At 40.3% G+C, this 257,544-nt stretch overlaps 6 protein-coding genes and 2 long non-coding RNA genes across 28 annotated transcripts; 3 read left to right on the top strand and 5 right to left on the bottom strand.

Annotated features, from left to right (window-relative positions):
• The first annotated feature begins 23,803 nt into the window (after nucleotides 1-23,803).
• Nucleotides 23,804-65,753, top strand: klf12b (Kruppel-like factor 12b). 7 transcript variants are annotated; one of them, XM_036003830.1, is made up of 7 exons: nucleotides 38,423-38,563; nucleotides 40,788-40,870; nucleotides 48,589-49,114; nucleotides 52,178-52,313; nucleotides 59,122-59,279; nucleotides 61,473-61,669; nucleotides 61,702-65,753. In XM_036003830.1, exons 1-6 carry the CDS (start codon nucleotides 38,437-38,439, stop codon nucleotides 61,652-61,654), a joined length of 1,212 nt encoding a protein of 403 aa, XP_035859723.1. In that variant the 5' UTR covers nucleotides 38,423-38,436; the 3' UTR covers nucleotides 61,655-61,669; nucleotides 61,702-65,753. The 7 variants fall into 7 exon arrangements, with proteins under 7 accessions (XP_031143507.1, XP_031143588.1, XP_031143648.1 ...); XM_031287647.2 differs by lacking the exon at nucleotides 38,423-38,563 and adding an exon at nucleotides 23,804-24,006 and having other exon boundaries at nucleotides 61,473-65,753; XM_031287728.2 differs by lacking the exon at nucleotides 38,423-38,563 and adding an exon at nucleotides 24,021-24,278 and having other exon boundaries at nucleotides 61,473-65,753.
• A 2,197-nt stretch (nucleotides 65,754-67,950) lies between these two features.
• Nucleotides 67,951-73,341, bottom strand: klf5b (Kruppel-like factor 5b). Of its 3 annotated transcripts, none has more exons than XM_031287450.2 (4): nucleotides 73,132-73,341; nucleotides 70,275-71,202; nucleotides 70,092-70,151; nucleotides 67,951-69,694 (listed from the first exon to the last, which is right to left on the bottom strand). In XM_031287450.2, the coding sequence occupies exons 2-4, from the start codon at nucleotides 71,188-71,190 to the stop codon at nucleotides 69,516-69,518; spliced, it is 1,155 nt and encodes a 384-aa protein (XP_031143310.2). In that variant the 5' UTR covers nucleotides 71,191-71,202; nucleotides 73,132-73,341; the 3' UTR covers nucleotides 67,951-69,515. The 3 variants fall into 3 exon arrangements, with proteins under 3 accessions (XP_031143310.2, XP_031143242.2, XP_031143182.2); XM_031287382.2 differs by lacking the exon at nucleotides 73,132-73,341 and adding an exon at nucleotides 71,844-72,542; XM_031287322.2 differs by lacking the exon at nucleotides 73,132-73,341 and adding an exon at nucleotides 71,952-72,535.
• On the top strand, nucleotides 71,606-74,764 carry LOC116041857. 2 transcript variants are annotated; one of them, XR_004103034.2, is made up of 3 exons: nucleotides 71,606-72,138; nucleotides 73,357-73,421; nucleotides 74,473-74,764. It is a non-coding gene; the product is annotated as an uncharacterized LOC116041857 (long non-coding RNA). The 2 variants fall into 2 exon arrangements; XR_004897980.1 differs by having other exon boundaries at nucleotides 73,977-74,764.
• Nucleotides 74,765-85,478: 10,714 nt separating this feature from the next.
• Nucleotides 85,479-207,900, top strand: dachd (dachshund d). Of its 10 annotated transcripts, none has more exons than XM_031286722.2 (13): nucleotides 85,479-85,521; nucleotides 87,874-87,982; nucleotides 108,700-109,256; nucleotides 158,549-158,664; nucleotides 165,530-165,682; nucleotides 179,947-180,119; nucleotides 180,251-180,422; nucleotides 180,542-180,673; nucleotides 194,659-194,804; nucleotides 199,027-199,174; nucleotides 200,013-200,171; nucleotides 201,683-201,751; nucleotides 206,329-207,900. In XM_031286722.2, the coding sequence occupies exons 2-13, from the start codon at nucleotides 87,905-87,907 to the stop codon at nucleotides 206,364-206,366; spliced, it is 1,941 nt and encodes a 646-aa protein (XP_031142582.1). In that variant the 5' UTR covers nucleotides 85,479-85,521; nucleotides 87,874-87,904; the 3' UTR covers nucleotides 206,367-207,900. The 10 variants fall into 10 exon arrangements, with proteins under 10 accessions (XP_031142582.1, XP_031143087.1, XP_031142958.1 ...); XM_031287227.2 differs by lacking the exon at nucleotides 85,479-85,521 and adding an exon at nucleotides 85,681-85,756 and having other exon boundaries at nucleotides 180,263-180,398; nucleotides 200,013-200,156; XM_031287098.2 differs by lacking the exon at nucleotides 85,479-85,521 and adding an exon at nucleotides 85,681-85,756 and having other exon boundaries at nucleotides 180,263-180,398.
• A 10,813-nt stretch (nucleotides 207,901-218,713) lies between these two features.
• Nucleotides 218,714-232,883, bottom strand: gpr18 (G protein-coupled receptor 18). 3 transcript variants are annotated; one of them, XM_031286455.2, is made up of 3 exons: nucleotides 232,812-232,883; nucleotides 222,700-222,752; nucleotides 218,714-222,374 (listed from the first exon to the last, which is right to left on the bottom strand). In XM_031286455.2, the coding sequence occupies exon 3, from the start codon at nucleotides 222,371-222,373 to the stop codon at nucleotides 221,354-221,356; it is 1,020 nt and encodes a 339-aa protein (XP_031142315.1). In that variant the 5' UTR covers nucleotide 222,374; nucleotides 222,700-222,752; nucleotides 232,812-232,883; the 3' UTR covers nucleotides 218,714-221,353. The 3 variants fall into 3 exon arrangements, with proteins under 3 accessions (XP_031142315.1, XP_031142400.1, XP_031142237.1); XM_031286540.2 differs by lacking the exon at nucleotides 232,812-232,883 and adding an exon at nucleotides 223,423-224,155 and having other exon boundaries at nucleotides 218,714-222,380; XM_031286377.2 differs by lacking the exon at nucleotides 232,812-232,883 and adding an exon at nucleotides 223,423-224,147.
• On the bottom strand, nucleotides 229,508-232,989 carry gpr183a (G protein-coupled receptor 183a). Its single transcript, XM_031286253.2, has 2 exons — nucleotides 232,812-232,989; nucleotides 229,508-231,110 (listed from the first exon to the last, which is right to left on the bottom strand). The coding sequence occupies exon 2, from the start codon at nucleotides 231,085-231,087 to the stop codon at nucleotides 229,954-229,956; it is 1,134 nt and encodes a 377-aa protein (XP_031142113.1). The 5' UTR covers nucleotides 231,088-231,110; nucleotides 232,812-232,989; the 3' UTR covers nucleotides 229,508-229,953.
• Nucleotides 232,990-242,781: 9,792 nt separating this feature from the next.
• On the bottom strand, nucleotides 242,782-245,255 carry si:ch211-184m13.4 (uncharacterized protein LOC798560 homolog). Its single transcript, XM_031306100.2, has 3 exons — nucleotides 244,722-245,255; nucleotides 243,814-244,328; nucleotides 242,782-243,734 (listed from the first exon to the last, which is right to left on the bottom strand). Exons 1-3 carry the CDS (start codon nucleotides 245,134-245,136, stop codon nucleotides 243,570-243,572), a joined length of 1,095 nt encoding a protein of 364 aa, XP_031161960.1. The 5' UTR covers nucleotides 245,137-245,255; the 3' UTR covers nucleotides 242,782-243,569.
• A 943-nt stretch (nucleotides 245,256-246,198) lies between these two features.
• LOC116053784 lies at nucleotides 246,199-246,673 on the bottom strand. Its single transcript, XR_004105982.2, has 2 exons — nucleotides 246,465-246,673; nucleotides 246,199-246,360 (listed from the first exon to the last, which is right to left on the bottom strand). It is a non-coding gene; the product is annotated as an uncharacterized LOC116053784 (long non-coding RNA).
• Between the last annotated feature and the right edge of the window lie 10,871 nt (nucleotides 246,674-257,544).

The following is a 257,544-nucleotide window of genomic DNA, read 5'->3' as shown; positions in this document are numbered from 1 at the left end:
TCTTTTCTCTCTCTGTACCTGTCATGGATATAGCTGCCTGAGGGGCTCATGGTAAATGATCATAGCCAGGAAAGGAAGAAGGAATAGAGAATTTGGCAATAATGAAGCCACAGAAGTAACACAGAACTAAACACACACACACACACACACACACACACACACACACACACACACACACACACACACACACACACACACACACACACACACACACCATATTCCTATGACTACTCAAGTCCATTCCTTTGGTTCCCTCCATTGAGAGCAGGTTGATCCACGAACACTGCCTGGAGAATTTTGTGATTAATGACACGCCTGTCATGTCTAAACCATCTTCATCTTTTTTCTGTTAAGAGCCACTCCCCCCACCCTGCCCCCCAACGGTCTGGCAGACACACTACTCAAAATCCCCCAGGACCAGCTACAGCACATGCTGGGGAGTATCGCCCGGCTTACCTGATCCAGTGCTTCATTCATCTGTGTAGCCTCTGGAGGCCTGAAAAACACACTCAGCATCCTTAGACACACACACAAATGGAGATTACAAATATATATGTCTATACTACACACACATGCATTTTAAATCGCCAAAGACGTGCTAACCAAACCCTCTATTCCCTCTGGTCTCTATGCTCCATGACCGTGCTCACAGACATCTTGGGCAGGGTTGTTGCACACATACTGACACTTTAAAAAAAAAAAAAAAAGGCCAAAAAGAGGTGAGGCTCAAACACCGTAAGTAACAACAATATCTTATTGAGGCCATTTTCCACCTGGAGATCCTCGACAAATGTGACTGGAGTCCCAGGTGACTGGAACGATCAGAGTAGAGACTTTGCGCCTGAGACCCTTCTAATCACATCGTCCATTGGCTCTGCCTGGCCCACATCACCTCAGCAATGTTTAAGACAAACACAGGCGAGAGAGGAGGAGAAAGAGACAGCGAAAGACAAAGAGATTGCTGGCAGGCTGGAAGGAGGGGGTGGTCAGACAGACAAGGAGTGAGTCAGACAAGCAGATATCCTCCTACATGTAGGTCCAATAAAAGTGCAAATAATATGTAAAGGTCAAGTCTTTGAGCTGACTTTATCTGTTTGTGTGTTCAGTGTTAAGCCATGTATGACATGGGTGTATGATATCAGTGATAAGGGACTCTCTCTGAAGTGAGGTGAGATTGGTGCAGTACTTTTGACATCATGCAATGTTTGTACGCACATCCTTTTCACAAGGCCACTAAGGGCACAAACACAAAGACGAGGTGATGGGCGGAGCCTGCATGTGTGTGACTCAGTGCACTCTGGACACATTCTGACGTCAGCTTCTTGAAACTTGATGAAAGCAAAATGATTTGTCCAAGCAGAGGCTGCCAGTGGTTTAAGTGTCCCCCACCACTAGCTCGTTTCCAAACCAGTCTCCCTGAGCATGACTGTTTTTTTTTTCAAGGAACTCTACAAGCTCAAGGCAGAGATGATAGGATTTGGTGATTCACAATTCTCCTCTCTCACTTTTTTTTCCTTTTCACCAAGCCACCCAGCTGTTCCTGTAAGCACAGACTAACACACTGGGTTTTATTATGTTGATCTGACATTGCTGAAGTTGGGAGGGTAGACAGCTGTACTTGTGTGGCCCTGGGCGCACCCGTCATTAGTGCCAGCCTAACTTCACTCTCCCTTCCTCCCTCCCTTGTTCCAGATCTCACTTCCTCCCTCCCTGCATTGTTTCCAAAACAGCACCACACCCTTTTATTATATTTGCTGACCTAATGTATGCCAGTCTTCCCACCTGTCCATCCATCTTAACAAGACACTGCAGTGCACCCTCGCACATCTTCACCTCCTCACTATCTGCCACCAAGATAACAGAAAACAACAAGTATTGTGCTGATAAGAGACTGAATGCTGTGTGCTTGCCATTCAAGATCTTCTTGAATAGATAATTTCCAAATTGATTCAAGCTGGGCTCACATCTAATGGTTTGTGTGGGCTCTAATGTGAACAGGAGATAATCAACACCCTGCAAATTCTGAGCTCTGTTCGTCCATCTTTTATATTTCTGACATGTCTCTTTCTACCCGTACCTCCTCATTGCCTTCCTTCATTTTCATAATAACCCATTTCTACCAATTCTCTTTCACCCCTATGCCTCTCTACCTCATTTCTTGTGATACTATCTGCGATACTTAGAAGTTGATTTCCCACTGTGAGTCATTGACCTTTTCTCTCTCCTCTTGGTTAAACCCAGCGAGTACATTTGGCTGTTTGAGACGCAGGAGACTTGGGGAGCATACTGCCCTCACTCAAGTGGGATGATGGGGGTTTCACCAGCGATCATAACTTCATCCTTATTAGCCACTGAATTGATACTATAACCGCACTTATCATATACCAGTATTTCCTTCTGCCTTGCTTTATGTTATATAATTTCTCTCAAACCTTTGTTTTAACGTCTGTGCACAGAAGAAATAATGTAAAAAAAGTGTCAAAGAAAATTACTCTACATGATACCAGTCTCACCTCCCTGTGTCTGCCATGTGACAGAGAGAGAAAAAGGTAATCTTTATGTATGAAATAAAGAGTCTGTCGGCTTCCTCTAAAAGTATGTCTAATCACAATGAGTGAGGTGTAATTAATGCTTCACTGGTGCGCTGTGTATGTGCAGTCCACGACCGTGGGTGAGAGGATGTAGTGTGCGGTCTCTCTAACAAGCTCCCACTCACCCCGGTGGAGGCAGGCAGGGAAGGCTGGAGTGACTGCGAGGCTGTTAAAGCAAGTGGGTTGCGTTGGACGTGTCCATGTCTGTGTGTGTGTGTGTGTGTGTGTGTGTGTGTGTGCGCGCGTGTGCGTGTGTGTGTGTGTGTGTGTGTGTGTGTGTGTGTGTGTGTGTGTGTGTGTGTGCTTGTCAGTGAGTGTGTGCTTGTCAGTGAGTGTGTGCTTGTCAGTGAGTGTGTGTTAGTATGTGAAAAAGTGTGCATGTGTGTCCTTTTGTGTGTGCTGTACTGGGATGTGGAAATTGAATGGAGCCTTTCAGTTCTACTGCTCGTCTCCCCGGGGGTGAGAGACTGGTTGCCATGGTTATCCTGGAATCCTGCCGCTAATGGGTGGGAGTTTGTGTAGCTCTGGCAACCTGGCCTGTCTAGGGTGGAATACGTGTGTGTGCGGTGTGTGTATGTGTGTGTAACGGGGGTGTGGTTGGGTGGAGGCAATATTCTAGGTCACAGGAGGTCACATATGTGAGAACACAAGCTTCCATTCCTGTACGCTCCTGCACGTACAAACAGACTCTTGTCATGTACACATCACATGTACTTGCACAATATACTGCAGATATTCTGCATGCAACAATATCAAATGAAACCTCTATGTCCACTGACAAATCTCAGTAAAGCTCTAAATCACTAGCACAGTACTGCTTGATGTCATAGTTTCAGGCATGAATTCACTGTATCTCCCAATAGCCATCCACCATTGCCCAAATCGCTGATTTACTCACACTACAAAGTCACATTACAAGCATGGTGGATATCGCAATCATGCGGTGATGAAATAATCTTCACTTTTACTGCATTATTGCAAGTGTAAAACATAATGCAGTGAGATAGTTTAACCCTGCTTTCCCGTCATCCCCATTACCACCCTTTTACCCTCAGGCTAGTGGGATTCTCAACTGGGCACAGAGACCCCACTGAACAGGAACACAGTGGATAGTGGATAATGAAAACCACACAGTGTGGATTATTGTAGGGAAAGATACATTCTCACTGAGAGTTTCCCTTACTACACAATTTCAGATAAGATTATAAATGCTTGTCCACAGAAGAGTTCCACCTCACAAATATGTGTGCCCATCTAACAGTAATGCTGATTGGGATGCATTATTTGAATTGCATTATAAATTTGACACAGAGCACATAATGGACATCAGCGAAGCAGGGCATGTTTTATTTTATTTTTTTATTTTACCTTTATTTTACCAGGGAAAAAAATCACATTGAGATTAAAATCTTTTTTACAAGTGAGCCCTGGCCAAGAAGGCAGCACATAAAAAATACACTTTAACATACAACAAATAACAGACAGACAGGGATGGACAGCAATAATAAATAATAAATAAAAAACAGAAAATTACATTTTAAAAACAAATGTACTATTGTGCAGAGTATATATGCTTGGGATATGCAATGTGACCAGATCATTCTGGTTTTCCTATTCCCAGTGTTCTGGTAGAAGGGATCAGTCCCTGCTAGTTACACAGATGTCTTGGCTCCTGTTCCTCCTGGAAGACTGATCCATACATTGCATGAACCCCTGTGGATTTAAAGGAACTTGGCTTAGGAATGCACTCTCCTCCATTCCAGTCATTATGTGTGGCCAATTCACTGTGGCCTGGAAACATTAGGAAAATATTTCTCTTGTACAGCATCCAACATGTATAAAATAGAAAATAAAAGCAAATGCAATGTTGTGATTACAATCATGCATGATACTTTCGGTGTGTGCTCTAGGACCCAGGGATGAAATCATCTGTAATTAAACGTGCTGTTTGATTCTGTTTGATTCATTTTTGTATTGAGCCCCCTTAAGAAAATGGCCTGTGAAAAACACACAGATCCCCTCAAAACGCAGTGAACAGAGGCTGAAGAATGTGGGCCGGACTTGTGGTCAAACCCAGCAAGTCATGGGGGGTAGAAGGACCTTGTAGATCCACCCCTTGCTCCTTAGCCCAGATTTATGCCAAGCAGTTATATAATTCAATAAACACTTCCAACTCTGTGGCTGAAGTCCAGCCACAGGCAATCTAACCCTCAGACAACCACATGATCAGCATTTCCAGCTGTATTACTACCAACTAATTATAGAACAATTGGAAAAACTGAAAGCAATTATTAAAATTTTTGGATGATAGATGCTGATGTATTTTTATATGGCATCTGGATAACACAGAACTGAAGATATATGTTTTTTCTTTGTAAAACATTAACAAATATCTTTCAGCCTTCTCCTGTTTCCATTTAAATGACCACTGGGCATGCTAACACTATCTCTGTGTATGTCCTGTTGAGCAAATATCTTATCATCTTATGTAATGCATTCCTTCCCAGTGTGCTGCTATCCAAGCAGGCAACAGAGCAGTGACAGTACAGTACGTAGATTTGCAGTACTATAGAAAACACCTACATACATTTCCTATCTTTTCCTTCTCATCAGAATCCCAGAAATCCTTCTAACCAGGTACCCTAATCCTTTATTTTGCATGTTTCCCTCTCTCCTCCCCAACCCTTAGCCTTTTTTGAGATTTCCACTCACTAGCCCAGACAGCCTTAGCCTTGACTCGGGGCCACCCCATGCTCTCACTGTCCAACTATTTAACTAACCGCAGTGAAACAGCTTTAATTTCAGCTTACTGCTCAGCCTGGCTGAAAGCAGCATCGCTTGGGGGTCTTTCTGGAAAGCCGTGGTATTGGGCCCAACAGGCCAGGCAGGCAGACAAGGGAGAACAACAGCCCTGTGCAGTTAGATCTCAGAGACCCCAGAGACGCATACGTCAGTCAGAACAGCCTCCCTCAGGAGTCATTCAGTTATGGCTCTTTTAAATGCTTCTCTGTACATCTGCACAATACACAAAGGTGAGATTTGTTGGATCGCCAAGTCAACTGCTGGATACTTTTTTTTTTAAAGACTTAACATCTTCGTGTTTTGCCTGCTGTATTTTTTTACATGACAATTTTTGGTTGCCCTGTTCTAGCTAAAATTACTTAGGTGATGGGCTTAAAAGGAAGAAAACAAGACCTGAGTCTGCTTTCCTCTGTTTTAACTATGCCCATCATTTCAATCATTTATGATGTGGTTCAGGTGGTAGAGCGGTCATCTAACAATCTGAAGGTTGGTGGTTCAATCCCATCCCTGGCCCTGCAGTCCCATGACGAAGTGTCCTTGAGCAAGACACTAAACCCTGAGTTGCTCCCGATGATGCAACATTGGTGTGTGAATATGTGTGAATGTTAATTTGAAGCCACTTTGGATAAAAGCGTCAGCTAAATTTAATATAATTTTACACACCGCATTTGATTGCATGGACATGGGGATGTGGTGACACCACTGGCTTGGCATTGCTCAGGTAACTGAAAACCAGGCAGACTTAAAACAAATTTCCAGTTTAACCAAATAAACGAAAATGAGAGCAACTGTGTTGCGCTTCTTGAAAGTACACTAGGGTCAAAGATGAGCCAGGAAGTAGCTTTGCAAGTAAAAAGTTACATTCATTGTGTTATTTTACAACATAAAAGAGTAACTAGTTTTACATTTTGGGAAATATTTGTTTTCTTGCTGACAGTTAGATGAGATGACGGATACCACTCTCATGTCTGTACATCAAATATACAGCTAGAGCTAACAGCTGTTTAGCTTAGCTTAGCATACAGACTGGAAACAGGGGAACACAGCTAGCCTGGCTCTGTCCAAAGGTAAAAAACAAAACAAAAACAAAAAACAGTACTTTGGTTTCTTAGCCAGGACCAGTAACTTTCTGAAGGCTCTGCTGGTTGCTTGGCAACTAATTCCAACCAAAAAATAGTTCAGCACATAACCCTTTATGACGGTGAGTTGTCCTTTTTACATGTTTAGTACATATTAAACAAGAGAGATATAATGTGTTTGTGAGCTCAGTCTGCTAAGCTAAGCTAACTGGCTGCTGACTCCAGTTAGCCTACATAATTATACAGACATGGTAGTTTTCTCTTGCACAACTATTTTGCAACACCTCTGTGCAGAGCTTAGCGCCGCCCATGACGATTCTGATTGGTTTAAAGAAATGCTATTTAACCATAGCACGTTTTCCTCCCATAGCCAAATGCTGTGTGGAGTAACCAGACCCTCCTTCAGAGCACTTTGGAGGAGGGTCTGGCAAAGCGAGACTAGGTCAGAAGTTGACTCTGTGGCACCTTAAACCAAATATCACAGTGTACTGACACACAGTGTACTGACACACCCTGGGGTATACCTCTACATCACTGCAGTAAGGTGAGAAGCTAAACCACTTGAGGTCAGCAAAAAGAAGGTTTGTGATAAGTGTTTTGGATAATATGGTGTGTCTGATGCTCATTTGATTGCCTTGCAAAAGTTTGGCATAGTAAAATAGTTCCAGAGTAAAATGTCACTGTATCAGATTGGTAGCCAAAAAAAGAAAAAATATTAGTAAAATATTTCCTTATCTTATCCTATATTTCAAGTTATGAACAAAGTATAATGTAAAACAAAAAGTGAAAAGCCTATGTTCCAACAAAGGTGAATGTGTGTGGGTATATATTTTTGCTGACACAGACTGTAGATATGTCTGGATGAAGGGGAATATATTTATGGTTTTTGAGGAGTGAGGGCCCACACCAGCCACCCTAGGGTCTTGTTATCCTCTACTATGTCTATGCTCTTGGGGCAACTTTAATGAATGCTCCTGTTCCAGCCCTCTTTCGACTCAAGTCAGACTATCTACAGGGCTGCCCCCATCCTCCCTGTCTGCGCCTACCTGTACGGCAAAGCAGGTCCCTCTACAGCAGGAAGTAGGCTAGGTGATCGAACTGAATAATTGATGTACAGAGTTCACTTGGGAACACCTCAAGAGTTTGTCTGAACACACTGACCACCATATGTGCACTTGCTCCTGTACAGATTTTAAGTAGAAAATGTTAAGATGATGAATGAGTTAAAACCTTTGGGTGGCAGGCATTTACCAGACTAGTTGTACCTTATTTAAAAATTGACACACAGAGATTTGCTCATTACAAAATGTCACTGATTACTAAATATCAAATTACCACCAGAATCCAATTAGACTATACAGTAATTAATGTAAACAGCATAATAAGTAGTGATATCATTCCACTGCCTAGACTGATAAGAGACACCAGTGTCTCAAAGTGTACTGCTAATAGGGAACCTCCCATTACCTCATGGGTAATGGGAGTTGACAGTGTAAAACAGCCAAGAGACATGAGGCAGTATGAAGTGAAGACATGTTAAACACAATATCTCCCTTTAATGATAAAAAAAAGTCAAAAGCAATCTCACAAATGTTCTCAAGAAAGGTTCTGTACAGTGTAGATTAATTGAGTTGAAGAAACATGCATCATTTATGAAGTTAAGTGAGAACTGAAGCAACAGCTGTTCCTAAATGTGATGTTATGTGAATAGTCCTTTTTTTCAATAGTTTGTGGGCTAAGAAAGATCACGGACACATTGATAGTAGATCTCCATTTGACAGAATGTCCTAGAGCAAGAAACATACAGCATTGCTGATTCATATAATGCAGCCAAAAGGTGTATAAAATGAACCAAATCTGAGTTATAATAGTGTATGATTCCTGTTGTACGGTCTGTTACAGTATATTAATGTGTATGTATATTGTATGTATTGTATATGTATGTATATTAAAACACAAGTGAGTTTTTTTCTTGTATTTTTAGGGCAAGGGTAACAGCACAGTGTGTCTGCATGTACAGTATGTGTATGTGTGTGTCTTTGAATGTGGTGAAAGGTTCAGAAAACTAACACTTCTGGAATGCCCCCTGCAGAGTGAGGACTTCGGGGTTGGATGTGTGTTTATGGGAGCGTTTTGGCAGGAAGAGGCAGGGACCCGGTCCAGAATAACGGAACAACAGTGGAATGTGGTACAGCGGGAAATATCCTGAGTCAAACACGAGGCAGTCCTGGGGTCTGAGGAGGAGCAGTTTGTGGCAAGACTTTCATAAATAGTATTTTTATATTAAGATAGATGACACCCAGCACACTATTCTCTTGTGCGGCTGACAATGCTACATGGATGCCTGCAATCGCGTTTGACTCTTTTCATTTTACACCACCACTAAATTAGAAGACCATGTCCCATGAAATATCTTTCAAACCTGTGACTCACTCACTGAAAATCTCTATCCAAATGTGAGAGCCTCAACTGTGGCAGTGTTGAAGTCACAGTGAATATGAAGTGTTAGTATTTCTCTCCAGGCTGTGCATTAGGCCGGATGCCACGCACCTTCGCCCACATGCCTCCCACGACCCAGCGCCCGTATATAGAGGGCAGAATCTGAGCCCAAGCTGCAAGCAGGCAGATAAAGACAATCTCATTGATGTAGGAGCAGCTCACTGGTAAAAAGAGACATCTCTGACACAACCCTTGTTTGCGTTACCCTTGCTACAGAATCAGATTAACCACTGCAAAAATATTGTGCTAAGGCTGGAAGGCGTAGAGTCAGCTTTCACATACATATAAAGCAGTTATGGTGGATCTGTATATGCCAATATGTGTGTGTACACAGAGTTAAACCTGGTGGTTGTAGGGAAATACCTTTAAGTGAAAAATTGACAAGCAGCTCAATCCATCAATTCCTTCAGGAACCATGTCTATGCTTGTAATGCCATAAATATGCACAGTGAATGACATGTTCCACCCACAATGCAGTCTACAAACTACACATCTAAATACTTTATGGTATTTCTTTTCTTATGTGAAAACATAATTTACAAAGAAAGTTCAAATGTAAACTTGGCCATCTCTTTTGGGAATTCAAGGGCCATTTTATACTACCTGGTGAGCTCAGTCACATTTTTTCTAGCGTCTGTGTAATCCACACAACCCCACAGTACCAACCACATTAAACCAAAGGACATTTGACAAACACTACCAGCATTCCTGTGTTGTATCTCTTACACTAAACCTGCCTTCAGAAGTATCCCTGACACCTGCTTTGTCTGTTTTTTTTTTAATTTATTTCATATTTAGATTTGTGCAGAGCGTGATGAGCAACGGTTTAGTATGAGCTAGTGCTGGCTTGTCTTGCTCAGTCTGCTTTTTTTCCAACTGATATGCTTTCTCTCTTTTACTCTTTTCTCCCTCTCTCACTCCTGGTCTGTTTCCTCTCACTCTCTTTGTCTTTGCCATTTTCTCTTGCTATGTCTCTCTTTGCCAGACCTCTACTTTACACTCCTCCTCCTCCCTCGCCTTCTCCCTGAAACCAACTCCTTGGCAACCAGTTGCAGCGTCTCGCAGAAAGGTAGACAGCCTCTCTGTGGTGCCACAGCAACCCAATGCAACATCAGACAGTGAGGCATGCTACATTATTAATGTAACCAGAAACAGCCAAGAGGGGCTGTCGACGACAGCATTGTGGACATGAGGGAGGGATTGAGGGAGAAAGAGAATACGGGGGGTACAAGTACCAAACTGCTGGTTGTTGCATTATAAACTTCAGAGGGGAAACAGCACTTCCAGCTTTGACTGGACATGCTGTAAGAGAAAGAGAGAGAGAGAGTGAGAGAGAGAGAGAGCGGTTACATTCAGCCAAAACCACAGGGGGATCAATAAGGAACATCTGGGTCTGGGGTGGACAGGGCAGCTTTTTTTTGTTGCAGGCAGTACTTTGGCCTGACACCTCACCCAGATTCTCTCTGGGTTTATACATAGAGGGAGGGAAGGGAGAAGAAATTTCTGGGGGGTGTGATTGGACAAGAGAAGGTGTTTGCTTTTCTGCAGGCAAAATGTGTTTGTTCCAAGGGAAGGCCAAGGTATTACCAAGAGTGATCATACCATAGTATTTGTAGGAAAATTATTCTATTTTTAGACATAAATCTACATTTGTTTTGTTACTCTCTGTTTTCAATTAAGACTTTTATTGTTTTAATTCTGACACAGGCAAATGAGACAAAGGTCGACAAAATCCGCTCAACCATATTGAACAGAAAAGCAAAGGACATATACAGTACTGCATTTCTAAAAAAAAACATAAATAAAGTATAACCTCCCCTATAACTCAAATAATTATCTATTAATGAGAGCACTTTTCCAAGTGCCTTGAAACTGGCTATAATAACCCCTGTATACAAATCCGGGGAGACAAAGAAGAGGTAAGCAACTATAGACCCATTAGCATACTCCATGCCATCTCAATGGTCATTGGTAAGGTTGTAGCAGAACAACTGATTTTACACCTTGATTCCTTTTTACACCCTATGCAATTAGGTTTCAGAAAAACTGACACGGCATGCTGCTACTTCCTTGAAGTCATTAAAGTAAACTTATATTAAAGGAGGGGTGGTGGAAGCAGTCTTCCTTGACATGCAAAATGTGTTTGACATCAAATACTACTCAACAAACTGGCTGACTGCAACCTTTCCATAACTACATACAAATGGATTAAATCATACCTAAGTGGCTGACAACAGTGTGTGCAGCTAAACAACCCCTAAAAACCTACACCATGGGAGTGCCACAAGGCTCGAGTTTAGAACCACTGCTCTTTAGTATGATCTCCCATCTGTTAGCAATGATCTTGAAATAATGATGTATGCAGATGACACTGTGCTAAACACAAAAATGTTGAAAATGTAATCGTGCACTCAATGTTTGCGTAATCTTTAAGATCATTCATAATGCTCTGCCTCCCCTGAGGAACTTTGTTACACTCAGCTCAGAAATAACAATGCAAGCCATAAGGTCAACCACTCGGGAGTTATCTAATCTTCTTGTAATATCTAATCTTTCTCACTGTTTTTTATTCTACCTACCTGCCACAGGGCTCGGGGCAGAAATAGCAATTTGCTAAAACCCACTACATTACTTGTTTTTAATAAGGTTAATGTTCTTTGTGCATTGTCCTTGTTCAAATAAGCAGGTAATAAAGTAGCATTACATAACATTTTAATGATAGACAGTAAAATATCTAAAATATTATCAAGCCCTTTTGTTAAGGCAAACTTTCCAAACTAAACAAAATCAGATAGCTTAAAGGTTGGGTAGTTGGAGTTAACACCGATAGCGACCGATAACCTGCAAGGGGCCTCCAGGGCAAAGTTTAGCTGCGGCCCCCTATTGGCTCTCCACACTCTCTTGCAACTGTGGCTGTGTCCGAAATCACACCCTATTTAACATATTTTTATTTTAATATATAGTGCACTACATCTCCCTCCTTGTGAAAATGATCCACTGTGCCCTCAAAATTTAAATGGAACAAAAAAATGTGTCCAAAGAAGTGTACCAAAATGATCCACTGTGCCCTCAAAATTTAAATGGAACAAAAAAATGTGTCCATGGTACACTTCTTTCTGCTAACAATCTCGAAATGCAATACATTGCATTTTATAGATGCAAAGAAATCACTGTTGTGTGATTGGACACCTGGCAATGATGACACAAAATGACAATGATCCATAAGTGTTATAAAAATGTCTATAATGTGAGTGGATATTGTGCTTTAGTGGTGTATATTCCAAAAAATAATTTAAAGACAGTGTACCTGGGGACTGGTTTCGTCGCTTGTAAATCCAGCCTGGGACCAGACAACTAGAAGAATGCCACCTCTAGATATTCAAACTCCAACAGAAAATCAAGAATAAATACATCACTGTCAGAATATAAAAAGTATTCTGTAGTTGGATAACATGGAAGAAACCGAGGGATAAAAAGGCTGTCAAAACAAACAACAAATCTATAAACTTTATGAACCATTTACATTCTTAATTGTTGAACACATATCAGAAATAGTTATTGTATGTTGCATGTGCATATTTCAGTAAAGTTAATAGAAAAATATGCTAAAAGGATTTCTCTTTTGTATTAGCAGGAAATTTCATACAGTATCCTTGACTGTGCTGAACTACAGAGCTCCACAGAGTCAGGCGACAAAAGAAAAAACATCATCTATTCTTCATCAGGTGGTTGAGTTTCTGACAGCCAACCCCACTTCCTTTTGCTGCAGATGAATGTACTCTCCTCAGTCTGCTCTGCACTTTAAACACAGGGAAACAAATGTTGAACTGGAGAGACAGACAGAGAGAGCACAAACAAAGGCTGGGGAGGACTGGAATGGAAAAAGTGGAGGAGATGAGAGAGGCTGAAGTGGAGAGAGAGGGGAAAACTAAAAACAGAGAGAAAGAGAGTTGGAGGGTGGTTTACTCAGCGAGAGAGAGGGGGAGAGAGAGAAGGAGAGAGGAGAGGTAATGAGGCCAGTGACTGGCTTTACACCTTGTCTCTGTGGAAACTAATTGGGAGAGAGCTGGAGGGCACTAATTTGAGCACTCTGCTGGGTAAATGTAGTGCAACGAACTATGAAGGGTAAATCAATGTACTACCTCTCCCTACACCTCGCTTTCTCTTTCTCCACCTCATACCCCCTCCTCCCATTATTGTTTCCTAATAAAAATTCCATTGACTTCAACTCTGCTTGTGGGCATAAAGGTATCGACCTAAGTAGATATCATGCATGCTGATGAGGTACAGCTCACCAGAGAGGAGTTCAGCTAGTTAGCCGGCAAAAAACATACTGAATCATCAGGACTCAAGATCTCTGTTCAATCAAAATGGCACCATGAGGAGTCACATAGTTCCTACTGAGCTCAGCTTTACTGTAGGCCTACATACTGTAAGGCTGTAGAATGATCGGCCAATACATTTCCCATCAGTCTGGAGATACATTTTCTTCTCACAGCAGCTGAGAATCAGAGGGATGCAATGATCGAAATGCAGCAATGCTTACATGGAAAGTATTATGTACAGCATGTGTGTTCTCTCCCAGGGTGGTATGCTGTCTGATGGGAGAAAAGGAAACAGAATGTATAGTTACCCCCTGTTGTGAGCCCAAGGGTGGTTGAACAAGGATCCAGAATTTGGGAGGTCTTAAGGGGAATTATCCTCACCCTGAGGCTTGGGGATATAGCAGGCTTTTCAGCCTCACATAAGAGAGAAGCCCTGCTCTCATCGACATACACAGTGAGATTCAACAATGCTGAAAGAAAAAAAGGCAACAAAGACTGAGCTATGTGCTTTAATAGAAGCAGACGATTCAGTGCTTGGTTATTTATCAGATACAGTAGCCCTGACTTGAAGTGCATGTACACAATGTATGTTGGTTTATTTGTCAATTGTTGGAAATATGAAATAAAATGGACAGAAAGTTGCTGTCCGTAAACGAGAATGCAATATACTGAGTGATTATGTGTGTTTGTCTAACTCCACCTTTCATTGTGGTACTTGGAGGATGCTGATCTGCTCTGTTCAGCGCCATCTGCCCCCCTCTCTCTGAGACTGTGCCTTGCAGCTCGGCCCCCTGGGAAATAGCTGTGGATAAGTTATTCAATTAGAGGGGCATTATTGGCCCGCTCTCTCAGAGGACAGAGCTGATGATGCTGTGATTATACCGCTCTGCATTCCTTTATGGCTCGGCACCCTCTGTCTGTGTGTGCGTGTGCTGAGACTTCTACACATACACAATTTTGCAGTGCGAGTGTGTGTTCGTGGTTTTATGTGTGTTATTGCAAATCAAGAAATAATGTTTGTAGGGTGAATGTCTGTGGAGAGGGGGTGGGGGTTAAAAATAGGGGTCTATCAGAGATGCTTGAATTATTTCAAATGAGCCAATCTAAGTTTGAGTTAAAACACACACTCACACAACACTTATGGACTGACCACGCATCTTCTCAGAGAGGATGGAGACGTGCCCTCTCTGAGTGACTACTCAGTGTGTGATGGAGAGTCTCAATAACTCCCACTGGCTTTCAGTTATCAGTTCATTTTTAAATGATACAGTTTCAGTATGTGTTACCATGGTTTTTTTGATAATAGTAAGCAATGGCTACCACTTGATGGAAGTTTTTCCAAGATTCACACTGGAGTCAGGGGATTTCTTTTCCCCCAGAATTCTGGTCAGAAAAAGAAACCGCTCAAAACAAAGAAATGGAAGGAAGGATATCTCAGCAGGCCAACACTGAGGCCCACACACACAAATCCAAACACATAACCTCTCTGCGGACCAGTGAGGTGGTCTTTAAAGTGCTGCCATGCTGGGTCTGCCCTATCTGCCCAGTGCAGACCCACAGATGCCCTCCCGGGGGGACAGGCTAGAGGGGAGCAGGGCAGCGGGCCTGGAGCCTCATCTGCTATGCCCAGAATACAAATAGGTCAGTGTATGGTGGGAGAGGAGGAGCACAAGGATACACACACACACACACACACACACACACACACACACACACACACACACACACACACACACACACACACACTGACCATGAACAAGAAGGGGTCCTGCCAGCTGAATTCCTCCATTGGCCATGATGGGAAGGGCCATCTGGTATTAATGTGGGGAAGTCAAGCAAGCTTGTGAGAGCACACACATTCACACCCACACACACAGCAGACATCATTTTGTGCCTCCCAATAGTGAGACCTTTTCCACCATTCAACTTAGATACGCTAAGTAAGCTACAGCTGTCTGTTGCTTGACTAATGCAAACAGCATGTCCACTTGATGAAAACATTATTGTCATGACATATGCATTTACATCTGCATTTTTGCTTCTCTTTGGAAATTATTCATCAATCGTTCGTCCTTCTCATTAAAACCATAAAACAATCAAACTCACAAAATGTTAAAGCAAGAGCATTCGTTGAAAGGTTTCTTACACTTTTCCTTATAAGGGATCAAACCAGACAGACTAAACCAATTCAATAAAATACTGAATTTCAAATTAGATTATTATTAGAATGTTAGTGTATATTTCAATGTATTACAGCTTTTTCAACAATAAAACCTTCTGGGATAAAAATCTGGAACTCATTGTTTTTACACAGACCTGCCCTGTCCCAGCCCTCATAGATTACAACTCTAAACACCCCTGGATGATGTTTAATCCCTGTCATGACCCTGCTTTTATGACTGCGGTTTAATTCAATTTTTGCAGCACTGTGCTCAATCTTTCAGATTTCTCCTGTTTTGGAAATTCCTGGAAGTAAGAAAAACTTGAGCTGGGGTAAAAATAGACATTGTTTGGCTGTGATGTAATCCTGTGGCTGTATTCTAAAGTTTTCTTTCTGCTGCTGGTGCAGACTCAACATATTGCTGAAGTTGGCTTAATATCAAAACCTGGCCTGATGAGGGAAGGTTTGCACACAGTAAATCAAGTAGAAAATAAGCAGGGTTGAATTATTTTCAAAAGCCAGCATGCTATTAAGCCAGAGCAGGCCTGTGGCAGGAGCTCATGAAAAGAAAACATTTCTGGGTTTTCCATCATACAATTTCTTGTTTCCTAATATCAGCACCGCTGCCTAGATACATAAACTGTCAGAAGGACACCAAGAGCTTTACATCAGCTGGCTGCAGAAATGTATAGAAACATGTGTGCCATAAAAAGTGTGTAAGACCTCTGCTGTACAGTATATCTGCCAATGGCAATGTATAAGCAAACAAGAGTTAGAGAGGTCTTGATAGGCAGTACTGTTCATGTACTTTGTTCCGATGTTTCAGACACTAAACTGCAAGTTACAGAGATGGATCTGCAAAAGAACCTTCGGAAAAAAGGAATTGATTTGTCTCCCAGACATTCGCATCCTCTCACTGAGATGCAGTTATTGAAATTATTACGACTTGAGCCTTCCCTCCTGCACTTGCATTAGCAAGATAAGTTCTGCACCATGGCTTGCAAATATTTCAAGCATCCTTGTCTACACCCACCACAGTCTTATGTCTGGAAAAAAAAATCATTTGTTGTGCAGCAATCTGCGTCTTTTTGATTAACACCCCCATTCTACTTCCTTGGCATGCCCCCGCCTCACCTCTCTTTCTTCCTCCTTCTCCCTCTACGCACATCCATCTCTATGATTATTTAAACGGGTGCCAGAAAAACACTGTGACCCGTCTAATTTGGACTGTGTGAGAGCATAGAGAGGAGAGAGGGGCCCAGCAATTTTCCACACTCCCTTTTACCGAGCGGGGAAGTGGCGGGTGAGAGAGAAGCTGTTGCCATGGCTACCTGCTGGCAGCTTCTGTCCTTGTGTTTGGAGAGCACTGGCTGTTCCCTCTATACCCAACGCCTGGGAGGGAGTTGAGGGAGGTGAGGCAGAGGGAGGTGAGGGTAGGAAGGAGGTGAGGGGGGGAGAGTCTGGGAGGGGTCGAGCTGCCAAAGGGGAACAACACGAGGTCTCGCCGCAACAAAACCAAAGGGCTGCTGGCTGGGAAAAGAGCAACAAAAGAGCAACACTGAGGGCTCTGGTGGCTGATCAGCCTCTGCTCCACACACACACACACACACACACACACACACACACACACACACACACACACACACACACCAGTGTTGATGACAGGCTCGACAGCAGCGGGGGGGGGGGGTAGTCGATAATTGCTTCAATGCTGCCATACAATTCAGGTGTCTCCATTGCTATGTGAGGAAGCTTATCTCTCAGCCACTGCTCACTGTATCTTCTGGTCAAAACTCAGAGCAACGTAGAGTAAACCAGAAGATCAATATTGTCATCATCACACCATTACGTATTTGGCTCAAGTTGCTGCTACTGATGCCAATGGTGAACCTTCCCCACGTAAGTGTCGAGGTGTTGCATTGTCACTCTGTGGTTTCGCTGATGCCTGATATCTAATTTACAGCCTTTGCATGATATTCCTTGCAGCACTTCTTGTGTGTACATAAGTGACTCTGGAATTTCAGGGTGGCTTCAGTGTCCCAGGCTCCACCCTGGGTCTAGCCACCTAGTAAGCTGATCCAGGTAATGAATAGCTATGGAATGGACATAATACGGAGCTAGCAGTTATAAAACACACAGGATGCCTTGTTACTTTCCAAGCTACCCTTTCATCCTCTTAAGCTCTGCAGCTATAGTTACTTTGTCAGCTAATTTCCGTCTCTTTTCGTTTGTCTTATTTGTAGAGTAAAAAATGTGAGAGGCTTGCTACAGGCACCCCCTTCCTTGAATGTGTCTCTATGTGTATCAGCACTTGCTTGTTTGGGAATTTATTGTGTGTTTCTGTATTGATGTTGTTGTATTGTGTGTGTGTGTGTGTGTGTGTGTGTGTATGTGTGTGTGCAAGAGCTTTGCGGTTGCTATTAGACACAGCGTGCAGAGGCCCTGGTGGTCATGCTGAAGCGTCCCCCTCCCCGCCCCCGCCCCCGCCCCCCCCCTGGCAGGATGCTGACCTTGGCAGGGCCTGACAGAGAGCTGGCCTGGAGGGGGATCCACAGAGCTCCACGCCAGCCCACTGAGCCAACCCACTCAGTCTGTGCAGGTGTACTGACGCCTGGACAAACACATGCATGCACACAGACATATGCATGCATGGCCACTAGACCTGGGGAGGCTCCCGGAGCAAACAGATGTCCTAACACTCCATTTCTCTGTTTTGCTTTTCTTCTGGATTTCTCTGGTGTTCATTTCCTTCTTCTCATTTGTCACTATCTTACTGTATTATTTTCTTCTACTTGCAGCCGCATATACACTTATTGCAATGCCATATTGGCAATAGAAACATGGCTAAATCGTACTTGTAAAGTGTTACATTCCTATAGTGTGTTCTATTGTTTAAACACAAGAGCATTTCAGCTATTCCTGTCTGTCTTTTCTGTCAGTTTAATTAACCTGCCAATGTCACAGACCATACATCGCTGCCTGCTTGGAATATTAGTTGATGACAGATGCACATGAATACATATATATATATGTATGTATGTATGAATCAATAATTTACTTCTAAAAAAACTCTCTTCACCAGTGTTCATTTTTATAATATCCATGTATCAGATTAAGAGAGGCCAATACATCTGGGAAGGTAGATAGATCTGATGTGGACGTCCCAGTGGAGGTATAAACCTAAGATCAGCCACACGCTGATGTTGTATAGTACATACTCTTGAGTTATACTGTATGCATTGCATCCACTTCCATATCCCTCATTCACTGTGAAAATTCAGCAATCTGTTTTGAAAATAAATCATCAAAATTACATTGAATTAATTCAAAGTCACCAAGGCATTGCATCATATGAATCTGCTGCAGGATCAGAGAAAACACAGAAGAAGGCAATGCTTAAGTTTAATTTAATGAAACCCAGACATGTTTGGCTTTTTTGACTTAATCAGTAAATAAAAGGACCTGTACATCTGTAGCAGATTCATCATCAATCATCAATCTCAATCACATAACGTATGTTGTATACACTGTATATAGTCAATGTTCTGCTAATTGTGATTTGAAGACATCAGGGTATGAATTAATAAGAAGCTAAGGCCATAGAAAATCTGTGTCAAACGAGAATAATATGGAGGTGCTTAAGAAAGTATGACAGAGAGATAAAAATCTGGACTATTACAGAGGAATAAGGAATAAAGAATAAAGACCAACCTGGCTCGTAAAGGCCATGACAAAGAGTGAGACACACCTTTTTTTAAAAGTTAAACAAATTAATTTATTAAACAAACTGAGATTAATTAAATAGGCTACACAACAAAGGTACAAAAAGCACATGGAGAGTGGAGGTCAGTGGAATCAGAACTGAAGGGTGTGCATGAGAGTGGAGAAACCGTGTTGTGGGGTGTGTGTAAACAAAATAAAGAAAAGAACCTATGAGGAACAGCAACATAACCAAACAGGTGCCTGCAGGGAAGGAAGGAGATATACTGTTTGTAGCATCCAGGGCTTTACAGACTGGGCACACTGGGCCTTTACTTTACTTACTGTCAATGCAGAGTTTGATACTAGAAGACTGTTTTCACATACTGATTTACTTTATTTATTAATTTTAATTAAAAATTTTTTAAACAAATCACACTAATTATTTTTCCAAGCAGATTATTTTCTTAAAACATATCTGTAGGGGATATCTAAAGATGACGATGATTTTAATTTCTATGTATTCAATATGAACTGGTCATGTAATAAAGAACTTAACCTTATAAACTGGAGGAGTTGTCTTGGGTATTAATGTCTATATTTTTCATAATCCCCTTAACAATGACCCCCCCCCCCATTTTCAGCTTTTGACATGAAAGAAAAAAGCATTATTACATGCTCACTATATAGGCTGCTGCACATCCCTGACTGTAGCATAAGGCATTCTTGAGTGACACTGTTAGATGTTTTTGTACTGAGTGACATGCTGCAAGAAAAATTATTTTCTGCTTGAACAAGGCAGCAGCAAACATGACACCTTGTTGTGAAATGTAATCATATGTGGATTGTGAATAGGATTCTATTCGTCTGTGAGATGCAGAGTTTTGCAAAATCAAGCAAGTACACAAATGTCAATGCAATTAAATGCCAGAATTGAGCCTCACATCAATTACTACCCATCATGCTGGTAGTACCCTCTTTTGGCAAACCTTTGTAATTTTCAGCACATAGAAAGAGAGTCATGACAGGGATCATTACCCAAAGTTTTGTCAAAATTGTCGAAAATATTGCACATGACAGGCGGGCAGACAGACAGACGAACAGGCTGGGGCCAATCCATTGTGCTTCTCAGATTTCATTCTGGAGGACAAAAAAAACCTTGACTTGTGAAGCTGAAAGTAATTCTCATTTTGTGTATGTGGCCCTATTGTGTTGGGCATTCACAGTGGGAACAGAGTGGGACTGCAGGGGATAAAGAGAAGCTTCAGAGGTGAGCACTTTATTGCCTAGAAACCAGGACTGTCTGACAGTATGACTATTCTTGTCCATCCTACTTTCAAGCTTTCATGTTGATTCATTGCTCTCAGTTTTCTTGCAGCCACTTTAGAATTGTTTTTTTCCTGTCAATTCTATTACTCTTTTGATATTCTATTCAAAGCATATGCAAAATAAAATGAGCTATAAATTAAATTCCACCGTGTGTCCTTCAAAATGGAAAGGAAAGTAAAGGCATGCAACATGTGTTTTTAGCACCCCCCCCCAACCCTCCACCTACCTTCCTCCATCCTGGCTGTACAGTAACAGGTTGTGTTTAGCTTCTCTGCTCCCTACTTCCTCGTCTGGCATGTCTGTTCTTTCAATCCAGAGTCTAAAGTTCAGCCAGAGACAACAGGAAGGGAGCATCACATCGTTCACTCGCAACATTTCACAACACACTTTCTTTTTTTCTCCATTTTTACAAAGAAAAATACAGGCTTCCTTTGCACAGTAAGAATACTCGCCCACTCAGTGTAGATATTTTGCTGGGTGTGACTAAATGATGAATGGTGTTACAATAATTTGATGAGATTGGGTCAGATGATGCAAGGAAGAAGTGTGTGATGATAATGCTCTTGATGATGTCTTACAGCTTATTATGCCGCTCCACAAATGATGCCCCCAGACACCCACACCTCCTTTGAACTGCTCCCACCCCAGGGTCACACATTAGCAACCTTTTTTGAGTGGGCGTAGCCTTGGGAGAGGCATCTCTGGTGTTTATGAAGCCCTACTATAGGTGCACCAGGATGACACTGGGAGCTCAGACTCGAGCAACGACCCCCTTCAGACACCTCCCTTCCCATGCCTGATTCCTCCCCCATGTCCCTCAGACCATCTCCCATCATCCTCTCTCATTCTTATTCCTCTTCACACTCTCCTCAAAAAATCTCTGTAGCTTCCTCCTCTTTTTTTCCGTCCACACTCCTCCCTCTTCCACCTCCCTCGAAGCGCCTGTTAGTGCTCCACTCCGCCTGCCTTCCTTCAACACATGCCAGGACTCCTGGGGCACCAGTTACACAGCGAGGATTTCATTTGAAAGAACTCCTCAGGACGTCATTATAAGGATCATCACCGGGCCTTACGGCTGATGTTACATTAATGTTCCATCACACACAGAGCTTTCATAGCGCCTTTTAACTAGCCAGCCCTCTCATCACGCAAATCAGAATTTTTCTCTGAGATTGGTAATGTCATATTAATCTGTAATTGCCATGTATCAATGCACTCAAGACCGTGAGATGAGTAACCATATGTCTGTCTTTTGAAGTGTCCGTGGTTTTATGCAATTGTACAGCATTGTGCAGATTCACTGATTGCTTAAAAACTAAAACAGCATGATGCATTGGCTTTAATTGCAGCAACATGCACATACTTGATATTTTCATGCAGCTTCAGTTGCAAAATAAATAAAATAAAATAAATCCAGTGTGCATTTAGCTGTGTGTGCAGTTCAATGTTGTGCAATTCCAGTTCTGTTTTTTTTTTTTTTAACCCTAGGTTTGGTTGGTTGGTAGGTGGCTGTGCTTATGGGTGTTGTAGTAGGTGTCATGGAAACACGCACAAGGAGGTTCACTGACGATAGAAAGTCTTATTTCACCCGTATTAAATAAAAAAGGGGTGAAACTGATGCAAAACTCAATTATACTGATTGGCTATATTGTTTTTAAAAATGTATTCAAACATATAATCTTTAGGTAATGATATCTAAAATCATCCAACTCCACTTACACAACTATTTATCAAAATGCTTAAAAAAACACATTTAAAGCAATATTTAACCACTCTTCAATAGCTGATTGGTTTTGTAGCCTACAATTATATCCCATTAGAATTTACACCACGGCCAGATCATCCCTCCTTTCCATTATTCTGTCCATCCATTCATTCAACCAATCCTCTTGCCATTGGACACCTAGAGCCCCTCCTATTCAGGCAGCCACAAAATACACTTCTTAATTCACCCGCATACAACCATCCCTCTATCCTGCCTATCTAACCTTATTTATCTCGTCCTGCATCCCTTTCGTGCCATCCTCTCGTCTCCACTCAACCATTTTATCCTCCATTCATTGCAAACACAAGACTTACAGTATCTCAAGTGAAACAGAATGAATATTAAGTGGGCAGCAGTTGGACCAGGCTCACTGAACTACTGAAAATAGTATTTTTTCTCTCTCTGTCTCTCTATCATCTCTGGCTCTCTCAATCATGCTTCTCCAGCTCCACGATAAAGCACAATGTAGAGTAGGTATGGGCCTCTATCAGCCATGCAGATAAGTCCTGCTTCCTTTACCTTAATTAGAGCTCCCAGGGGACTGGCTGTGGGCGCTGAGCAGCATCAGCCTTTCATACCACAGAGATACCTTTCATCAAGCCGGAGAACACCGGGAGGAAAATGACATGGGTATACAGTGGCTCACAACACAGAAGAGATTTTAAAAGCAATCATTATTGGGAAATGTTCCAGCATGTTATTCAAGGCTGGTCATTTAAACAGCAGGCAGAAATGTGGCATTTTATTGTCGGATCAGAAACTAAGATTCAACTGAGAGGAAAGAAATAATAGATAGGCTATTGTTGAAACAAACTTAAACAGGCAAATATCTGGTAAGAATTTAAAGCAACACAGCCCACAATCCACTGCTTCCAAGTTTTGAAAACATGGATTTATTTACTGCTTTTCATAGACTTATATGGAAGTTCATTGGATATCTTCTGGTTTTAGACTGTGGTTTAACAAACAAGCAAATTGAATATCAACTTAAATTGATAGACAACTTGGATGCAATGTTTCTACTATATTGTTACATTTTATAAAGCAAACGGTAAATAAATTAATCAACAATTCTCTTAATTAATCGTTTGATCTATAAAACGTCAGAAAACATTGAAAATGCCCTTTTTTTTAGATCCCAATGTAACGTCAACAACATATATTTTTTTAACCTACCAAGTGTCTTAAATACAAATATGTTCAGTTTACTAATACTAGGCTATGATTCACACTCTTGAAAACTGACTTAAACGATTTGATTATCAAAAATAGTTCCCAACTAGTTTTCTATCTACTAAAGGATTAATCAACCAATTGTTACTTTCTGCTCTAAGTAATTTACGTTATTAGATTTTTTTTAAATTAAAATATTTAAAATAATGTCATTATATTTACAACTATCAAAACATTCTTAAATTCTCAAAAAAAAAAAAAAACTATCACACGACTAAACTTATATAATTCAAACAGTTATAATAATGAACTGTTTCTCCTTTTCCCTACACCTTCCTCTCCGTCCCCTTTAAACGGGGAGGTGCTCCGGTGCTCACCCCCATCCCGGGGCTCTCCGCTGCGCTCCGGGAGGGGTAGAGAGTGAGTTCGGGCTGACTGAGAGCGGACGCGTCGGAAACCTCCCCGGAGGGGCCCCGTGTAATTCGATGCATGCTGTTAAAGCTTAGAGTATATTGTCTTCCCTTTGCTTATGAAGCCTCCACCCACCGGCCCACCCTACATTTAGCGGATCATGTGACTCGGGGTAAGTCATTTGCAAGTACAACAGTTCTCTGTGCGCTCCCATTCATTTCCTGAGAACTGCCTGAGCCGAGCAGCTGAGAGGCAGAAGGGGAGGGAGCTGCTCACTCACATACACTCACTCTCACTCACACACACGCGCATTGTCACAAACACACATACACAAGCACATACACGCAGAGTGAGAGGAGAGAAGAGGAGAGGGAGAGGAGGAGAGGAGACAGAGAGGATTGTAGAAAGGAAAACAGTCTCCACGGCTCTGCAGCTTCTGACAAGGTCTGTGCAATTTTTTGTCCTGTTCCTCTGCTGGCTGCTGCTGTGTGCTTCATTTGTCACGTTGCTGGGCATTGTACTTGTGATCAGTGTGTCTCGTTCAGCTGTCAGTTCCCTGTCAAAGCAGATGACAGCTCAGATCACCTATGGCATTGTGTTTGGTGTCTGTCAGTGGGGGGAAACAAGAGACCATGCATGGTGCTGCTGACTGGACCTGAAACACTTATTGCCAATGTAAATTCATAAGCTGTCATGACAAGAGAAAAAAAGTGATTATACACTGAATGATCATGGGCATGGGCAGCATCCTGACTTTACAATGCCGGCACCAGTTGTGAAATCTCATATGTCTCACTTATTTACTTCTAAAAAAAGTTCAAAAAATATCAGCTGAGCAGTGTAGCAGTGTTGTAGAATACTGACTGAGTGTCTTGGTGGTGAATATGACAGCGTGAAGTGAGACAGCCCCAAACGCACTCTTAGCACTTATCGCTGGAAAAGTTTGCTGCTTGTCAGAGTTTTGTGCATGCCTTAAGATAGTTGTGTGGTGTGTGTGTGTGTGTGTTTGTGTGTGTGAGAGAGAGAGAGAGAGACAGGCTTGTTTGCCTACCGTTGCCCACTGTAGCAGGTTAGAGACAGAGAAACGAGGCTGTTAGCAACGGGTTAAACATTAGGAGGCTCGGGTAGCGGAGGAAGGACACTGGGGGGGAGGTGTGTGTGTGTGTGTGTGTGTGTGTGTGTGTGTGTGTGTGTGTGGGAGTGTTGCAGGGGTGGTGTCTTGGATGTCATCGGCAGCGCTCTCACTTCCAGGGTAATAGTCATTGGTATTGATGGGTGGCTGTCAGAGAGGCAGAGAGCCACCAGGTTGGGTAGAGTGGCCGGGGGCTGGCCCTTGGCTGTTATTTTCAATTACAGGGGACCAGGGCAGAGCTGACAGCAAAGGCATTTGTACATCCAGCAAGGGGGAGGAGGAGGAGTGTGTGTGTGTGTGTGTGTGTGTGTGTGTGTGTGTGTGTGGTGTGGGGGGGTCGGCGAAAGGAGGGGAGGGTGGGAGCAAGAGAGAGAAGGAGGGAGGGAGAAAGGTGGGAGGGGGATGAGACTCTGGCCTCTGCTTCTGGGTTTGATGTGGAAACTGAGCAGTGACCTCTGTGACTTTACCCCTGTGTTGTGGAGAGAGGCCCTGCCTTGCCTTTAACTGTGTAACAGCGGTAGGGTGTGTGTTTGTGTGCGTTTAAGTGGGGGTCTCATCAAAAAAAGGAAAAAAAAAGAAGGGGGGTTGGATCATGTGTGTGTGGATGAGACCCCCTGCAGCTCACGGATGTTCAACAAGTGAGATTAGTTAGCATTTAAACTCTCACTTAAATCCATTTACAAAGGGGCCTTCTCCCTGTGCATGAATAAGCAGGCTAATATTACCAAACAAATGTAGAGAAGACTGCATGAACAGCGAAGAATCATATTGGAGCTCTGAAACAGGTAAGAGAGGTTGCAGGGTATTTCTGCGATATTTATGACGATATAATAAAATGCTGAAGAATACTTTAATGTCAGTCATTGCAACAATGAACCACATGTCTGCAGTGGAGACGTCAGAGTCAAAACTAGATAGTGTAGCCATTAGCGGCGTTTAGTTACATGTATGAACAAATCTTTCACACTGAATCTTCAAATTGAACTGATTTTAATGAATCATCATTGTCACTTAAGGAATCAATGGCTTCAGCAGTGGAGCTCCTCTCAAACTGAAAGCATTAAGTTCAGTTGTGATACGCAGTACGTAAGCATATTGAAAGTCTACGAAAGCCACAGAAACAATCTTTATGTGATAACTTGCCAATAGGTGGCTGCTGAGCTATTAACCTAAAAAATAGTGCTTGTGTTGGCTAGTTTTGTACAAAACTGAACATAAGGTTCAAGGTTCAAGGTTGGGCTTGAACAAGCAACAGACTGTACGTTCCACTGAGCTGAAGTAGTCTAAATCAGCGCTGAATGTTGCACTGCTATGAACGGTGATGCATTTATTTACTGATGTACTGTATTTACACAAAATTCAGTTGAACAATTATGTGATTGGTTAGCTTATAAAAAAGTGAACAAAATAGATAGTCAGGGACTACGTATGATCAATTTGAATCGGCCAAGTGCCTCTAGCTGCCATCTTCTCACAGCATTTTCCGACGAGTTGTTTTAAGCCATCCGTTTCAAATGTTTGGATTAGCATCTTTAGCAAAACAAAACTTCACCAATTTGGCAATTTTCTTTCATTGTCTTGCACTGTATGTCATGTGGAGTACACTTGGTCAATAATTCAAACAAGTCCCTTCAAATTAAAGAACAAAATGAGTTGTTTTTCGATGCCCATCTGACCGGCAAGACAATATCATGACAATCTAACGCTATGGTTAAGATTTGGTACCCTGGAATTCCAGAGTTCTCGCAAGAGCACAATTTGAATTTGCTCAGCGAGTCACTCTGGCATTCAGTAATGATGCTCATTAACTATGCCCTTGTAGCCGTGCTGCACCAATCACATCAGTGTATCTGATATAGGCGGACTAGAGGCGAGCCAAACAGATGACGACAGTTTAATCTACCAGTTAGCTCCGCTGGTAGCTTAGCGTATGGGGCTCTGGATACGTCACCCCGTGTATTGTTGTGATTGGTCGTAGTGTTATCCAATTGCGTGCAGTGAGATTTTCAAATGCATGCTTGGTGCCGCCCCTCGAGTTGGGCCATTTTCATTACTCAGTGCCAGACCCTTAATCTTTCGGATTTGGGTCTGGATTTCCAGGCTAAAGATTTGGTTAGGTTTAGGCACAAAAACGACTTGGATAGAATTAGGAGAAGATCATGGTCTGGGTTAAAATTACTACTTTGTTAAGGTTAGGGGACCTTCAACATCATTATTACCTTAACGGCCTAACTCGAAGCCTTTGTCATTAGAGAGTTCTTGGGTATTTGCTGAGACGACTGATGCTGTTGTTTTTCTTGGGTGGACAGTCTCAATAATTTGGTTATATTTGGATGCGAAAATGTAGTTTGTTGCTCTCTCCACAAATGATTTCTGACTTTCCTAGTACTCAAACAGGTGCTTCAGCTTGAGATGATGAAATAAGTTTGTTGTGTTGTCCTTTTTTGCTGTTAACGTCTATATATAACGTCCTTGCTTGTTAATGCTATGCATACACTTGTTAAAATCCTGGTATTTTTTATAACATAAAAAACTATACGGGTATTATCATGAACAATATGATAAGGTACCTAGTTGTTCTCCTCTACAATAGCATCAAGCTGCTTAACTACCCTCCTGATTCCTTCAATGTCTCAACCCCCCCAAACCAGACACGGTCCAAGGGCTTATGATAGAGATCAGTGCAGGTGGGGGGACTCAATTAAAAAGCCAATCACCAACAGATAGACTCTATCTGTCCATCAACATCGCTCTGCCCAGCGCATTTAATTGCGCGGCAGGATTCCCCCACAAAAGGCATCATCTATCTGCCACAGATCACAACACACAAATTGGGCGCAAGTTGACAAATTGAATCCTTCAAGAAGAAGTGCCATGCTCCAGTATGTGCAATCTAACAACATGTACACTCACTGTGTTATTCAGGGAGAAGTGAAATTCCCTGTATTACCCATAATCAGCTGGGTTAACTGCTGGCATATTGACTTACTGCTGTATCATTGATCCAGGTGGGTGTTATGGAGTGAATGGTAATTGATTGCAGATAGACTGCAGTGCACAGTGCACTATCTGGCTGGATTCATTTGGGTCTGACTGTAAGCCAAAGCCAAAGAGGAGTGAGACAAATTATAGAGGTTGGCTGGGCTCAAGGTGCATTGTGGTATATCCTGTGGCCCCTGGTCAAAGAGGTGGTGTTGCGTCAAACCCAGATATTTAGCCACATATCATATGCAAAGACCCTGAAAGACATACACAATGACACCCACACACCACATGCTCTTACAATAGACCAGCATGTCAAGGGCATGAGTATACAGTGTGTGAGACAGACAGCACCCAAAGAGACGGGTGACATTGTATGTTGATAGATGTACCTGCCCAAAAATCAACAGGACAAAAAGGTCATAGATCAAGAGGGTTAAACATCCAAAATGTTTGCAGTTATTTTGCTGTTGTTTCATTCTGAATAGCGAGACATGCGTTAGTAGTTACATCAAACTGCCTGCATGTGAAATAAGACAAATATTAATAGGTGATGGCTGTGAGCTGAACTCCCTGAGCTGTTATTTCACCATGTCAGAAGATGACAAAATGTTCTCTCCCTTTGCGATTTCTCTTGTGGATTCAACCTTTGACCCCAGTGTCCAGCCCACGTTTGTTTACCAAAATTGAGTTAAGGGTGTACATGGAGTGCTAGAGCATGTGTGTTTTGTGACACAGAGAGAGAGAGAGAGAGAGAGAGAGAGAGAGAGAGAGAGAGAGAGAGAGAGAGAGAGAGAGAGAGAGAGAACGGAAAGTATTGTGCAACAGCCAGTGACTCCTTGATAGTCTACATAATGATCACAGACAGAAAGGACTACAATATAAAATGGGTGATTAGAGCTTGTCAAACATCACTGTGAGTATTTTGAATTTTTGCTGCATTGCTCTGTTGAAGTCTTATAAGGAGCCTATTATTGTTTGAACCCTCTCTCGAGCAACCTAGCTTATCTTTAAAATTGCTAACAAACCAACTTAAGGGAGGCAGAATTTAAGATGATGTTGCCTGACCAGCACACTGATCCAAGTTTTTTTTTCTGTATTGACACCATCTACAGAGTAGCATACTCAGTGCTTACTGGAAGTGATTCATTTAGCAGAGCTTTCCCCAGACTCTGATTTTAAGGTTGCTTGATATGTTTCCATGGCTAGGATGGAAAGGTATGTCAATGGAAGGCCTGTCTATCTGTGGAGATGTTTCCCCTGTCAACCAAGTGTGTATTTTACTTTAGCCATATATGGTTGGTGAACAAGGGGAAGAAGAAAAGGAAGAAAGCCAAGAAAGGAGGACAGGAGAGCATTCAATGTCAGCATTTTCTGAGTGTTTTGGACCCTTTTTAAGCTGGTTTTACATAAAGAGTTTCCCTTTACAGCATCTTTCGGGAGCTGCATCTCTCCAGCATCAGTGCCGATGGTTTCAGCAGACCTGTGTGAGGATGCTGCAGGGATTGTACTGTAGGTCAACTGTTAGGAGAGGAAATTATGCAAACAACATGTGGAATCCATTTGGGGTGCCTGTGGCATTCCACAGTCTCTTTGGCTAGAACTAAACCGAATGCAGGTTCAAGCTATAGAACGTAACTTCTCTCAATTAGCTGCTTTAACCAGGTATCAGCATGGCACAGCATCAGTTGAAAAAGAGAGGAAAAATGATCAAAGTGAAGTCGTGAGTAGATGAGTAATAGAGGTAAACACAGCTGCTGGCTTTTTTGAGTGGTGTTGGAGAGCTGGAATGGGTCAAACCAAGGGGAAAAACTCGGTGAGCGAAAATAACTGTGCGCACATTTGATGTAGTGAGTGTCAGTGTGTTGGAATGTTTTGGTTGGTCCGTTAGTGTCTGTTTCCATTTGGCGTGTGTTACAGTGGATTTTGGTTGTGTCAGCACAAAGTGAGGTTAGATAGGGTAGGCACGTCATGATGCTGCATCAAAAGGACTCTGAAAGACTATTCAAGTGAAATGCACGTGATTGTGTGTATGCCTGCATGCATAGCTTTGTTTGTATCACAAGAGATAGCAAGTGGGAAAAAAAGGCACAGGGAGAAAAGCAAAAAAGTGTGTTAAAGTGCTTGTGACTTGTTTAAAGTAGATAGTGTAGATGAGTCAGTGGTATTAGTGCCTCTGCATGCTTGCATTGTACAGTTATTGTAAAACATCTAGGTCGATCTTTGAGAGTGCATGTGAGTGCACATGTGCTGTGATGCATTCAGTAGACAAGCTATTGTGAGTAGTACGTACACAGTGCATATGTTGGGGGAAGGGGGATCGCTCACACACACATTCAGACATACATGTTGTAACACAAGCACACATGCACTATCAGAGCCTAAGGGGATAAAAGGCAGTAGCCTACTCAAAGAATCCCCCATTAGGGCAGTAGTGTACTGGCATCTCTTGGGGATGGGGAGGAAAAGAAAGAGAGTATGTGGGTGGTTAGTGGTGGTAGTGATGGTGGGAAGGATGCAGGTTATTGTGAGGATTCTAATCTAATGTATCCCACCTCTCCCTGTTAGGGCAAGAGATGAGAGCAGGGTTTCACTCTGACCCTTGGCTCCAGTACATAGAAAGCAGTTATAACCTTTGCATGAGAGGAGCAATGACTGGGTGTCCTGATTCACTTGCTTACACCTTTACAATACGTTCTCATGTGGTTTTATTTTTAACACAGTCTGTCTACAAAATGTTGTAGTGGTTTCCTTACACTGTAGCTATTAAAGCGTTCACAAGAACGTATTCACCGGTTTTCAAGCGTTTTATTTACTGTGAATTCTGTATAGGACTGTACCCACGATGTGCCTCTTGTCAGTTAGAGATGATTATCAAGCCCTGCAGTGTGGTCACCTCAACCTAGGACCTGTGCACTGAGAGTAAATAAGAGACAGAACGGAGTCACTGAGTGCATTTTTTATTGATTCACTGGAGCTAACCTCTTTCTATCTATCTTCCGTTCTCCCATGCACACATACAGTTCAGCCCTACAGTGTGTAAACTTTACTATTAACATGCAAAGAAAAAAAAAACAGCTGGCGCCAATTACTAACACACGTTTATCCTGGTTTGCTCGGCTTCACCTCCCCCTCCTTTGGTACAAGTGAGGTTTTTGTGTCAGAGGCTATTTTAGATGCACAGCCACTGACCCTACTGCATTTACTGAGGTGTGTGTGTGTGTGTGTGTGTGTGTGTGTGTGTGTGTGTGTGTGTGTGTGTGTGTGTGTTTCTGTGAAGGGTGTTCTAGAGAGGTCACCCGATTATATTGAAGCAAGAAGACCTCATAGGGTATTAGCTCTTTAAGAGCTGTTTTGTGGCATCTATTTGTGGTTTCTTTAGTGCCAAACTAAATCCAGCCCTCACACAGAATATTTAACTTATTCTTTCTCATGATTACATCAAAATGATCTTCAATTGAACATAAACTGTCTAGAATGGTGTCACAAATTGCTTTGACTTCTAAGTCGAAGCTCACTTGAGTAATGCCACCTCACTTTAGAGCTGTCACAGTCACAGCTTGTTTAGCTGTTTCTCTGCTGCATTTGAGGTACATGATGCAAGAGGATGTCAGACTCTTCTGTTTACCTCTCTCTAAGGCACTGTGGAGGAGTGTGTGTGTATTTGTGCGTGTTAGCGTGTGTGCACACTGTAGGTGTGTGTGGGTGTCTGTTTGTGTTGAATGGGCATCTATATTCTTCTTTCATGAGCAGAGCTGCAATATTGAGAGACTGAGTTGCATGTGTGTGTGTGTGTGTGTGTGTGTGTGTGTGTGTCTTAATCTAAGATAAATATGGTTCATTGTGGTTGCAGGCTGAGGTCACAAGGTGTGTGTGTCTGTGTGTGTCTGTCTCTGTGTGTGTGTGTGTGTGTGTGTGTGTGTGTGTGTGGTAGCCAGATTGTAGAACAGAGCAGGGACTCAGGAAGTCAGCTTTATGAGAAGTGCGTTTGACACACAGACGGAGACACAGACAAACCAGACAGCGACAAGTCTTCTTTTCCTCTCGGAATAAGTAGCTTCTTTATTTCACACAGTTTCACAAGACCTGAAATGGGGTGGAAGAGGTGGTATTGGCGGAGGTGGGGAGCTTTCACAAAGAAAAACAGACAACAAATTCACAAAATATTTTCTCTTTTGACCTATAACAAAACTGATATTTAAGACAGGAATAAAGAAATTGTTGAGTTATTTATCCTAACATGTGTTTGGGCTGCTTTAGTGTTTGACAGGCTGGCTGCAACGCATTCTCATGAACGAGTCCGTATGATATCGTACGAAAATGTATGCCCACCAAAACATATGATATCCTACGAAATTAGGATTAGGGATGCACCGATCCAACTTTTTCAGTCCCAATACCGATGTCGATACCTGATACCGATCCGATACCGTTGTTGAATTAATAATAAACTGTATACCTTCCACCTTCCACCTTTCTTCCACCATGTGGAAGAGACTAAAGGCACCAGACTTTCCTAACTAAACATTAGTTTCCTAACTAAGACAAAATAACATAGATTTAATGTATTGAATTCTTATTTATTTGTTATTTAAAAAACAATTGTGCATTCAAATTGAAAATATAATGTAATCAAACTTCTTAAAATAACCATGAGTGAGAAGGGTACGCAGTTAACAGGGGTCCCGCTGCTGCGACGGAGGAAAAACAAAAAAAACCTGGATCGGCCCCTAGATCTGTTAATTTTTCCGATCCCCGATCCAGCTATTTTGTCAATATCGGGGCCGATATCCGATCTTAATATCGGATCGGTGCACCCCTAATTAGGAGACCGCCGGCTGGTCACGTGACGCCAGGTGGTCCGTGACGCCGGCTGGCTACGAGCTCCATGACGCCGAGCGGCAGTTGCTAGTTGTTTAAGCTGCTACAGAGCTTCGTGACGCCGACCTCCATTGTATCAGCGGTAGTTGGTGGTTCAGTTACCCGAAAATAGGTAACTTTGAGCTAGGTACAAAGCACCGCGAGCTGCCGGACATTTTGGCGGACATTACAGTAAAAATTACTCCACAAAATATGAGTGTTTTGCCGTGACGAAAATTGAGATTAGGCATCAAAACGACCAGTTAACATTATGAAAAAGATCGTGGTTTAGATTAAAACACTCCTAAGGAACACGCATTTCCCGGGTGAAAGGCTTTACTTTTCCCTGGGAAGCGAACTCCACTCTTTGGCTTGAAAGTCCTGTATGTTAACGCCCACCCATCCACCCCAAACACCTTCCTATGCGGCCAGCCGCGTTATTATACAGCGGCCGTCAATGCAGTGAAACAGCAAAACAAAATGTGGAATGCTTACGAATTACAGTGCTTAGCTTTTCGTAGCTTTTTGAACAAATGGTTCATGAAAACAGGCTGTTGACAGTGACAGGTATGATTTTTAGTATGTTTAGCTGCATTTCTGCCCACTGTTTGATCACCTTTTTATTTAAAAAAAAAAGCATACTGACATAGTTGTGGATCTGTATGTAGTGCCCACTCAACAAAATGTTCCCAAAAATTATTTTCATGTGTATGTTTGTGTGCTAGTGAAGGCAGTGGACTTGAGCTCCATCCGGCGGCCTCATCCCCCTCATCCCGACAGGATTACTGACACAGGATCCCCCTGGCAGAAATAGCAAGGACCCAAGGGCAATCCACCAGAATATGGGAACTTCCGTGGGCCTTGCTTGTGTGTGTGTGTGTGTGTGTGTGTGTGTGTGTGTGTGTGTGTGTGTGTGTGTGTGTGTGTATTTACATGGGTATCAACTATCTATAAATGGAGCTTGTTTCCTCCCAGGTGCTGAGGCAAGTACATGAGTTCACAGCTCTTTATCATACACACACGCTCACAAAATGTACATTATATCAGACTGTATACTGTAAATGAAGGAACATTTTTGTATGAGATGTGTACAGGAACTTACATAATGAGGTCATTGTGCAGGGCTAACAAATTTGGCGCGCCACGTTGTTGCTGAGTCCATTTCCACATACTGTATCAAACCCCCTGGACCCAAGCTTATTTAACCTTACATGGCATCCATTCTGCATTGCACACAATTCAATAACTTGCTGTCTACTATAAAAAAGATTATTTAAACTATAAAGGCAAAGGTCGTTAATCTGTGGAAAGTTCCAGTTGTGCCTGTTTTTTCTAAAGTAGGTCAAATGTGTGCATTTTTTTTTTTTAGGTTTTTGTCAAAGCTGGGTTTCACCACAATGGAGCTTGATTTGTATTCTGACGTATGGATCAATCAGATCAATACTCACCCTTTTCCATCTCCATTCAGCCTGTGCAAATGGTTTTAGTGTCCATCTTTTGGTCTGTCTCAGTCTATTCTCCTTTGTGTCTTTGGGTTTATAAATTCTTATTTTTTCATGTACATGACATTTTTGACAAGCATTTTGTCGATAACATTCTCCCTCCTTAAGAGTGGACATCAAGGCATATCCATAAGTCTTGTTGCATGGCGACGGGCTCTTGAAAAAAATGATCCTCTATTATGTGTTTATCATGCCGCAGACTTTTGTGATGTCAAGAAACGGAACCATTAGATGGTTTTTGAATTTCAGGCTGCACGTATGAGTGCAGTAGGGAGCCTAGTCATTCATGTACACTACATCAAATTCAACAACAAGTGAAGCCCGGATAGCATTCAGAGAGATAGAGGATGACATTCAGTTTAAATTGATGGGACCTGATAAGCTCCCCAAGTTTGGAGAAGAAGTGTATTCTGTCTAATAATAACTGTTTTCATGAAAAGAAAATCTGGTTTCCCTCTGTGGAGCTGATTTATTCCCAGAGTAAAAGGGCAGGGTGTTTTGAGGTAAAGTGCATCAGTTGAGTGCATCTCTAAGGGGGTTTTAACCCTAAAGGGAACATTTTTTTCAAAAGGTAGTGCGTATAAACTGTGGTTTGATGCCATTGTGCTTGTCGGGGGTTAAAGAAGTCCACGCTTCTATGAGCAGCGAGGTAGCAGCACTCTGCTCTCTTGAGCCCCGTTCAAAAATGTCCCAGAAGCATCCAAAAGACTTTGCTTGCTGCTCCTGCCAAGGAAAATACGGCTTATGAAATGGAAATTCTGAGACCATTCACAGAGTGCCAGGAATGATTAGAAAAAAAAGACTATGTCCATCTCAGTACATCCAGGAGTGAAGTCTGAGTGGGAACACACATCGCCACCTTTCTCACACACACACACACACACACACACACCATAACAAACAGCATCCTCACTGTATACCTTGTATGTGCTGTTTGGGGTTAGAAAGTCTTTAAAGGGAAACTCCACCAATTTTATACATAAAGGTCAGTTAAGTCATCATGGGGAGCACTACTCAGCCTGTAAAAGAAGTGGTTATGTGTCTTCTGTGGCTCTGGAGGGAGTTTTGTCAGGTCTGACAAAATAAGCCCTGATGATGTCATCAAAGGCTGGAGACAAATTTATAAAGTTGTTATAATGTCTTTGTTACAAATGTGAGACATCAATTGGATGTGGATATTTACCTGGCAGGGAGGGTCTAATGAAAAAAAGTAAAAAAAGTATTGGTTGCATTATGGTAAATGTAGGATCCGATGTGTTTTTAAAGTTTGATCCATTAGGACTAAAAGTCAGGATATCTCTGCCTCTGCTGAGACTATCTGCCTCTTGTGAGTGTACAACTCTATGTAAGTGCAATACTAAATTGCTGGTATAAGTATTTAGAACAGGGGTCTTCAATGTTTTTAGGCCAAGGACCCCTCAGCTGAAAGTGAGACAGAGCAGGGACCCCTTACTATATATAATGTATACAATCTGCATATTAAACTGGGCCTACAATAACGTGTAGGGCTGTCAAGGGCCTTTAGATATACTTTTTTTTATAGTGCATACAATACTAAGGTAAGGTGTTAAAATAATAATTGTTGACATATTCATATATGTATACATCATGTTTCAGTCAAGTCAGTCATTTTTGAGTTTTCTAATTGCTCCTCTTAAAGAGTAACTCCACATTAGATCTTGTGTGGAGGAAAAGCATTGCAGACCTCTGCCTTACAAAGGCAGACAACAACTACAAACTGTGAAATTTAGAAGAACAGGTTTGAAGTTTGAAGGCTACTAGGCCAAAGTGTGTAGTAATGATAATAATAATGATGATGATGATGATGATGATGATGATGATGAAGGTGATTATTACCCCCCAAAGTTAATCTAAGCTAGCTTTTAGCTTTCCACCCACATTTAGCCAGTGCCTTATTAAGGCCTTTATGGTATAAAAACTAAATTAGAAACATGTTGGATCATCAAAATAGTTTTTTTTACAGGAAACAGGTTGGCAAATTAGCTTTTGCTAAGCTAGCAGTTTGTTTTTACCTCTGTTTACTATTTTAAATGCAGTTTTTTTTAAATCACACAATTTTAAGGCATATTAGTTTCTACATAGTGAAAAAGATTTCAAAAAGTCAGATTGTAGTTTTGACAAATATGTAGTTTATGGGTTTGGGCTTTGTAGTTCAGGACTGACCTCAACCTTGGGTTGAAGGTTCAAGTGTTTTTTTTTTTTTAATCTTTGACCACTCAAACTGCCGTTCTTTGCCTGGGTGCAGTTACTCTTTAAGCAGTAACTCTGCAGGGAACTATTTGAATGAGCTCTCACATCCAGAATGAGGCCAACAAGATGAGGTCATGAGCAGACACAGCTTAACATGAAGCAGACTGAGGTTGAGATCGAAAATCAGCTGTGATTCAGCTGTGGCTCTATTCTGTCTAAACTGCTAGCAAACAAGATAAATATTCTCTTAAACATATATTAGACTTTTATTTCCCGGAGTCTGCAAAGTGTCATTCAGCAAATCCTATTTTTCAGACAAGTATGTTGTGAATGTAGACAGCTTTCGCTACTTTTCTAAAAGTTGCAGTACTGAGTGACTCAAAAGAGAGGAAGTGGAGGAGTGTGCTGGTGAGCTAGCAGTTGTAGGCTGGTTATCAGGCCAATGTGTCACATTGGGGTGTCCAGGGGCAAAGAAGAGGGAAGTGAGCCGCGGCAAAGAGGCCAGCGGCACACAACACTGGCAGAACACAGGAAATGCTCATCTCACATCAACTAACAGCTCTGTCCTTTTTTGTGCATTTGCACTAATCCCACTAGTTATCGTATGTTCCTGATTTGCAACATTTTGAAATGTTTTTTTTACTTGCTGTTTCCTTCTCTTTCTTTCCCTTTTTCTTTCTTTCTTCTCTTTGGTAGAGGACCGGGTGGGAGGGGGTCTGTTGGCATTCTTGCACCGTGTGCTTTGCGCTCGACCGGGCCTTGGCTCGGGTCCATATCCCCTCTCTACCCTCTCTCTCTTCTCTGACTCCCGCCCCTCCTCCTCCCCACTAAACACCCTTCCCCCCCTCCTCAACCTCTTCAACTCCCCTTGGTTGCTTCCCTAACCACTGCTCCTGCCAGCAACTCTGTGCTCTTCAACGAGCCCCCACCCTCACTCACTTCTCTTGCTATCACCTTCCTTAACACTTCCTCATATATCTCTCGTAATTCAGTGCCCCCTTCCCTTCCCTTACCCATTTCCATCTCTCTCCCATCCCAGCTCGTGGCAGCAGGTCCAGCCTCTGTGACACAGATGCACCCAGTTGCTCTGGGCGCTCAACATAGGAACAAAGCACTGGCGGAGCCCGTCTGTTTCAGTGTGTTTCAGGGTGTGTGATGTTTGTGTGTTAGTGTGTGCACATCAGAGAGAGAGAGAGAGAGAGAGAGAGAGAGAGAGAGAGAGAGAGAGAGAGAGAGAGAGAGAGAGAGAGAGAGAGAGAGAGAGAGAGAGAGCGAGAGAGAGAGAGAGAACACAGCCAGATACTACATCTTGTTTCATGAGTTTTTTTCACTTTAACAAAAAATGTCTTTCATTGCGGTGTGAGCAAAACACAATGTTAAGCAGGATTTGTCTTCAAACTCACATGTACTGAGAGAACATGAACTCTCAGCATAGGTAAGGTAAAGTTAAACCTGCACTGGCTGATTGGTTTTGTAGGCTTGTTAGATTTTCGGTTCCCTTTTGAAATATTGACATCTGCACATGTATTGGCATGGATGATGTCACTAGTGTGTGAGGTCTGAGAATGTCAGAGATTTTCTAGAGAAGGTTGTCACCTCTAATTGATCCAGCTAGTCTGTTCAGGGTTGGTTCGCCTGGGCTTTATCCTTCCACTCCAGCTAGTTTCTATCGCCTCCATCAGCACAGAGTTGATAGCCATCAGGGAACTTGGAGATAGTGGACCTGAGGTCATAGATGCGGCTATTTGGTGGGAGTTTCAGTTTATATTTCGAAATGCATTAGCAGACGCACAAACAGAAAAGCGAAGAGAGCAGCAGACACTGAAATATGTATATTTCAATAATTTTGCTGCTAGGACTGGTCTCAATCTTCACCTGCTACCTTTTTTTTTTCATTCTAGGGATTTTGGTGGGGATGGGAGGGCGGGGCGGGTATGAGAGAGAAATGAGATGCCTCAACACTCCACTGCTCTCCTCTCTCCATCCAACTCCCCCACACACCTGGGATGGCCATTTCATTTCAGAGTGCAGCAAATGGAAAGGTGATCTTAATCTACCCTGTTTCCCTCTAACCCCCCCTCCCTCTCTCCATCTCCCACACACAGCGCCTCATACCGCTGATGGACAGCACACTGCTGGTTGCCTAAGCCTGCCGCCAGCAGACCACATTTAGTGTTAGAGAATACTGGATACATATTGGTTTATTACCTTGAACACATTCTCTTAATTTCAAACTCAATCTTTGTTCATTTTGTTATCATTTTGGTTTGTGATCCTGAAGTACTAACTGGCAGACATATTCCTTTTACTAGAAGCAAAAGCAGTTGACAGTTTACATCGGTCAAAGTGTTTTGACATAACCTCTTCAATACACAGTGCCCCCCTGTTAGCTGATCATTACTCAGTGTTAGGTCTCTCTCACTGCTGTTAGCTCTTTGGCCATTACAGTCACAAGCAGAGGTATGTAATGGCCATTGATTTCCTATGAATAGCCTGCTGCAGGCCAGTTCATTAGGAAGGTCATCACAAACCACTGGATTAACTGGACTGTAGGAACACTGGGAAATGTTGATTTCAAGAAATGTGTAATTCTGACATGCTGTGCAAAATTGAAAGGTGTTTTTATTTTTCCCGTTACAGGAGTAAACGCATTTATCATAGAGAATATTAATATAATATAATTTGAATGAGGTAAACTTTTTTGAGGCTCAAAAATGAACCTTTTAAAAAAGTGAAATTTACCCCATGAGAAAATCAAGATTTTATCTGAAGCACCTTCTTCTGAAAAATATATATCCTTTCAGAGAAGCAGAAAATGCCTCTGCCAGAATGATGGTCAGCTTGAGGAAAACATGCCTCACTTTCTGCCTCCTCTCTCTTCTTCTCCTCAACACATGGCTTGAGGCTGGACTGAGGCTGCAGCTCCACCCGCCCAGCTGTTACTATGGTAACGCTATCTGGGCCTACCAAGACCTGAAGCCGAAGGACATCCTGGACAACAATACAAAAGCAGCACAGCCAGGGTACCTGAGGGACTTAGACCTGAGAGGCGAGATCTGGGGGGTTGCAGATTGAGAGAGTAAATCCCTCTTTCTCTACCTCCCTCACACACAAACACAGTCAGGATTAGCCTTTTGCCTGAAAATCTAAGAGGTAGTGGAACAGTAATTTGCTTTAAATGATTTTTCAGTTGCAAATTCGTTGCAAAATCTGTAAGATGAAATGTTTTTGATAACTGTCTTGAGAGGATTTTCTGGTGAGTAAAAAAATCTTGATTATTGGACAAGCCAAATGGATGTAGTGTTAGTAGTTCAGTCTGATGATTGGGCAACCAGCTGCAGAGAAAGGGTATATGTCATTCGTGATTGGCTGAGCTTTTTTTTTCTCCGCACGAGAGTGGTCATGGTGGCTACAGCGCTGCTGAGTGCAAGGATTGGGCCACAGATCCTGCCTCTGGTGCCAGCAGTGGAGAGTAATAGAGATGTTTAGAGTCTGTTTGCCTTGCTTGCATTCCTCCATGTACTGCTGCTAAAATAATAAGAGGAAGGGTTACCTCAGGTCGGCCCCAACTGAGGGATACGGAACATGCATTGTTGTCATTGGCTCCACCTGAGTATCCCTCTTAAAGCCACAGCACGGAGCTAAGGAGCCGGGCACTGCTGCCTACTTTGCAGAGGCACAGTGCTCACAGGCAGCAGAGGGAAGAATGTACTGTATATATGTACTAAAAGGTCTGTTTTTGTGTGTGGTTGCATGTGTGTAAGTGTCATATTGTGGTATCGAAATTACATGTATCATCATGACCATAAAATATTATCTTTAGAAGTGTCAAACGGATCCAAACTTCACTTCTCTTTCCAAGTATCAATTATTATTTTATTAAATCAGTGGTTAGAGAGGACATGTTGTGTGGCTGTTCTGTTGCCATTGCTGTTGAGTAACTATATATCAAACCCAGTGTTTGTATTCCATATAAGTCTTGAGAGGATTTTATTCAGCATTATGAAGTGTTATTAGCCCTGCAACAGCCCACCAGGCAATTGAAAATCTTTATTATGGAGAAGAGGGCGTCATGCTGTGCACTGATTTTTTGTCCATCAGCTTCTGATGGTTTTGAAACCTGAATTTGTGTCTATTTAAAATGTGTTTATCTCTCAGCTGGTGCAGGCACAACATCGTAGATGTGCATACGTGAATAACTGAGTGTGGGACCTGCTTAGTCATGCTAAAACACCCGTCTTACACCTCTTCTGTTTCCTTTTGCAGGCAGCCTAAGAAACAGGATGTTAATGCTTGACGGAATGCCTGCGGTCCGAGTCAAAGCTGAGCCCCTGGAATCGGAACAAGGGGTAAGAGAGCAGTTGTTTTCCAGACAATTCCCTTTTTTTTCTGCTTTCCTTTCCGTCTTTCCTCCTCCTGGCAATGGGCTCATAATTACTCCCAGGCCTAAGCAAGTGAGTGAGAGAGTGAGTGTGGGGGCTAAGAGGAGTGGTCGGAGAGCATGGTAGTAAGCAGGAAGAGGAAAAGAACCAAGAAGAGTAGGAGAGCCACAGCTGGAGCAGGAATGCATTGGGGGGGTTTCGTGGAGGTGACTGGGGCCAGCAGAGAGTCCGTGCTGGCTGGGGGTGATTGTGCAGATGTAGCCACTGCTCCAGGGAGGAGGGTCACATTGGAAAATCTAAATCTTATCTATCTCTGTCTGCTCCTGCCCCTTTACAGTACGTCTCTCAATTTCCCTTCATCCTCCCATACCCTTCTTTCTCACAAACACACACATAAGCAATCACTCTCTCTCTTGTACACATATGCAAATACACACAGACAAATACAACACACCACACTTATATATAGTCTTCCTCCGCAAACACTTATCACAGCTCCATCTTTTTCCTTTACTGTATCTCATGCATGCCTCTACTCTCTCACAGTGCTCTGTCACCTCTGTGTTGTTGTTTTTGTATCATTCAATATGAATAAATCACAGAAAAGAAGTTAATTGTCACTACAAGAATTGTGACCGTTGTTAAATTTGCACCAGGAATGTTTAGTTTGTTTAACTTAAAATGCACAACTGAATCTTATTTTTGAGTTTTATGTTCAAATAGACTGCATATTGACCATGTCAGGAATAATGGAGTTACCTCATGCAAGGTTTTCATGGCCCACATACAGTATCAGGGCTCTCTGGTTCAACATACCTAGAAATAAAGTGGTCTTGTTATGGAGAAGCTGTTGCTAGGTTACAAGGGCTTTGTGTTGCTGCCACAGCTGTGTGTGTGCAGTGGGTGCAGGCCACTTAATATTTGTAATCATGATGAATTAGCATTCAGTTATTATTGATTTCCATTCATAACATATCAATAATATCCAGGCCCCTAATATATCCCCTAGAGCACTTTATGGGAGAACAGTTTCGGTTGAGACAAAACAGAGAGCATTAGCCCATGATTGATGAGAAAAATACCAACTACTGATAACCCATCAGGTTACCTCAGTAGAGAATTGTTTGCCATGTAGGTGCTTTGTATTAATAAGAATCAAATCTGTCTCTCCACATCTGAGAGCTTGACAGAGAGGCAGCAGGTGGTCACTTTCTGGGTGTCCTGCTCTCAGCTGCTGGCTCAAGGGTTTAAGAGCTGTGCTCCCGTGCTGCTACCTATTACCTGGGGTTTGAAGTCATTCCCCATACGTGTAGTGATGTCAGTCACAGACAGGATGTGAGCACTGCAGCCCACACAGCTTTGAGTGCGCTGAGATCCAATCTTACCCGAACAGACTGTGCTTCCCTTTAGACGGCAGACGCAGACAGACAGTTTAGGCTGCTGCAGAAACGTGGTCTTCATTTGGGTGGCGGGGGGCCAAGGGCTTGCTGGAAATGGTCTGCCTTGTTAGAATTCGCCCGCAAGGGGCTGGAAAATCTGCCCTGCTAACCAGTATCCCCTAATAAAGACAATGGCATGAGGACAGAGGCAGGCAGGCGGGTCGAGCATATATAGCTTTATATGTGTGTCAGCGTGTGTGAGAATGTGTAGGTTTGAGCGCATACATGTTTGTATCTGTCAAACTGAGAGCAGGGGGTGGCTTAAGTTTTCCATTTGTGCTGGTTGAGATGTGTCTGAGAACCTAACTCCAATATGCAAATAACTTTCTGTTTTCACTTTTGTGTAACAAGATACACTCTGTTGTTTTGACCTTTCCACACAAGTGTTCTTTTTACACAGGAGCAACACAGGAATGGCCAATTTTAACAGGTTGTCAGTAACTGACTGTATTCCATACTGTCATGATCATGATCACCCCACGAACAAACAGAAAGGCTACAATGAAAGTGAGTCTGACACTTTTGAATAATGCAGATTTTTTTATGCAAATGAAAAGTGGCATTCTCCCATCTTCAATTCAGTTCTCTCAGATGCTTTGCCACAACATTCACGCTGTCACTTTTTCAATGAACAAATCCGAACTAACACATACTTTGTTCAAATTCATTCAAACACAGACCATGTGGCTCAAAATAAAAATATATTACAATGGAGTATTAAAGCTTTAGTGCGTAACTTTTTGATATTAATGAACACGTTACATTCAAGGCATTGCCATGTGAATTGCTACAAAGCTAAACAAACATCAGCTCCACACAACTCTCTCTGTGTTTGTCAGTATGGCTATGTTCAGAAGATTGTGTCATCCGGTGACTTTCCCGCGCAGAGACCCGAGTGAAGATAATTACCTCTTCTGAAGAGTCCATGTTTTTTTAATCCTCTGTGTCCTCCTTGGCTACTAGGGGGGCGGTGCGGAAGGTTTGTATCATGTGGATGCGCCAACAGTTTTGTCATTGCTTAGAATTCCTCATGGTGCGGCAAAAACCTCACACTAGTATAGCTTTAATGTTTCGGTGTTCCTCCACTGCTTCACTTGATTAACAAGCTAACATTACTTTGATGTATATTAAGGCAGTTGCATTTGTGTTAGCTAAAAGAACAACCATAACCTAGTTTACTGATTTGGCAATAGGACATGCGATGGGTCAGAGAGACCTGGAGTACAGTAAGATGAATTTTGAGTTTGAGCAGACAATTACAGATCAAGATCAATCAAAAGCAGAACTTTCGTAGCCAACTAGACACACTCTAAGAGCACTCACTGAGAAAGACGAGATTTCTACACTGAAATCAGCCTCAACGGATCTAATGCCTTCAAAGCCTTGAGGCAGTATAGCTCGAGGCGGTCCATGACACTCACATCCTATACAGAACATGCAAACACAGAGAGATCCCGTGCAAAAGCAGCTGGATGATAGCCTGAGGGTCTTTCAAGAAAGGCAGTTGATGCGGGAGTTGATGCAAGAGAAGCATAGAGGACATTTGACATCACAAACATGCATATTATCAATTAAATTATATTTCTTTTTGAAAGGTTTCTCAAGGTAAAGCTGTGGAGCGGCAACTATAGATACATTTACAGGCTGGAATAAAATCAAATGAGAACTTAAATAGCCTAAGGGAGGGATTTTTTGGTGAAGAGAGACTAGAATAAACTAGACTAGACTGCTGCAACACCTTCTTTTATATACTTTTAATGGTTATAAACCATCAGTTAAATGTTTGTATACTTCTAATGCGAAATTTGACTTACTTGACCCTCTGAGGACAAAAGACGCACCAGGGAGTACAAGCGATGTTTGACAACACTCCTACTCAATAAGCGATATTACAAAATTTCATTTTAGACATTTATTTACTATTTTATTCATGTATTACGCTAACTTTGTGAACCCAAGGCTTTTGTAATTTCATTTTAAGCACCAAAACAATGTGGGTGTGTTGTTATTTCCTTTTTTTAAAGATGATTTTTTTTTGGTGGCTTTTCAGCCTTTAATGGACAGGACAGCTAGGGACGGTTCGGTATTTATGGAATGGACCACCGGAGGAAAATAGGGGAGGGTCATGTATTTTTATTTTTTGTTGAGGGGAGGGTCATCCAACATTTTTTAGTCTGGGCGGGGGGGGTCACCCAACTTTTTTATTCATGAAAAGAGCAAAATTTCAAAGTGGCTTGTTTGGTGCATATTTATCCATGTAGCTCTCAGTCTCGGCCCCCTAGCAGATGGTCTGACCGCATACGCGGAGTTTGCTGGGGGGGGGGGGGGGGGCGGGGGGAGCACTGCCCCCTGGTGGCTCAAACGGGTAATTGCATTGTTTAAAAAATGAGTGGAATGATTACGACCAGATATTTTATAAATATCTTAAATAACACAAAACAACTAAATGGTGGTAGGTAATACATCTGATTTCATATACTGCTTTAGTAAAAAAAATATGATGGGAGCAGCAGGACGCAAAAAACGAAAGTTACTATCGCACTAGTCTGGACATCTTGCCGTGCCAACCTTGCAATAAAGGTTTCCTAAATGCCATGTATATAAATGTGATGTCAGCTTACTAATTGATTGCGGATTTTGTGTAGATTTGGACTTGTATACGTTTATTCCACTTTGTTTAAACGGCGAAGTGGAGAGGCCTCGTTCACCTGTTTGGAGCTGGCTGGTGAATGTGACGCTCGTATCGGCCTTGCTGGATACACCGTGACTCTGTTTGTGGATCTCCTGATCTCTGTGGATTACTTTTTTTCCGTGTCATTGGATTACGGCAAAATACGGATATTTTTTCTTAACGTGTCTTAACGTTTTATGGTGAGTTTGGAGAGGCATCTCAACAGACTGTAGGTCCAATACTGATTGTTCACTGTTACATTTTAGTTGAATTTAAGCGTCTGTCTATTGCGTTCCAAAACAGCCGTGCCGCGATTGGATTTCATAAGGGCGAATTGTTAAATTGTTACAATGTAATTTAAAATCTGCTTTAAAAATAAACATATGTGTTTTGGAATATAATGTTCAGCTTTGGCATATATGTATATGAATAATGTGCTAAAATATACAATGACGAAGCCTAGTGACAAGTCCATAGCAACCAGTGTTGAATTGTTATTTCCCATTGGCCTTTGCTGAATGGTCTCAATGTTTTATTGTTTTATTTCATGTGAATACTAGTTTACTAGATGAGTAACTTAGTATTTGAAGTAATGCAGTAATGCATTTAGCTTCCATGCTTATTGTGTTTCCACAACAATGTTAGTGAGTAAATCTACTGAAATGGCCACCACACCATAACAGAGGAGTGTGATGTGTAAGATGAGAATGCAGAGGTTAAGTCTTGTACGTCTTGGCTGTAAAAATCAAATGGTATCTGTACTTTTTTGCTAAGTGCAAACTTGCACGCAAGGGGAGGGTCATGCCTCTTTTTCTAATCATTTTGGAGGGTCATAGTAAAATTATTACTGACGAGGGGAGGGGAGGAAGTCTTTTTAGGTTAAAGGCCACAAAACTCCTCCGGTGGCCACTTAATTAAATAACGAAAAGTCCCCTAGGTGAGAGAGAGGGGAAGACGTGCAGAAAATCATCACAGGTCGGACTCGAACCCTGGATCTCTGCGTCGAGGCATAATCCTCTTTGTATATGTGCGCCTGCTCTACCAACTGAGCCAACCTGGCCACGGGTATGTTGTCACTTCCACAAGAGATTTCAGAAATATTTCTACTTTAGGGCCAAATTATCTATTTATACATTGCTCTGGAACAATTTTGGGCGTCACTATAGTGAGTGTATGAGTATGAGTTTGTTCTGAACATTTTGATATGAAACACATGGGGATCAGTTATATCGAATTACCCTTAAAAAGAGAATTCAAGAAGATATCTAAAAATGCCCTTAGACCTCAGAGGGTTAAAGTGACTTAAAGTTAAGTGTTACCGACTCTGCTAACAGGGTCAATGGTGACTGAAATCTCGAATATTGAATATTGTGAATACCAGTGAGCACAGCTAATGTTTACTCTGCAAACTCAGTGTCATATGATTCTCCACCCATCAGAGTCATAACCTAACAATCACCCAAGGGACATATTAGCTTTATGAGTGGACAGCCGACATTTGCAACTCGAAAATGGAGCATTGCGTTAACTCTGGCAGAAAGTAGAGCTTGCATCAGCTGATTGGCATCAGCTGCTTTATTCATGCTCTACCATCAGTGGCTCTTTCAATAGCTGCACGGCTATGAACGGACTATTCAAATCCAATCCTGTTTTTTCAGGTAGCCATTTGCTGCCGCAGCTTCATCCTCCACCCGAGCCTCCTCCTGTTGTGTTGAAGCTTTTACTATTGTTGACTTTGCTATCTATTATCTTTATTAAGGGAGATTAGTTCTCCCACCAAAATCTTCATTGGATATTTTGAGAGCTCTCTCAAAGAGCATGGGCCTTTTCTGCCAAATATTACTGTTTAACTATGTGCTATAAATGGTCAATTTCTTGAGGGAAGTGTCTCTGATTTCACTGTGCTGCTAGGAGTTTCCACAAAGGAGGCACAAGGATTTCTCCCCACAGCACAACATAAATAACAGCTTTTTTCAGTTGTGATACATAAGGCTGTTTATATTCTTATATGTAAAGAAAGAAAAAAGCCTTAAGAGCATAATTCCATAATTAAAGTTAAATGTAAAAAACACACTAAAATGCTTGGTGGGTGGTATTAAGAAGCAGGCCATAATGTGCTGTGAACCCTGATCTTGACACCACTGTCCCTGCGATGAACCCCACCAAGGCCCAGAGATCATCAGAGGGCATATTTCATGGGGTAGGGTTTGTTTTCTAACTGAGGAGGAGTTACACGGGGAGAAGCACTTTTTGATTCATAGGGTCGTAACATTTCCTGTAGGCCGAAAACAAGTATACAAGTCTGGAGTAAAAATAGCAGTCTACTACATAAAAGAACATACTCACACACCAAAAATTCGTAATTCACCACAGATCCACTCTCAGCCAGCATTACATAAGGGGAAAGAATGTAAGTCTCAAAAACAAAACTCAGGATGAAAATCCTCGGTACAGAATGTTTTTAATATCGACTGCAGCTGCGATTGGAGTGTTAAAGTTTTTCCCTTTACTTTAATGAGCTTTTACTGTATGATTAGTAAAAATCCTGGATGTACTCGCTCCCTGATGGCCCAAACTGTGACTCAGCCTCTGAAAGGCTCCACTGTGAGGATGAACACCACTCACCACACACTCTAGCACCACTCCCACATCAAACATAGTGAGTCTAGATCTGCTACATCACATGTAACATGGTTCTTTTGACTTTTGATTATAAGAAAATGTGATATCAAAGAGGATCCAAAAGTATGGCAGTCTGGAGAAACAAATAACTAGTAGCAGGGTTAATGTCACTTCTCTACTGTGTATGTTCTTTATTATCTTTTCCAAGTAAACAGGTTCCTGAAACTTGTGCAGACGGAGCGGTTGTGTTACAGTCTGCTTGGTGTTAAGTGAAAGATGTGTTGAGGGATATACTGAGCCACCAGCGTTGGCCTTAGGAGGCCCATCGCTGAGAGACAGAGAGAGACGGTCAGGAAATTGAGCCCATATGATGTTTTTCCACCGTCACAAAGGAGATTTAGGAGAGATACAAGGGGAGCCAAGAGAGCTGTTTTTCTGTGGGAGTGATGGAAAACAGGAGGAAAAGAGAGAGAGCAACCCACGCCAAGAGAAAAGAGAAACACAAAGTAGACAGTGAAAGGAGGCGAGTGTGAAAGACACTATCTACTCCTGTGTTTCATCTGCGTATGACATCATGCTAACCAAGGAGGAGTTGAATGCTTGAATGAACATGAGAAAATCAATTGCTCCTTTCTCAATAAATGACATATCTCCATCATGTAGTATTATTGCTCCTGAAGCTGAACACTAGCACAAAATCTAACATCCTTCACATGAATTCATTGGCACGTCACTTTCTGGCCTGACTGAATGAGGAGAGTATAATTATTGCAGGGGTAGTAATATAAAATGTTGTGCCATAAATACATTAATTGTATACAGGTGTTTCACTTTTTTCATTCTTCCCTGTTGTGTGTTGCGGTCTAGTGCACCTTTTAAGGCATTAAAATGACAAAAATGAATCACTGGAGGAAAAAAAATCTAACATCAATGCTTCTCTTCTACTTCAACAGTTACCTAAAGTGCGCCCTTACTCTGCAATGGACGGCGTCCCCTTCTTCCTCAGCAGAGTTAAACACGAACCTCCAGAAGACCTGCTCGCTAACGACCTGCACTTCTACACACAGACCGAGCCTGTCGACCTGTCAATCAACAAACCCCGCCCCTCCTCTTCATCAACCACCCCTACCACCACCTTGTCATCCTCCCCTCTCAGATACGCTTTCTCCCCGTCTTCTTTATCGTCGTCATCCTCCTCCTCCTCCTCTCCATCGGTTATCACCTCAGCCTCATCTGTGCTAACCCCTGGAACCGGGCTGAGAGGTCAGCCGTATTTGCACATTCTGCACTCTGTGCCGCCGCCTCCATCCAGCCCATTGAGCCTGCAGGGAGCGGGGAAGCTTGCCAGCCATGTTCACCGCATCCCAGTTGTGGTACAGTCACTGCCACTCATGTACACCACTGCCGTTCGATCACCCTCCAGCCTCAACAACCCCATCATGCTACCTCTGCTGGACGAGGTGAAAAACCATGGCAAAGGTGAGACCATGCTCACTGAATTTTCTCCATATTCATATGGCTGACTTTGTTCTATTGGGATTTCTATGAAACCTCTTTCATCAGTTCCAGTTAGACACGCTATAACTCAAAGGTGCTTCAGCAGCTATTTAAGCACTGATAGAACTGTAGAGGAAATGATGATGCATCATGATTCAGAGCGTTGTGCCTCATGATTATATTAGTTTTACATAGCAACATAAGCTGTCTGACTTTTCTCCAACTTTTATAGACTTTTATCTCAACCTGCTGAAAAACTTCAATTAGAAAATATTCACCTAAATCAATACGGTTGAATATTTTCAGTTGTCAGTTCCATCACAATACACCTCGGCTATATTCTTGCGAAGGGGTAATTAAAAGCCTTACCAAAATAATAAAACCACCCAAAAAATGAATTGAAAACCTTTTCAGAAATTGAATAAAATAAATGGTATATATCTGATTAGACTAGGTAAAAAAAGGGACAACAAAGACAGGTTCATGCTGGCATCAGGCAGTGAAAAAGTGGCTGTAATAACTATGTGATGGGGCTTGATATATCCCAATAGCAGGCTGTTCATGATGGTAAGTTTGTCTGGCCAGATGTCCTGTCTTCAGTCAAAAAACTTGCAGACACAATGCTTTGAAAGCTGACTGTGTGTGCATTTTTTCAGAGACGGCCCCTCCGGCCATAATGTTCCCCCTTCAGAGTGAAGATGAGGTTTACAAGTTGAAAGGCGCTCCCATCTTTAACTGACAGAGATTTCGCTTGGTTTCTTATAGCCTCAGGTGCAGGTAAACAGGGCCACACCCGTTGTTGCCTTTCTTTCTATCGAGAAGCAAACATCCGGGGCCGTTTGAGTATTAGACTTTGCTGGCCTCGCCTAGACTGGGTTATTGGTTTTCTCACTGGGTATGGTTTTACTGTCAACCACTGGGAGTGAGCCTACAGTAGGTGTTTCTGTCCAACTCTGAGCTGTACACAAGCCAACTGTTGGTTGTAAAAGAGGTTGCTTCTTGTTACTCCCTGCAAGATGGACAGACACACTTAGACTTTAACTCACACCCGTGCATATACTGTACATACAAGCAAACGTGTAATTAGAGCATGTAGTCAGAAAGACATTTAGTCGGCTGGGTGGGGTGGTCCCCTTAGAGATGGGCGTTTTATGTCTGCTCCCAAGGAGAGAAAAGGAAAGAAGGAAGGACAGGAAAAACAAGACTTGCATAACAGGGTGTGGATGGATATTGAAGATGGGTGGCACTTATACAAACACTTGCATGCACACACATACACAGTCCAACATCAGCTTTGCCCGGCTCTGAAAGCACAAAACACTAAGGAAATGGGGTAAATGAGTGTTGAATGTTGCGTGTGGTGGATACAGTCACTTTTAATGAGATCGCAACCAGTAGACATACAGAACATTTAGCTATTTATTGCACTTAAAATGATTTAATGTGAACATTTACATAAAAATTCCCCAAGTCAAATGAAAAATAAAGTGCTACAAGATGTAATTATTATTATTGTTTGGATATGATTTTTTTGGTCTAATCTTATCAGGGGGTTTTCCTTTAAGGTGTCACCATTTTTGTGATGGCTGGAAAAATGAGTTCAGGAGAGTTACTATCTAAAGCCCACTCCCCCCATATGAAGTTTAATGTGAGGGTCAACAGCCCAGATTTACCTTGTTTGACTTGATACGAACTGAACAATCATGTGCAATGATGCAAGTCTCAGTCATACTGAAGCTTTCAGCATAGATTCAAAAACACTTCCATGCACACAAAATACACACACACTTCCACTCACGCACGCGCACACGCACACGCACACGCACACGCACGCGCACGCGCACACGCACACGCACACGCACACGCACACACAGGTTGGCCATCCTTTTTAAGAGAGGGCGGGTACCCTTCTTTTCACTGCTGTCTCCCTGTCTCCGACAGGAGGTTGCCATGGAAACAGGGCTTGACTGGAAACAACAGGAGAGAAAGAAAGAAATCCGGTGCTCTGCCCACCTCTCCACCACTCCTCCTTTGTGTCCCTCGCTCAAAATACCCCTTTTCAACACACGATGCATTTCCAACTAATTACAGGTTTTCCATTGGGTAGGCGAGCTGGTGACCACTCTGCATGTCTAAGTCTACGACAACACTTAGAAACCTTTAAAGCATAACAGAGTTACAGCATTATTTCTGTGTGCCCCCCCGTAATAACACCATGTCTGCTCCTAACTCTAGACCCTTATTATGGGCCACTATGGCCACAGTCTCGGCTGAGAGAACAGAGGAGGTGAAGTCCTGATAGCTTTTATAAAAGCACCAGGCGTACAATAACTGGGGATGTCACTGAACTCAGTGGAAAATGTATCACTATATATTCAGTGTTTGTGATGATTACATCTTCAAAAACAAGAGCAATTATACTTATTGTGATATCTTAAGCATGCAGTTAAGTATTCTTCTGTATTTTTTTCTAAATACCTTTGTAACTTAATCAGTGTTCGATCCAGTGCATTTCCAGCAACTTTTCTTTGACAGTTTTGTTTTTGTTTTTTGACATTCATCTCTTGAGTTATCCAGGATCGCAGCCTGTGTCCTTGCAGACAGAGAGGACAGAATGGCTGCAGGCTCTGGCAATATATCCAATGAGTTGTCCATGGGAGAAGTTGTCACAACTTGTGGAATAGAAGTTACTTTGTCATGCAGCTCGAGAGACAGATACCCCTTTGCTCACTGGCTCAGAGGCTCATGGTTAATAGCATGTTGGCCACTCAAATGTTCTGTCTTGGCTACTGTGCAAAAGAAAAGAATCAAAAAAGGGACAAAGCTAGCTTGCTAATTATCAGGATGTTCTATAAAAATTAATACAGCAGGAACCGGCTGGATTTAGATGTTTGTGTTGTCTTCAGGGTTTTATGTGAGAGTTATTATCATGAATATGATTCTCTGTCAGTTGCACATGTTGGGGAACAGAGAGCATGCATGCACACATATTTTTAACTTGGACATTTACCCACTGACTTCCATGTCTGTGTCCCTTCCTCACAGCACACATAGACCCCAACGGCCTCTCGCCAAGGCAGATCAAGAGTGACAGCGATGACGACGACCTGCCAAACGTGACCTTGGATAGTGTTAATGAGACCGGCTCTACTGCGCTGTCTATAGCCCGTGCTGTACAAGAGTGAGTATCATGATCTGTACACGTGTGTGTGTGGGAAATGTTTGGTCTCCATACTGACCTTTTCTCCTTTACTGACACTAACCACTAACAGCTCTAAAAAAAAATCTTTGTATCGTTGTCTTGAGCTGTTTTTTTCTGTTCTGTGTTGTCACAGGAAGATGTTTGGGAAGTATGGTCTTCACCGTACTGTTGGCAGCTGGTAAATTTAGTGATATGGCAGTTTAAATTTGGTCTTCTGTGTTAGTATTCTTAATGCTGGAGAACTTTTCTTCACATTATCACTCACCCAAATAGTAAACACTTACATTACAATGTAGCTATTTATTAAATTAAATGCTTGATGGTATCTTATAGTAACTCACCAACCATGTAAAATGTCACTGCTTATAGAAACAGTTTAATCGTTATTAAAGATATTTTTTAGGGAAAATATTCTGCCATCTTAGAATTCATGTATATGCATATCTTTATTAGGAGATTTTATTTGAAGATGTTGGCCCTCTGCATTGTATCTAGTTCCAGTCTGGGCTTTTTTTCTTTGCCATTAGCCATTGTTTATCAAGCTGTTGAGTTTCTGGGTCCTAAAAGATAAAGAAAATATCCAATTTAAAGAAGGGATGACTATTTGAGGAGGGATTATAAAAAATTGGCAGCATTTCTTTGGCAACACGTTTTAGAAAGTTTGTATAAACAAGTATGTATGTACAAGATCTGACATGGCATTACAGGGTATCAGAGTACAGAGTTTAAAATGTTTTTCCTGACATTGCTTATTGTTAGTTACCATGGATCAAAGCATCATTTACATATAAACCCAGTATAAAACCTAGCATTGTGCACTTCTGTGTGCTTTTGTAACTGCTCTTCCTCGTTTGGATGAATATGCGTGGGAGTGCATCTATAAGCCTAAATGCATATGGCTCAGACATAGTTTATGCCCAGACATCACAACTCCTGTGGTGACAGTCCATCTGTGTTGAATGTAAAGACTTCCCTCTCCAGTGGATGACAGCTTACAGTGTCCTGATCAGAAACAGGAAATCAAAAAATACTCTTCTGCCCATAAACACAGAACAGTCATAACCAGCAGCCTGGCCACACTCAAGTTAATGCCCATAGGACTTTTATTTAGACTAACTGTAAGGAAAGTATTCCGGGACTCTGTGAGAATCCTGCTAATGATGAAGCAACATTAACAAAGCTGTGGCTGAAGGTAGCCCGACCCCGGCTGGCTGTGTTTTGGTGGTAACAGTCCAGCTTACGGGGTTGAAAGTACTTTGTATGTACAAGACATTGTATTGTTTGCTTCAGCATTGCTGGCTGTGTGAACATCTACAGTAATGAAGCTAAATGAGTTATTGTGGTGGCACTGTGCAACACACTGTGGTAAAGACTCGTTCTCTGTGCTGTGCTTGTTCAGTGGTACAAGTAGAGGTTGCCATGTTTCAGGGAAGACACACTCACACACACACACACACACACACACACACACACACGCATGCACACACACACACACACACACACACACACACACACACACACACGCACGCACACGCACACGCACACGCACACACACATACACACACTGGAGGACTCAGGTTTCAATGCAGGTTATTGAAAGGGACAGGCATGCCCCTGAGTGCCACACGTGGGCACCGGGTGGTCAGAGGAGAACAGAGGTTGGCAGGACCCAACCTTTCACTGCCCAAGCTTTCACTATGGAGAGAAATCACTAGCCAGGCTTAGCAATACCCTGCCAGGGCCTGCCCACACACTCACTTCTCTGTGTGCAAAGTGCTATGTGGAAACTGTGCTCCTGCGTGCATGCTGTGTATGTGACTGAGCGTGTGAAAAAGTATGTGTGCACGTCTGTAAGTATTAATCCTCCGGTGTATGTGTGTTTGTACTGTATGCATGCACGTGTTTCTGCACAGTGGACAGAACAGCTGGTTCCAGAAGGAGGTCAGCCATTGTCAACAGGAACACAGACTTTGCATGTTTGTCTGTGAAAAACAAAGCAGTCTGTAGTGTTCTTGAGTTACACGCCGGTTTGGCCACATAGAGGAAGAATGTGCATTCTGTGTTGACACAACACATGCGCTCTAAGGACATCTGCAGTGCAATTGCAGTGCAACAGAAGCTGACAGCACTTCTTTGAAATATATCAGTCAACTGTGTTGTTGTATTTCTTCCTTTTTTTTATTTGAACGTGTGCACTGTGAGTGTAGAAAGATTTGCTTTATGTAATTTAGTATCCACATTTACACAAGCAGTCATCCAGAGAGCATCAGAAAAGAGAAGTGTAAGGGCGGAGGATGGGAGTGCCTGTCGCTTCCATTCCAGGTATCCATATATAAATAAATGAGTGAAAGGAGAGAGTGTGTCATGTGCTTCTTGGGCAGCCTCCTCCATATTCATGCGTTTCCCTGGGGACGGGTGGATAGGCTATTGTGGGAGAGCACGAGTGAAAGAGAAGAAGACAGTTCGAGAGAGAGGAGAGGGCGAGAAGGTGTGTGTGTGTGTGTGTGTGTGTGTGTGTGTGTGTGTGTGTGTGTGTGTGTGTGTGAAGTGTGTGTTGGGGTTTAGGGGCTGTGTTAGAAAGGTTGTCTCTGCTGAAGTTTGGCTTGTCCCCAAGGACCTGGGGGGCCACGGAGCAGAGCAGGTGGAGAAAGGGGAGGGGGGTGAGCCAAGGGGTAGTATCCTCGGACAGGTACAGGAATGCCCAGTGGGAAGTCTTCCAGTACACACATATACACATAGTTACACACACTCCCTTTCCTGTTTTCTTGATAAATCCACTATTACTGTAGGTCTGTTTAAGAACAGTGTAGCTTCTTTGCTGTGTTAAAACAGTCTGTTATGATCTTGTTTCCTATGAGAAGTAAAAAATATGTGTTGTGTTTGCATTGTGGGAAACCCCTGTTGTATGTGACACACATACTCCCTCTCTCCCTCGCTCTCGTGCTCGTGGAGAGCAGCAGATGAAGATGGGGACAAAAGAAAGGGGGAAACGAAATAAAACAGAGGTCAGCTCTGTTTGAAATTGTTCTCAGCTGTACTTCCTATTTGTCTCTGCTGCTTTGGGAAACATAAACAGACACATTCACACAGCCATGATGCCACGGTGACACAGGGTTCAAGGCAGTGTGAGTTTGCTCCTGGGCTCACATGAGAAAATACAACGAATCGATTCTCACAAAACAGCTACTGTATGACACATATGGCCGGAGATGTGGTATTAAAGACATAACGATAAATTGTTTATGCGAATAAATACATCCTACTTACAACTTTCTTGTTTTCTACAGATTCTGTCACATTTGTTATCTTATAAACTCAGAAAGTTATAACTTCACCATGTTATAACTATACATAACAGAAATGTGAACCAGTCGATCTCTTGTGGCTGATTTTGAACACACCAGTTGATCTAGTGTGAGCACAGTGATCTAATTAAATTTTCTTAATCGCGATTAATCGTTGAATTTCTATAGTTAATCGCGATTAATCGCATGTTTTATCACATGATTAAAATTCTATTATTTTGCATTTCAGAACTGTTTTTAAGTACATATTAACAATGGAAAGCAATTCTTACCACTGTATCTTGATTGGGAATTAAATGAATGCAAAGAAAATGACTTTGTGAACTTGATTTTAAGATTTGTATTTGTTTATTATATATTTAATCTCGTCACACATTTGAATCTAGAGTCAATATTAGGGTTGGGTATTGTTTGGTTTGGAGACCGGTGCTAAAGCGGTACTTTTAAAACGGTACCGGTGCCTTAACGGTGCCTGAACCGATACTTTTTAAGAAAGTTAAAAAAAAGAAGGGTACTAAACAGTTGGCGACATTAAAGAACGGCTTGTTTATTGCTAAGGCCATATCGTCAAAATTAAATGATTTAATAAGAATGTAATCACTATAACAATAACTTATTTCACTAGTGAATAGCTGTTGAATGACAACAACAACGACCAGATGGGAAAAGGGCATTTAACAACAACTTTGAATGCACCACAAGGCTGTAAATTACCAGTTTCATTGAACTTCATTGTCTGTGTTTTTCCGACAACGGCAGCTGCAGATTGTTACATCCCGGTGTTGAATCCTCTACAGTGAAATACAGTCACACTTTACACCGTTTAGCGTTAGCTGTCAGCATTGTAACCGTGTTTAATACAGCTACTAGCTAGCGGTAGGCTAACGTTAGCTGCTGTCAAGTATAGTGTTAACTAGCGTCCCGTGCTGCGATGTTTGTGTTGCCTGTAACGTCTGTTTCAGAGCATCAGAGAGAAGTGCAGGCATATCAGTGGCACCAGAATGAGGCACCGAAATCCACGTTGCTATTCCTGCAGCAGCAGGATGTGTTACGAGGAAGTACGGCAAAATAGTAGCCTGTTAGGCACTACGCAGTGCAGAGTGAAGTGAAAATAAATTACTAAATGGTGGCATGCGATTAATATGATTAAAAAAATTAACGCGTTATGCTGTTAGTAGCATCTTTCAGAAGCGAAGCAGAATACACCAGTAGTGGTGGAAGTTTCTCAACCTACAGAGAAGCATGACAATCAGTCAACTCCAGGCAAAACACAACAAGCTATGAGTTGTTTTTTTTTACATGACAAGAGTGACACGGAAAATCTTAAAATTGATTCTTGTATTTAAGGCTGCAACAAAACATTATGTTCATCGTCAAATAATTAGTCAGTTATCTTTACGATGAATCGCTTAGCCTTTGTATGTCAAAAAGTAGTAAAAAATGTCCATCACAGTTTCCCAGAGACACACACACACACACACACACACACACACACAGTACATCCAATTCTAGATGCTTGTCTGCATTTCTCTGTTAGATTAGTAGATGGCCTGGTAATCTCATCAATCAATTCTAATTACAATTTACTGTTTTTTCAGCTTCATTAATATACATATTTCTCTAAATGTTTATTTTTGACATCACTTTGCAATGAGATATTTTCTGAACTTAGACGAGAGAGAGAGAGAGAGAGAGAGAGAGAGAGAGAGAGAGAGAGAGAGAGGGGGTAGGGGAGTTGGAGTCCACTTCATATCTGACCCGTGTGCTCATTTCCTGTACAGCTTCAGATTGGCAGTAAGCCAAGAGCAACAGGTGATCTGTATGGATGTGTGTTTTGCAGTATTTCTGTGTATTTGTGTAGCCTGTGTGTATCTATCTTGATTGCATGTGTATATAGCCTGAGCCTGCATTTGACAAATCGTGCTTCAGTGAAACACTGAGAGACAGGAAGTGGGTTGTGTGTGTGGTGGAGACAGTTCAGTGGAGGGCCTGTCTGGCAGCCTCTGCTCTTTCAAATCCCTCTAACATGACCAAAGCTATTGCTTTTGTACGCTCCCTCATTCCCCTCTCTCCCTTCACCCTCTTACCTTTTCTTTCTCAATATCCACAGCAGAGACTCTGAGACCTGAAAGAAAAGCAACTGTGCTCCATCACAGCTGACAGAGCCCTGTTCGATATATCCCACAGATATTACTCCTCCCTTTTAGTAAACAGAGATGTTCTTGTTTACTGTCATTGTTGTATCTTTCTCTTTCTTGCTTATTTGTTTCACACAGTCATGTGTGAGAAAGTTGCTCGCGGAGACATGAACTACTGACCATTTACCACAATCTTTTTGTTCCTTCCTGGGTTTCTTTCTTTGTGTGTGTGTGTGTGTGTGTGTGTGTGTAACATTATATTCAGAGAAGTGATGCGTGACCACATTTAAGATTTGCCATAGACGACATTACACAGAAAATACTCACACGAACACTCTGGCATGTAAAGGCACACACACACTTTGCTGAAGGGCTTCACTGTTGGAAATTACACATTTAATCAACAGGGATATTGACTTGTTAATGGAGAGGAAATGTCATGCCAAAATCTATTGATGACAGAAATAGCTCAGGAGTCATTAACCTCATTGAACAACATTGAGATAAAACTCCACCTATGAGTGATGAAAGTGTTGGAGCAAAAACAATACCAGCCTTCTTACCTCATCTACTTCCTCAGTTACTGTACAGCAGTGTTGCACTGCCACCTGCTGGCAAAGCTACTGTTACACTACCTTACATGGTAGTTGTCTGTATGTGTCATATACTATGACATCTTACCATGATATCTTTATAGGACACTGTTTTTCCAGTTGGTACCAACTGTAAAGAGGAAATTAACATACTTGACTGTTTTATACCAACAACAAAAAAATATACAATACTTGCGCCTGTGGACGTCAATTAGTTTGCACATGCATTTCTCTATACTGAACATGCACATGCAGCTCAGCACAACATATATCCAAAGTATACTAAGGTGACCAAAACACTTCATACACATGTCAGGATCAACTGTCCCAACAAAAAAATGGTGTCCCTCATAATACAATGACCTAAACAACTGGTAGCATTACAATATGTGTCACTATTGTCTTTGAAGTTTTTTGTTGTTGTTCTTTGCATAAATGGTTGTGCTAAATTACAGTATATGCCACAGTGTAATATGTTTCAGTCACCTTTATTTTGCTTAACTACTGTAAATAGCAATTTTAGTTGGCAGCTAGACACTGCCAACTAAACTTCACAAAGAAAAAGCGGTGTGCAGCTTTTCAATGTCCTTTGTGCATAGAAAAGTGTGGGACTAGTTTCGAGTTTGCTTTATGTTGTCACTTTTTCAGTATGAATACATTACATACTCAAAACCTGCTTAGAATGATAATGTTGATGTCATCGTCGCAGTCTAATAATGCTTTTATGTTGATTCTCTTTCTCCCATTGCAGTTCCATGTCCCCGTTCAGTATTGACAGCATACGGCGCCCCCGGAGGTCAGAGTCACCAGATTCCAAAAAGAGAAGAATTCACAGATGTGACTTTGAGGGCTGCAATAAGGTGTACACCAAAAGCTCCCATTTAAAAGCACACCGGAGGACACATACAGGTCAGTAGGTCTGAGTGTGTATGCTTAAGTGTTTTTTATTTTATTATGTTGTCGGCTCAAGCTGTCCAACAGTAATGACATTTACATGTTCAGAAAGTCACACTCTTATATGTGTTAGCCAGCACCATGAGCTTTGCACATATGTAACACAGGTAATATTGTGCTATGGTTGCACTAAAAAACATTTGAGAATTTTAATCTGGAACAGGTCAAAGGTCAATGCCAAATCTAGACTGAGACCAGAGCAATTTTAAAAAGACAATAAAGTGCACATTATTCATTCTAAATTTGGAAATAAATAACTAAAAATCAAGTAAGAATTAGCATACAGTAAATGTGAACTTACTCTTAATGTTCTGTCCCCATAGCTTTCAGCATTTGTCTAATCAATACCTGTGAAATAACTAATATTTGTGTACGTATGTATGACACCTTTACACGTTGGTTTTAACTGGACCAAACATCAATAAGTTGACACATTTGTCATGTACAATAGCTTGAGTTGAAGACCAAGGTAAATCATGGGAAACTAGCCAGACCTGAATAAAAATAATCCCAAAACAAGTCCAAGATATCAATAAAGCGTCCTTCCTGTTGGCCGGGTTGGCTCAGTTGGTAGAGCAGGCGCACGTATATAGAGGTTTACTTTCCCTCTTTCTCTCCTCTTTCATGTCTTCATCTGGCCTAATAAAGGCCTAAAATGCCCAAAAAATATAAAATAAAAAAAATAAAAAATAAAGCGTCCTTAAGGCCGGACTCAGAACTGAGGCCATGATCTTGAGAAACCTGCTAAAGCTGCCTGACTTATTCTGATACTGAGCTGACGATTGTGGCATGTAAACACTGTTGTCCTTTTTGTTCAGTTTTTGTCACTCAGACTCACACAGAAGAACATCTTGATTCTATCTTAGGGGGCAGAATTGTTAACAGTGTAATTGTAAGGAATGTTAAAAAAAAGACAGCCATCACTTCTAGGAACATCATTAATATTGTTCAGTCAAACACAAATAGGACAGCTTTTGGCACATTTTCTCTTAGGTCTACATCTGTAATGCATTATATCTTTATATGTGCCTACAGTACAACAGTATAATATATATATATATATATATATATATATATATATAATATTCTTTTTTTTTTTTAACCTGTATTTTTTCAGGGAAGGTTCACTGAGAGGCAACCTCTCTTTTGCAGGAACACCCCGATCACATTCACACAGTTGCACACATTCATACCTGGAAGCTGCCCAGTACAACCACAGTCTGATCTGCTGGCCACTGAGCAGCTCCACTGGAGCAGTTGGGGTTAAGGGCCTTGCTCAAGGGCACCTCAGTGGTGGTAATGAGGGAGGGACATGCGCTGCTCTTTCACTTCCCCACCCAGATTTTTATCCTGTCAGTCTGGGGATTGAACCGACGACCTCCTGGTCACAAGCTCGCTTCTTTAACCTTTAGGCCACCACTAAAGCAGCTGTAAAGCATTAATGTATGGTCATGATACTTTCGAAGGGCAAAAGTCTCAGTTTCTTATAATCACTTACTCTCTTATACCATAATGATGGGAATCTGTGGTTATGACTGCCATGAGGCCTTCCTAATAGCTTATTGCCTGCTTTAAAGGACCAAAGTGTTTTAGGGGGATCTATGTACAAAAATGGAATCGTTGTGTTTTTGTTAACTCAGAATGAGCCCTTCATATCTACAAGGGAGCGGTTCCTCTTCCACGGAGCCCGCCACTGTAGCACCACCATGTTTCTACAGTAGCCCAGAACAGACAAACACTGGCTCTCGACAGGGCCTTTTACGTTTCTTACCTTACGTTACCTGAAGGCCACCGTAGGTTCTACTTCACTGCTGGAACAGGAGGGGTGAGGGAAGGGATATTCAGTTGGTTGCAATCTGCAACCTCACCTCTAGATCTTACTAAATCATACACACTGGTCCTGTGTATACAGATTTTTCATCCCATAACAATTGGAAAATCTATTGGCAGACTCTTGAACCTTGCTTGAGTTGTCTAATCCATCAGAGAACATCAAGTCAGCAATAATTTGGGTCAAAGTACCATTATTGTTATGAACAATGTAACAAGTGCAGACTTTTCAAATCAATCTGCGTCTTAATAAAGCATCAAGGCCTAAGTATGTCCACAGTACTGACCGTGCACTGTGTTTTCTGTCTTTCTCTGCAGGGGAAAAGCCATACAAATGCACCTGGGACGGCTGCACGTGGAAGTTTGCCCGCTCTGATGAGCTGACGAGGCATTACAGAAAACACACAGGGGTGAAGCCCTTCAAGTGTGCAGACTGTGACCGCAGCTTCTCCAGATCTGACCACTTGGCCCTGCACCGACGGAGACACATGCTAGTGTGAATAAGATGGAGAGAGATAAAGAGATAAAGAGAGAGAGAGAGAGAGAGAGAGAGAGAGAGAGAGAGAGAGATCAAAGGAACAGACACACAAACACAGGCAGCCGGGGGAGCGGGATCTCCCTATGAATGTTTTTCAGCTGGCCTGGACGCACACACGTACACATTCATATATACACACACACACACACACACACACACACACACACACACACACACACACACACACACACACACACTCATCCGTCATAAGGAGAGAAGATGGAGGGGTGCACAGAGCTTGTGGAGTACAAAACAGGGTCACTTTTGGATCCTCTTTGGGTTGGAAGGAATAGACGGCAGGATCTGTTATTGTTATTCTTTGGAGTATAATAGGGAACTGTCTTTTACAGCACTGTTTGTAAATGTTTCACTTTGATTTTTAAAGATAAACTCGCACTCTTTATTTGGACAAAAAAATATATATATAATGCAATCGCAACAGTCTCTTTTTGGTATCTTTCTTTTCATTATTGTTAAAATGGCTGCTTTTCCAGCACTCATAATGTGAAAGACCCCATTTAATGGAATGGATTTCCTCTGTGAGCAGAAAGAAGTTAGGCCTGGACTAGATCACAGGAAAGGACTTGGGCCTAGTTGGAGTTACAGGCAGTATTGTTGCGCCGTGCATCCATTTGAGTCTGATGTGTGACCAATAGAGGGCTGCATTTAATCACAGATGGTTTCCTTTGCCTCCTGGAGCCTGCTCTTCTATCTGAGGCATCCCATATAGAAGCTCAAAGAGGGCTGGACTTTCACCTGTCTCACAGCCAGCAAATGGTAAATGACATTAACTCAAATAGCCACAGCCTGAATGGATTAACCTCATCTACACGTCTACTTTTACAGATATTCATTGCTTTATTTCAAACAATTAAAACTGGACAAGCACATCTTCACACCAGCAAAGAAACACACCGTTTATGACCCGCTCACTGGGCCGGACAACCCCAAATCTCATCAGTGCTATTCTTTATGTTGAGCCTCTTGAAAGCATTTCTTAAAAAAAAAAATATTTGGTGGAATTTGTGCTGTGATTAGCAATCAGTAAAGTGCAATCTTAAAGGATAAATATACTTTCAGTATGACAACGTTTTGTTTATTGAATCTTACTTTTTTCTTTTTAAATGCCTGCTTATTGCTTATGTTTGACTCAGAAAAATACAACCCCTCATGTACAGTGAACTTTGAAACAATCAGAGGAGATTTCTAGTATGTGAAAAAAAATTAGAGGCACCTTACAGACTCATGCTTTTTATTCTGTCCCGATTGATCTGTTTTTTTTTTTTTTTGTTTTTTTATTATTCAGCTCTGTTTTCTCAGCTGGGTTTGACAGTGAAAGGAACTTGCGTTGTGGTTTTGCACAACGGCACTTGAACCATAAGCTGAAACTGACATCAGCTGCAGTGTTACAGGGATAGTGTGCTACCTGATGTACAATACAGAAGAGCAATATATACTGAACAAATTGATGAGAAGGAACGCCTTCTCGTTGTTCTGTTTGCTGATGTCAATACAGGAGGAGAAGTTTCTAACTGGGCCAACTCCTCACTCTGTACCACGACGCCCTCTGTTTGATTGGTTTGTAGCTCCAGCACAAGGCTCCACTCTGATGTGTCTCAGTTACTCCGAATCATTTTATTTTGTTTTGTTTGTCTCAGATACAGAAAGTCACTTGAAATGTTTCACCTCAGACCAGATATATGATGTGATTTACCTGAGATTTGGATATATATAATGCTGAAAAATTGAGGACTCACATATGCATACATACAAAGTACATAGAATTAAAACAATACATACACATGTACAGTACATACATGAATACATTATGTAAGTACAGTAAGACTACATTTTAGATGCAGTTACTGGCAGAAATATCTTACCTCTTAGAGAACATCACTTAACCTTAATCAGGAAATTTAATGAAAAAGTTTTTTATAGTCATAATGACAGATATGTTTCCAAGTATTTTCAATACTCTTCATGCTGTGTAAGACCTGCACACATAAACTCAGAGCATCAGGCCATCCCATATTATTTGATAGTGCTGCTAAATGCATTTATTGGATCGAAGCCAGTAAAAAGAAATGGCAACCTTTTTGATAATAGCACCTTGAAAACCACTCACTCACACACTCATACACATATACACACACACCTGCACACTTTGCATTTAACATCCTCACTTTCAGTAAAGTAACCAAATCCAGGAAGTCATTTCCACACATGCACCCAATGTATGTGATACCCATTTGATGTAATGGAGAATGGTAATGTATGTTATCATTATTTATGTATATTCTTTGCGCACGTGTCATTATGCCCAGTTGTATTATCATTTTGGCAAAAGCATATCAGCACCTTGTTTGTTTATTAGTATGATTTCAAATTATTTTATTTCAGATGTCAATTTATAAACAATAATCATGATCATATTTTATCCTCCATATAATGTATAAGAGCAATTTATTATTGAGGGGCCCTTCATCTTTTCATACAAATCTTTTTCTTCTGTAAAAAGGATCTTTTGAAATGTTGTAATATATGTGATAGTGAAGATAAAAGTTATTACAAAGTTCTACAGCCTGTATATACATTTGAAAAATAGGGCTTTTGATTAGTAGATGCAGGAAATACATTTATACATGTAAAGTCTTTTTTCAGAGACTGTAATTTATCTAATTTGATATACAGTGAAATGGGGCTAATGGTATCCACCATGTAAATTATCATATGTGATGTTATAGAACAGTTTGCTTTCTTTGGTTTGTGGTTAAATAAGTTCATGATCAAATCATTTTTATTCCCAAGGCTGAACCAGTGTTTGCTCTATTCAACAAGTTATTTATATACATTGACCATATTAAGGTACTCAATTCCCTGTGTTGCTATTTTGCTATACCCGGACAAGAAATTACATTGATCAAGCACATATCAACAACACGTGTACTCTCGTATTCAGTGTATAACGTTGCATGCCTTAATACACCAGTTTTGCTAGATTCAATTAGACTTGAATATGGTGTCTCCACAGGACAGAGTGTATTATAATTCAATTCAGCATCGCTTTCCTCATTTTAAAAGCATAATTTTGTTACGGTAACCAGGGTCAAAGTTATGCAATAATAATGAATAGTGCCTCATATTGCAAACTTGTAATATCAACTGCACTGTGCAGAGTTCGGATTTCAACACGTTTGTTCAATTTAATAAATATCCAATGGTAAACCATCCATTTTGAAGAAGAAAAAAAGCACAGACAACATTATGCAAGTTGGACCTTTAATGTTTAACTTTCTTTTCGCACTGAGCCTTATGTCATGTGTCAAATGCAGCATCCTCCCATAACACTTTCACAGGCTGTTTATAACTCGCGTTATTACTTTGCTTACAATAAGTCACTTCCTCTAAGTTGGAACAAAAGTGAGTTACAATGATGTTTCATACAATGGTGTTCATCACAAGAACTCAACATGGAAGATAATGAGGAATCTTGTGTCTGGCATTCCGGCTGTAGAGCGACACCTTTGTTAACGAATACTGATAATACACTTCTCTTCAGTTCAATATCTATTTTACTTTCTGTGTAACATCTGCTTTTGATTTCCTGGTTTTGAAAATTTAAGTAGTAAAGCCAATGCCTATGTTTCAAGTTTGCTGATATTGCGTACAGTAATCGTTGTTCCTGTATTTATGTAAAGTGAGTGTAGTGTAAATATATTCAGATCTTTTCATTCTTACCATAAAAAAAAAAAAAAAAAAAGTTGTGATATTGCTCAGCATTGCTTCAAAAGGGAGATTCTGCTCATGGAATTCCACATCTGTAAAAGAAATTTTTAATCCTGATATTTTTCAAAACTTCGAGAACAGGTGTCCTTTTTTTCTGTTTTTCCGCTTTTTCTTTTCTTCAAGAGTTGTTTAAGTATCCAGTCAGTGTTTTGCCTTTTTCTCTGTATTTTTCATATGGATGGAGCTGTGAAATTAAAATAAGTTCAAACATATACATGTATATTAATATGAATGGAGGCATGAAGGTTAATAAAGTTGCATTTTGTATGTAACACACTGGTATGGAGCTAGTTGCTATCTGTGACTGAGATGGATGGAATGCGGTTTTGATGTCACTTAGACATCTGAGTACTGTACTCACATTCTCAGGCATTCAGAAACCTAATCTTGGTATTAGTGAAGACATTATAGATGATATACAGTACAGTAGCTTGTACACAGAGTGCAGTACATCCGAACAGTACAAGAAGAAGGAAAAAATGTTGGACAACCAATGATTCACCTGCTTATATAAATTTACAGTCTAGTCAAAAAATCTTTTGTACCTGAAAATCCTTGATCACATATTTAAACATTCAGGTTGACATGAACTACTACGACTACCATTGTGGTCACTGTTTCACTATCTTTATTATGACTATTATTGCCACCATTCACCACTCCCCCAACCGGTGCCGTCAGACACCGCCTACCAAGAGTCTGGGTCTGTCCAAGGTTTCTTCCTAACAAAAAAAGGGAGTTTTTCCTTGCCACTGTCGCAATAGCTACTGCTAATGCTTGCTCTTGAGGCAACCACTGTAATAGTTGAGGCTTCGTAAACTACAGAGTGTGGTCTAGACCTACTCTATCTGTAAAGTGTCTCGAGATAACTCTTGTTATGATTTGATACTATAAATAAAATTGAATTGAAAAATTGAATTGAATTGAATTGAGGTAAAAAGTTATGTTCCTCTTTGTAATATAATATTGCTTTATCATCTAGTACCAACAGAGAGTGGTATTTTAAGACCTGGTATGTTTTAACACGATATGTTGTGAATACAGTTTCTGAGAAAAGGTTGCACTCAAAAGAAAACGCCCAGTACATCCTGTACGGCACTCTATTATAACAGGATCTGGATGGATGTTTCTGTCAGCCAGCAAAGGATTCAGATGATTACAATAGCAAGCTTTCAATTCCCACTCCTCTTTGCATTTCGATGTGCAGTGTATCACACGTGTGATTTATCACTCACAAGAGCCTATACTTTGTAGGGTATACTGAACAAGCAAAGAGAAGTACATAAGTAAGTAAGAGTGATACTGTAACAATCTCCACAGGGAACTTGCTCCATACTCAGGACAAGTTCAGACAAATTATCTGGTTTGTTCAGTCTTTCTTGGCATCTTTGTTGTCAGCACCTCTGCTATGACTCATACAAGGACACTTTCCACCAGTTAAAACAACAAAAGAAGTCATCTTGTAGGTTATTTACATAAAGGGTGTTCCTGAATAACTACCAAACACTGTAGCCAAATCACATGTTGCTGTTCCACTGAGAACCAAAAAGAAGTGGAACAACAAAGATGATCGAACTCTGGGAAATATGGAGGAATCAATTTATTTTTTTTTGTATGCATTATCACTTAAATTGTAAAAAATACATCTGTCGAACTTTGCAAATATTTCACATGCATGCCTGTTCCTGTCTCGTTTCCTCTTTTTTAAGTGGTTGTCTAGCAGTGCTCATCCTTTATTTATAATCAGAATATACTTTTGAATAAATCTATTCACATCATTTTCAAAATGTAACTGTAACTTTAAAAAAAAAAAAAGTAAGGTGTTGATCGTTGCGTGATGTATGCAAATATTGTAAAGTAAAAATGACTAGCACTGCAAAACCTGTTACTGATAACTCAAATCCACATCCATGCCACCTGGTTAACCTTTAACAATAAGCTGTGGTATATGGATGAATAAAAAATATAAAATGCTGAATGTGTTACAAACAGAAGAACCCATACAGAAGATTAAATTACTGTAGTACCTACAATGTGAAAGCCTAACATATTTAAAAAAGAAAAAGAAAAGTATGTATTTAAAAAAATCAGACATTAAAAAATAAATATTCAACACAAAACTTTTATTTTTAGGGTCTTAAAATAACTTAGGGTCACATTGCGTCATAGCACGTTTTATCAATTTAGGCTACATCTTCATGTTATGAAGCTATGACACAAAATATTGTTACGCCTTTCATGTCAAAATATCTGTGTGTATATATATATATATATATATATATATATATATATATATATATATATATATATTTTAAAAGTATTGCAATAATTCACTGGCACATACTCCACTGAGCTGCTATCTTGGCTGGAGAAAGTGATGACAGAGTAGACTGTAACAATACTCCTATAATTTGATCCTTCTTAGTCTTTGCCAGAAAATAAAAATAAACAGTCTCTGCAATTTAAATAAAAAGTTTAAAATCTTTATACACACAACAATCACCAGATTGTATCCTTAAACACCAGATAAAAAATATAAACATCTTAACAAATTATTTGTTCAACCCGACTCTAATTATAAAGAAACTTGGTCATAAATAGAGATTGCTATAGAGTGGAAATATGGAGGGGCAGCCAACATACAGAATCATTTAAGCAGTATAGAGTACCTGATAAAAGAACATTGTCCCAACGGGGCAGCTTCGTTTTTCATTCGTCCAAAAAAAGCAGTTAAAGGCACTTTCAAAAAGGTATTGGAATACACGGATAGTAGTCAAAGAAACCAAAAGCTTACACCGATGTTCAGACTGGCAGGGGCCCAGCCGAAGTCTGAAAGAAATCTCAGGCTCACTTTGTAACCACTTATGAAGACAAACCATCAGTAATATGGTAATCCTTCAGATAATTTGCAACCTAAACAAAGTCAAAAGATGAACGAGTCTAAATTTGCTGCTGAAATGTCATATTGTACTCAAAAGTTGTTCATTTTGTTTGATCACAAATCTTTTACCACCATTTCTGCGTGGCTGAAATTAACACGGGACATAACAAGTCCGAACATAATACGTTGGACCTTTTCAATAATTACATAAAATCATGCAGAGTCCATAGAAAACAAACAATGCACCATTTGGATTTATCTCTGCAACTGCCTGAAAGACATTTAACACTTTCTGTAATGACGATATGTTACCATACAGTATAGGGGGCATAGATATAGAACATTCCTAATGCTGTCCAAATGAATATGATTAATATCTCAAACCCATTATCGTCCTTTCATTTCAGTGTGTAAATATAGATTTTGTTTGGAGTTATCCTCAGTGGCAGAGTGACCCATAAATCTGGCAGTGTTAAAGTTATGCTGTAAGCGCTGCACTCACCACACGGCTTGCAAACAGCGCTCATCCCAATATTTATTCCTCCTACTGTGTCTTTTAGTAAATCCCCAACTTATTTACGTACAACTTTAACTAACTGCTGTTACTTTCTATATTAAACACACACTATCAATCCTTTGACCGGCTGACTAAAACAACATATTCTTTGACCTTCCAGTTAAGAGCAGTACTATATCTGCACTTAGTATGGCCGTTTGCTATTAACGTTAATTAAATAAATGACACGATACCAAGTTGATATGATCTGTACAATGAAAAACTTGAAAATAAAATATTGATACTTGAAGTAGTTCATGTACTTTGCAGTGCAACATAATCTAATGAAAATAAAGGCTGAATATTATTTCATTATCACATTTGGTAAATTATTTTTGACTGACATCTTTGCAAATGTCCCCCAATATTGGGGCATATGTGTGGAAATAAAGTAAGGCAATAGTAATATTTAATCTTTTTACAATAAAAGAAAGAATTATTTGTGGGCTAGCACTGCTAAGAATGTCTCCACTGGGGAGAGAGTGAAATAATCCACAGTTTTTAATTTGTTTGTTTGCTGATATGTAAGTGCTGGTTCTTTGTCCATGTTTACTGAAAAATAAAAAAATGTTGGCTTGATTTGCATGAGAGCGTTTTCTAGCTCTGGTGTCTCTTCATGTGCAGGGCCAGGTGATCAGAGCGGGAGAAACAGCGGTTACACACGCCGCACTGGAAAGGCTTCACCCCGGTGTGTTTCCTGAAATGGCGAGTCAGCTCATCAGAACGGGCGAAGCGCCACTCACATCCCTCCCAGGAGCACTGGTACGGCTTCTCTCCTTCAGCAGACGATAGAAAAAGAAGCAAAATGAAGCTACGGTAGATGGACAACACATATTTGGATATGAGGATCGTTTCCCTAAATAAATAACATTACTTAAAAGTATGGAATATTTCTACATATCTCAGATGACTAACAAGTAAGTTTCAATGAGGAAAAAGCTGATACTTTTCCTTACACACGCAACTCAACTGTGAGCCATAAATCACAGTGTGTCCTGTCTTTTTCCCTGCCCCCTTTATGAGAGCTGTAGGGTTTATGTGATTTGACAGCAGTGAGATGTGGGCCAGGTCTGTCAGCAGACAGAATGCATCTGCATGCCAAGTACATTTTTTCTGCCTGGCAACATCACTACTTTCACCCCAAAATAAGAAGTGCAACTCAAAACATTTTACCTGTGTGGGTCCGTAGATGGGCTTTTAAATGAGAAGACTTGGTGTATACTTTCCTGCACCCTAAAGGAAAAAAAAAGGTCATTAAGAACGGTATGCTGTGCTCCCACTTGGATTTGAGTTTTAGCATTGCAAAACTCTAAATTCAACTTTATTGTTGTTGTGCAGACTGAGCAGAAGTCTTACCTGGAACATCACAGTGGTGAATCCGCCGTCTCTCCAGATCAGGATTATTCCTTCTGTTGTACCTAACTGAAGCCGACTGGGCCAACACTGGGGACAGTGGGCCAACACCTGGCGTCATCTGACCTGGTGTTAGGCTTGAACGCTGGACTGGCGCAGGACCTGGACTTTGGACTAATCCACGATTGGAATTCTGGTCTTGGCACTGGATTGGAGCTACACTAGAAGTCTGTCCTGGATCAATGGGATTATGGGTCTGAAAAGTTAACTTGGAGGCGATGCTGGCTTCGTAGGAGGGAGGTGGGGACAGATTGTGAAGAAGCTCCTTCCCCCTGTCTGGACTCGGGGGATCAGAGTTTGGCGGAGAGGGCGGCAAATAGGTTGGTCTCTGCTGATGGCCTAAGTGTCGATTAAATGGAAAACATTCATTCTGACGACTGCTTGTGGGTTTAGCAGAATTCTGCACTGGGCCTACATGGACGTTCCCAATAGGAAGACTTAATGGGGCCATGGGGATGGAGTTCAGCTGTGACCCATGAACGAGCTGCTCCAAATCAGAGTTCAAAAGTTGAAACAGGGGGACATCCTGGAAATCTGGCACTTCCTGTTTGATGAAAAATGTACCACTAGCTGTGTCGGCTGCACTAAAAACACCTGTGTATTCTGGGAGTGTTAGTGGCCCTCCGTTGTTGCCCTGACAGCTGGGGTGCATCAGAGAGTGTGACGGCTCTGTTTTGATCGGTCTCATAGTCCTGCACAGACCAGGGTGCAGGTATGGGACGTCAGGAAGGAGCAGGCTCATGTTGGCGCTGTACGGGGAGGCAAAGTCCTCACTGAAAGGCGGCTCTGGCATCAGAGTGCTGTCCCTGCACAACATTTTGGAATTCACTATTTCCTGTTGCGGAGACAGGTAGTCCATGTCAGATTTACCCTGGAAAACAGAAGAGAAGAAAATGTGTAAAGTTGTCTTAATCCAAATGCAATGGCGTCATCTAATTTATTCAGGCTCTCACATGTTGCTAATGTATAAGATAGTTCCTTTAACACTTGATATAAGCAGTAGGATGGACCCTGAACGCCTCAGCAGTGTTTTTCTTCTTATAAAAATAATGATTGCAATACCCAAAAAAGACCAGCTTAATGCAAAACCAGAACTACCCACTATTCTCCACTGATGCTGAAGCACCATAAAACTTACAAAATAACAAAACTAACTGGTGTGAATAAATGTGGGGGGGATGCATTTGGGGCCTGCACTTGTGTACACACTGTCACATCAAACCCCCCCCCCCCTTTTACAAGCAGCAGACGCCCTTCTGAAACGCTCCAGCCTAAGCTGTTTGGAAATACATGGCTGAAATTAGAACATCCAGTTGCTCTGCAGCGCTATGCATCTCTTCCTCACAAGTTTCGGGAGCGGGTGCAACGTTTCACATCCCAGCCATGCCCTGCTGAATGTCAGCATCAATACCACATTCAAAGCGAATTTTCCGTCACGTGCTGGGGCACTATAGCTGTGAATATTACAACACACAAACACACAGGCCTGCCTGCCTCCAATATTAGGCTTACATCTTTACGTGAAATTTGTCTTTTTACGTGAAATCCAGCAGGCATCAGTAACCATTGTGACGCTCTAAGGCAGATGCAAGAAGAAAAAAAAAAAATGCAATTCCCTACCAAATTATAATCATGAAAAGAGAAAGTTCCCGGGATGGCATCCCTCGTGTTACAGAGCACTTGTCCATGATCTTCACCTCTCAGACCGTCGGCTGTCAGTGGCGCGGTGGTTGTATGAAGAAACTGCGCGTCCTGCCCCGGAGCAACCCAAACATTATTCCTCAGGGCAGCGGCCATAAAAGCAGAGGTACAGTCTAACTATCCGAAATCGTTCACAAATAAATTAAGCATAGGTATTGTTTTGTTTCGAAACAATCTGTACGAGCAAGAGAGCCAGCTGTCAAACGTTCATTCTCCCTATTTTTTTGCTTGTCAAATTACGCAACTGCGTGATAGCGCGTCTGCAGGGCGGGGCGGAACATGTAGAAAATAAACAGGACAACGAGGCGATCGAGAAACACGTAATGTGTAATGAATGTTGTGGTTGTGTGATGAGCTGAAATGACTGAAGGTAGAAATAACACTAAACACTTAGGGGTAAAGAGGCAATTGAGGAAGTGTCAAGTGTTTGTATCCATAAAGGAGTAGCGTATTCGCAGACTTCAGAATAAAGTGATAATTGGTTTAATCAGAGCAGCAGTGTTCCTCAGGATCATGCGAAACAGGCTGAGTGGCTTCATTAACTTCCACATGACTCGTATTGTCTGAGAGCCAAAGACATGTAGGGTTGGAAAAATAATACTTGAATTAAATGCAGATGTGTTCACATTTTAATACTAAAGGTTGATTCGGTCATGTTTGACCTTTTTAGACCTCTATTGACACATTCAAAAGGATGATTCATCCGCTTCTCAGCTGCTACCACAGTGAATCAAGTTAGTACAGTACAATCTTCCGCTCATTTTTGGATGCAGTTTTTTGATTTTCTTTAGAGCCTCCAGCACGCTTGGGTCCTGGTCTGGCATGTTAAAAACGCCACTGCAGTGCAGCTGTCTGTCAGGACTGCATACTTGATGCCAACATTCCTGAGCCAGCAGTGAAGCCTGCACACATACTGGCAGGGATGTTTCCGTCAAAATAGCTCAGTATTTCACTCGAATACATGGTGTGTCACACTTAAATGAAGTAATGATGATCTGTACCAAAGCTGCATGTAGTCCTCTTAACTTTTCACTATGTTAAACCAAAATAAACTGCAAATGCTGCATTCATGATGCACATCTTTTTACTCTTTACATACCTTTTGTCGTGACCTTGTTTGAATATTGAGGTATGATGTGTTTATCTGCCTTTTTTTGTTGTTGTTCTACATTCTTGGATATATACTCTAGATAGCTGGCTCAACGATGAAAAACGTTCGGTAATCCAACCTTCAGCTGTCTTAAAATCACAGTGACAGCAGCTTTATACCTCAGCTTAACGAAACAGAACTCACTTGTCAGGGTTGTGTTTTTTTCCCACACAGGTGTATGAAGTACTACCCTATGTCGACGATTGTGTCAGTGCAACATGCTGGAACTGGAAACACAGGTATGCAACAATATTGGCATGGATGTAAGGCTAAGCAGCATTTTATTCTTCAATTTTTTTAATTATGTGACATTTACTGCCACTCCCATCCATGTTTTCCTTTAGGCAGTTTTTGTCCTCTTATTGAAATGTTGTAACTGCACCCACTGTAGGCTTGACTGAACAGGTTTTAAATGTGAAAATCTCTGAGGTTAGACAGGATCACAGGGTTGAAAAAAACTGTTGATGTGTATGTGTGTGTGTGTGTGTGTGTGTGTGTGTGTGTATGTGTCATATGAAATTACATTTTTATCACTCATACACTGAAAAGTCATATTCATCCACTGCTATTTAGTTGGGACTAAAACATGCCAGGTCGTGGCCAGGACAGCTCAGTCGGTAGAGCGGGCGCACATATACACAGGTTTGTGCCTCGATGCAGAAGGTCCAGGGTTTGAGTCTGACCTGGGATGATTTCCTGCATGTCTTCGCCCTCTCTCTCCCCCTTTCATTGCTTTCCTATCATTAAAGGTACAAATGCCCAAAAGATAATATTTAAAAAAAACAACCTGACAGGTCTTTGCTGTCCAGGCCTTTCAGCTGTGAAACTTCATGACTGAGGATCAAAGTCTTCTTATAAAATCCCTCCTCAAAACTAACTTTTATCTCATGGCCTTCTCCTAACTCACTGTAATTTGTTATATTTGTTTTAATCATGATATCCTTTTACTTCCTATAATTCAAATTCTTATTTATTTATTTTGTTCTTCTGTTAATCCTTGTTTTGCTGCAAAGCACTTTGTAATGTTTTGGAAACATGCATTATAAATGCATTTACATTATCACTATTATTAGATATTGTGTTTCTACTTCTACTAATTGTTTATGATTACGTGATATTTTTCAGATGCCACACAATAGAAATTCTTCAAAGCACTAATGTTATCCAAATGAGCGTTCACCAAGAAAGTGCTCACATATTCATATTTTCAAAAAACTGAGACATATTCAAATGACTGCTGATCATCCAATTAGGGGCTGATTGATTGCATGTCATGTGCTGACCTTTCAGAGTGCAATTTAAATCCATGGATGTCTCAGCTCCAAGAGGAGCAACTGTCATTCTTGGCCGTGGCTCTTCCTGCACAGCGAATGTGAGCCGAGCCCTCCTCCATATCCCCCGTATTAAAACCTCACAATATGCCCAACAACTGCACAGCGGAGGAGAGAGAATGCACGGTATGTGCTTACAGCATCACAACTCCTCTCTCCTCTCACATGGACTAATATGGCCAAGCCAAGAGGAGATAGGATAATAAACACATGCAGCACATTGCTACTGTAAGCACAGTGTGCTTTGATTTTTATTTTGAAAGGGTAGAATAACTTTCGATGAGCAGATCAAATTATTGGGTGTTTTGTTTGTGAAATAAATGCAATGACTAATAGTGTGTATATTTGTGTGCAGCTATGTCATCTTTGTTTGTCTGCAAATAATCTTAAATGCTCTGGCATTCAGTGTAACACAAGAAATACAAACAAATTGTATGCTCTATATATAGTCTATCTTCAAGCAGGTGCTTGGCACTCCCACCAGAGGGCAATGGTCAGCTGCAGTGGAACTTCATTTTTGCATTTACGTACTGTAGCTTTGTACTGCTGAACCATCAAATTAACACTGTTAATGCATTCCAGTTTTATATTGTGTATAATTAGCTTATATAGCCAGTGAGTGGAAACAGCAATAGGATGCTTTTTTAACGCAATTAATTGACACTTTCACTTAGTGCGATTAAGATGTGTCTAAATAAGATTGTTTTGTCTTTATGTGTTTTTGATGGCACATACAAATTTATTTTAAAACACTGATTATTTTCATTGTAAATAAAAATTTTAACATATGCATGGCACAAGCACTATTATTTTTAAAAAGCTTGCTGAATACACATGTTTTTCTATATTCTCTTTAAAACCTCAAGTAGGCACTCAGAAGTATAATTTATTTGATGTCAGCTTTACAAAGCCTGCCCTTGAAAAAATAAACAATCAATAATTTCTTCTTTGGCTTTATTATTTCGTCTCAAGTTTGGCTGTGTTACAAGCTTGCCTTGTTGACTCTTTACGGCATTTATCTGATCTGACACAGTTTCATTAGGCATTAGTAATCATTTCCATAGCACACAACATTAGAGCACTCCTGTTTGTAAAACAGCAGATGAGGCTAATGCCGTCCTCTGGGGAGAAATTCAATATAATTCGTTAATTAAATGGAATAATTTAATTACAGTAACTTAGAAAGCATTCATCAATATAATTGTTTCTGGAGCCACCATTATAATTGAGGTTTAAGTGAAAACAAGTCAGTTTCTAATGTTGGTAATGTGCTGACATAGTTCTCCCACCCTCCATTTGTTCCTCTCTCTGATCTTCCACCATGCCGTTTCTCCACAGTGTTTTCGTTTGATAGCCAGCCATACCACATCAGCAAGACCAAAACATTTATTACAGCCATTTAATTTAACCTCTCTACAGGCACGGACAAGAAGGCAGAGATGATAGCACAGCCACACTGAAAGACTCTCGCTGTTCAGCTTCTAATCTGATCCTCTCTGCTGCCCTTTCATAAAGACACCAGAGTATTACCCTGACTCCAAACATACCTCTGCCATTTAAACTGTCTTGGATTTCACCACAAAGGCGACCAAATAGAGTCCGATTCATTCTTCAGGGCCAAATAATAAAACATAATTTTAGTCTAATCTGCCTAAAGAATGTCCTCTGTTTGAAGTTGACAGTGCTCTATCTTCTGGGAGAAATAATTGCCTTTTGAGTACAGCAGGAGAGGCCACTAAGGTAAGCCTGTCGAGGATCTGCACCTTACAGGTGTGCCCTTGGATAGACAACCCCCTCGTTGTTCTGGAGAGAGAAAGAGAGAGAGAGAAAGAGAGAGAGAGAGAGAGAGAGAGAGAGAGAGAGAGAGAGAGAGAGAGAGAGAGACGGGGAAAGCCAGACTGAAAGAATTCATCTGCCAGTTGAAACTTTACAAGGCACCGGCATAGCAGCGCCACTGCATTCTCAGATCGCTGTGAGGCCAAAGTGTAGTGAACAAAGACACACTGATCTCCAGTAATTCCTCCTGTCTGATACAGCTGACAAATTCTTGTCATTAGAGTTTTATCATTTTGTTGAACAGGTTTGTGAAATTGACCTGGTTGTAATCTGTTTGATTTGGACAACTGCATTCGTGACAAACTTACTGACAGTTATTGTCTAGAAATGTAACCGGCACTCCTCATATAGTGCAGGCTTTGTGTGCTTACAGAAGCAAATTTCAATACATCGGCCAAGTTTGCCTACATGGACATCGAAATTCATTGATTATGAAGTTAAACAATAATTTCTGAATCATTTTTGTTAAATTGTAGCCATTTATCAGCAATAGAACATGGCTTATTTTGAAGCCTTCTGTCTAAGACAAACTGAATCTCTGCTTCATTTGTCAAACTTCCCCCTGATTTTTAATGGGGCCTATTAATTGAGCAGAGAAATCTGTCCCTTTCTGAACATGGCATTGAAAGCTGCTGAACAGCTGTCCCAGCTCTGGAGAATCATATGGAAGAATGCATTATTGGCCTTGTTTGAATATTCCCTTAGATTTGGAATAATCAGGCAGCTATTCAGCAGTGAGATGGCCACGCACAGATGCCAAAGCACAGCTGAGGGGAGCACAATGGTGTAATGTCGCACAAACACACACAAAACCAACGGCATGAAAAAAAACGTGAATAATGCAGGTGTGCTTTATTTCTGTACAGTGTGCTTATCATACATAATAGCTAAGACACTTTCTTTCAGTCCTTTTATCTCCCTTTTTTTCTTTCTTCTTCTCTTGTTCAAGGTGATCCTAGCTTTGCATATGGCTGATTAATCTTATTGCATAGTAGCTAACATTGATCACAGAAATGATTAGAAATGCATTAGTCAGCAGACTGTTTGGAGAGGTTGGGTTTAAGTGCTAGTGCCAAGCCATTTTCCATAGGTGTCCATGTTTTTAATTTTGTTATATAGAATTTTGCAAATGGATGCATGCATGCCGCCCAAATACAGCATCAAAGCTTTAATGCTTACAGACATAATTTAATCTCCTAGATGGCAGGCCTGATGGACTGTGTAGAGAATGCATCCTTGCTAAATTCATTATGCTAAAAGTTGCTAGATCTCACAAGCTGATGAGAGAGAGACAGAGTAGCATAACCTGTGTTTGTATGTTGTGCTGTATAAGAAATCCTGGCTCTGCATTGCAATGTTGATGACAGCAGACTCTACTCTATCAGAGTGTTTGCACTTTTTTACCAGAGGGCTTTCACCAAGTTAAGTGAATGGTACCAACTTCTATAGCCGTAACCATAACTATAATGTGATGTTTAGTTTTAATTTGAAATGTGTTGTTGGTTGTTTTCTCCACACAAATAAACCAAGCACATACAGTAGTTAACCACGTATTGTATAACACAGTGCAAGTCAAGTGATTTGTTTGAAAAGTGACACTGCCACCTAGTGAATAAACGTCAGATGATCCATTGTTTAACACTTGAAAGTGACATTAACTATCCATTCGCTTTGGAAACAGTGTCGTTCCTTAATCCCTACAAAATAAAAGTTAAATGCAAAAAACCCTGCCTTCATCACAACACTTTTTGAAGCCATTCTTCATTTTACCCTGACCTCACTGACTGCAGCCCCTCCTCCTCACTCGTGTCTCAGATGCCTCCTTTAATCATTAAACAAAGTCTTTCTTTATTCACAAAATGTCTTTTCTTCTTCTGATTTCAAAGGTAATGGAAATTCAAGTTCACTGGAAATGTCTTTTAGCTTTTACATTTACTGTATTTGGTAAACAAGAACATCCACTCCAAAGCTACACTAAGTTGGGTTTAAGTATACTTTGCAGAGATCATGAGCATAGGGGAACATACATTATTTCACAGTTACAAAAGAGGAATCAGCGGAAAAAAAACAACTGACAAAACGTTGCATATAAAGTGAAATTAGAATTAAAATAAATAAATAATCAATCAGACTGCTTGAATGAAAGATGCTTGTACAATTCATTAAACAATAAAATGTGCTCGATTACTTAGCCCAGGGACATCTTTACAATTACAAAGCATGGCATCGCTTCAACAGCAGAGGTGCAACTCATAAGGGTCCCACCAAGAAAACTCTTGCCACATGTTCAACACTCCCCATTAAAAACCTGGGGAAATTAATGAGCTTCCATTGGCACCCTTACAACAAAGGGATCTATAAAGCAGCCTTAATGTTCTCAGGGAAACTTTACTCTTCAGTAGTTCCCAATCAACCGGTAGCAGCAGACTTTGTTTTATTTCCCTTGTAACCGACAACAGGAGCTAAAAATGCTACTCACTGCAACTTTACCGAAATGTTATCCTTGATTGAAATTGCTTTAAGCTCATTCTTAATCAAAGAATTGTCGATAATTAACCATGTTGGGTTGTCAAAATTTAATTATGTATAAATATACTGTACATCTTTAAATAAAGGCTGAGCAGTGTGCTTTCAAAAATCTATAAATGTGTAAATATTGCCAAACAACATCTATTTGTTATATATTCACAGAGTACTAAAAAATAAATTAGATATGGTGTACATGGAGAACAAACCCTCTCATATTGTGAGCATTGATTTGTACTTTCTACCTGTTTGTACACAATTAAGAACACTTAGGAATCAAAGAGCACAGAGGTTTGCAGAAAGGTATTAATTAGAACTTTATTTATGCAGATGCTTTGTCAATTTGCATAAAAAGCAATTCCACAGATGGGTTTATGGCAGTAATGACTGTTGCAGTCTGCAATAAAACATCTGCTTAATCACAACAGAGACAGTCAATGGCTGCTGTGAAAACAGGCTGTCCAAGTACATCTCAAAGAAAGTACTGAGGTGAAGAGTCGGTGTGGACAGCTAAGGAAAAAATAGTAAAGAGATTTAGGGGAAAAACCTGTTCAAAAGAAGTGTTAGTTAAAAGAGACACACTTCTCCCAAACATTTGCTGGTGGTACTTTGAGGGCTCTGATGTTGAGAAAAATACCCTTATCGTGTTGGCAGAACAATCCACTTACTGTGTCTAAGAGAAGACCGAATTTTGTTCCAAGTCAAGCCAAGTCTTTGTCAATGTGTGCCAACTATTTTGAAAATATTCCACTTTGTGTCTTTCTAATCCACGAGAGCCACACACAGATGCGAGCGTGTGCACAAACACACACAAACTCTCTTACACACACACACACACACACACACACACACACACACACACACACACACACACACACAGCAGTGTGGCTGCAAGGTCACTCCAAGTATTGATAAATCACCCAGCTGTGATTCCCTCCTGACAGCTCAAACTAACATCAAGCTGGATGGGGGAGAACAAAAGACCATCAAGCGGCCCTTTTCCTGACACTTTTATTCAATCACGGCCAGATTGCTTACGACAGCACCAGCAGCTGTTTCGTCTTCATCTTTCCCCATTTGATAAAGCGTGTCAAGTCATATTTCTGTAAGTACTTCACCTCACCCCATACTGTGCAGATCTGCAGCGATTCGGCATATGCACATTCCACATGAGGGGATCGTCAAATGGGTCAGGGAGTAATGACACCCCTCTGAAGGTCGCAGCACACTGGCGTGGGGGCTGGGAGTAGGTAGATGGGTGGAGGGGGGGGGCGACAACAAAGCAACAAGCTGAAGGTCAAAGATAAGAACAGCCGCAGAGATATCTAAGATAGCCAGCAGAAATTAAACAATGAGGGAAAGGCAGTCGGGCTTTGATTGCGTGATTGTGTTGTTTAAGAGAGAAGGGGGGGGGGTTGTTGGTGCTTGGGATTGTTATTTTGGGATCACCATCCCATTCAGAGCTCTTCTGTTGACCCTGTTCCTCATGGGTTGGAGGCCTGTGACAGGACAGAGAAATATTGCAGATGTCTATTGTTTGTTTGTCATCAGACATCAGCCCACACAAAAAACTGATTTCCATTGCTGCCTTTTAATGTTTACATTTAGATTGTCTTTACAGGCCCCTGGTTTCCTGAGTGTCTGATAACAATAACAGGTGTTTGAGTTTATTGTAGAGATGATGAACGCCATATTTATAAAACTGCATCCAAGGATAAAGTACTCAACACTACCTAGCTCGGATTATTTTCATGCAATTTATAAAGTGCATGTAAGATTTCATAGCTACAGTAATGGTCACATATTACTATAACCTCCACAAACTTTGTGAAAAATACAGCCGTTTCTATCTTCGTATCTTCTTTCACTTATGCCAAACAGAAATAGCCTTCCCTGACTGGACAACCTAGCGTGTATCAAACTTCTATCATAAATCATTAGAAGAAGAGTCACACTGTACCACTAGAACGTGCGCTGTAGCTCTTGCAAACTGTGTCACTGGGAAGATACACTAACACACCTGTTCTAGTCACACGCCTTATAGTACTTTGTCTGAAATATGTCTCAGGATCACCTCTTCAGCATCTTTGATCAGAATTTTTTTTTATCTCCTAAGTCAGGTGCTATTTTGGCCAGAGTGAATGGCCACTAGTGTAGTGTGTGGAAAAAGAGACATGTAAATCAAGTGGAATGTAGGAGACGCTCGTATCAAAAATGGGACAGCTCACTCCACTCAGACTTGGCCTGGCTCCCAGGAATGCAGTTAGCTAGCACACAATCACTGCCTATTCACGGTGGCACAGCTGCTGTGGACATATGTTCCCCACCAAAGGAGGAGGACATCAACCAGGCACACCTTGAACAGGTTAGCAGATGAATAGCGTTCAGTCCTTTGACAGTCTGCCCTCGTCTCGTTGTATTTTCCCTTGCTCAACAAATAAGTTCCTCTCCAGTGTGGCCTAAACTTTTCCCATTCATTCATCCATGACAAACCGAGGGCATTAAAACATGACAGTAACAATATTGCAGGTTAGAAAACGCAAATCACTAATAGCGTTACTTCTGTAAATAAATATCAGAAATCAGTGACATTGTTCAATCATTTAGGGTGTTTCAGAGGGACAATGAACCTCAAGGAACAGTAATAAGGAATATTAATAGTGAAAGCGCATACAGAGACTTTTTTCCTAGCCTTCAGCAAATGACCAAATGTGAGAGAAAAGATTACATTTATTCATAGCTGGTTTTCATCAAGAAGCTTAAAACCCAAACTTCCACTGTAACCCCAAATTATATGCATATTGAGCTGACCTCTTTCACCCTTTTTCTTAAAGCCATAGAGGAGGTGTGATATGCAAAAACCCACAGATCCTTGAGCTCATCATTTAGATGATTTCAGCACTTTTGGTTTTCCTGCTGTCCAAGGGTGATCACGTCAGTCACTAATAGATAAAGAAGAGGCTCCTCCATTAGCATGGAGGTCGTACGCGTAATGTAAAAATTCCCAAACCTTGCCGTCACTGCAGTCAGAGAAAAAAAACAATGTGATTTACACTTGAAATTCACTCGATGCAATGTCAAACACTTTGAATCGAGAGACAGAGAAAGCACCAGATAACTGCAATCCATTCACACATTATCCATTGTTAACACTCATGCTTTTGTCACCCATCTCTGCAGCTATGACCTATTAGCTTTAGTGGAGTGCTCTGAGGCCACGGAGCCATGTGAAGGCTGTTCACCCATCCAACAGGGCCATTTACAGGAGAGAGACCCCAGAGCCGCACCGCAGCAGCTCTCTAATGACTCTATCAGCTACACTGATGAGAGCAAATGGCACCCAGAGATTTCAACACATTTGTTGAGAATGCATTTCATTTTCTCTCCTTCTTTCCGTTATTGTGTTGTAATGGTAATACATAAGTATGCATGTAAGGGCATTGAAAAACATTTGAAAATAGATCCTAGCAATATCAGATTTTTTTTTATTTTTATTCAGCAACCCCTACTTATACACACACACACACACACCAAGTTTACTCTATAGTTAATATGGGATGATGCCACTGCCATCTTACAGTTTTTTACAATCACTTTGCTACATAATTTCAGAACCTTGACGTCATTTTTCAAAACTCTAGACATAAAACTCAAAACGATCATCACTTGTAACACAGGCTGTCCAATGTTCAAAACATTGCATTGTGCATTCATATCTTTAAATACATCTGGCACTTGCACAAGCATTGGTTCAAAAAACAAATTTATTGTGAAATACCATTGAAACGTTACTTTAGATCACCCACACGCAAGCTACCCATAGTTTCACTGGATCATCGTTCGTACAATCATTAAATATTGTAGTACAAAATAGGTGATACATGTTTCATTATGGTACTAGATGTAAATACATCCCTGTAAAAGTACTACAGTAGTAGAGAGAATACTACAGACACAGTGGAATCATTGAACAAAAAACCTGAAATGTATTGAAATTAAAACAATACAGTACGATCACAACATAGGTTTATTTGAAACAAAGCAAAATAATTAGCTACAAAATAAAAAGGAAAAACAGTACTGTAGAATTTCAAATGCAGTGTTCCTAAACTTGCTTGTACTGTAAAAAGCAAAACAAAGAAGTGATTACTGTACTTCTACATATTCATCAACTCTGTCTTGTGGATTTGGCCGCAGGTTCTCATCTACATTGCAATTAGCCAAACATCTTGGAAAAAACCTTCAGGCATGGCGAACAATGTGGTACGAGTATATATGTATATGTATGTATATATACAGTATATATATATAAAGTATATATCTCAATCAACAGTAACAAGCAATTCCAAGGGCCTGCATGCATACAGTGCAGTACTGTCAATACTGTAAATAGTCTCAAAGGTGGTACATGGGACCATAGAAACAGTGTTTGATAAACAGTATTACATTACAAGAAAGAAGGATGATGAAATATTACATCCATAGATCATGTAGTCTAATTGGTTCATGCTCCACACTAATTGGTGACAATGAATGTCGGTATCTTGAAACTTTCATGATCTAAACATGGACTATTGTTTGTCTGTTTCCATACAACTATGCATTATGAGTAATGCAACAGTTACTTATCATTTTGAGTAGTTGTATCGATTGATAGTTAGATCATTGTAATTAAATGAATAGACAATCATCTGAAATGTAATTTGTGAATTGCTTTTTGAAATAGTAGTACTTTGATGTTAAGTTGTGTCATATTGAACAGGTGATCTTTGTTAAATAAACAAATGATCTTTGGTTTATGTGTATTGTATCCAAGCAATTGAAAAAAGTGTTAGAGTTTTGAAAAATGTGTATTTTGATCATTGGTTGTGAGTTTTGTGTCTAGAGTTTTGAAAAATGATGTCAAGGTTCTGAAATTAGTGCCAAAGTAATTGTAAAAAACTGTAAGTTGCAAACACATCTTCAAATGATCTGTTAGCTCTTCAACCTAAATACAACCTCGGTATAATTATTGTGATTTCCAAGGGAAGCGGGATTGATCTTCCACCTCAATCCAACAATTACAGGAAACTATGTGTAAGATAAAAACAGAATATGTGCTTCCCTTTGTGAGAGATGGTGTGAAGTCACAGGAGTATTCATTAAGGCCTTTGTGTCCTGTTTGAAATAGTGCTGTTAAAGGCTTTAGCTGTGGGCATCTCTCTGGAAGAGATATAATGATCCTCCAATTAGAGACAGAGTCATGAGACCTGTTTATTAGTCCTAATTCATCTCCTCATTGTGCTGAGCATATCAAATACCACAGTGGAAAAAAAATCAACAATTTGCCTACCATAATTACAGATCTATTAATAGTTTCACAACAATGACAAGCAAAGGTATTCACATCATTTTCTGCAGTCAAGAGCAATGCCGTAGCACTGTCAACGTATCCATTAAAGCCTGCATTTATACCAGCTCGGTGACATCTTGCATTTCAAAGATGACTCTGAACCCTTTCAGATAAATTACACTTTTTCATTAACCAGAATGGTTTGGGTATTATTAATTCTTAATGGATTTTGAGACACCTCTCTACATTTGTAGCTTATCATACAATAGCAGGCTTGTGTGGCTGTAAAGGTATTTTCAAGAACAAGAAAATAAAAAAATAAAAACCTGCAATGCATTGTTGAGGTTTCGGTTTCAGGAGTCTAAAGGTAAAAAAGAATACAACCTAGTACAATGACAAATACCTACTGTAACTTAAAACTTCCACAAAGCTCACGACATAAACATGGAGACTGTTGCCCTGATCCGACAACCCTAATCATTAAGATTATTATGGTTTTATTTATTCTCAATGATGACAACAAAAACAAAATGAACATACAATTCTTGATTGGTGATGGAACCTTTTATGTACATTCAGGTGATCTATAATACAAACAGTATACTTTTTTAGCATTACATCATAGTAATTGATTGAAAAGTGTACAACAGTCCCTTATAATGAGTTCAAGTAAGCACTGGGTCTAACTTCATGGTTTATGGCTTGGGAACGATACAGTTGTTTAGTAGTTTATCTTTACATAATACAGATGTAATAATTATTATATATGTTAACAGTGATTAAACTAATATTAGTCAACTGATTCACAAGGTTAAACTTTTCGGTCCAAAAATGATTTTGTTTTTTACAAATCCCCCATTACTTTCTTGCTAATATCAAGCCAACCTTTCACTAATTTACTAGCTACATTTTTGTATCATTTCTGTGTAGCCAACACTTCCTTACAAAAAAGTATAATTGTACTGTGAATGTTGGATGGCATTTTCTTTTACCATGGCTATGTCATGGTAATGGTCATGGTACACTGAATAGTAAACAATGACACTGGCCAGGGTACTAGTTATGGTGTAAATACAGCAATACATCCATGAAATACAGCCAATCCACAAACAGTGGCAGCACATCACTGTCATCATAGTAGTCCATATGCAGTACAGTTTTGCTATATTTGTCACTGTATGGTGGTTGGTGCTTAAATAATGCAATTATACAATGACATTGTACAAATAGTGAAGAAGAAGAAGAAGAAGAAGAAGAAGAAGAAGAAGAAGAAGATTAAGATTTCTGGCAGTGCGAGACAAGTTGCTGCACCAGGTAAACTGACATTTCGGCAGTATTGGGCTCTCTCCACTATGGTACGGTAGGGGAACGTTAGGGGAACGTTCTCTAAAGGTTCCCTAAACGTCTAAACGTTCCCGCAACCAAAAACGAACGTTCCCAGAACGTTCTGGGAACCAAAAATGTTTACCTGGGTATGAGGTGTTTGATGTCCTGCTAACCACTACCAGACCATTGAAAGAGCAGCCAGTAGAAGCAGGGTAAACGTCAGGTAACTTCGCTTTACTCCAGTCGTCCAACACCCGACGACGGAAAAGCGCAAGAGGATGCGCGTTTGCGCACGTGGTAAGAATATTCCGGTGTTATGTCGAAGTCTGTCCCCAAGTCAGATGTGTTCCCCTCCCGTAGCGCCAGAGACTGTTAACCTTTGGTAGCGCCCCCTCAGTAGTCCGTTCATAACGTTACGTTAATGATAGCCATAAAACGTTAGCTAGCTTAACAATCTCAGCTCGTGTTAGCTTTAAAATTATTCACCTAGAAACTAGCTAGCATTGAAGCTTGGCCAGTAACGTTACAAAGTACTAGCTACCAAAGTACGGAGGGACTGTATCAGCCAATGTAAGGTAGCGTTAGCTTGAAAAAGTTAGATTAACGTTAAGCTAATACAGCTAAAATGTTAGTTTAATGTTGGCTAAAGGCTAAAGTTTACGGCCAGCTATTTTTTTTAGAGATAAAGAGTAAGTTACTATGTTGCAGATATTGTTGTGTGGATAAAGCTAACCTAAATATAATGTTAACCTAATCTGTTGTGAAAACCTGATACTGAATGTAAGTAACGTTAACGTTCATTAAGTTGTAACACTTGAGTAATGCAAGGCCTATGTCCTATTTTACTTTCTCAAAAACTAACTTTCCCACTCATTGTTTGGTTAAAAAAAAGAACAACCACAGCAGAAAGCAAGAAGCACACCACAAAATGCCTGTGGACGACCTGCCATGCCACAATTTAGAAGAATTCACAGTAGGTGATATGCATTATGTGTATTCACAGATTCATTTTTGTGTTTGTTCATTACAGATCAGAAAAGGCACAGTCACTAATACTAGGAATCAGGACAGCTCATTCTTGGTCTATAATAATATCTACTGGTTTTGTTGAACGTTTGGGCAGGATCTTATTATTTACAGTCTATGGTCAGGATGATAAGATGCAAGACGATATGATGGAACATTGGCCATATTCAAATACTTACATTTAACAGTCCAAATATTTTACAGTCAGTGACTAGAAAATATACCTCCTGTACAATTTAATGCCACCCAGCACAAGAGCCCGGCCATAAATCCTAACTTGGTGAAACTTAAAATATGACATTTTTCTTGAGACTGTGACAGAGAGGTGTTGATTCACCTTTATGGCTCATGATACTTTATTGGGTGATTATGTTTTCACTGCATGAGGTGACACAACCTCACCAACACCACAGGTACACATTCACTGTGGGGCAAGTAACTGATTTCAGCATCTAGAGGAAGTTTGTCAGCATGAAACATGTTTGGCAGCCTGTTAATAGTAATATAGTCATAATGGTAAAGTGCTATGGTATTCTTGAACTAGGAAAATACAGTAATGGCACCCATTTTGCTGGTAAAATTGACTATTGTACTGTACCATCATACTAGTTATCAAATTACCATGCCCTTTTTTTCACCTTCGTACTTTTTATATTTGACGTTAAACTAGAAATTATGGCAACATTTTCACAAGGCTTTATCAAGTTACACATTTTCCACTGAATCAAATTACACTTTCCTCAACCACATGGCCATGAGCTTCAACGTGATGTTATTTTTTTATCATCTGCCCATGTCTGCCTTGGACTTAAAGAACAATCTTTAACTGTAGGAATGCAACCCTATTGAATTAAGGTGAATGACAATTATGTGAAAAGGGAATTTCATAAGAGTTAGGATTCAGAAATTTTAACGTTTGAATTGAAGTTCTGGCTTTATAATTATATTCACTCTTGATTGGTCAGAAACTAAATAATGATATAATGATAGTCTCATGGCAAGTCAGTGCTACTGTTTTTTGTTAAACGTTATTCATTCATTATCAAAGGACAGCCATTTTCATTCTTACTAAATAAATAATTTCCCATCGTGTCTAACTGATGATGATGATGATGATGATGATGATGGTGGTGGAATGATGGTTTGTCATAGTTCTGTTTAACATTCTGGACTTATGGTGAACACAATGCTTGGAAGAGTGGACTCAACTTCAGCAAAGTGAATGGAATCACTAAGTGCATGTGCATTGCAGTTTACGTTTTGATATGGGTAATACTAACATCCTAATGGGACAACATGCTTTTAAATTTGCAGTGTTTGGGATTTTCTGAGCTGTGCCGTCGCAATGCGGTCCATCCACTCCTCCTGGCTCGAGAGTGTTGGCAAGCTCCTCCGATCGACCTCAAGTCGACCTCAAGTCAAGGTAATACTCGTTAACAGATAACATAACTTTATAGTTATTAATTTTAGAAAGCCACAACACCAGTACAGCAGATTTTAAACTATTCAGTACAGCTAGCAGAGCCCAACCCACTGTCATATGTATTTATTGTTTCCTTAAGAAAAAAATCTTTGCTGCCTCTATGACAAATAGTACAGCTCAAGACAGTGGAAGCAGATGCTGCTGCCAGCTTTTGGGAACAAATTGTGGACTGCACCAGCACATCAGTTAAACATTGTGCCGGGTCCCTTCTGAACTCCATCATATTACCAGCCAGAATGAGGCCAATGTGTTGGCACATCAGAGAAAATGTGAGGTTGTCTTAGCAGTATACAGTTGTTGAACCTGGCCCAGCTCTTGCCACAACACAATGCAACATCATCCGGCAATGTAACTTGAACTAGGTAGTTCTAAAGTTCATCTCATGATCAACAGACTGGTTGTGTTATAATCCACTGTGCAGTGTTTTGGCATTTGATAAGCCTTCAAACTCCTGGATCTATTACCATACCTGCAAACTAGTTGCTTTTCGGCGAAAATCGCCGTTTTGAATGGGAAAATGTCATCCACGTGAATCGTGTAGATCTGAAGAGTTTACATTTTTTGGGGTGGGGGGAGGGGGGGTAAACCTACTGCGGTCTTCTTCACAATAGAAAATCTTTCGTGATACTTTATGCGAGTCATTTGGCCAATCACTGTATAAAATGTGTCACCTTTTTCAGCCCTTCTGAGTTTGTATTACTTGAAACGGTCATCCTGGATTGTATTTTCCTTCCACTTTAGAACAAGGCTGTTTAAATACCCATGATACCCAGCTAAACTGAAATATTACATTTCCCAAAATCCCTCAATTAATGAATGATGTTTGTGAATGGTTTACCTTTTTATATTGGCTTATACAAAACTATTTTACGTACAGTTCTGAGCAGATATTCTGGGTCTTGTGTTATTTATGAATTTTGGTTGTGTTCCATATCAGAATGTATGTAATTTGGGTTAGTTCATAATAATTTCATACGAATGGTTTTAAGACACAGATTGACCCATAAAGGGCATGGTGAGAGTTCTGTAACTTTTCCATAAGTTTGGGGGGACTGCATAAAATATTGCCGATTACGTCACCTGTAATAATATACATATTGTTTCAGCAATAACACATTCCATTGTTGTTAGTTTTCCTGGCATTTTCTACTGTGGTGCGTACTTTCATCTAGCCTACTTCAATACATGAGCAAAATATCCAGAAATAGGCCTACTGTTTTGTGACTCAAAGGATTTTGATACCTTTTTACATAGCAGCTTAACTTGAATTTAGTGTTGTAGTAGCATTTTACACATTTATAACATTGTTTGGTAATAAGAGGTAATTATTAATTGGTTCGGTTAATAATTCTCACTTACTCTTACTATGTGCCCGCTATAAATGTGTTAGGGTAATTAAGAATAAACAATTGCTGATAAAGAGAAACCTTTTGTTCACCTAAGTGAGACAGACTGAGGCCCGGCTTGTCTGTTAGGACAGGGCAGCTCTACTTTGGACAAATTAATCTCCAGTAAAGATGACTTAGATCAACTTTGAAAAACACTAAGATGAAAACCCATAAAATGATTACGAACGGTGGCCAGAATGACAAGTATTATCAACAAAAATTAATCAGGTGCATCTTTTCATGAACTCAATTAATAATGTGCAACAACGGGGTCTTTTTTCCCTGGAATGAAAATTAATTAGCAGGGGAAGGTCACTCGGAGATGCTGACATCACTCATCAGGCCGCTGTGGCAGTTCTAATTATTTGTCTTCCAGGCTTGGCTGATCAAAAATTATTGCCATACCTGAGCAACATTTAGAAAAAAAGCTTTGTTTAAAGCGCTTTTAATTAGACCTGCTATTTGATTAATGCCGTGTAAGCGCTCAGGATCGGCCCTCTTATCAGCATTTCTGACAAGTTTGCTGGGTATTGTTGTGTGAAAGACATTTTACTGACGCTAACCGACTGTTTAGTATCTAATTCATTCACTTTAGTTGCAATTAAAAAGCTATTTACTGCGAGGGCACTTGTTGATATTAATATAGATGTTGTAAACTTTGACAAAGCACTCTCGTATTGATACTTAAAATACATGTGGCATTAAGTGATAATAAGAAAAGAAAATTGCATTATGTGGATTAGACCTAAATTAAGCTAAACTAGTAACTAACAACCTGCAATATCATACACAAACACAGTGCTGTTAAGATTTTTTTCAATTCTAAGAGTGAGCAAGTGTAGCTCTAAGGCCCCACAATTTATTGCGTTTTTGTCAGCCATAATTAATAAAAGACAAAGGTCACAGCAAGCAAACATGATTACCTAACCCCTGCCTGATAACATATCTAGCCACTACTGGGCCCCTTGGTCACACACTGTACAGTAGAGAGAAGACTTGTCACAAAGCAGCATTATGATCAAGGCTTTATCGAGTTGTGTGTTGACTCGTTGCCTAAACTATCTTCAACCCTTACTACATCAATTCACATTACCTGCAAATTAGCAAAGTTCTACTTTCAAGCTCACAGTACATTTGATCCAAATAGACTCTAAATGCCATTTCTGTTCCTATTAACCTACGGATCGGTGTGGCAGATATTTTCATGAGGTTGCTGGGGAAAAAACACGAGGCTAATGGCTTGGTTGTGACAGCGCTATTCATGATGATTTATGATTCTGTGTTTAAGTTGATTACTCCACTGCTGACTCGGAATACTATTTCAATTAGTGCACTGAAGGTCACTCCACGAAATCCCTCCATAATCTATTCCTATTAACACTAATGCGCCGAGTATCCATATCTGTTCACCCTTGTTGATTCAAATCATCCCCACTTCTAACGGCCAGCTTGTTTACCAGTTTACTGGTTCGGACGTATCCTAGATGGTAATTTTCTCTCCTCCGTGTATCATTAATGTCTTCAGTCTTGACACATGGCTAGGAGGGACATCTCAATAGAGCTTGTGTGCATTTTTATTGCTTTTATTATTTCTAATTTGTTTTACAGATCAAGTGATATTTATGCTGAATGAAATTGATCCTGAAAGCCCTATAGGCAAACGTGGTAATATTGTGAGGTTAGAAAGCAACAACCTCCTATTACTTGTCATCATGAGAACCAAAATAGCCTCAGCGTGATCAAACTTTTAGAGGTCTAAATTAATTTTACATCACTTTCATTCATACTCCCACTCACCCATGCAGAGGAGGAAATTAGCTACCTGTATTTAATCTAATATGTTCCCACTGTAAGCGCTGGTGGACATGATAGACTTAATCAGTTCACACTGAATCAAAAAGCTCACCAGACAGTGCATAGCCATGAACAATGTATTACGTTTTAAAGACAGGGTCTTTAAATTTCACTACCTACAACGGAGGCTTACTTTATTCTATAGCATACGTTACTCTCACAATACAAACATACCTAACCATCTGATTTAGTTGTTCTGATTGCAACTGAGGCAAGATATAAATCAGAAATTGGCAACAAATGTACTACTGAAAGTTTATTGCATATAATTTAAAACTTTGTTGTTGTTTGGGTGAGGAGCAAAAGATTGTATTACATGTTAAACAAGCAGAATGAAAGAGGTCAAAACTTTGACGGCTTATCAGCTACAACAGGCCACTAGGCCTTAGGACAGGAAACATCCTTTTTTGAGAGACGGGTAAAAGTGCTGACATTGTCACCAGTTGATGGGACTCTATCCAAGGGATAGGTGAAAACACTTGGGCACAGTGACATCAATTTTCAAGATGATTTAACTCCATGCTCCTGTGTTGGAGGAAAGAAACTTCAGACCCCTGATTTACCTCCGATGACAGCCACGCGGCCCCCGAAACAATGTTTCCAAGGCTACTAGCGAATGACGAGTGGTCACGTCTGTACAGCCGTCCCCATTGGTTTGATTTATGTGACCGGGATCCAATAAAAATGGCAATCAAATCAACCCAGCCACTTTACAGGTAGAGGGCTGTCTGATTGAGTTGTCGAAGGCATGGCTGAGGCTCAGAATGATTATGCCAGGAAACGGAGAGGGGTCCATCTCTCCGCACCCAACAAGGACACCATACATCTCCCCATGCAGCTTTCCTACTCCACTGTGAAATGTATCCAAAATAACTGCACACCTACTGCTTGCCTGCCTCCCCTCTCTGAAGGTTATTTGTCGTCTGAAGGACTCTCCCTGTCAGAGTATGATAAATACCATGTATACAGACAAGAGCAGCGTCAGGTCCAGGATTAGCCGGAAAACTCACTGATCTGTGAATAACCTAAAAAAGAGGAGCTGAAGATTAGCAATGATGCTTTTAGGAATGATCCATCAAACTCAACTACCTCAGTCACTCAAATGAATCATCTCACTTGATTCTTTAACCCAGGCGAAGTACGAGTGACTGCTGCGCTACCTGCAGGTCACAGAGATCATTTTGAGGATGTTTATTAAATCAGTGCTATCAATTTTCTTACTGATCATCTTTTATCTGTCCTGTCCTTGGGGATGAGTCAAGCACACAATGATGTTAAAGGTTGCGGTATTCAACTTATGGCTTTTCCATTCAGCCTCCAGAGCTCCGCTGGCAATATTAAATTACGGCCATTGCCATAACGTACAAATTGATACCTGAAATATGCCCCATATTGAGAGGGCCTGTCACTAAAGTTAACTCACTTTTGTTAACAGAGCTACTGTACGAAGTAGAACAAAAAGAATGAACAAACAATAATCGTGAACTATTTGCCTTGGCTTTGAACTAATGACAACTTAGGCAGGCCTGTTTACTGTGCATGAGGAAGCACACATTCAGGAAGTAAATTGGATCAAAGTACAAGCAGCTGCTTAAGTACTTACTCGCTTCGATAAGCAGAGTAAAATCACCATCATTGTTGCATTAGAGTGACTTGCTTCAGTCACCGCCAGGAAAGCAGACAGGAAGAGAAGAGAGGAGCTGATAGTGTACCAGCTCCATGTGTCATGAAGGAGCTGCTGGCTAACAGCCAGCCTGAAAAGGAACAATTGAACATCACTGTAGAAGCCTTTTTGTGTTGGAAACACAATCACCTTGTTAGAGAATAGAATGCATTGTACAACAGGTACAAACACATCCTCTGGAATAATAGTCAAGCACGTGCAATTTAACCAAATCAGTCCACACATTTCAAGACATACATTTATGACACATTACATTTGTGTTTTTTTCCTTTGGGTGTAATAGTTCAATATTATTTCATAGAAAAGTAGGCTATCACACAAGTCAACAGGATACAAATTTAAAACAAAACATGGAATAAGCCTATCAGTTATGATAAGCAAACAAGCAAGCGATAGCATATATAGGAACCTGTGGCCCTTTCAATTTTTTGTTTTTAAGGATTGAGGCACAGAGTGAAAACAAAGCTTCTCTGATCCAAAGGAGCCAAAATTACATCATCTTAAGTTTCCACTGAACTCTGAAGACCTTTCCTCTCCAGCAACGAGGACACAAGGAAAGTTCAAGGATTGAGCAAGTCAGTTGGACTAACATGCCACAGAACAGGAAATAGCCATTCATTGATTTTGTGTGTGTCCAGAAAGATCAATTTTATTCTTCCTTTGTTTTCAGACTACAATGCACTAAAGCTTCTGCAGCAGCAGGATGTGTTTCGTACAAGCATGGTCCAAATGAAGCTATAAATCAAGTGTTGGAGCAGAAACACATAATGTCATCCCCCATAGACCACGTACTGTACAGTACCGCACCTCAAACTGCTCCATTCTGCTTTCTTTCTGTCTGCACAAACAGCCCTACAATGTCAGACAATCTAATTAATATGACTGTCAAAATATGAAAACAAGGACTATTGAAAACTGCTCAGAAAATGTAGCTTGATGCACAATATTTTCTTTGGATATGTTAAATATATGTAGGCTTGTTCTTATCCTAAACTCTTCATTGAGACGTTATAGTCATGGTCTGATTATGTTGTATTGCATTCACTTCTTTATGACTGTTATCTAGTTCAACATCATTCTGTTGTTATGCAGTTTGCTGATTAAGTGTGTGTGTGTGTGTGTGTGTGTGTGTGTGTGTGTGCGCGCGCACACGCACATATGCGCGTGTGCATAAACTGACACTTCTTTAATTGTATTGCACTTGTGCTATCTGGTGCTGGAGTTAACTCGTAAAAGTGAAGTCTCAAGCAGATTCCCAGCGTCTGCCTATTTAAGATTCATAGAAAAGACCATCCACCCCAATCAATATCTACTTGAGATTTAAGTTGCATTATGTGTCCCCTTCACAGGCATGATTTAAAACATCAGCACAAAGTATTCTTAATTTTATTGCCTGCCGTAAATTAAAATTAATGATGCTGACATCCACAATTAACAATGAAAAATGCAGATTCTTATAATTACTTTAGCAGTAATATTGTTTTCAGCCCAGGCTCAAGGTGCTCCTCATATGCTCCTCAACATTCAGTAAAACACAAAAAGACAGCTTCATTACATTTTATTTGCTATAGGAAACAAAAAAAGGGTCTAACAAAAATCCACAGCTCATTTGGGAATATCTCGCCATGCATAATTAAGCAAATTTGATTGGAATTAAGCATGACTTCTTTTGGTTGGGTTTTAATGAATGCAAATCAGGCATCTACATCCCTAAGATTAATTTCAGCCAATTAAAAAACAAAGCTTGTTGGAAAGTGTAAAAGTGTTCAAAGCAGGGCAGCAAAGCAGTTTCTCTCTCCCTCTTCCATTCCCTCTCTCTCCTCATCTCATCTTCATAACTTACACTCAGGAGAATCCCCTCTCAACTTTGATCGTTAGCAGTTACAGGCAAACAGTATGAATTCAAATGTGGCAGAAATGCACTGCTAAGATCCTTATGCCTTTTTAATCTGAAAGTTGCACCCCTTAATAGTTTCTTTAAACAATAATTGTTTAATTACTTCTGTGTTAACACTGTTAGTGGATGCATTTGTCAGAAAGTATACCAAAGTATACTCAAATTCTGATACAGTGTGCTAATTTGTTGCTTGTGGTGCAAAGGTAAACTTTAGAGCATAAAATATATCATTGTTCTGGCTTTTGATGGGACAAAATATGACAATTATTCTGCATTAGTTTGCCCACAATAATGTTGGCATAACCTGAAATCAACCTTTATCAGTGTTCAAGAACATTCAATCCATCTGACTTAAGCACTCAGGAGATCTCATCGTGGTATTTTCCATGTGAAGGCACCATTGCACACCAGACCAGTGACAAATAACGCAGCTCACACCAATAACAAATGCCAGTGTCAGGCAATATGTATGGCTTACGTAGGTGTTAGTCTCATTATGACAGACAGCCTTACATTATCCTCCATCTTAAATGTTATGCTGTTTTTGCACAACAGCACTGAGTAAATCCTGATTATTTGGAGAGTCTGACGCCAACACTAATGATTGAGGGCAAGCAGGCACCTTCAGGCTAATGCTAATCTGCCTGCACATTGCTCGGAGAACACCGTGTACATTGATTTGATCTCTCACATCAAAAGACAAACAGTGGTGCAAGTCAGCACATCCCCAGTCAATGTCATTCCTTGAAGTGATTCCCCCACACGTGCATTTTCATGGGCCTGGGGAGGGAGGGAGGGAGGGAGGAAGGGAATAGAGAATTAGGTGATCGGATCTATTGGCATTTCTTTAAAGGAGATTCATGGTGGGAGGACACAGGAAAAGTGAGGAAAAGTGGTTCCCCATTCGCCTGCTAGCCAGAGCCAGTTCTGAGAGGCTTGCTGTGTTTAGATTGCATTAATCCCTCTGTCTCTACCTGTTACAGAGCTTTCATTAATGTTGTCTTTTAACATCAAGTCTCCTGCAGAGTGGGGAATAAGTGGAAAGTTCTCAGAACTCTACCGAAAGTTCAAAGCACCACAAGAAACCCTTTATGTGTTCCCTTAATCATTCAAAAGCCCATCCTAGTATGCCACTTGCGTAGCTCCTCCATATGACGAGAAGAATTAATATTTGGCCTCTGATGCATTCTTTTTGAAAGAATAAAGGAATGTGAAGGAAAAGCATTATCTATTCAAGGAGCGCAGGGAATACCCTGACTGTGTCTCAGTTCTGTTGTAGCTGCTGCGTCTCATTTTGTCTGTAGCAGATCACAGGGCTGCAGACTGGTACGTTTCGGAGGGAGAATAGAGAGTGGGAAATTGCACTATTTTATTAGAACCCTGTGGGAGAGTTTTGTAGAGGCAAGCATGCCATTGAGCCTATTTGCATCATGCTAGCAGTGAATAGATATGATAATGTTGTAATACTTTGGAATCACTCTCACAAAAGTGGTTTATATGATGATTTTTATGTGGTGAGAGCCTCTGGCAGAAACCCTCATGATATCAGAGAGACAAGTTCACATCACCATTTTATATTCATTCATTTTTACCTAAAACATTTGAGATCAACAGCTTTTCAGACTACAGTATATCTTGTCAAATCCTTGTCAAAATACAAGCCAGAATAATTATTATTTCAGGACTGTTCTCTAGCATTTGTTCTATTCCACTTCTTAGTATTTTTGTCTGTTAGTACCCTGTGTTAATGTATTAACTCTAATGCCTTAGGCTTTTCATTTCATTCATTCCTTAAAAAGTAAAGCCTCATTGCTATAGAGTTGGAATGATGCTTACTTTATGCACCAAGGACCACACATTCAAGTTCACTAGAGCAGACCTACACGCCTTTTGAAGCATTTGGACAGCGCTATTATAAAAGTATAGTGTTTGTACATTTGTAACTGCAATTGCAACTCAGCCATCAGTGCAAAATTTGCTATTCTAAGTTTCCTGAATGCAACGAAACAGAGAGAGGGAAAGATGTGTGTACCCTTTATTTTCACACATAATAACACAACAGAGATTATTATTCAGGGGGTAAAACCAATGAAAGGCTATTCAGTGCATCTGTTTCAGACTGCCATGCTAACAAACTGAAAACTGGAGTAATTTGCACAAAGGCTTTAAACATTATATGCATGCAGTGGCTTTTAAAAGTATTTTAATTAAATTTCATTAAATTGCATTGAATTATTTAAAAAGAGGGTACTGTGGAAAAACGTCTGTCTGCTAGGTGTAGCCTGGCTAAATTGTGTGGAGTGAAGAGATGTTACTGGGATATGGGAAGCCCAAGGGACAAGCAGGAGGACAATGCTGTCTCTTGGGAGAATTTTATGCTGCTGAAGTGAATTTGAATACATAAAGGAGAAGTTGGGTAATAAGGAAAGGGGGGTACAACATAGCCTGTGTTCTCCTGGTCCCTTGTGTGGGAAAAGAGGCAGATTCCCCTACGCTTTTTTTTCCATTCTGGCCCTATTCTCAATGACTAATTTTGCATTTTAAGGTCTGCAATTGTGCCATGAGTACATTAGCTCAAGAATTGCATATTTTACCTCCGCACATCACACTTTTCAAAAGTCAAATGTGTTGCTCTTCAATGGTAGTTAATCTATGTCTAATGAAAGTAATCATTACCGCTTCAGAAATCTGTTACAGATACATTGCATTGCAGTAAAAGTGTTGAACAGATGTATTCCTTCCACTAAAGAAGTCACGGGGTTCCACCTAGTTAGTTAATTGTTCTGCCTCTCTGTCAGCTAGATATCTCAAAACCTCAACAGATGAGCACACAATTGTTCTCTGGATCCAGAATTTCCTGATACAAGTCTGTCCTATGTTAGCTGTAAAACTACCTGATCTTAAACCTTGTTCATAATGTCATAAAATAATTACATTTTTTTATGAAAGCATGGAAAGAGGTTTGCACTGTCCATGTGCCTCATAGTTCTGTTTATGCTCTGATTGTGTATAAACTGAACTGGGATGTTTTCTGTGATTACTTAATTTACTTAAAAACATGCAGTGCGACATTACATACAACATAAAAACAAAACAAAAAAAGAAAGCAACATATTCGTATCAGCACATTTTCCTGCTCAGGCAGGCAACGCCCCGCACATTCTCCCTTCTTAGTTTTCCTGTTTGGTCTGCCCTCTTTACTTTGTCCCTTATCTAAGCATCATTCATTCCTCATCTGTGATCCTGCACTTGGCTGTGGTCTGCGTGGCTTGGCACCCTCCCATTCCTCCTCTACCCCACTAAAGACACTGCTCTGCACTGTTCTTTGTCTTCAACTAAAAGCAGAGGGGTTGGGGTGTGTGAGGGCATTACTTGTTAATATGCAGCAGCCTCACCTGTTTGCATTACACCTTGCCATAATGTCTTTCGGCATCCTGATCCCTGCTGTATGCAGCTCATAGTACAACTAGGACATCAACAATACAGTATTTAAAAGTAAAATCGTATGTTAAATTGAGATTATATGTAAAGTTTTTTTCTAAACAATATCTGCTTTGGTCTTTTTTTTCCTCCAAATTGTGTAACCAAATGTGTTTCTCAAGGAGCAGTCCATGGGTCCCAATTGGTCCTTGTTGAGCCAGATCTAAAGGTATCCCAAGGTAAATGGGGGAATTATTTTCTTTCATATTTGTATCATAAACTATACATTATACAGTCAAAGCATCTTTAAGAATGACTTTCAAACTTTGCCCGGTAATAACATGAGAAATACAATTTAAACTAATACTATATCAGTAACAGAGGTCTTTCCTTCGTACATCAAAATCTGGTAAATTAAAGGTGTAACGCATCCATTTCAGGGTCCATGACCTGAAACCATCCGTGAAACATGCAGAGGCATGTTACAGTATCACAGTAAGCATGAACTAGATTGCAGTTGATGTGTTCTGTGTTCCTGTAGAGGTCACTGTTGTGTGGTGCCTCTGTGTCAGATTGGGATACTATCAGCAGCCATAATGCCTTCCCTAATGAAGTCTGCAGCAAGTACTGTGACATTGAAATAGACTCAGAGAATGTGAGCAAGAGAATAATTACAAAGTTAATTTTGTTTGCAAAGCCATAATGTCTAGTACAAACAACATTTTAAAAGGCAAAAGTTTGTTGGTGCTTAATCTGTACAATGATGAACAGTAATTATTTTTTTGTGCCCGTGTTAATCATGCTGTACCAGTAGTAAGTTAATTCGGACCAAATAAAGAATCTTATGTATATGTGTCTGAAGACATCTTAGAATTGTAGGATTAATTCCTCTCTGGAAGAAACACTATGTTAATCACAAAATCCCCATATTTGTGTATCTAGGAGATGATTGTAGTGAGCGATTATGAGTGGGCTTTATTACCAAGAACACAAATTAGATACTATGAATGAGTTCATCCCAAGCATTTGTATGTGCCATTTAACTCCAAAATCCTTGTTTATTAAACTCCAATTGCACATATGAATCAACTCTTTGGCATTAATCATGAACAACAAGGGCCCAGATGGTACAATCTTAGCCAAGCTTGAATTAATACGAAAGGTTGAATTGCTGCTGCATCGAGATCCTCTCAAGGACCTTTGAAGAATGACATGAATAATCATTGTTGTTGGATGCATAGTTTACTAAGTCAGCAGAGCATAGTAACCTACTGCAAACTGAGAAATATTATAGCACATGGTGCTGCCCTGCTAAGACTTTTTGATGTATTGCAGCATGGATACTAAAATGAAGAATGACTTCTTGCACTAACTCATAATATAAAATTTTAGTATCATATCATGCACCATAATATCAGTATCATACGGTGATTATGGTAACTTAACATAAACATGGGCAATGTGACACACTAATAATGGTTACACACCATTGGTTCCTTCCATTGTTACAGCCTGTTGATGCTGTTAATGGTTAGCAGCTTCTCTTTAGCTTGGCTCACATGTATAATAATTTCAAATTTGTATTATGGTGTTCATGTTAATGGCCCAAATGAACCGATATACTGGATTGGTAGCAGTGCTGATACTGACCTTAACTAACGGGTTTTGCCAGATATGAGTGATGCACATTAAATACAGTTTTTTAAGCCAGTGTTGTTATAAAACTGGAACAGTTCAGTTTTTTAAATTCGTCAGAACAACCTAACAAAAATGTACTTCAACTTATAACCTATAATAGCTAAGTGTAGTTACAGCTTCATGTTACCTTACGTGCAGAAAAATATTCCAAGGCCTTATTAGTTCCACACAGTCAGAAATACATATTTTGAACTGAAAATTAAAACACTGGTATAGGATTAGGGTGAATACCTTGATCCGTATCAGCAACAAGATGGCTTTCACTAATTAATAGATCTTGATATGCAGTCATTTAGTGATAACTAGTATAACAAGTTATTGTCTGAAAATGCAGTCAACAAAAGGTCAACCTGACACTATTGATTACTATTTTCAATCGTAATCACTGTAATATAGTGTTTTTATATCATCTGTACCATTCCCATTGATAATTCCATGTGTCTTATATCAATAGCATACAGTAGGAAGGAAGGGGAAAGGGAGGGGAAGAAGAAACAGTATTCAAAAGAATGGAGCTAACAAACAAGGGTCAAATGGCAAAACTGGTGTGTATACTACTTTAGTGCAACTAAATGACACTTGAACATATACAAAACTGTGTGGGAATACAACTTATTACATGAATATCGTGTCACTGTCTTCTGTTCTCTACAGTCCTCACCCACTTTGCTTTGGCCTCACACCTAATGTATTCCAGCTTTGCTGATCTCCTGATTCCAAAGGACATTGCATCTCATTTCTTGTCACTTGTCTTCTAAATTCCTAAAGGTACAATTAGCATTTTGTTTGACGAAATGTTGAAAGGTTCATAGATTGATATTTGCAAAAATGTAGCAGGGTGTTTTTTTTTTCCAAATGCAAATTCTGACATTTATTAACTTTTATTACAGAGACTCTGTTTATGGATTGTAAAGCTCTGCATAGATTTAATGGGAATAAAGTAAAATTGTACTGTTTAAACACAATCAGTGTGGCAAACCAGCAAGTGTGTAATTTAGTGTTGTGTGGCAATGAAATGTTTTACGGGCCTTGATTTATGTCCTGTGCATGGCATTTCTAATGAGAGAGACCAACATTGCAGTGTGCCTGTGTTCCAGGAAACTACATTTACAGCAGATCTTTTTTCTCAAGAGTGTTTTTCCCCTGTGAAATAATGTCAGCACTTTCCCACCTTCAAAGTCCTTTTGTTTCCAGATCTATTAACAATTCTAATTGTACAGGAACACTTGTTAAGTAAGGCTGGTAAATAAAGCAGGAAACGCATTATTTCCTTTTAGTGCAGATTAAAGGTACAGCTATGCTGGGTTGAAACACATTAATGAGGTTTTAAATAAAAATGCTGGCAGGGAATTTACACCGCTGACTGGTTTAACTGCAGTAAGCAGTTGATTTTCCTTGATGTTAAAGGGGAACATTATTTCACTCACTAATGAAAAATACATCTTTCCACCCTCCTATCTGTTAATTAACATGTTTGTGTTAAGGGATTTTCAAAAAGGAATACAATCGCTTTCAATCTGATTAAAGTAAGTGATACATAATAGGGAGGTTGTTTTTCTTCGGTCCTTCTGTTAATTGAATAGCTTTGTATGACTTGGAATGTTTTTCCTAGTCACAACAGTTTGCCTGGACCTAGCTGCTCGGGATGCCCCTATCTTAATTACGGATCATTTTCCAAATGTGGTTCAATTTCCTCAGCAGGACAGTTTCTGTTAACTGCTATTTTTAAGGCCAATAACAACGTCAAAGCTAGGGATGATTAAAGCAATTAAAGTTTCCCTTTGTTTTCTAAGCACAGCGAGATAGGGCTGCCTGTTTGTACAGCATTTATTAAACATTTACTAACTGGAATTGAATCTGTCATCGATGAAGTTTTTTGAGACTATTACCTTTTAGCATGGCAAACACTGTTTCACTCAGCTAACGTCTCACAGCTTATGGCTGTGATTAGCCATCTGATTTCATCAAGCCAAACTAAAATCCTCCAGCAGAGAGAGAGAGAGAGAGAGAGAGAGAGAGAGAGAGAGAGAGAGAGAGAGAGAGAGAGAGAGAGAGAGAGAGAGAGAGAGAGAGAGAGAGAGGAGAGAGGGAGAGAGAGAGAGAGAGAGAGAGAGAGAGAGAGAGAGAGAGAGAGAGAGAGAGAGGTTTAAATATAATTTTACCATCGGAATTTCTCAATTAGCATACCACATTTTCTCCATTAGATAAACTGCCTTTAGAGAGCTGGCTGGTTTAATTTGTTTAATGTCCGTGTAAACTATAATCTCCTGATTCTAAAAAGAAATCCCCTAAGGACATCATTCGCATACACTCTTCATAAGACAGTTTTTGAAAGACATGATCGAGTGCAGCTTTTAAAGAGGGATTGAACGGTGATGGGTTGTTATGCCTATCATGCTTTCTTTTCTGTGGCACATGGATTGCGCAAGTTGTGCTTTCACTTGCTGGAGTTTAGCTAATCATTAGTAATTATGCTTTTACAAGCTTGTCCTTGCTTGACTATCACTAGAGCATACAGTATAGACGCATTTCTGATTGTTCCAATAGTATATAGGTTTATGTGGGTGCTCAGTCTTCCGTTTAGTAATTCTAGGGAGTGTCGTGGCAACAGCCTGTTGTCTCTGAAGTCATATGCTACATTAAGTCACTTCTCTTGAAAGAGGGCAGTTGCCGTTTTCTGAAAGATAATTTAGAAGAGAAATCACCACGTGACCGGATACATGAATCAAACTTTGAGCTCAGATTGAACCAGAAGTGTCAGCTGTGTGTACATGTACATGACTGCCAGTCATAGCAGTGCTGGGCTGTTAGTGTATATAGATATAGAAATCAGGATTTGTTGTTATTCTATTGAACGATGAGCAGAGAGAAGTCAGAGTGTTTACATGCATATCATTGCCTTCCATCATACACTGCAGGCTGTATGAATTAGGGCCTGCAAACACAGTCTCATTCTCCTTGCATCACGCCAAGAGTCACTCCATTGATTACCCTTCCCCGCTCCCAGGAAATGGCTCATGCATCTCGTGTACATTATAACAAATGTTCTCTTTGCATTACAATTGAATTGTGATTGTTATGTTCAATCAATGGGGAAAGGTCACGGGATCGCTCCTGCCAGCGCTTTAATGGAGAAGTCGATGAGGATTCATTTTAATCACTGCGGCTGTGGCAGAATGAGCACAACACTGAGAGACTGTCAATGGCCCGGTAATTACCGCTGTTTATACAGGTTTCTGCTTTAGCAATTTAGAGATCCACAAATCTCTCTGTTTCTTGCACCCCAGTTATATTGGAAGCTGCGTGGCATCAAATGAAGTACTGTAGAATGTGGGCCGTGACTACTCTTAATTGTCGGTGAGGCTGGCTCTTTAAAAATGAAGCGAACTCCATTTGCTCCTCTTTTGAGCAGTCACATTACCAGAAAGCCGTTATTTTACATACTTTGTGTGAAAGAGCATTCTATTAGCTCAGCTGAATCCTGAATGCCTGTGACAGTTCAGTTGTATCGAGAAGTGAAGATTGTGTTTGTACGTCCATATCCCATATTTACAGTGCATGTCTGTCTCGGTTAATTCTACTGTAAGTGTGCAAATAGATATTGGTACTAAATGATCTTATTTTGTAATGTCATTGCTCTTTAAGGAAGTGTGATTGTATAAATAGCTACAGTTAATGTAGACTTAATTTCCCAGAAGTCTCACTAAATGTGGATTCTGTCTTCCTTTTCCGACTTTATTTTCTGTGATCTTTGTTGTATGCTTCTCTTTGGTCACTTTTAATCAACGTGTGTTGTTTTGAATATGCTACACATAAGGTCTTGACTTTGTACATAAAACTTGACTGTAAAAAGTAGTTGGCAAATTATGTATAAGCAACAACTTTGAACCAGAAAAGCAGTTTCGTGTAGGGCTGCAACTAAAGATTATTTTTATTATTGAGTAATCCGCTGATTATTTTACTGATTAATCGTTTGGTCTATAACATGTCCGAAAATTACACATGAAAAGTTCCCAGAGTCCAGGGTGGTGTTGTCAAGTGCCTTGTGTTGTCCGACTAACAACCCCCCCCCCTCCCCAATAAAAGAAATAAAGTAAAAATAAATAAATAAATAATAAAACAGCAAAATTATCTGATTGGAGAAGCTAGAATCAGATAATGTTTGGAGTTTTTGCATAACAAAAGGACTTAAATGATTAATCGATTAACCAAAATAGTTGCTGATTAATTTCCAATCGTTTCAGATCCAATAAAATATTACATATATTTTGGATTGTGACTAAAAAATGTAAGTTGTTCTGATCAGAAGAATATAGAAACTGCCACTAAACACTCAATGGGTTAACATTATGCGAGAAGTACTATGCTGTTATTTGTAATTAGAAAGAAATTGATGTGGCCAGTGTAGAAAAATTATCACACACCCTCTGCTATCGGTGTGCTCTTTGACATCTCCCCTTCAACCCAAGTGGCATGTTTGTGTTGGACGGTGTCTAAGGATAGATGGGGTCAAGGCAGTGTAACCTTGGAGAAACAAATATTCATGATCAATAAGTGCTTTATTCCAAGCATCTAAATGATTCTTATGTCTAAAGCTGCTCCCCTTTTCCTTCCCCATTTGCCCATGCGGAAAAGCAGTTTGAAGATTTATGCAGACTAGGTAAAAGGACATTTTAAAAGACTACACAGTATCACTGCTTTCAAATGCCATGTAATCATAGGTTAGGAGAGAGTGCTGGGCACAGAGAGCTAAGTGATGTTACAGATAATGAATTGCCTCTGAAATATAATACATCGTGAGTATGATTCTTTGTTTCAAGCTCTGTACACCAAGTCTGTTCAATTAAAGTTATTTATCTCTTTTGTTTTTTAAGTTCATCAATTATATTGTGATACACTTAATGTCCATAAGAGGATGATGTATGATTGGTCTAATTATTTCTTATTCACCATGCTTTCTAAAGCATATCAATTTTGTTAATACCATGTAATTAAAACACGTCAGTGCGCTACAAGTTGCTGGCTGTATTAATGACTATGAAAATTATTTTAATTAAATAGCCAATTATAGAAAAATCCTAACCATGAGAATTGACATTTAAATGAATTCAATTTAAATTGCTTTTCAACATTGTTTTATCAAAGCTTTATGGGGTGAATAAATTATTACATCAAACAATATACTGTGTCATTGATCATACACAAGTCTTGTCCCATATACATACATTTTGAATCACTTTCCTGATGCCATACATCATACTGGGTGATTACATTTTGACATAGTCATTTGTTTACTGCAATCTCATCCACTTGTACTGTACTTCTGTGTACTTTTGGGAAAACTCTGTTAACGGTTTATGTGACTTAGTTGACCAAGTATTTAGTCATGCTGGAACTTCATTCACGGTACTAATTTCCAAATATTTTGCAAAGGACAATTTGACACTGCCACTACTTAGTCCAACTGTGCCTGAAGAAAATATTTGAGACATTTTTGTCACAAGTAAACAGTATCCCTTCAAGATAGGTTCCCAGACATTATTTTTTACATGCAGTGGTGCTTTTGCACAGTGTTGTGGTGTAATGTACGGCAGCAGTTTACAGACTTTATGTTATGTTACGCTGTGTTTTCATAACCGGGGTCAGACACATGCAGCCCACCCAGTCTGTTGAAAGGCCTTTGTATCTAAAACATCATACATATCCTGTGGTGCCTTTAATACCTATTAGGCTACTCAGCCTCATATTTTTTTTTCCTGCATAATGTTAATGAAAGTCATTTTTCAGACATTACAAGAACAATGATTTGCAGTTAACCCATGCAAACAAGAGAAATAGTTGGCAAACTGTTGTGACATTCATTGTATATAATGAAATCTTAATATGGTGCATATTTAAGTGAAAGGTTAGCAACATAAAGGGCAAATGGATTGCCTTGCAATGAATTTTAAGCAGCTATTGATTTTACACTACAAGGTACCTCTTTCCCTGAATGATAATTTTGAAATGGCACACTGCTTATCTTAAAGCTGATCTGACAAAACTGGACAACAAATACACTGAATATTAAGGCAAATGCAGACTGTGATAAGCAACACCCTTACTGATGTGCATCACGCTCATTCCACCTAATGAGAATACATGGTAAGTGCTGATGTCCTCTCCAATATTCAGCTAATACAAATACAAAGTACATCTAAAAGCACATAGAGAACTTTAATAAAAATTGTGCAAAGCAAAAGTAGAACTAAGACTTACACTTTTGCGTATGTATCTCAAGACCCAATGATGGTTGTTTGGAAATGTAATGTAATCTAAAAAGCACTACCAAATAGGGATATCGAAGGTGAAAGCCCTTACAGTTGGGCTGTCTGTTAAACATCACTTTAATCTCTGCAAAACTCCAAACAAGCTTTCTGAAAACCAGAGTTCAATAAGTCCACTTTTTTGCCATAAGCCACTAAGTCCCGTTTTCTGCCATAAATTAAAGAACACAAAAAGTATTTTTACTGATCCTATCTAACATATCCAAGTCCTATTTTTTGTATAATGTGATCTATTAATGAATTGTCCAAGTTATGATTATCCAACTGCATGTTTACATAGTTCACTGTCCTACAATAACAGTTTGATTTGTAAGAAAGGCAGGAAGAAAGTTACTGTAATTTATGATGTGCCACAGTGGTTGAATACGTAAACTCTATGAGCTCTTTATTGTACATGGACTTGACCGACCTACCCCCATGATACAGGGCTGCACTTCCTCCCTCTCTGCCTTTAGCCTTCTTTCCTGTACTGTCTGAGATTGAGAGCAAGTTTGAGAGTTCATGTTCTAAGGTGGGTTAAGCTTGGTTCACTACTCTGCATCATAAAATAGTACAACCCTTGAACAAGCTGATGTTCTACGTGGAGGTTGTGTAGTATGTGTACAGTGGATTAAGTTGACACTGCAAACCTGTGCAAGACACCTGAAAAGTAAACAGTTACCATTTTTATGTATGTCTGTTTAAATGTTGATTATTTTTTTTTTAGGTTTTAACTCAGCATTTGCCAGTGTTCTCACACCACTTTTAAATTGTTAAATGTAATGGGGTACAGTATGTATATTTGTCATCTGTATCTACAGCTAATTTGAGTTCATTAACAATGTTAACACTGTTGCCATAGTTTGTTTGCCATTGTTTGACATGGTCACCTGCTCACCTGTAATTTTTACATTATAAAGTAATAGTTATCGTTGGTATTGAACTTGAAATGGACAGTAGGTTGTAAATTAAAAATGAAGCAGTGCACATGTAGAATGATATAACTTTTACAATGCATTCTAGGGCTGCAACTAACGATTATTTTCATAATAGATTAATCTGTTGATTTTTTTCTCGATTAATCGATTAGTTGTTTGGTCTATAAAATGTCAGAAAATGGTGTAAAATGTTGATCACTGTTTCCCAAAAGCCCAAAATGATGTCCTCAAATGTCTTGTTTTGTCCACAACGCAGTTTACTGTCACAGAGGAGAGAAGAAACTAGAAAAATATCCACATTTAAAAGGCTGGGATCAGAGAATTTTGACTTTTGTCTTAAAAAATTACTGAAACCGACTAATCGATTATCAAAATAGTTGGCGATTAATTTAAGAGTTGACAACTAATCGATTAATCGATTAATCTTTGCAGCTCTAATGCATTCTGTTGGAGATTAGTGATAACAGCCACACTTGAATTAGTAACTTTACTTTTATAGGCAGTATACACTGTAATTTATATAGTGTTTTAGTTTGCATACAAAACGTCCATCTCAAAACAACAATTGCCTCATGTTGTGTCATGCTGTTACTTCATATGAAAAGCTATAGCCACTTTAACCAGGTACATACAATAATCATAAAGGACTAATTAAACAAGACATATTTTCCTGTCCCACAGATAGAGTGTACCTTGAACTGTGACTCATATTGCATGCTCTGTCAGAAAATATGACAAATATGATGTCAGAATTAAAGTTTAAAAAACCCCATTGCAGTATTAATGCCTGGACGAAAGAAAAATGTAGGTTTGTATAATTCTTTTAAATAGTTGCAGGATGTAAGCAAACAAAGTGCAAACGTTTTTTCAAAACATTTTGATGCTTAGAGTGATCAACTGACAATAAGGTCACTGTGGTGCAGTGGGTTTGCATACCGTTGGATGGCAGGTGTAACCTGTGTGGCTGTTAATGTGCTGTGATAACCAGAAATAACTGCTAACTGAAATTTCAGGAATAACTTGTGAATGCATGTTTTTTTGACCACAGAAAAAAAACATGCAAATGTTAACGAATATGATCCGATATAACCGGATCTCTCTTGTATGAAATAAAAAAATGTAATAGACCTGAACCATTTTAGTGTAGTCCAAGCCCAGTTATCTGTTCTTCAAAGGCTTCCACTGTCCCCTAGCTCCTCCCTCTCTGTACCGTGTGACAACAACAACTCATCCACAGAGCGGAGCTGCACTTTTCAGCTCATTTTCCTCCTGTCATTCCTCCTCCTATCTTTGATCATTGTCCCGCCGCTCAGCCCCCCCAAAACCCTCACTCAGCACGCCTTTTTTCGGCAGCTCTTTTTACTTCCCAACTTATCTGAGGAGCTAAACTCTCGTGGATTCTTTCATTTAGGGGTGTCTCGGCAGGCTGGGTTTTCTACTTTGAACTTCGGCTACTCTCTTCCCCTCCTGTAGGTGACCATGGCCATACCGGCTGCTCTGATCCCACCAACCCCTCTGGTCCCACCGCCTCCGATCTCGACTCCCTCCGCGACGACGTCCCCGCCGTCGACAACTTCATCACCATCTCCATCCCTGGCTCCCCCATCCGGACCCGGACAGAACCTGTTCAGATCAGAGCTCCTTACCACCGGCAGCCCGGGCATCCCGAACGCGGGTCTACCTCCCGGCAAACCCGTGTACTCAACCCCGTCGCCTGTTGAAAACATACCGCAAAACAACGAATGCAAGATGGTCGAGTTGCGCGGTGCAAAAGTGGCCTCTTTCACCGTGGACGGCAGCGAGCTCATCTGCCTTCCTCAGGCTTTCGACCTGTTCCTGAAGCACCTGGTCGGCGGACTGCACACGGTCTACACCAAGCTGAAGCGGCTGGAGATCACGCCTGTGGTGTGCAATGTGGAGCAGGTCCGCATCCTCAGAGGGCTCGGCGCCATCCAACCTGGGGTGAACCGCTGTAAACTCATCTCCAGAAAAGACTTCGAGACTCTGTACAACGACTGCACTAATGCGAGGTTAGTGGAGAGCTCTGTGCGGCATTTTGGTTTAAATGTCTTTACGGACAGCCGTGCGTAAAGGCGCGGGATCAAGGAAGGGGGAGACATTTTTCCTTTATAAAAAAACAAGTGGTTCAAGTGATGTGATTAGCTTATCATCCGAAGTTAAATAGTGTGTGTGAATACGTGAGCGTGGGTTTCAAACTCCGTCCAAGCGATGTGCTCTTACTTGTCTGTTAGACGGGAAGAAGCCAGCGCGCAACATCAGTGAAAAAGTTTAGTGAAAGTTTTTAACACGTGCAGGGCAAAGCTGTGCCATGATGGATAGCCTGTCTGCCTCAGAACAAATTAATCGATAATGTAGGCTACACAACGGCTGAGTTTCACAATGCTGTTGAATACACTTCAGGTGTAGAGCTGCCACTGCAAGACAATTTCAGAGATAAGACCCCAGTCATCTTTCATGAGCCTTATTTTACTGTAAATCCTCTTAATTTAAGGAACCCTTTAGCTAAACTTTATTTGTATTATGGCTCTGTAAGAAAACTGGGTTAAGCCTCATTATGTTTCCTTGCCACAGGGGCAATACTATTTCATCTTAACTTTACTTTAACTTTGATTTTTAGAAAGTAAACAAGAAAAACCCAGATTAACAGAATTATTTGAATATTTTTTGTATTAATTGTTTTTTCAGTATTGACAGCCTGTATATTTTTTAAGGAGGTTACAAGGAAATGAATGTATAGGTGAGGTAAACCACACAAGTGGCAATTAATGCATTAACCCATATTGCCAAATCAAATAATTTAAGCTTTATATGTTTTAATATGGAGTGATTTAAGTGAAGATCAATATTTGATTAAAAGCCATTTTTACTGTCCTGTTGCTCCTAGCTTTGATGTATCGCTCAGTCTCACAGGATGGTTCAGCCTGGTCAAATTTACCATCTTACCTGTCACTATGATTGATTCCATATTGATCTGCTACCCAGAAACGAGCTGGAAATGCAAATATGATGGAAAGGCTCACATCAGTGGGGAATAGCAATAAACACTTCTGAGTCACTTGGTTATCTCAGAGTAAAAGCATTACAGTCTTTTGGAAAATTAAAGTGTGCAATCAAACTTAATTATGACTTTTAGATGCATGCTTAGTATCAAAACACACATGCACACACTGTGTAAACAGACCCTTTTTTGTACCATTTTGTGCCATTATAATCCATACAGTATGTATGATGAGGTTGAATACATTTTGACCCTCAAAGCACTGCTGTATCTGCAAAGTGCACTATTAGGCCTGGTCACAAAATGCAAAATCAAATAACTCACACAACATTTTGAAGTAGACAGAGGGATATTATTACAGTGAAACATTTTTTTTAATTCTAAAGCTTTTCTCTCATGTAGTTAATTTACTTATATTTTTAGTAGCCTACATAGTTTCCTATCAATTAACACAGTTCCTCTTCTCTTTATGCTTGCTTGAAACGGTCAGCCTCACATAGCGGCATACTATATTTGGAGCTTTTAATATGCTTCAGCTTCATATTTTCATGCCTGTTGTTATCGTCTCAACCGCTCACCTGTGCACTTTGGTGCTAAGGCATCATTTACATAAAGCATCAAGGGAGTAGAGCACCCCCCCTTTCCCTCACCCCCTCTTTATAGAGAAAAACATACCGTGCGGTGATCCTATCCTCAAGCCTGGCGTGGGGCTTCAGGTGACAAAGTATGTGGTTGAACTCTCCAGGTTGTCAATGGGGGGATGGCCAGCGATGGGGTTAAAGGATAATGCAGTGCCTCGCGTCGCTTTAATGACGCTAAAGTGGTGGGCTATTACAGGCACATGGACAGGACTGTAATTGTCTCTGAAAGCAGCCAGGTACTCCCGGTGCTGGGCTGAAATCAATCACTCAGACCCGGCCTGCCCGCCTGCCTGCCCCATTTGGAGAATTACATCATGGAACAGTGAGGCATCCGCTGGATAAAAGGCTTCTGTTACTTAGAAAGAGTTGATTTTATTTGCAGGGATGTGTGCTTTACACCGTCTGTCTTTGAATTGCTGCTGACAAAATGATCAGTCTGAGTAAACAGGACACAGGTTGCCCTGTAGGTGAAAACGAGTTCCTTCTCCAAAGTCGATGTTCCGTTTTGCACCGACTTGCTGTCAGTTAAAAAGTATCTGAGTTCACCGGTTAACCCGCTCAGGTTACACAACAACAGCCTGCTGCCTGAGATAGTTTAGCTTTTCATCTCGTCCTTTTACCACAATGTCACTACTCTTATTATACACTGGCAGAGTGGTAACAATGAAGTGAATAATACTCCTGTACAATGGGTCTTACTATTTCACATGCTGTTTTTTTCCCTCCCACGGTCTATTGTGTTAAAACAACACTACTCTCATTTTGCACACAGTGTGAATGTGAATAGCATCACAGAGCACCGCTGCATCCCGCTGTTTTAGTTTTGATGTGGACACAAACAAACTCCAACCAAATTGTTCCCTACTATGCTTACTTTAGAATAACACTTTTTGAACATATTAAAATGGAAAAGTGATTTTTCAGAAATGCAGTGTAGTGCAGTTTTTTTTTAATTTATTCTAGTGATGAATTGAGGTGAGGAAAAAATAGAATTTATAATGGAACATTTCATTCACGCACTTTTACAGTGAGTGTTTGAACTATGTGTACTTTGCCTAATAAGCGACACAGTGTTTTAGTAATTATTGTTCATCTTTATAGATAGTAGGAATATGGTCATTCTTGACCCCTTCATTTTCTTAAGGACTCTTGTGCCAGATTAGCAGTGTTCTCTCTCGCTCCCAGACTGATCCAGGTTCAGTAATCTCCCCTACATTATGACTCTGGCCCTCCAGGAGCCCTCTGTTCCAGCTACTTGTTTTCCTTTTCATTTTCCCTGTGGTGGGATGGAAAAGGTTCTTATTGCTGTGTGACACTTGAACTCTCTGAAAGGTTATTATAACACAGGGGGCGGTGCAGAGATATCGCATATCTCTCATTGGTCTGCTTTGTGGGGGCAGGCTATCCGATGCTGGGGCACAGAAATTCAGCAGTTAATTGACAATCATTGTCTACCCTTGAAGGTTAACCACACGCCCCAGACAATGTCCCACCACTGGGAATGGGACGGCTTTTCACTTACATGCCCTTCTTAAATAGATTTTCCCCGGCTCGTTTCAGTCAAACAGATCTCTGAAATGTTACGAGTGACAGGTCACAGTGGAATGACTTCCTTTTTTAACAGATGCATTTAATTGATACAGACATGACAGAAAGTGTTATGAGAGCTATCACCTCTCTTGTTCCTATTTCAAGAGTGTTTATGCCTAAACACACATATTTGCAATGACGGTAATTGTTTTGTTTAGCGCTCAGTGTGTGCTGCCACTGAGGGTGCCAGCTTGTCTCTCTCCCTCCTCTCCTCTGCTGAGCTCTCTTATAATATATTTGTTTTCTACAAGGCACGGATGTGTTTACAGGTACTCAGGGGAGATTTCTGGATTCCATTCAAATCATTTCCAGTCAGAGTGGGTGCTAAGATACCCGTCACCCAGCAACCACATCCAAGAGGGAGCTTGGGCGATAATAACTTCAAAAACAGAGTGACAGATGCCTGATTAGAGAGAGGGAGAGATAGAGAGAGAAAATGGTATACAAAGCTGTTTAAATCCCAATCTATTCAAGTACTTTCTTGTCAAATTGGCCCTCATATTTGTGTTGTTTCCTTATTGAAGAAAAAAAAAAAAGCATTTTTTTTTTTTTTTTTTTTTTTTTTTACATTTTTAATCCTTCAGTGGGGCTCTGCTAAATTTGATTAGGTACAGTACATGTGCTCAAGTCAACTGTGCAGTTAGCAGATGGCAGCAAGGTATTTTCTTTTGCAAACAAATAGTCTCCTTAAAAATCAAAATCGCTTTATTGACTTTACATTTATTCAGCTGGAACAAGTGCAAATTAAAACACTTTTTTTAGAAAAATCCACAGACTAGCTCAGTTAACAAGAGTAACATCAATTTTCTTCATTTCTTTTAAGATGTTTTTTATATAGCTTGCAATGCAGCTGAGCCAAGACTGTTGAAACCCCAGATTTCACTTGTTAAAGAGGCTTTGTTTGACACTGTCTAATGGCATTTGTGGATTTAGAGGCTATTTGCATGGCAAAGAGTCCTGTATTGTTAATTTGCCTGTTGGATGCATTAGTTGTCCAAGCTCCTATCTTATTTGCATGCCTTTACTCGATCGGCAACAGCAATTGAATTACCAATTAATTCCTCTACCAAATGAAATGGTTTGAAATCACACACCGACATCAGGTCTTTCCACGTTAATCAGCATATTAAAATGACCTATTTTTACTATGCTATGCTCAACAACCATAAAGGGGTATTAGCTTTGATTTGTATAGACAACAGACTTAAGCTGTTTAAAATCTATCTGTCAATATGCCTTATCTAGCATATTAAACTAGATTTGTTAACAGTAATTTTACCTGATGATTTTACACTTGAGACTGATTGCCTGACATGCCAGGAATAGATTTTGGTCACTCTGATTTCCGTTCTCCTCTTTCTCCAGTCAGTGCTCCCTTGCTTGTCTTTACTCACGGGCTCCTTCACATTACAGCACATTTAGGGAGCATGGCGGAAGTCACTGGCGCTCGTACCAGGATGTTAAATGCTACTGACAGAAGTTAGAGGGAGCAGATGAGATTTTCTGATTGGAGAAGGAATGCAGGCCTTTGCCTGGCTCTGTCTAATATGGTCACATAGAGAAATTGATTTTCCTCAGAAATTAATTAATTTTTCATATAGCCCAAAGCTGGAGTTTAAAAAAGAGTGCACACTTGCTGGTTTCCTATTTCCCCCCTTTTTTTAAAGAATTATTGCCTAATCATATTAATACTTTTGCCCCAAGGATGAAAAGATAATTGTACAAATGCATTTGGAAATATGTATCACTGAGTATTTATGATTAAATTATGCAAATAACTCCGCTCCCATCCTTCGTGGGCCCAGATTGTCTAATTAGGATTGATATGGCGAATAGATGTTGGGGAATCTGAATACAAGCATGTCCAAAGAGCAGAAAATTGAAAATGACAAGGCTGGAATCCTTAAAAAGTGTGTAGGTTTTTTTCCCCCCTCTCTGTCTAATTCAGCGTAGCTGTATCAGGAGTTAATTTTCCCCGGCTTCATTTCTCGTCTGAGCTGACAGGAAAAGGAATCCATCAGGGAAGCAATCTCAGATGGGATTCCACAAATTTCCTCCACTTGTTTTTTCTCCCCCTCTTCATTTTCGTGGAGGCTATCAGGGATGAATCTTCTCCTGAGTAAACATGCAGATGTTATTCCTCCAGTGTCAATGTTTTTGGAGCTCTCTACTCAATACAAATGACTCCTCCTAATAATTGAAGTATATTAAGAAAGGAATGTCATCTACCAAAAAGCCCTTTGTACTTTTGGAATTTCAGTGAAGAAAATTATGATAGCACAACCTTTTTTCTTATGTTACTGAAAGTTAGGAAACACCATATGTAGATGCACCTTCCTTTATATAAAGAAAATATTTTTTCCAATATTATGCAACTAAAATTACATCTTGTGTCAAGTTTAATATGACAATTTTAGGAGTTAGCTATTAGGCCTATATGTTTATGGCAAGTGACTACAGAGTGGATGCATGCAAAGACTCAGTTTTTGTTTAAATTAAAAACTTTTAATACCCAAATAATCAAAGAAATAATAAAATATGCCAATTTTTTTTTCAAAATGCCTAAAATATATTGCAGTATATACGTATATATATATATATTTTTTTTTATATATATATATTATATATTCATATATATTATGAATGTATAATGTATTTTTTTTTATATATATATATATATATATATATATATTTTTTTTTTTAAAGATTATTTTAGGCCTTTATTTGTATAGGACAGCTGAGACTTGAAAGGGGAGAGAGAGGGGGAATGACATGCAGCAAAGGGCCGCAGGTCGGAGTCAAACCCGCGTCCGCCGCATCGAGGAGTAAACCTCTATATATGGGCACCCGCTCTACCAGGTGAGCTACCCAGGCGCTCAGTATATTCCTATTTAATAAACCACACTCTCCTACATGTTTCCACTAGCACAGACTATAGAAAACAACGAAATATCTTACTGCAGTTATGCAGATGACGCACAGATTTATATAACAATATTATCAGGTGACTATGGTCCCGTACAAGCAATGAGTATGACCAATGAGCATTCAACAAATCAATGATTTGATTGATAAGAATATGTCAAGAATTAAGGATTTATTTCTCAGTAGGATTAAGAAAAAGTTGTCCAATGCATTTATTTTTAGTAGGCTAGGCTCGACTGCTGTAACGCTGTCTTCACAGGTCTCTGTAAAAAGTTGATCAGACAGTTGCAGCTGATTCAGAACGCTGATCAGTCCAGTCAGATCTTTACACTGGATTCCTGTTTGTCAACGAGTTGATTTTAAAATACTCCTGTTGGTTTATAAAGCACATAGTGGTTTAGGGCCAAAATACATTTATGACCTGCTGCTCCCGTAAGAACCATTCAGACCTCTCAGATTGTCTGGGGACAGGTCTTACTTACTGTCCCCAGAATCACAACTAAACATGGAGATGCAGCGTTCAGTTTTTGTGCGCCACATTTGTGGAACTCCCAGAAAACTTGAGATCTGCTCAACTCTCAGTTCTTTTAAATCAAGGCTTAAAGCTATAGTGGGTAGTTTCTGTCTCTCCCATGAGGAAATCTAAGTAATGAAAACAAAACTGTCAGCGCGTCCAGATGATACAAGCCTTCCGTGATCGCTCACCGCCCCCACCCCTCCTCCACGCAGTTGCTAGTAGCCAAGGAGTACACGGAGGATTAACAAAACATGATGCAGCGGCTCGACTTGTCTTCAACCTCCCCAAGTTCTCTCACACTACACCTCTCCTCCGCTCTCTTCACTGGCTACCAATTGCGGCCCGCATCCGCTTCAAGACACTAGTACTGACGTACAGGGCCACGAACGGATCAGCACCCGCTTACATCCAGAACATGGTCAAACCATATACCCCAACCCGCCCACTTCGTTCTGCATCAGCCAAACTGCTGGCTGCTCCCTCACAGCGAGGGAGAACTAATCACTCAACCAAATCCCGACTGTTCAATGTCCTGGCTCCCAAATGGTGGAACGAGCTCCCCATCGATATCAGGATGGCCGAAAGCCTACACATCTTCCGCCGAAGACTAAAAACGCATCTCTTCCGACTACACCTCGGATAAAAAAAAAATAAAAAAAAATAAAATAAAAATAAAAATCTTGAACTTGCACTTTCGAACCTGCACTTTCATATGTCTCTTTGTAGCTTTGCCTATTTAAAGCTACTGTATTTGCACTTACTACTTGTGGTCTGGAGTTTGAACCTTCACAGTTGAAAGCACTTAATTGTAAGTCGCTTTGGATAAAAGCGTCAGCTAAATGACATGTAATGTAATGTAATGTAATGATGGACTCTTCAGAAGAGGTAATTATCTTCACTTGAGTTTTTGCATGCAGAAGTTGCCGGACGACACAACCTTCTGAACATAGCCATACTGAGAAATACAGAGAGAGTTGTGAGGAGCTGATAGTCTTAATTCGTTTTGTATCAACTCATTTGGCAATGGCTTGAATGTAACGGACGTTCATTAATATAAAAAAGTTACCCACTGAAGCTTTAAAACGTTTGTTTTCCACTACATTTTATTAAGTTGATACTATTTATTTATATCTTGCACTGTGATTTTTACTCTACTGTTTGATTTGTCTTACTGTGTTTTATCTTATTTTTATCTCTTATTTTTTTGTTTTACTCTTTTCAAATTCTATTAATGTGTCTTTTTATATTGCCTTTTATATCTTTCCTAATGCCTTTCGGCCTTATGTGAAGCACTTTGAATTGCCTTGACAGACAGACAGACACACACACTGTACGCTGACACTAGTTTGAGGGAACAGTTACATGTAATTTAACAACAGCCGTGTTCCTTGCTGGGCTCAGCGGTACATCACAGAGAAGAAATCACGGAGAAATGACATCGGCTTCCACTCTCTCTTCTTCTGTTGTTAGCTTCAGATGAACGGCGCAGCACAGGAACGGCTCCTGTGCCTCCAACAGTATCTATTAAAGGGCTGATTGTTATCTAATCTTTACCTGGCGCTAGCTGGAAAAGCCCTGAAGCTAATGACACTTGAGACTAGCAGCACATTCTATGGTGGTTCAAAGCATCTGCTCAGTCAATACCTTCTGATGAAAAACTAAGAAAACGGCCCCACAGCTATTTACGTGAAATCTGAATTCACTTAGACACCAGAAACACTTTATGCAGTCAATTTGTTGCATTGAATTATAACTAACAATGTGCATAAACTAAGTTCCTGTTGAGCCAGCAGGCTAGGCACTAAACTGCTCTCTTGTGTCTAGTTTTAGAGCGTTAGAGTTTTAGACTTTTAAAAGTAAATACATTATTTAAATTTAAGTTAAGCTAAGCCATCACAAGTAAACAATCATGATGACAACAATGCTGATGTCAAAGTAAATGAGTCCTTTTCACTTTAACATAGTTTTGTACAATCAGTGCACTGTAATATCAGTGTGCCACAAATGCTAAGTTACAGATTGTTCTCTTAATACCTTGAAAGGTAATTTCTAAAGGAATGGTTCTAGCAACAGCATTGGACACTGATCAGCAGATTGTTCCAGATCTGTCTATCAAATTATGAAGAAAAAAAAATCACTATAACCTTGCTAAATCTGCTCAATCAAACTCCAGTCATTAATCTTAAGGTCATTGTCAGCTTAATATTTCTTAAATTAGAAAATTAAGAAAAAAGTAACAAGTTAGCTGACATATTAGCATTTTTAGCAACCCGATCCAGTATCTTCTTGAAAATTCAGGTTAAAAATAAAAAAGAATACAGATGTTAAAGAAAAAAAGAACTTTGTCTACACTGTGCTGCGTATGAATGTATTATTTGTAAGGTGGCTCTATTTTCAATACAGAATCATTTCAGTTGTCAGCAGTTCAAAGTGAACGAGGCAGCTCGTTCTCTGTACGGTAAAACGATAAGGTCTGCAATTTTGGCTGTTATCCACAGAGATAGCCACACCCAGAGCTGCTTCCTGACGGCATTGCACACCTGTAGAGGTTATGAGCGGGGTATCAATATCACCAGGTCAACACATTTTCATCTAACACTGACATCTCTTTGCCTTTCACCCTCTCTCTTTGCTTCTGTCTCTCTCCTTGTAAGCCTAGTGAGAATATTGGTGGGAGTCTTTATTGGTTGCAGCGCTTAGGTTTCTCTCCTCCTAGACTCAAATGTCACCGTCTCCCTGATGTTTCTTTAAAATCGCCTGTGCCACCACTTGCTGTGGCGCCCGGCTATTATTACCCTCCTCTTAAAGAGTGACAGTCGGGTCCTCGGAGACGTGACACAAACCTCTGTGGATGGAGCTGTAGTGCTGTGTCAAGCCAATGCTCCCAGCCAATCAGATAGCACGAAACAGACCACTGTACACCTGGTATGCAATAAGGGTTAGTAGTCAGTTTAGTTCTGTTAAGTTTCAAAGATAAACATTCTAAATCATAGGCTGTTGTCAGCTGTAAAAAAAAAAAAAAAAGAGGAAGAAACAAACAGAAAAATAACATTTGTGTGAGAGGAATCACTTTAACTGTGATCTTGAGTTGTCAAACTCTGTCCATGCATGTGCTAATGCCTTGAAAGCAATGTGCTGTTACTTGTGTATGTTCATAGTAATTCCACACTAATGCAGAAAATAGAGTAAGACATGCCCTCTATGGAAATAAACATGGTTATGATAATAAAGCGGCCCTTGGCTGAAATGGTTTGTCCACATACATTAACCCTGTGTAACGTTCACATTAGGAGCTTGTGAGTGTGTTTGCTTGTGTGCAAGTGTATGTGAGTTGCTCAGTGAGAGAGAGAGAGAGAGAGAGAGAGAGAGACACCCTCGCAGAAGTTCACATATGAATGGTCTTGTGTGAAAAGGAGGATGAATTGAGTCAAGCTGACATAGCATGCCAATAAGCTTTGTCTCATTTCCAATGCCGTATTCATTTGTGACACAGAGAGATTTATTGCATGATTGACAATTATGAGAGGGTGACCTAGTTCTTTGTGATGGAACAAAAATGGTTTTCATCAGTTGCCTTTGCTGTCTTTTGCATTGTGTGTGTATGTGACGCTCCCTGGTAAAGAATAGGGATAGCCTCCGTGCAATGAGATACTTTTTCCCCCCTCCAACTATTGAAACTCATGCATTTTTCTAGTAATGGCTTCATATATTTTGCATAGAATCACATCATCCACTATGTCTGTTCCACAGCAGAAAAAATGAATTTGCTACCCCATTAAGCAATGTGAGCTGTCCAAATGGATCACGTTAAAGTGACATTTTTACGAATGCTCTTCAATCTCTAACTTTGGTGTGGAAATAAAAAGAAAAGGAAGTCATTTCGCTGCCTGTGAGATATATATATATATATATATATATATATATATATATATATATATATATATTCAGCACACACTAGACCATTTCTACCACTGCTTACTGTACTTTATTACTGGCTGTTTTATTGTTGTTACCTGATCACTCAAATCACAAATACACTCATCCTTTTACTGTTGTGACAGTCAGTCAGTAAAGGGCTTCATTTGTTCCTTACATTTCCTAATTCTTTTACTCCTTTATGGTTCAGTCTACCTGTCTATTAGCTGTGTGTTTTGTGTGTGTGTGTGTGTGTGTGTGTGTGTGTGTGTGGGTGTGTGTGTGTGTGTGTGTGTGTGTGTGTGTGTGTGTGTGTGTGTGTGCGTGCGTGCGTGTGTGCGTGCGCGTGTGCGCCCAGTCAAGCTTAGATTACTACGACTGTGAGGAGGAAGTCTCTGCTCCTCCTGGGACTCCTGCTTGACTGGCCCCACAAATGATACAAGCCAGGGTTTAGTTGGGAGTTAATATCCTGCAAAATTGTCCTGCACAGCCTCGGCAGAATGTGGATGATTAAATGACACAAGCATATCAAAAACATTTTTCTCAGACTAGTGGCTGTTAAGTGTTGCACCGGTGCAGCCCGTCTCCCAAGGTTACCATTAAAAAGAAAGGAATATTCAGTGGGAAGTGGGTTTCATTGAGCTGTGATTGTGTGTGTGTGTGTGTGTGTGTGTGTGTATGTGTGTGTGTGTGTGTGTGTTTGTGTGTGTGCACCTGTATGAGTGTGTGCGTGCATGCTTTAGATGTTTTGTGTAATGCCCCGTTTGAGTGGTAATAATATCTCAATAGGATATGAGGGTCTCGTTGAGAGGTTTGGTAGAAGGTTGAGAGGACATATGCTAATTGTGCCTGAGAAGACTCAGAAACCCATCCCACAAGAGTTTTCCTTGTAGACTGGATGCCAGACTTCTCTCTGTAAAAAAAAAAAAAAAAAAAGGCTTGAGGCTTGGCGATCCATTTTATTCTTTCTTTTTCAAAGGATGCAATGCTTTGTTTTAACCTCCGCAGGAAAGGAGATGAAAGTCAGTGTAATAAAGCCAAAAGGTCTTTCTGTAGTTATCAAATGGCCTTTCACTCCTGACCTTTAAGATGCCACAGTAGGAACTGGAGACAATGCTAGAAATACAGATCAGATTTCAGAGATCAAACACCTCTTTGTATAGTTTACTTGCATGGGGAAGAAAGACCAACCTTTCACAGCCCATCATTTGAACACAGGGAAAATAAAACCCAAAAACATTTGGAAAAGAATGAACTGCCTTGTCAGCGCCTGCACAGATCAAACACTTAAAAAGCTAAAGTAATGCAGCAACGGATACATTTGGGTTCAGAGGCATTTCTTTATTTCTTCCTATATCTGATATTCTCTTGCCACAGCAATGGGTTTTGTGGACATTCATAGTCATCTGGGACTTGACTCTTGAATGTGTGCATTTACACATGTACATTTACAGTACTGTTTGCGTTGATATTTACATTAAAATGTATGTCATTGGCATATAATAGAAACCTTTTCCCACAGTTGTGCCGTTTGCTTTTCCTCTTGTTGCATGTCAGACAGGCTAATATTATTTCAATTGATGCTGTCCACCAGAAAGCTCTTCGCTATTCATAATTAGAAAAAAACAAACCAAAGAATGGTAAAGCTTTAGATTAAATGTGTGTGTGGCTGTAATATCTCAAGTCCACTTCACTTATATTAACAGCAGTCAGTTAATCTTATGTTTCTGAGCTGTACTTGCTGTACTCTGAAGTCGTAATGCCTCAATTTACACATATAATCATTTTGCATTGATATGGCTACTGCAACACGATTTATATTTGATAGTTATATGTGTGACGTGGGAGTTTTAGGATTAGGCTATTTGAAATGACAAGCTACTGCATTGTAATGACAGGCCTACAATACCCAGCATCCCATTTTTTCAATCACGTCCATAGACGGGCTGACAGAGTGCTAATCATGCTCTTAGATGTAGAATGTTATCAGGATGCATGATGGCACCCAGCATTCCTGTCATTCTCGACATTCTACCAAGCAGCACTCGCACTCTGAGCGTGGAGTGTCGTTGCCTGTGGACCCTGAAGGGCTCTGTGTAAGAGGCCCAGTCGGGGCCCTGCTGGGCCAGGCCTGTTGACAGTTCCTTGGCCCTGTTGTCTCAGCAGGAAGACATCAGTTGGAGCAACAGAGAGGCTGTGGATCAAGGCCGTCTGGTCAGCAGAGAGAGTGGAGTTGGAGAAGATTAGGCTTCACCCACGGGTAATTGTGTTCCCAGAGCAGGCCCGAGCCCGTCGGCCTCAGTATTGTTAAAGGGAAAGGTCAGGTCCAATGACCAGGCTAAGCCTATTAAACAACCTGCACAGCTTCGTCCTGGAAACCTGACTGTGCTTTCTCTTAACTACCGAGCAGGGGAAAAATCAGCTTTGAACAGCTGAGGTCGGCCATATCCTGATGTGAATTGGAGCCCACAGCTAATTTAAAATAATATAACTGTATACTCCTATGAAAGCATTGCAATCATGTTTCTTTATAACACTAGGCAGCACTTTCATATTGCATGTTTCATTTTCTAATGTACCTAATTGTTTTACAGAGCCCTCAAGTATGCTGTACAGTATGTGCGTAAGGCTGCCGGAGGTTTGCTCTGACAGATCCTACCAGTGTCGAACAAATCCTCACATTTATATCCTCTCAGTACTAAATGCTTATGTACCGTATTCATAAGGTCGTCTGAGCCCCAACACACTCCCATAAGTCTCCTTTAGCTGTAGTGATGGCTGATGTCAGGGATGTCTGCTGAATGAAAGGAAACACAGGCAGATAGCGTTTGATCCGTGATGGAGATGAGTCCACATAGGAGTAGAGCTAGTGATTAATAATGGTGCATCTGGGTAAAAAGGATGTCATCCCCTGGACGTCTAATGAAAGCTCTTGAACATATCTGGGAGAGGCGATATGTTGACAGTGGATGATGCAAATGAGGCTAAATGTGAGAGGAAACCTGAAATGAATCACCTAGCTGTCTCTGTGGCGTTTATGTGTGTGTGCACGCGTGTGTATATATGCTCCGGCTAGCAGCCAGCCGTTTACGCCGTACAAAGCTCGGTGTGACACTCTCCCTCCTTTGTCTCAAACTGCTAACTGTATTTAATTTCACATCTTATCGGGCCGGGCTTTGTCTGTCTGTGAGTCTCTGCACAGTGGAGGCGACCCCCGGAGATAAACTCTGTCAGGCTCTGGGGTGATTTATTAAATTCTGATTTCTGTGAAGGACTTTAATGTCGAGGGGGTGGGAAGAGCGGGTGGGTGGATGGGGGTGTTGGCGGGAGGGGGGAGAGGAGGGGAGGAGGGTGGCGTGGGGGAGAAAATATGTCGCAGGTGTCTCTGCCAGCCCCGGGCACTGTTCTCTCTCCATTACCAGTATTGTTAGGTATAGAGAGGCAGGAGAAAAGAAAGAAGTAGGAATCTATGCTGAATTTCCTGTCTTTGTTGTGGCAGTGGGCTTGTTTTTTCCCTCTGTTCCAGGACAGAACAGCCGTATCAAATCTCACTTGTTTGGACTGGAGATAGCGACTGGAGTGTGGAACGTGGGTTAGTTTCATCGAGGGCTCGACCCAGCTTGGGTTTAACGGTTATATTTTAATGCTTCTCCTTCTCTCCCTCATGACACCTGAATGGGGCTCTAACCCTCCATCCAAATATATTAGGTAAATCCTTTGACCTTATCGGCCTCCTTATCCCCCCTGATATTTGAAAAAAGCCCGATGTCAAGACGTGTGACATTTTTTGAAGCGTTCAGCAGATTTTATGGGCAGCTTATTACAGCCTATCTGGACCCAGTGCTTCAATTTAAAATATTTTCCTGTTAAGCACACTTTACAGGTCAATTGTGACTGTGCCGAAGCTCAACATGTTAATTTTAATATCATTTTATTCATCTCAAATGTATCAGCTCCTCCCCCTCGAAACCTATTTTACATTTCTCTTTCATATCACCTTAATCTAAATGGATGTGTTATCATACATGGATCTCAGAGGAGGGGATCAAATAATGACTGTCAGTGGTGCATGGTAAACTGTGTTTTTGAACATAATTTAGTCCTCTACATTATAAAATATGCTTAAAAGCTAAATCACAAGGTGCTTTTCACATGACCCTTCCCTTTGTGAGAACTGTATTTTAAACAGAGAACAGAGCTGTAAAAGTGATGTGTTGCTTCCTCTGATATCTGTGAAGCAGTTTGATCAAAAGGTAATATTGGTGATGGGTGCTGCTGGTTCTTGTCCCTTACACGTTACTTCCCAAAGGGCTCTTTTCCCTCTGACACCTCGATTCTCTAAAGTGATGAGGGGATGATAAAGAGGTGTGGATTCCATATATTTATTTATTGCTCGTATTGAAGAAGTTAATAGAAGACCGTGGGCTGTGATGCGTGAAGGGGACAGTATGGGACAGGACTTCTTGTCTTAGATGCAGAACTATAGAAATCCAGGCTGAAGGCATACATCAAACCACACAGACGTGCGTGTGCACAACTACCCACACAGACACCGATGCTCTATATGAAATAGTTAACCCCCTCACTTTCTTTCTCTTCCCCTTTCTCTTTTCAAACCAGGGCATATCCCACTCTCAGGGTGGCTATTAAATCAACCCGAGAAGATGTGTTTGCAAAGCCAGAAACTCAATCCTATTTGTACTTCTACAAAACTAAACAGCCAGAGCTTAGCAGTCCCCCCAAAATAGCTCAACAAGATCAGTTTAAATACACTTTCTCTCTTGCAGAAGCAGAGTTTGTTTGACCTAGTATGCAAACCCTGGTTAGCAGGTTTGATTGAGTGGAGCCGGGGATCTTAGGGCCGGCTCCTCTGATACCTACGTCTCCCTGTCTCTATTGTTCTCTGCAAGTCAGCATCTTTTGTCTTTGCCACTGATTTGTCTTTTGATCTGTGCGAGTGATTTATCTGCATGGAATCGTTTTTCTCTCTGTTCCCCCCTCAGGAAATTTGGAATGAGGCTGGCCTAACCTTGCCAGGGCCAAACAAAGCCCGAGAGCTGATCTCATGTATTTTGATGCTGTTTGTGAAAACGACACACACACACACACACACACACACACACACACACACACACACACACACACATACACAACTCAGACTTTGAGAGAGCTAAAAAAAAGAGAGAAAAAAGCACCCTGATGGTGTCTGTTGTTTTGTGTTTTTCTCCAACAGATGTGAGTACCTCTAGCTAAATTTACATTTGGAAGTGACATGTATTTCAAACTCGAAATTATTAAATGGTAGCGAGTGGATTTAAGTGGATACTTCTCATGCAGGCTACTAGGCCGCTCCACACAGAGACCCTCTGGGAGCGTAAACTCTGCTCGCGGTGGCTGAGATCACCAGGTAGGGCTAATGGAACGGGGACCGTGATGTCTTCCGACTGCAACAGTTTTCCCTCTGTTTGCCTGGTTAAAAAACGCCAGAGGTTGGGGGGATTGGAGTTGACAACCCTGAGGGGATTGGAGCTGTTTGCCTTGTGCGCTTTTTTTTCCACCCGCCCTCATGTGCAGCTGTTATAGCGTATTCCCTCCTCTTACCAGCTGCCAAAGAGAGAGAGACACACACATAGAAAGACAGAGAGAGAGAAAGGGAAAGAGAGCCTTAGTGAGAGGGAAGGGTTGGAAGAGTGCGGGGGGGGGGGGGAGTAAACACAACCACTCAACACCTGCTGCCCGGTGAGGAGAAAAGGTGTGTGCAGGAGAGGGGGGAAACAGAGATAGGTGGTTAGGGAGAGCCGACATGAGTACAAAAGCCTGAGAATGTGTTAATGTGGGAGTGAGGATTGTGAAAATACGAAGATTAGAGGAGAGACAGGTGGGGGGGTATGCAGGTAGGCTACAGTATCACACTCTAAACCTTTGGTATTCTAAGTGCTCCCTCATGCGCACAGTCTGGTTATCTTTAGTGGTAATCTTGGAAAAATATAGATGGATATCTTTGTTCCAAAGGCAGGAGTCTCATTGCTTCAGATGTTTATGTGCTTTGATCAACATTGTTTTGGGGTTGAGGCCCAGCGTGTTTGTCTGAGATCTCAGAGAGAGGAAACTTTTCCTCAGCAACGCTAATTATTTTTCCATCACCACGCCGTCACCAGTGAGAACTCTTCACATCCACATCGCCTCCCAGGCAGCAAATAGAGCACGTAACACTAGGAAAGCACAAAGCTGCTGTGAGTGTGTTTGCACAATTAATGTTTCGGAGATAGCTTTCTTTCTTCAACAATTTACTGGTGAATTTAACAAATGCGGTAGAGTGATACCATTCAGACATTAGCGATAAAATCAGCACTGAAAGTTTGTGCATGCGAGGGTATTTGACTCCTGTCCAAAATATGCATATGCATTTAAATTGAATGAAGTAAGCAATCTTTTTAATCAGCCATTTTCTCTGTATCTGAGAAGTGCAGAGTTCCCCCCTGTTCCGTTTGGGACCGAATTGTCAATTGGCTGACATTATCTAAACAAGAAATATTAAAACTAATTAAAGAAATGTCTCTGTAAAATCTTGATAAGGCTGAGGTTATTTTTTTTTTTTCTGTCTCTCTCTCTCCGACTGCTGCACTGTGCTCTGTTAGGAGACTTGCCACAGGCTTGTCTGAGCAGAGGAAGTTATGAAACTCCTACTGCCATATCATTTGCACAAGGAAGTTTCAGCCTGTTCCTCTGGCTCTGTTGACTGGAGTCCATAAAACAGCTTTATTAAAAATGACACCATTCCACTCTGTATTTGCTCAGTGGCTGCTCATCTAGATTAGGTCACATGTCGCTGTGTAGTGTGGCCAACAATAGCCAGAGTTTATGACAGATAGCAGCTGTCTGGACTGTGTTGTGATAACATATTGCATACTGTACATCTCTAAATCTGCTGCCTTCTCATCGAGATAATCTGCTTCTGTTTTAAACAGAAAACTGTCTCGACCACAATTCATAAGCAAGTCAGCGCTGTTTCAATTTCCTGTAACCAACTGCACACGATAGTAAATCATGAAACTGAAGTGACATGGTTAACGCTGTACCAACTCCACAGAATGTGTGGCTTGTTCTGCAAAATTGATGTAACACTGTTACTATTGCACAAGTAGAAAACTCAAGGTAAATACTTCAATGAGGAAATAGCCCTATGTTTCTCAACCAAAGCACAGTTTCATCTTAATTAAAGGCCCAAAATCAGTACAATCTAGGTAACACAAAGCAACGTATGTTTGTGTGCACTTACAGGAGTGCTTGTGTGTGCATGCCCATGGATGTACTGTATATCATAACACCACAGAGGGAACGCAGAAAGGGAGGGGTTAGCATTCAGAATTATGTTATGGCGTCCTCCTGTTTAGCTTTTCCCAGAGCCCCAGGCGACTGGAAGGCATCAAGGACACCTGGGTGCGACTTTATTAAAGTATGAAATGAGAGGTCAGTGACGCGACGGTCCCACACATGACATCCTGCTGCTGGCCCTTTCTTCCCTGCCTCCTCCCCTCAGCCCAGGGCTCTGATGACTCCTCTATGAAAGTCTGTTTCATTAATCCCCCTGAGGGACCCCTCAACTGCTCTTTCTGCCGCTGATAGAAATTTAATTCCTGATAGGTCTGTTAGATGGAAGCCGCGTCTATCAAGGCTTTTAATTAATGTGGCACTACTCTCGGTGTATCACAATGTTTATCTGAAATTCATGACCAGGGCGAGGACGGACAGGATTGTTCAAAGATGGCTTGTTTTCCCTTTTTGGTTGAAATGTGAATTTTAATTAGACGCGTGTTACTCTGAGGGGTTGTAACAGGGGGCTCTGTGCTTGTAACAAGGAGGCATGTGTGTGCATTGTGTGTGTGCAAGGTAACTGCGCGCTTTATCTGTTCACTTACTGTCACACCTTTCGCTTGTGTTTATTTTTCTTTATTAATGCTCCAGTTTTTTGAAGTAAAACAATATTGTGAATAGATTCAGGAAACTACCTACAAAAGTGCAATTGATTAAATTCTTTGGGCTTCACTGTAAATCCAGAGCCTGACAATGGGCTGGCCCGACAACTGTTTGTACTGGCAGGCTATTTCCAACCTAATAGCTTTACAGTATCATTGTCAGCCTCTTATCATGGCAGGCACAGCCCTTTCTGACACGCTGACACCTCAATGGTGTGTGTGTGTGTGTGTATATGTGTGTGTATGTGTGTGTCTTTGTGTGTGTTTTTCACACTTGTTTGCATGCAACATTATGTCTGCAAATTATTTGAATGCTTAGATTGTAAATACAGTATATGTATAAGGGCTGTCAAAATGAACACGATAATAGTGAGTTAATGCAAATTTCATTTTAACAGCAATTTTTTTTTTCCGCTCCATAGTCTGGGTAATCAGGAAGCGATGCAGCAGTAACATTGTAGATGGCTAGCAGAAACAAACCTCCTTGAGCAGAAATGGATAACGAAAAGGGTCTTTTGAATGGCAAGTTCAGTTTCAAAGCCCTTCCAGATGGTTCTCTTGACAAGACTAAAGTTATTTTCATGTACTGTCGACCACCGGAGTACTTTGAGTCTCAAATACCACTTGCTGGCCAAGCATACGGCTGATGCAGAGAACCCTCCTCCCCCTCGCCTAAGGCAGGCCACGCTGGATAGTTTGCAACGGAGCCGCCTGGACAGCTCTTATGGGCTTGAGTGTGCCATATTATGCTTTCAGCATATCTTTTGAGCATACAGTACTTTTGAGGTTCTTCTGGAGAATATTCTACACAGTATTTGTCATTGTTTTGAATTATGGCAATAATAATAAATTTGCATAAAGCAAGCATATGAATCCACTCCCATGTTGATAAGGGTATTAAAAACTTGAAAATATAACTTTTGCACTACATTTAGAACAGATAAAAAGTGTGCGATTAATCGTAAGTTAACTATGGACAATCACTATTAAATATTTTAATCGATTAACATTATATATATATATATTATTATATTAATATTATATGTATACAAACTTGTTTTGACAATAAGTACATATATATATATATATATATAAATTATATATGTCAACTGTCAAAACAGGTTTGTTTAAGAAAAGGATTTTCTGCCCTCGTTAGCAGGCTTGCCCCTCAGTGTGGAAGAGAAAGTGTGACAGATAAAGGAGAGATCATGAAAAGCCCATCTCCAGCTGTATCCTCAGTCTCTAATAGCGTGGACAGTACCTTGAGATGGTTCTGATGGAAGATTATTATTTGTGCAACACACTTGTTAGTGCCATCCTTATCCCTGAGTCTCATCCGTGTTGAGGCTAATTTGTATGCTGTCCTTAATGGTTGTGTTTTGGTTAGTTCTGAGTAGCACAAAGCCTTTAATTGTGAGGTTTAACATTTTGCAATTAAAATCTCCCCTCATTGCTCTGAGGAATGAATGAGCCGTCTTTGATGTGCTTTAATCAGTCAAGATGTATTGTAGTTTAAGAAGCATAAAGATGCCAGATACATTTCTGATTTTAAATTGACACACTCTTCCACCTTTGAAGATGATAGTTTCTTTTCTCCCCGCTGGCTGAAAGCAGCGAAAGCTCAGTCCCTTGAACCCCATTCTCAGATTCTGGGGCACAGATCTCTATCTCCCATTCTAAAGTGGCCAAACAGGATTAGGAAGAGAAGCGCTTCTATTTCACCAGGACCAAGGAAGCGTACACAATGATTCACCAGAGCTTGACTAAAGATCTTAGATGCACACTGTGACTGTATCAGCTGTTATTTTCTCACCTGTTAGAGGAGCTTTTAGTCATCCTCTGTAAGACATGCTGATGTGATCAAAAGAGCATTTAAAAAAAAAGAAAAGCACACTCACAATACAAATTCTTATTTAGATGTTTCTAAATTCCTGTTGCACCATTAGCAAATGCTGGGGAATGTAGATCTAGGTATCCTTGTTTTGCTGTATTGTTGTTGAACAAAAAACCTAATTAAGATCAGAGGGAAAAAAGAAAAATATTCTTATTTGAGAAAAAGAGGTGGTAGTTTGATGAAGGCTGATTGGAAGCATCTGGAGGCGGTTTTCAGAGGACATAACCCTGAGTGAGCAACCTTGGCATTTAAGGATGGCCTGCTCCTAGAAACTAAAAATCTTCCAGCAAGCAAATTAACGGGAGCAGGGACTTGGTAATAATGGAGGTTCTCGGCTTTTGTTTCACCGTGACAGATGGACAGTGTGTGCTCAAATTGAATTTGGCTTTAATTGCATTGTGGCGTTTATAATTTATCTGCTCCACAGATTTTGTTTACAGGTTTATGGGGTCTTGAAATGTGTGTTTGCTCTCTTTCCCTCTCTTCTACTTTTCTTCTCTTTTCTCTCCCTCGTTTCTGTGTGTGTGTGTGTGTATGCGTGTGTGTGTGTGTGTGTGCGTGTGTCTGTGTACGTGTCGGCCAGATCCTTTTTCATCCTCCGCTACAGCAGGATAAAGGACACTGTAATTCTCTGAGAGTGTGGTGTTCATTACCGTAGCAGTTTGCCCTCCAGGGTGAATGTGTTCAATAAGCGAGATTGTCTTTTTTCCAATATACACTTAAACGGTATAAGATTGCAAATGTAAGCTCTGTAGTGCCCGTCTGCTCCTATGCTCAATGCTCAAATCATTTGGATAGGTGAACACTATATAATCAAATATCTCTCCTTTTGAATAACTCCTGCACATGCACACAAGGACACCCATGTTACAAGAGGGCACAGTGGCACACAAACAGATCCATTCAGTTGCTTTGCACGTAAGAGAAAAAGAGCCTACTTGAGTTATTTTCTCTTGCGTGCCTGTGTTTTTCTACATATGTTGAAGTGCTTCTTCTGTATCCAGGTTGGTGATTGCTTCTATCCCTTTCATGCAAATAGCGTCATACACTCGAGAAGTAGAAAAAAGCATTTTTGTATTTCTTCAGAGAAAGAAACAGCTAAGCATAATATATACACTTTGACATGCTAAGCTTGACAAGCTATTTTTTGCGATACTGTGATTACTCAAATCTCATTCCAGACACGAATATAAAGCCAGTGCTTTGTCTCATTAATTTGTGCAATATTTTAGCTTCTTTTTCCTTTGGAGAGACTTCCTGCCACATCTCACAGTGGTGATAAAGATTATATGCTTGTCTGCTGCTCCATCTACCTTTTCTCTCCTCTCCTTATCCTAGCCTCTGCCACCCTCTAATTGATGCACCCCTGCCAATTTACACTTCAGCCCTGGCTCTGACCCCTATTAACTACCTGGCCTCACTCTCCCAGGGATAGCACTGTGTTCAGGGAGAATCCTCCACCCCCAATCAACTCCTTTTAAGACTGCCGCTAAACACATTTTCATACTAAGCCAGCGAGAGAACTGCACTTCACACTCTCGCCAACTTTTATCTGGATGAGTGAAAAGCATAAGCCAAGCTGTGCTGTTTCCCTAAATGCGCGGTGTCCCACAACACAGCAGTTTATCATGGCCAAGCGTCACGGTCATTTGACAAAGGTTATTTATTTATCTTTTTCTGTCCTCAGATTACTGTCTTAGTAACACTGCACCAGCCACTTGTCATTGTCTGTTTTTCACTTGTCCTAGATCGGGGGTATTTTGAGGAATGTCCGCTCTGTTCTCGGTACCTGTCCCAGAAGTCAGCCCATGTGGGTTGTGAGAAAGAAAAAGAAAGTGGCCTGTGTGCTCCAGCAGCATTCAAGCTGTGAGTCTCTATCAGCTATGGCTTACTTGAGGTAGGCTTATCTACTTCGGGTTTTTCTTGACCTGATGTTATGTCATCATGAAAGTTCTTTGGGGGTCCCGGCTCTGCTGATTAAAGGACAGCAGATAATTGTGTGTGTGTGTGTGTGTGTGTGTGTGTGTGTGTGTGTGTGTGTGTGTGTGCGTGCGTGCGTGCGTGTGTGTGAGCTGCTGAGTTTATATTTAGATGATATGGCCAACTGAAGTGGACATATTTAGAATAGGAATTGCTGGGATGGGGTCACTTAAGAGGGGTTAGTCACGTAGTTACATTTTTGCAGCAGACATGGTATGTGTACAGGGTAATGAAGTAGGGAATCATTCTGTGTTCTCGATTAACAGTAATCACAAAGCAATTGAAGCGTGAAAAATGAATTTGTTTCTTCCAATGCAGAACAGTCTCAGAACACACACAGCAAACTTATTAATTATACAGCGCTGTTGAGCTCACAGAATAATATTTTTTAAATGCTGTCATGATCATTTGTCTGCTTAATTCTAAGGTATTGCACATGGTTTCTTCCCATTAAAGTTGAAGAGTGAAAGAAAAACCCGGCAGTTAGTTTTAGCTTTTTCCCTCAGCTCCACTGAGTTACATTGCGGCTGTTTAGCCACTTTTCTCTGGGCAAATTGTTTTTGTGACCCATGGAATGTTAGAGGAAATGCTTCTTTCTCATTGGCGGTCCCCTGGGTGTGGAGGCCATGGCCCCTGTCATCGGCCCCAGTGCACACACAGACACACTCACACAGGCACAGACACACACACACACACACACACACACACACACACACACACTCACACTCACACTCATACACACACACACACACACACACACACACACACACACACACACGCGGGATCACTCTTCGCTAGAGGAAAGCAATCCACCACAGGAGAGGGACCTCCAGGCCTTTTTATAGCACCCCCCCCCCCAGACTCCCAGACGTGACATCACAACAATCAGAGATCAATTTCGGTGGTATTATCAGAACCACACAAAAACGCACAGTTATAAGATACCCACGTTCTTTCTCTTGACATCATTCTGTATTTACTGTTTTCCTTTCTTTTCTTTCAGTTTGTGTTATCATTAATTAACCCTTGCTTTGTACAAATAAACAGACACCAGACAGTGATGATTTTTTTTTTTTTTTCCAACCCCCTTAAAGAGACGTTAAAAAGTAATCACGAACGGTCCCAATTCGAAAAGGATTTCCCTAGAATGTGCAGTGAAATATGCTCCTCAGATCAATTAAGTGTTTACAGCCTGTAAGAATCAGCAGCACAATAGAGAAGCTGTCTCTTCTGGACCCTGGAGGCTACCGTAGCAATGTTTCATTAAGTGCACTCACTCCTGTGGCCCCCTATAAACACACATTAATTAAGGCACACAGAAACACAGCCTCTGAGCTTGCACTATGGTAATGATGATATGACCCCAAAAGGAGAGGTGCACCAGGGGTCAGGGAATAAAAGCAGGGAGCGTTTAATGCCAGAGCTTGGCTGATCCGCAGAAACATGGTCTTAACGGGTCCAATTCAGATTAGGCCAAGAGTTTCTTAACGGGCTAATTTAGATGTGCATGAATGTAGTTTCCAGCAGTGAATATGGCTACAGTGTGTGTTCTCCTCCCCTAAAAATAATGATGAGGGTCAAGATGACAATTTTCTTTATGTCAACAGTCAACTCCTGATATGATAATTTACATACACTGACAAAATGACCTAATACTAATATGGTAGTCTGTATTGTATTCTATATAAAACTAGAAAAGGTTATTATGCATTGTTGCCGGACAGAAATAATAATCACATCACCAAACATAATAATGATAATAATGATAAACAGAGGATGAGCATATGCTCTTCGACATGCTGCTACGTGAGATTGAAGATTTACAGAACTGAGAGCTGTACTTCATACACTAATCCAAAACTTACCTTGTAGACATGCTGCAGCTGACCTAAGGTCAGTGCTTGCTCATCCCTCATATCACTCTAGTTTCAATAGCAGTCACCTCCCATAGACAACTTAGGTAGATTTGACAGTGGCAAATCGGTGTCATCAATATGATCCCAAACATTGACATTTTCTTTAGTGGGCTAAGTGGAATGTCCCATCCCATCCTCTCAAAATCTGCAGCTAGAGGCCAGGGGGCTGGTATCCATCTTCGTAACAGTGACTATGTTGGAGGAGGAGGTGAAGGAAGAACAGGCGAAGAGATGGAGGGGAGGGAGGCAGCATGTCAATGAGCCTGCCCAGTGTCACTGAGCACCACACAGAACAGCCATCTGGAGAATCAAAGACTCCTACCATCTGGCTGCCTCACCCACTCTCTACCCCCACAGAATAAGAATCAACCAGATATTAGTTTGCCATAACACTCCTTGGCCTCTTGGAGGAAAAAAAAAGTCAGGTAAAACTGCATTCAAGTTAAAAAAAAAAAAAAGCCTGTCAACATTCATAAACACGGTAAAAGAAAACAGGCTGCGGTACACCTCTTTTTTTTTAACCAATGAGAAGATAGAATTGACCCTCATTCGTCAAGCCATCATATGCTAGAATCAGACTTTAAAATGAACATATGCACATCCAAACCTGATACTTACTAATTCCATCTTTGTCTTACGCGTTAAATCAATCTTACATCTGCTGGGAAAACATATGTTCATTGTTCAGATCTGCAGTATATATTTGAATTATGTATAGAAAAGTTTTGGAATAACCGTTTTTAAGATTATCCTATTGCTTTATAACAAAGAATAACAGCATATACATTTTTTCTTATTATATTTTAGTTTTGAATTTTTTATATTAAATGCTAATTTACTGATAATTAAAACATTTTAGTAGACCAGCGCTTGCCAAATGTGCAGAATTTAGGGGATTGCTATCTGTAAATCGTAGCCTCTCACATCTCGTTCAACGGACGTTCAAGGATCATTGAACTCTTGTATTTTTCCTCTTTTCAATGATGGTTTTATCCTTGATTATTTGCAGATATTAAAGCTGTCCAAGTCTTTAGTGAAACCCAAAGTTCTGCTTAAGGGACTTTAATGCGATGAAAACTTCAAGCGTAAAGGAGTTCTTTTACGTTGAATCAGTCTTGCTGAGTGGACCTTCAAAGTCTTGATTTAAATTATGTATGCTCTGTAAGTATGTATTTGGCAGGAAAGAGTGGGGAGAGGAGGAGGGATGTACGCTGAAAAGTCATCAGCCATATTCCAAAATGCCATTTCCGTGTTGCTGAGGTACCATTGTTTACAGGGCTTTGATGGAGAGGTGCCCTGATCGCCACTAGCTGTTTCTCTCCCTCTCTCTTTTTCTTCCCTCTCTTAGTTTGAGAGAAATCTCCTGACGCTGTAAAATGGGCAATGATGACATATGTGGATGCAGGCCTGTTCATATCTTTGTGGGGCCTTTAGGGAAATAAATATCTGAGAACATTCAGTGAAATGAAGCTCACTCAATAAATCACCATGACACAATAAACACTTCTGGCACATGAGCACCCCCCTACCCACCATCCCCTGGTGCCCAGCCCCCTCACACACACACACACACACACACACACACACACACACACACACACACACACACACACACACACACACACACACACACACACACTTTCGTCTCAGACACCACCTACCTCTCCCCGCCTATTCTTGTGCTACCAAATGGTGCCTCCCCACAGGCCAGTAAATCAAATCCCAGCACAAATACAGTGGGAATTTATTTGGAATGGGCTTTTGTTCTCTTTAACGTCTGATTGTTAGGCCGACTAGGTCGCATGATAAATTTTGAGCCGGTTGTTTCTTTGCCATAGCTGTGTGTTTGTTGCCCCCTGTACCTCACATGAATCATACTGCGTTTAAACTCCAGTCCTTTGCCCATGTATACGCAGTGAAGAAAAAGGCTTTTTTATAGGAGACATGTAAAGAAAGTGATCTGTCCATCTCTAGAAAAGATGGTGGTGCTTTACATTAGTCATAAAGTGTGTTTCTATCCACCTGTTTTTATGCGTGTTTTTCGCATAACAAAAAAGAAGGGAGTAAAAACATCAGAAATCTGTTTGTGATAAAAAATCTTTTTGTGATAAAAGCAAAATGCCACAAATTTCAATGGAAACAGACTTAGTGAAGTAATCATGACATACATGAGCCTGTGACTTAGATATCCGCTGTATCTTCCGCTCTGCTGTAGAGTGAAAAAAATATCAGATCTATTTTGAGCGATAACCTTCCCCAAATTAATACATGAAACAAACAATAATGCATATTTTGCCATCATGTTTTCCACATTGTTTTTGTTTGTTTGAGGTTTGACTGGCTGTCTTTTAATTACGCCATCTGGTTGCGCCCTCTTCTTCTGTAATGGTGTAATGGCACCTAACCGGAGAATTAGCACCACTAGCGTATAGTGTATTTGAGACACCCAATTCCTAATATTCGCATAATAATAGTGGATGACTTGTCTTCTCATTTTCTCATGACGATTGTCTGGAAATTTGTTTTACACTTAATTTGAATGAAAACTTGGCTATAGACACAAGAAAAGTTATATTTAAACTAGTCGAAAGGACAATAGATGACATTTAATGTTATTAACATTTTTTATAAAAATGATTTAGTAAATGGAAATAGAAAAGACTGTTTGGGTCTAAACAACGTATCCCGACACTGAGAGGGATGGAGGGCTAAGCTTTTCCCTTGGCTCATGACGCCCAGTCAGTCTCCTATGACAGCCGCTGTTTATGCAGAGGTAATATAAGCAGTAATATAACAGACTCTAATTGGTTTATCAGTGTTTGCTATGGTAACCCACATGGAAACGGCACCTTAAACAATTATATTTTTAAACTGCTGGCCAGGATATATTTTGCTTTATCTATGGGCACTGTGGATATGATTGCTCACTGTTATAAATGGCACATAGTTAGTACACGGAGAGAAAGACATTGTTTGCACTAGGCCTCATGCAGTGAATCTGTCCAGTGTAAGGTAATCTGCAGTAATAAGCTCCATTTGTTTTGTTTAGCTGTTAAGCTGAGGGAGAGAGGAAGGGAGAGGGGAGAGTAAAAAAAAAAAAATCTCATTTCAAATCCTACCCACCTTCTTATCTCTATTTGTTCAGTTGTTTTTAATGCCACATACTGAAAGAATTTCAATGGTTGTTTTGCCATGAAGTCATTTGTTATCCTTCAGCGGGCTTTCGTCTCCCTATTGTGTGACAGCCCCTGAGTGCTCGAATCCTCCAGATGGAGCAGGTCAGACACACAAAGATACACACACACACACACACACACACACACACACACACACACACACACACACACAGACACACACAGAGGCACACACTCACAGGCAGGTTCACACACTTTCTTTTCAATGGTTGACATAGATCTACTTGCCTTGTGACATATACGGAAATGATAATGTCATTTTTGGCAATTTGTCTTTCCCCTACTTTTCTTTTAGCTGCGAATGTGGCTGTTAAGAGCTGCCTGGCAGTTATACAGCTCATGTCATGTTTACAAACAGTCCAAATGAAAATGTTTCCCAAAAGTATTTTCATTTGACGCATATTGTCAGTTGGTCTGTTATTCCCTTGCAGATTTTCCTTCCAAAAATTTGTGGACGCCTCACAGAACAGATGCCTCTACTTGTCTTATTTGGCAATTACATTCATCTAAAGAGTTCTGCCCAAAAAAGCAAAGCACAATGTGAAACTCTTTATTCTAGAGATGAAACACATTATGGTTCCTCTCGTTAACTTAGTAAATACAGTTAATAAGTTATACTCTCGGAAAAATAGGTTTCTTTTTATCATTATACTGACTTTTTTTTTCTCTTGCTTGTTTCCTTTTTTTCTCTTTTCCATGTGGTGTCCTGCTGTGTCCCTGTTTGGATCCTCTGATGTACAGGTTAGTCGTCTTTAAACTACCAAAATGTGAAGTACACCTACAGTACCTACACCTAATCCTGTGATATATTACTTCATATCTTTATGTTTTTAAAGTCATTATTATTCCTCAATTTATTTTTAAAGATTTTGATTTAAAGATTTTGCAATATGTATCACTTAACTTTTTCAACTGACTACATTTTCCATATGTTCTATTTTTTCATAAAGCCACAGCCTAAACAGGTGCTGTGATAAAAAAAAAAAAATTGTATTTGTAATATATGACTCATAGTAAGTTCTCTGTATGTTTGTAAGAGACAGATGGTTTGCAAGTGCACAGTTTCAGTATCTCTGCATGAGAGACAATATACAGCCGAGTTCCTGGAACATTCACAATAACGTTTAAACATGAAAACAACGGGTGTAATTCAGTGATCGTTCACTTTCACTTGCCAGTGATGGCAGTAAAGGTAAGAGCAGGTTCCATAACAAGTAGAACGTAATAACCGTAACAGCCATCCTTAAATGATTTGATTGACTCACGCTAGACCTCATCGCTCTATTTTAAACCTAATGGAGTCTGGGTATAATTTGACCAAGCTTTGATTGACAGCCGCTTTCTCTATCTCAACAGTAACCCCTGACGATGTACATTAGAGTCGGATTAAGGCAAGGTGCTAACACATATTAAAAAATTAAGCCAAGCCAGTGGACTGGCAAAGCTCCCTTTTTTCTCCTCTTTTTTCCCGCCTGTTCCATGTACCTCCTTTTGGATGGTCTAACATTAAAATGTCAATGGCATCAAGTAGTGATAGGGACTTGTTAATATAGCTGCATCTTGCCCTTGTGAAGGAAATCAAATGACACATTGCAGCAGGCCACAGAGGAAAGAATGATAGGACATTATACTGCTTACACAGAGCCTCACAGTAGAGAAGCAAGGATCAACTTCATCAAATATAGCAACGTAGCCTTGGTAACTAGGTGCTTAATTTGTCAAAATGCCTCACTTTTGTCTAGGGCATATTTTACTGTGCCTCGAGCCCTTGGCATATTTAAGAGGACCATGCTAGTATTTCCTGCGGCAGGATACTAGCCTTATTGTACTACTTTAGCTGCTGTAAATAGTAGTAAATCTTTAGTGTTGCATTTAGTCTAGCATGACACCAAAGCCTCCCACTCAGAATGATTGAATGTAACTTATTTGATTCTGCTTCCCTTTATTTGGGGATTTTGTGAAGAGTCTGGTTTGAAGACAATGAACTAACAAAAGATTGTTTTAACAGCTGCATGTCTTTGATTACACGCTTCTTTGAAGTATCACTCTAACTTAGCCTTTGAACTTGGATAGAGATCAGAAATGAATCGAGCTTCTTTTTGATGTAAGAGGAGGGGATTTTATTGTTGAAATGTTCATAAACTGCTTCCAACCGTTTAGAGAACAAGTTCAGTGTTGATTTTTAAATTGAGGCAGGAGAAAGGGAGGGCGGCATGGGGTTTGAAGAGAGGAAAGGAGGGTGAACGCAGGTTTCATGTTCACGTGCACTCAATGACAAGGAAAGGAAAACAACGGTTTTTATTCCCCTCAGTAGAGGAGAGTTCTTGGATACAAGTTTCTCCAAAGTCTCAAGTTCCACATTTGCTTGTGTGGCTCATAAGGACAATATGCCATCCATATGTTTAACTAAATGATCGTTACATTAGTTTTCCCACTTGTAAAAGACATGCATGTGCACTGAATCTGAGGAGTTAAACCTTACTGTAGCAGTTATACTTTTTTTTTTAAGATTATTTTTTGGGGCATTTATAGGCCTTTATTTCCACAGGACAGATGAAGACATGAGAGGGGAGAGAGAGGGGGAATGACATGCAGCAAACGGCCACAGGTCAGAGTTGAACCCGCGGCCACTGCGTTGAGGAGTAAACCTCTGTATATGTACGCCTGCTCTACCAACTGAGCTAACCCGGCCACGTAGCAGTTATACTTAATCTGCTTGTTGCTTTTGACAGCAGTAATAATGTGCATTTGAGGTACTTTGTTGTTTTGGACAAAACTCAAATTCTATTAAAGGATTAAGTAATTGAACACTAATCTAAAGGACTTGAGGTTTCTGTTCTTTGGTAATGCCTTTAATCTTGGCACAGTTTTAGAAAAGGCAGAGAAGTACTGAGTCACTGAGGGAAAAGCAGATTAGTTCAATATCATGTATTTTAGGGGAGAACTACACTAGCTTAGATGGATTACTGTTCAATCAGTGAACTGAAATGTAATGATGCAAATATTTCTCTATGTTCATAAACATGCAGATGTGTCAACTTTCTATTTGCAAATTAACAGCAATAACTTAATCATGGGAATTATGTCGGTTGTCTGTACTGTGTCACATGTAATGCTTTCAAAAAAAAGTGTGCTGAATTTGGATCATGAAATACCCAAACTACAAATTTCACACAATACCACATTTAGAAATATAATACAATCAGCTGTAGGCCATTGTATCTTTTTTTTCTTCCTCATTGCGAAATTAATCATGCTCCAGATCCACTCCTATTGTTCAATTTTACTGTTAACCCGTAACAATAAAGAAACAAAAATTGAAGAAATTGCTTGCCCTACATCTGTCATTGTCATTGAAAGACTGGCCATAATACTTTATTTATATTCTGCTCTGCAGATACAGTATGTGGTGTCTGTTGTAAATGTTCATTGATTCAAGGGCAGACAAATACACCCCCAACACCCTACATGACCCACATAGAGCAATATGTGCAATTCACCATCCATTAAAATAACATGATAGACACAAATAAACTGCATTATACATTTCGTTACCCTTCCAGCTAAGTCAAATTACATTTTCAATGTCGTCTGCTCAATCTCCTCTCGTCTTTTGTGCTTTCTTTGATATAAATAGACAGACATTCAGGGGTCTGAAGAGTGGAAGTTAGAAGAATAAAAAAGGAAGAGGAAATTTAGATATTTCTAAATGATGTCCTACATTTTGTCAGCTAAAATCAGGATATTGCCTGAGCGGGGAGAAGCCATGTTCTTCAGTTGTCAAAAGGCGAGTAAGTAATGATTAAAATAGCAGTGTGAAACGCGGGGAGATTAAAGTGATGCTAATGATAAGTGAGAGAAGAAAAGGGCACGCTATATTTTAATTCCTGGGAGAATGGTTAATGACTTCTATTGCCTGAGATTAAACTAAACCTGTCTCATCAGCTTTTTCTGCTCGCTGAAGAAAAAAAAGCCCCCTGCACTTTAATTTATTAAACTCTTTTAAGGAAGCACATTGATCTACATAGGTTAAACTTTCAAAATTTGGGCAGAAAGACGCCCCATAAAGCTGTCATGCAGGGCAAAGCTGTTGAGTTGCTCAAGGCACACTATAAAGAATTCATTATCTCCAAACTGCCACATTTAATCAGAAAATATCAATTATTTAAAAGGGGAGTTTGCTCCTGTTTAGAGCATTAGGTTTTACTGACACGCTGGATTATACTGACACGTTGAATATATTTTTCTTCCGTCTGTGGTGATGCTCTGGACTTTACCATTTTCAGCAGCCTTTTTTCATACCTTTGGCTGAGTAAATGTGCATTTGGCCACTGTAAATGGGTCCGTATAATCACATCAACAGTATAATATCATCCAACAAGTAAAATGTTTATCTCCTGTTTTCAGCTTGTTGGAGGGAGTAAAGACTTGTGCTGTGAAAATTCTTCTCATGGCATTAACACAGAAGCACTGGTGACCTCTGTAATGAAATGTATGGTACTGTTGACATGGCATTACAGCGATTCAACACTGTTCATTAATCTTTGTTTTGCTAGAACCCTTCTGGCATGTCCTTCGCCAAGGTGCGGAGCAATGCCAGAAATTGTAAGGCTCACCACATATTTCTGATGGCAATTAGCATGCATTCCGATCCACTGAGCCCCTCACATAACAGCCCAATCCTTACAGCGGCCAGAGTCTTTATCAGCACCCGGGTGATAGGAGTCATTGAACATTCCGCTGACAGCAGATTATTTTTGTTTTTATACAGATGTCAGGCTTGAGTAGGTGGTGTTTTCCACTCTTTCTGTGGGACTATGGGCCCTGTAGTACTCTCTTTTCATCCGCAGAGGACAGAGCAATACTAAGTTTTTACATTCTTTCACTCTTTGTCGTAGTTTCTCTTTATCTTTCCTTATCTTAAACTCTGTCATTTCAGGTCTTGAAATAGGTCTGATATTTAAAGCACTGGTAAAGAGTAAACTGTCATCCCTGAGAGGACAAATAACAACACTCCACCAGCGCTGACTGCTGCGTGCCACAAGATTCTCAGTGGATCTTTAAGCAGGAAGCAGGCATGCAAGTAATAAGCCTGTTACCTCTAATATCACAGTTCTGCCAAATGGGAGAATTTTTTTTTGAAGAGACACTCATACAGATATAAGAGAACATTTCTGCAAATCTCTATAAAAAGAGGAAGCACATGTCTGAAGTACAGTCGTAGTAGCCATGATTCTGATCGATATCATCAATAGCTACTGCTGCCGTGCAGAATTTGATCCAGGAGTCTCATGCTAATGTTCACACCTGTGTCAGACACAATGTAATCTCTTCTTTTTGAATCAATGACACTTTTTATGGTCTCATCGCTTTGCCAATGTAGATAGTAACACTATTCTTGAATCACATCATCTGCAGCCCTCAGAAAAGCTTTGAATATGCTGACAGCTGAGTTAACACTTGTACAAACTTGATGAGGGCCATTTTTCTCGGCAGTCTCAGGATGTACATTGTAGGGTACATTTGTGCCTCTACAGTGTTCGCGGCACTGTGCATAACCTCTTGCTTTTCTTTTGACAAATTCAAAATTTTCTTTGGGATGCTAATGATTTAATTTTCTAGATTTGCCTGGAGTCAGAGGGAAATGTCTCTGTATGATTTTGTTGACATATTTAGGATGAAATGATTTTCTGCCCCCCTCCCCTTTGTTGCGTAAAGTAATATCTCTGTGTTTCTGGGGACACATTACAATAATACATTAAGAAATCACATTAATAATGCACATATTTTGTCACATATTTATAACTATCCCCCAGACATCAACATGTCACAGTTGTTGTTAGATCCCCTTTGGTTTCAATTAAAATCTCGCTGAGGCAATAAAAATAGCCAATTAAATTGGAGCAGGCTCTTCAGAGGTACAATTGGTCTGATTAGATTAACCTTGAACATCAATTAGGGTTAAAAATAAGCTTAAATGTATTTTAATAACTGCCCACCATATTTGATGCTTAACTTACTACACTTGTATCACTCATTTTCCCGGTATGGATTCCGTAAGTGTCATTATTTTCACTTGATTAGCCCGCATTATTATTTATTTCCTCTCGTGCTTATTTGTAGCTTAATTATTTAGACCACAGTTTTTTTTTTTTTTTTATTGCGCTCTCATTGTCAAACATTGAGACTTGATTATCTAATTACAAGAGTGTGTTTCCAAGTTACAATATACAATAGTGATGTAATGATGTATGACAGGCATCGTTCTACATATTAATCAACACAAGTCTCAAAAGCAGACTCACAGTCCAGCTTTAACAGCTGTAACTTCTGCAACTTTTCTCTCTGTCAATTACTTTTTTATCTCTCACTCTGTGTCACACACATGCATAAAAATACACACTCGCGTCTCTTCGATAGCTGCAGAGTGTCAAGCCTTTCTCACCACCACTACTGCCTGGCTCCCTTCAGTGATCCAATCCCACCTGGTAACTAAGAGCTGAGCATCCAGACGCTAAAAATATGCCTGACGCTAATGTCACACCCCCCTGCCATTTCCAGCACCCGGTTCCCAAAGCCCAGGCTGGTGTGAAGGGAGGGAGCCGGAGCAGACATCTTTGTAATTCTTTTAATAACATGTGTAAATGGGCAAGGGGCCTATCGGTCTTTATCAGGCCTGGCGAGCGGAGCAGAGCAGCTGATACCACCTAGGGGCTGGGAAATGCCTGATTCATCTAACAGCCCGTGAAGCTGATTAATTTCACTCTTCATTAAGAATGTGTTGTGGCCTCTTCTCTGGACTTAAGCATATCTCTCTACCACCACACAATCTTTTGGTCATCTTTTTTGCTTCTTCTCCGGCCTTTTCTCTCACTTCTTTCCTGGGCAGCGTTCGCAGCAGCGGCCACCCTCCTCCTCCTCTCTTTGCGCCCTTGGCAAATGAAAGGTCAGAGACGCTGCAGTGATTAATGAGCAGTAGACTCTGGGATCTCTCTGTCAACCCGAGTCCCCTCCCCCCCTTCCCTCCCTGCTCCTTGCATTATTTCATCTGCTAATGTCACACAACGCTACTTAGTTAGTATGTCGCGGAGAAAACAGTGTGTTGTGTGTGTGTGTGTGTGTGTGTGTGTGTCTCTGCCGAGCTGTATAGACACCAACTCTGATGAACTTTTCTGTGAGCCATAAAGGGAGGGAGGAGAGCGTTATTGAGGAACAGGTAGCGGGGGCAGCGCTCACAGAATGTTTTTGGGCCAAAGAAAAGGTGCTGTAGTGTAAATGGTGGGCTCTCCACTCAGCTTTTCATTTCAAGATGTTGCTACCAAGTCTAATGATTTAAGTAGTGTGCTCTCAGCACAAAAACTCCACTTCAGAAGCTTGGCGGTTTTATGGTGTAATTGAATGTGAACGTCACCGCTCCTTTCACAGGATAGATGACACTTCATGGGCTCAGACCAACTGTTTATTTGAAAAAGTAATGAAATATTTACTCTCCATTGCAGTACAGATTAGCAGCCATAATTGACTGCGACAGAGGTCTATGCACAAGTATGTGTGCGTTTTATAGCGCGAGTGAGAGAGGGGGAGAGAGAGAGAGAGAGAGAGAGGCAGAAGGAGAGAAAGAGTTAGAGGGCCCCTCATGTTTGAATGCAGATCTTCAGCACACAATAGGCCTGTTAGTGAGGCTGAGTTTCTGCCTGTCACTTTCTCTCCACATGTTGCTTTTTCTTTCAGAGATAAGTGGGCCTAATGCTGAACAAATAGTGGAAATCAGAAGCCACTGAGAATCATTTGCCTCTCCTTTTCCCATGGCTCCCAAATAGACACCCAGACTCAGAGACGGAGGGAGTGACGATGAGAGAGGGAGAGCGAGACGGGAAAGGGGGGGGAACAGAAGAAGAAGAAGAAAAAAAAAAAAACTCAATGAGCAAAACAATTTTGTCACCACAAGCAGATCCAATTGAAAAGTCTCCTGGATGGGGAAGAGCTGGAGTTGTCAGATCAGGCCATGGCAATGAATAGATCCAAGCAGGCTAAATTGGCATCAGGTGTGGGCTTCCCCTGGCCGGTGATAGGCTCCCACATTGTGCTGGCTAGACATTTGGCCATTTTCAAATATAATGGGAGAAATGAATGCAAATGAGTGAGTGGACTGAAATGTATTTAAATGCAGATTGAATGGGGGGCTCTGCGTAGCGCCTGATAACAAGTTGCTTTAGGAGAAGGGCCACATTGTGTTGGATCATCCCTCCAACCCCCACCGCTCCGATCCCCACACCAGCCGTCCTGTTCTCTCTCTCTCTGTTGCACTTGTGTCTCATAAGGGGCCATTGTTCACTGGGTAAACTCTCTCAAAACTATTTACATTACTCATTTATTTGAATTTCAAATATTTTGGGTTCTTTCTTTCTCCCATATATAGCTGACACACATGCAGCCTGCTGCCTCGGGCTATCCAGTAAAATAGTAATTGCAAAAGGACAGGGGGCTGTGGCAGAAAAAGAAAAAAAAGCCGGAAAAAGGAGGGGTTCAATCATTAATGATAATGTTGCTTATGTCCATAGCCTCATTAGAGCCAGTATAGCAGCTAGTAGCATGTGTTTCACAAACAAGTTCCCCCTGCCCACTGCCGGTCGACCGCTAGCCCACGGCGATTCATCTTCTCAAACGTCTCCTTCCCATATTTAAGGAGCTCTCGTTACAGCCTTTCCCAGACCTGTGAATTTATGGTGCACTCCAAGCGGTTAGCATAATTGCCGGGAATGCAGTCATTTCAGCGAGAATGTGGGAATTAGAGCAGGAGGGAAAAGGAAAGCTGTTGGTCTGTTAATTGAATTTCATAAGAATCCTTTGCAGTAGCTTTGCCTTGTTGACAGGGCAGTGTGGACACATAGGGCTCTGAATCAAATTCTCTCTCAATGTATTTGTAAATGTTTCCTTGTTTTTCAAAGACCTAATAGAACAAACTCAAGTGTTTCTCTGAATAAGGAAACCTTGATATTAGACAGCAATTAGAGACATAGCTTACTTTTACAAACTGTTACATTTCCACTCTCTGATCTCAGCAAATAGAACAAGTGGAGAGTAAGAAGAGGGTGCGTTGTCCTCCTTAAAAAAATCTGCATTTAAAATACAATTTACATGCAATTAAATTTTATTAATTAGAGACACTAACCCCTGCCCGTCCTGTGTGCAAATAATGTATCATGCATTTCAGTGTCAACCACCTCGATGTTTACTTCAACTTTGTGTTTATCAAGTGCCATCATTACAGTATGTTTAGTTTCCACAAAGGCATAAAACAAAAATAAAGGCATTAAAAAAAAAAGATTTTCAATTATTTGACATATTGAACCCTTCAACACAGTCTTGGCTTTAGGGAGGTTATTTAGATAAACAAGTTGTTCAGGACGTTGTGTTCAAAGTGGACTCTGACTGTGTTAGTTTTTAGTTTAATTTAGTTTAAAATGATACAAGATAATATTCCGAATGTCAGTTATTTAAAGTTGGCCCTGTTAGCATAGGGGGCAGCTGGGGCAGCGGCTGCAGAGATGTTTCAGTGTCCAGAAGTTTCCATGCGGTGATTAATAGGAGGGGTAATGTAGTGGGGAAATGAGTAAACACTCCCTTGCTCCTGGCTTTGTGCTTCAACGGCTTGATGACAAGGGCAGAGCAAGGTGAGAATTAAACAGACCCGCAGAAGAAGAGAAAAAGAAGAAGAAAAAAACGGGCTGGAGGGAGGAGTGAAGCATGACAGACCTGGGCAGTGAGTGGGAGTGGGGAAAGGGCGACTGGGAAGAAAAAAGGCCGCCCTGACAGAAGTGGAAGTTTCTCCTGAAGAAGAATAATTAAAAGCGCTCAAGGGAGGGCAGTTTTAATTTCACATGTAAGGGGCTAAAGATTTCATTTAAAGGCGCGGCGAGTGGAGAGGAGGTTAATAAGATGAACAAAGCAGGGAATGTGAGAACATACAGTGTGAGGAAGCGCGTTGGACTTTCACCTGACACGTTTTTAATTATTGAACCTCTGATATTTCTCTGTTGAAGAGAGCGGGTAAAAAGAGAAGATTAACTGATTAATGGTCATGGTAACCAATTACTCATTCATGGGGAAATAGATGTAACTTCACCACAGTAACACTTCTCTTCAGCGCTAAACGTCACTGAGTGTAGCATTGCTTCCAACACCAAGGCTAAAAGCATACTCTTGGTTGTGCTGGCGGCCTTAGTAGCTGCCTACTGGGAACACCACCAGAGCATTGCATAATAACTCCTTCTCAAAAAGTGAACTTGCTTCTACAGTTGAATACGTGCTCTTGATCACTGAAATCTCACTCCATTAGTACTATCTGAAGCTGATGCATCCCAATTATCATAATAAGATCAGCTTGGTCCCATACTCCATGGGACTCCAAACACTCTTACTGCCACAAAATGATCAAAAGGACTTTGTGAACTAGACCCAGAGTCCCAGCTGTGGGCTGATTTGTTCAGTAGTGGTGAAAAAGGAACTTTAATTGAATATGATGTATTTCTTTTACTTGTACTTTTGGGCCCAGGCTGCTAAAAGAGAACAACAGAGATATGCCAGCTTGTTTTTATCTTGACTAGATATCGACCCTAGAATACTTTTCTTCACTTAGATCACCGTTCAAAGATATAATACAATTCACTGTTTGCCAAGCTCTCTCTGGGATGCCAGCAGCATGCTCCACAGATCTTGATATGTCCCCCGAACTCCTCCCTCTTTGTGAAATCATTAACATTGTCACTGTATGCATGGGAATGACTGTTGTACTGCAATCCCAAAATCCTTTTCCGCCGCTGCGTCGCACTGCACACACACTGCACACACACTGTTTGACACTTATGTATTATATGTTTATCAGTCTCTAATGAAACACTGACAAGTTCCATGCACAAGGGATACTGTGTTCCATTAATTGCCCTTAAGGAACCTTGGGCACTCACAAAAAGGCTGGTCCTATTGCAGCTGACAGCAGAGGGGCCCTCAGCCCCGGCCCCCTGGAGAGGGAAGATATTAAGCGTTAGCAACGTCTGCATTCGCTCCTTCAGTCTCTCTGTCATTCCTTTTCTCTTTCTCTCTCTCTCTCTCTCTCTCTCTCTCTCTCTCTCTCTCTCTCTCTCTCTCTCTCTCTCTCTCTATATGCATCTGTCTCCCTTGGAGGTAAAAGGTGTCTCATTCTATTTCTTCAGCCACACGTTACTTGACCACGGTGTTTAGCACCGAGCTTGACAAAGAGAGCTGTGCCAGTTAATTTGTCAGAGTGTTTGTGATTGATTTATTCATCTAGGGCTCAACAAATGTTTGTACTGTGATGAATCCCCTGAACCATAATTTACTGCAAATTAAACCCAAGCCTCTAATGACACACAGATATGTATTTAGCAATTGATTAATAAACACTGTTTATTTGGACTTATTTGAACATTTCCAAGATTTATTAAGCACAAAAGTTGTAATCACACCCAAAACTGTGCAGAAAATATATATATATATATATATATATATATACACAATCAGGGAATCAATTATGAAAAAAATGTAACCTCAACATTTTCTTTGTTCTAGATGGCTTTAATAATTATGGACCTAATTAGTCTCAATGTTTTTGTCCAACAAAATTGCAAAGGACTGAGGTGAAATGCCTGTATGGCATTTTTCATTTACATTGATATTGAACCTGATGGGAAAATGCCACTGGTGCTGCAAATATTCTGTATTTTCACCGATATTTCAGCTTTTTACTCAAATGCATTTTTTTAGTGTTTGTGGCCTTACTATGTGCTTCTCATATTTTTTTTTTTCAAATGTGAAAAACCCTTCTTGCCTCAGCTGTCCTTTCAAAATCTGCATCTCCCTCATGAGACCCGTGATCTCTCTATTAGAATGTGACAAAACATTTGTTCTCACTAGAAATTATGGTCTGTAACATCCTCTAATGTGATTCACAGTTTATTTGCAAGTCCATCGCCGCGTTGAACAAGGGGTTATGAGCGCCTCACACATATGGATAATTTTAAGCAGATGCATCTGGCGTGGCTACCATGCTATGATTAGTTTTCAGAGCATTTGTGAGTGTGTAAACCATTGCTGACATGGATGAAATATAGCCTAGGTTCACTGGGAGTGCAGAGAGAAGAAATGTACCCCATCTGTAATACACTGTGTAGACTAATATCAGCTCCTTTTCTCTGATATTGCAGTGAGATATCGATCTGGTAAAATTGTCCCATATTGGAGCTGTCTGTTGTGATATTCATCATGCTGTCACCTCTCCCCAACACCTACGCGTTATTAGAAACCCGGGTTTGAAGAGGTTGAAGGGTTTTAGTCTCCGAGATGTAGCGAACAATTCATCATGAGAGAGAGACGAGAGAGGGAGAGAGAGAGAGAGCGAGAGAGAGAGAGAGAGAGAGAGAGAGAGAGAGAGAGAAAAGAATTCAGGTGAGGTGATGCTTGGGTAAGATTTATGTCTAGTCAGGCTGTACATTAAGAATTATATCATCAAGCAAGAGGACACCAGCAGCTTCACTGCTATCTGCTGAGCAGGCCTATTTGCTCTCCTGCCAGGCTTAAATGGAGTTTTTTTTCTATCTCTTATGAAGCTTTTAAGAGAAATCTGAAGTCTCAGGGAGCGTAGTATCTCAACCCAAACAGAGTTATTTGTGAAATGCACGGCAGCTTGTCAAAGGCAATTGTTATGTATGTGGGGATTTCAGTGAGCCTGACATCATATTTTGCGTTCAATGCCAGTCGCTCATCAGGAATAAAGCCTGTAACGGCTACGTGCCACTTTCAATTCGGCCCACTTCAGGGTGGGACTCTAGTTTGAGTTCCTGTTATTTCGTCTCTTTGCTTGCAGTCAGAAATTCTTCCGGGAAGATCACAGAGATGTACACAGACGGAATCCAATTCTTCCGTGTCTTGCAGAGGAGTCAGACTTTGATTCGTCTTTAACTCAGTACAAATGCTCGTCTGGGAATGTGCAGGCTGGGGGCTGCCTCTGAAGTTCTCTCTCTCTCTCTCTCTCTCTCTCTCTCTCTCTCTCTCTATCTCTCTCTGGGAAGTGTGTGTGCTTGCACGCTAGGCTCTGCTCTGTTAGCCTCAATGTTATTGGTGTAAACAGCATTTAAAGCACAGCTGGCCAAATTGATCAGGGCTTGCGTTGGAGTGAACTTGAGCAGCAGAGAGTGGGGCTGCATAAACAGGGCAGCTTGTATCTAAATATGCAAACACTCTCACAGCAGTCCACACTCAGGGGAACAGACACTGTTACTTCGGATGGGGAAACAGTGAGAAACAGGCTCGAGCCATAACCTTTCCATGTATACAGAGAAAGAGAGAGAAGACAGGAACATTTTTCCTGATTATGTAAACATTTCTTTCCCTCCCAACATCATTTTTGGACTCCTCCAAGTATTTACTTTTCATTAATTATTGAAAAAAAGAAAATCAGGAAAGAAAGTGAATAAACAGTAGATAATTTTTGTTTAATGTTTCACACAGGATCCCAATCCTCGGTGCAATTAATGCTAATCACCATGGTCTTCCTGTTTAGCTTGAACTTGGAGTGTGTTTGTGAGTCGTTGCTCTCTCTCTGTCCACATCTTTTCCTCTGTCTCTCTTGCCTCAACTCTCTCTCTATCTCTTTTTCTCTCTGCATTTCCTTGCTCCTCCGTGTCTGCTGTTAGTCACCGTGTCTCCTCGTGTTATGATTACATCACCCTTTCTGTCTGTTGTGTCCATTTAGACCTGAAATTAATCACATCCGACAATCTGGTGGTGCTATTCCCAAAGTTCAAAAGCTTTAGTGGTGAGAGAGTGATATACAGAGAGAGGTAGAGGGAGAGACAGAGCAAGATGGAGCACATCAAGCATGTTGGAGGTACTTACCGTTTGTAGAGTACAGTATATTAATTGCTTATCGGTTTTTGATTTCAGAGTCATTTAGAGTCAATCGAACGCATCATTTTCACAGCTATTGTTCTTTGGGGTTTGTTAATTGTCACCCCACTGGCAGAATTAAAAGCAAATTAAAAGCCTTAACTATTGACTCTATCTGAAGTCACTCTCCACAACAATTTCACAAAACAATGGGGAGGATTAATGAAAATACAGCTTGATTTCTGTTCTCCAAAGCTTTTTGCTATGGGGAACCAATTAACTACCCTTCAGGATGACTTTCACTTCTAACTGCCGGTCTGTTCCACTGCCAGAAACTGGGATTAATTCTCAATTAATCCCTCCACCAGAACAACTCTGCCTTTGTCTGCTGGGGAGGACATGAGCATACAACACCGAGGTTACCCCAAGCCTGTTTGGTGGAGGAACTCCACCCCTCCTAAGATTGATACACCCTGTAGACTAGCTCTTCTCAAGCTGAAAATAAGAGCCATTAAAAGGGAATGGTTGACAATGATTTTTGTTTTAGGATTTTGAGCTTTATTAGCCATGCATATTAATGAGTCAATTAATTCCATTCGTCCTCGCGAGTGGTCTGTTTGTTTTTGCCTGACCTTTTATCTTGGATGCGTTCACGCTCGGCTTGGTTTAAGCACTTACTCCATACTGTGTTTCCCATAGCCTCACGTCCAAAAAGGGAGTTTTTATGTGTTTAGCACTAAGATTCTCCCCCCCCCCCTTTTGTTTTTTCTCTGCAACTCTCTCGTTCTCATCCGTCCACCCTCCCCCTCTATCTTTTTCTCGCTCTTTCTCCCTCTGTCAGAATGCCTGCTGGATGTATTCCTCTCTAAATGTGACAGGAAATATGCTATTATAGCATGCAGAATATTTGCCTGATGGGATTTGCAGTAAAATTACTACATTTCCTTTCCATTAGGATCTCTAAAACCCCTCTCTCTAATTTATGATTACCCTGGCAAAAAGACATGTTATATACATAAAGACTAAAGTAGCCCCCAGTCCACATTTAGCCCGTCCTGCTTTCAAACTTAGTTGAGAGGACAGGAGAAATAATTGAAAAGTGCAGCTGGACTGTGTACAATCTTGTAAGGGATGCCTAGAAAATGAGATTAATCAGTGCACAGACATTGTGGGGAAAAGTTTGCAGTGAATGCCTGACAGTCGTGCTCTTTCTCTCATTTCAAATGTTGGCAGGCTAGCAGGCAGCTCCAAGGGAAATGCGCTCCTTTCATACTTGAGTAATTGATGAATTGTATGCAATATGCAAATGAGAATCCATAAATCTTATGAATGACAGCTTAATTTATGTGAGCCTTAATGAATGCAGGATTAGATTTTAATTAAATATCCTCAAAGGCACCCTGACTGGGTAAGTTTTTAAAGCCTTGTTTTGAAGACTTGTTTCATATGCATCGCAGTTCATGAAAACGAGAGATCAGTGAGAGTGGTTAGATGAAATTTCCTCGCAGTTTGAAGATAAGACTTGTTCTGTTTTGCTAACCAAAGGCACTTGCAATTAATAAATATTGGAGCAAAATCATATCTACCAATCTCATTTAGGCTTTCCTGGAACTGCTCATTCTCATACATTTGATTAACTGCATTTACTTTAAACGGTATCTGATTTCTAGCATTTGGTACAGTATCTTTTTAATTAAGAGAATCATCCATTAGGCATGGAAAAGTCAACCAATTAGGCTTTCCTCATCAGTTCCCGTGATGTAGGAAGTCTGCTTACTCATTATCAGAGTCTGTTGATGTGATACTCAACAATCTTGGACTCTGTAGTTATGGGACATACAATTATGAAATCAGCTTCTAACATTAATGATGCATGGGAATAATCAGCAATTTATCGCGTTTCAGATCTTTTTTTTTAGATTGTATTTCACAGCTGAGAGGCTTCAAACAGCTCTAATAGAATGTGATTACAAGAGTAAGCTCTTTGGAGCTACTGTACCAGTGATTTTCTCCTGAATCCTGGCTGTGGTTTCATGACACAGGCATGAGGAAGGAGCGCGACTGACTCCCAAGTTCCTCCGTAGCATCAGGCTCTGTGATGGTCTCAGCCAGCGTGGTTCTAATCAGGCCTGAGCCTAGACAAAGGCACCAGGAAGGCACCCACTCTCCTAACTACTACTGATCTCAACCCCGCACATTAGTCCACACAGGGATCAGAGCACAGACAGCACTTTAAAAGGGGTTTTAGCGGGATTGATGCTAACTCTCTCTCGCCTTTGATTTCACACCATTTGATCTGTGATATATTGTTCCGTAACAAAAGGTTCACAGTTTGCAGGCGGATGCAGCTGTTTCTACCCCTAATAAATAAAAGTGTGTGTTTTTTTTCCTTCTCTCTCCTCGCACTCACAGACTCGCTGTAATCCAGCTATCTAGATCAGATAAGCGCGATGTGGCTACCTGTGCGAGGCGGTGTTTGACAGGTGCAAGGGGAAGCTGATTGAGATAATCCAAGAATAGGCTCAATGCAAATACAGATACAAGATGTGGATGAGGATAGATGGATGCATGAAAAAGACGGATGAGTGAATGCATTCCCATGTATCACACTGTGACTCTGAGATTATGATCATCACAACCAATAGACTGCCAAGGTCAGCAGGAAGTATAAATCATCTTTTTTCTTCTTCTTTTTGTTGAAGGAAACATATATTCCTGTCATTTTCAGTGGGTTTGTTCTGTCAGATTATTAGGATTGTTATTTTTATATTGGTATTATCGAGGGCTGCAACTAGCAATTATTCTCTATCAATTAACCGGACAATTACGTTTTTAATAATTTAATCAATTGGTGTATAAAATGTCAGAAAAATGTTTTGTTTTTTTTTGTTTTTTTTAAATAAACTTTAATTTCCTAAGGCTCAAGGTGAAGTCCTCAAATTGCTTGTTTTGTCCGTCCAGACCCAAAGATTTTCAATTTACATTCATATAAAAACAAAAAAGCAGAAAACATTTAAGAAGCTAAAACCAGAGAATGCTTGACAGTTTTGCTTGAAAAATGATTCATCAGTCATGAAATAGTTCTTGATTAGTTTTTGAATAATGTTTATTATTATAAGGAGTTTAAAAACAGAAATACTCTTCAAAAGGAAACATGTACTAATGAAAAACTTCTCGGTTCCTCATCTGTTAGTTTGCATGGGCGGGGATGTTATCGCTGCTTCTGTGTTTGCCCACACTATTGTGTTCTCCATAGCGGAGCTAAAGGCAGCTCATCAATGTGGGTTACATTCAAATAAGTTGATAACTAATTAGACATATACAGTACGTTATCGCCACAAATCCACAGTGGGAGATCAGAATGTGTTCATTTTTACTACACTGTAGCTTAAATGTCCGTCTTCCTTTTTTTTTTCTTCCCTTTTTTTTTTGCCATAAGGCAAACAAACAGTAGACCTTGTTTCCAAAATAACTAATTTCTAGAATTAAAGTTAAAACATTTCATCCTTTCGCCTTAACCAACCCTGTTATCTGTGGGGATTTTAAATTAGTGGGAATACACCACAGCAATGTTATCCCTGTCTTTCAACAAACATGAGCTCTTAGGGGAGTTGTGCGCATAATGTTTAACTGTCTGATTGACCCAAATAAATTAAAAAAAAACTATAAACTCAGCATATTCAGGCCCCTGCTGGTCTGAGGCATCTGCATTTCTGCCTGACCTGGCACTTAAAAGCTAAGGTGCTGCTTTGTTTTATCAATAAGACCTTGTTTTCATGACTGGTCACCACCCCGGCCAACCAATCAATGGGGCATGCTCTGCTATCGCTGTGAGAGAAATGAAAAATAAACCCCAGATAATCCTTCAGTTAAAAGGTTACTCAGGGCGATAAAAGCTATTTTGTTAATTTATTTACTCTCTGCACTGGAGAGATAAAGAAAAGGAACAATTAGGGGATTCTAGGTGAGAGATTTTAAAAGGGCAATGACATTGGGTTAATATTTTATAAGGCCTGATTGGCAGAGACCTGGAGAGGCCTTTTGTTTACACAAGCCCCAGACGGAATGATTCACTCGCTTGTTTTGGCCGACTGGGCGGAAATGGAATAAATATCTTCATCCTTACCTTTTAGAAACGTCAAACAAAAGACTGAGATAAAAGGTTAATGGCTCAATCATAACCACCAGGAAATAATATAATGCTCTTTCTCTGCAAACTGGAGTCACTATTGACATAATCAGGTTGAATTCCTAAAGATATCTGAAGATGGGAGGAGCAGATGATTTTTGCGTGTAACTAAATCCACTGAGGGAGTGTGCTCACTTGGGCTAAACATTACATTTGTGGTTTCAATTGATTTATAACAGATCATAATCACTGCATTAACGGCGTTCAGGGTAATAAGATCTCAGTCACTGCTTCCGTCGACAGAAAAGAGTCCGATAGTGAGATGTCAGAATTTTGCCATGAGATCAAAAACCGTCCTCATGCGATATTATACCTCCTATTATACCTATCACCTCATGTTGGCTTCCTGTAAACGGGGTGAGAATGTGAATTTAATTATTGTGCTTTTATTGCATTGTAGCGCTGAAATTGGACTCGTGTGGAGTGTATTGTTGGGCCCCGTGTAATCTGATTGCCTGCGCAGCGTAGTGTGTTGGATAGTATCAGGTTCCAGCCGACTCTGCTGGGTCAACACACGGCCGGGCCATTAAAGGAAGTCTGGTTCAGGGAAAGTTCACCACTATTTTCTTTTCACCATGGTAGCGAAACAAAAAAGAGGGAATAGATGTGTAACATATTTGTGGCCCCAGCCCAAAGCTGGTGAGGCCTATTTTGTTTCCTCAATTAAGGCCAAAGATATGAGTGCTCTGAATATCTTTAGTATAAATATAAATAAAGCAGGGAATAAAATTCTTTCATGATTGACCTCCAATACAGAAATAATATTATCCAAATAAGTCCATTCGAAACATTTTAAAGTAGAGAAGAGAAAATGAAAAGAAGGCGAGAAAGGTTAGAAAAGACAGCGGATAAGGCATGAGAAGAACCAAAATTCCAATCATAAATCCAGTTGTGCTTTCTTTTCTTTTTTTGTTGCAATAATGGCCTAGTTTGGAGCAGTTTCTGTGCCAGGCTATTTAGGGAATCAGCATCTGCTGCTTGATAAATAGCTTGGCTCTTTTGTTTCGGGCCAGGTTGAGTTCCTCTCTGGACCCAGCTTATTAGCCTGGATGGCTCTGACCATTGCAGATCTGCAGTGATGTTAGCATGCATGCCTCAGCTATGGCGTTTCCAGGAACTAAATGACATATTTTAATGAGTATTACGCTAAACTACATGAAACACAAGACTGTGATAACATTGAATAAAAGAAGAAAATAGTCACAGCACACCCTCTTACAGAAAGTGTATGCCTTTTCTGTAAATTTAGAAACCCGCTCAGTCATAAGATAAGAAGATAATTTCAGAGAGGCTTTCCTGTTGCTTGGAGGTTCCTCAGTTCAAAACTCCTTTTCATTTGGTGTATTGCTTTCATGGCTAGCCAGTGTTATTTGTGTGCGGAGAGTAGCTGAAATGCTATCCTTTTAAACGCAGACACATTCTCTTGCAGCCTATCTAAACATTACCTTTACTTAACTGGGTCTTTGTACCTGGGTTCACATCCTTTGACATGATCTAAGGCTGATGTGACATTTTTTTGTCCATTTGAGGGCCTTTTTGCTTTTAGTATTGTTGGTAAAAAGCCTTTTACCCATCACATACCCTCTCTATTGAGGTCTTTCATAAATAATTCAGCCAGAGTACAAGTGAAAGTGATGACAGCAAAACTGTGTGCGATCTTTCCCTCTCATAAGATCAAAGAGCTGCTTCTATAGAAATAGGAATTACGTTTCCAGGCGTTCCTAGGGTGAGCGGGTGCTCATTTCTCTTTCTCACTGCCCTTCTCTCACTTTCTGTCATTCGCTCTCCCGCTCGCTACTTCTTTCTATCACTTTTGTGTTTTCCCTCCAAAGGGACACAGTTGGGTGAAGGTCTGCTTTTAGTTCTAAAACCTCCAGAGCCGGTATATGAGAGAGTCAGCACATTCAGACAGATAGAGCGAGTGCACTCTATTAGCAGGACTGAGGTAAATAAACCTCACAAGACACGGCTGAATACATTCAACTACTAAGGCTGTGTGGTATCTGAACTAAAACACTGCATCACTCGGCAGATACTGCCTTCGGGAAATGTAGTGAAATGTACTGTAACACAAACAGCCTCATATACTGTACTGGCTGATAAAGTCCAGAATGGGCCATCATTGTTAAAAAAAAAAAAAAAATCAGAACAACTCTTCAGTTAGTTACATTGGTTAATTTAATTTGAAATGCATTTCATTTGAAATTAACCCCACAAGTCATTTGACAAACAGAACAAGTTCACCTACAAAATACATTAACAAATAATGTAATGGAATATTGTTTTATAAGTCTAGTGACCAGTGGTGTATCATGCCACCAAAATACTTAGTACCTATTGACATATATTATTTGTGGAGAGATTTTCCTCGAGATTAAACTAAAGAAATTACGCATTACAACAAACTTGACTGACATTACTATAAACTGTAAGCATGTTGGCACACCCCTTTATTTACAATAATAATGCAGTCTTCTAAAGGGCTTTACTAGGACGGAAGCTAAGCCAACAGGTCCCGGGTTTGATTTCCAGCCCTGTTCTTTCTCTGTAAAATTTATCCATGTTTCCTCCCATAGTTACAGCACGTTACGGAAGCCCTTTGGTGTTTTAAAGATGGATTGAACTCAGTTCATATTAGAGAGAACTTAGTATCCCGGTAAAGCTTGAAAATGGACTATTGTATGTGAAATAATGTATGAAGCCAATATGTCACCTGTGTCAAGTCACCATAATTCATCTTGAGCTGAGACATCCAGCTCCTTGTTCATAAAGAATATACCTCTATAGGATCTTGGCCCCCTCATTATATGCTCATTGCATTTTATTTTACCCTGTAGCCTTTTCTTTGTAACTATAAGACAGCAAAGTAGGTATTGATTGCAACTCGAAGCTGTATTAATAAGTGAATGAGTAAGATGTGTGGAAAGTCAGGGGTGTATCTGCTTTGAAGGCCTTTTCTCCTGCACAGTAAGGTGGCACAGTCATTTATCACGGCTGGATCTGTGCCCCTCGTTTGGTGTAATAAAACTCCCCCATCAGAACCGTCCAACAGGTCTGAATCACTCTGTCACACCACCTTCCAGCTAAGGCACGCATTAAATCAAGCAAGCAGAACATTTCCTAAGGCAGCCATTGCCTTTTAATTTCCTGAAGAACCTTAAAATATCATTCATTACCAGAACTACACATATTTGGTTTTTAAAAGTCTCATAAATCAATAGTGGCCTGACTGCAATAATTATAACAAGTTAACATGTAATTTCCAGGCCGAGGGCCGCACACTGGATTTTAGCATATGCAAACGAGGCAATTCAAATAGTGTGGGGATATTAATACGGAGGAACAGGTAACGAGGTACGGGTTATGAATTATGCATCAAAAAGTGGTTGATCTTCAATAAAGGAAATGAATTCACCGTGTAATCTAATTAGTTATGGAAGTCTATTATGTTGAGCTGCAGAAAGCAACTGTCCTTGAAAAGAAATTTATTTACAGTACATGTTAGCTCTTTGGAATGAAATTTCATTCTGGAGTGCTCCAAATGTTAACACCCCCCCCCCGCAGCCGCCACCACCACCACCCACACAACCCCTCCTTCCCCTGCCAGTCTCCTCCTTGCTTCTCACCCCCCGTTCTCCTCCTTCTTTGCCCGGTGTTTTAGCTCCAGACCCGGCCGACCTCCAAAGAGGACCCAGAGTGTGACATCGCCGGAGAACCCCCACATCATGCCCCACTCAGTCCCTGGCCTCATGTCCCCTGGCATGATCCCACCCACAGGTATGGTTTGTTCTTAGTCTGTAGCGCTCTGTCACTGTTACTAAGGCTCTAATTTACTCTGTCTGGGTCTCTCCTATCTCTCTTTTCCTTTCTGTCACACACACACACACACACACACAACCTCCCCACCAGTGGCCTCCCCGCAGCTTGTCCTCGAAATGGCAACCAGTCCAAAGTGACACATGCACCCAACCACCAGACACCAGCCGCTCATTCGTTTACCAAAAACAGATCCTCTGCTCAACCCCCGGAAACCAAGTGGGGGAGAATAAATTGGAGTGGAGATCTTTTCTCTCAGATTATTCCAGTAGATGCTGCATTTTGCCTTGAGTGCATTCTAATTAGTGCGATTAAATCCACTCCACTGGTATATGTACATAGGCAGTGATGATGCTAAAGCAAGCTTATCGCCACAAGAATCAACAACAACCGTTTGTGCCCTAACTTACCCCTGGGCCAAGTCTTATTGCAACCAATGCTTTTGTTCTATTTGTGGCTGGCTTCATTGTGACTGCTTTGATGTTGGTGGCTGTAAGTGCTCTGATTTGCATATTTTGCTCTCCCTCTTGATATGTCTTTAATGATATTGTACTGTCGAACGGAGCTCTTTGAATGCTCATACAGTGTACAGTACACACTGTGTTTAACCAGCTATTAACTATAGTACTTTACAAAGAGATAAAACACCATAGCTGGTTTTCCATGGTAATCTTCGGTGTACAACCATTTTAACAGACTTGTAATTATCCTACCTCACTTCTTTTTTTTTTCCCATCTCTGTAAAAACAGTCTGGAAGTGTTTTTTCTTCTTCTCTTTCACCAAGAGCTAGCGAAGCAGCGTCTGTGAAACTCAATATTAAAGACAGATTGGGCCATCCTTGTGATTCAGTACAATGGAGGCTCACAGGCTACTGCTTTGAACTCTGGGAATAGGGTGAGGTCACTGGCTATCTGCGGCGTAGTACAGAAGGCAAACTTAAAGGCCGAAGTGAACACAGAGAGGGACAATGATGAGAAAGACCCATGTTATTTAGTGGAACATAAAGCAACAGAAAAGCCTTTTGATATCATCCCCTTTAAGCCCAGAGGGACTCTATGATCTTGACATTTAGTCAAGGTATTCAGGGGGCAGAGATAAAATAATTGAGGTTTTCGGTCTTCTTATAGCTGCCTTGAGCTTCTCAGCTGTGGCGAGACAGAACTTTTCCATCAATTTATGTGTTAATTAAACCATTTATTGTTTTGCTTATAGTATTAAGCATCAAACGACAAGGAAGTTACAGATTTTGACAGATTCATAATTAAGTATAATTGACCACACATAAGTTAGCATCTAAGTAGGTGACTAATTGATCTCCCTGTCATGCCCAATGTACTGATTGATGATAAAAAAGAACGCATTGAGAAACTGTCTTAAATAGTTACACTATCATGTCATGTCATATTAGTTCATTTTTCAGATGAGTTAGCGCCTGGCCTGCACACACAGACAGAATGTGGGCCGATGGCTTTTCCTGAGGCTTCACCAATACTCCAAGACTCCAGGAAAAAAGGCCACTGCACTGTTTAATTTGGGCTGCAGAGAAGGAGCGAAAACACTCCATGAAATGTTTAGCTCCCACTGTAGCTTTTCATTTCTCTCCTGGTATTACATTTGCAAATGTACTATGTTGGTGCTTCTTCCCCAGCTCCTTATCACTCAGGAGTGGCTGAGTGTTGCTCAAATTTAGCAAAAGGTCTCACCTCTCTTATGATAGATGCAAGATGTTTTTCAAATATCTAATCTCATAGTCTCAAAAGGCAGCATGCCATGACAGAACCAATGCTGCATTCTTCACACAATTTGCTCTGTTTTAGGAATTTTGATTGCTGTGATTTCTTTATGCAAACTGTAAACAGCCAGTGTTTTTTTTACATATTAGACATAGAAATTAGACATAGACACAAATCATATTAGATTAAAATCAATAACCATATTCAACACAGTGGAAAGATGTCTTCTTCACACTCTAACAGGACCAGAGAGGCCTATGTGAAACACATTGTTAACATATGTATCTTTGCCCTTGACTCCAGTTCCATTTAGAAAAGGACATCTTAATATGCTTAGGTTTCCATTTAAGGAAATACCCTCATATATGTGTGTGAAAGCACATGTGTGTATGCGCGAGTGTCTGAATGCGTGCGTGCTTGCGTTCATGCCCCCAGGGGGTGGGGGGGTTGCGCTGGAGCCTTTCCAGTTGCTGATGCATTACAGGCAGATTGGCCCCCAAATCGGATTATTTGCTGTGGACTGACACCACACTGAGATGACATCTCCTTTAAAGTGGAGAGGGCCTCCACTCACACTCTGGCCACTACTTAAGCAGCAGCTTCAATATAATTCATTTATGTCCTGGATATGGCTTCAACCTTTTGAATAACGCAAGAATACTGCATTTACCATTAGAGAAATGAATGTCACCTACGTCTAACCAGGGTGCATCCTGTACTTTACTGATAAAAACAATATCTTCTGATGCTGCCTGTCTCTGGCTTACTGTACACGTATGCATGTGCATTCCAGTGCCTCAGAGAGCTGGTTCTTCTTACAAGTACTGTAGGTGGAGACATATTGTAATATTTATGTTCTTTTGATGTACAATTAGCATGTCAGCTTCTAGAGTGGATCATCTAATCCGGTGCCACTTCAAGCTGCTTTAAAATAGATCCAGTATGCACCAGGTAATTTAGTGTCAGTTCTTCTTGTGTCTCTACCCCTCCTCTTCCAGTCCGCTGCTTGTCATAAGGTTAGCACGCTGTGTAATTGATACTAAATTTGTCATGATGTGGATAGCACAGTTCAAGTGGTGCAGTGTACCTAAGAGTCGCGTTGTTCCCAACCCCAGTTTGTCATTGCTGTGCTGCCACCAGTCCATGCATAAAATTAGGTGGCCATACTCATTGACATGGAGTGTCTCTTCCCTACTTATCCAGCTTGCCCGATAAATAAAGTGTGTTTTCTTTGTTGCCCATGGTGCAGTACCTAACAGAGACAGAACAGAAACACACCAGATAAGCTCTGGTTATTTTCTTTTTCTTAATCACTGCTAGAGAAAGTCGTAAAAGTCAGTTTTTTGTGTACTGATGTGAAGTTAATCTGATTTTAATTTAATTATACGAGTTAGTTGCGGAGGGCACAGGCATTGGGGTGTTTGTTGTAAGAATGTTCTGACATTGGCGCAGGTATGGGGCAGCTAGCATGTTAATTAATGATGAAGATCCTGACAATATGCAGAGGCATGACAGCGTTAAGCCAGTCGGCTGCTGCTTCCTTTGCATATTAATAGATCCTTCATTATTATTTAATATGACAGCTGCTCCAAGGGCTACCATCAGACCTTGTCTCTGTTATTTGCTGTTTTGTGCTCCCCATGTGACAGTGCCATGCTATTCTCTATTTGTTGAAATCTTCCCTTTTCTCTTCTCTGACTGGTGTGGCTCTCTACATGCGGCCATGATGCGCTGTTTGTTTTGTGCTCAGGAGGATTCTGACTTGCCCGTGCGTCTATATAAGAAAAGTGTCTGAATCTAAAGGTGACTTTGAAAGAATATATGAGGCAGGATTGTTTTGTTTGCATAGTAATGAATGCAGATTAGCACTGAGTGGGATTGGTCTTGTTGACGTTTAGACTTCTAGTGGCTTAATAGATTTGTTGCTGGGCGCCAACATCTCCCTGGCTTCCTTATTACATCCACAGTATTGAGGTGTTTCTTATCTGGATATGACAATTGATCTAGTGAAATGGAACAATTATCAGAACAAAGATTTCAATTCATGGAGTGTGTCACTTTGTCAAAGACAGGGTGGAGGTTGGAGCAGAATGATAAATGAAAAATGGAAAAGTGATCATTCCATCTTTTTCACTATAGTACAAATCAATTTCTTAGCATTTATTTACTCAACAACACACATTTGATCAATACCTGCCACCTTCTTCTTCATGGATTAATTTCCATGTTTTTGTTACAAATTAGTTTGTTACAATATAGTTTAATAAAAAAAAGAAAAGAAATGGTGAGGACACACAGGCTGCAGTGCAATAAACCACTGTGTTCTCACAGCCAAAGTTAGAGAGCATCAGAAAGCACCACTGCGGCACTCCTTTGAGCAGCACCTGATTTGTGGGGGGAATTTATCACACAAACAGCCCAGAGGTGATTTCAATATTTACTCGGCAGTCTGTTCTGCATACGTCTCATTTGGAAAACAGTTGACTCTTGCCCATTATACACAAATGAAGGCTGACCTTCAGACTGGGCAGAGGCTACATTCATTATGTGGAGAAGTATCACCTTCTTATAAAGCAATGGCTTTTTTTCCCCCTGCTCTGCCCATGCATATTGAACAGCAGCCAGGGCCCATTGCAAACGAGAGGGCCCTCGCTGACATGATGTATACTGTACGTCAATATGGTACTGATGTATTTTAAGATGCAAACAAGGCTTTAAATTATATGCACCTCCATGTCAGTGGCTCAGAGTGACTCTCGCCATCTGCCTATCAGCTGGGGATGAGAGGAGAGGGTGCCCGGGCCGTGTGCGTGTTTGTCAGTGTGTGTTTATGTCTGTGTGTGCGCATGCTCTGTGTATCTATTAGAGCCACATGTTCGATTTCTAGCTCTCCTTGTACTTGCGCCCCCCTCTCCCCCCTCAGATGCATGGCTAATAGCTGCTCTTGAGTCCCATCACGGAGACGTGACAGCTTAGTGATGATAAACGCAGACGTTGCCTTGTTCTGCGTCAAACGCAAGGAAAACCTGCATATCCAGTATAAGCAGCCCCTGTAAAAGGGCAGGTGATATACCGTATTGTGGATATGAGTGATTCCACTAATAGCTACATATCTTTTTCTCGCCATGCATCTTTGATTTTGTTGCTGGGGTTGGCAAGAGGAGTCGTGGGACTCTCGTGAGACACACCAGGCCTAGAGGAGCTTTAGCACTATCTGTCCCTGCTGTTTGAGACCAGCCTCATGAATAAAGATTTCAGTCACGTTCAATACACCAGAACCCTGGAAATACCACAATGACAAACCAATGCTTTATGATCTCTGCAGTGTGCTCAGCATACGTATGTCTATAATCTCAGACTTACTATATCAATCACATCAAGTCTATTTTGATCGAGGTGGACGACCATGTCAAATATTGCTATTCCAGTGTATATTTAGAGATGGCAGTAGAAATGTGAATGGTAATTTAAAATGTGATGTCAAAAGTCATTTAGTCTGCTCATGAAAACAGCAGCCTCAGGCCTGAGGAGAATCCATGTAGAATTCTCAAAGATATTTGGCATGTTGTCAGAATCTTTCAAGTCATATGCATACTGAAGAATGTATTATAATTGCTGTATTGTAAGATTGAAGCAACCATAAAATCATTTGTGCAGCCTATATTACAGAGTGCAGTGGCTAGACTAGTCTCGGTAGAAATAAATACTCTTTATATTTCTATAGTTTTGTACCGTTTTTCAAGTTTTATGGGAACTTAAAAAAACACTAGTCTTTTAATGTCTTAAGAACAAAACAAAACACCACATTATGTTCTGTACATTATAATCCATCCTCCTTTTTTCATTGGATTTTGTGGTGCTCATATGCACACTATGGTTTATTTTGTCTATTGCCTCATTAATCTGTTTTTGAGAATATTGAATTGCTACATTCCTCTGCTTTTTATGGAGCATATTCTTTAGTTAATTCCCACACATGGCCCTCCAAGTATTAAATGTACAAAGCCATTAACAAGTATTAAAATATAAAAAGACTTAAATCCTTGGCACATTGTTTATAGTTTTCTATTCTGCTTGATGGCTGGCTTTGACTCTCAGAAGAGCCGTATTATTATGAGACACTACAGTATGTAACTGTGAAGTATTTGAATACCAATGTTAGGCATTATTCAGGGCGATTAGATCACGTCAAGGACCCCTAAACTGACACAAATTAGACCACGGATCCCCATCTGATGGATTTTTTGCTTTCAGATGTTTTATTACAGACCCATGACCAAAATAGTCACATTCTGTCATTGTGTTACTTATGGATGGAATTATAGTGAAAATAAATGATTCCCCTTTGTGCTGGGGACCCCCTGGAACCCCATCAAGGACCCTTTGGGTACCACTGCATTAGAAGGCATCATTAAAATATCCTCGATAAGATTTTTAAGACACAGTTTTCGCTCTGTATTTGTTAACATATTGAACCCGTCTCACTTTCTGTCTAAATTTTTCTCTCCCTGGACCACCACCCCACCCCCACCCCCCTGTGTCACACTGTATCACCGTTCCTCTATTATACTGTATATATATATATATATATATATATATATATATATATATATATATATATATATATATATATATATATATACATACATTGTGTATAATCAGTTGTACATACAAAATGCTTGCATCATGCACTATTATCTTGACTGCATCTGTTCCCATCAAGGTACAAATACATCAATATAGTGGCGAGGAATACCGGAGTCTGTGAAACATTCATAAAAATCATATGCTGTCATATACACACACACACACACACACACACACACATGCATCCATCCCGTCAACATGATAACCTGCTGTGAAGATATCCCCTCTCAGAAGATGAAAAACCAAGCTGTGATCACAAAGGCGCTTATTCCCCATAGTGCATAAAATTATTCATTGTTTTATTATTTCAAAAGTCCTTTTTCTTTGTTTTTGTTTTTTGTTCACCAGGGCAGGTTTCTGAAAGGTTTTGCAGGTGCAGTGGCTCAGCCCCAGCAGACATGTAGCGGTCTGTAAGCGCTCTGTCTCTTCTGCCTCCTCTCTCCAGGCCTGACAGCAGCGGCGGCAGCAGCTGCCAACGCAGCCATTGCAGAGGCCATGAAGGTCAAGAAGATCAAGCTGGAGGCGATGAGCGGCTACCACGGCAACGCCAACCACCATGGGGCTGACGGAGAGAATGGAGACCTCAGCTCCAGCGTCGGTGAGGATGCCCTTCACATACACTGTCACAAACACATTCACACCCATATAAACGGAAGACAAACGCTTGTTGCAAACTATTTCATGTGACACAAACACACACATTAAGACATCCTTTTCACATACACTCAGAGAATTCAATATGCTATTTCAATAATAGATTGAACATGTTTAGACATTAAACATCTGCAAAATACAGTACATATATTGATTTAAAGAAATGCAGAGTGAATGTTGGGCAGCAATGGTTTTTAAAGAATCTTACATCCTGTCCGAAAATTAGGGGTTTGGAAAAGAATGAATTTCAAGTGAGTCAGACGCGTGACTTCTGAGTTATGACTAGGGCTGGGTATTGTTTAAAACATTATGATACTAGTACCAATACCAGTACCCTTAAAGTGATATTGATACCAATACCAGTACTTCATTTGATACTTTTTTTTCTACTTCATTCGTTACCCATCATGTGAATGGAAGCATCTCAGCACGCTGAACTGCCAACTCTGTCAAACACACAGCGCTTGACTTCACCACACCAAAGCGATAGTTGGCCATTCACACGTCAGATTAAATCGATGACTGCCAGTTGTGATTCGCTGCAAGACCATACAAATAGTCATTTTCTTTCTAGATCTGAGTACAAAAAAGTTTGAATGCAGGTATCGTTTGGCTGGAGAGGTTTCGATACTACTTGGTACTGTGTTATTTTGGTTGATACCTTCAAGGTATTGAGTTTCAATACCCAGCCTTAGTTATGACCATTTAAAGGGGAACTATGCAGTTTTTTTAGCTTAATTTACCTTAACTGAATAGCTTCGGAGTCATTGGAATGGTTATATGACTTTTTTTGAATTGAATGGTGGTCGTCTCGCTCCCCCCTAGCGCCTGTGAGCTGAAAAACCACCCTTGCAACTTTGGGCCGGCGAGTCGCGGGCCTCAGCGCCAGGAAGTATCATGTGATATCAGGTCTCGCGATGCAACGAATTGCTTCATGGCACTGCACACATACGCCCATTCAGGAACCGGCTAACAAGGTAGCAATGGAGTTTTTCACACTATCGTCATGGCTGAACCGGCAAAAAAGAAGCAGAAAGCTAGGAAAGCATTGTAGGAGGAACAAAGAAAGAGGAAACGGCAGACTGACCGAGTGAGGAGTCAGACACAAGTAAACATTGGAGCTGCCAAATATCTATTCCGAAGCTGTAGGGGGAGCTCTATGGAGAAACCTGCAAGCAAAAAGCGAGAAAACAGTGAAGAAATGGCCAAAACTGCATAGCGCCCCTTTAAATGAGTCAAGTTTAGTTATCACCACTAATGGGCAGAGTACCATAACATTTTGCAAGATCGCTAGGGTGAAATGTGTGTGCCTGTCAACTACATTTGGTGTCAGTCCATGTGTTAAAGGGTTAAGGCAGTTTTTATTTATTAGGCCACTTGCAAGAAATTGTCAACCAGTTATTGGAAAAAGGTATCGTATGGCGTATCATCAAACTAAAACAACTTTTTTTTCATGGCTCATGCAACTTTGGGGAGGGGTGGTGAAACATCTTCTTGGAATATGGGGAAAGCTGCTCAATGAAATGGGGACAATATGTTTTAGGCTGAATAAGGTGTGGCCTATACTGATACATTTTTCTCAAGGATTCCTGTAAAAGAAATACAATTCGCTTATATGTGTCATGGTTCTAACAGTTATAAAGCAAAATGTTAAGTCTTTCATAAATTGGAACATGGTCACGCTATTTTTATTACTTGTTCCTTGACTTTCCACCAAATTAAATTGAAATCTGTAGAAGTAAAGTAGCTTTTGATATTCTGCTAAATAACAACCAAGTCAATATACAGGACCAAAAACAAAAACCTCATTGCCAGAGGTAATACATAATCCCATACAAACCAAGGACTATATAGCTGTTAATGAAATGGATAAATGCTGTTTTCGTTCAGTTTGTATGAACTGTAAATACCCACATTAGTGAGGTGAGTCTTGTTTTCACTTTTGTGTTGAAAGATAAAAAAACTGAACATTGTTAATAAGTAAAAGTGAAACTGTGAACACAGTTTCCCAAAGCGATCAGCTTTTAACAAGGTCTAATTGAATTGCTGTGAGAGCATTGGTTTTTTTCACTATGAGCCATTTCAATTAATTATTAGCCTGAAAATGCATAAGGATTTTCCTAATATCACACAGAACCACTAAGTGTATTAAAGGGAATCATAATGTATGTTAGTGTGGATTCATGAGCCCATTCCAAATTATAAACCAAATGTAATCCCTGAAGCTTTGGTTGCTAAATGGAGGTTTTGATTCACTTGTAATAAATGGCTCGACTCCTGAATACATTTCATCAGCAATTCTTGACACCATGGAGCCTATGGTTTGCGAGATGAAAACAGGATGTGTTTCTAAGCAGATTTAACAATGCAAAATGCATAAAGTGTGAGGTCATCACTCCAAGAGAATGGAGTATGTAAAAAAAAAGAATATGAGCTTACGAGGTCACGGAAATAAAGATAAATGTGAGTACCAACAGCAAGGCTACGGCAATGGAGCTAATAAGAAACTGTTTTATCTTTTTACAATTTAAATTGTAACCTTGAGCCCACAGCCAGCCACACAGGCTCCCGGTAGAATCATAATTCTGGCAAGGGGGAGCAGCTCTAGGTGTGGGTGCATGGGCCACAGCATTAGCTCTCTGAGTGAAATATATGGCAGTGACGCCTCTCGGCCCCATCCACAATCAATTGGATTCTTTTCCTTTAATATTTACTCGCAGCGATGAGATGCTCGTCTGCATGGTGATGAACAGTCTGCCACTGGCGTTTGAAGGTGACCTGTCAGTGAGTATGGACAAATCTCTCGCTCGCAGAAATGTAGAAAATAAATCATTAGGGGCAGGCAGTCAGACAGGGGCCTCTCTCTCTCTCCCTCACTCTCCTCGGATTTAAATCAGCTCAGATTTATGATTTGAATTAATGCTTCGTTTGGTCAAAGGAATGGTCGCAGAGACAAATGATGTTTGGTACTGAAACCATCCTAATATTGATTACTGGGTGTCGCAGCAATCTCTTGTTTATATCAAGCACTCTCCTGTGACAGGGTGGCCAGCAGGAGTCATCCTGATAATACGCCTGAGAAATATGGCCTGCTCGGCACCACAGGGCCATGAAACACAGCTAGCAGCATGCTGTCTTCTTCATCTAGCCCCAGGCTTCCACTCACATGTTTATTTTTCATAAAAACATTTTGTAATTTCACAAGTAAGAACTGACTTACAAGAAAGCGTGATTACAGAATGATTCCAAAAGTGTCTCACTTTTGCCTGCTTTCACAAACTATTTTGGAGTATGAATGCATAATATGTCCAGTTATCAAGCCCTATATCCAAATGCAATCCAAACAAATAAATTACTTGACTGATATAGCATGGAGTGGGCAGAAAAGGAACTGTATTTGGCTGTAGCTTTGTTGGTACTGGACTGACTGTTGTTCACAGTGCTAACTAGGGTATGACTTCATGCTGTTTTTTCTCAGACCACAGCTGCTTTGAGGAAATGGACTTGGATGGAGTTTTATAATCATCCAGCTTTAACTAAGACTCACACAAACGGATGTGTTTACTTACACAAAGTATGTTACCAACCTTGATAGGAATTGATATGATCAAGAGCAAGCTTCTGATAATACCACTGTGGACATAGATCCATTTAATCAGAAAGAGCTTCTACATAAACCCACTGGGGAAAAAAATCCTCCTCTGTCTAAAATACAGGTGCCTCATCTCTATATTTGTCTGAAGCAGATCTTTGTGAAGAGCTTAAAGCAAAGCACAACAGAGCCAGCCAGTGAAGGACACTCTGTTCTGTTTGTAGAGTTGGATTGCCCGTCGCTGTCTTTGTGTTGATGTAAATTGAACAGGCTAATGTTTTTCCCTCGCATTAAATATTCATCACAATTAGACCTTCCTGTTTGCATCAATGTTATTAATTATGAGGAAAAAACAGCCAGTTCAACTCTCAGCCAAAATAACCAAACATCCTGAGTGAGAGAAGGGAAGAAAGACATTAATATGTTTGTAGGAGTATATGAGGAAGAGACAGTTAAAAAGATCATGAGTGAGAGATGGAGATAAAAATGTAAAGAGAGATAGAATGTGAGGTGTGTGTGGGGGTGTCTTTCTTTGATTTTCCCCTCACACCCTTTAGTTGGCAGAGGGAGCCCTCTCAAAGCACAATGTGGATTGTTCCTGCGCCTCTCAGGAAATGCCACAATTACAGATCACAGACCAAGCAAAACACGTGTGGCGCTGGGGATAAACAGCCCGCCATTCCCTCCCAGTGCATTGACCCCAGCCACAACCTTCATTACTGGGAGAGAAAATATTGTCAGCTGCCCACTAACAAACATCTGCCAATTTCAAGAGAAGGAATTGCTTTTGTCAGCCGCGGAAGGAAAACAAAGTGTTTCTCAGACCTGCAAAAAAGAAGTGGGAAGAAAAGATAAGGCAGCGTTCAGCCTTGTCTTTTTTTCCTCTGTCTCTTTTTTTTCTCTGTCTCACCCACTTCTCCGTCTTTGGCCCTCTGTATCTCTTTGGCCACTGGGTGCTGCCCTGCCACTCATCTGACTCCTCACCACACAACTCTAATGGAGCTGAAATCCTGTTTGTAATTAGATATGGGAATTCCACTGTCATCAGCCAGATGATGCCACGACATGCCGACCAAATAACTTGCTGTCAGACAGCTGTGAAAGGAGGAGACACAACAGCCACTGCTAGCTTTTAGTTTTTAATGCACATTTTGAACGAATTCTAAACCCGTAACACCACAACTAAGCTGTATAGGCAGTCACGTTGTACAGCACTACTTCAAAACCTGAAAGCCCTTTGTCTCACTTCTGTGGCTTCAGTCCAGGCTGTCTGCGCCCAACCAGGAGTGGAGAGCCACATGCTGGGCTGAAGCTGGACGTCTGGTGACAGGTACCTGGAGTGTTGCCTGACTGAGAGTTGAGAGAAGAGGTTCTGAGTGAAATGATGAGGAAGCATCATTCTCTCTTCCCAGGGTCATCAGGCTAATTTCTGCAAACCCCACCCTCATGCTTGTTTGCATGTGTGTGTATGCGTGTGTGTGTGTGTGTGTGTGTGTGTGTGTGTGTGTGTGTGTGTGTGTGTGTGTGTGTGTGTGTGTGTGTGTGTGCGCACGCGCGCACGCATGCATGCTCGCTCGCGTGAGAGAGAAAAAGGGGGCCTTGGCCCCTGAGAGCGCTCTGTGAGGAGACCACAGCTGTACACTCCCAGCAGCTAATTGGTCCTTATCTAGCTGTCCCATTCATCTTCATTTTTTACCAATTACTGAGCATTATCTGTGTTCTCAGTTGGGTATGGGACTTAATCCTTTTTGGTTAAGCTGGTGCTACAGCTTGCAAATTTCAAATGGAGAAGGGGGGTGATGTGGGGGGTGGGGGGAGGTGGAGGATAAGGGGAGAAGGGGGCAAAAGTCATAGCAAAAACAAACTCTGAAAATTCCCATCATCCCTCACTGGCAGGAAGCAATCAATAAACAATGACATCACACGAAGGAAAGAAGAAAAAATGAAAGAGATCAATTATTGGCTTTATAATTCAAGTCCTTGTTTGCAAACGTTGCAGCCTCATTGATTAGGCTGTTCTTGTTGCACTCACCATTATTGACTTGTTAAAACCATATTTTCTCATCATCAGTGGTTTTACGTTTGCGGTCACACAGATAACGCTTTAAGGGGGCATCATTAATTATTCAGGATGTATTCATTTTAAAGCACAGCGAGTCCAAATCATTCTGTTTACTCTACAAACAATACAAGTATAGTACATTGCTCATCCAGAAGGTACATCAAGACGCTGCAATCTGGGGCAGTTAGCCTTAATTTTCTAAGATCAATGCATAACTAGGCTCCTCTCTATATGGGGTCCGTGCTTGGCCATGCTGCAGAGCTGAGTGGAGTCAGCCTGGAGACCGTGCACTAATTACTGGAGTGTTTACTGCTCTGCTGGATAGCATTTGTATCATTTTGGATCATATCAGTGAGTCAATGTGCTCTGTGCTGGACAGAAAAATAAGACATTAAGATGTGTATGAATGAAATTAACAGTGGAAAAAGTGATGCACAGACAGTCATGTGCACAAGAGCAGGGCAAATATAAAGACACTGCTCCTGCACTTTGATAGGGATCTGTTTGGTCACACTCTCTGCGCCAGCTGTCAGCCCAGCTCCACTGCTGCGATTTAATTAGTCTGTTTATGTCCTTTCTAATAATAAAGCTCTCTGGGTGGAAGGACACATCCAACTAGCTAGCTGCGCAATCTAACCTGCTAGCTGCACTAGTGCTGGTGGCCCAGCACCACTAAATGTGGGCCATGATGGAGGATGGTGGCTACTTCTTGCTCCTCTAGACAGAACAATGGCCCTCGGGCTCAGATCTAGTATCACCCCCTACTCAATCCTAACCTTAACCATTAGGGGATAAAGCACATACTGACCTGATATGAGTGTCTAGGGGCAACTTCATCCATCTTCCTCTCTAGCTCTCTTGTGGGAGCCTTTGTCAGCCGAAGCTCTTGAGAGAGACTAGATTGTAGCCATAGGCTGAATGGAATTCATTTCACTAACATATCATAACACCTCTTCCACTGCGACAGATTCTTGCCTTGTCAGATTTATGCAACTACAAGTGCGGTTTGTTTAGATTTTCTTTATTCTGATATCAAGGCTGCACTGGACACAAAATAGGGTCTGCTTAAGCTGCAGGTGTTGGGGAAAAGGGGAGTAGTGGTATTAACGGAATCAGGCACACTGAGCTAGACAGAGAGTGGCAGAGCAGACAGACAGCCTTCCAGCCTGAGTAAAGAGCTTGATGGGTCTCTGTCTCTCTCTTGGGCTTTGGCCCTCACCATCTCTCTATTAGTCTGCCAGGCTCATGGGAGCCAGGTGACAGATAAGTGAAGAACGACACACACATTTTAATAGACATTTCAAAAGATAAACCTGATAATCATTTCTCTTTTTAATGAAGTCTAATGTCCTCGTTCTAATTCCAGTTGCGTCGCCTGTTAAGCATCAGCGTAATACTTGAATATGCATGATTGGGAAATTGTGAGGCACACTGATGTTGCTACAAAATACACAAACGCAGACAACTGCAGAAATAGATTACAATAGCAGGGGGGATTGATTAAACATTATTTCCGTAATGATCCATATCAAGTTCTATCATCTTTGAGTGGCAGCGGAGTTGCAGCTTTATGGAAAGGAATAGACACAAGGAGAGGCAAACCTTGCGTCATGGAAATATTTGTCTGATTGTCTCTTGTGGTTAGTTTATCATAGCAGAAGCAGAGCTATAAAAAAACAACTGACCAGTCGAGTTGTCATCCCTCATCAACATTAGGCCTCATTCTTCATTAATTGGATAGATTAATTTGGAGCGCTTTGATGCGGGGGTGATGCATGCGTTGGGCTGTCCCCTCCTCACTATTCTCTGTCAGGTTGAATTTAGCCAGGGAAGGGGCTGACCTTTGAAAATGAAGAGATCAACAAAATTTGAAAAGACAATGTCACTAGGTGTAAATGTGATACGTGTAATAAATGACATTCAACCTTTCAGTGATGATGAGCTTTCACAGGTTGGAGTAATGTGAAATATGCATGGTGTGTAATTGCATAGAATGTGGAACAGTTTTCACATACACAGCTAAGATGGTGCAGCATTAGAGCCTGGATATCATTTGCTCTCATTTCAGTATGATTATGTCTAAGAGGAAACATTAGCATAGTGTAATAATATTACTGTGTGCACAATAACAGTAATGGCAATACAGTGGTGACAACAACAACATGACTCTTTCACTGTGATTACCCTGTATCCATTGCCTGACTGTGCTGCAATCAGGAGGAGAATCAAAGAGCATTTGTGTGATAGAAATAGTTGGTTCTGTCCCACGAAAGCACTCTGTCGGTTACCTGAACCGAAAGGTGTTTCTTCTTAATTATGATATGGGAATCCTCATCCAAATAGAGCTATCAGCCAAACTGAGGCCAGACATCTTCACCATCACACAGCCTCTCCTCTGGGACTGGTGTTAAGGAATTTTACAATCTCAGCATGTCCTTCGCAGTGTGAACAAACAGAGGAAGGTATTTCTTGATAAATTGTGTTCCAAACTAACAACATTTGTTTGGACTGCAGTCATATAAAAATCATGTTACAGTCAGTTCACCTTGAACTCATTAGCACTACTGTAAACTATACACTGTATTACTGATTTGTGTGATTGTGATTGTATTGGAGGAAGTGAAAGCACAGGAGCTAGTGATGCTAATTTTGTAATTAAAACAGATGATCTGATGACCACATGCAAACTGATCCCCCTCCCACCCTGCTCTTACACCAAAGTGATATGATGGCAGAGTGGGCCGTGATTGATAACACTCGTCAATATATTTCATTTCAGGAGCCTTAGTCAAATGACAACTGGTTGTCATTGACTGAAAGCAATCTTTTTAAAAGGGGAGCCTTTGCTAAGTATCAGATGAAACTGATTCCTCTGTCTGCTTGGGTGTCACTGTCTGTAGGAGCTTTATTGATTGGGCTTGAATATATTGCACCCGCAGTAGTAACAGCTGCTAGTAATATCTCTCTCCTCTCCTTCTGCTCTCCTCTTCTGCTCACAGCACTTTCTGTGCCACAGCTTATTGTCAGTGATCAGATGTTGCTCTCGTGCCGATGTTGCGTATTTTATCAAGAGTGATGTGTGACAAATGTAAAGTGAGCTTGGTTCCGACCCAAATTAGAGAAGCGAACATGGTTTGCTAATGTTTCCTGAAGGCCTGGCTGTCCTAGCCACCCCCAGCCATGTGCATGATTGTGTTAACTAAACCCACCATTGTCTCCCCCTCTCTATACGCTCTGCGTTTTCAAGCACAAGGATGTTGGCATTGGTTGGTAAAGGTCATTTACTGTAATGAGATTTGCCACATGCAAGCATATGGCTTGATTATTGCCCTGTTCGTTAACATTTTCAGCAAAGAGAAAAATAGACAGCTAAAACAGGGGCTAGTGCGGGTGGGGCGATGGCGAGACGTGTTTAGCATTTTTCCCTTCAAAGACAAGGGAGAACTTTTTTCACAACAGATCTGTCACAGAGATGATTGATCTTTCAATTTCCATAAGGAATGCGTGCCATTAGAGCCGAGGATTGGAATTATCCTATAAAAGTTGCCTGCTTTAGATTTTATACACTTAAAGGACAAACACCTCTGTCTGTCTCCTTGATAATTTCTACCACATGTTACACTCTAGTGGTTTGGGCAGGAAAGCAATTATGTTACCTCATCAAACCAGCAATGTTTTCTTATCATGGTTTCTCTTACATTACATTACATTAGGCATCTTGGCAGGAAATCTTCACCCACCTGAATCATTGGAAAGTGTATGTCTTTATCCTGGCGTGCAAAACACATTTTGTTTGTTGATGTGAATTAGCTTGAAATGTGTCCAATCATCATGGCTCTTGGAATGTAAAGGCTATTGTTTGCATGTGTTTTTATGTTTGGCTGCCTCCATGTGTGTACGTACCTATACAGCACACAGTTATCTGTACGGCATAATTGTCTGAGTGTGTACCCGTATGTTTTCATGTTTACCTCTTCTTGTTACCACGAGAAGTATTCTTTTTATGTGTCTGTTTGTTTGCGTGTTTGCGTGTGTGTGTGTGTGTGTGTGTGTGTGTGTGTGTGTGTGTGTGTGTGTGCGCGCGCGCGCATACGTGATTGTACAGCAGGTATTTAACAAAGGCAAGATGTTTGCTTTATTATCAACATTAACTGCGTAAACACAAAAGGCTTCAAAGTTTCATTCAATGACACTGAGGGGCTGTGGGTGGCTACATCAAAGCTCAATACCTTCCTCTCTCCCCCCATTTTAATGAGAAACAGGACTCACCAGCCTTGACTGAACCTGCCATCTGTGTGTGTCTGTTTTTTTTGCTTGGTGTGTGTGTGTGTGTGTGTGTGTGTGTGCAGTTGTGTTTCTGTGCATATGTAAGCATGCGCTTGTGTTGTATAAAGTGGCACCACTATGCCAGACAACATATTTATGGAGGCTGTGTCTTATGTTTGATCTCATGGCTATAGGGCTCCCTCCATCTCACATGGCAGGGCTTCTGATTTGGGAGATTAATAGTTATACTAAAGATGAATAGCTGATTAGTGCTATGGAGAGACCTCTAAATGTCTTGCCGCATGACAGACACTTTTTCACGAGCCATTCATTTCCTTTTGGGACTGGTGTGCATATCCTAGATATGACCACAACAAAGACTCTCCATGTGTGTGGACCGCCGTCTCACCTTTGTTGGAGAAATACATACACGACATGGGGCCATTTTACAAGCGCAATTAGGAGGAAAGCTGAGATTGTTTTGCAGCGGCGGACTGCATATGCATTGTGCAGTCAGTCAGTTCATTTAACTTGTGTGCAATGCTCCTGTTCAGTTTGACAGATCAGAAGAGGAAAAAATATCTCAACACGATGAAAACCAAAGGCTTAGCGCTGAGCAAATCAGCCCTTTGTCTTGTTCAATTCAAATCAAAGGATAACCAGGAATGTTTGTTTGACAACAGCATTTACAATGCATTGTTCTGAAGCCCAGAGCCTCCCAAACAAAGACAGATAGGCTTTAAACAAGTCATTTAATTAGCACCGGATCTCCAGCTTTGGCTGCGCCAACCAATTATACATTCCTGAGGCATGTGCAGGTCCTATTTCACGGCAGCGAGAGGCAGATCCTCTCCAGCCCTGTCTCTTACAGTACATCTCTCCCCTTCCATTTAAGAGAAGGTAAATAGCCCAGACAGACAGCTTCATTAGCCAGCGTCTGAAGAGCGCAGGGCCGATTGTCGCTTAAATAGTGCGCTTTTACTGCAGGCCCAGCCGGCGACCTCCGATCAATTACAGCTGACATTATTGTTTGTCGGGAGCTTTTTTCCTGGACAGAGGGAGTAAAAAACGAGATCAAGCCTGAGCTTTGGCTGGAAATGTAATCTTCCCCCTCTCTTTGGTTCTTTCGCTCCACAAACAATAAATCATTCAGTTGAAGAGATAATAAAGTGCCAAGTAGGAGCTAGTTTAATTTTTGTCAGGGGAAATCTGTCCACAACAGAGTTAAGGGTAAGGGGCTGGCTGCTACCTCCATACCATTTTCAATGACAATGGCTTAGTTCCTTTTTTCTTATTTTCCTCCGTAGGGTTAGACGTCCAGAAAGGCTGAAGTCCTGTTTAGATGAAGATTAACTGCTGCACAAATCACTGCGGGTTATCATTTCTGTCATCAAAATAAATTACTGCTCTCTTTTTAATCATTTTAAAGCATTCAACATTCAATCTTTTTTTTCTCGGTGTGATGCTTTTAATCGGACCTATCGTCAACCGTGCGGTTTGGTTCTGATGTAACAGCTTTTTAATCACGCTGTTACCAAGGGCTGTTTTAATTCATTCAATTCATCCTCCGTGATTCAGATCTTTGCTTATCCATGCGTGAACTCCCGAGCACTGCACGACATAATAGCTGAGCTGTTTATATTGGTATTAAGTGATTTGTAGTTTTAATGATGGTAAATAGGAGTTCACCTTTGCAGGTCCCTCAGGCTTACTTCAGGTAAATTACTCCAAATGCATTGTTTATGCCCTTCAGGAGAGAGGGGGGGGGGGGGGGGGCTTGTGGGAATTCACCCCTCATCAGGTCTGAACTTCCGTATCAGAGATAAACACAAACTGACAAATATGTTTCTAACGATTTGCCCACTGGAATATCTACACAATATCGAGGTGATTAATGGGTCTGACTAATGTTTGTTGATTTGTTCTTTTGGTAGAGAAACACACAAAAATCCCTGCGTATTATTGCCAAGTTAAAAATTGTTTAGGCGTGTGTACAACAGTTGCTTTTATTTAGCAGGAATAAAGCTGGCAAAAAAAGGAATTGCATGTAAATGAAACCAAAAAAACACTTGTCTCTCAAACATGCCAGATTCCTTGAATAAACCAATATCCTCCTCACCTGGCTCCTTTCAGCGACAAATAAAGGGATTTGGTGGACCCTCGTTGATCTGTGGCACATTCCCCTACACTGGCCTGAATGGGCCTTTATGGGAGAAACACCGCTTCAGGATGGGGTGACATGAAAGGGGCTGGACAGGCACTGAAAGCGAGACTAATACCACTTAGAGCGAACAGAGGTCCAGTGTTTCCCCACCAGGCTGTCTGTCAGGTGGAGACACATCACATAAATTAATATACCATCAAGTACAAGATATAATGAAGATACAAGTAGAGGAATGTGATTAACAGTAGTCATTTTCATTTTTAGATGATTCTCAACCTTTTCGTAGATTATAGATTTGGTGAAAATGTGGCTTCATGTTCAAGTGCATGTGTCTTTATTCGAGTAGCTGTGTTTGATTGAATGGGTGTAATGTATCCACCTCAAAGGCAGAATAAGTCTCTTCACTCTGGCCCTTGAGTGGCCTTGAAAGGCTGATAGGTAGCCTAAACCTCCCCATGTTGTCCTACAGTAAGTACCCCCGCAATCAGGTCCTCTGTGGTGTTTTTTAATTGAGCTTAGCCTGCTGAGTGGTAATTGATTCAGTCTGAGCTACAGCAGAGGCGCTGATACAAGGTGCTGCTTGGCTTCCGCCTTTCTTTAATCTCCACTGCTTTATATTGTTTGGGAATACTCGCCACAGAGAAACTGCATGCCATCTTTCTTATGGAAATCAATGCTTCTTTTAGATGGAGGGGAATGACAGAGAGGAGTACCTCTCATGTCCTTTCATTCTCAACCAGTGTCCTTCTCTTTAGAGGCGTCGCCATGCAAAACTCCTTGCCCTTTGGCTTCTGATGTTTTGTCAGAAAAGAAGAGTGGAGTTGTTTTGTGGATCAGCTCTCTGTAGCGCAATATCTTTTTTCCCCTCTTTCTTTCACACAGCTTTTCTTACCTTGAACCGGGCTTCCAAGAAAAAAAGAGAAAAAAAAGGAGTGAAAAATCAACAGAGAGGCTCAATCAGATCCAATAGTGTCTATGAGGTTTTCTTTTAAGCATTTGAGGAAAAGCATCTGAGTGGCGGAGGAATGAGACCAAACTGTTCCCAGTCACTTTTGATCCTGCCAGTTCAAAGTCCCCATAGAGCAGAGGGGGAGGAAGGGGGAGCCGTGGTTGGGGGGGTACCGACACCTAGCTTTGACCTTCTGTCTGCGCTCATGTCCTTTGAAAGTTGGCTTGTTTTCATTAAGCCATTCAGAAGCACAGTGCAGGGCCACAGTTTGACTAACTATGAACCCCCTATGGTATCTTTATAAGACATTCTTTACATTTTCGGACTACTAATGTCTTTTAATTTTCCCAATTAGGCTTCTGAAGCCAGACAGCAATTGAATAATTTAAAACATTTGTAAGACATCTCTTATGTTGTAATGGAATAATTTGTGTGCCTATGAAAAAAGAAAGAAATGAAAATCCCATTATTGTGCCAGCTGAACGTGTCTTTACTCTTTTTGGTCTCGCTCTCTTATTTTCTCTCGCTCTCGCTCTCTCTCTCTCTCTCTCTCTCTCTCTCTCTCTCTCTCTCTCTCTCTTTCTCTCTCTCTGGTCTGGAATATAGGCTGCTATAATTAGCCTACAGTCATTGCCATACTGTGGTCTGATGGTACTTGTTTGTCATTAGCACATTTAACTAGTCATTTGGGTAATGGCTTTCAAGATTGCCTTTGTTTTTACAGAGATATTTTTTTATATGTAAATATTGAGACAATTTCCATAATGTGCCCTTTTTATTCATCATAGAGTAATTGATGCATCTTTATGGCTGTGTAAACTTTGGTCTTTGAATGACTGTGTATATAGTTATCATCACCATTTTCTTTATTATTATTGCAGTAGTATCTATTATTAACTTATGTTGTAAAACATTTATGTGTATTATGTTAACATGGAAAGATACCCGGGAAGCAATTAATTTGAATTGTTCCATTCTTTTCCTAATAGATGGCAGTGTAAAGCTTTAGTGTTATTGGACACCAATTTTAAAGGGTATCTCAGTGGTGGGAATTACGGATTGCTGAATTAACAGCAGCAGGTTTTGAGTTTTTTGAGCCTCAGAACTTTCCCCTGTGGATATCTCACTCATAATATGCATCATTGAGTAACCAACGACCTCTTCATGTGTCTCAGGCCTGGAACTCCCTTTCATGATGATGCCACACCCCCTGATCCCAGTCAGCCTGCCCCCAGCCTCTGTCACCATGGCGATGAGCCAGATGAACCATCTCAGCACCATTGCAAACATGGCTGCCGCAGCACAGGGCCAGAGTCTGCCCTCCAGAATGGTCACCTCTGTTATAAAGGTAAATTTTAAAACAGAACGCAGAATGTCATGCTATAATACTAGATGGTTAAACATGACTTCCTCCTTCCTGTGGTCTAACGTTTCAGTCTACCGTAGATATTTATTTTTGGGTTTGTGTTTCTGGTGCTGCTGGGGTTTCAGGAACGGGTGCCGGACAGTCCCTCTCCTGCTCCTTCCTTAGAAGACCACAGGAGGCCAGGCAGTCACCCATCGTCTCACCGCAGCAGCAGTGTGTCCAGCTCCCCAGCCCGTACAGAAAGCTCCTCAGACAGGATACGTACGTTTATCACACAGATAAATGGTGAAGAAAAAAAGCAAATGCGCTGTGCCGATTGTTGTTGTTTTGTCTAATTTCCTTAGACGGAGTAGTAATACATTGTCTTAGTAATGTTCCTAATGCCAGTCCTGCTTTGTCTCCAGCGATACACAACAATGGCCTGTCCATGAACCACGCCCTGCTAGGCCTGTCCCCCAACATCCCACCTGGGCCTAAAGAGGGAGACCTGGCCCACGACATGAGCCATGAATTGAAGAGGATGCACACCGACAAAGGTGAGTCAGGTTGATTTAAAAGAAAAAAATGTTTGATGGAGTGGTTTCGTCTACATGATACACTGTGTGCTGTGAAGGATTTTCACTATGCCCGCTACAAAAATGAACTGTGTATTGTTTCTTTTTTCAACTCACAATATACATTTTAGGTTAAGCACTTATGATTAGCTTTTAGTTCCTTCTATTCAATGTTCATAATGTATGAAAATGACATGTTATGAGAAACAGGTGACTGAATACTAAATTTGTGCTCTACTGGACCGGCTCTCATCAAGTAGCCTATAATATAAGTTGTAATTCTGAGAATGAAGTCTGATAACAAAGACAAAGGCTCAATAACTTAAGGAGTGTAGAGCAGGTTTGTAAATCTGCAGACAAATCTGAACCAAGTTTGTCTGAACCCACTGAGCTACACCAAAGACATTTGGTTAATGTGTCATCAAAGGTAGAACAGCTTTCTGAGACTATTGTTGGTCAGGGTGCTGTTAAGTGTAATCAACTTACTTATTTGTACCCGTTGGAGTGGAAGATACTCCCAATTTCATCACTGAAAAAACATCTTGAAGACACTGTAGACCCACCATTAAAAACATATTCTGCATGCCTAGGGTATTTTTCTCACCAATAAAAACTTGACATTTCTAGAACTTGAAGCTCTTTTAAGACTGTGAATATGTGATAATACAGTTTGTGTTTAGTCTTTGGCAGGAATTGCAGTCACCCTTTCACTCACCTTTATTCTTCTTGCTTCCAATTTATCCCAGTTGTAGATTGTGTCACTATAACAATACACCTGAACTAGCCGAGATACAAATCAAGAGGTAACCAGTAGGGCTGAACGATTAATTGCATTTGCGATAATATCGCAATATGTAAAGACGCGATTTCCTAATCGATTTGCGATTTGGTCACGTGACTCGCAAGAGCAAATCAGTCTGCACCCGCAGAGAAAGCATCAACTTAGCACGCTAACGCTACGCCGCACCTTGAGCAGATTTCTGTCATTCAAACATCTCTGAGTTGTAGTTTCAAACTTTTACAGCCATTTTAATAAAATTAAGGGTTTTATTCGGGCTTGAGTCCATACATGCAGTTAATGGATACAGGCACGCAGAACTGAAGGTTCGGTTAGCAACGATTAGCTCTGATTAGCGGTTAGCTCCAGTTAGCTAGCTCCATTATAAAGATATGGAGTGGAGGAGACTGCCACGTTACTAACGTAACGATAGCCTCTCTGTCTCTGAGTGTGAGTGCAATGTTGACGCTGTCATGCACGCGGCACGCAACTTCATGAGGGGAGGGAAGGGCTGGAGGCAGCTCCTCTGTGTACGCTGTAAAAAAAAATACACCGTTGTATATACTGTATATACTATATTTTTACTTATTTAACTGTCTAGTAAAGTTCAAAGACAGTGTTTAAAAAGTGCAATCCACATGTTTGCATATGTTTATTACAGTAAATGATAATTAAATGTAAATACCACTAAGTGTGGTAAAGCCACATATTTGTTTTTATATTTCTGCAATCTGCCCTTTAGTTTGTGTGATTTGTTTCTGACTTTCATATGAATGTTTACACCAGGCTTGGTCAGTGCTCAATATACTACTGTGACTGAAGTAGTTAAATAAAAGATGTCATTCATATAAATTCATGCATCACCTAATTTCATCATCACATACAGGCCTGGCCTCCAGGAAAGAACAGTTTGTTTAATCTATCTAATCTTGTATTGTTCATACTATACAATGATTTATTGCTTGTCTTTGTTGAATAATACAGAAGACAAAGAGCTTAAAAAATAATCGCATATTGATTCGCAATCGCAATATTTTTGAAAAAAATCGCAATTAGATTATTTTCAAAAATCGTTCAGCCCTAGTAACCCTACCCTAGTAGTATGGATGTGTATAAATGTTTGGAGGAAATGACGCACACATTTTGCTTGTTGGAGCCATTTCTGTTTTTGGAACTCCACAGAAACACAGTGTTAATGTGTTTACCTGCTGTAGATGCTTTACAATTACAACACATCTCAGCCCTTATATTACACATGCTACGATGGCCTTTAATGTCAACCTCTTAAAATACAAATCTATAGATAAAGTGCATTGTTTTTTAACGTTTTGCAAAAAACACCTGCATTTAAAAAAATGCTCTGATCACTTTCAACTCATTTTCACTCAGATTTTACGTTCCCAAGCACACATGTTTTCTGCAGTAATAGAACACTGTTAACTGCTGTTACAGTAAACAAGTGTCGAGAGCTAAGAATAGTATTCTGTACACAGTACGAAAATGAATAGTTATTTAGTTAATTATTAAGTTGCTCTGTGTTCCCAAATAATTACAAAAACATTAAACAGTGTCACCACTGAATGGTAGCACTAAAGGTAGGTTTGTATAATCACATGTTCACACAGATGTTTTATATACCAAATAATACTGATATTTGTACATAAATATGGGAAATAATGAGTCCATCGTATAGCGCAGTAGACTTGCTGACGTGCTATTTCCTATCATCCCCATTAACTCTGAACTTGGAGGGAAAAACATTCAAAATGCTGAACCTCAATCACACAGAGTAAATGTTTTTATTATTAATTGCTGGTATTATTTCATTACAATTTTGCCATGCTTGTAAAAAAAAAAAAAAAAGAAAAGAAGAAGACAAAAGATAGAAATCTACTAAGCGTGGTGGATTAAATACAAAATGAAGCAAATAATAGATTTTAGTATTCTCTGTTGGTTTTGAGCCGAGTTGGGGCAGGCTGTGCTGTGCTGTACTGGGTGATACAGGGTGGGGTGAGGCTGATAATGATATTAAAACCACTATGGAAATCATTGGGCTGTATGTTCCCTGTTGGCTAGGCTGACGTGAAGATCAGTGTTAGACCTTCACTCACGGGGTGTGAAGCAGTGAATAGTAATAATTAGCAGGATCATGAGCTGAATTTATGGGTCACAAACTGTCTAACTGTCTTTGTGTGTGTGTGTGTGTCTGTGTGTGTGTGTGTGTGTGTGTGTGTGTGTGTGTGTGTGTGTGTGTGTGTGTGTGTGTGTGTGTGTGTGTGTGTGTGTGTGTGTGAGGAAAAGAGAGTCAGGCAAAACAGAGCAATGCAAACAGAGAAGGAAGAAGATTTAACCAAACATCCACACACTAAATCAACTGAATGTTTCCTCAGTAGCAGAAATCTTACTTCTTAACTGAAGTGCCTCCTCCATACTCAGATAATCAACACAAATGGACTGTAATTTCTTCGCAATATTAGAGGAGAAAGCAAATGACCCAGCAATCCACACCAATTCTAGCTAGTTGACCCACACACATCTACCCGCAAACACGCGCTGCATTATCTTTGAGATTGTCAATTCCTAATATGTCACTGGACTTGATTAGGATTCTGAGCTCTCCAGTGTGTGCACCAGAGGTCTCGGGCTGTGGAAAACATTTTTATAAAATAACCCATTAATGCAGAGGAGTGCAACTAAATTAGTTACCAATTTGCTGAGCATGAATTAATGAAGAGAGCTTCTCCCGGCTCCCACAGTTGTAATTTTCATAATAACCCCAGACCTTTATTTGGCAGGTTGTTTAGTTTTTTCGTTTGAAGGTTTTCATTAGTCTAATGAGGACTGTGCAAGGGCGAGCAGTCAGCACAATTTACATGAGGAAGCTATCATAATAAATGAGGCAATTTGAATAACATGCACAGGTTTATGCAGCGAGATAAGAGAGATTGTAGCAGCCAGATTCGGAGGTAACCAATACATTAGAACCAACTAATAACCAAAGTAATTCCAATAAAAGCTTTAAGTGAGAGGAATAAAATTAATGATAGATATATTGAACTGTAATGATATGATACATGATGCATTAGATTAATAAAACAAATGTGTTCCATTGTTAAAGAGGGGGTGAGGCCTCACCATCCGAAGCTTTGTTTATAGTGAGCTTTTTAATTAGGCTTGTTCATCGCATCAGTTTGTTTAGATAAATGAGATAACATTCCAATGGTTTAATGATATCTCTCCACTTGTTTGATCTTTATGATCCTGGCAGAGCATTAAATTAATCTCTTGCAATGCACTCTTAGAAGAGAGCACAGTGGGCGCAGAGGAAGGATGCAGTGCCCCGGCTCATATGGAAGCTATATAAATAGTCAGACACCTCAGAGACAGGCACTATAATGTCACATCACTCATATCCTATGAACATGTCTCATCTTTTTCATGTCATCTCTGCTGATGAAGGACAAAGGCTGTTTGTTGTTGTCTAAAAAAGACCATTTCCAAAGTTGTGTCACCCAGTGCAGAGTAACCAGATGGTAGTTTTTTTATTTTTTTTTTATTAGGGGGGGGGCACTGTTGTTTGAACTTGATTATTTTTAGTCCAAAAAATTTGCCCAAGAAAAAAAAAGGGGGAAGATTAGATGATGTGTGAGAAAAAAAAAGGCTAGTAGAAAGCTAAGTGTTATCTCACATGTGACTAATTGAATTGCTTCAAACAGAAAGTCTGTGGCAAAAGCTTCCGACAAGCCTCTGTCTCGTGAAACAGCAGGTAGCTGACAAACAAGGGGGAATTTTAAAGGTACGGAAGCCTTTGGCTGTAAACTCACTTTGGACATCAAACACTTGACATCATTTTATTTCCTTTGGGAGAAGGTGTTTGAAACGCAAGCCATATGTATAGTACGGCGAAGTATAAGAGTTTTCTGTAAATACCATGTGGCAGTTTAAGCATTTTGCCAACAACAAATTTCACCACTTTACCTCAGCCCTCCCACTGCAGTTAAACATGCCACATCTCTTTTACGCAGAGCTAAAATGCCTGACAGGGAGAGTCAACTACAGTATGTAAACTGATTCTGTAAACCATATTTTAAAAGCGGGTGATTCACCGGTAATGTGATATTGGCACTTCCCTGGTAAATGTTATATATCCTTGTTGACACAACAGGAGATGCACTCGTAATGTCCTCCCAAGCACAAATGGATGCTCGCGGTGTGTTATGTCACCTAGAGGTGCATCATTTCATACCTGCTATCAACTGAGCAATCATTGATGCATCCAGCACCGGTGTGACCACAATGGACAAAGCTGATTTGCCACGCCTTTTCTTTGTCAGGATGCTGCCTAGATGTCCAATGGTTGGTGCACTGTGCACTGTCTGCAGTCCCAGTTTACAGTCTGAATGATGAAGTGGAGCAGGTACCAGTGTCACAGTCTATCACATACAGCTGCTATGGGCAAGGACCTGTGGACACTGATGAGCTCATGTAGAGAGGAGGATATATTTTGAAGAGAAAAAAAAACATGAAAAAGGCAAAAAAAAAGTGATTTCTAGCCTTTGTAGTCTTTGTTCTGCTCCTCCTTTGCATAAGCACTTGCAATGATAAAAAGGAAGTTAGGGGACTTTGGGTCAGGCAAAAGTTTCAGCATCAGTTGTGTGCTCTTTTTGTGGCGTAAATATTTCACTGACATTGATGGTATCTCCATACAGTATCATTAAAAGTTTGGTATGTTCAGTGTAAGCTCCTTCTCTTCATCTTTCTGACTTTAATGCATAGTGTTTTGTTCAGTCCTCCCGATGTCCTTGGCGTTGCAAGCTTCAAACACATGCTGACTACCTGACTTTCCCTAAGTCAGGAGGCAAGATCATTAGCCATCACAACCCTGAAATGTGACTTGGCAGACAATAATGCTTTATGATCAAACAACTTGTCAGTGCGTCCTGTTGAAATGAAAGAGTGCAAAAAAATAATTCAATAGAGGATCAATCAAATTTCCCCAGCCCATGTGAGAGAGATTGCTGATGGTGCAGAGAGGGGCTATTCCTCGAGGACATGGGAGTTCATTTGGATATTTGTTCTCCCCCTCATGAATGTTCCATTGCGTGACACCATCTCCTGCTAATCACATTTCACTGAAAAGGGGGATGCTTTTAGGGACGTTGAAAAGAGAGAGGTTCTTTTTAATCTTTGAAATGCCTCAAAAGTGACAGAATGCTTTCTCCTGCCAAGACGTGAGCCTCGGATGGGGAGATAAATATGCTGTGGTCAGCTAAGTGTATCTAGTGAGCAGAGAGGCAAATTTAATAATGCATTATCATTCACTGGCGAAGGTGAAATCTCCCTGTCCATCAGAAGGCTGAGGCCTGTTTCATGTTACCCTTCACTGCAAATGAACAAGTGCTTTACTCAGCCATACCAGAGATGCACAGTAGGCACCAGTGCTCTACTATATATGCTGCTGTGGACTGTCAGGAAAACAGGTCTGTAATCAAAGCAATCATCTCTCCGTCTTGACTGGAAGACATTAATGATCCCGGTCCTTATTCCTGATAAAAAACGTTTTGAACAATAACCTTTTTTTTGGTTTTTTTGTTCTTCGTCTCTGAGAACACACGGTGCGTTTTACATATCTGAGCATCTGCTATTATGCATATTATGTGAACATATTTACCCGAATGCCCTTGGACAACAGCATTTAACAATTATGAAGATTATGTACAATGCGGGAAATTTGTGATTCAAAACAATTCGTATCTTAGCAGTGGCAACTGTTGCAGACAGATAAGGTTGACCCTGAATATGTATTTCTGTACTTTTTGAGACATTCTGTGGGCTTGTTTGTATAATTTAATATTTACATGTAAACAGTAATTAAGTGATGCTACTGACATGCCAGGGCCAGGCTCTGCCAAGGTAAACACCAGCCCTAGTAGTTTGCCACAGTCTATCATGTTTACAGACTTGCAGAGCCGAGTGCTGTTTTTGTGCTCTTCCTTGGCAAAGCCCATAAAACACAACCAATTGGATGCCGAGTGTTGAACACAGTCACTCTTATCGTCTGGCAGTCTGCTCGCTGACTTGAGGACATTGTGAGTCAAACCTTTAAATTTTCACTCTGCAATAATTACGCCGCTATACTTGAGCTTTTATATCCTTTCACTGAGAGAGTAAATCATTCCTAATAAAGAGAGAAAGAATAGGGGGCGGAGGGAAAAGTGCTTGAGGACTAATTCTCTTCACTCCCTCCCTCTCTGCTCTCTATTCTGCTTTTTGAAAGCCTTTCTCTGAGTATTCCAGTCACCTTGACTTTGCAGCTGCAGCCTTATAGTCTGTTGCTTATCCTGCCTAACCCCAGCCTGTCAATTAGGTGTTTAAAAATTAATCTCTTTAACTGGAAATACCATGCCAGCTTTCTTCCATCTGTAAATGAAGTGTTATTAATTCACACAGCGCAAAGCCAGTGTTATGAATAATGTTATCAAAACAGATTTCCACACGTGTAACACGTCGCTCCCATTAAAACCCCTTAAGTATTTTTATAACTGTGAAACCGGGACTACTAATGGATTTGCATCCATTTTTGAGCTTTTACACCAGGCAGCCATAGAGCAAGTGCTCCTAAGCTAGGCCTTTTAAAGTTTACATTTCCCATTTCCTCTTTTGTTCCTTCATCTTCATTTAAAAGCAGCTCAGTATATCCAGTCTGGATTAGCGCCAGACTGTGTCGACGCTTGTTCTGCAGCAACAGAACGGCGTAGCCTCTCCCTGTAGGATTGCAATGCCAGGCAATGACACCAATGTGTCTCCCTGTCCCCCCCTCCCAAACCCAGCGAAGCTCTGATCTAGCAGCAGGCTATCTGGCCAACCACACCAAGCTAATACTTGTTCCATTAAAACCTGGTGATTACGGGGGATTTCCTCTCTGTTTGTTTGTTTGAATTCTTAATTATCAATATGTAATTGGCATGTGTATTGTGATGTTGGGTGCATATTCGGTGGCATATTTTACTGGAATGCACATTGCTATCGGGTAGAAACAGGACTCCCCAGTCACTGTCTAAGTTAAGCTGCATGAGAAGTTGCTCTAATGAATTAATAAATGCTAAACAAAGGAGAACTAAACAAAGAGTGAGAAATAAATGGCTTGATGATTAGTGGGTCAGAGAGATTAGCGGGGTATACAGTACAAATGATTCCCTTCTGTAATGGGAATGATTCAGGCAAAATACCCAATCAATAGTTGAGGCCAATTTAATCTCCCGGATTCTTCTGTCAATAAACGGACCTGGTCAACAGAGGTCAATATGCAAAGACAATCTAAACACCTTCAAAGTGCCTCACTATAATGCCCTTCTCCGAGTATTATCTTCTTGACAGTTTGGGCTCATAGTCAATAGGTGAATTACAGAAATCTATTCAAGCCTGCCTTGCTGTCATTTTTCTTTTCTGAGTTTATTTTTGCTCCTCCACCCTGAGCCTTATGCCTATCCTAGTTTGACTAAAAACTAAGGTCATGGATTTAGCGCTGTGATCGCTCACCTTTAATCACCTTGCCCCGTTCCGTTTCGACCAATCTAACTGTGATCGTCTCTCTACAAAATGGCATTTTGTCTCCACTGCTGTTTCGGTTTAAGAGCTCATTTGAAGGTGTGCGCTGGCAGAAACAAAAGTCCTGTATGCTTTTATGCAGTCATCACAGTCAGCCAAGCCTGTAATCCTCAGAGGTCCGATAATGACATAGCCCCTGCATTTATTACATGGAGGAGAGGAGAGAGGGAAAACGCTGACTTTGAACAAATGAACACTCTGACCTTTATGCAATAAATATGACATGGGCCGCATAAAAAGACAAGATATCTTCCTCCTGAATGGAAGTCAACACAGATTCTGCTCCCTTGCCTCTTGCTCTCTCTGTTGTCATTTCTCTCTCCTTCTCTCTTGCTGTTTTTTCTCTCCCTCTTTTTTCAGCTAACAGTTAAACAAATGACGAAATCGATTTTAATTGTTTTCACCATCATATTGTAATCTATGCTCCAAAAGCACAATTTGTAGTTCATAATTTTCTCTGCTGTGATAATGTTTTACATAATGTACAATGGACAATATTATGGACAATCACGTCAGTATTCTAATCTCCATGCATGATTAGATTCTTAAATTTAATCATTTAGCGGGTGTTTTCTCAGTAATGAAAGCAATAAAAAATATATTCTCTATCCCCGCCAGGAAAAAAATCTTTTTGAAAAGAGAGAATCAACCTTTAACTGTGTCTTTTGTAATCTTGTGTGTGATCCCAATTGAGCATCGCGATTGTCTTCTTTTGTCACCTCCGACCGCCTCTCTGACAGTAAAGGATTTATGGTTATTTCCTCCATGCAGCCTGTCCATCTGTGGCTCTATCTTCATGTGGCCTTGAGAATACGATTCAATTTATTAAGGCAAAGCAATGGACTCATTACTTTAAAAAGGTGGCAAGAGAGAGAGTGAGAGAGAGGGAAAAGTGACACACTGAATTGGTTATTAATGGAAAGGCACAGCCATAGGGCAGTTGAAATTTAATGATATCCTACAAGAAAATATGAGGGTGTCACTCTCCAAAAAGTCATGCTAAATGTCAACATTTTAAGGTCCCGGCGCTAATTTTATGCCTGTGCACAGTAATGTTTTGGAGAGCATTTAGGAAACACGGCCCAGTGGCCAGCCTGATTATCCCGCTCACCTTCTCTCCTCTCTCCAAATGGGTTTGTGCAGCAAGCGATTTCATCTCTAAGTGAAGGGAACATTAGGGAGGGGAGAAAGAGAGAGCGATAGAGGAAAACACGCAGTTTGATTTTCATGCTGTGATAAGAGAGTGGGAGCCAAATGTTACCTGTTAATCTAGCCCAAACCGACCGGGGCTCTTGACTTTGTCCCCCAGCAGGGATGGGGCAAACACTCATTTTCCTCTCTCTGTGATGAAAAGGAAATTAGCTTAAATGTGATGAGGGCACATTAGTGTGTGCTCTGTGCATGTGTGTAATGAGTGTGTGTTTGAGGTTTTTTGTTTGCATACAACTGCGTGCGTGTTTTCTCTTTCTTCACAGTGTATACAGGACGTTACACACACATATGCACAACATATGCAAGGCATAGTCATAGTCATTCTAAAGGAATTTGTGTTGTATGGATTCATCACACACACATTCTCACAGTATGTCCTGCAGGTTCTTACTTAAGAGAAGTGTGCCTGTAAGTCAGTCTAACCCTCCACTAGTTGGATTATAGTGTATCCAATGTTTTCTGTCCAGATGTTGAGAATGAATACATTTCAACCTTTGTTAACACTTGGAAACCTGCTTTTAAGTGTGCAGAGGTTACAGTTTAAAATGTAGATACATACAATAGTATCTGCATTGATTAAAATAAGCCCATGACATACTATAAGAGCTCCTGTTATATCAATAGAAATAAAAAATATCATACAGTTAAAGCTGAATTTATTTAGTCTAAAAGACCCTTCAGAGTGCAGACATCATTTGCAAGATAAGCTAGGCTCATGTTTTTTTAAAGTGCTCAAATTGCATGCAGCTACCTTTTTTGGCCAGCTCTGCACCACTGCATTTGTACCAGACAAGACAGATATTTCCCTTGACAAGATTTTTCCAAATCCAGCACTTTAAGTGCAGGTGGAATAATGCTGTGTTAGCTGCTAATGGCTGTCCAAGAGGTCATAACTACTCCATTTGAAGGAGGCTGGTTTCTCCGCAGCCCTGGCAGGTAAAATCAAATGTAATTGTGCAGTGAAAAGCAGTGCCTTGCTTTGTGTTGCCTGTGCTGACAACCTCCAGGTTTAGCATTCAGTTCTCCTGCTGGGAGGAACACAGGTTTGCAAGGACAAAGGCTTCACCTGTCAATATATCACACTGACTGGCCAGCCAAATGTACCTCTGCTCTCCCTCTCGCTTTCCCCCCTCTCTCTCCTATCTCTCTTCCTCTCTGTCAGTCTTTCATTCTCAGCACACCCATTCTATTTCAGCCTCCTCTTCCTCAGACTCTGCCTCACCTATCCATCCATCCATCCATCCATCCATCCATCCATCCATCCATCCATCCATCCATCTTCTGTCTTCAACCATCTATCTCTTGTTCCTGGCATCCTTCTTTTCCTCTTTCTCTCTCTTTGTGTGTCTTTCTGTATCTTCCTCTCCTCTCGCTCACACTGCCTTCGTGTGAGGACTCAGCTGAAATGTCCTGAGGGACCCAGTTTCAAACACAGGAACCAGAAACATATGGCACATTTTCAACTCCCAAGGTCAATTACAGCTATTTATCCAGAGATTGCAGCTAAATTTCCCAAGGTTTCTTCTAGATTTACCACAGATTGCAATGTGTGTCTGTCACATTTTAAATCAGGCCAGTTTCCTCTGCTTCTCTCCGCTCCCTGTGACTTTCCATCAAATATTTCAAAGGCTTTCAAGTGGGTTTTAGACATGTTTTATCTCTGGTTATCATGTGCCCCATCTTTTTTGCCTCAGCTTTACTAGGTCCAAGTGCCGCTTGCAACACAAATCTAATAACATGTAAATTGGAGATAAGCCCAGATCCCTCCAAGTGATATTTTTTACATTCATAGTTTGTCAAGTCAATTCCTGGGCCCCTGTTTTAGCAGCACAACACATGAGGAGTGAGAAAATTAACTGGATAGGTGATTCATCATTGCTAGCACACTGTCAAGGACTCCCTCTGCAGCTATTGAGAGCAGGGTGGAGGAGGAGGATGGAGAGAGGAGGGGGGCGTTGTTTAAATTATGGCATTTCATTCAGAATGCATTGTATTTACAGCGTCCCATTTTTATTTGTGGCACCTATTATCCGCCGAAACAGTTGTGCATGAAATGTTATTTGTGACAGGGGTGACCTGCGAGTGTTTTTCCACACAGTATTTCATAGTCGGGGGGACTTAACTGTACCTTTACCGTACGGTAAGCACAAGAGGCTGTCACAGCTGCTGTTGGCAGCCTTGCTAGTGGAGAAATATCACCTGGAAACAGAGTACTCCATTCCACCGGCCCCCATCACTCCAACGCCTGTCGCTGTAATTAAGTTGAAGTCAATGATTCTGGAGCAATGGTGAGAAATAAACACGCAAACACATGCCAGCATTTGCAGCCAGGCACAGAGAGAAAATTAGGGAGGGGGCGGGGGGGGGGATGGGGGGGCAACAACATTAGAAGCACAGAAACCACAGATCTAGATCGAATTTAAATTTGTTTCATTAAGCCAGTTTTGATTATATTGATTAAATTAGTCACTTATTAGCTAACAGTTTCCTCTCTTTTAAAATGCCTGTATTTATGCATAGCTCCTGGTGGAAATGTTATCTGACAAGGGGTGCTGCACTGTAGTTGGAGTCTGTCGAACAAAACACGCTGTTTGCTTTTCCCAGAGCATGACAGGTTGTTTCCCCTGCAACAAAGCCATCAAATATTCTGTGTGATCCAACATTGTGTTGGAGGGGAGGCCTGCTGAGTGGGAAGCCGGAGTTTGTTAAAGCAATGATTTATGATTAATGCCAACACTAAATAAGGGACAAAGTGCCTACAGTACAAATCAATTACAAAGCTACAACAGCAGACCTTTCCCCGAGGTCTACTAACGTCTCTAGTTGTTATGGGGATTTTATTGGAGGTGGGTGATGCATGCATATAATGCATGCAATAGATCTATATCAACCTGAGCTGGAGCTAACTGTAATGCTTTTGATCTTTGATTAGCTATTTTATTGAGATAAAATGGGACTTTCATGTTGCGCCACTGTATAAGGAGAGTACATTTTATATTTCCTCCCAGACGCCTACCTCAAAATGCAGACAGGTCTGCACCAAACAAAACAAATTACCACAGGAGTGGCTTCTTAAAAGTAGGCAATTCATTATTTTTATGAAGTCAAATTATAAACAAATTTTAATCCATTAGGCAACCATCCATTCTAATTAATCAACAAGAGTGAACTCCATCTGAAAAAGGAGAAAGGTTGTTTACTCTCTCCACGGACCAGCGGTGCATATTTCACCATCTTCCCCTCTCAGAAAAAAAAAAAAATCTTTCTTCAAATTACAAACCTAAACTGTGAATCCTAACACTCGACTTTTGGCGCAGCGATGTTTCCAGGGCATTTGCAGATGCTTGAAATAATCTCCAATGTTTTTGCTCAATCTGCTCAGAGGATGGGTGAAATAAATACTTTAAACTAATTAATGTAAGACCAGCTGTTCCCAGCACTTGGCTAGCGTCGGTGAATATTGATGGGAGGGAGAGGCAGGGCTGTTCAGCTCTACTCGCTGTTTGTACAAGATTCAGCCTGCCACATAAACAGATATGAATACTGGATGAGAGCAGAAAGGTGCTGTGCACAACACAGCCAGGGTTCCACATTACAAATACAACTTTTTCCCCCTTTCCATTACATTATCAGTTAAACAGCTGATGGTGCAGACTTCCTGTGGAGACCTTTTAGACTGTATGTGTTTAATAAACTGGCTCTCTGCAAGATGGTAGCACTAACAAATTGTTGGCATGATAAAAGCTCACTGGACAAAACATGTCAGATCTGATGGGGCAACAAACGGCAATGACTGACATACTGTTTTAGTTTGACCAGCCTGTATCTGTGTCTGCCGGTTTGCCTCCTGCTTTCTCTCCCTCCCTCTTCTGCTCCTCTTTCCTCCTCTGAGGCCTGGTGGATGGGCTGGACAGCAGATGGCAGGGCCCTACCCCTCTGCCAGTGATGAATGGAGGATGATGTCATCTTAGGTTTGACAGGCACCCGTGCGTGCATACACAAAGGAAGCCTGAGCCTCTGGGGTCGAACTGTGGGCCTGCTTCTGATTTCGGAGGCCACATGACATCTCTTAAATGGGGGAAGCTGGATTTATGTCCTGATTGATATTGTTTAACCCCAAACTCAGGACTTGATAAGAAGCACTACAAAGGAATCTCCAAGCGACCAGTCAGTCCACTGTATTTCTGAGAGGATGAGAGAGCTGGCATTGGCTGACCCAGTCATTGCTACTGGTCAGTTGAAGGCAGGGTCAATATGTGTCAGCATCTCCAAAATCTACTCACGTATTCTACCACTTAGTTTGTTTTCAGGTTTCACAAACGGTATTCTATGATGAATCCATTTTCAATGTTATTAATTTTTTTTTCAGAGGACAACTCCATGTGCACCCCGACAGCAAGAGATAGCTACGAGAGGTTGTCATTTGCTGGACAGGCCCTGCCTCCTGGCTTCCCCTCACCATTTCTCTTCCCAGATGGCTTGTCGTCAATAGAAACTCTCCTCACCAACATACAGGTATTGTCCACTGACAGGGTTTTGCCCCCATAGTAAGAGTTAACACTAGGGCTGTCAAACGATTTTTTTTTTTAATCGCGATTAATCGCTGAATTTTTATAGTTAATCGCGATTAATCACATATTTTATCACATGATTAAAATTCTATTATTTTGCATTTCAGAACAGTTTTTAAGTACATATTAACAATCGAAAGCAATTCTTACCAGTGTATCTTGATTGGGAATCAAATGAATGCAAAGAAAGTTACTTTATGAACCTTACTTTAAGATTTGTATTTGTTATACAACAAACATATTATTTATTTACTGTAAACAAAAGAAAAATGTGTAAATCTGTCATTATTGCACAATTCCTCCAAGTACCTAACTAAAAAACTAAAAATCCCTATCCTTACCAGAGTCAATATAGTGTTTAGTAACTCCTAAATAATTTTGATTACTCACTGACGTCCAGTGATCACCGGTTAATGAGACAGCGTTTGCAGCACTTTGCAGCAGTTCCAGTTGGGCTGCTTTCCTGTTATACAGGCTGTGTATGAAAACTACGGTCCCCCTCGACGGCAATGAGACGGGTTAGAACATGCCAACCATAGTACGTCTTTAAGACCCGAGACTTGTACGAAGCTGACAGGTCTGCAGTTAGTTGCCACCCGTTTCTCAAGAGCTGTAGTCATTTTTTGGGATTTGGTTTCATCCACAGGTCGGCAAGTAGCACTCGTAGTACTCTTCAAAATACTGCTTTGCCTGAGTGGGTAGCATGCTAGTGGGTAGCATCAACCTGAGTCACAGCTCAAGCTTGACGTGCTTCCGTGATATTTTAATTCGGCTTTACACAGCTGTACTACTTGTCTACTGAGCCGTCCGGGAGTTTTGGAAAATAAAAAGCACCATTCAGAACTGTGTTGCTGCTGTCTTTCTCCATCATGCCTGCAGCCTGCAGCAGGAGGAAGTATCGCAGCTTGATGATAAGTAACGGTGTGGCAAAGGGTCAAAATAGTAGCCTATTAGGCACGACGCAAAGCCAAATGAAGTGTAAAATAAATTAATAAATGCCGGCATGCGATTAATACGATTAAAAAAAATGAACGCGTTATGCACCGCCCTTAATCGCATCTCGATTAACGCGTTAATGCTGACAGCCCTAGTTAACACATTTTGCTTAAAAACACACCGTTAGGAGCAGTACGTACAGCATCTTCTGATGGTTAATACAGTAAAGGATCTCTGCACTGTACCTTTAACCTCATTTAGCCAAGCCTCCATCCTGTCGGCCTCAAGGAAGCCTAGACAAATTCACAATTTTTGTTTCGGCTGGTATGTGTAAAATGTTCATGAGGTTTGGGCATTTTTGAAATGATTCTGATGTGTTTGTTATAGAACAAGGAGACAATTCCAATGCTGTGTGTCTGCCACAGTGTCTTTGTTTTAACTACCATTTGGGGGCGCCAAAGTGGAACACCATTCAATTCTATACTAATACGTAGATCAAGACTACCTTCTCCAGAAAAATGACAGCTTTGGATTATTGTTCAAACAGCTTAAAACATGTTTACAATCAGCAGGAAATAGTGTGACTTTCTTAAGGCGTAACGTTAGGTTAGAGTGCTGAGGTCAGGTGGCATGATTGGGCATACAGAGTATTCGACTTCTCCCATCTCCTACCTACCTAACAGGCAAAAATTGGTTTTCTTTTACCATAAGTCCTCCTGCACACTGCCTGCATGGCTTGAGCATGTCAGCTGCGTGGCGTGTCCGTTTTTATTTCGGCTCCCATGTTAACAGGTTAGAGCTTGCACACTGCCTGCGTGACACGCACGTCTCAGGCGCGGCTCGAGCCACGCCGAAAACACGTGCATGCTAGAAATAGGACCGACGCCTATTTTTCACGGAACCGTTTTCAGGCAAAATAAAATACGAAAAGATGTTTATATGTCATTTTGACACAAATACATTTAATAAATGACATTTTGATGTTTGAAAGTCTCTAGGTTTTGACATAAATACAGATATAAATGTAATTTAAAAAAATAATAATAAATAATTATCGATTTTTAAATATTGCACCTGTCAATACAGAACAAAATATTCTGTAGCCTATTTTACCATCAATATTGCCGACGTTGTCTTTGCTGTAATCAAATCTGTATATATTTATGTTTATGTTTATGGGAAACATACATGTGTACAGACAAGGCTAGCAGCAGCAGCGCCGCGTCAGACACGTTTCTGGTGTGCAAAGACATGGAAAACGCCACGCAGCCTCCACGCAACTGACACGCAACAGAAACACCACGCTCACACCACGCAGGCAGTGTGCAGGAGGCCTAATGCCAAACTTTCCTTTAACATAACTTTACCGCAATTTTTTCCAAACATGCCTAATCTTGATCTTGGATATATATCATAGTTCAAGGTCCACTAACTAGTTTTTTTCCGAAGCCTTCAACAGCTGATGTCCTTAACAATTGAGCAAACTCCATCTGCTGAAAAAGACTGTGAGATCCATTTGAAAACCCCCGGAAAAAAGCTAGCAAGACAATGTGGATTCAAGATTTCTTTTCTTTTGTCAAACAACTAACCACACCATCACCATAGGTGTGGCAGAGGCAAAAACGCTCATATGGTTCATTTTGAAATCGACTGACAATCAATTTTGCCGTCAAGGCTCAACGACTAAATCAGTAAAAAATACTCCCATTCGTGCCCAAAGAAAAAAACCAAGCAGGTGATTTTACAGCCACGGTTCTTCTACAATTTAAGGCTTTCCATGCTGAATTATGTTGATAAAAGTCATTGTCATGATGGAGACTTTCTACAAGAGCTCATTTTTAGTCAAAAAGGTAGACATCATCCACATCCTCCTTCCTGTATACTTTACATGGACATCAGGACTACAGATACACTCAACTGTAAATCTGCATACCTTAACAATACCCATCGACTCAGAGTGCCATTTAGGCTTCAGCTCAAACACCCCCAGTCAGAAAGATAAATGTATTTGCCTTCTGTCTGAGTGTAATGATGTGTGTACACTGCTGCCCTTTCATTGCACTTGTACCGTTGGCATCAGAGTCCTGCTTCTCCTTTTGCTCTGCATGGTAATTAGAAAACCACAAGTAAACCCGTCGTGAGCTCCCAACACTCCAGTAAGTCATCTTTGATAATGATCTGCACGTTGAATATTTATATATGAATCAACAAAATTACACCAAGCAGAAAATTAAGATAAAGAAACTTAGAATAAATTGGGGTCAGAAGAATCAACAATTAGTAAGATATAGCCCAGTACATTCGATATAATTGCGCGCGGACGGGGAATAATTGTGATGAAAATGGCGGCTATACTGTACAGCTTTCACACGAGAGCGCTGTATGTTTCAATTCAGGACTGTCAGGAGTATATTTGGAATGGCAGTAATGTAATTGATACATGATGAGATACTTGTCATTCATATTATTCATTCCTGCCGTGCTGTGTGAGGAGCTTGAAAATGCGCTACAGAGACTAATTCTGGATATCAATTCCAATGCAGTTATAGACAGTCTGTAGAGTAAAGATGCTGACCTTGCCCATAAACCTTTTACCCTCTACTTAGTAGACTGGAGCTTTGACCAAGAGGTGAGCTCCATCATAACCTTTAGTGTGGCAGGGCTGAACATTTTTTCCTTCTTTCTTCTTACATTTTCTCCTGCAACCCTTCTTACTCAAGCGATCTTCTCTCTGGTTTGGTTCAGAACAGCTCTAAAGTGTAATATCTATCTAAACTTGTATTTCACAGCTTTGACCAAAAGGGGTCAGACATTCCCAGCACTCCCACGTCAGCTGTCATTATTTAAAACAAATAAACGATTATTACAAAAACGCTGGTAGATCTATGTTCATGTTTATAGATCTTGTAGGAGCTGTGGAGCAGCTAAACGACAATGACATCTTCACAGATAAAACGACCAGCAAAGGTGGTGTTACGCCTGAAAAGGAAACATGTAGCAGCAGTCAGCTTTTGGCCCTGTGTTCTGCTTCACTACTGTGGGCAGTACAAAGGACTGCTGTGACACACTTTCAGTGTGGTTTGCTGTCACTTCATCTAGAAGCTCTTAAATAGCCCACATCACTCTCTTTTTCCCTGCTACCCACACTGCCTTTTTTCTCTATATCTCTGTGGGTACATATATATATATATACTGTATATATTTGTGTGTGTGTGTGTGTGTGTGTGCAGGGCCTGCTGAAAGTGGCTATTGACAACGCACGGGCTCAGGAGAAGCAGGTGCAGCTGGAGAAGACGGAGCTGAAGATGGAGCTGTTCAGAGAGAGGGAGCTCAGGGAGACTCTGGAGAAGCAGCTCGCCATGGAGCAGAAGAACAGAGGTACTGCCTGACGACTACCTGGCACTGAATCCTCCCTGTCAGCCGTGTGTGTGTGTGTGTGTGTGTGTGTGTGTGTGTGTGTATGTGTGTGTGTGAGGGCGGGCGGGCGGGCAGGCAGGCGTAAACGTGTATTTTTGCAGCAGTTCAGACTTCCCAGGCCTGTGTACTCATGTCGACGTGATAGCTCCTGAATGTACACACACAGTTCTGCGTGTATGTTTAATGTTTCTTATTGCAACACTGACATGCACGGCTGCGTTTCTTTGCTTACACACACACACACACACACACACACACACACACACACACGCACACACACACACATACACGCACACACACACACACACACACACACACACACACACACACACACACACACACACACACACGCACACACACAGGGATCTGCTTAGCACCGGTTTTCCTGCTCTTAGTCAGTTGACATAATTGGTAATACACATTAACTTAGAGAAATTCACTCTCAGTCTCATGTTAAATGCATCAGCTTCATATGCTAACTGTATCGTTTATGTTTAATGAGAGAAATTCATGAAAAATATCCCAATACATTTTTCAATTTGCTTTAATTCCCTCTAGCAGTTTGTTAAGTCACAGTCAGTATTGTCTTTTATTAAGGAAGATCTTCATATATTATAAAATATTTAGGTTTAATTGATTTCCCCTTTTCTATTATAGTGTGCTAGATTTTAAAAACGAGGTTATTATCTTTCCCTGCTAGAATGCAATAGCTACAATAATCAGATTTCAGTTTAAAGTAAGGCTCCGCTAATTTTCCCCATAGCTCATTTATTGTCACTGCGGTCTTTCCCTATCCAAGCAATCATTCAGAAGCGTCTGAAGAAGGAGAAGAAGGCCAAGAGGAAACTCCAAGAAGCTCTGGAGTACGAATCCAAGAGGAGAGAGCAGGCTGAGCAGACCCTGAAGCAGCCCTCGCCCTCTGACAGCATGCGTTCACTCAACGGTCAGATGCTCCACAGTGAGACACTATTACTGTACTTTTCACTTCCAACACTTTCAGACATATTTAGTGTGGTTCCTAGTGGGACAAAGCAGGTGACCAAAATGTTTTGATTCAAAATGTGATTTTTCAGGAGTTTAAATGTTACCTGAAGCAAATATTGTTAAGTCACCGATGGCTTTATTTTTTAGTAAAAGCATCATTATTTTATAACAGTACTGATAAAATAACTCACGTATCTTATTATAGCAGCGATAAATAGATTAATGCTGTTTCGTTCAAAATGTTAATGCTGTATCTTATCTATAGTGCAACTTTTCATTTGGTAAAATCTACGTTTGCTTTCCGTTCTCATTACATCGTATGAAGTTTTACACCCAGTGCACTTGGACTGCAGCTAATGATTGTTTCCATTATATATCAACAATATATATATATATATATATATATATACAGTATATACACTGTATATCTGTCAATTATGTTCTTGATTATTCGTTTAGTTTGTTTTAGCTCATTACAGTTCCCCAAAGCAGAAGGTTACGTCATCACATTTGTCCAAACAACAAAATATTCCATTAACAATGAAATAAAGAGAGAGAGAGAGAGAGAGAGAGAGAGAGAGAGAGAGAGAGAGAGAGAGAGAGAGAGAGAGAGAGTGATTGGAGTGTTTGCTTGAAAAATGATTGGAATAATTAATTGATTATTAAAACAGTTGCAGATGGATCAGTGCTAAATCATGTGATGCACATTTACAGGACATTTTAATTATTGGTAGAGGTGTAAATAAACTAACTGCATATATTCAATGCTAAACTTAAATACAGTTATTCTTCAATACTTTTATCTGACAGGAGTGACTAGTCGGTTTGCAGAGTTTAGGTTTTGCATACAAAAGCTGATTTACTTTTTTTTTTTCTTTTTGATTTTTTTGGGGCATTTTAGGCCTTTATTTGTATAGGACAGCTTAGTCATGAAAGGGGAGAGAGAGGAGGGAATGACATGCAGCAAAGGGCCGCAGGTCAGAGTCGAACCCGCGGCCGCTGCGTCAAGGAGTAAACCTCTATATATGGGCGCCCGCTCTACCAGGCGAGCTAAGCAGGCGCCCGATTTACTTTTTTATATATATAAAATCACTTCATTGGTGGCCACCAGCAGTATACAGTACGGGGTTATAAGACCCAATTACAAAATCTAAATATGACAATTACTATTTAGTGCAAGTACAATGTTACCTTTGACATTTTGGTATAGTACACTTTACTACCAACACATTGAATGTAGGGTCATACTTTTCATGCATAATGATTCAAAAGTGTTAAATCAAGGTTTTAAGTATCTTATTTTACCACTTATCATAATCACACAGATACGCAGAATTCATCCAACGCATGTATTCAGCGTCATGCAGCGGAGAGATAGCTTGAAGGCTTTAGCCTCTTGTTTTGAATGAACGATGTTGTGAAACTGGCATTGTGATAGGTGGATGTCAGGGATGTTTAACGGCGGTGATTCCTCTCTTCTCTCAGAATCTCTGACCCCTGAGATGGAGAGTGACCGCAGCAGTGGAAGAACAGATGCTGAAAGGACAATACAAGGTACAGGGGCTCAGATGAGACAATAAATCTCTCTCTTTTTCCGCTGGCTCTCTCTCTCTCTCTCTCTCTCTCTCTCTCTCTCCCCCCCCCTCGCTTCCTCTCTCGCTCTCCCTCAAACACACACACACACACTCTAACGCACACTCTGCTTCAGTTTATGAACATTAGTGTTTCTGTGCCTGCTGTTCAGGCATACAGCTCACCATCTGGGCCACAGCACTAGGTCAAGATCATTGGTTTTCTGTAGAAATAATATTGTTCTTTTACTTGACTTTTAGTGGCCGGGATGCTTTTCAGAAACAGATCTTTGTTGTACAACACTGTACAATACAGTAGATAAAATAGTGAAAGAACTAAGCTAGAATGTAGCAGAGAAAGAGCGAAAGAAGTGGTTTGTTTACAGTTCAGGAAGCATTAATGAGTCATAAAACCACAAAAAGCAGTGGAATCCCCCCTTTGATAGTAATAAACGGGGCAAATCAATCCATTTTATGAATAAGCCTTGTACATTTTTAATGGTTTGTTTGTTTGTTAGCCTTGGGGGTGCAGTATGTGTTTGGGGAAGGGCGCTCTAGTGATAACCTCTGTAGACTGTCTGCTATCTGTGTTTACCCAGATACAAGACACCTTGCCGAGGTTGAATATGCTCATTATTACTCGGAACGTCTTCCTTTAATACGCCTCAGCTGCGTCTGCTCAGAACTGCCCTTATCAGTGGGAGAGGTCCCAATTTATCCGGGAAAATGCTCCATGTAATTTGCTGTGAAAAGTGGAAAATATTCATCTTTGTATGCAAGAATAAGTTGGGTCCCTTTAACTCTTTAATGTTTGATTAGTCTACTTGAACTGATATTTTGTAAAAGGGCAAAAAGAAAGAAAATTGTTCTAAGAGAAATGATGACTCCTCCTTAATTAAATGTCATTCAGTCACTGCAGGGATCTGAAACAGTTTGATGTCCCAAAAAAGGAAATCCATATGTCATCATTTAAAATACAAAGATAACTTCCAGATACAGTGTAATTATAGCCCCTTATTTCATACCAAATTAGTATATTTAGCCACTTTCATTTCTTTACACTTAATATGAAGAGCTAGCCCTTTTCTAGTATAATTGTATAAAATGAAATGTGTTAAAGCTTCTACACTTGTAGTGACAGCACTCATGGTCTCTGCTTAAATGTACAGTGTCTTGCATAAGTTTACACACCCATGCTAAAGTTGACTAAAAAGAGGAATAAAAAAAACATCTTTTGGAAATTGATCTTAATGCCTTAATTAAAAAAAAAAATAGGAAAAATCCAACCTTTAAGGAGACCAGTTTTCTTTGTGAATGAATAATGTATCGTAAATAAATAAATGTTCTTCCTTAAAATACAGGGGGCATAAGTAAGTACACCCCTATGTTAAATTCCCATAGAGGCAGGCAGATTTTTATTTTTAAAGGCCAGTTATTTCATGGATCCAGGATACTATGCATCCTGATAAAGTTCCCTTGGCCTTTGGAATTAAAATAGCCCCACATCATCACATACCCTTCACCATACCTAGAGATTGGCATGGGGTACTTTCCATAAGATCATCTCTCAATGCAAATCAAACCAGCTATTAGGCTAACTGAAATAAAACCATGCCAATCTCTAGGTATGGTGAAGGGTATGTGTTCCAAAAGATGTTTTTTTTTATTCCTCAGTTTAGTCAACTTTAGCAGGAGGGTGTAAACCTATACAAGCCACTGTAGGTTCTAATGAAATGGAATTAGTTTTTTGTTTTTAAATGATGTTTTTTTGTTTTTTTTATCTAATCGCTGTTAGGAACAGTACAATGCGGCCATATCGTTTTTTGGGGTCTCTCAATCCCTCTGCTCAATGCCTTGAAAAGTGGGATGAAGGAGGGAACTGAATAACAGGCTGCAGTTTGTGTTTTTGTTCAATTAGAGAAGCATTTGTCTGCCACCCATGTCTCCTCTGCTCTACTCTGCAAGCCTCGCTGTATAATTAACCTCAAATGGCAAAAAATGATGTTGATAAATTACACAAGCAGAAGGGGAAAAACAAGCCTATCACTCGCATGAAAGTCGAGAGAAATGTGTGGGTATATTCTCAACTCCAAACTCAGGGAGGCGAATGGAGCGAGATAGAGAGAGAGAGAGAGAGAGAGAGAGAGAGAGGGAAAAAAATAATAATGAGGGCATAATTTTAGAGAACTAATTATTTCTATTTGTCTTTTGTCACACTTCTCTAATTCTGCGATATTAACACAGTCTGTGTTTATTAATTGCTTTTACAGTGTTTTGAATCGAGTCCAAGAGGGAACGTGGCTCTTTTCACAGGCAGACAAGCTACTGGGACTGTACCTCGCCAGTACTGCCTGGCAACGGTGCACATGTGAATATCTTCCCCCAGTATCTTCTCTGGTTCCCTGCCGCTTCCCACTCGATGTGTTCGGCAAGTTTACACGACCCTGTGCACAGAGATAAAGTTCTTTGTTGCAAGATTAAACATCAAAACAGTTAAAGTGAAATTAAAATTAAATGAATGAATGTCACTGAAGCAAAAAAGACTGTAATTAATGGATCCCTTAATTGTCTTCATAAAATATTTGCATGGGCATAATTTGCATAATTTACATGTATTAATTAATCTTTCAAAGGAATTTTATGCTGAGAGAAGCCAAAAATTCCCTTTGTTTTATTTAGCATCTAATGAAATATTTATTCTCTTTAATGAACTTTTCATCTTGATTTGAATATAAAAATACTAAAGTTTTAACATATTTTAATGAGACGCTCTTTCATAAAACAATGTGTCAAGACGTCACCAATTTTTCTAGTCATGTATGTGAAGCAGATGTTTCAACATTTGCAGTAATATTGCGTCCTGACTCGGAAATGGATTTGAATCAGTGAGATGTGCTTATCAGACCTCCTCGCCCATTCCCTGCCTTTCATGATAATTTGATCTATTAAAAGTAAAATAACCTCCTCTCGACAAGGTATTAAATGTCGTCATCCGTCAAATAACAGAATCGTCCTCATTTTCATTAGCACCCCTGCAAACTGCTCCAACTGTGAAGCTGGGCCGGCAGGTAGACAGACTGTGAGCTGAGTGTGTGATGTTTCATCTGCTCTTGTTATGAAAGGCGTGTGTGTGTGTGTGTGTGTGTGTGTGTGTGTGCGCGTGCGTGCGTGCGTGCGTGTGTATCAACTTGTGTATCCTGGCCCACACTCTTAGCGCTCTCTGGCCCCCTCCTTGGCTGTCTGTTCTTCGTAGCGCTGCATTCATGCTGTAATGACTTTTACACAGAACTCAGTGGTTGTTGCTTGAATAGAGGCTGCAATAGTGCAATGCCTTTGAGACCTACAGCAGTGCCGAGTAATTAGCCTGTGTGTTTGTACACCCCACACACACACACAACACACACACACACATAAAACAAGCCTTTGTTGTCTCCACTCTCCATGCATGACAATACATTAAAAAGGTTAATAGGGAGAACCGGACTATTTGATAAAATATTGATAATGTAATACAGATTTTAAATTAAGCACAATTCTTTGTGGTAATAGAATTATTGTAGAAAATAACCTACTAATTTAAGTGTGACTACCAGCTAAAGTAAATGCACTGTCAGACATCGTAACTAGGTGTATTCTCCATGTCTCTGTAGAAAGGGAGTCGAGCGATGTCCGGCGCGGCTCGTGTCATGTCCAACAACTTGCGCTGCTAAATGTCTTTGTGTGCGTTTTTCTTAACCATTGAATTATTTAGGCGTGCTGCCATAGAGAGGTGTGCTTTCTTAAAGGCATTACTGTAGCATTCTCCGGCAGAGGAAATGTGAAGGTAATAAACGTCAAACATGCTCCTAAGCTGTGCCTAACAGATGCTTTTACCAGCTCAGCGTCGGAGCAGCACTGCTCGCTCAGGCGAACACTCAGACAAGAGTGTTTGCTGGGAAATGGACAAAGCTCGTTAGGTTGGAGGTGTCTGGAGATAACGCAGCGGAGGAATGTCTGCCGTTTTCAATAAACACTATTTCCATGCAGGAAATGTCACTTAGAGAGCGCTTTACATCATGAGTGCAGTATTATGTTCAAACAAGCATGTCAGTAGAGATGTCTGAAACACATGTGGCATACAATTCTGGAGCCTGGAGTGCGGTTATCATAGCTGCTTTTACAGTGGGCCCTTTCTCGTTAATAAAATATTCATGTAACAGTGTAATTATATTTCCACTGATGTGCTGTACTGTATATGATCTTAAATACAAAGGTACAACTATTTTGGTTAGTCCTTATTTTCCTTCTACCTGACACCATGACACATTATACTGTCTTATATCTATTGCAAGTAAAGTAAATGACTGTATATGATGTTTAATCATATTCGTCATGGTCGCTAACTTAATCTTATCCTCAAATCGGTTTGTAAATCCATAGTAGCACTGGTGAAAGTGAAAGTCTAGGGGGCAATATTGTGAAGTTACGTTTCATCAACTATCACATCCTGAATAGTGCATGTGCGTCAGCAGGATGTTAGCTGTTGGCTAATCCTTGGCTCCTGTGTGTCCTCTGTTGCAGATGGAAGACTGTTCCTGAAAACCACCGTGATGTACTGATAAGGCTGTGAGGAGCTGGAGGAAATAAAAATTTCAGAAAAAAAAGAAGAAGAAGAAAAAACGAAAGAAAAGAAACCCCATGAAGATTCTCAAGAGCCCTTATCCAGGCTGATTTAGTAAGAGGAAAGAAGTCAAGCTGCTTGTAGGAGTTCAATGGAAAATGCTGTGTTCACCCAAATGCTGGAGGAGGTTGTGTCTGAATGTAGAATAAGAAGTCTTTTTCTCACAGAGGCCGACATGAAATAGTTTGACAGAGCAGCTTTTGACGTAGCGGGTTGGCCGACGTGAAGGATAAACATATATATTGAGCACAGTAAAAAATGTACCCATGGTACACTGTTGGTAATAACTCGTAAATTCACAGCACTGAAGATTTTTATACTGTATCTCAGCCAGCGAGAAAGCTTTGAAAAAGAAATTCGACTGAAGTTGTGTTTTGTATTTCAAATTGAATTTTGAGAAACTAAAAATGACACGTGGAGATGAACCTTGTGAGGAGAAAAAAATGTGAATCTATCCATGTGTTCATCAAAAGAGAAGACTGATGTTTGATTTTCATGTTTTCTAAATTAGATGACAATACAATCACGTTTCCTTTTTACCATTGTTGTATATACAAGATCTGATGATAATGACAGTAAAACTCGCTCTATCGAACCCGAGTGGCTTGATGAGGTATGTGTATATAACGTTAAGAGGTATTGTGTATGCAGTAGAGCTATTAGGCAAACAATACCACCATTTATATAAACCTACAGTTTTGTTTTGTTCTATTTCTGAGCCATCATTCTTTCCTATAGCTGCCATTTTGGTGAGAAAGCATGCAGGCATGTAAATGTTTGTCCTGGAATTATGATATTTAATAAATCCTATATTGTGCTGAACAAATACTAGGGTTGACTCACTCAAGCCCAGATGGTTTTGAAAACATAATTATCAAACATTTCACTTTCAAAATGAAGACTTTTGCTGTCGATAGTACTGTAATCTTTGTAACAAAGGTGATATTTCTTGGAATTTACTGTACATTTTTTGTCATGAGACACTCAAAATCAGCAACTATCAATGCCTTTTTAAAAAGAAAATATCCAGACTAATTATGATCACGTGTCAGTTTGAGAAACAGTCATGACACAACTTTTTCGAGACTGAATGCCATTTAATTACATTGCTCAAAACCCCGTACACAAACACAGTTCTCTTTTCTTTTTTAGAGTGTTTCATGATATCCTGGTGAGAAAGAAAAAAAAAATATAAGTTAAAATTTCCTATTACTTTCCCTAAATGCGTTTTGAATATTGGTGCTGTAACACCTGTGTATATTCTCTAGACATAAGCTGATGTCAGTCCTTTAACTGAAAAACAGTTTAGACCTTATGTGTTACAATCAGGAGAGGAGTGTCCCATGTTCACAATGTGTTTGTTCTTTTTGTTCTCAATGGAGTGTCTAGGTCTGTTGTCACTGATAACTTATATAGCTTCTCGAATCATCTCTTCATTGTACTTCAAATTCAAATAAAGTTAACATGTTGATAAACTATGTGAGTTAACTATGTTGCCCGAACACACTTCTCTGTCGCACTTGTGTTTGAAAACGGCGAGTGTTTTTGAGGTGGAAGTCACACGGATTTAACATTCCAGATACAGCTTGATACAGAAGACAGCCAAACATAACAGTTCAAGGTGATCTGATACAAATGTAAACTAGTGTTAAAGGCAGCTCCTTTTTGTTTTGCGATTCTGAATCATCCTTGTGTTTTTGGCGTATTCGTTTTTGAGACCTTTACAATCAGCGCTCAGTCTTGTAATTCATTTCAATGTATTATGTATGGCCTGAAAAAAAAAGTTTGCAGGTATACTGTAGAAAAATAAATGAGCATATTGTTCTTTGCTTAAGAAAATGCAATGAGTAATCAAATGGTGAGAATATCTTGTGTAACCTTTCCTTTTCACTGAGTGTGGATGCGGGAGTGTGTGTGTGTGTGTGTGTGTGTGTGTGTGTGTGTGTGTGTGTGTGTGTGTGTACCCTTTGACCTGCATGTGTGAGTGTGTTTTTTAAAAAGAAAAACATGCTAATCCTATATAAACTATGTAAATGAGGGTGTGACCGAGCTCACTGTAAATAAATTATTTCATGTTTACTTTGAAGTGTATGACACTAATTCACAATATATCGCCATAAAATAATCAGCACTCATTTAAGCAGTTGTACGTGCTGTAGGGTCATGCATCATAATATTCACTTTATATAAGCTTCGAGGGAGTTGTTAGGAAATTGTTATTTGTCAAATGATTCTGTTTTGTAAATGTGACATTGTCAGTTTTTATGGCACTTCATACATTTTTCTTTTTGTATGTTTGTAATTATAATCTGTTCTGACTGTTCTTGAGTGACATTATTTGTTTTGCTCTCGAGACAATAGTTATCCACAGGGATCATTTCAGAACAACTGTAACAGGTGCGGCATAAGAAAAAATACGAAATCGACATTGAGAGACAAGTTTCTAGAGTAATCAAATTCTGAGTGAAATGTGTTGACACAGCATGCTCGGCCCATTCCCATTTTGCATGCTTTTTAAAGCATGGCCGGAACACATCCACAGAGATGAATAATCGACTGATTGCTGCATAATTCAATGCTGCATTGTAAAGATTCAAGGCCGGAAATATTTCAAGCTTTTCTTCTTTTTATTAAAAATGAGGTTAAAGTTTCAATCAACCTTGAAAGAATAATATGACATATGGGCAATCAATCATGAAACCATGCTTCTCGTTGAGTCCAGACTCACGCTGACTGTCTCAGCTCCTCATGAAACGTAAGCTCACTCTGGAGTGAAAGAAGCTCGGACATAACGTCCACTTTATCCATTTAATGACTCAAACGTTCCTTCTTTTTGCTGCAGTGAGAGATTCACTCCGCTCGCCTCCAATGAGCTTGTGAGACGTGGGCTGTTCGCAGCTATTACTCAGATATTCTGTTTTTTTTCCTCTATCTGATGCCTTTTTTCTGCACCGGCATCTGAGAGAAGTAGCCCTGCAGCTACATGTTTCATATCACTGCACATTCTGTAATAAATTCAATTCAGTACAAATATGACCATGAGGCACGAAGACTTTAAATACCAAATGTGCATTATAGCTGTGTTGTTGCATTTTACTTCACTGTAGTGTGGAAATCACAATGCTGATCGTACATTCGAAGCCGTGTGAGCCGTGTGCTTTATTTACTTGGCTTGACGTGGAGATGTGCTCATGAAGACATCATCCAGACGTGATTATTCCGCATGATCCTGCCTCTTATTTCTCTGTTGGTTTGCCTAACATCACAGTGCACATTGTTGTTTTGTGCTTGCTTGAACCAGCTGAAGAAACATGTTCATCCGGACACTGCTGACAGATTTGTTTTTTTACACTTAAAGGATAAAAAAAGTTTCATAAGAGAGAAATGAAGTTTGTACTTCCGCATAGTGTCAACTGCATTGTTAACCGCAACTGGGCTAACTCCTTGCTCATTTCATTTTCATTTATTTTTATTTATAAAGGACAATGCACATTAATCAATATTTCTGTAAATGTGCTAATGTTTTAGCTGTAGTCCTTTGGCCAGATGTTTTAAGATGGTTAAAATGTACAGACAGAAGTCATAAGACACCATGAAGACAGCTAAAGCAACAGAATAAGCTTTCTCAAGAAGCCATGCAGAGTGACAGTAAGCAGCAAGACATTAGTAAGTTCCACATCAACATTAGTCTATATCCACAACGTTCCACTTCCGGGATTGTTCAGATGCCGCCGGAAATTCCGCCGGATGTCTTTCATTTCGGCCGGATGTCCGTTACCTTCCGCTTTCTTTGTGTTGTAATTTTAAACTCCGGTCGATTTATGAGGACTATGGTTAACTGCTCCTCAGATCTCTGCAGGGTAAATCCAGACAGCTAGCTAGACTATCTGTCCAATCTGAGTTTTCTGTTGCACGACTAAAACAACCTTTGAACGTACACGTTCCACCAAAACAAGTTCCTTCCCAAGGCTATTTTGCAGAGGCGCCATTTCTCCGTGCGCCGCTTAGCGCCGCCCCAGACGATTGTGATTGGTTTAAAGAAATGCCAATGAACCAGAGCACGTTTTTCTCCTATCCCGGAATGCTGTGTGGACTAGCCAGACCCTCCTCCGCAGCGGAAGTAGGTCTGACAATGCGAGACTACATCAACAGTATCAGTACATGATGCCATGCAAGCAACACAACACAGCCAAGCAGCACAGATTACAGTATAGCCATGTTCTTAAACCATTCAAAGCAGTAATAAGCAATGACAGACTGAAATTAAATAATATGCATCACTCATGATGGAGATTTTGATACCATTTTAAAAGTCGCAGTACAGGTTAATAAGAAATAGTTAGTACAAGTTCATCTTTTATACATACCCAGGCCATGCAGAACTGACTATATCTGACAACGGGTAAGACATAAGACATAAGCAGCAGGTTAGCAGTAATAACAACAACAATAATAATACAATTACCAGGAGATTAGAAATGTTTGCAAGTCTGACTTTCCAAAAGCCAGGTCTTGAGACTTTGTGTGAAGGTATGGTAGGTGGTGCAGTTTCTTGTTTCAGTCGGTAGAGTGTTCCATGTATGAGAGGCTCTTACAGAAAAGCATGATTGGCTGAAGGAGCTGGACCTGTAAGGGGTTACACAGTCCCCTCTTAGAGCAGACCTTATGGATCTATTGTTTTATTTTTTTGCATCGAGGCTAAGAGATGGCCATTTAGTGAAAGCAGTAACATTGCACGTCTCTTGATAACTAAGTAACTGAGTGGTGCCCCGAGTCTGTGGAGAGACATTAGGAAGGTGCAGGATGATCGTCTGAAAGATAGGACTAATGTCACCTAATCAGATAGACCATTATGTATTAGTGAAACTACAAAACAGTTTTATCTGACAAGGGCCAGGCCACATTACCTAAATTAACATTTTGCAAGCGTGAACATGGAAGACCACAGAGGCGAGGGGAGGGCTAGGACGGCGGCCTGCGTTTAGACATTCGGCAGTAATTATTAATTTATGATTGTCTCTGGTCTTAATGAAAATGAAAGCCAGGAAAGAGAACAGGGAGGGATAATGTGGCGTGAAATTGAGTTTCATTTGTACAGAGTCCACCTTTTAACTCTGCGCTTCTTAGGCGGAAATGGAGCCGAGCGCTTCCTTCTCTCTCTAGAGAATGTATTTCAGTTTTTTTTATCATGCTCTCTCTCCTTTCAGTCTTTCAGTCAAAGCATGTTCATATCCTCTCATCCTTTTGTGATGTGTGGGGCCAACACGCCCTTTAACATCTCCATTACTCTCATAAGGCCTTTTCAAAATGACACAAGGCTCTTTGATGTCAGATAACTATGTCAACAAGTTTCTTGAATGGAAATGTCTCCGCACAGTGCTTCTTTAATGTCAACAAGGCAGCGCAGAAAGGTCTCGGACCAGGATTGCATGAGAGGGGCCCAAAGAAAGGTAGATTGATTTACACAAGATTGTATGAAGTATAATGCCCTGTTGATATAAAACAAGATGCTGCCTTGTGACAGACAATTTAAGGCTTATAGTTGTGATTTACTGAAATGATGATGGCTTAATAGCACAAATGATGGAGATGAGAAGGGTCTTTGCACAAACATTTGCAGAGATTATGGGCATTAGATTATTTATAAATTATTAAGTAATGATTTAATTAAACAATTATCCTAAATATTTTAATTATGGCCACTGTTTAACAGGTTTGTGGGTAAATCAATGCACAGGAACAGCTGCCTAATCATACCACACGCATTATACTTCAACTTGCTTAATTAAAGAAAAAATTATGTAGACACTGTATATTTGTAGGCGTGTCAAAGAGTTGTTTAAATACGTGTTTTAGATGTGGTTATGACCAGCGTAATAATAATTTCCCTCAAAATACGATCATTTTAAGCCTCTGGGACATATTAACATTTCCCATCTGGCAACGCTGTATGGCAAACTTGTTAACAGCGGTTGAATATTACAACATCCAACAGACACGGAGCAACATAAGCATTCATTTAGAGATTTGTTTCTTGCAACCCAATACATTTAAGTCCAATATTCTCTCTTTTAGCTCTGTTTTTGGTCATCACCAGCTCCTGAAGGAAATATCTGGCTCTTTAGCTGCTAAAATACGTTTAGCAGCTAGTTGCTGGCTTTGCCTGTTGTTTGGTGCTGAGTAGGTAGTATTTAGTGGGTTTTTCGAGCTTTTTTGCTGAAAAGCAGCCTCTTGTTGCCGAAAACAACACTGATAAGTGTGAACCAAAACAGTAAAGCTGCGTGCTGTAAAACCCCAACAATGAGCGGAAGGGTGTTACGAAGCTCAGTCCAACTGGGGAACTGCCTAGTCATCTGATGGACATTTGATCCATTGTTAATATGAAAGTATTGATGATTGCCACTTTAAGTATAGTTTCTACCTTCCATACCTTGAAATAAGTAGATTTTAAGCATACAATGTATGAAATTAGCATTTGTATTATGCCATCACAGTAAACATCAATAAAGGGAGTTGATCCACAAAATGAATCCCAACACAAAGGGTTGCTTCAATATCAATAACTTGCATTGCTCTTACAATTGTCTTGTTGTCATTTTTCAAATTAGCTACAATCACAAAGCCACTTTATGTCAAGATACATCAATACACTATTAGACTTTAAAGACGCCTGAAATCTGAAGTGGCGTCTGTAAGCTTACACAAAATTACTCACAGCAGAGGACTATCCAAATCACCAGGGTTGGTTATATTAAGTCAATTACATTTTTACAATTGTGAGTGAGGGATGGTTAATTTAGTTTGACCCAAGAGCCCCCGACACTCCCCCAGATACGCAGATGGATGAGACGAGTGACCACAGGCGTGAGGGAGTGTGTCTGAGTGTGTGTGAGCCCACTGGATTAGTCTTCATTTGGTGCCTCTGTCATAAGGGAGGGGAAGACTGAACACTATGTGGCAGAGCAAAGAAAACACACAGGGTCAGTCAAACACACACACAAACACAAGCGTGCTATTAACCTCCCCCCTCCAGCTCATCAACATTATTTTGCAATCTTCCCTCAGAACCATTAGAATACCCTGAAGAAATGACTTTCCAATTAAAGGGGATCTGGAAGAAGACTTTCTTCTTTTTTTTTCTTCTTTTTTTTTTTTTTTATCTCCGGTTCCTGGAGTTCTTTATTCCAATAATTTAAATTGGAATTGATTTTTCAATTTACCCGCTGACTGCTACGGACACAGAGCACAGGGCCAAATAGAGCTACGTTACCAGAATGTTTGTCATGACAGCGCGCTACACATACATTTGCACAGACTGATTGTTCTCACAGAAGGAAATATTTCTATTTAGGCATAGAAATATATTTCCTCCTGTGAGAACAATCAGGCAGGACAAATAATTAAGGCCATGCGTGATTATACTATAGCATCAGGTATTTATCTCTCACTTTGTGTGGTGTTTTGTGGAAAAGTTACTCTGATTTCCCCTTTAACAGGTCAACACTAATTAGCCAAGGGAACCATTTTATTATTTAAAAAATAAAATAAAAAATAAAACATCACATTAAGAAGTCATAATCTTAGCAGTTTGTTTATCAGACAGACAGGCTGCTTGCAGATTTCGGGTTTATGGGGTTTTCATCATTCAAGCCAAACTTTACTATTACACAGCATTTCCCACATGCTCTCAGAGCAGGAGGAAACAGTAGTCTGTCTCAGGCAGGGAGCTAGGGCCTCACAACGTTTAAATTTGACAAACTATGCCTATGAACTCTGCAACAACAGCCGCTCCAGCTGCGTTCTAATGAGCATTTATTGTGTCTCTACTACAGTGAGCGCTTTGCAGAGCCTGCTTCAAAGCCAACCAGATTCTACTCGAGCTGTTTTACAGATGCGTCTAGAAATCCGAGGCCGTTCTTCTGTGGACGAATGGTTCTGTCTTTTGCTCCTGACAGCTGCACGGGCTTGTTGTTCGCTCTCTCCTGAGTTGTTTTAATAAAGTTGTGCTGCAGGAGTAGTGAGAGAAGATTAATGGACGCACAGGAAGTGTGGCAGTTGTGAGAGGATGCAGGACAGAGCGGGCCAGCAGCCATCTGTTCCCTCTCCTTTACAGCTCTCTTAATGGAGAAACAAACCAAACAACATGGATCTGAGCCCTGCAGACAGACACACACGCACGCACACATGCATGTACGCACACCTCATTCGCACACAGCTAAACACAAAACATCACTTTATGTGACAGAGATGAGAGCTAGGCTTTTGTCATTGTATTCCCCCTTGTTGGATGTGTGTGTGTGTGTGTGTGTGTGTGTGTGTGTGTGTGTGCTTTTTCCCCCTACCTTTCAGCGAAATAAAGTTGGGTGTGAGCCACGGCTGTGAGATTTAGATGAAAGACAGCCTGGATGGAACGTGATTAAGAGATACGTTCTTGAGGCAAAACAGGACTTGGCATTTGCTGAGACAAAACCTAATCAAATTAAAGCAAAACATGGCCATTGTTGTGGAGTGTGTTCTCTGCTTGTGTCACGTTTGAAATGAAACACTGTAAAATAGATATGGGCTTGTGTCTGCACAGCATCACCAACACAGTGGTTTTATTCAGATTTACACACAGGCACTGACTAATGATGGTTGTGCCCAATGATGCCTAAAGCACTTTATAGAGCTGTCTGGGTTATAAAAAATGTTTACTATGATGGAGCTGAATGGCTCACTGTAACAGTATTATTGTTTACAAGTTATTTTTTGAGATTAATTCACTCAGCAGAATTGTTAAATTCTCTATCCAACAGGCCAGTTCATTCTTCCTTCAGTAAGTATTTGCCATTCATCCTGTGAGTTCCTGCTCTTTACTGGTGCTCCCTATTTATTATTAGTCTATAATGAAATCTATAGTCCAACTGTTTCTCATTTTGTTTGTTTTGAATGAGCGTAGACCATGTCACGTTAAATGACAACATGCATCGTCTCCCTCTTTCTCCCAGTGAAGACATCTGTATGACATGATGAAGTTTCCTCTCTGAGTATCAATCCTGTAATTGAGCTCAGGGAGAGGAGACGTGATGTGCACACAGAGGAAGTGAAAGGCCTCTCTCGCTTTTCCCTCCATCCCTCCTTCTCTCTCTGTCTCTCTCTCACACACACACACACACACAAACACACACCACGGGCTAACGCTGTGTACTCCTTTTTCCCCTCCATGCACACACACAACTCTTTCTCTCTACCTGCTTTTACATTGAATTTGTCAGTCAGCTCTCTTTATATGCACATCAGCTGAAATGAGTGCATTAGCATTAGCTGCCATAATATCACTCGCTGTTCAGGGCACGCTGCACAATGGCCCAGGCCTCGGCAGAGAAGAGAGACACGAGTGGAGTCTTGTAGTAGTGTCTTCACAAGCTTTTTACAATGCTACATGCTGAGTGAGACAGCATCCTGGAGCTACAATGTCTTTACTCGTGTCTCTTTATCTGTCCTGTAATGTTGCCTTCTCATTCTGCTCTTACGATACCGTGGATCATGAGGAAAATGAAGTGAGACCAGATTAAATATTAACACAACCTGACACGGTCCCCACCGGAGCTCCTATTCCACTTCACATGATACAATTAAAAACATTCCCACATGCATTGAGCGGAACACTTGAACATGCTGCTTTACAGATTTAAAATAAATCTCATACTAATCTATGGAGAACCTGACAAGGAGGAGGCCAAGGTTTCCATTCAGGCACTTAGCTGAGTAGAGAGTTGGAAGAAAAAAACAGAGAGATGAGGGCCTTACATTATTTATACGCGCTAATGGTGGCTGTCTGTGTGTGTGAATCAGCAACAGGACAATCTGCTAAAATAGACACACAGCTGTAATCAAGGCCATACATATCCTTTTCTTCTCCTGTTCACTGCTAACTGCAGGGTCAATTGAAGTCAGTTTAGTAGCATTTGAAACTCTTGCAGTAGATTATCTCCTTTTAATGGAGACTAAAGACAATGCAGGAGTACATTGCCATTGCCAAAGGAAAAGATTACCTCTGCAAGGCCGTCCTCTGTACAAAAGGAATACCTCACACAGTTCCTACTGTAGATATCACTGTACACCGATAAGAACAATAGCTCATGTGCTTAACCTAGTTTTGTCCCCAAAAGGAATCCATTAGTCTTATTGTGTAGCCCTTAAGCTCAGCGTCACAGGGGGGAACCCACTGTTGCACCGCTACATCCATGCACATGTGCCTCTCATTTCCTATGGCAGTCCAGAAGTATCCTTCAACATCCTATTGTAAAGTTTACCAGGGGAGAGGTTCAGTGTAATAAAGTGCCCTGAGAGAAACGCTAAATGATGTAAATGCAGGCAGCTGCTGGCTGCTAATGCCGTACAGTATAGACGAGGAGGCCCAGGCGAATCTGGATGTGTACAGTATCTATATAACATTATGGGCTCCCTTTCATGTCTTCGTGCTCTCTAATAGGAACAATATGAAGACTAAGACTAATGGTATAGTAAAAGTGAACGGAACAATGTTTTAAAACCAAACGACATACTGGTATTATGTTTCTGTTGTTTCAAACACAACACATTTGGGTGGCAAATACTGCTTCAGTTGTGTGTTTTTTTTAGGTTAACTGTATGTGCTAAATTAGGTCACGTGAAAATATTACAATGGCTTAAACCACTATTGAAATTTAATGATGTTTAATAGGCTTCCCAAACTTTCTTGTGTACCCCCACAGGCCGCAGCAGTAACTCAAACTACCCCTTTACTGTAGGCTATTCACACAAACCATCATGTTCCAAATATGTTCATTTTAATATGTTTTAAACTGGATGCTATTTCACAACAATTAATTATATAAAAGGATATTGGAACGATAATTGTATAATGTCGATTACGGTTTGGTCAAGTTTGCATGTGTTAGCCACACTTGGAGTGACATAAACTGGGCATTTCAACCATATAACTTTTAGCCTTTTCACCATTTATCCAATACTTTTATCTAACTATTTTTACTGTTTATCCACTACTGCTCTGTGAAAGGTAATATAGGCTACTAAACTAGAAAACTGCACGTAGTAAAGTGCAGCTCTCCCCCCTTCCTACAAAAAGTTGAATCTCAGTCAATTGTCCCTCCCGATTCCCTTACAGTCAAGATGGCGGTGAATATGTATTCATTACTTTAGTGGATCATAACCAAGGGGGTAAGCCAGCCTCCACAAAGCATACCTCCTATGGAGCCATTTTGTTGCTAACAAGCCATCACCTCCCGTTAGCATTCATTGACTGCCATTCATTTTGGCGCCACTTTGACAGCGAATAACTTTACATCTGAAGCGCTTAAAGACTCTATTTGTCCAGTGTTTATTTCTAAAGAAACACGACAATGTATAAAAGGCTCCATTACCTTGTATCTCACGTTATGGCTCCAAAGCAGGCGTTTTTGTAAAAATAGGCTAATGACTGTGTCATAACCACGCGACTTACTGTCGCATAGTAGAGGAATTACCGTATAGTACAGGAGAAGCTTGCAGGCAGTTTCAACTTACATTAGCTGTTTAAGTTTAATTACTAATGTTAACTAGCATTTTAGTTAGCAATAATTAGCCTGGGCCTATGTTATCTCCTAACATATACCTACGCTCTCCATCTCTGTAAGATTCGGAATGAATGAAGACTTACAACTTTCAGACAGGTTGCTCACATCACATCTACGTCGTCATGCTCAGTTGGAGGCTGCGCAGTAACGCTCAGCCATCACCGGAAAAGTGCTTCTAATAGACTTCACTGGTCTCCGTGGAAATCTACGGCGTCACAGTGTCCATTTCTTTAACTGTCTATGATCATAAGGCATCGGGTATGGAGTTAATCTGCAGATGCTCCGGTTCAAAATGAGACCAAACTTTTCTATGGATGTCAGTTTTTAAGCCACGACAAAAAGGGCAAAATGTGGCCTGCAACAGACGAGGTAAGTCTTGTTTTTATCTTAGCCGATTGCCGGAAATGCCCTTTTGCTACTGAAGCAGTTGTTGATCACTCATTCTAGTCATTCTAGTATCTTAGTGGACCTTCCTCAGATGAGGCCCCTGTACTCGGTAGAATACCCTTTTCCCCTCTCAGTCCGACGCCCCTGCTCCTGGCAACAGCAGAAGTAGGCTACCCCTGTTGTAGGCTGTTCACTGTTGTACCATATTTATGTTTTCATATTCAGAGGGGTCATTTGCCCGGATTTTTTTTCAACATTCAAAATAGCATGGGACATAAAGGAACATGTAAGACACAAACTTTTGAGAAACACTTTTAATCATGATAAAGATTAGTCGTCCAACAAAACACTATTTAGAAAAACAAATACAGCAACACTGTCTCTGATCATCATTTGATAGTGTGCTGACACGCAAACTCTATTAAGCTGTCTTCAAATATGCAAAAATGATATGATTTTACAATGATTACATATTCACTTCCCCAGCTGGCTGGCTCCAAGCGTCTCCATTTGTCATCGACTATTGTGTCCAATTATATGATTAGCTTTGAACACTCCAGCACTTCGAGAGCTCTCGTGTGTTCTGCCGCGCAGAGTGATTCACAAACAAAGTCATTACAACATGTATTCACACATATCAAATAACAAAACAGATGGCCACTGCGCTCGCCGCCTGATTTGTTTTCCACACGAGTGGTAGATAAAAAAAAAAAAGTATTTTGTGCGAGCTGTGTTTAATGCTGACTGTTTTTATTCCCAAAGAAGAGCAGCTGGCTGTCGCGCTGTTAGATCAGCTCCTATGAAAGACAATCTTGTTTTCATTAATTTCTCTACAACAAAGGCACTTGTTGGGAAGATTTAGAATTACAGCGGGTAAAGCTTCCGGATAATTCATCACAGGGACTTGACAGGAAACTTAATTGTTTTAAATGCCAGTTGCTGTGAGCAGCATGGCTGGTTTTTCTTTGATGTCTAACAGGTGGGACAGATAGACGACCCTCTGATGTTTCATTTGACCTTTTGACCTCTTGGTTATAAATCCACTTGTAGTCCACTGGCCAATAAACCTATCATCATGTGATCAACTGCAGTTCCCAGAATTCCATGTGAGATGGAAATCTTGTAGTCTGCCTCCTTTTATTTAACATCGTGTAAATCTAGCCTGTCTATATCCTATGGTCTGGCCACTTCTTGATCTGTAAACACTGTACAAACCAACCAAGAACCATATGGACTCCCTGTGCTGTTTATCCTTTTACCACGGTATCACATTTACTAATCTCAGTGAGAATGTAACTGGGCTTGGGAAGAGAAAACATTAATACAACCAGAATTGTTTTAGGAATTGCACAGCATAAAGCAATCTGTTTAGTTCTGTTTGCAATTGATCAGTCATACGATAATCATTCCAAGAATTGCTATGGTACATGTGGTTACACCACAGGGCACATTGACTGTCTAATTGTATAAGACATTACGTAGTTACTCAGCCACACTGACTCACTGTCTAACCCAGTTAAGACTGTGTAGGGCTGACGGACACACTAACTCCATTATTTTAACAATTGGCAACACCAAATCAATTTTTAGCTTGGGTGATGTTAGTGCAGGACAGCTATTAAAACCATCCCATGCAAACCTGAGTTTCCTTCCTTAATTTAAATTAAACAGTATCCTCACAGAAATAGAACTGTCACACATTCAGTACCTTCTAACAAATCACTTGTCTGTCATTTGAGGAATATATTGGGGATCATTTGCAGGATCTAACATCGTGGTGCTTATAGTCCCAGCAGTAACCGACATTAAAGTCTTCCTGTGCAGAAGAGTTTTTTCTTTCTTAAGGTTAAGGTTGCTTTAAATCTAGTAAATACCCTCACTGACATCTCTTGAGGATGTTACTGTAAATGCACTTCAAGTGGCTGAATCATTTAACATCTGATCAATATGATTTGCATTGAACCATAAACACACTTTAGTCCGACTCCTGAAGCTGTGTCGTTAACTTTTCTGTGATGAGGTGGAATGGTTATTTCACAGGATAAAAACTGAAGTATTTGCATTTATAAAGCCAGTTGAAATGTGATAAAATGCAGAAACAAGAAAAAGTATAAAGCAGAGAATCAAAAATCTTGCACTATCCACTTGTAAAGTAAAAAAGGCACTGTTTTGACTTGTTTGGCAGATGTGGTCTAGCTGTGCCATGCTGCCATCACCTGGTCAATAAGTTAACAGCAACTTTCAGGACGATTGTACTGAGTGATAAAATTATGTCTTGTATCAAGTGGTTGGGCTTAAACTCAGACTTCCCAAATATGACACGGTGAAGTGGCACCAGTCAAGCAAACTTAATTATTTGCATGTGCATGACCTCATGCAGCATCACTACTTATATTTAAGCCATGATGAAGCACTGAGGTGCTACAGAGGCGAAGTTGCAAATGTGGTGCAGCTACCAAACAAAAGCAGCCTTCCAGAACCCACCATTGTTTCCTGTTGGTTTCCCCCCCACCCCCGTGGAGGCAGTCAGGCCCTTTGTAGGTGTTGGTTAACATGGCTGAGAAGAGTTTCAATGTGCATAACAACAAAGCAAACGCTGCGATACTGTGGGCTATGTTTTGAATGATTATGAGCTTTATTTTCGCCTGCATGTATTACACCTGAGCCACACATACTCGTGCTTTGTCTGCCAAAGCAAAGATGCACAAAAAACATCTCAAGTCTCATGGGTGAGTCAATCAGCTCTGAACACAGATGTTTTTGCCACAACAGCAGCACTCCCATACTGTGAGTGTAAATTACACCTTGGAAATTAATTGCAAGTTTAGATCCTTTTGATAATGAACCATGTACACAGTGAAGCATTCAGTGTTACATTGTGATCCAAAGCGTGCACAGCACATATCAGTGCACTGTTTGACATGAAAGTTTGATGGTTGTTTCATATAATTGCGCTGGTCAGGTTGCTCATTGATCGGATGCTGCCTGTGTGTGTGTGCCTGCTCTTCCGTCTCACACTTCGCAGATAGTTCCTGTACAGAATCACGCTGATCACCCTGTCCTGGAACTGCTTGGAGACAATGTAGAACAGAATGATATCTAACACTGTGCTCAGGTTCATCAAGAATGTGGTGAAGACCGCCCATGTGCTAAACCCTCCATCTTCGCCTGTCCCCACCAAACGGAGCACTAAACATACATGGAAAGGCACAAAACAAACCAACATTTGGACAATCAGTGTGATGATAATCCGGATGGACTTTTGCTTAACTTTAGGTTTGAGTTTAGAGGTGCGGCCGTGGATCAGATTATCCACAATGACAATATAGCAGCCAATCATTATACATATGGGAACCAGGAAGAAGAAAATGAGCCGCACAAAGTTGACGGGGTTGTCATGGCGCATGTAGATGATGTCTTGCATCTTGATGCAGGTGGTGAAGTTGGAGATGCGATCGGGATCATCCTCAGAGAAGAGCAGGGGCACGGTGCTGCCCATGGTCATGAGCCAAACCCCAAAACTTGCCACCACGGCCTTTGGGACATTCCTCAGCTCCTTGCTGTGCTTTGGCTGAACGATGGCCATGTAGCGGTCAGCGCTGATCAGAGCAAACAGCCACAGAGCCATGCAGGGGTAGAAGATGGTGAGAGCTGCACTGATTCGGCAGAAAACGTCTCCAAAGGGCCAATAGTCCTGGTGGTGGTAAACCATTCTGAAGGGAAGCAGCAGGATGAAGGTGAGGTCCACCACCGCCACGTTTATCATGTAGATGGTGACAGAATTCTTCTTCTTGGTAGTGAGAGAAAACACCCATAAAGCAGTGACATTGACTATGACTCCTATGACGAAGACGAAGCAGTAGAAAATCAGGCCTGCCATGCGGTACTCCACCGGTCCCTGCTCTGGCTTTACAGAACCAGACTCCACAGACATGTTGGAGAAGTTTAGATCCAGCTTCATTCTGAAACTCAGCAATATATTGGTGTTTATTTCCATTATTCTTTAAAGCCATTTGTTTTAATGTTGGAGTTGAACTCCTGTTAATTCACTCATGTTGAAAGGTCATATGCTTCTAGCAAAGTTTTAAAAAGGAAAAAAGGGATATAATGGCTATATGTGGTGTCTCTACATAACAATAAGTATGAAATTGATTCAATCTAAGATAGGTAGTTCTGTAATTTACTATCGGCTACAAAAATAGCACAGAAAAGGTAAATATTTAACATAATATGACATAATCTGTTAGATTTCAAGTTTGAAATGGTCCGAGGAGCAAGGCAACTTACTTTTGAACATTATGTAGACGTTATTCCTCATTAGTCCACTCGGAATTTGAGGTCTAAGAAAAACAACAGAAAACATAACCTCCATAAAGGTGTGATTTGAATTACAGTGAAAAGTTCTGTGTTGAAGAAAACACTGGGGGTTGAATTAGATCAGGCTGCTTCTATATATGTTTCACAGTTTGCAGAAGTTGCTGCTTGATAATTTGAATACTTATTTTTAAAAGCTGTGCAGCTGCACTGTAAAGACAGAGGCAACAGACCATACCTGTCTAGATATGTCATTAATTAAAAACTGAATAAACAAGCAAATAAAGAATTATATACACATTACACTGTATAAAGAATGGAGTGACGGTAATCTATGGTGAGGGTAACAATGTGGAAGTGAATCCTCAGTATCCCTGAGAAAGTGATGGTGTCTTGATAAGAAATCATGTGACTTCTGTGTTTGACATCAAAGCATTTTTCAACTGTACTTTACTGTACTCTATGCGAATTGTGGATAACCATTTAAAATCAAAAAAACAATTATTATAATAAAACAAATACGTTGAGTGATTTAAATTAAGTTGTCCCTCCAAATACACACACACACACACACACACACACACACATACACAGCAAGTGACTATAAAATATGTTGCCAAAATTACTTTTTCACGTCCATCTTAAAGGTCAAACAGATCAGGTAGCCTTGCCTGAACAATAAAATACTGCACTTACCACAGAAATCACACAAGCATCTTGACAAGCTTGTGCCAACAGGTTTATGAAGCCGCACAGCGATTTTATCTGAGCACTCAGCCAAAACAGGGAAGTGAATGCTTTCTCAAAGGGTAATGTGATGGAAATGGTGGCGAGACTGAACACAGTGTAAAGCCCCCATCACTTCCTGTGTCGCCTGCGTGCTGTAATTTCTGTACTTTTAGATTCCTTTACAGTATCTACGTAGTTGGAACACAAAGGGCTACAGCTTTCCACAGTCTGCAATTACACCCCCTTAAAGAAAATGATGTGCCATTAGAAGTGGGAGTGTGTTTGGCAGGCAGAGAGATGGCAGATTTAGGGCGAGTTATTGATTGGAAAAGTGGGGTCTGTCACAGCACATTAGTTCTCAGGGGAGTAATCCACAGCAGGTTGCTGTGAGAAGCATCTGCTGCTGGAGAGAAGTAATTAAAAACAGGATGTTGAGGCAGTTGCCATATAAACAGGAAATAAGACGGTGGTAATAGACACTTCACGCTGATGCTGTGAGATGGTTTTACACCACATCGACTTAATGGATGCAAAGCGCATACTTCAGGTGAAAAGCTCAAGGTCAGTCTGGACCCAGATTGAATACAGATTAATGTGTGTGATTAATGTGTGTGTGAGCTGGTAACAACTATGAATTGGGACATTTGGCTCAAAATTGTGCAATCAAAATTTCTTCCTCTCTTAACTGGTACTTTCCATTCCCACATTTAGATCTTATGAAATAGAAAGTTAATCACATGCTCCCACAACTTACCGTATTTCTTTATTTGTGGACTGCTCTCCACTGTCTATTTGGCCTTCATGAAAAGGTTATATCTATTTGTCACATGTTTTTTTGATGATGCAGTTTGATGCTGAACTTATTTCCATGCTTAATACATTATTATTTTTTTTTATCACAGTGCTCGTATGGAAGCAGCTCATTCAGTCTAATTCTTATTCCCGAGAAATAATTATCTATCGGCTTGTCCTCTCGATGTATCTCATACCAGATGGTACTTTGTGTTCATTGCAATATGTTGTTATGACAACAGTCTGTGTGATGTTTTCCTCTCTTTGATACTTGTCATGTGGTTGCCTCCCTAGGTCCTCCACTCCATAATAAATCCTTGGTCTTTATTATTCACTTGCAATATAAATATAACTATATAAGTGCATTCACTTGCCGGTATCTATCTTCTGTCTTTTCGTACTTCCCTTAAATTATTTTATTTTATACTTTGCCATTCTTTAAACAAACAAATATGAATTGATACTCTTGTTACACCTGTCAATATTAAGATCTGCTATACAGTGCCTGTGAAAAGCCTATTTAAGTTCCTTGGCTGTCACCTCTTTACTCTGTTTTACACTGTCCTCTAGAGGCCGGAAATAATCACTACAAAATTGTCAGATGTTTAGGTAGCATAAATAACAATAATTGATTTTGTCTTGGAATAATCAATTTCTCATGTCTGCAAGTAAGTCTAGGCTATTATAATATAATCTATTAGATAATATGTTAACAGAAATGAATGCCGAAAGTATCTTAACAGACCTTTAAGCTACAAAACAAGTTTTCTCTTTTACAGTACAAAATAGCATCGAATTGTATCTTCATGATCATTTTATGTATTGTTCTGTTGGGGTGTTCCCTTTTTACCAGCTGTCCCAATTGAATGTTTTATGTCTTCTGTCTTTCTCTCCATCACTGAGTTGGTAATTGAAGTTAGCTGCTACAGTGTAATTCAAAAGTTAAAGACCCCCACCAGACGTTTTAAAGAAGTATAAAAAGTACTCTTCTTTAAATAGTAGTATATGTGTGTGATATGGCTTTTCCACAAAAAAGTTCTATTAAAGTGTTGAAAATTAGAGTTACATCCACTCCTCCCTTGTTGAAAAATCCATAATGTGTAAATATTGTTAATACATTGTATTGAAAAGTCTATCCTCAGTGTAGGTTTCATATTGTACCAAGATTGACTTCCAAACTAGTTGTGATATCACAAAATCCTGCGTATACATACATACGTCTTAAACTCAGTTTTAGGTGAGCAGAGAAACTTGTCCTCCTCATCGCATGAGTGTGAAAACAGCCTGCTAGTGTCAAACTCTGCACGTACATCGTAACAATAAGGAAAACATATTTTCAAGTGGAGAGGGACTTTAAGTGAAGAGAAATGCATAGAGAGTTATCCAAATCTAAACTGCAGAGATGTTAAATGTATTTTCTGGACAATACACTAATGCTATTGACATAATCAGATTATCACATTAATCTGAATGTATCTGTACACTTCTATAATTGCAATGTTGTGTTAAATTAGTTGATGCTTCAAGCCCATCCCTTTAAAACAACCTCTTTCCTTTAATCCCCAAAAGAAATCAGGCGATAGAAGAAAAGGGAGCGGTGAAGCAGATGGCAATTATATGTGTGAAATACAGTGTTCATTACAAGTGGCTAGACTATCAGCAAAAGACATGTTTCAGTAAAATATAATGACAAAATGTAAAATAAAACCGTATGTAGAGGTCAAGATGCAAACAAACATCTAAAAACACTCTGTAGTGTGTTACACTTGATAGCCATGAATATGTTTGCTATGCAAATTTCACCAGAAACAGAAAGTTTGTGTGTGTGTGTGTGTGTTTGTTTGGGGGGTGGGGGGTGTACCGGTCAGAGAAATCACCCTGTAACTTCTCTGTAAGTGCTGCAACTAAGGATAACTTTCAGTAACGATTAGTCTGCTGATTATTATTTTTCGATTAGTCAGAGAATAATTTGGTCTATGAAATGTCAGAAAATAGTGAACACTGATCACAATTTCTTAAAGCAAAAAGGGAAGTTTTCAAATGTCTTGTTTTGTCCAACCAACAGTACAAAACCCAAAGACTATCTCATAAGAAAAAAAAAAGCAGGAAATGCTCATAATTGGGAAGCTGCAACTAGGTAATGTTTGGCATTTTTGCTTAATTTACTTTGATTAATTGATAATCGACATAGTTCCTATTAATTGACCAATTGATTAATTGACTCATTCCAGTTTGTGTACTAGTATTTGTACTGTGGTTTTATAGTACCATTGTGCTCATTTTTCCACACAAGCCAATTCAACAGTTCCTGGAATTGAGGACTTCAATTCATTTTGGGTAATAACCCTCTTGTCGTGAAATTGTTATGTAACAAAACATATAATAAACAGTAGGTAAAAAAATAACTTGGCTTGTTAAAAGTTAGACTGCTGAAAGCTAAACTTTTTGTTTAGCGTAAACACCCGTTTTGCTCTGTAGTTTTGTTGGAGCCTTGGCAGTGACAGAGAGCTTTGCCACAAACATGATGAAATGAACTCTGCTTGTTGTTGCCTGGCACCATCTTAACCTGTGTCTTGTTTCTGTGCCATCTGCTGTTAAGGCTTTCCGGATGAATAACTGTGATCACACATATGAAGAATGGTTGAGATGATTATTGTTTCTGTTTGACTTTCTGTTCTTTCCCTAATGATTTACATTATGTTTGCAGCAAAGGTAACATATTCTACAGGGCTTTGTAAAAAAAAACAAAAAAAAACTTTCCGGTGTTATTTTGTCTCTCAGACAAACCAACCAACCTTACAGTATCATAATGAATTTAGTGCTGATTATTGTACTTGCACCTGCAATGAACCTAAGAGCAATATGTCAAAGTGAAGTAGATTGCTGTATTATGTCTATAAATGACTTCCTCAAAATCCAGAACTGAGAGCAAACCTGTTCCAAAGTACTAATTTTAACATCAATAAGCACGTAAAGGCATTAACATTAATCAGCAACACAATATAAAACTATATCATGTGCAAATTTGATTTTTACATTCATAAAGGAAAGAAAAAAACAATACAATCAACTCCTGCTATTTAGGAAAAATCACAGGAGAATCACTATATGCACCACAAACATCTGAAGACCGACATCACAGGTAAAATATAAAGAAAGTTTCGTTCTACAGACAATAAGACGTAGATTATGGGTACACACATTCCCACATGCTCCATGGAGATCTATGTGTTACTGATTGTTCCATACATCACTTGTTAAGCATCCTATAAACTGCAGGTGCTGTAGGAATGGTGCGGTGCCATACCATCATTGCATGATTCTGCAGTGCATGATTTATAGTACAACAGTTGCAAAGTGTAGTGACAGTGCAGGAAGCAGTGTGGCCTCAGTGTGAAGTAATGCTGTGGTGTTGAAAAGACTTGTTAACACTTCAGGCTAGCATGCTAGAGACCGGTTTGCATTCTGCTTCCAACAAGTTGTCTTTTGAAAACCACGTACTTTGGCTTACCCCAAACAAAACTGAACCTAACCTAAACCATAGTTTGCCATAACCATTATCTATCCCTTAACCTTAACCACACCCTAACCATACTGTAGTTGTATAGCTGTATTGTAGAGAGAAGTCTCTCACAGTCTGTCATCACACTATTGCACACATCAACAGGGTGTGGTAACATGCAAAGATATGAAGCAATGCACCAGCAAAGACAAGAAAGAAGAAGACTGCAAGCGAGTAAACATGGAATAAACAATGCTGGATTCAAAATACTTAAGAAAATGGCTTTACAATTGTTTAATGAGAAATGAGATGCACACATGTCTTAGACCTCAAGAATACACATATTGCATTATGATGACTAACACTCAATGTAAACCTAACTTCTTTATGTTTACAAGAAAACTCCACAGGGGCCCTTAATTAAATGACATCATAGACCACACCAGGGGTCCGTTTCAGGAAGGAGGTTTAACAAACTCTGAGTCTAACCCTGATGTCTGAGTTGATTTACCCTGAGATGGGAAACTCTGAGTTTTCGGTTCCAGAACAGCTGATATGAGTTGGTTCAATCAACTCCGAGTATGTTCATACGCGTGCACCACCACAATAAAAAGGCAGCATGAATGGAGCCATGATACTACAAATCACCATGGCAACAACCACAAACAAACTGGTCGGCAGAAATACTAATGCGCACATACAGCAAGTTTGAACATTTCGTTAAAAAAGCAAGACAGCGGCTGCTGCTGCAACAGAGAGAGAATTGTTGTGGGAGTAAATTGCTGCTCGAGTCAATGCATAAGCATTGACAATGCATTGATTTCATATAATCACAGTTAATTTATAATATTACTGGTGAAAACTGGAATTGTATTACACCTATAATTGCATTTGGGTGCAATCCTGCAGGCGAAAAAGTAAGCTACTATATCCCATTCTGAGGCTGCAGCACCATGAACACCATAACCATAACAGAAATATAATTTATAATCATTTATTTCTTTTTAATTACTCTCACTGGTTTGTGTCCAGGGAACACTACAAAAAACGTTTAAAAAACGTTTCAGATTACGTTGATCTGCCTAACATAAACCAATATTTTTTTTATTCATGCAGATAACAAACTGCATTAAAATGCACCTGATACAGACTGAATGAATGATTGAGGAAATGAGAGAGAAGAAACCTCGAGTTTCTTGAAGAAAACCTGCTCCCGACCAGGTTAGGTTCACAGACTCAGTTACCATAGTAACTGACTCTGAGGTTAAGTTACCTCTCTTTCTGAAACGGAAAACCCAGAGTTCCCCTCATCTCAGGGTTAACAAACTCAGAGTTTTCACTAAACCTGCTTTCTGAAACGGACCCCTGCTTTTACATAAACAAAGAACAATCACAAAGAAATTATTTACAGACAGACAAATGTGTGGTACTTTCCAACCAATTAAGGTTAATTCAGTTGGCAGGCAGTTGAAATACTGAATAGACAGTTCCCTAAGACATTACAACTATGCTGAACTGAAACTTGAGGCAAAAAACCTGAGATTGTGAGTCTGATTTAGTTTCGGAATGAAACTCATATCTATGTCTACCTTAACATCTCAGTTCATTAAAGTAACTGTAAGTGACGATGGAATCAGATGTGAGGTCATTGTCTGGTTGCGTATATTATGTTATGTTGCTTTCAAAAAGTTTTTACAGGTGACCATACGGCTTCACTCTTCACATACTGTACATGAGTTTAGCTTTTAACTACTTTTCAAGTCCATAGAAATTTGAATGTGAGTATGAATTTATGTCAACTTGACTGTCCACTTCCAACATGCTCAGTCTATAGGCAGGAGACAAGCATGATTTATGGAAAAGTATCCTTTATTTCCTTGCTGCAGTAATCTCTGCTTTCCTGAGAAATACGTAAACACAGGACGTGCTGGATTTTCCTTCTTGAGATTCTGAGTAATTTTGTTGATGTTCTTTTACAAACCTTTTCTTATGTAATATGGTAAAAATATTAAAATTAGCTGGATTTCTATGGCTTTGGATGCTGCGTAGCTGCTTGAAGTCCATAATCGCATAAGTGAGTCCATTTCAATGTTCGAAAGGATTTGTTTGGGACACAATTTGACCGGTCTTGATTAAAGTAGGCCCATGCGTAAAAAGTCCTCTCATCTTGTGTAACTCTTGGTGCCTCAGTTCTTTTTACTCATTTACTCTTCCTGGTGAAATCTCCTTTCTGAGTTTCTCTCACTGGTTGTACCTACTAAACTATAATTGTTAAGTTGGATCTTGTTGCCATCTATGACATCCTTGGAGGAGCCTTCAGGTGACGTCCTCACTGCACTGGAGAAGGACATGCTGACCTGTAGCTTCAGCAGCTTCCGAAGTTTCCTCTTGTAGCCCTTACAGGCAAAGAAGTAGATAAAAGGATCCAAACAGGAGTTGAAGTTCATCAGACACACAGTGATGTGCAGTGACACCTGAAAGGCCGTGAGATCAACGCAATCAGGGCTGTACACCAGCTTGCGGATCATGTACTGCAGGATATCAATGTGATAGGGGCTGAAACAGACAATAAACACCAGGGATACGCAGCAGATCACACCAATGGCCTTGCGGCTCCGGCCAGACTTATCTGTCAAATGGTTGCTCTTGGCTGTGAAGTGGAGTTTGGAGCACAAGACGGAGTAACACACAAGGATGGTCATCAAAGGCACGATATAACCAAGGAAGACGGCACCAATTAGTATAGTGGCAATGTGGTCGACCTTCTCAAAGTTGGGGTATTCCATACAGGTGATGAAGCCGTCAGGTTCCGTGTTGGTCATAGGCATGCCCACGAGGGGGAGGGTCTGTGCCAGGACCAGCAGCCACACACCAACACAAATGTAGCGCACGTTACTGACCTTCCTGAATCGGCCAAAGCGCAGAGGCAGGACCACAGCGATGAACCGGTCTATACTGAGACAGGTCATGAAATTGACCCCCGCGTAGGTGTTGATATAAAAAATGAGGCCCGAAATCTTGCACAGCGCCTCGCCCAGAGGCCAGTGGAAGCCCAGAGCATAGTAGACAATCCTCGCAGGCAGAGAGAGGGTGAAGAGGATGTCAGAGATGACCAGGTTGAGAGAGTATAAGGTGGTGGAGTTGATCTTTTTCAGATTGGGACGGATTACATGGAGGGCAAGGCAGTTTCCGAGCAGCCCCACCAAGAACACGATGCAATAGAAAAGAGGCATGAGGACCCTGGCATAGGCCCGGTGGGCATATAGAGTGTTACACTTGTCAGATTCATTGTTGATGGATGAGAAGGTTAAAGTCACAGGTGCAGCGGTAGAACCCATCTTGATATATTAGGAACCAGTAACTGCAAAAAGGAAATTAAAATGTGTTAAGGCTTTGGTTACTTTTAACATTGTGCATCTTCTTTTCTTTTTGTACTTTCTCCTCTGATCCTAAAAACATACAGAAAATGTGTATTTAAAGGAAACAAAATCAAACATGTCCATTTGCAAAAAGCAATGAAGCACTGAGTCTATACCTTTGTAGAAATGAAACTCTTTTGTCTAGTAAAACCATGGCAACCTTGCTTTCAAAAAGAAAACAAAACAAGTTACAGTATTTGTCATTACTCCTGGCACTTCGCTGTGTCAGTAAAGAAAATAACAATGACAATGTCTGCTTGTAACAATAGAGATGTTTTTTTTTTAAGTGTAATAAATTATTATTAAACATTTTTTTATGATTTTACCATATGTTGAAGGTTCTCCTAAAGATTAAATTAATACACAAGGCTGATATGACTTTATTTGTATTTCTTTTACCCTCAGCAGGTAACTAAAACTTGTTTTGTTGAACTCTCAGCGTGATGAGACAAACTGTCCTGTGAAGTTGAAATGTTTTTTTTTGTGGTATGTGGTGCCACCTTGTGGTTCTTTGTGAGCAAAGCCCAGGAGACGCCAAACTTAACTTTTGCCTCAGTTTCACTAACCAAGTCTTGACAATTCACATTTCCTAAGACATAAGAAGAAGGTTCAAGTCAGATCTAACTGAGCTGTAAAGCACCTTTCCTGTTTTCACTTATCATGGGGCAATATCCTATGTTTGGAGTTTGGCATATGAAGAAATAGCTTTTTATTTGAACGTCAAAGCATAATTTAGATACTTCTAAGTAAATTTCCAACCTGTTTACACATGAAAATGGCAATAAAGGATTTAGAGATACAGTAACTGTCCTTCACTTACTAACTATTAGCCCATTCAGCCATTCATGTATTTGACTCACAGGACATAGCTGTTTTTGTTTTTTTGTTTGTACCTAAAAGTGACACGAAGGAAGTCTGTGAACAATAACTCGGCTTTACTGTGATTCTGAATACAGCTGCAGCACTCTCACACTTACAACGCAAAAATATATATAAACTTGGTGTTGAGAGACGACTTTGTCTATGAGGATGTCAGCTTTCCCAGGGTGCTCTGCCTTAAAAGGGTAGGCAGTTGGAAAGTCATATTGTTTAAGCAAAAACATTAACCCGCTCTATCTGCTCGAGCACGTGGTGCAGTGGCCAACATGGCCAGTCAACATGTTTCCTGGCCCATTTCCCTAAAGTGAAAGGGTATTTGGGGCAAACATCTACTATTTTCCAAATGCCTTTCTTATAAAATGTAGCAATTTGAAAATAAATGTGTTTTATGTCAAAATATAGTTTGTCCTTTTCCAAAAACACTCAAACTGTTGTGAAAGTGGTTTGCTTCTAACTGTGGGTGTCGTAACTGTGGTGAATTGCTTTGACTCTAGCAGTACATTTCCACATAGAAGAACAATGTTTTATTGTAGAGCCTACAGTTTGTAAAGCTGTGATGATTTGCCATTAGTTTTCAGATGTTTGCATGTAGTAGATATATCTGACTCTGGAATACAACACATTTTTCACAACATAAATCTATTAAAAGTTAAACCGCAAGAGGATACAGTTACATGTATTATCCGCGTACATTTCACACCATCTATGTCACTATGAATGATTCAATCTCACCCTAAAAAATACAGTTTGGAAAGAAAACTTACCTCATAAAATGGAATATGTTTTTCGTCAGATTTGCTGAAATCACATTGATCCAGAAGACATGACACCCTTTGTGCAAAGATTAACTTAAATATAAGGGCTGTCCTGGCAGCAGTTTAACCATACTGTCCTGAATGAGAGCAGCATGACATACAGAAATCAAGATCCGTATCTGCTGCAAGTAACCATAGTGACAAAATATCCTGTTGTAGCTCTCTCTCTCTCGCTCTCTCTCTCTCTCTGGCAATATGTGCATGTATTTCTCATACCTCTCTCACTTTTGCTTAACCTTTAAAATGTTTTATCTCTCACGACACACTTTTGAAACACCTACTGATTGCACCCAAAAAGTAATGTGACACTTTACTGACGTGTGTAATATGGTATTTGTGATTGATAAAGCTGTGGGGGGGTTGAGCCATCTGTGACATATTTTGGGAAAGGAAAATCTAGGTTTCATACAGCATGCCATGCCATGCCATGTGAGTACTCTCTAGAGAATGTGGCTTCAGCTGCACAGATGAGATAGTCCAGAGTTGCTTTTGTTAGACACCTATCTTGTTGTAGGCTATTGGTATACACATACTTAGTTTAAGGTGTACAATAATTACATCACAATTCTCTCTTATTACACCTCTGTTTTAAAAGTATACTCTTTTTCAGTTTCTGGTCAATTTCCCTTTAGACTATGCAAACATGTGACAGTAAAATGAGGAACTTCCCCTTTGCTCCAGAAGCACCTTTGTTTTGAGGTTTTGAGCTCAGAATGACTTTCTAAATGATGAATACTCCAAATAATGATTTCTTTTTAAATATGTACATTAAATGACCATTTGCTTTTAATCACTGAGTGTCACTTGTGTTATACAGTAATTTGTACTGATTAGAGATGACTGATCATATTTCTTCCAAATATCAACAGAGACTTCCTGTGGTGAGAGCACATTGATGCCACAGAATCAAAACTGCTCAGCAAACACAACAACCCTCCTCAAATATAGGCTATGGTTTAAGGTGTAGGAGTAGCAGCATACTTTCAAAACACAAATACGCGTTGCAATGAGAGATCAGAGACCATTTTAGATGTAAGATGTGGTCATGCCTCGATGTATTACATGAAAGAAAAAGAAAACAAGATTTTTCGAAAATGTTTTATTAAGTTAAAAAGTGTGACCTAACTGCTCACAATATTTGAATCAGGGGTTGCTGAGCACATACTTTTTTGTGTGTGTGTACTAAATGGTATCCTGTAGTTTTCACACCTCTGAATTAGTCCCACCCATCTCTTAACTGCTTTCTACTAAAGCATATATTCAGCTTGGTGAAATGCCTTATGACAATGATTATGAAAGTAGTTGAACTCTCTCCCAGGGGTCCAGAAAAGGTTTTCAGATTCCATTCATTTCATTTATCATTTGTATTTTTTTTTATAATTTTTTTTTTTTACAAAAGGCTTCATAGTTAAAAGAATATTATTAAAATTTTTAAATCTATAATTTTTTTATTTCATTATATTTATAGATCAACAAATCTAGAACTCTTAGAAATACATAAGACATGTATTACACAAACAGATTCTAATATATTTTTCTTGTGTTGTTTTCAAATAACTAAGACTATAAAAGTGTAAAAAAATAGGCAAATGTCAAAATTTTCCAAGGGACAGATATGAGAGGGGCCCAAAAGATTCAGAGTCCATCATGTCACATGCTTGATGGTATGTACTGTATGAAGACTAAGAGCACAGGAAAAGTCTTAGTACACTGCGAAACGCAGAAAAGTTCATGTGCCCAGTATTGATTTCTTGTCCTTTCTAGCTGCAATCAAGACAACAACAGCTCAATTAAAATGTTTCTGTATGGGGAATGTGAAGCATTGTGCTGATAGTTAAAGGCTCCTGAATAGAAATGAAATACATCAACAAGAATCATATTCTGTTGTTTATTGAGCACAACCTTCTTTTGTTCAAAACAAGTCCGGCGGCGAGGCAGAGGAAGCAGTTTAACTTCCTCTTGGCCTTGCCTTGTGTGTCTGACTCACTGGGCATCAGACGGCCAGCTCACACCCATCGCTGACAGAATACAGAATGGTATTTTGCCATGGCTATTCATAGAAGACAATGGGGTTAAATACCAAAGATAAGTCCCTTCCAGCATCTTTACACATCTTATTTACAAATAAGGATATAAAATGATATAAAAAAAATTTTTAATTAAAAATTGTGCAGAAACTGAAGGCTGTGAGACATTGGCAGATTAACACCTGATACCAATCAATGTTATCTACATCCTGTGCATAATAAAGGAAGTTATGAGTCAGAAACTCTTCAGCTGTGTCTGTTGAAATAAAGTTTTGTCTGCCATGGATGCTGTAATTTATATGTTGCATTACATACATTACATTGTTCATACAGAAGATTGATCAACATCATACTGACCAGTTCAGAAGGGCTGTAATGGTGCTTTAGTATATCCCTGTCGCACACTACGGTTTGGTTTCATCTAAGTAGGTTCTCTTATATGGCTCTTATATGATTTTACAGCATTTTATTCCTGTCTTCTTCTCTGAACATGGGGAATTTAAGGTTATAGTCGGTAATACACTGACTGGATAAGGATATACGTAGCAACGTCATCATCCAGAAACCTACGTCAGGTCACGTTGGAATAGGTTTTTAGCAGGGCTTGGGAAAACAGCATTTGATGGTAAAAAAAATATGCACTTCTACCAAAATATGAGTATTTGGATTTGAATACATAATGAACACTACTGGGAAGACACAGAATGATATAAAAACCTTAAAAAAATAAAAATAATGGATTCACCCTTTAATGTTAAACTAATTATTTAAAGTGTGCCTCTATATAAAAGATTCATTTTCACCATGTTTGGTACAATTGGTACAACATTGCAGTGATGAATAAAGTGGCTATAGTGCTGTTGTTTAACACGTGGTTAGGATCAGATTGCAACAGTTTTACCGGAAACTTATGTGGCTGTTGTTCAGAAAAAAAACATCAGTTGGGTAACATAACTCCGATTAGACCACTAACCGATGACATTTCACAGTATTTGATTCTTTTGATAGTACTTGCATGCAACATTTATTGACTCTGAATAGTCAACTATAGATTGAGCGAATTATAATTGTTACAATGTATTATTTATTGAAACAAACTACTTTAAGTTTGTGGTTGTTTTCACCCCCAAAATATTCAGTTGTAAACATATGAACACATCTTTAATACATTTTCTGGAGTGCTTCAACAGTTTTACAACCATCAAATTATAGTAAATAACTTTTTTTATAATGCTTTATGTTTATATTTGACTTTTACTTTCTGTCTAGTAAGCAGCAGATTTGGACCAAATTCCGACCCAAATGATGCATTATTTGTGCAATATAATGTAGTAGTGTAGTAAAGACAGAATGTCTACATTGACACATCTTGTTGTGTTGGCTCTGCACATTTGATTTGAATTCAAAACAATATTGAAGGCTGAATTAATGAACTGTGCAGATATTGATTGCCTTTTTATACAGAGTCCCTGATACAAATGCATGAAGAGCACCCCCTACCTTCCTCCTCTCCCCCTTAGGGTTAAAAAGGCTATGAATCCTACACTGACAACACTGAGGGTGTTCACCCAAAACAGATGTGAACACCCGTAAACACATTTAAAAATCCAATTCAGCACAACCTCACAGTTTCATTCAAATCCAATGTGTTGTAGTACAAACTGTACAAACTGTTGGAACTGGCTCCAGGTACAGCAGATGTGTTGTAATGATTATGTTGCCTTATACTAGGCTTACTCTAGAAGCCATTACTGCTGCTCTGCTTTGCCCCAATAATCTGTTCAAAACAGTTTATCAAATCATATATCCTTTTGAATAATAAGCCCAACAACTACTTTGAAGGGGATAATTCAGGGTACATTTAAAATACCACATGGCCAAAAATATTCCCTTTTCCTCTATGTACACTAAGTGCATAACATTTTAAGTCATTATCGTCTAAAACCAGGAACCTCTTCTCAGACTAACAGTGAACTCTCCTGGAAAGAAAAACCTACTGCAGCTGTGGAGATTCAGCTCATTTACAGTTTTTCGAGGACTCAAGGAACATTGAGTCAAAGATTTGCATTTGACATCTGTTTAGAGTACACTAAGACTTGGATGTCACAAGATGGCAGCAATGTCTATACTGCTCCTGTCAAAGGCAAATTCTCTTCCAAAGAGATTGAAAACAGTGTTGCAGACATATGTTAAAGCCTATAGATGTTCTTCAGCTAGTTGTAACTACAGTTAACTCCATGGAATTTAAACAGATACTAAAGGTTGCAAGTCCATGGTCTTGATCATCTGAAATAAAATGTTATAAACATAAATTGGAAAACTTACTATATCTGCACAAAAATCTCCAAAATATTTAACTCCTTCTTGTATGAAATGAAAATCATAAGAAAATGAAAGCAGAAACATTGTATTATATGTAGCTGTATATGTAACTGTCTGATTGTGCGTTTACAACAGCATTGTTTATCTGACAAAACTAGCCTATTGGTTAGCTTGGCTAACCAAAAGTAATGACACCAAACCAAAAACCACAACAAAAGAGTCACTGTTCATACGCTTTTCAAACTATACAATAGAACATTATTTCATTGGGCAATGGACAGTAGTTCGTTCTTCATTAACTTGTCTAAAATCCAAAAGAAATCACAAAGATAGAAGATGAACCCACACAAATATGAACATGGATCTCCTTTCAAGTTTCTTCTTTGTGTCTGCCCCACCGTCACAGTCTGCACCTGTAGCGTCTCCATGGACAAGGAGATACAGAGACTGAAACAATGGCAAAACTCATAAAGATAGTCCACCTACAGTACTGAAGAAATTGACTGCTGAACTGTTGGTTTTAGTCTTTTTATGAGATTTGTTGGAAAAATAGAAGAAAAAAAATAGAAAAACAACAGCCTTGTCATTTAACATGTTTGATTGTGGTGCCACAGTTTTCTGTCCCATCGGCCAGCAGTTAATGTTGGCTTTTAAAAAGGAATTCAACAAGAAGAAAAACAAATCAAGAGTTGTCTCATCTGGGTAGTTTAGTGAGTAGTAGAGGCGAGATTAAACGTGACTTCTCGTCGAGGTAAAAAGTGTCTCGCGATATCAGTACACAAGTGCAGAGCAGCATCCTTGAAATTAGCACAGGAAATCCCCCGCCCGTTCTCCAGAGCTGACTGAGTTTACTTTTGCAGAGCGATAGCTGAAGAAAAAAGCTGCCTGTAAAACCCAGCGTTAAAAACGTTAGAGTACCGCCGCCATGACCGCCGCTCTCTCTCCCTCTCTCTCCCCCTCTCTCTCTCCCTCTCTCTCTCTCCCCCTTTCTTGGCCGAGACACACACGCAGTTCACTGTGGCGCTGTCTCGCGCAGACCACTCTCTTTCTCTGTTAAAACTTGTCGGGAAGCGGACAGCATAACCTACTTTTAATGATATTCAAAAAAGAGAAATGTTCTCCCTTCGTTCTATAATGGTCATAAATCAATACTAGAGTAGCCTAGCCTACTTCCTTGTTTAGTGCTGCAATGAATTAAATGCAGAGGAGAAGAAAAGAGCATCTGTCTTCACAAAAATCATCTGTTGAGTGTTTGATGGTAATTTATTTGTGCTTTAGAACGTAATCCATGTGAAACAATAGTAAAATAAGCTTTATTTCTCTCTGTCTACTGTACAATGACAAATTCAAGTACAAAACATTTAGGGCGTTTTCACACATACCTCATTTGGTCCGGACTTTCGGACTTTTCAGTTTGATCCGAACCAAAATTAGAGGTGTGAAACCTCCCCCGGACCACGGTCCGGATCAAAAGACCAAATTTTGGTCCGACCAAAAGAGGTGGTCTCGGTCCGGACCAAACTGAACCATGGTCCGGTTCGTTTATAGTGTGAAAGCATTTTTTGGATGGTTTGGACTTTCGGACCAAATAGAAGAAGCTCTGGCAGGCTCTCCTTGTGTTATAAGACCGGGGAATAGCTCCTTTAAGGAATAGCTTGGTGCTTAGTGTGTAGGCTACATAAGAGAGTGAGAGTAACGGTGAATGCGCTCAGAGCAGACAGCTGTCAGCTATCAGAGCAGAGAATACATCTTTATTTGTTAAGTGGTAGTAAATGTACAGTGTAGGTTTCCGTTTGTCTCTGAATAAATTCTCCAGAAAGTTCCAGTGTCTTGCTTCTCAACATCACAACAAAACAAAAAGAACCGCGGCAGTAGGGGAGAGCAGCAGTCAGCTGAAAAAACTCCGACACAGAGAGAGATACGAGAGGACGGGGAAGCCCGTCTACAAACCAATCAATTATAAGTATCTGGAGACGCAGCTACGTATGTGATGACGGCAGGACGTAGTTTTGTCACGTAGAGATCTTTAGTGCGCTTGCATAACTGCAGTGTGAAACCAAAACTTACCGGATCAAATGTATACAATGTAACAAAAACCTGAATCTTGGTTCGGACCTTGGTTCGGACTTTCAGGTGTGAAAACGCCCTTAGTCTCAACTGGCTACTGCCAGAAAACGCTTAGTTGTGTTACAACCTTGATTCTCTGAGTGAAGAGACTCTCTCTCCACCATACATAGGCCTATGGAATAAGTAACAGCGTTAACTGTCAGTTATACAGGAGAGAAGCCAGTCATTTGAGTTAATGGCAAAACCATTCAGTGCTCGGTTTTCATTTTGTGACTTTCGATTGAATAAAGGACTCTTTTTTAGTCTTATTTCTTAATTGAAGTTTTCTGTAAAATAGTGTTAAAATCTCGTCTCAATCTCGTGAACCCAATCTCGTGTCTCGTCTCGTCTTGTGAGCTGGGTGTCTCATAACACCCTAGTGATCAGTGATGTTATCTAAATGCTGTGAATTCATGACGCTTTTGCTCCGGCTGCTTATAATCTTTGGCTGGTTGGAAACTTTTTGATGTGATGGAATTGCACCATTTGAACAAACATTCTCAACTGCTCCTGTCTGTGATGTAGTTAATAAACCTCAGACAGCTGCTTCCTGTTAAAAACCAAATCATTTACAGTGTGAACAAAATGAGAAATGTCACCAATGTGCTTCATGACCACACATTTGCAAAAGTTACTGGATAGTTAGTTATACCGAATGTGTCACAAAAATGATAGGATAATATGTCTCACTTATGTCGCGTGGTAAAGTTTACTGACATTATTCATACCATACACCATATGTAATTGCCCAAAGGGCTACAGGATGGATAAATGTCGTGCATATGTTCCTACTACTCATGAAAGCAGAAAGTCTGGAAGGCTAACTTTTAGTCAGTTAATTAAATAAATAACTTTTTGGAACAAAAGGAAACTTACGTCTCTCCTTACAGTTATTTTATGCAATTTGGCACTTTTTTGTGTTGTTAGAACAAACGTGACAGTAATAGCTGCCCAAAATCTTACCAGTATAAGTCACAGTTCAGGTCCTATTCCAGCATCTAGGGCCATAAAAACTAAAGGCAGCATTGCCGGACTTTGAATTGATTCTCTGTATAGCAAGAATATTAGAACCAGATCACATAAGAAGTCTGAGTTTTAAGCTGGTCTAGCATATATGTATGGCTCGTAGGTGTTTGTCTGATTAAACATCTTTAAAGAGATGAAATTGTGCCATTCTGAATGCATGATGTATCAAATGAAAAAACATTTCAACCTTTTCAAATCAGGTTCTGAATCAGATTCAAATACTGATGGATATGATCTCTAGATATAGGAGTGGGAGATAGGGTGCCAGTGTTAAGGAATTATGATTCCTCCAGTTTTATTAATGTTTTATTATCATTTGTTCATTTTCTGTATGCGCTGTTTTCACAATGTTCTCTGAGCTGTGATATTAAGATGCAGCCAGAGGCCCATCTAGAGGTTTTGCTTGCTGTGACAGGTGCAGGTACATTCCTGGGCTATACGCTTGGGACCAGTTATGGAAATCTGTCTGTCAACTCAGCCTGTCACCGGTGAAGAAGACAGTATGTCTGAATGACCGTTACAGGAAAAGCTATATATGAAATTGTATGGAGACATGCAAAAGCTTGTCATTGGTTATTGAGCATGGTTATTGTAAAGAAATATTTCCATTGGTTTAGAAAAATATTCATTTGGCTGCTTTCCAATTAGCATACACTTCTTGTTTTGTGACAAATATAAAATCATTGTTTCCCTGTGTTCTGTGGGAGTTGCAGTTGTCTCTGGTGAGACTTGCTACTTTTTCTGTAACTTCACTGTGATTAATTACATAAAATATTTGCGATATATCACATTAACCATCTCTGTTTTTTCTGTGATTTGATTATCTATAACACCAGCAACACTGCCAGCCAATCAAAGTAGTAGTTGTGAACAATGCTACAATAATTTTATTAAACCGCACAGAATGGTTCATTAATAAACCCAACCCTCCTGCTAGAAAACATTTTGCCATTGGGTGATTCTCCAAATCTCTTTTTTTTTTTCTTTTTTTTTTTAAACAGTAATGTGCATAGCAACTATACAATATGGCATATCAATTATTGTTAAGGTGGTTAAGGTCCAGCTCATTGTTGCAAGAATGTTTCTGGTGAGAACCTTAACAATTTATACTAAAGATCTTTCTTTTGAAAGGAAACAAAACTGGTTTGTGGGTGTTTGTGTGATTAAACACACTTTGACACAAAATGGGGTTATGGTTGTTTTTTCCATTAATTTCTTTGTAACCAAGGTTGTGTAGTCTTCCAGACAGCAAGCTAACGTCGCTACATACAGGTGCTGCAGTGCAAGTGCAAGTGTAGCTGAATGACACTTTTATTGTGAATATCCACTATTGCTCCCTTTTATGGAATTTTGTGAGCCTATTTTGGATTAGTGATTTACTGAAAAGCATTTACAGAATGTAGCAATCAATTAAAATTATAATTTTTTAAGGACTAACATTTTTTGAGCAGGAGTTGACTAAGAATATGTAGAAGAGTCATATCATCAATAGGATGGCACTTTAATCTTTCTGCTTTTGGATCAATTCTCACTATACAATTTAAGCCAAATCTTAAAATCTTTAGTGCGTACATTTTTTATATTAATGAACGTCCGTTACATCCAAGCCATTGCCAAATGAGTTGATACAAAGCTAATTAAGACTGTATTTCTCAGTATGGCTATGTTTAGAAAATGGTGTCATCCAGCGAGTTTTGCGCGCAGAAAATCGAGCGCAGATAACTACCTCCTCTGAAAAGTCCACCATGTTTTTTGTAATCCTCCGTGTCCTCCTTAGTTACAAGCAACTGCGTAGAAGAAGGGTGGGGGTGGTGCGCGATCACGGAAGGCTTGTATCATGTGGATGCGCCGACAGTTTTGTTGTCATTACTTAGAATTCCTCATGGGGGAGACAGAAACTATAGCTTTAAAGCTGCTCCATTCAATAGTTTTACACCAACAATGGATCAAATAACAATGCATTGTGAGAAGGGTTGCTTATATGCATTAGATGATGTTTGTCATCTAATGCATATTATTGTCACTTATGGACTCAGTAACTGACTTTCAGGGAACCCTAATAAATTATTTATATAATTTGTTTACTTGTTTGTTTATTCTGTGTTTGACAAATAGATAAATTGTACAATAATATCCAAACACATCAGTAGTCATTTAAACCAGTATAACATTTCTTCGTGACACAGTTTGTGCACGTTACTTTCTATGCAAAATCATAGAGCAGCTTTTCCAAAAGCACAGGAAATGTTAAAGGTTAAATTTAAATACGGCACTCTGCACTATAAACAGACAGCATGCACCTGCTTAAATTTGTAAGAGACACACACACACACACACACACACACACACACACACACACACACACACACACACACACACACACACACACACACACACACACACACACACACAGCAGCCCACAACAGGATGAATCGACCCAGCTGGAATGAGGTCTGTGAGGGGGAGCAGGAAAGGTGGTTGAGGAAGTGGTGATGGTATTTTTCTACGCACTCCCACACAAAACTCAGATGTGGGTAAGAAAGAGAGATCTGTAACATGTTCTCATTTTGGCATATCTAAAGTTCTCGCATAATACGTAAAACTGTGGGTACCATATGAGAAATGTTTTTAATAGTAGGAGAGCACACATTACATATTCATCTATGAGTAGGTCCAGTGTCCAATAATAAACTGATTAAACCCACTTATACACGTTCTAGAAAATATTTGCGACTTGGTCCGCATGTGTTTTGTCTGCATAGAGGAAGTGAAGGTTGCCGTTTTACTGCATTAATAACCATAACAGTTTTTCAAAACAGTTGACAAAAAGCATAGCTTAATAGTTGAGGAAATTTCCTTCACCCTGCACATATACACAATTAAACACTGATTCACCAAAATTATTTTTTACATTACTGTATTACACTACTGTATCACACAAGCATGTTAACAAGAAAGGCTACACCATTATTCAAAAAGAAAAATATAATACAAATAGAACAATAAATCGTATGCAGTGTTCTCAAACAGAAGCAAAGATTTTTTTTTGCATTTTAATGGACCTCTACTGCATATATACATGCAAAATTGTCACAAAAAGTAAAAGACTTGGTAGTCATATCCGAACAGAGAGACTAAAATAGGCCTTTTTGAGTTCAACAGAGTGAACTAGGTATTCTCTGCGAAACTAGTTGTATGTATCCTGTAAGCTCAGCTGTGGTTTCTCTCAGGTGTTGCTGCTGCTGTTTTCAGCTGTAATTTTGGAGGAGGCACCAGAAGTATACAGATAGTCTTTAAACAGGCTCAACACCCGCTTCTTGTAGGTCTTAATGGCAAAGAAGTAGATGACTGGGTCCAAGCAGCAGTTGAAGTTCATTAGAGAAACTGTGATCTGCAGGGAGAAGATGGATTATGAATAGGAACAATTGATAGGGAATGTTTCAAATAAAACAAAGATACACAGTTCCTACCTGTAAGGACACCTTAAAGGCTCTCAGTTCCTCGCAGGTTGCCTGGTGGTGTATCTTTCTGGACATAAACTGCATAACGTTGAGGTGGTAAGGGCTAAAGCATATGATAAAGGTGAGGAGGATGAGGAGAATAATGGTGTTGGCCCTATGATTCCTCCTCAATCGACCAGTTACAGAGTTCTGCTTGGCTGCAGCTTGCAGCTTCAGGTTGATCTTGGCGTAGCAGCCCATGATGATGATGAGTGGACAGCAGAATGAGATGGTACAGGCCAGAAGCAGGAGATAAGGGGTGAAGCGGGAGCCGTCAAAGTTGAAGTACTCCATACAGGTTTGTTTTCCCTGGTGCTCACGCAGCATGCTGCGGAACATCAGAGGAGCTACCTCCAGGGATACCAGAGCCCAGACCAGGCAGGAGACCCTGCGAACCACCCTCACACTTCGCAACCACTGCAGCCTTTGTGGATGCACCATGGCCAGGTAACGATCCAGACTGATACAGGTCATGAAGCCAATACCTGGTGGAAATATAATGGACATGCAGTACAGTTTATGCTTAAGGCATGCAGACCAGAATGGCAAATTCATTTAAGGTCGTCATTCCATGACTTTGTAGAAGGTGTTTTCACCATCCTGGTCCCATTCTGATACTTTTGGTAAAAAGTTGGTCAACAAGGTTTTTATACTTCATATACTTGGAGTGTATGAAGGTTGGGTGCAATTTTAATAAACTCATACGCTTAAACTGTCTTGTCCTATGTAAATGCTGACATCTTTCACGTTTAAAGTTGACAATGTAAAAATAAACTTAACTGAACCTGATGTGGACATGTGGTTGCATATGTGTAGACTCATGTTAAAACACATTCAAATATATGTTAGCGTATTAGCAACAGAAGCACTGATATTACCTGCATATGTATTTGCAAAGAAGAGAAGTGTTGTCAGTCTGCAGAGAATGTCACCAAAGGGCCAGTCAAAGTGACGGATGTAGTAAATAATTCTGCCAGGCAGTGCCAGTGTGAATAGGGTATCAGATAGTGCTAGGTTGACCAGATAGATTGAGGTGGAGTTGAACTTCTGTTTCCTCTGGCAGATCACAAAGAGTACCAAGCTGTTTCCACTCGCACTGATAATGAAAACCACGGAGTAGAAAATTGGGAAGAGGACTACGGCAGCTCTTTGGTAGACAAACACATCACAGCTGCTCTGGTTCGGAGAGTTTACGGCTGAGTCCAGGGTGATATTTTCAACAGCCATCTCACCTGTCGTTTTGAGAAAAAGATGAAAATCATAAATCATTACAGGCAGAAAACAAGTGTGCATAAGCAAAGGAACATGAGACCACTGAGCTATAGATGAAGATCATCATAGTATAGTACTTACAACAAGAGATAGGTTCCCAAGTTAATTCACTGTTTATACTCCTGAGTCTGGTGGTTGTGGTAGTAAATTGAGCTGTGATACTTGACTTTTGTTTAAATACCAAAAGGTTGGATGCAGTGTTCAAATCCCACCTCTTCTTTTTGACATCATATGTCTGTCATCCTAAAACCCCAGTAGTTAGTTGATTCAGAGTGCACAGTAAACTGTTATAGCTTTATATTAACAACTTAAAACAGATTTGATATATAGTCCAATAGTGTATTGTTTATAGTGTGTTAACTAAATAAATACAGACAAAATGAGAAAATGCAGTTTGTTTCTTGAAACATGATCATGTATTATTTTGATGTCCTTGTGCTATTTTATTGTTTTTATTATTTCACTTTCATCATTTTATTTTATGGCAAATATCTTGCCAGATAATAGGATATGCACATACTTTGTACATGTATATATGTATGTATGCCTGTATGTATGTATGTATGTATGTATACGTATGTATGTGTGTGTGTGTGTGTGTGTGTGTGTGTGTGTGTGTGTGTGTGTATGTGTGTCTTTGTTTGTTATGTTATTTTAATATCCTTAAATTCTTTTAATCGTTTATCTGTTTAGTCTACTTGCTTTAGTATCACTTTATATATGTTAGGTGTCTTTCTCTCTGTTTTCATGTTTACCTGGCAGCTAGTCTGTTACTACTTCATCCTTAATTTCTTTCATTCATGTGTATCTATTTAGCTTGCATATTGTTTTTATATCTTAAGTTGTCTGTACGTTTAGTGTATGTCTGTATTGTATTACTAGTTTCAGAACCCCAGGAAGACTAAAGGCACACCCGTATACTACTAACAGGGATCCTTAATAAACAGTACAAAATATATGTATATATTTTCCCTTTTTCTTCATCAAGCAATGCCTTCCGATTTGTATTGCCTTATTATTCACCTATCAGCCACCTGTAAAGGTGTTAGGCTGGGCTGTCCAGATTCAGGAGCAGACATGGAGAAAAGGTTGGAACAGGTATAGAGGTTTATTGAACACAAAAAGTAATGAAGGTGCTTTGAAATCCTCTGGGGCTGAGAGCGGGCAGACAGGCGAGAGGCAGGTCCAACAAAATACAATTTGGCTCAGGCAGGAAGACTGGGCTTCCAGGGCTGAAGCAAGAATCTGGAGCAGGAGCTAAAAACACACAAAGTCAAACTAAGCTTACAACAGGAGATACAAAAGGCAGACTTTCAAAAACCACTTAGGCTGGCCGTAGCGAGTGTTACCACTTGGGTGAACGGACAATCTGGCAGAGACTGGTTGGAAAGCCGGGGTTTAAGACAGGAGCGGTGATTGCTGGATATGCCTCAGGTGAGTAGGAAGCCACAGGTGTCCTGACGAGGAGGGAGAGAGAACCAGGAGCACCACACCCACTCAGCACACGGCAGACAGATGACAAAAACAAAAACAAGGGAGAGGGAAAACAGACAGCACCATGACAAAAGGTCATTCCATTGCACTGACCTCTATCAAAGCTCCTATACAAATACAATGTTATTGATGCATTTACATGTATGTGAATGTTATACATGTATGCATTTACATGCGTAGAGTGTGACTGGCGATTTGTCAAATTCTCACATTGTTGATATTTTTCTTCAACTGGCTCACACATCCACACACAGCCAAGTGTTTTTGTTACTCAGGACATTGGACACTAACCATGACTCTAAAGGAAATCAAGTCTTAACATTCAATATTGATGGTTAACTTTGTGGGTACTCACTTCTTGTTCCCAAATAGGAGGTGAGTCCCCATAATGGGACTGTGAGCAAAGACCTTACAGTCCCCACAATGTGGTTGATACAAGAGTGCTACAGAGTGCTTATGTGTGTTAGAGAGAAGGAAAGATAAAGAGCTAATGATAGAGAGAGTAAGCAAGTACTGATTGTGTTAATGTGTTCTCTGAATGCATGTAGTAGCTATTTCAATGTGGTTGCTGTTTAACACATGACAAAAGCAGCTGTAATGTGATATGTACAGTGGCTAAGAGTTTAATAAAACAGTGCACATATTTGCACTACTGCTTGCACTGGGTGCAGCGTATTTTTGAGAAAGGTTAGATGAAGTGATAAAACATGAGGTTCTATAAAAAATGTTCCTGCCTCTGAGGTTTTTTAAGTTTGTACTTTTATGTAGCTAAGGTGAAGGCAGGCAGGCAGGCAGGCCTGAGGTGGAGGTGATGGAAGATATAGAAGGAAGCTCAAGTATTGCTGTCGCAATCCTGTGATGTGTGGATGACTGACAAACAGTTTGAAGAATTTCACATCTTCATACATCTCAACCACCAACCCCCTAAAAAGATTAAAAACATGTGAACAATCCAAACTGAAAAAACATGCTGTTAAATTCTGAGAATGGTTATGGTGGTAAAAGAGTGGCGAAGTAAGTCTGCTGAAGAAGCAGCAGCTTCACTTCAGCAAACAAAACCGAGTCAGTTTGCAAATTCTCACTACTCATTTCTTTTCTTAGTGAAAGCCACTAATGGACAGAAAATACTCATTGGCTGATATTCTACAGAATAGATCATCTGCTCGGAAGAGTTCACTTTGGCACGACCTTTCAAAGATATTAAAGAAAATAAGAGCACAACATAACCATTATTACACACTTAAACCTCAATCAGAATAGTGTGCCAAATCATATCAGTATTATACAGTCATGTGAACAAATTAGGACACCCATGCTAAAGTTGACTAAAAAGAGGAATAACAAAATCATCTTTAGGAAATTGATCTTAATGCCTTAATTAAATAAATGAATAATGTATCGTGAATAAATAAATGTTCATCCTTAAAATACAGGGGGCATAAGTAAGTACACCCCTATGTTAAATTCCCATAGAGGCAGGCAGATTTTTATTTTTAAAGGCCAGTTATTTCATGGATCCAGGATACTATGCATCCTGATAAAGTTCCCTTGGCCTTTGGAATTAAAATAGCCCCACATCATCACATACCCTTCACCATAACTAGAGATTGGCATGGTTTTATTTCAGTTAGCCTAATAGCTGGTTTGATTTGCATTGAGAGATGATCTTATGGAAAGTACCCCATGCCAATCTCTAGGTATGGTGAAGGGTATGTGATGGTGTGGGGCTATTTTAGTTCCAAAGGCCAAGGGAACTTTATCAGGATGCATAGTATCCTGGATCTATGAAATAACTGTCCTTTGAAAATAAAAAACTGCCTGCCTCTATGGGAATTTAACATAGGGGTGTACTTACTTATGCCCCCTGTATTTTAAGGAAAAACATTTATTTATTTACGATACATTATTCATTCACAAAGAAAATTGGTGTCCTTAAAGATTGGATTTTTCCTCGTTTTTTTAATTAAGGCATTTAGATCAATTTCCAAAAGATGATTTTTTTTATTCCTCTTTTTAGTCAACTTTAGCATGGGTGTCCTAATTTTTTCACATGCCTGTAAGTATTAAGACCAATAGCCAGAGGTGGAAAAAGTACTAAAATATTGTACTTAAGTAAAAGTACCAATACTTTGATGAAATATTACTCAAGTACAAGTGAAATTACCTATCTGAAAAATTACTCAAGTAAAAGTAATAAGTAATTCATTTAAAATGTACTTTAAGTAAAAGTTACTTAGTTACATTAAAAAAACCTGTAAAACGGCACGGGGAGGGATTTAGCCAGTGTCCTACATACGTTGTCCTACAGGTTGCTAGTGCTAGACAAAAATTAGCAATGCCACGGAACATGTTTTGCTGATTGGCAATTTGCCATTAGTCATGAAAACTTCGATTGAAGTACCAATGCACAAATACTTATCAAAACATGCTTCCGCAGATTAGATGTGGAGTTATTAAATGCTGCCAGTTCAGTCACCTTTGGCAGGCACATCTGGCATTGCATGATGATACTATTGGCCCTCTTGAATTTAAATGAAAAACAGTCCAAGGATTTTTATCATTTTAGGCAGCAGAATTCGATGTTTCAGCCAGCCTGATCCACCTCCATCTCGTTCTCAATCTCCTACAGAAAGACTTGACGCCTGGTAGGCAGCCTAGATGCTGATCATTCGTCACTGTAGTGGTTCCGGGCGCAAATTTTTTTTCTTCCTTTCAGTTTTCGTTAGTCAAAGTTTGATTTTTTTACTCAGTAACGAATGGGATTTGTAATGTAGCGAAATACAATACTTCACTCAATACGTAATCAAGTACATCTTAAATTACCGATTTTAAAAACTACTTGAACTACTCGTTACTTTCCACCTCTGCCAATAGCACAGTAGCCAAGCTAACAATAGAAGTACAGTAGACGCACATTGGCTACAGTATCTCATCTCGCTCGCCCGCCAAAGCTCTCCAAGTTGGTGTAATTGAAATGGATGGCTGCTGGAAAGGCAAAAGGTCACTAATTGTCACCAGTCAAATGCGGTTATAATACAGATCACTTAGGTCACAATAAGGGCTTCATGTAGACCAATGGCACCTGCAGGTCAGGAGCCTGCTGCACTTCAGGCCTACATTTCATGCTCCATTAATTTTGTGTGCAGAGATAAACATCTCGTACCATCTGAACGGTGTGCTGGAAAAGGAAAAGACAAGTCGTTTGTTGAGCTAGGTGTCCTGGGGGTCTCTCAGTGTTAAATACAGCAGGGGAACAGGAGCACATGGAAAGAAGGAGACGATCACTTCTGCTCATGCATGCCCTTTGTATTCTCACTACCCTAAATAAGCAATGTAAACCCATCCAGAGATTTTAACTATGAATATTCAGAGCCACATCAATAACTTTTACCTCCCCTCAACCATAATACATATGTGTGCAATCCGGCTCCTGATGAGGATTTTAAAGTTGAACGGAAAGCTTGAAACCTCAACAATGCCTGTTTCCTTTTTTTGCAATAACTCTACACTTAAATACCTTAATGTTATCCAGTTAAAAGGACTGCTTAGAAAATGTCGCATTTTGATTTACAGTTTTCTATTTTATATACAGTATCACACCACCACTATGAAAGTGGTGCACATGGACGTGTGTAGTAGTATGTTTGCAGTTTTCTGGGTTGATGGGTGTGTGACATGAAAGGTCTTAGGAAATTGAAAGTGACGACCCAGCATGGAACATGCATGGAAGTCACTTCTCAGAAATGTGACCTTTTTCTGGTTGTTAAGTCAGGGGTGGGCTAAAAAAAAAAAAAGGCAGGGAGGAGGGGGGGAACAAACTGATTTGAAGAGAATTATACAATAGTCAATGGTGCAACTGCAGCCCATAAAAGAACACCCCAGAAGGCATATCGTTTTAAACACACCCTCACGGTGGAGGGCGACCAGTGGTGTGTTGGTGAGGCAAACTGGGAATGACTTCTGGTGTCCACAACATGTGTGGAATAGCCAGCATGGTTCGACAAACGATGCCTAACCAAATTTGGGATGTTTTTTGCTGCCAAAATGAATTGTGTATGAAACTTCCCCCACATGGTTGAAAATTATGTCTGGTTTATCAAACCAACTTCACTGTGCTGCAGTCGACCCAGTCAGCAGCCAGATAAAAGCAATGTTGGTATGTATTGATGGACAAAGACTTTTTGGTGATAGTTATTTTTTACACATATACATAGACTTGCAAAAATCACTGTATGTTCATGTATACAATTGCAATGGAGGCTTCCAGAGTTGCTAGAGAACTGCTGTGAAACATACCACCACTAGAGGGGGTGCAATCATCACAAATCAGAAACATAAAATAATACAGTGCCATTCATAGAGAAGAATAAAATTCATTTGAACAAAATGTTTCAGGTTTTAACAAAAACAACCTTCAATTACATCTATACTCTACACTTAATACAGAGTCAGTGTAGTAGTGTTAAAATTGCGTGCTTGTGTGCATTTATGCGTTTGTGTGTGTGTGTGTGTGTGTGTGCATAAGTAGACTGCTGGACATACCGCAGGGGACTCCTGCTTTGTCAGAGGGCCTCATGTGGCTCGTGTCTGTTCTCATCATCACCACCCCCCCCATGCATCAGCCACCGCCTGCCCAGCCTAGGCCCCGTCCCTGCTCCACCACGCTCGCGTGAATACTCTCCCTTCACACTTTGCTTCTCGTTTGTCACCTTTACCCCTGATGAGCTATTTGTTGTTTTTCAGTTAACACTTTTAAACCCTTTGCAAGTATACTGCTTCACTCTGCATGCCTTATTTGGTGTGAGAGCAAAACAAGAGCAATGCGATGAAGAGGAAAGTGTTTGAGGCCGTGTGCGTGTGAAGGACCATCATTTTATGCTGTCACAGGTGTCTATGGACAGAACGAATGTCCACAGTCTCTTTCATTCATAGTGAGTCTTTCTTAATCTAACATGTCACAGTGTTGACACTAGTGTAGCTGGTTGTGAAAAACACACACCAGCTCATTGTGCCTAGTGTCCATTTGAACTGTTTATGACTTCACACTCATGAACATGCTGTGAACTACACCTTCCAACCACATTTAGGAAAGTCTCATAGTACACAAACTCATCGGTTGAATGGGCTCATCACACATATACACAACTCACAAAAGCACCCACAGATGGTAAGCTCTGTGTGTCCTATACACATTGAGGGATTCTTGATTGATAAAACTTGAAAAAGGGTTAAGTTTAATGACTTTTAGAGGACTGATCATCGGTGCCAGAGGCATCATTTTTTAGTACCTCAGAAATTGCTCCTGGGTTTTGGGCATTTTATCAAAAAGACTAAGCTTTGTTGGAGCTTCAGACAAAAAAAAACGATGCAGCACAGTGAAACACATATCAAGATTTGAATGTCCAATTCTGAAAACCACTGCTAGAATCCAAAACATGGCCCAGTATTGTCATTTAATGATATTGTACTGCCGTATAAAAATAGCTTTAAAGTATATTGAAACAATAAAGAGTATAGCAAAGAGCACTGTAAAGTTATTTCTCAAAGCCTTCGATGTTGTTTTTACTAATCATTTTACTTCATTTGTGAATTCACTGGCCATAAAAATCACTTTGCTTTTGCTTTCTATAACATGGAATTTATATATTTTTGTATAACTTTATATGTTATGTAATGCTTGTTATATGTTGTTTGTTGTTAAGTTTCTATCTGTTTTGATAGTACTGTCTGTATTGCCTATATTGTCTATACTGTCCTTTTATCTCCCTTGCCAGGGACCACAGATATAAATTAACTGTATAGCTAACTCTGGTACAGGGCTTGAACTGTGCATGGTCCCTGACAAATAAACTAATAAACTAAACTAAACTAAACTTTCTAAGGAATTACTAGTAAGTGTACTGAAATCAAAACTCAAAAAGATTAATTCAGAGGTTTGCTTCAATGCAAAAAAACATGGACAAAACCATTTCAAATCAGACATTGCTGATGAACTTATATTTAAAAACAACACTTTTGACTAGACAAATAACATTCGGTATCCTCTATATACTCTACTATTTTAGATGAGTTGTATGCTAAGTATGCACTTTTACTTGATTAACATAACTTCCATAGAGCTACAGTAACTGGGAATATTTAGTGTGGAACAAAAATATTGATATTGCAAAACAAAATAATTAGAATCCCCCATGTACATTTTGTTTACTGTGTTTAGTAAACAAATGAACTAATGCAATATAAACACATGCATATGCAATGGTGTATTTCGAGTTGATAAATACTGAATAATGAATACAGGGCTGGACTTGTAGTCAACACAAACAAGTCCTGATAGTTGTAATTATACTGACAACAAAAACACATATTGCAGACACAAGACTTTTTTTTATAGTTTGACTGACTTAATCAGTTTTAGATTACTTTGTTATCAAAAAATAGCTTGGTACATTATTGGTCCTCATGCCAATTAGCCCAATCCCCTCCATACAGTAGGTGGATCAGAGGTCAGAGGTCAGCTACAGCACAGCACCCCTGGGGCTGGTAAGGCTTTAGTGACTCGGTTAGGGACTGTTAAGCAGCATGGATAGCCTAGTTTCACAGTCTAATACAGGATCTGAAACCAGCTGACAGGAGGTCTCACATAACTGTCTAATGTGTACTTCTGTATTTTCAAAAAGAAAAGATGAGCAATGCAGCTGTGCAGCACCATCTTCAGGATCTACAGTAAAATAATCCTTCCAGCTCTGAGCTCTGACTTTTGGCCTCTGATATTCCCTTCCCTACCAATGTTTTTTAATTTTATTTAATTTTATTGTATTCTCTTTCATTTTTGGTAATGTTTCACTATACAGGTACATACAGTATATGGCCTGGATTTCTTTTGTGCTTTTCTGCTGTCTCTGATTTGATTTGGTGTTCAAGGTAATGTGTGCATCTTTATTCTTTTCAAATCTAATGAAGCCTGAAATGCAAGCTTTAAGTGCAGCAAATTCCTAATAGCTTCATGGCTTCATAGCTAAAAACCCATGAACATGAGGTCAAACAAATGATGTCCCAACAACTGCTGCAATTTTTTTTGTCTCTGTTCCTCTTCACTAACGTTATCACAACATGTACATACTGCACTTAAACAAAGCCTGTATTCATCTGTGGTCAGTGACTGAGGCGGCGTTTGAAGATGTGGCCTTGTTCCACGGTCCGTGCCGGGGCAGGTTTTCAGGTCATCTGAGGAGATGTGCATATTGTGGATGTTATCTCGGCTGTTGTATTATTGTTTTATTCAGAGGGCATGGACTAATTATTTCAACAGCTCTCTTCATTCGGGAGCAGACTGACAGTTGCCGTCATCGGAGTGATCAGTCTCTACTTGGACTCGGCTGAGGCTATTTGATGTATATTAACAATAATTGGTGCCACCGCCACAATGATGTTTAGTAAACCTTTGTGCTATTTTCCAGGAGGATGCCCATGAGGAATTTTTGAGTAGCTGCTCGGTTTACAGAGACGCCTTCAGAGTCAGGACAGATGGGAGGATTGCTGTCCTCAGATCAGAGACACCACGGCCTAATCATCATCACATACAGGACATACAGTCTTGTCTTGTTGTCTCTTCTGATCAACAGAGAGGCTAATATCTACCACATGCACTCCAATTCCATTACTGTAACATTACATCTACTGAATCATATTGAGCGAGTCAAAAACAATGTGGCATTTGTTATCATAAACAAATGTAAGATACCTATGGGCTATCATTAAAGAGAGAATTTACCCGTCGTGTAATTTTGACATGCGAGAAAGTCATACTTAACAAATTAGGTTTATGTGGGTCATAAAAAAAGATAATGAATTAAAAAAATGTTTTTGCTGTCTATAAGAAATAATATGATTAGTTTGCAATTAGAAGAAGAACAAATACCAGTAAATACAAATACAATTGTGTTCAAAAGTCTACACACCTTTTCGAATACATTAGTGACAGCAGTTTGAGAAGAGGTTTGCTGACAAGACAAACAATATGGAGTTGTTATTAATTACAGTTTTATATTTAGATAAAAATGGATGTTGTTCTTTAGTCAATCAAACCTTTTTACTGCTTGTCCACTATAGCAGTCCTTGTCATGCCTTGTCATTCTCGGTGGATGATAGGGCACAAACTTTGTAGTTTGTAAGTATAAGTTATCTTGTTAGGTTCTTTGTAATCTGGCAACCAGGGCTGATGCAGTGAGGTGGCGGTGTCTTAAGTTCCAGCATCTAGCAGTGACTCCAGCAGGTTTTGAGTCTGCCAGATTCTACAAGTGAATGAGAGGCAGATGTGTGGTGACAGCACTACGCTCATTAGGCAGAATCAGTGTCACACTGTGACAACTGGCCAACTTGAGGCTTCTCTCATCACTCAGTAGCCACAACCAGCTCGGACTCTTCCATACCTCATTTTAAACCATTAACTGTTATAGCTTCTCTCTTGTGCCTAAAACAGCAGCTTTTAGGGAAAGTGTCTGCTACGCCGATAAACACATTTTCTTGTTACCTTTGAATACACCATCTCCAGCCCTAATATTGCTCTGAATCTTTAACCATTAACCAACTTTTTCTCCACACCAATCTTTGATCCCAGTGGTATCCCTGCCTCTGACCAGTGGTCTACCTCTGCTCCACAATCCCAGCTGTGTGGTCAGCTCCGGCCCCTCAGGGCCTCCGTCCCTGGGCTGAAGTTGTGATATCTATTTCAGTCCACTAGAGACCAGACAGCCGCCACTGTGGCTCCAGAGAATTCCCTGTCCAGCGATTACTGATGGTTGCACTCCGCTCATATGCTTTAGCATCTCCTGTGTCCAAACTGCTTAGCATCTGATGGGTCGCTCTAAGCCATTAAGGCCAGTTTGCAATTATAGATGTGTGGCTGCTGGACACAGAAACAGATGTGCTTTGATCTATTTACGGTAGGATGGATTTGGGTAGGGTGGTGGTGGGGTGGGGGGGGGTCATAACAGCTCACTACCATGCGTGGGTCAGCTCACGCACCTCTGACATCCCTTGTCTTTCAGTTCACTTGACATGCACTTGTGTTTTTCAATCAGCAAAAAGTTTAGTAATGAATGGGCATTAATGGAGAACAGCGATAGCAGCTGCTCTTTGTGTGTATGTGTGTCAGCAGCACTGATACATAATCAAGCATGTGCCTGTGCCAACCACAACCAAGCATGTGTGGAGGTGAGAGCTTGCTGAATGGAAATTCGGACAATCCTGTTGCACTAAATAAAAGGGAGCCAATTCGAGCCCCATCTGTTTAAGCATCAAAATTCACCAAGGGGCAAAATAGTTAGTGTTGCAGTACATTTTTAACACCTTGTCTCCTTTTTTCCCCCTCAGCTTGAAGTGCTTTGGGTGGTGAAAAATGGAAAACAAATGTTCTGTTGACAGCTTTCTTATGCCCAGGGTGTGTGCGTATTTATATCATAAAGGTGCCAACACATCCTGGTTTTACAGGCTGACCATCGCTGGGAGGAGAAAAGAGGGGGACAAAGGGGGGTTATCCTGTAGCTCATTCTGGTAATTACTAGATCAGTGATGAATAGGCCTTGATAAGCCTGTGACAAATTAGCTTACAAATAAGTCTGCTGTGGTGTGAAATTCTTATTCATTTTAAAAGAATTTAGCTTTATAATCAAAGTAGGACATCACATTGGAACCTGCTGATTGCATGTTGGGTCCTGGTTTGACACTGTGGATCTGTTGTACTGTTGCTCCTGTACTGCTCAGGGCACAGTAATAACAGGACTCGGCCTGGCGTTTTAAGCAGAGCATGCCTCAGTACTATTCAGTTCGACAGTCATTTTTCTTACTTGTCACTTGTCTTATTGTCACCACTTTGCGCATTTGCACTTTGTATTAAAAATTCACGGGTCACTTGTATGGCATTTAGTGCTTGTCTCCAGTGTACTGCATGCCCGTGCTAACTAGTCAATTGTGACCACTTTTCACAGCAGCAGCAATGCCTTGGGCGAACTGTGATTTCATAATATTTGTGGTGTCAGTGGCAAGCCCAATGAGGAAAATGGTAATAACTCCACTACCAATATGAATAATGAATGAACTCATATAATTTCATAAATCAGATGGGACGTACAACATATGGAAATAAGCAGGCATATCCTTGCCATTAGGTTTCACTGTTAAATAAGAGAACCACATTTGAAACTGCTTTTTACTGCTATAGTGCTGTATTCTGTATGATACTGTATAGCCCACAGCATGCTATGGGAACACTGTCTACTGTACCATCACAGAGGTGCATTCAACAGAGTGCACAGAGGGAGTCCAACACTGACATTGTGCTGTAAGCAGGTCTGTCCTGAGGTGAACCATGTGTACACAGCTTTAGGTCCTCTCTGATGTAGGTGTTTCTCAGTCCGCCAGTGTCGTGTTGTGAGGCCACCATCCCACTGTGCTTGTTCAGCGTCAGTGTGCTGAGAGGAGTACTATGAGAACATTCATTCATAAGCTTACATTCAGCAAGCCACTGCCCACACTGGAAGTCGTAGATCTTGAAAACAGTGTTGTGTTATGATTTTCATGTTTCTTTGTAATTTTCACATCCTAAACATTCTTACAGTTCATATTTTATCCACTGAAGTCTTTTAGAGTAAAAGGTATCCAAAGTAAACATGTTTATTTATTGTAGAATTATCCCCATAATCACTGAACAACAAAAGCTAAATGCCTCGACAAAATGGCAGGTAGCCAAAAAGTTAATATTCTGAGGTCTGGCCGGACCTGCTCATTAATTCAGTTAAATCAAGTGAGAGAGGGGGAATCAGAGTGAACCGAACGGGAATAAAGCCTCTTAAAACCATTTCCTGTGACGAAACATGAAGAAAAGTCAAAGTCTCACTATTTGTATTTCCTGCTATAGTTCACTGACTTTTTCTC

The sequence above is a fragment of the Sander lucioperca genome, chromosome 8, assembly GCF_008315115.2.
Source record: "Sander lucioperca isolate FBNREF2018 chromosome 8, SLUC_FBN_1.2, whole genome shotgun sequence".
Taxonomy (NCBI): Eukaryota; Metazoa; Chordata; class Actinopteri; order Perciformes; family Percidae; genus Sander; species Sander lucioperca.
This window is presented reverse-complemented; position numbering and strand designations above follow the sequence as displayed.

Excerpts from the sequence above, each read along its gene's own strand:
- klf12b (XM_036003830.1), top strand. The coding sequence starts at position 38,437 with ATGGGAGGGCGGGGCGGGTATGAGAGAGAAATGAGATGCCTCAACACT. Across the intron at positions 40,871-48,588 it reads CCCTGGAATCGGAACAAGGG|TTACCTAAAGTGCGCCCTTA; the intron begins GTAAGAGAGCAG and ends CTACTTCAACAG. Across the intron at positions 52,314-59,121 it reads ATAGCCCGTGCTGTACAAGA|TTCCATGTCCCCGTTCAGTA; the intron begins GTGAGTATCATG and ends CTCCCATTGCAG.
- klf5b (XM_031287382.2), bottom strand. The coding sequence starts at position 72,128 with ATGGCCGCTGCCCTGAGGAATAATGTTTGGGTTGCTCCGGGGCAGGAC. Across the intron at positions 70,152-70,274 it reads TCACCACTGTGATGTTCCAG|GGTGCAGGAAAGTATACACC; the intron begins GTAAGACTTCTG and ends TTTTTCCTTTAG. Across the intron at positions 69,695-70,091 it reads CCATCTACGGACCCACACAG|GAGAGAAGCCGTACCAGTGC; the intron begins GTAAAATGTTTT and ends CGTCTGCTGAAG.
- dachd (XM_031286722.2), top strand. The coding sequence starts at position 87,905 with ATGCGGTCCATCCACTCCTCCTGGCTCGAGAGTGTTGGCAAGCTCCTC. Across the intron at positions 200,172-201,682 it reads CAACGGTCAGATGCTCCACA|AATCTCTGACCCCTGAGATG; the intron begins GTGAGACACTAT and ends CTCTTCTCTCAG. Across the intron at positions 201,752-206,328 it reads TGCTGAAAGGACAATACAAG|ATGGAAGACTGTTCCTGAAA; the intron begins GTACAGGGGCTC and ends CCTCTGTTGCAG.
- gpr18 (XM_031286455.2), bottom strand. The coding sequence starts at position 222,373 with ATGAAGCTGGATCTAAACTTCTCCAACATGTCTGTGGAGTCTGGTTCT.
- gpr183a (XM_031286253.2), bottom strand. The coding sequence starts at position 231,087 with ATGGGTTCTACCGCTGCACCTGTGACTTTAACCTTCTCATCCATCAAC.
- si:ch211-184m13.4 (XM_031306100.2), bottom strand. The coding sequence starts at position 245,136 with ATGCACACTTGTTTTCTGCCTGTAATGATTTATGATTTTCATCTTTTT. Across the intron at positions 244,329-244,721 it reads CTTTGCAAATACATATGCAG|GTATTGGCTTCATGACCTGT; the intron begins GTAATATCAGTG and ends TATTTCCACCAG. Across the intron at positions 243,735-243,813 it reads CCTTTAAGGTGTCCTTACAG|ATCACAGTTTCTCTAATGAA; the intron begins GTAGGAACTGTG and ends TTCTCCCTGCAG.